The sequence below is a fragment of the Syngnathoides biaculeatus genome, chromosome 8 (genome assembly GCF_019802595.1).
Source record: "Syngnathoides biaculeatus isolate LvHL_M chromosome 8, ASM1980259v1, whole genome shotgun sequence".
Taxonomy (NCBI): Eukaryota; Metazoa; Chordata; class Actinopteri; order Syngnathiformes; family Syngnathidae; genus Syngnathoides; species Syngnathoides biaculeatus.
In genome coordinates this window covers 23,055,760-23,339,148 of record NC_084647.1, presented here as the reverse complement: position 1 = coordinate 23,339,148, position 283,389 = coordinate 23,055,760, and the positions used below count along the sequence as shown (strand labels likewise).

Sequence of the window (283,389 nt, the reverse complement as noted above, 5' to 3'; positions counted from 1 at the left end):
GAGTATTAAATTATTGATTTGTGCAAATCACCACAGCTGCAATTTGCCTGTTGAACAGACAATAGCTTGACCCAACCAATCAGAGGATGGGAAAAAAAAAATCTACTATTGTGGGCTGGCTTGCTGGCCCCATGAGGCAAATCTCACATTTAATTGGTTAAAGAAACAGCCCAATTGGGAATATACTCTATTTTAAAGATTCCATATTTTGGCTGTTTAGGCTGCCATACAGTGACTTTCCCAAAGGAATGTAGTGTAAAATTGTCAATTCCCTCTCCCCCCCAAAAAAAAAAGATATATCAGATGAGTGTCCAGAAGAGGCCCCTCTGACAACTACTTCTGTTTTCATGTGCTTAATCTATATTTGGCTAAAACCACCATCATTCGTCTGATTGCGTCTCTCTTGACCCACTTGTGAAAGCATCTATGTTTGAGCGGAGAGGTAGGCAGAGAGCTTCGCTGGTCACGTAAAATCACAAAATTCAAATGACCTCACTTGAGTCCTTTCATCAGATGAACATCTGGAACTCAGGTATGCATGTATGATTTTAAGTCATATTTCACGTGTTTATTGGAGCACCATAAAGCCAATATAACATTCCAAATACTAGAAAAAGTTGGTTTGATAAAATTTGGGGAACGGCACGGTGGCACAGCTGCAGAGCGCTGGCCTCACAGTTCCGAGGACTGGGGTTAAAATCCTGACAGCACCTGTGTGGAATTTGCATGTTGCCTGGATGGGTTGTCTCAGACCACTCCGGTTTTCTCCCACTTCCCAAAAATACATGCATTAATTGGATACTCTAAATTGCCCTTAGGTTTTATTGTGAGTGCTACTGTTGTCTGTCTCCATGTGGCCTGCGATTGGCTGGTAACCAGTTCACAGTGTACCTTGCTTCATGCCTGATGACAGTTGGGATATCCTCCAGCACTCCCGCGACCCTTGTGAGGATAACCGGTTCAGGAAATGGTTGGACGGATAAAATTTTGTGACGTTTAATTTAACCTTGTATAAGATGGTACCTTGTTATACGAAGGCCTTTGACTTGAGACTTCTTTCCACACTCTCAAATTTTATTGAACTTGCTTGCCCTACATCATCCACTGGCCTGTTTTACTGCTGCTTCCCCACCCCCTTTCTGCTTGCAGAGGGAGATAGATGTCACTGATCAAAGTGAGGCTATGTAGCAATTGGGCGACTAGTTATGGTGCTTTATTTCACTAAATTGACTCTTGTGCAGTTTTTCCTTACGTTGTACAGTTTCAAATAACATGATGGACTTTGTCCACTCGTGCTTCTGCACAGAAAGCCTTACCGCCCTGATGGTCCATCACTTGCACACTGAGAAGAATCTTTGAGGGTGGTGCTGTTAGAATTGGTGTCAGAGTCCCTTTCCAGGAGCCAGCTGCAGGTCCCAGGGGGAAGCCTGAGTGTCTTGAAAAGGGTGGTCCTGAAGGACTTACAGAGGAAGAAGTAGATGAGTGGGTCCAGGAGGGCGTTAAGGGATGACAGGAAGAGAGTACTTTCTTTGAGCTGGAAGAAGAAGAGCTTGAGTCGACAATCGAAGAGGAGGCCACGCGTCTGGCTCATGGTGTATGGCACACGGGCGAAGTGGAATGGCACAAAGCAAACAAAAAACACTGCCAGAACCAGGAAGACATTGGTATTCATCTTCCTTTTCGCATGGTGCTTCTGCTTGGCCAAAGCCCTGCAACCCTCAGGACCACGAGCCTTGGTGCGAGAGTAGGACTTGTATAGCTCTTTGGTGATTAGAGTGTAGCACATGATTACAATCAAGAGATTCCCCCAGAAGATTACTTGACACACGTGATTGACCACCTCATGCCAGAACAGCCCAGCGCGGTCCTTCAGATCACTGCACTTGAAGTACAGCGACTGCGGCGTCTTACTGGTCAGGATCACATTGGGAAGGCAGAGAACCAGTAGGACGATCCACACGAGGATAGAGAGGAATTTTCTACGGGTGAGCCTGGTTGCGTTGGTGCCCTTGAACGGTGCCAGTGTCTTCCTGCAGCGGTCGATGCTTATGAGGCCAAAGAAGAGGATGCTGATGTACATGGTGAGGTAGAACAGCACCGAGGAGACCCGGCATACGAATATTCGCAGTCCAGTGGAGGCCATGTTGGAGTCTGATAGCACCTGAGGCAGCACAGAAATAATCCAACTGAATGACTTCTCGTTAAAAACACATTCACAACAACAACCTAATGTAGTTCTTCTAGATGGGAAATAACATCTAGGAATTTGTATAGTTGATACATATCAGACACTTCATTGGGCAAATCTGTACCATCTAATGACATTCAGCCAATGTTGAATGTCATAAGAAATTATAGAAACCAACTGCTGGAGTCAAATTCCTTCTGTGATGTTACTTGGCCATTAAATCCGATTCTAATTCAGTTACAAAATAATGATCTCGTCGTCTAATGTAAAAATCATCTTCAACCTCACCTTGAAAGGGAACGTAAGGGTCATGACGACGTCGGCAACCACGACATTCTTGAGATAGATGACAAAGTGGGAGCGTGAGGGGATGCGCAAGAACACCCACACTGCCAGACCATTGAGTGACAGCCCTGACAGGAACAGGATGGAGTAGAGAATGGGGAAAACCACTGTCTTCGCGACATTGTCTCGGGAGCAGGTGAGGTTGCTGCGGTTGCCTTGGAAGAGAGTCGTGTTCGTGTCCATGAGGAGAGTTCTCTGAAAAATCAACACTCATCAGAAACATTTATAACAGGCTAATAGTTTTCTTCCATTTTCTCAAAGTGGCTCTAAAACTGGGGTCCACGGCCCAAAAATGTTGAACCATTAAAGTGCCATGAACCACTAGAATACTGAGAATATAGTTGAGGTTATTCACTGACCGACTGGATTCGTTCCATGGAGATCGCTCCAAACAGGGTCTTGTTTGACTGCTTATGTCCAGTTTGTATAGTGCTAGTCGAATGGGACATTGACTGTCTGATTGCATTTTTGTTTTTCCTTCTGCTTTCTCTTTCCGGTCATGTGGAAATGCTCCAGACCATTTAAAACCCCAATCATATGTCATTAAAATCAAGGCCAACAGGAAGAAACAGTGTTACATTGCTTTCTTTAATCATTTGTCTGTCTCCTAGTGACTGCATGGTGAATGCCCATCATGAACGCATGCATCTGTGTTTCTCCGTTGGTTTTCTCCTGGTACTCCAGCTTTCTCCTTCATTCCAAACCCATATGCTGTAATATATACAGTAAGTGTGAATGTGAGTGTAAACAATTTCTTGTCTATATGTGTCCACTGACTGCTGCCATTCTCCCTGCAATTGCCTGGAGAAGCAATAGTACAGTATGTTCATGAACATGATGAAAACCCAATTGTGCTGTATATGTCAACATGTACAGATGCCTACATGCAGAACACATACAGTGAAGAAAATAAGTATTTGAACACCCTGCTATATAAGTCTTCCTCCAAACACGATTAGTGGAATTATGACCAAAACATTCCATTTTGGTCTCATCTGACAACAAAACTTTCTCCCATGACTCCTTGTATCGTCCAAATGGTCATTGGCAAAGTTAAGACGGGCCTTGACATGTGCTGGTTTAAGCAGGGGAACCTTCGTGCCATGCATGATTTCAAACCATGACGTCTTGGTGTATTACCAACAGTCACCTTGGAAACAGTGGTCCCATCTCTTTTGAGGTCATTGACCAAGTCCTGTCGTGTAGTCCTGGGCTGATTCCTCACCTTTCTAAGGATCATTGACACCCCATGAGGTGATATCTTGCATGGGGCTCCACTCTGATTGAGATTGACCGTCATGTTTAACTTCTTCCGTTCTCTAATGATTGCTCCAACAGTGGACCTTTTTTCATTAAGGTGCTTTGTAATTTCTCCGTAGCCCTTTCCAGCCATGTGAAGTTGTACAATTTTGTCTCTGGTGTCTTTGAACAGCTCATTGGTCTTGGCCATGTTACAAGTTTGAGTGTTACTGATTGTATGGGGGTGGACAGGTGTCTTTATGCAGCTAACGACCTCACGCAGGTGAATCTGATTCAGGATAATACATGGAGTGAGGTGGAGGGTCAGAATTCTAGCTGATAGACAGGTGTTCAAATATTTGCAGCTGCATCACACAAATAAATCATTAAAGAATCATGCATTGTGATTTCTGGATTTTTCTTTTTAGATTATCTCTCTCACAGTGGAGATGCACCTATGATGAAAATTCCAGACCCCTCCATGATTTCTAAGTGGGAGAACTTGCAATATAGCAGGGTGTTCAAATACATATTTTCTTCACTGTACATCCATTTTGTAGAGCGTTTTCTCCTCATTAGGATTGGAGCCAATCCCTGACGATTTTTAAGAGGGACAGGTAAACCCTAGATATGTCATAATCTTATCACATAGACAAACAACCCCACTCACATTGACACCTGTGGATAATTTATGCAAAGGAAAGCAAATGAGCAATTTAGAGTTTTCAATGAATCGCCAGGTTCTTGAAATGTGATGGCCTTTGAACACATTCTTTGCTCAAAATTGTAAGGTCTTTTCTAAGGAACTGAAAACAAGTTCTTGTGTCGGTTGGTTTCCATTTTACATCACATGATCATGAGATTCTTCCCCTCGCCCCTCCCCCGTTATGTACCAACTGGCAGCAATGGTGAAACTTCCCCTGTCTGGGTCTAAACTTAAGCAGTCAGCATCATTCACATCCGTAACTTGTTCTCATGTACGCACATCTCCGGTCTTCATGTGCTATAGGTACTGTACATGCATTCAAAGTTGAGATTGTGCAGTTTTGTTCTGTACGTGAAGGCTAAGATACCCTTTTGCTAAGGCAAAATATCGGTAAAAGAATGAAAAATTTCAGCACTACAATATTGCTTGTTTTTGAAATTGTTTGTATTGTAACGATCCAGCAGTGTTATGCAAAAGTTTATTAAGCGTCATATAATTTTTGAAGGTCTGAAAGGTTGTGCATATAGACTGCAAGGAGAGAGAGCGACTAACAAGTCCCAAGTCAGTCGAGTCAAGTCATGTGACTTGAGTTCCCCAAATCTGGCAATAATCTTTATACTTGTCTCTCTAAATCTATAAAATCTACATTATTAATCTGTTTTTTTTAGTCTCATCAGTTCACCTTTTTGGAATGTAGAATTGCAATAGTACTTTGAAAGTCTATCTCAAAACAGTCATGTATTTTTATGCCAAATAGCTGCATTATATTCCAAAAGCGCGTCTGACAGCATCCACACTTCCATCCATTTCCAAAGTGCTTGTTTTCGTTAGTCGCTAGCGAGCTGGAGCCTATCCCAGCTGACTATGGGCAACACTATGGACTGGTTGCCAACCAATCACACGACTCTCTCACAGCATTTGCACACTAGTAAACATAGAGCTTTGCACACAATCCTGCACACATGGAAATCCTCATCGGCTACTTCTCAGACCGACAGGAAGAGAGAAATGAGGTGAGGAACATACAACTTGCCTGACTATCCATTTAGAAACCAATGAGGTCATATCCCCCTCGGCCCACATATGATGCTTTTTCCTACCACAACATTTTTTCAACCTCCCACACGCACTTGCTCACTCTGACCGCTGAGTCACCACTGTCACTTGTCAAACCACAAGTCTATTGTTGCCTCGCCAGAAAAACAAGAGCTGCAAACAGCAAGTTGAAAGAGGGAAGTCTTATCTTTTTCACGCAGGCTCACAACACTTGAGAAGAAATCGCCTAAAAGGTGGCAGCAAGAGGACTGTGGTCAAACAAATACAAGTCCGGGTGCTACAGCAGCTGTGCACTTTTTTGTTTGTTTATAAACAGTTTATGCCCAGAGAAATACAACCACCATTTCCTGTTTTGCGGCAGACAAGTTCTATTTTTTTGCATGTGAGTCCAGTATCGTAACCCTCCCACCTGTGAAGCTCAAAAACAAACAAACAAAAAAAAAACAGAATGACATCCTTTTTTAAATTAATCTCTTGAAAAAAGGCTATCCCAAAGGTGCTCCAATAATATTGAAAGGAATATGGATTATTGACCGAATGCATCATAATAAGTTTATTTTTCAGGAAAGACCCCAACTACTTACTTTCATTTGTCATCAAGGCTGTATGCCCAATGATGGAAACAATTTACATATTACACAGTGTCCTCAGTTTACAATGGAATTCAATTCCTGGAATAATGACAACCCGAATTTCTACCTAACTTGGAACGTGCCCTAATCAAGTAGTAGTGTGGTAACATGTTTTATATCGTGGCGCAAAACAGTTTGCCGTGTGGCATTTGTAAGGTTAAATGTTCTGGATTTCAGTATGAACAACACTTTTTGTACGAACAGCGCCTTGTATTCGGCCCCCTTGAACGATTCAACCTTTTGCCAGATTTCAGGCTTCAAATGTAGAGATTTTCATTTTTTGTAACAAATCAACAACAAGTGGGACACAATCGTGAAGTGTAATGAAATGTGTTGGATATTTTAAACTTTTTTAACAAATAAAAGACTGAAAAGTGGGGCATGCAATATAATCGGCCCGTTTCATTAATACTTTGTAGCGGCACCTTTTGCTGCAATTAGAGCTGCAAGTCGCTTTGGGTATGTCTGTATCAGTTTTTCACACCGAGAGACTGAAGTCTTGACCATTCTTCCTTGAAAAACAGCTCATGGTCAGTGAGGTTAGATAGAGAGCGTTTGTGAACAGCATTCTTCAGCTCTGCCCACAGATTCTCAATTGCATTCAGGTCTGGACTTTGACTTGGCCATTCTAACACCTGGATACATTTATTTGTGAACCATTTCACTGTAGATTTGGCTTTATGTTTTGAATCATTATCCTGTTGGAAGATAAATCTCCGTCCCAGTCTCGGGTCTTTTGCAGACTCCAACAGGTTTTCTTCCAGAATGGTCCTGTATTTGGCTCCATTCATCTTCCTATCAATTTGAACCATGTTCCCTGTCCCTGTTGAAGAAAAGCAGGCTCAAACTATGATGCTCCCACCACCATGTTTGACAGTGGGGGTGGTGTGTTCAGGGTGTTGCTTTTACACCAAACATATTGTTTTCCATTGTGGCCAAAAAGTTTGATTTTGGTTTCATCTGACCAGACCACCTTCTTCAACATGTTTGGTGTGTCTCACAGGTGGCTCGTGGCAAACTTTAAACGAGACTTTTTATGGATATCTTTGAGAAATGGCTTTCTTCTTGCTACTCTTCCATAAAGACCAGATTTGTGCAGGGTACGACTGATTGTTGTCCTATGGACAGACTCTCCCACTTCAACTGTAGATCTCTGCAGTTCATCCAGAGTGATCGTGTGCCTCTTAGCTGCATCTCTGATCAGTCTTCTCCTTGTTCGAGGTGAAAGTTTAGAGGGACGGATGGGTCTTGGTAGATTTGCAGTGGACTGATACTCCTTCCATTTCAATATGATTGCTTGCACAGTGTTCCATCCCTGGTTCCCTGGTTTTCTTGTTGCTCTCTGCACTTTCAACAGCCTGAGAGTATCACAGAGCAGGTGCATTTATACAGAGACCTGCTTACACACAGGTGGATTCTATTTATCATCATCAGTCAACATCGCCTCATTCAGAGATCCTCATTGAACTTCTGGAGTGAGTTTGCTGCACTGAAAGGGGCCGCATAATATTACACACTCCACTTTTCAGTTTTTTATTTGTTAAAAAAGTATAAAATATCCAATAAATTTTGTTCCACTTCACGATTGTGTCCGACTTGTTGTTGATTCTTGACATAAAATTTAAAAAATTTATATCTTTATGTTTGAAGGGGCGGCACGGTGGCTCAGCCTGTAAAGCATTGACCTCAGAGTGCTGAGGTCCCGGGTTCGATCCCGGACCCGCCTGTGTGGAGTTTGCATGTTCTCCCTGTGCCTGCGTGGGTTTTCTCCGGGCACTCCGGTTTCCTCCCGCATTCCAAAAACCTGCAACATTAATTGGACACTCTAAATTGCCCCTAGTGTTGATTCTGAGTGCGGCTCTTTGTCTATATGTGCCCGGCAATTGGGTGGCAACCAGTTCAGGGTGTGCCCCACCTCCTGCCCGTTGACAGCTGGGATAGGCTCAAGCGCTCCCCACGTCCCTCGTGAGGATAAGCGGCGAAGAAAATGGATGAATTATTTTTGAAGGCTGAAATGTGGCAAAAGGTTTAAAAGTTGAAGGGGACCAAATGTTCACAATTCACTTTATATAAACCTATAAAAAACAGCAAGAAAGGCGGTAATTGAAAGTTGCTTCTTCTGTCGCTGGATAGCGTATTGCGATGCTTTTGCACAAACTACTTCATAACCCTGAAATGTCCTGCTTCTAGACCATTGTAAGATGATAACGTCCTTTAAAAAACATGTTGTACATTTTAACATTGTGGGTTCCAAACAATGACTACTGGCTTCTGTTCCCATGAGCCCCATGTGATCCAGATTCTAGGGTTGACTGTCTGGATCCATTTAGCTCCTGGGCCTTCCGGTCTACTAGTGGATGATCTCGCTGGTTCCATCCGGAAAACATAGCAACTGCTTTGTTTTGGCTTTGATGATGACTCATGGCCCGAGTCTGAATTTTGCATCAGTGCACAACCTACTCGTGTGGAGGAAACAGTGTGATAGTGCAAGTCATGCAGCATATTACTACGTCTCCTGAAGAAGTTATGTTTTCTCCTGACTTTGTCTCTTTGCCAGGGTTGCATGCAGTTCAGCCTCAATTACTACCACTAAAACGTCCCTGAAAATCCATCTGATTACTCTTCAACATTTATTCCATGACCTTTTACCAAATTGAATGTCCAGTTATGCAGAATAACAGTTCCTGAACACGCCATCTGCCCCACAAGTCACCTTCCTTTTTTTCAGGGGAAAATTAGATCATTCTTGAATGTACTTACAACAGTTGAATGCAGTGATACTCGCCAAGTCAACCCACTATGTGTATTTTATGTTTAATACAGAGCATTGACTAAATTGCCTTGTCAGTAATACATTTTTCATAAAGCAGATTACACTGTGAACATGTCACCAGTCAATCGCGAGGTTGAGCAGTGAGTGGAAATAGATTACTATTACCAAATTGAATATTTGCCATATATGCATTTTATATTGAATACAGAGAGCACTTATTCTATCGAACCGACTATTTCCTTTCCAGCTGACATTGAAGGCGCATCATGTTCTGGACTAAAAGACCATTATAGAGCAATTGTATACAACATATTGAATGTGTCATCTATTGTCGTATATTTTATGTTTAATGCAGATCAGTGATTCAATTGTTAATCCATCCAAATGTTTTTCACAACTGCTGTAGCATGCACATTTTGTCGTGAAATGGTCGGCGGTTAATCACAAGACAGTCAAGACTGAGGTATTGAGTAGGAATGGATTTATTGGCAAGCCAAATATTTTTCATATGGAATTTATATTTGATACAGAGGAGTGATTCAATTGTCCATCATTGCATTTCCTCGCTCACATAAAAGGCAAGTTATAGTTTGAACTGGTCATCCATCAATATGCTACCTTTAATATTTACAAAAAGCTTAACAAAATTGGTAGAAGCTCATTGGGTGGTTATACGTGACAAGGAACTAAGGTAGAATCGTTTTAGAATGAATTTCTCAAAAATAAGATGTCAGGTGTACAATCTACATCATAGATACAGAAGACTGTAATTTTCCTCGTATGTAGTCTACCGCCACCTTTACTTTTTCTCACATACAGTAAAATCACTTTTTGTGTGTGCCTGGCAGCGGCGAGGAATGTCATCGCTCTTTGACTATTTGTCCGATCATCCCTCTGCCCGTGTGCCTGTGATCGCAGGATGTAGAAATGCGGCTTGTGAGCAGACAAAAAAGGACAACAGCTCCCTTTGAGAGGCTGGCCTGGCCGGGATAGCTCACATACTTGACACCGTGTCTCTGTGTGCTCAGCAGACATCAGATGTTAACTTGCGCATACTGAGTCGTTCACACTTCATGGTTACATCAATAGGTACACCTGGACAATCTAATCATTTCCAGTACAAAAGTTATATTATTTTCAGTAGCAGTGGTCAGATGTAAAGAATTAAAAAATACTTTGGTACTGTAATTGAGTACTCAGGTTTCTCAGGTCTCAAGTATGTTGTCTTGTGCCATGATAAAAAAAAAAAAAAAATCTAGATTCAAAATTATCTGTCTGTCTGAAAATGACAATGTGTATTAGTTATCAACAGCCAATATAGCAGAATGTCGGTATTATTTAGGTATAATATTTTTCTTGTAAATACATTTTTCTATTTTTTTTTTAGCTACATTATCACAACAGGCGCAGGTAATTTATGACTGACAGTAAAAATTTTATTACTTTTCCTCTTAAGTACATTTGAGTCTCTATTTTATTTTTACTTTAAGTCCCTATAAAGTGAGAATAAACCAATTTTAACACACCCTAGAGAAGACTGTTAACAACCCTGCAAAATTTGAATTTTCACCAATTATATAAAAGGAAGCTTAAAAATAATGAAAAATACTGTCGACTTGTCCCCTGAATGCGTGAAACTACACCTCTGAAAAATAGATGTTGCTTCATCTAGTACCTTTATTATTAATTACAAAATCTTTCGATTCTCTTAATTTCTTTACTTATAGGACTTGAATCAGTACTTGTTTTTTTTAAATCTTTTTTTCTTACAGAAGTAAGCATATTTATACCTTAGTACAAACTGTGAACACTTTTGTCTGCAAAAACATGTTACCACACTACTACTTGATTAGGGCACGTTCCAAGTTAGGTAGAAATTCGGGTTGTCATTATTCCAGGAATTGTCTTGTCTGCAAATACTAGTTATGGCCAATAAAAAGATGCCACTGTTTGTTTGGATAACTTCAGTTGCACCACATTAGGACAGCGCTATTCACTGAGTCAATTTCTCCTGTGATGTCACTGAGTCGTTAGCGCTGCTAAAACAGGGGCAATGAAGCAGCAGGTCCAAAGAAAATAAAGCAAAGCAAAGCAAATTTATTTGTACAGCGCAATTCATACACAACATAACTCAATGTGCTTTACGCAATTAAAAGCATTAAAATGCAAAGGAATAAAACATTCAAAACAGATAAAAATTAAAAATGAAACTACAATTAAAACAAAATTCACTATCAATGAATAGTGGAAATACTTTAAAAGCATTAGGATAAAGAAGAGTCTGTGTGCAGCAGAATAGCGAAATGCTGCTTAACCATGTTTGCTTTGAATTCTGGACTCCACTGTGTGACCAAAGTTTGTTGATCTCAGAACCCTACTAGGTTTATATTCCATAACAATTTCTTTAATGAATTCAGGACCTGAACCATTTTGTGATTTATAGACCAGTAGCAGAACTTTAAAATCTTTTCTAAAGCTGACTGGAAGCCAGTGTAAAGATGTTACAATTGGAGTTATATGCTGTGATCTCTCTTCCTGTCCATAATAATAATAGCAATAATAATCTTATGTGTCTCAGTCTCTTGAAAATAAATGTGTGAAGCTTTTTCATGATTTTATAGGGGGCCATAACTTTTGTTTTGTATGTTTGATTAGCTCAAATGTGTTGCATTTAAACACTGACCCTATTATACCTAAAAGAGAAGTTCACCATCCTTAATCAGATAAGATGGTTAAATTGAAAGCTAGAACCATTTGGCACACCATAATCTAGATATGCTTTGATGTCTTATGATGTTCATGTGTATGCACTGAGTAGCACAATGTTTGCAGTATTGGCCCCTGCCAGTTCACCAGGTTATTTTCTAAAGGCTACATCTGCAGCCAATTAGAATAGAAACCCCCAAAGAAATACTTTCACTGACCTCGGGCCAAATGAATACTGGCCAACTAAAATCTATAAAGTATTCTTTAATGAACAGCTAAATATTGTAAACAAAATATTGGAAACAGATCTCAGTGTATTATTAGTAGTTCAGTTTGACATTGTGCAAACTAAAGCTACAATAATAAACACCCAAAAACTCTCTCTCTTGCTCTCTCTTTCTCAGTCTCATATATGTGTGTGTGCGTGTGTGTGTGCATGTACCATACAATATGGTTTGCAATTAGCTATAAATGTCACAAAATTGCAGCTAAGCATTTTCCTCTATTAGACAGGGCTATGACCCGAATAAGTTGAGCTCCTCCCCTCAGTTCAACATTGGTACTTAGCACTAATATGCGACTAGATGGTGGAACAGCAATATTTTTTAGATTAGGCATGGCTTTAGCTGACTGTTGAAACACAAACATGCAGTGGTTCACTGTACTTGGACTTTAGGAAGTTGGCGAGAGGAGTTGGCACAAGGGATTACCAGACCTCTGCATGCCACTGTGTGTCACACTATTAATGGGGCAATCCATATCAGCTGTGAATTTGCACACATGGAAACATCCCCCTTTGCTGAGTTCTCTCGAAAAACACAGCTCCACTGTTATACCATGAAGGCAGTGGGAAAGTGCAGTATGTCACTGAAGAAGGCAAAACGGTTTCTTAAAGTCAGCCCTCTTGCACATCCAGCATGAGACTTTAATGACTATGAAAACACCCCTTGAAGCCAGTATAGTAGCATGTGCTATTTCCTGGCACTAGAAAAAGTGTTTTGCAGCTCAGTTCTTAAAAAATGAAGTTGAGGGACGGGTAGTACCACAATTACCAGTTTGTTGTATGACGTGATGAATGGTTTATAAACCTTGTTTTTTATTTGTTGTTTAGATATGGAGCACACTGACAGTAACATATATTTGTGTTGCCTGGTTAGCAATACTTTAACCCTTGAGAACCCATGGGGTGGCGTATTTAAAAGAGGATGTGGATGTCTTGGGTTCTCTAGGGTTAATATAAGAATGCAATACTAGAAAATGTGATAACCATATTTTGATTGACCTCTAGTAAAACATGACCAGATTGAGCACTTAACACGCATGTCCCCCAGTTTCTAAGACAATTTCACTGCTACCTGGACATTTTAAGGTCATTGTTGTGTAAACAAATGGCAAAAACTCAGTTTCTCTCCAGTTAGTTTTTAGTTAAAAACTGTGTCCCAAAGTAAGAAAATGAAGACAAGTGACAGGTTACAAAAGAGAAATAGTTCTGAAGAATAAATGGCCTTTGGATGTTTGCAATGACCAGAGCATGACCGCTTCCCTGAAGACGACGTGCAAAGATCTTACTTGTGGCTAAAAGGGAGAAGTGAGGATTGTACAACTGTGGTGTGAAATTATATCAGCAGCAAGGACACTGAGAAGGACACACACTCTACTGTATGTTTGTCAGTGAATCACTTAAAGTGTACTGCGTGTATAAATGTTTTGAAAAGGATTTTCCACTTATACGCTTGGCTAGCAGTAACATGAAGTAACCAATACTTGCCAGCTTCTTTGGGGAATTTGTTGCCGGGTTTAGAGTCAAATTTAAAGAATTGAAAAGTCCTATCTTGACATTTCCATGTTCAGGCCTCTAGAAAGAAAAAAAAAAAAACTGTTTAGGAAAGAAATTCCAGTCCGTAAGCTAAATTCGTCACACCTTTCCTTTGTTTGCTGTAACTATCAATGCCCCTTGTCGTCCCGCCTTTTTCTCACTTTCAGGAGATGGTGAATCATATGCTAAGGACAATATGAGCAACAAGTTATTCGAGTATGATGCCAAAGAACCCCCCCCCCCACACACACACACACACACCTCATTCCAAGCAAAAACACTGTGTGCTTATTTGACTGGAAGCTGGTGTCACTTTCTATCCAGTGTCTCACTTTAGCAGCTGGGTTCCCACCTCCAGACAAAACACACATTTCCTCTCTATGGCCACATATTAACTATATTTCAAATAATACAATTTCCATTCAAACACCCAAGTAGATGGATTCAAATGGGAAACCCCATATTTTAAGTCGTTATTAAATGTTGAAGGTAGGAGAAAACACCAATTACAGCAAAACCTGAACAAATAAACTTCACTATCCGCATAATGCATAGGGTGTGTATGATGAGCTGTTTCAGGGGCGTAACATGATGATGATGTGAATCTTTTAAATTGTTCTGCCATACGAAAGCATTTGGCAAGTAGTCTACATCCCAACTCTTCTGGAAACCACTTGATATTCACACTAGAGTTCTTCACTTATACACACACACGGTTTAGTGTACCAAACATAACCTTACCATGCAAAAGAATATATGGTTGTAAAAGAGGTTAGCTTATTTGCCTTTGTTAAAATTAGATTCATTAAATGCACAATTGGAGTGATTTAAGGTGAAATTGGTTCTAGAAGCTCTTAAAGCACTCAGGTTCATGAGAAACAATCAAATGAGGGTTGGGGTTAAAGTTATAGTTGGTTAATATTGTATAGTTAGTATAATTGGTTCGTTAGAGTCTAAATTGAACTATTGTTGCCTTTTTCTCTTAAATGATCAATTTCATCCAGTTTCTTGACCGTATATCATCACTAACGTTTTAGCCCTGTTGGAGCCGAACCCATCAGACACTCGGCAAGAGGCAGGGTACACCCTGAACTGGTTTCCAGCTAATGGAAGATCATACCGATCATCCTCTGTTTTGTTTTCAAAGATCCAAGCAAATAAAAATTTATATGAGTCACTCAATAGTGATTTACTTCACAAATATCTATACAGTCTCTGAAATACTCCTCCTCACTAGGCCAGCTAAAGTGAGCTGGCACCGACCCCAACTGACTTTGGGCTAGAGGTGGGGTACACCCCGTATTGGACGCCAACCAATCACATGGCACATTTAAACAAACTATTTACTTTCACATTCACACCTAAAACATTTGAACGTTTGCAGTGTGGGAGAAAACAGAAGTGTGGTATCCAGAAAAAACCCACACAGGCACAGGGAGAGCAGGCAAACACCACACAGGAAGGCCAGATTTTTAAAACCTGGAACCTCAGAACTCTGAGGCAGATGTGCCAACCATTCTTGCTGTTGTTCACAAATACAATAAACTGTGATTTGTAAATCAAAATACAGTAAAAGCCAAAATTCCAAGTAACGTAATGTTAAAGGTTTATTTTTCTCCCATACATTAGTAGGTACTATGTATAACAGAAAGATACTGTATACTATATTATTACAGATAAGCATAATGTATAACATTACTGTACAGTCTTGTGTACAACACAATCACAAGTAAAAAAAGAAATGTAACCATGCACTGAAAAGAAATAAATGCGCCTGTTTCAAAAGAGAATTATGTAATTGTATTGTGTAAGAAAAACGTAATGCATCCAGTGTAAAACAATCTTTTAGCTATATTTTCATAAAACAAAAAAATAGACATTTTATTGCTTGTTTTTGGAAAAACAAGCTACTGAAAACTGTATGTGCTCTAATTATATCCATATGGAACCAGCACCAGATAATCATCAGAATCATTTTGGGTAAGAATCTATGATGAGCACATTCTGATCTCAGATAATCCCCTTCACAGCTCAATGAGTACCCTCTATAATTCTCAAGAAGTTCTTTTCCAAATTGCCGCCCCCAGGTTTGTTATTTCAATTAGACTTCTTTCATCTCTTAATGTCCTATCTGATTTTAAATCAGTCAGCCATTTTTTCACTAATAATGTTGATGTAATATTCGTAAATTCACACACAGGAGGGTCCTTTGCGCTGCAGATCCAAAGGTCCATTGAAGTTCTCCTGTTTTCCTTCTGCCTTGGCTTTTACAGTACCTGCAAATATACAGTCTTCAGGTCTGTACCCAGATGGTTCTTAGCCACACATTTGTACGTGCCAGAGTTGATGACCGAGAGCCTCTGGACAATAAGCGTGCCTTCAGGGTAAAGCAGTTGGCTTCCCAACTGCTTACTTTGTTGTGCCATTGACAGAATGGAATGATCTGGAAGCTCCCAGGTGATTTCTGGTTTAGGTACACCAATTGCAGCGCAGTTGAGCTTAATAGGTGTCCCTGCCATTAAACTCAAGGTAGGAGGTGGCATTGTAGTGATGCGTGGTGGGTAGGCAACGATAACAACAGGGACTGTCATCACAGCCTCTCCCATATCATTTCGAGCTCTGCACACATAGTTCCCTCGGTCATGGAGAGTGGTGTCCTTAACGATTAAAGTACCATTCTGTAACAAATGGTAACGTCCCAGGACTTGAGGCCGCATAAGCATGTGGCCCCCAGGAAGGGTCCAATAGATTCTGGGTTTTGGACTTCCATCTGATAGACAATGAATGAAGAGAGGATCCCCGAACATACTGTGTACAATGCCCCTTGGCCTTGTAAGAATGTAAGGCTTTTGCCCTACATCCAGAATGATGAGCTTCTCAATGTAGCCCATAATGTTCTTGGCACCACAACGGTATTTCCCAGCATCCTCAATGCGCGAGTTATAGATGACGAAAGTCCCATCATTTTCTGCATGTCTATGGGAATTATGCCCAGCAATAAACCGCGTTCCATTCGGTAGGATCCAGTTGATATCTGGCTTTGGGTGTCCATCAGCAGAGCAGTTAAGAACGTTGGTTTTCCCCAGAGGAGAGACAATCCTTTCATTGAAAGGGTTTTTAAAAATGGGCCTTCGTAGCATATTGGTCACCTCAAGTTGTACCACTAATACTGACTCTCCTCCATCATTTGTTGCCATGCAAATAAACTCGCCTGTATCAGTAGGGCGTACGTTCCGAATTTCTAAAGTCCCATTATGATGGACATTAATCCTACCCCCAAAGTAAGGTGCCCTTAAAAAGATGTTATCTGGCATTATCCAGGTGGTAGTTGGAGTTGGATTGCCTTCAGCTTTACAGTCTATGAGCTTCCTTGAATATTTAGTAGAAAACTCTTTTAATAAAGTTCTATTCTGATGATTGCCATTTATCACAGGTGGGTTACCACTAATTTCAAGTTTGTAGAGTCTTCTGTTTTCACCACCTGGGTTGCGAGCCATACAAACATACTCTCCACCATCGATTGCTTTTGCACCTCTGATGTCCAGCGAGCCATTTACATGCAACAAGTAGCGTTCATTGGATGCTGCTATGATGTCATTGGTGGGCAATATCCACAATATCCTAGGTTTGGGTTCACCAACTCCTTCACAGTCAAAGCGGATGTTTTCTCCTGGTTTCAATCTGGCATAGGTCTCACTGTTTTGACGTATCATGGGAGCGGCAGTCACGACAGTTATATGTACGTGCATTTCATCCTTTCCGACTTGATTTTCAGCAATACAAGTGTAGTCTCCTTCCTCTGACATACCAACCTGGACAAAAACATTCAAAGATATGTTAGCACAGATTTTTAGATAACTCATGGAGACTGAGGATAGAATGTGATTCACTCACTTGATTAACATAGAGTGTTCCATTGTCAAACAGAGTGTACCGTCGTATTCTCCTTCCTCCCCTTAAGGAATCAGCCTGCAAAGCACTGTTAACAACAGTGCCATCTGGAAGACCCCAGGAGATCTCTGGCTTTGGAGCCCCCGAGGCTTTACAATCAACCTTCAAGTCATTACCATACAGAACTTTCTTCTTGCGATGGGGCTTGTGCTCTATCTTAGCTGGCTTCATTGACACCTTGACGTTCATGAGTTGAACATCATCACCAGTTACACTTTTAGCCATACAGAGATAGTCTCCTGTATCTTTATCAATCACAGAATTGATGATTAGTGTACCATTTTTCAGAACCTGGTATCTCCTACCCATCCTAAGGAAATACAGTAAAAATAAAGAAGAAGAACAGTTATTTTGGTCAAATGATGTAAACAATCCCATAATTTACTCGTGTTTCCTATTTCACTTTGGGGTGGAGTTTGCAGTTTTCAAGAAACAACACAGTCACTAATGTTAAAACTGTATCACTTGAAAGTTGAATATTTTCAAAATTGAGTTTTGAAAAATCTATCCCTGTAGCCCCATTTTGTGCCTCTAATTTAATTTTGATTATTATTTTAAAACTTGTCATGATGCGACAACTATACCTAAATAGAGACTGTAGAGACATAAAATGTGACAAAGTGGTTTTATCAATCAATACTATACACTCACGCGGGCACACGCCAGACCATCCCAGGGACACAGTGCAGTCTCACGTAGACTTGTTTTTCTGTCCAGATTACAGTATTTACTTCAAGATAGCTACAAAGGAACTAGACAGTTCTCGAACTGAAACAAGGGGAAAGTGGAATGGTAAACGGGTTGGAACATGCAATACTAAAAGAAGAGAATGCCAATGGCTTCTCAGTAATACATTTGGGGATTGAGAATCATATCCTCACAAAGCACGTGAGAACCAACATTGGATTATTCATGTTTCTGCCTGACATGCAAGTTGTTGTTTTTTTAATGGATTCATCATACCAAAAAATACATCAAAACAGTAACATTTACATTTTTTTTTCAACAGTGTAGCAGCCAGGCGTAAGATCGGCTTGTTTACGAATGTGAATGTTCAAATTCTTGAAAAGTGTGGCATTGCTCACAGAGATCAGAAAGGTAAGCAACTAAAAAGCAACAGAAAGCATAGAATACTGTATACGCAACTGAGAATAAAACCAGTTACCTTGAATTTGCAGTAATATTATTCTGTACATTGCGATTGGTAAGGGAAACTTACCTATGCCATTGGTCTATCACTGCTTTCGATGGTAACCTCCACATAATCCTGGGTTCAGGATCTCCAGTTGCTGAGCAGTTTAGTTTGAGCTGATCTCCAAAATACAACTCGGTTACATGTTGGGAGGTCAGCACTATTTTAGGTGCAGATTCCTGTCTTTCAATGGTCAGAGTCACCACCCTTCTCTCTGAGCCAGTAGAACTGGTTGCAATACATTCATATTTGCCATTGTCGGTTGGTGTTGCATCCTTTATTTGGAGAGTTCCGTTATCATAAACAGATATCCTCTTGTCCCAGGCAAACCTTTGTGGATTGACCACCAATCCGTCATGCAGCACCCAATGAATGCTAGGTTGAGGGCTACCTTGACCTGTGCATGGCAGCCAAATGTTTTGTTTTGAAACAGCTTTCACCTGCTGCCGTTTCTCCTCAGAAATACCTGGTGGAGCAGCAACCACATGCAGGCGGACTGCAGCGGTATCAGCTCCAGCAGGGTTACTAGCAACACACTTGTAATGACCTCTGTCAAAACCAGACACTTGTCTAATGACCAGAATCCCACCTGCATTCACTGATACTCTTCCATCTGGTGTGCTTTGCTCTCTTATTTGAGTCCCATTTGCTAGAATCCATGATATCGTGGGAGTGGGCCGACCATCTGCCTTACATTCAATCTTTACAGTATTGCCTGCATGAGACTTTATCTCTCTCGTTTTTGGTTCTAGTATACGTGAGGGGTAAGCTACAACAGACAGGGTGACAATAAGTTTATCGGACCCATGGTCATTCTCAGCAACACAGATGTACTGGCCATGGTCCTTAATATTGGTATTTTGAATTGACAATGTCCCGTTGCTCAACAACTCAAGCTTGCCCATTCTCCCCTTGATGGTCACGGTGTTTCCTGAATAGGAAAGAGAAAAACAAAAAAAGGCCTCTTATAAAAAGATTAGCCATTAACTTAAGTAAGAAAGGGTGCTACTTGCAAATTTTTTAAACAAGTTACATTCCTTTAGGTTAGTCTATCAACTCCAGCAGTGAGGAATTATTTTTTTAACTTCTCGTTTATGATAATGCCAAGATCAGTCATACAATTCTTAACCTAACACTATACAAAATATGCCTTTTGGGTACCTGTGCTTGAGGACAAGTGTTTCCAGGATATCACTGGCGGAGGGTCTCCGACAGCCTCACATGGTAGTAAGGCATCGGAGTTGGTCAAAACTGTAAAGCTGGCTGCATTGCCACCAAGTATTTTGGGTTTTTTGGTCATGAATGTAGTAGTTGGTTGAGTGTTAGCAACATTGGGACTGGTTGTGATGGGGATATTTTTCACATTGTTTCTGTTATATGTGTAGATGTAGTCTTGTTCTGATGTATATCGGGTCATTGTCCCAAAAGAAATGCCTTTCTCTCTGCTCTCTCTGGTGCCACTTTGTACTGTAGGTCTAGGTCTCCTTGGAGCTGCTTTTTGACCATTGTACCGCTGTGTTGGGGGTCTTAAATTATTGTAGACTCTGCTTTGAATAGTTGTGTAAGGTCTCTCTGATGTGGGCATTATGTTTGAGAGGAATAGCGGGGTTCTGGTAGTATAGGAAATGCCCCAGTCGATTTTCTTATAAGCATATGTATGCTGCTTGGATGTGCCTGAGACTCTGTTCAAATCCCTTGTTGATGTGTACATTGGAGATTTGGAGGCACTCTTTTGGGGCAATAAAGTGGTCGGGACTGTGGTTTCCATAGTTGGTTTCTTGTTGACAAAAGTCTCAGTTGTACTTATTGGATACAATTTAGCAGTTTTTAGTTTCTTTGAGGGTCTGTGTCCCTTTGATGGCCTCCTTCTTTGTCCTTGGTGCCCTCTCTTTTCACCAGAGTTTGGCCTGGTTGTCGGAAAATCGTCTGTAAACCCACCTGACCCATACTCAAATTCTTTCAAAGGATTTTGCCCTTGAGGTGGTTTGACTGTAGGCGGGGAGGCAAGAGTTTGTGATTCTGGTGGTGTATCAACAGTGGTGAAGGACTTGGAGTAGTATGTTGGTCCTATTGTAGTTAAAGGCTGTGCAGTGGGCTTCAGATATGACAGTTCGAAATCTGCTGAGAATAAATCTTCATAGTTATCATCAAACAAAGAGACTTTTGTTTCTGTTTTCATGGTTGGTGGTAGAGCCTCAGATCCTGCTGGCAGGTGTGTAGTGATGGTGGGCAGGGTAGCAGGGGATGTAGTGAAGGTTACAGTTGAAGTCTGAGGAGTAGTTAATGTTTCAGTAGTAATTGGCTTTCTTTGCCTTCCCCGTATTATTTTGTTGCCAACTTTATCTCTAGCCCCAAATTGCATAGTAGGTGTGGATAGTTCCATACCTGTGGTTAAGATAACAACAATAGATCAATTGTTGGGTCAGTGTTTAAAAAAATAAAGAAAAAGAAAAAAAAATTAAAGTAGTTATTAAACCCCAAAAATGCTTACCTGTTGTCATTTCAGTTCTGTATGGTACCGTAGAATTCTGCTCAGATGGCTGTATAAGTTTATTGATAATGGATTGTATGTCAGCAATACTATTGGGTTTAACGATTCTTCTCCGACCATGGAACACTCTTCTGCGACCCCCTCTCCTTTTCTTGTGTGGGATGATATGGATGTGCTGCTTGGAAATTATGGTAGAACCTAAAGGTGGGGATTTTATTGTTTGGGTGGTATGGAAAGTGATTTCTTGACGTCTCTGTGTGGAAGTGACACTTGTGATGGTAGATTGGCTTTCTGGATCCGTGTGGACTAAAAGCTCCACGAGGTCTGTGCTGTCCCTCATTGGTGTAAAATTAGGATCAGTGTTAAACGAGAACCCTTCTGTGGATGTCTCTGGTTCTGAAGGATGCTCTCTGGAGAAATGTAGCTGAGTTTCTTCTGAAGAATCTATAACAATTTCAGGCTTAGGAAATCTTTCGGGAGAGTGAAGGCTTGTAGTTTCATCAAAACGAAAGACGTCTGGCTTGAGCGAAATCAAGTCATACGGTGTGATGCTCTCTCCTTCTCTCTTCTTTGGACTGCTTGTAAATATAGATTTATGGATTGACATATAATCTGTTATCTTTTCTCTTTCTGGACTGAATGTTACACCATGGCTGTTTTTTGAGTTTGCGATTTCGGACTCCTTGGTCTCCATTCTGTAAATGCCACCTTCTTGAGGGTTATGTGTGGAAACTACAGCAAGCAAAATTAGATCATCATCTTGTACCTCACCAGAGCCAATTTCATTATGATTTGACAAAACAGTCTTGGACTCTTTTTCTGTCTTTCTGTCATTAGTGTTTTCTCTTTCTGCATCTTGGGCCTTCTTCATAAATACAGCAAATTTCTTTGGATCAACTTTCCCAATTGCTTTATTATATACCCTTTTGCCATATGCTCGTCTGTTACTGACTGGGTACCTCCTCTGTCCTATTCGACCTCCTGAAGTATGTTTGCCCTGTGACCTCAGTCGAGGGTGCCTTTGATCTGAAAGGATAGATAATGCTTCATGAGTTTCTCCGACAGATGATTTGTAATAAGGGATTTCGCTCACGGTCATTGTGATGTCAGTTAAAGTCTGGTCCACCTGGCTCTCTATCTCCATGCCTGATCCGTCATTATCAAAGTCTCTCACCACTTCAGAGCTTACGTGTGCTGTCACGTGAGAAACGAGGAGGTCAACTCCCAAGTGATTAGAAGCCACACACCTAAGAAATCCTCGATCCCTCAGAGTGAGGCTCTCAATCAGTAGGGTGCCATTCTCATACACTTTTCTTTTTCCTTGAGACCTGTCTAATATAGATTGGTCTGGGAGTATCCACTGCACTGAGGCTTTTGGACTTCCTGAGCTAATGCAATCAAAAAGAATATCTTCCCCTAATTTCTTTGATACATGGACACCATTGACATCTGCCTCCTCCACATCAGGAGGCAGAACTGTCACTCGAAAATGCAAAATGTCGGCGTCCAAGTAGTTGGTGGCAATGCAGTGATAAAGACCCGTGTCTGAGGTGTCTGCACCCCGAATGGTGAGCTTTCCTTCAGCTGTGATTATGATCCTATTGTCCCCACTGGCATAAGGGGCTGGCACCTTAATTCCATCAGGTAAAATCCATTCCAACACAGGCTTTGGGTCTCCTCTGACTTGACAGCTCAACTGAACCACGCCACCTGCATTGAAAAATATTATTTGATTCAGTCTGAAACAAATGTGTTCGGTAATACAATGTTGCAGAGGCATTTAAGCAAAAGCAAGCTAACACACCTATTATTATGGTAAGCCAGCACCCACCTGCTATTACTGTGTGCTCAGTTTTGGTTTCATTGTTTTTCTTTATCATCGTCCAGGAATAGTGGCCTTTCTTGGGCATGGTGTTTTCCACCCATAGGTTGACGACAGACTGGTACTTGATATGGAGAGTAGAAAAAGTAGTTGTAGTACGGTCGAGCTGCAAACTAACCTCCTCTTGCATCAGCCATGCAGGAAGGGCTTTGATTTCAGCATCAATGTTTGTGTGTAGTTCATCCTCACCCATTTTCTTCTGATGATATTTATATACCATTTCAGGTTTTTTAGTCAACAATAAGTCTCTCTCAAGTCTCATGGGAGATTCACTGTAGGCTGCCAAGATTTGCCACAAATGTTGGATGTGTTCATGGTCAATGTTACATACCAAATATGTAGTTATGGTAGTAATAATTGCAGTGATATTGTGGCCCCCCTCCTCTTCCTTGATAAGTGAGAGGTTCTCAAAATTAGAGGGTCTCTGGACTGTACACGACAGGCTGGCATCGTTGTGAAATTGATCTGTGAGGTTCATTTGTATGGAACCTAGTGGGGCAATAAAGTCCCTTGGGGAAAGTGGAGTGAAATCGCCTTCATCAAAACTGATGTTTTTCGGCTTTAGATGGGGCTGAATTGAGGGTTTTATACAAGTGAAAGCATCACTAGGAAGAACGGAGAGGAGAGTCCTCTTGTAAAGGGTTGGATTGTCACAAACAGGACACAGCTGGCCTCTAGGATATTTCCTGTCCCGTTTACATTTTAGCACCCCTGGAAACACCCAAAAACAATTTTGAGGCTGTTAAATATTTTTCACATGGACATATAAAAATGTTAAGTCATTATTCACATACAAAGGTGTAATTTATTATTTGCTCTGATGTCAGCCAAGTCATGAATTCTAAGACAGACATTGGCTTCCCCATCTTGTGTGCTTACTCTTCTATTGAACTTCTTGTACTGAAGCATTGAACTGTTGAACGAGCATTTAATTACAACAGCATGTTATGTTTATTCTATTTCACCCAAAAAGTTGAATTTCCCCAGGTTCTTGTGTGTAGTATACTTTATTATTCCACTGTAACCAGAACAAATTCATCAAGCCAGCTATTTTACTCACCTGTGTGCTTCTGCATCCATAATGAGAGCCACTTCATACGACAATCACATGCCCAGCGGTTCCCATGGAGGAATAGGTTCTCCAGGTGGCTGCAGCCAGAGAAAATGTCCTCAGGCAGGATTGTGAGGATGTTGTCGGACAGGTGGATGGTCCTCACCGAGGACACCTTAAACACCTGGCTGTGTCTTAGGGTGATGAAGGTGTCTGGGTGGAGTTGTTGCAGGTGGTTGCCTTCTAGATGCACCAGCTGCAGATTGGTTAGGCCATAGAAAGCGTCTGGGGTGATGAAACTAATGTAGTTGTGGTCCATGTAGAGTCGCTCCAAGCTTTCCAAGCCTTTGAATGTTTCCCTGTTGAGTTCCTTCACTTTATTATAAGACATCTTGAGGACCTTGGAGAGCAGAATGAAAAGTCCAAGATGATGCATACAAAAAGGGTTAAAAATGACAAGGCTACTAAAACGTTTTGGAGAGAATCAATTCTGGTCAAAGCAGACCTGTTCTGTTTTTCGTTAGTCACTGTATTGTGAGAATATTTACCTGTAATGATCGTAGATCCTGAAATGCTCTGTCCTGAATGCTGTGGATTAGATTGCTGTGTAGCATCAGTATTTTTAATTTGTCCAGCAACAAAAGAGCATTCTCTCGCAAGACAGTTATACTGTTATAGCTGCAAACAGAAAAAATATGTGTAAAAAACAATAATAATAATAAATAAATCATTGGTTAAACTTAATCGGGGGTAACACAGTCTGTGGACACTAAACAGGTGAACAGTCTCAAGGCTAAAGCAATGTTTTTCATTTGAATGGTAGATTTGAAAATCTGACAAATGACAATGTCAGGTGAATATGTGTCTTTGATTAAATGTTATTTCTACCAAAGAAACAGGAAGGTGTGAAATGGGTCTCAAGCTTTTATATTGCTGAAAACACAGATGTGAGCAAACAAAAAACCTTGTTGGTACATCGTATAGTGTGACCCCACTATATGGCACATCACTAGTGGATCATAGTTTGAGAGGTACTTTGTCATCATATCACATGTTTGCCTATGCATCCAAGGTTTGTCGATACTTTGTCAATTTTTTAGCTCTTATCAGATAATCAAATACTACTGGGGTGAAAACAGGGGTTCACTGTCTTACCAAAAGGCATTTACTTTTTTAAATTAAGTTAAAATCTTAAAAATTGGGTGGCATGGTGTAGCGACTCATTAGAGCATAAGCTTCAGAGTACTGAGGAGCAGGGTTCAAATCCCGGCCCCGCCCGTGTCGAGTTTGCATGTTCTTCCCATGCCTGCGTGGGTTTTCTAGGGTCACTCGGGTTTCTTCCCACATCCCAACAACATGCATTAAGTGGAGGTCTCATTGTGAGTGTGAATAGTTGTTTGTTCATATGTGTCCTGCAATTGACTTGTAACCAGTTCAGGGTGTACCCTGCCCCCTGCCCGATGATAGCTGGGATAGGCTCCAGCATTGCTGCAACCCTTGTGAGGATAAGTAGCTCATAAAATGGATGGATGGATGTTAAAAGTTCTACACTTCCATTGTTTGTGCACCTATATGTGGGTTTTACCCTAAGTCTTGCTCAGTAGTTTATGAAATGCACACACAACATGATTGTTTTCCAAGAAGAAGAAGAAGAAAAAAAAGAAGGTCCAGGTAGCTCATGAATGAGAAGGCACTCCTCCCTCTTCCTCAAAAAGACAATGATAAGGCATAAGCAAGGTTTCCCAAATGCAGTTAATTAAAGGGTAACGCACCAGCTGAAAAAGCCATTTTAAGTTTAACGTTTTCAAAGGTTGGAACACTCTGCCAAATGACATTGACCTTCCACATAGTGACAGGTGCTTTGTTCATCTCAACTAATTTAATGTCCAAAAATCCCACAATAATAAATTCCGTGATTTAAAGTGTTGAGTGGATATAACAAGCCCCAACTTAAGTTTGCTCAATGTTAACAGAGAAATGTGGGAGCTCACCCAAGGTTAATTCTTTCCACAGATGGCTGGATCTGGGCAGGCACTGCGCTCAGGTATCGAAAGGTGCAGTGTACTTCCGTGGGCACGGAGCACACGCACGTCGTGGGACAGGTGCCCCCAACCGGCGACACACAGGCCAACAGAAGCAACAGAGACCCGAGGGATAGCAGACACCTCCGCAGGTGAAACCCTCTGTAGGCGGTCATTGTGCATGGAAAATGCATTTGGCCCTGGATTGTATATTACAACCCACCTAGAGACACAAAAGCACACTGTATGTGTTTCAGGATAATGAAAATGACTGTTTTTTTTTCCCCCAAACTGTAGCAAAATCTGATATTTTAAAAGTGTAAGTGAATCTTTACTTATGCAGCTACTTGCAAGTGGTGTAATAAAATAAAAAGAATGAATTCAAAATGGAAAAAGTAAGTCTAATCAAATAAGGTCTACAGTCTCACTCAGAGTGATCCAGATGGTATTTGCAATATGCACAAAAAAATGTAATGTCTAATGCAGCAGTCTACTATTGCTATTTGCACCAAAAACTATACGACTAATGAGGCTGCATACAGTTATTCAACCTGTTTATTAACTTTTATTTGCACAATGTGAAAAAAACCTCAACTAATATTGGCCACTTTTAACAAAATTACCTTTGTGTGAAGCTGTTGAAACTATTTTGTTGGGTCATTGCAAGCAAGCTTATTTCCTTGGTAAGTATCAATTTGCTTTTGTGGTTGAATCATGCTGAGGGCAACTGCATGGGTTCAAGTGAAGAAACTTACATAGGACGATAAAAGTTGGTAATGTGATGATAATTATCAGGTATATGAGGGTAAAATCATGATGATGTGTGATAAAAGCAAAATATTGCTCTCATGTTTATATTCCCTCTTTGAATAATTTCTGTATTCTGTCATGAATACTATGGTTATAATTACTATTGAGAATGTAATATACTCATAAATATAATCGCTTGTAATCATAGTCATGCTCTTGTAAATTAAAACAGTCAGGTGATGGCAGTTCAGAGAAGAATGTGAGCTCACCCTCACCTGTAAATATAATACAGTTGTCACAGTTTAAATCAAATTAAAGATCCAGTAGAAGAAAGTCATCCACTCTCAATCCCAGTAAGCCTCCAAATAGAATCCCCAGATGGGTCTGCTGTGTGTGGATAGCATGTCTAAGGAGCACCTCAAACTGAAAGCTTCTTTTGGCCTTTTTTCCTCCACGCCCCCTTTCCTTCCCTCCTCTTTGCAACCTGCCCGAATGTAATCCGGGAGTAGCTCTGAAATATAAGGCCCGCTGGAAAAAGCACATAGCTGTTGGGAGTACTAAACTCTGCCACAATAGTGTAGCTACTCAGCGCTGCCAAGATAGTCGTATAGTAAGAGTATGGTATACTATAGTATAGTATAGTATACACTATGTTGATAGTATTCCAGGAAAAGACTCGGTGAAAACAGCACAAGTTTAAAATGAACTTTTCTTTGCTACAGATCTTCGGTGCATTAATTTAGCCTCATTGTGTTTTTGATATAGCACAAGCAGGCTTCCCCTAACATCCTACTTAAAACACAAGGTTAACATGTATCTCAAAATTGTTTGGGATATTTCTGTCTTTTGCATAAAAACAAAAAGCTTACAACATTGTGAGATGTGTTTTTATCATTGGGAAGTCTCTTCTTCTTCTTTTCCTTTCGGCTTGTCCCGTTAGGGGTCGCCACAGGTTGTCATCTTTTTCCATCCAAGCCACTGTCTTTATGTCTTCCCTCACAACATCCATCAACCTTTTCTTTGCTCTTCCTCTCGCATCCTCAGAACCCTTCTACCAATATACTCTCTCGCCTCTGGACATGTCCAAACCATCTAAGTCTGCTCTCTCTAACCTTGTCTCCAAAACATCCAACTTTGGCTCTCCCTCTAATTAGCTCATTTCTAATCCTACCTGTTGACTCCAAGCAAGAACCTCAAAATCTTCATCTATCCCACCCCCAGTTCTGCTTCCTGTTGTCTCTTCAATGCCACCGTCTCTCATCCGTACATCATGTAGAACATTTGCCTCACAGTGGAGAGATTCTTCCCCATGTTTGCGCAGATTTTCCTACAGTACTCTGGTGTATTAATTTTCCAAACCATGCATGTTAAGCCTGCTACACACTGAGCTACGAGGCCTGTCACTCAGTTCCTTGCGTTTTGCTACAAATTTTCTTTAATAGCAAACCATTTGCTCCTTTTATTCCTCGCCCCTTTCATCTCATTGTACTGTCCCGTGGTGTAGGCAGTCATCCTTTTCCTTAACAATCACACAATCTTGTCTGTGGTTGAATAAAATATGTGGTCTTAAAACATTTCCCTATAAGATACTCGGTGTGTGTTGTGCGAAGGTCATGCGCATTTGTTCGCGACTTGATGTTTAAAGCATTCCCGCGTTAAGTTTAAGGTGGCAGGTTTACCTCCGGTCTGTGGCATGCAACCACTGCATGTAAAGTACAGTTTTAAAACTAGTGAATATATCAACTATACAACACTAGGTCGTCACATACTGTATTTAACGACAGAAGGTATTTTTCAGCCAGAGCCATCCCAGTACCTTGTAACATCTTGACAGTTGAATCTTTTGCCATCGAACCTTTCAACTGCTTGATGTGTTGCCAGTTTAGGTTACAATTTACATTTGTCCATTATAAAACAGTGGTACACAAAACAGCTGGATCGATGGATACATGTTTTTCCATTGGCAGCAATATGTTAGCCGGGGATTCTCTGGAATTAATTTCGGCTTCCTTTGTTGCTGTCGCACTAGGGTTTTTAATCCTTTGTTTTCTGTTCTTTTAGAACAGAAAGCCAAACATATGGTGCATTGTATATTTGTTCACCTAATTTAACAAAAACTAACTTGCGTTTTACTTCTTTTCTTTCCGAAGAGTCAAATCATTTACCAACTGGAATGTTGAAAAGAACTTGCTTGGCGACGCAATTGGTGGTTATATGTGTCCGCAAAATCGATTTATCAATAAAGATAATGGCTTTGTACAGTTCTAGTGGGGAGCATAAAGATTGCAGTCTACCAAATCGAAATAAGCTCATGTCTACCAATCAGTCTGGACTAACCTTTCATCCAGAGCGATGGGTACATTAGTCCACCAACAGAGCTTGATGTAAAAGACCTGTGTTGACTGTATAAGCAATGTAGTAGTTTTTGGATTTACTAGTGGAATATTTAAGGGTGTGTGTACAAGAATAGAGTTTTCCTTCTCTGGTGGCAGGTATATATTCTGAGATAACAATGCCAGAATTCATTAACTCGATCGTGAAAGCTCAATGATTCAGGGCGAATTCAATTTTACTCATGGATTACTCACAACAGAACAGATCTTAACTCGTTGGAGATTCTTTGTCTGGCGTGACAGTCTTTAGTGGAATTTTGTACAAATGTGCTGTTCTTGGTTGCACACAATACCACGGCGGGTACGCGGCAAATGCAACCTTATTCTCATTTCAAAATGATTATTAAATGCTGGTCTTTCACAAAAATTGTCTGTTCTATTAACAAGGAAACTTGAATAAATGGTCAACGTGCTTTCTATTTGTGTCTTGCAACCTTGTCACTCAATCCTTGAAACAGAACCCAGCAGGCCCTCATCTTTAAAAAAAATAATGTACATGCCTTCCAATTAGACATTGTGTCCTAATTCTGCCTAAACGCATCCTCACTATTTAATATCAACAAACAAGTGAAGTGAAATCAAGTTTGGACAGACCAACTGGCTCAATGTAGTGACTTGCAGTCTGGACCTGAGACTTTTCTTTGGTTGAAAGGGACACAAGAGGTCTATTTATGAACAGTCTGAACTTTCAGTCTCTCTGGAGCCACAAAGGAATAAGCAAGGAGATCAGATCGCTGTCACATAAACGTGTGGATGAATGATTCCTGTCCATGGAATGATGGGATCATGGAGAATTTTCTTTTGCTCCATATCACCGGGACGATTAGAAAGTTCATTTGTTTTTGTCTTCGCTGTTGTTTACGCGACCATCTGGATGACACATAATTTGGATGATATTCTCTTCTCAGCACCTTGCACAACTTTTCCTTTTTGTTTCAAGACATCACAGGAATCAATTAATTGCGTGTTCAAGGTCAAGTTTGAAGTTTGTGTTTTCGTTTTCTTGTCATTGCATATAAAAACAATGCATTTGCACATGCAAATGTCTTCTTCCTATTTTTTTGAGAGCGCTCACCTATAAGTGCACACGCTCTCATCCCTCTCATTCTCATTGCTTACAATCAGTCATGATACAAGCATGAATTAATTTGATTATTCAGGATTCAGGAGTTATCCCCTCTTGCCAAAGTGAATTTAATCTATTTAAAGAGCAGATTTTCCTCCCTGCCCGATTAGCGCCTGCAAAAGAAAAGTTAAACCGATTGTTAGGTAGCAATAAAAGGCTTAGAAGGCTCAGGAGAGGTGATGAATAGGGAATCACCAAGATTTGTGATATTTTGTGTCTTGGTGTGTTTTCTGGGTTGGGGAATTCTGTGAGGCCTGAATGTTTGTTTGTAATTCTAATCACATTTTTGATTCGGGTTCAGCTTCGCCTTTAGCCAAGGACATTCATTCCCCTTGAGTTTGGATTGTAAGTTGAAGGATAACCAGCTGTATTGTTGTTTGAGGAACAATAATTAAAAAGTGGTCCAACCGGTAATTTCCCATGCTTGCTTTTTCTGACCCATTTTAGGAAAATAATTGCTCACTTTACTTCATGCGCACTGTTTAAAAGCCAAAGGGATGACTCGGTAAAAAGTCACAGCAACCTGGTAGGCTCTCAGGTGAAAGGAGAGATATTCACCCAATGGTCAATTCACTAGTGTAGTGTTGCACTACTTTGCAAGAAGTTAATCAAAATATTGGTCTTTTTACTCATAATACACCATCGACTTGTGGAGACATGCTGTTGTATTGGGTCACATGCTGCAGAATGTTGTGACGGGCCAGACAGAGACTCTTATAGAGCGTCTTCCACTGTGGGGAGAGGAATAACAGTCATAATGTGGTTCCGGAACATATCAATTTTCACGAGATGCCCCCTCAATATCCTTTGCCTTTTTCCACATTTGCTGGAAATTGTCCTAATCAGCAAATTTCCATTGTTTTGCATGTGGTCTGTCTTACAGTAGCTGATTTGAATTTTCAACATTTTGTGGCCAAGCCCAACTGAAAGCCATTTGAAGAGAAGGAGGTTGCAAAACAAATTTGTGGATTCAGGGTTTTTGTAGCTCCCTGAAATGACTGACATGGCAGAAATAATTAAAACTTTGTTGCCTGTCATAAATTTAGCATTTTGTGTGTGTGTGTATTTAGCCAGATGTGTTTTCAACAACCTTATCGTTTGTCAGTATGAATTTTTAAGCCTTAAAAATGGCTGCCTCTGTTCTGTAAATTACAGGACGAGACACTTTTTATAGCAAACCAAATGATCAGCAAAGGGATTTCTACTGGGAAAGAGTTAGAAACTAAACTCAACTAAAATCCCAAGCCGCCCTTTGGCAATGACCCCTTCCCGCTGATTTACAAAAATGCTGCTGATTGTCATACGGCGCATCAGTGAGTGTGAAAATCATGGTGATGGTACGAGGGTCACAGAGGCTGATGACATGAAACAAGTTAAGATGTATTTTCTTAGTGTCATGTTCAACGACTTCATGTGGGATCGGCAGGCTGGTGCTAAATGTAGTCCAGTGGTCTGAGATATTTGGAGTATTGTCCATTGTACTCTTTAGCACTGCAGACTAAAAACCAGATGGTTGTCGACTATTTGATGAATGAGCCGTAATAGTTCTCATCATGCCAGGAACACTGTGAGGCAATGTTACACTCAGTACTGCGCAGACTCCTCTGCATGTGCCTGAATCTGATCAATTGTTCACCCTTGTTCTATTCATTTTTTTTCCTGTATAGAAAGTTAGTCATTAGTGTTGCCTATCAAATGTAGCTTTGATTCCTCTTCCTGTTAACAGTTCAATGGGCTTCTGATAGACTGCAAAAACATTAATTATATATAAATTTATTGTGGAGCTGAGTAGAGCTATGTGCAGGGTCTAAAAAATGGCAGCAGAGATCTTAAGTCACCCTTTTAGCAGGACCTGCAGAATGTTGACGTTGAATAACGTGGGTCCGACCAGGCGAACATTAAAAACATGCAGATGTCAAAAGCCACAGTGGGAGAATATATGGCGTCTTTTTCTCGGAGCTGATTTATCAACAGGGCCTGCCTAACAGGGTGCACCGAGACAAATGCTCTTTGTTTCCCCGGCCTACTCTTCCCAACATCAGGATGTGATTCCGCATGAACAAGAACAGATATGACCCATTTAAAACATTTTGCTGAAAAGGCAAAAATGGATGAACTTTCTGGGATCCACATGGTAAATTCACTGCTCCTAGCTAGGTTTGTAAAACTAAACATTGCTTGCCAACTTGGTAACAACACTAAGGAGATGACAAAAAGAGTTGGCGTCAGCTGGTGATTGTGGTTCACCACATTGATAAAGCCCATCATCTCCAAGAGAGGGGTTTTTTTTTTTTTTTTTTAGTACTTCATCCCCAAGAGTCATTGATAGTCTAGTGGTACACACTCCTGACTTAAGTGCAGGCAGCGTGGGATTCATTCCCACTCAGTGATGGCATTAATATCTGCCCTGTGACTGACTGGTGACCAGTTCAGGGTGTAGTCCGTCTTTCGCCCTATGCTGGGTGGGTTAGGGTCTGGCTTTTCCGTGACCCTTGTGAGGATAAGCGGCTTGGGAAGTGGATGGATGGATGGATACTTCATCCCTCGACAAAGTGGCGTAGATAATTTCATTGTCATAACACTTCTGGATAGGCTGAGCTCCATTCTCCCTGATGACCGCAAGAGCAAGCTCATTTCAAAAGCATACAATGGTAAAAGCATCATGAGAGGACCCACAGGTTGTGTGCAAAAGAAGGTTCTGGATCTGTATGGGAATGCTCACTATATCTATTACTATGCCCACCAACTAAACGTCATCGTGCAGCAGGTGACGTCACAATTCCCAGAGGTGGGCCATTTCTTCTCAGATCTGGCTGCATTTGGTGCGTTCTTCTTCCAAAACATTAAAAGGTAAACAGTGTGCTTGACCGTGTGGTGGCCTGCACGCTCCCAACACGGTTTTTGAGCAGGGAGTAAAGTACACCTACTGGAGTGCAGAACTTTCAGGGACTCGGGAGTGTTTTATCCAACCACTGTAGAGAAGTTTGAACATTTCTGAGGCTACTGAAGGATAAATGTTTCAGCTTCTTGTTGAAATTGTTGCACCTCATCGTGCCTCGTCGCTGTTCTCTACAACCAGCTACAGAAGCGAACCATTGACGCCATCTTCTTTCAGGAAATTATGCAGCAGTTCACAGACAACACAGAATATATCAGCTAAATCCATGTTTGTTGTGCTGTTTGCTATTATTTACATTGTGTTAATCCTGATGATGGATGGACATTTCTTTTGGTCTTACCTGGGTATTAAATTAGATTTTCTCCACGCTCTTTGTGGAGAACACAGTTGGGATTATTTTCAGCAGCCCAAGAAATTTTGCACAGACATTTAGATATTTAACGGTTTAAAAAAAACAAACAAAACAACCTTCAGAGGTTTGCAAAAGACGTTGAATAAAAACTGAAATGTGTCATATTAAGTCTTTACAATGTATTTAATCATTGTACTGCTATATTGCAACCAAGTGGAGAATAAGACTGTTAAATGGTAGGTAGATGGATGATAGTAGGCGCGACTGAGCAAAGCAAACCAAAGCTAGCATGCATCCAACAGCTTCTTCCCTGTTGGAATTAACATCTCAAACAGCTGATTTACAATTGCCCTGCAGCATGCTGCCATTTTTTGGGTCTTGAGTATGATTATTTCAGACATCCTATTATTTGTCTATATTCATGCAGGCGAACTGTTTATTTTACAGTCAAGGTTTCCACCGTGCACACCTCCCTTGTGAACGTTCACTTTTTTCTCTAGTTGTGACATATACTTTCACATCGACAGCCATTAAAGCCTGCTGTTGGACCTCAGTTGACATTTTAGGAGTTTTGGAGATTTCTCCTACCATCTTGGGGTCTGCTTGAACTGTCACACGTACGCATGCTGGCAGTTTTCTGGACAATTGAATGGCTGATTTCAAAATCTTTTTGCATCCCTTACCAGACTCAAACTGCAACACTTCTTTTGAATTGCTCAGATGGATATTTTGATCTCACACATCAACAGTCAGGTGTACATCAAAGTAAATGGCTGACGTTTGAATAGGGGAAGACTTAGTGTTTTAAAAATTGACATTGATACCCGTTTATGTTAGCACATTGGGGTCGGGGGGTTGTACGGTGTTCTAATTTTTTCCCTTACATGTATCTCTGCCAATTTTCTTTTTTTTTTTTTTTTTTTTTTTAGGAGTTAGCTTAAAATTGTTGCCAATAACATTATTCCTTTGAATTTGAGGGTTGTTTGTGGGACCTTTGTCAATGTAAAAAAAAAAAAAAAAAAAAAAAAAAAAAAAAAAAAAAGCAAAAATCCCATTGTCTTCACTAAATTTTCAAGACTTTGGCTCATCAACTGTAAATGTGTCAATGTCCATTCAAAAGCCTTGAATGGGCATTGCATCTCTAATAGTGTATGCTAGACTAGATTGGAGTTAAATTCATTTCAACGTCTTCTTCCCATCTAGTATAGCAAAACTGTCAATCATGCACGTGCACTAAATGTGACTAGACATGCATACTTGTTGTATGCTTACTAATGTTTTCATAGTTGGTGGAGCACAGCCTTTGAATCTTCAATGAATAAAAATATTACATTTTTAAAAATTATATTTATAACGTGTATTTTATGTTTGCGACTTCATAATCAGAACAATGCCGTGTGCCTATTAGAGGAGGATGCACCGCTGGGTCATTGCAGTTGGGCCATGGCCCCATCTGCTGGGCACTTGGCAAAATTGGAATTCCAACAGAAAGAATCCTTTTTGCTTTAATATCTGGTTTATGTTTGACGTTTTGCGTAGATATTTTTTTTTTTTTTTGTGGGAATGAGTAGACATTTTTGTTAATTTTATCAGTATCAGGTGCACATTTAGTCAATTTTCTCCCTTAAAAAGACATTTTATCACTTCACTGTATCACCTCTTAGCTTAATGACTCATTTGGATTTATTGTTTTTGTCATGTACATTTTTGCCCTTTTGAATGTAAATGATCTCATTAGCAGGGGAAAACACTACTTTGACAAATACTTTCATGGGATAACTGCACATTTCTCTTACATATGTATTGCACAAAAACAATGACTTTGTTCTGTGTATGTGTACCCCTGAGTCTTCATGGAATTATGAACTGATAGTGCAGTACAAATGGAGTAGGAGTGAAAAACCGCAACATTCCGGATCACAAAAGAGTTGCACGGGCGTCGACTGATTGAGCGCTAATCCCCTGCCGGTTCTCAGGAGCAGTCCCATGATCATGAGGCGCCATGTGGGAAATATAGCTTGTGGTTCTTGGTCAGGTGGGCAGGGGCCTTCTGTCAATGTGGGGCGAGCTACGATGAAAGTGGAGTGAGTTAAGCTCCATGTTGCTCTGCGTCAAATGAAGCTTAAATACTTAATTTGAGAGAAATGTATCGTTCCAAGATAAGATACAATAAAATGGCAAAAGTAGGTAGACTACATCAAAGTTGCCATAAAATAAAAGTGAAAACCTGACTTCATTTCAAAACTGTAAACTCTCGGGCAATATACTGTTGTACATTGTACTGCTTCTTACTAAAACTGCAATGTCAACATCTTGGACAAATGAATTGACACTGCTGTATTAGGGTTAGGGCTACGTGCTATGTTAGCCATTGATCTGCTTTTACTGATTTTTGACGACTAGCTTCGGTGACTATTGTTGTAGTCGGAAAATACCTAAATGTGTGTTTTTAAATTTATGTCGGAAATCTTGGATGTTGACAGGAGCTTCCTTTTTTTTTGGGTTGCACAGTAAGGTGCACAGTGTTCTTGTCCCCATGCCCGTGCTCTCCCCCTTGGGACTGGTCTGGGCTCTTTGATTGGGCTCAAGACTTGGGTGGTCAGGGGTGTCTCCCTGGTTGGATCCCCTGCTGACTTGACCTCGCGTTTTCACCCTTCCTGGATCTACCAGCTCAGCAACTCCGTACACCAGGTGACCACTAGCATACACGTGATATTGTGTTCATTCATTAATACGTTATATAGAATCCACCTAGACTTTAATTACTTGTTCTGACATCAGTAATAACAACACAGATTATACTAATGCATCAAATCACAGGTTATTACCGATGTTTCAACCCTAAAAAAAAAGCATCCCACCGCATTACTCGACAATAGTGCTGGTTACTCGTTTCCCACATCGTTTCCTATCTACTGCCCAACTGAATTAAGCATTTGGCACGATTCAAATTCATTGAGAGATTTAATACAGAGCCAATTGCGTTCAATTTGTCTTCCGACCCAAAAATTATGTTATGGATTAGCCTTGCGCACAAGTTGCTTCCCACTTTTGTAACAGCTCTGTTTGTATAAACATGCTGGTGCTGTTACAGTATGCTGACAGTGGGAGAAAGGAGGCTTGAAAGGCTTGTCGGCCTGCTTATTGTAAAGTATTTGCAGTTTTACACAAATAATTTTCCAAAGAATGTAATACTCGTGAGAGCATTCCACTAAGTATTAGGTATAAACTCAAAAAGTAAAATACAGCCGTTATTATCAAATTTAACATTAAAAAAAAAAGTGTCACGTAGACATTTATTCCTTCACATTAGTCCCGACTCAGTGCAGTGCTGCCTTCATTTGTTTATTTATGAATTTCCAATTTGACTTGATCTTTCTGCTTGGGTGGCAACTGTGCAGGGAAGCAAGCAGACTTTTGAGGAAAAAGCTCATCCTCAGAGCGCAAAGGGGGGATTAAGCACTGGAGGCACAGTGTTGAAAAACAATCAGAGGTCTCCTGTTCCCTCTTACTGCCTCCAGCACATGATTTCAGTCTTTGTCTACATGTATTAAATGGAAATACATTATTTGGTGGCAGCACGGTGATGACTGGTTAGCACGTCTGCCTTACAGGTCTGTAAACCCAGGTTCAAATCTTGTCTCTGCCTGTGTGGAGTTTACATGCCCTCCCTGTGCGTGGGTGTTCTCCGGGTATTCCACTTTCCTCCCACTTCCCAAAAGCATGCACAGTAGGTTAATTGGAGACATTAAATTTGTGACCATAAGAGTCTTACCATAAATATAATGATATTCAAATGTTCTCATTACATACTTGTCAGTGTTTGGGTACTGGCATGAACAACAGCTTTCCATCACTTGGGTTAACGTTCCCCCTCATCCAGCAGCTCATGTGAAAAGAGTGGCAATTTATTAGATATCAATGAAACTCGGGTTATTCAGCGTTTCTCATACATAAAATGCAGCTCAAAACGCTTTACAATAATTAAAAATGAGTTGATCCTGCCTGCCGCTTGTCCACAAGGACACAAACAGATGCACTTGGAGCATGGGCTCCCTGCTAACAAAAATGTGAAATATAAATAAAATTTAAAAAACTCTTCAGACAGTCAACGGCTGTAATCAAGTAACATAAACATACCATAATTTCCGGCCTTCAAGCCGCAACTTTTTTCTCATTCTTTAAACCCTGTGGTTTATGCAGTGATGCGGCGCTCGTGTTAGCGCACCTGGTTATAAGCCTCGGTACACGAAAAGAGTTTAATGCTACTGACGCGCTAACGCCAGCCCCGTGCTAACGCTAGCATCGCACTAGCATCTTTCTGTGTGCTGAGGCTTATAACCAGGTGCGCTCTATGCTGGTAATTACGGTACTTAACACTTTTTCACTGACCATTTGCCTTCGCTGCTCCTGCTTGCTACGGTGCCGATATCAGAAGGAGGATTTAGAGCTCCGTGTACTCAAAGATAGCAACTATTATTTTGTTTTCCTTTGCTCTGCAGATTTTATTCAATGCCGATTGGATTTTGCAACAAGCATCATCCCAATTTGTCGCAAGAGTCCAATCCTGTCACCTTGACCGGAAAGGAAGTGTATTTGCAATGACTCAATACAGGATGTAGTCACCTTGCACAAATAGATAAATGTCCAGTATTTTGCTTCTTCGACTGGCTCGTGTCGGTACACAGGGCTCTTCCTTGACTTTTGGGACCCATTTGTAACATCTCCTACCTATGTGGTGACTTAATATGTAATCATGTCATGCGAATGGTTGAATTTGCGTCGGTTGAGAACGTACGATCAGAGTTGAGTTAGTCACGCTTGTTAAATCCCTATCACTGAACACAATTTTGTGGTTTCGAAACTGATAGCTCTATGTCACTCATTTTATTATATTCTACAGCGAAAGGTTCAACCTACTGTATTCTGTATCTGTAGCGAATACTGATCAAAGGTCTTCCCTATTGGCCTTGACACAATATTGCCTTGAAATCTGACAGGGGAATGTTACAAAGCAACTCAAGCATGAAAAATGGTGAGTGTGGAGGTCTGCACGCTATTTTGCTTGGACAAGTGACAGAAGGGTGGATTAAAAAAAAAAAGCTAATGGAGTAATTGCTAAATAGTTGCTAATGGACGGGTTGTTTCTGTTTCAGGACAGCAGCTTCAAATCATAGCCTATTACTTTGACCACATAGAATTTGCTTATACTGTGGAACCTCAATTGAAAGGCCAAAAAGATTATAGGGTAACATTTGCCCAAATGTCTCACAAAGACCTAAACATTTGGGAAACAAAATGGATTGAGCACTGACTTTGGGAAATGTTTCTAAAACAATCTCTTTTGGTTCACAAACCGTATCAGTGATAACAAAGGAACTTTTGCCAAATAGCTGATACACTCATCTCTGTACTGGCTGCCTGATACAATGTGCCATATTAAATAATTAATTAAATTGAACAAATGACAACAAGTCCTCAATAATATAAGAACAGAATGTACATGGAAACTAAGTTTATGTGCAATGACTCATGTCAAGCAAATTTGACAATCTACCCACCATCATGCATCGTCAGTACATTTTCTGCTTATTTCCGAGTGAAGGTCTCATACTTTACCAAATGTTTTGGTTTTTTTTAGTCTTTGCGATGTAATATTGGCTCTACGGAGCTTTAGCAGACATTTTTTGGTGCAACCCCTTAAATCAGGTCATTTGAATTTCTTGAGCTTTCTGTATCTATGTCACAAGTGAAGTTCTCCGCCTAGCTCTTCCCTCCCAAGCCAGCACTGTCAACATAATAGACCCAACATGTCCATTTGGGCACCGTGTGGGGGTAAATGCAGGAATGGGTACCTGGATACCAAGTGGGCAGCTCCTAGAAGTGTGCAATGGTACTGGGTTCCATGTAGGTTCCATCTGGGCAAGGTGGGCTTGGGCTTGAACTTGAACTTGAAATGTGGTAGGTTGATTCAAGTGATGCAAAGATGGTTTAGATGTAATATTACCCATTTAGAACCAACCCTTAGATCCAGTCAGAATCCCACATAAGCCCAAATGGCTAACACAGCTGTGCCCCTTGCGTAACCCAGGAGCAAAACTAGATGGAACCCAGGTCCACATGCCCATGTTAAAACCCACATGGGCCCCAGATGGAAATGTTGGGTGGGAACAAACGTGTCCTCTCACAAGTGGGTCTTCCACAAGGAGGGAACCACTCAGGGGAAAGGAGGTGGTTTTGGTCAAATATGGACAAAGGGAATACAAAACTGGGTCAAACTGAAGTATCTCTGAGAGGGGCCTTTTCTGGACACTCGTCTGAGAAAACAAAGTGTTTTCTTTTTTAATTAAATGAAATTGACAGGTGGACAGCTGATAAGAGCATCTGCTTCACAGTTCTGAGAACTGGGGTTCGAATTCCCGTCCCACCTCTTTGGAGTTTGCATGTTCTCCATGTGCCTGCGATGGTTTTCTCCGAGCACTCTGGTCTCTTCCCACATCCCCAAAAAATTGGTTAATTGTTAGGTGTGATTGTGAACGCGAATGTTTGTGTGTTTCTATGTGCCCTGGAATTAGTTGGCAAACAGTCCAGGGTATGCCCTGTCTCCTGCCCGAAGAATGCTGATATTTCCAGCACTTCCGCAATGCGTGTCAATGACAGCGAGGATAAACGACTCAGATTATGGAGGGATGGATGCGTTGTTGCAAAATTTCTGGAATTTTCTAAAAAAACAAAACGACAACAAAAAAAAAAACAACAACATGGAACAAGGCCTCTAAAATTATCTGTAACACATAAATTAAGGAGGAAAAAAACAATTAGTGTGAAATAGATGACCTATCCTGCTCTTCTTGTGATTATTTACTCTAAATTGAGATTTTAGGGCAAGTCATGCTGTTTGAAATGTCGGTAATTTTGACACGGCTACTTGGTGAATGTCATGCTCCTGGCTTCCTGCCCAGGCTGGGCGTGGCTAGCCAATTGGTCAGCGCACACCTGCACCTTGTCCCAGCTGATGCCTCCCAGTATATATAGGACCCGGGGGACGACTTGTCCTTCGCCAGATCGTCGTCCTTGATACCTCGTTCCCGCACTCCTGTTTGCCTGACTTCTGCTCTCCGTGTACCGACCCACGCCTGCCCACTGACCACCCTCGTAAGCTTGTCGTACTATTACTTCTGATTGTTTGGACTGTCTGCCTGATCCCAGACCTTGGACCAAATAAAGGTTTCCTCTGCACTGTCTGCTTGTCTCTGGAGTCGTGCATTTAGGCCCACCCTCGAGCTCCGTTCATGACAGTGAACCACTTGGAGTTTTGGCTGATACAATCTTATCTGCGGCTATTTTTCACTGTTAAGAGTCGTTCCCTGAGTAGCAGAAAAAAACAAAAAGGTCAAGGAGATATGATGATAAATATACCGTTTTATGATGATGGGATTTTCTATAAGTGATATCACACACACACACACAAAATCCCATATTATATAGAGATTGATTCAGAATATTGTTGCTCATTTTTGGCAAATGTTGTCATTAATTCAAGCTTTTAAAGTTCTACTGTATAGCAGTGTAATACTGAAAATGTATTTATGCCTCTCAAAATTGGTACACGGGTATAAGTTTTACTCAATATACTCTGTTGTACAAAACAGGCAAAGACACGGAGTTGTCATATTAGACCTGTACACCTTACTGAGCACTGAACCCTAAAAAAGTTATTTGCTTATTTTACTATACATTAGGTGTAAACATGGTTCATTCATTTTAGGATAGTACAGGTTTTATTTGTCTTATTATTTTTTTAGTGGTGTAGTCAAGAAAAGTCAAGCATGACCCTTATTTTCCATTAACTTAATGTATCTTTTATCCGATTTTTGGAGCTGACATGTGACTGAAACTATTGAGGAGCAAAAATGGTTCAACAGTCGTTTAATGCAGTAGTCCCTGCAAATGCATCAAATTTAAAATCTAATAATTACTGGGAATTAACTGAATGTATCAGAAGTGTTCACAAACAATGTCATAGTTTTACATGAAAGCATTTTGATTTTCATTTCCAAATGTCGCCCAGAAACTATTTAAATGTTTTGAGGAATTTTTAAATGTAGCCAACTGTTTCTTATTTATCTCATTAGAAAATGTTCGAAGCAGTCTTCAACTTGGAACAGAGCACCCCCAGCTGTTCCTTGACATCTGACTCATATGATCTCTCTGCAGGAGCGCTGCACATTTAAAAGTTTGAAACGTGTTTGCGGCTGGGGGGGGATCTTCTCCAGTGGGTTTCCAAATTCTACAGAAGTTACAGATGCCTCCAGTGAGGGTTAACATGAAGGTTACTGAAAAAAAAAAAGTGCAAGTAAATGATGGGCTGTAGGTAAAAGTGTACACTTTGATTAAGTCATTAACTATTACACTACTTACCACAGTAATAATCAGATTGGAAGGGAAATTTCCTCATCACATCTTTTGGCACGATACTTTCTGATTAACTGGCTAATTTCAAATTCCAAACTACCACAGCAAGGAAGTTGTTGCACACAATAATGAAAACCAAAAGTTAGATGCCAATGCTTTAGTTTCTGAAGACAAAGTTGAATGACTTTAATGCTGGTAGAATTTGCATTTCGTCTGACTGTCATGCTTGATCTCAGCTAATAAAACCAGCCATGAGTGGAGCTCAAATGAGATTTTAGCCAATATTTCAGTGTCATCCCTAAAAACATTGTAAAATAGATATTGTAATGAAAAATACATATGAAATTATTCACTTTGATGTCTATATGAAAAAATAAATATAAGCGGAGAGTGTGTCATCCATGCGCAAAGTTGCGGATGTCTCATTCGACATCTAAGTGGTCACCATATTGGCTGCAACTGTCTGTGACGTCACACTGAGACATTTGCTATTGAAAACACGCTGTGCCACCTACTATGGGGTACTCCCCTTCAGACACGGAAGCTCTTTTCGAAGAAGAAAACATCTTACAACCAAGTGAAGTGACCGGGGCAATATTAGCCTATCATTTCGAGCCATATTTAGATGATATGCGGATCACAGCCAAACTGCATGCGGCCAAACCACCTCCTTGCCCAATCAACCTCCATGCAGCAGTGATACAAACAACGCCGCCCGTGAGCAACGACGACGCCTCGGGCAAACCACCACCCCGTCCGATCCACCTCTGCGCGGCGGTGATAAAAAAACTACCCCCAACCCCTCCACCCCCCCACTAGTGACGACGACGGCGTGGCCAAAATGCCTGCCCGTCCGATCGACCTAGCCACCGCAGCCGGGCGCTATGACGAGCCACCCCGGCTCGGCGCCACGATGGCTTCAGCGGCAGCTCGTTCGAAGCCGTGCTCGGCAGCGATGGGTACATCGACACATTTAGCACCCCTGACATCGATGCACAGATCTTTTGTTACATTCTGAGAGAATTACACCCCCCCTCCCCCGCCCCCAAAATATTATTTGCTGGGGGGGAGCTCCTTTCTCCTCCCGCAAGCGGCCAAACCACCTCCGCATCGGGGCCGACACGGAAGCCTTCGCCGGCGAGCCCGACCTAGCACCTCTGTTATACCTACGCAGATCTTTTGTTACGTTATAAGAGACAGATTACGTGGTCCCCCCCAAACTATTATTATTATTATTTATTAATTTTTTTAGTAACTGTATACACACCTACCTGTCATTTGGAACCCACGAAGCTCCGTATTCTTTGCACTCGTGCAATCCATTTTTCACGATGAACCGGGTCTTTTTGAAAAGTATGAAAAATGAATCCATCCTCCCGAGTGTTCGAGCAATATCCAGGAATGCAACGAGCCAGCATTTTGGCTAACACAATGGAACAACGAGCTACCTTCCAGCAGGTGTAACTAGTATACACAAAGGAGACCGCTTGAGTGCACTACTGCCCTGGACGACACTTCCTGCTTCTTCTTGAAAACGAATCCCTCAAGAGGAGTTTCAAGGTAAGAGTGACAAAAAGCCACATACGTCAAAATCATGTTTTGTGGTGGAAAAAAATGGATGGGTCCGTACCGGCTGTCGTTTTTTTCATTGACAACATACTAAAATTCATGCACTTCATGACAGTGGCACTTTAAGAGTAAGTGGTTGTGTGTAAAGGGGGAGAAAATCTAATTTTTTTAATGTAAAAATAAATGATATTCTGCCAGAAAGACAGAAGGGTTGTCCAAGTACTATTGTCTGTTGTAATGCCAATTGGAGATAATTGCCTATAGTTTGGCGTATGACTGAGTCGGTTTCTACTTCCTGTTTCTCTTCCCCATTGCTACTGGCTACGTAGGACTTTCAGTTTGTTATGACCAATTTTAGTGAAGACTGATTTGGCTCCCCTCGGCCTGGTGTTGTTGTATCGAGTGAAGCTGTCGACTGTTATGTTAGCATCACACGCACGCCGTTAGGTAGTAAGAACTGCTGTATGCTTGTCACTTGTGATCAAAAATGTCTGTCGTCTGCGTAATGTCAACAGTTGACATTGCATTAGTAGTTGAATTTATCCTAGTCTGACAGTTACTAAGGTTGTATTGCCCGTTTCATTCAGATAAAGGGTTTAAAGTGTCTTGTTACCCAAACTCATGCTTTAACATAGCCTGTACAGTTAATGTTTAATGAAGAAAATTTGGACTTTGGAACAGATGATTTGAAATATGAGGTGTGTCAGAAAGGTTCAATGGCTGTTGTCATAAAAGATAACTAATAAATAATAAAATAATCCCCCACTTTTCATGGGGATTTATTCATCCATGCTAACCCTGCAATACACAAAATCTGTAAAATAGCAACCGAATATTAGATTGCATATTTTTAAGCTTCATGTGCATTGATACCAAGATAAGCGTGTGAGGTGCATACGTGCTTCCCAGCAATAAATATTGCACTTAATCTTGTATTAAGAGTGGGGGAAAAATCCTTTCTTTTACTGCTCCTTCTTCCAGACAATTATTACTGTAAGCGCGCAAATGGTCCATGTGGAAAAATAAACTCCACAAAATACCAATACAAGTACAATTTTAAACAAATGGAAATGTGATATACAGTAATGCCAATGCACTCATGAAAAGATTCTTCTGGTATCCTCCGTAGCAATGTCTTCATAGCCAGCTTGTTGTCGTCCACATATTCAAAACGGGTTCCCTTGATGATCCTCTTGAGCTTAGGCAAGAGGACCGGAATCACACTGAGCCAGGTTGGATTGCTGTGCCGGAGCAATTTGCTTCTTGGGCTGGAACTGTTTGTTGCTCACGGCATTATGTTGGATTGTGGTAAAGCACCCATGAGTTGTCCTGCCGCACCTCCTTCAATTACTTTCACTTCCTCAATACTTCCCACTCACTGAACAAAGTAACCGCCACAGGGTAGCATTGTAGACGTGGTGGTTGATCGCCTGGCCTTCTGCAATAATTGGAAACAGTCGCCATGCCATTAAAGTACATTTTGTGACTCAATTCCTGGAACTTTGATACTCATTTATAATTGTATATCTCTATATATTGTAATTGGGCGGCACGGTGACTCAGCTGGAAAGCGTCGGTCTCACAGTTCTGAGGACTGGGGTTCGAATCCCTTCCCGCAACTTTGGAGTTTGCATGTTCTCCATGTGCCTGCGATGGTTTTCTCCAGACACTCTGGTTTCCTCCCACATCCACAAAACATGCAACATAAATAGGACACTATAAATTGCCCCTCGGTGTGATTGTGAGTGCAGCTGTTTGTCTCGATTGGCTGGCAACCAGTTCGGGGTGTACCCCGCCTCCTTCCCGTTGACAGCTATGATAGGTTCCGGCACTCCCCGTGACCCTTGTGAGGATAAGCGGCTAAGAAAATGGATGGATATATTGTAATTATTCCGAGTTATTTTATTTAATTTATCCACAATATTGTTACTGAAACGATGTGCAGTTCCCCATGGTAAGACTAATTAAGGGTGAAGTAACCCAATCTAATAATGGCAAATTTAATCAGGAAAGGCGAACAAACTGGAGGCCAACCAGATTGTTTGACTTTGGGGGTTGTGCTCTCCTGTAAAATATGCAAAGAAGTCTATGGAAGTAAATATGTACCACCAGGATTTGAATTGAAATGCCACAGAAAACAGGATTTGAATTTGAAATGTAAAGTGATCATATTTTCAAAAGTTGTATTTCAGTGTAACTTTTCAATGTTAACAAATCAACTGGAAATCTGAAATTCACCATCTGTATGTATGTGAAGTCACATGATTAAGAAAGCGTAACTGGATTGTGTGGGTGTTCGGTTATGACCTGAAGTAACCCCGCCTGGTGGTACAGATGGTGAATTTTAGCGAATTGCAGACAGTTGAATTTCAGACAGCGAATTGTAGCCAGTTGAATCGATAACATTGAAAAGTTACACTGAAATACAACTATAGAAAATTTGATCACTTTACATTTCAAATTCAAATCCTCTTTTCTGTGGCATTTCAAATTTAAATCCTGGTGGCACATATTTACTTCCATAGAAGTCTCCCTCCTCTGGGAATTGAGTAATTTGCTGCCAATTAGTTTCTCAGGCATCTCTTAGGACTTAGATTTTGAAGGGTTAAAACAAATCTGACAGTTGTGGGAGGAGAGTTGGGATTGTTTTGTGTCATGCCATCTGAGAACACTGTTTCTGAAAGGATTTTACCAAACATTCCCTTGCAATCACGTAAAAGTATTTAATAGGACTACATTGAAGGTCACCAAATGTAAACCAGATTCTTTGCCTCACTGCTCCTCCTTCTCACTCTCCTTCAGTACTCGGTGGTTTCCTCCCACTTCCTAAAAGTGCAATATCAGTTAGTTGGTCCTTAATAGACTATTTTTAAATACTGCTTGCTTTTAAAATGTACACTGACTACTCACATTAGGTACACAGCAGAAAGAATATAGAAGCCGAACCAGTAAATCATGATCTACCGCACTGCTTATCCTCACCCGTGGGTGTGGGCATGCTGGAGCCTATCCTAGTGGACTTTGGGTGAGAGGTGAGCTACACCCTGAACTGCTGGTCGTAGGGCACATGTAAACAAACAAGCATTGGTGCTCACATTCACACCTACGGGGAATTTAGAGGCTTCAATTAAACTAAATTGCATGTTTTGGGGGGACTTGGGAAGAAACTGGAGTACCTGGACAGAACCAAGGTAAGGCCTGGGGAGAATATCCAAACTCTTCACATTCAAAACTGGATTTGATCCTAGAACTGTGAGGCAGCTAATCAGTTCTTCACTGTGCAGCCCACGTCATATTCAATTTGGAGCGAGCGTGTTTGTCATAATCTAATAGTTTACAAGAGTTGGAATGGTGTAGGACTGCACAACACTATGCTTGTATTGCGTCTTGTGATTTGAGTGACCCAAAACAATTATTATGTGTCCAAAATTCACAGCGAGTCCATGCTTTTGAAGAATCCAATAGTCAAAGGTAGAAAATGACAAATTGGTGGACTGAAGACTGTTGCAGAGTGACACATATTTAAGGCTGAATCTTAGAAGTGGTTGAACCGATTACTGATTCCCAAATACCACAGAAATGTTCTGACCGAGGGAGAGCTGTCATCTGGAGTGACAACCCAGGCCGTATCTGTGATCTTCAAGACAGTACATTTCATGAGATTATAGTCCGTGTAAAGAGACATTTTGACAGAATTATTTTATTTGGTCCCATTGGATGTACGGCAGCACAAATGCAATGTTGAATTTTATTTTATTTTTTTAAATCAACTCATACCAGTGCCAGGTCATACATGTGGTACCTTGGACCTCCTGTTGGTTGGTCAGAGCAACCAAACTAAAAATATAACTCTCGACCTGTATGTCAAATGTCATTGTGAAGTGAGCATTTCTTGTATATTTTACATAATATAGATCAAGTGTTGTATTTATTTCTGGATTATTTCATTATTTTATTTGTTTCATCTTTCATGTTGAAGAATATGTATTGCACTTGGTTTCATCTGTGGGTGTTTCAAAGTGTGATTTATAAATCAAATTGAGTCCAGTTGAGTCAAGATGAGTTTAATAGTTTAACCTATGGGAACATTCGCTGTGTCATCACTAAATGGTCATGTGACTGTTCAATTCAACATGTTGACCGAGAGTTATGTGGCTGGTTACGCTTATTTTTTTTTTGTGTGAATGATGGTATTGCTGTGTTGTGTTATCAGACTTACATACAGATGTAAAAATGTTCTGCAGAGTTTTACGGAAAACCAAAGAAACCTGAAGCACATTGGACACTTTAGTCAAGTAAGGCAGGCAAGAGGAATTCGTAGCGCAGTGAAGCACATTCGGCCTGTTCTCAAATATTTTTTTTGCAGTTCTCCCACGTTAAGATAATCAGATAAATGTGTGACTGATAACCCGAGTAAATATAAAATGCATTTTTTTAAACTGTGATTTTCATTTTAAGGGACCCTTTCCATCAAAATCATTTTTCTTCTAAATTTATGCAATACACGGATCAAAAAGTTCTGTGACACTGTTTTTACTTTGACAATTATACAATTTGTCAATCAAATACAAAACGAAATAAACAGCATAAGGCATAAATGGAGAAAACATGGAAAGTGGTGATCCTTTCCAGGATTGGCCAACGCACAAAAAAATATCCCTTGAGCACAGCTACAACTCATTTTGGATCCCGCACACCATGTGAATAACTGCAGGTCTCCTTTGTTGTCAGTTAAGGTCAGAATCAACAACAAGGATGAAACTGGGAACAAAATATCAGTTACATTACAGTTACGATTACATTTCTGTCACCTCCCTCCCAAAAACAAAGGCTTGTCTTACTTCTTGCGTCTTACTCATGTTCATTTGCGATCTTTAGCAGGACAACAATCCAAAAACACACCAGGAATTTAACATCTGAATTTTGCGGTGGCCGAGTCAGAGTCCGACTTCAATCTGATTGAAATTCTGTCATATGACCTTGAAGAGGCAATTGAATCTGGAAAAGCCTCCAGTATTGCGGAATTTAAACAATTCTGCAAGGAAGAGTGGGCCAAAATCTCTACAGCGATGTGAAAGACTCATTGCCACTTGCTCCTGAGGGTACCCCAACCAATTTTTATCTCTAGCAATTACAATCATGCTTTTTTCTCAGGTATTGAGAAGGGGGCAAATGCATTTTCACGGCATTGTGTACTGGTCGACTGTGTTATTATATAATGAGAAGACATAATTTTCATGCATCCACCCATCGGGTCGAGTCCCGTGGACAGCAGCTTAAGCAGTAAAGTCCAGACGCCCCTCTGCAACGCTCCCATTAATTGAGATTTTTAACTATTTTTAGGGGGTATTTTTTACCTATTTATATAAACATGTTGGTGCTTGGTCCCTAAACCCTTAAAAACAACAACAATCAATACAATAATAATTGTAATGAATTTGTACAAATAAAGACCTTCCCCTTCATCTGTGCCAGTAGTGGAGGTGACCAACTATATATGGAAAAACTAAAAAACAAAATTAGAATTTTTAAATCATGCTATTTGTTTACTTATCGATACAATTAATTACAATGCAACTTTTTTTATTTTTTAAATTATTTCAGCTCAGTGGCATCTGCAGGACTGTGAGCACTTTGGCCTCAGTTGCACCTCTGCACAATTTCTGCGGATCGTTCATTTCACCAACACCGTGCGAACTGCATCTGATCCGGAGGCACCTGAAGAATTCAGCGCTCAGGCCAAGGCGGGACGGTTCCTGACGTCCTGGCTTGTGAGCTCGCATTTCTGCTGTTTATTTATTATTCCTTCGTTGTCCGCCGCCGCCCCCCCGGGCCACCACTCAGCCACCACTTGACCACTCAAACTTGAGACATGCGCACATGGTCGACGACGGGCAAAAACCTCTAAATGACACTAAACACGTGCAGCTGAAAAGGAACGAGGGAGAGAGAGAGAGAAGGGTGCAGGGGTGGGGTGTGTGTGTGTGTTGTGTGTGTGTGTGGTTGTGTGTGTGTGTGTGTGTGTGTGTTGTGTGTGTGTGTGTTTCTGTCTGTGTGTGTGTGTGTGTTTGTAAAGCAAAAGATTTTTTTTTTTCAGGAGTTGAATCGGACGTTCCAGTGAGCGGGGTAAACAATCTCGAAGCAGCGTCGTCCCTCCACACGCACGCTCGCTCCACGATGAGGCTGGGAAGCATCATTTTATTGGTGGCTCTCTGCTCCTTTAGCGCATATTATGTTTACGAACCCATTCCCGAGGATATAGAGGAGAGATGGAAACTCATGCTGACCAACACTTTCTTCAGAAGTCTCAGCCACCTGGTAAGCGCTCAACTTGGTTTTCTGCTCTTTCCAGCATCTTTCTGTCTGGATTGTAATTATGATAAAATGCTACGCTCTAAATCCAGGAGTTATACTCAGTTCTTGTTTCAATTTCATGTTAATGTGCTTAATTTTAAGATCAAGATCCTTGTGTAAATCCTAAAGGCGAGTCGTTTAAGTACTTTATAGATGGGATTTATATGGTAATTTGTGCTTTAATTCAATTGGGACTCATGAAAAGAAGACAAAAAATTCTTACAGTAAAGATTAAATGCCCGTTTTAGCTCATCACGTGTTCATAACAAAAGTATTAATGCATCATTTCAGTTGTTGAACAAAATATTTGACTTTTTTTTTCAGTTCTTTTAGGTGTGGCATTGCATTGTATTTTGCTGATGTGGTTATACGTAGGGGTTGCGCCAGATTATGTCAAACGCTAATCCCCGTGTAGTGTATAGTCCTGCTCACACCTTCTAATAATAGAGCCGATTTAGGAAACTGCATGTGGTATACTGTTTCTTATCCCTGCCAGGGTTATTAATATGACTGCTTTCGAATTCACATGACCAATTTATATTGTGTCAAGATGACTCTGTCAATGGTTTGTACATGTCATTTTTGGGTTTTACAACCATCATAAAGAGATAATTGTAATATCTTTCTACTTGTATGCTATATAAGTATTCATTAACATCCCTAAAGTGTTACATTTGAATTTACAATGTATACACAAATGTAAAGTAGGCGTTACTGATTTTGTTATGTAGTGCAGCTCTCATAATTTGTGAAGTGCCTTTCTTTTTAAATGTCATCAATTGGCTAGAAATGTTTAGAACAAAGATGTTTTTATAGGAGGTTGTCGTCACATTTTGATTATAGTAGTAACAATCTGATCATTTTTTTTAAACCAGCCTCAGATCCTACCTTATTATTTCCATTTCAAAATAATTTGCATATGAGGCATAGTCTTTAGAATTGCTGTTACATGTTAAACCTCAACAGTCTCTACCTCTTTAATGATTTTAGCCCTGTAGCTTGCAGTATTTGTGTCACTGCGTGCTTTTTTTCCCTTATAAACACAGGCAGTAGAAATGGATACTTGGTGCTGTGTTGGGGGAAAAATTACTTAATTCTAGGTTTTTCAAAAAATGAGTTCATTAATAAAGGAAGCAAAGGAAATAGAACAAACCCGTTGAATAGAATGGGAAGCATATTTAATCTTAAACTTGTTTGAAGCCCATTTTGCAACAGCCAAATAAAAGTAGTCTGCTCGGAACTAGCTAACATGTTTTTGTCTGTCATGTTTTTAATTTGTATTGCTGTTAGGGTGCCCGAATTTAGGTTTAGTGACAAATTTTACTACCTCTATTAATTCTTGAACACATTAACCATGGCTTCATTTTCCCTTACAGGCAGACTTGAGCGAATTAGTAGGTCTGAAGGACTACATGGGAGTGATGTACATCATAACTTTGATTGAAAACATCGCGCCCGCGTCAGACGAACATATCAACGTGACGGTGGAGAAATTTGACGGTGTGGAGGTGGTGCTTTACCAACCAAAGCAGCAAAGTGGCGACACAAAACTCAGGAGGGCCCTCATATACCTGCACGGGGGAGGATGGTGTCTGGGCAGCTCTCGTAAGTAGATCAGCATGCAATAAATAAAATCGAGAATGGCATGTTTTATTCTAAATGCTTTGGTTTGTGGCGATATGTTGATATCGAATCAGAGCTACTTACAAAGCTGTCAAACGCAATGCTTCCATTCTTGTGGCAATAACACGCCGTCTGTTGGAGCGGTGGGTTCCTCAAAGGGGAGCCCAGCTTCACTAATCCAGAATTCTGAAACCACACCGTTCAGTTTGACACGTCGTGCTGTTCTTGCAATCTGTTTGTCCCGATCGAATACACACTACATGCTATAAAGGGATGGGCGTTGAATGCATTTATTTGATCTACGGCTGTTGGTGAAACTAGCAATTGTGAATAGTTTTAAAGGTGTCAAAGGTAGGCCTCTGCAAGTATTCAAAGTTTAATCGTTATTACATTTTTGGATTCTAGTCATCATAAGATTGTTTTTCAAAGGGAAATGATTAATATGTCGTGATGCGGGTTGTGCATGCAAGATCCTGTGTTTTCAACAGACCCTGTGTTGCTTCGAGCAAGCATATGATCCATATTCTTCTGCCTTCCCTGAGCATTCTTTAAGTTCTTCATTGTTCCCTCATTTGGAATTTAGTGTCCATCTAAATGGACAACAGAAAGAATTACTCATATTGAATGTTTTTAAAGGGTGTACAGCTGTAGAGTGTTGGCCTGACAGTTCTGAGGACCGGGGTTAAAATCCTAGCTCCAACTGTGTGGGGTTTGCATGTTCTCCATGTGCCTGCATTTCTTCAAGCACTCCGATTTCCTCCCACATCCCAAAAACATGCATTGAATGGACACTCTAATAGGCCTCAGGTGTGATTGTGAGTGCGACTGTTGTCCATCTCCGCGTGACCTGCGATTGGATGCTGAAATTCACCACTACAGAAATCCGGTCCATTGCTTCGATATGTTGTCGGGTGTGCTGAGTCCAACTCTTTCCACTGCCCATGTTTTTGTTTTTTTCAGCGCCTTGCATTATTGCATTGTAAATCCATCCAGCTAGCCATCCATCCATCTTCTTAGCCGCTTATCCTCACGATGGTCACAGGAGTGCTGCAGCCTATCCCAGCTCTCAACGGGCAGGAGGCAGGGTACACCAATCGCAGGGCACATGGAGACAACAGTAACACTCACAATCACACCTAGACGCAATTTAGAGTGTCCAATTTGTGTTGCATGTTTCCGGGATGCGGGAGGAAACCGGAGTGCCCGTAGAAAACACATGCAGGCACAGGGGGAACATGCAAACCCCACACAGGTGGCCGGGATTTGAACTCCGGTGCTCAGAGCTGTGAGGCAGACACTCTAACCCAGGATGGGCAAACTACGGCCTGCGGGCCACACCGAGCCCGTTAGTCTTTTTAATCCGAAGAGAATTAAGGTCTGATGTGAATGATTTCATCCATTCCATTTTCACTTTTAATGACAGACATTTCAACACTAGATAGCACAGTAGGTGCAGTGTCTTGATTTAGCGGAGCGCAAGCCTTTTATCAGTTATCACCTGTTATCAGTCTTTTTCCATTGGTCAGATCAGAACCCATCTCCAGCAATGTTAAAGAAAAGAAAGGTTCGACAGTGAGTGCTGGGTGTTTAAAAAAGAATGGACTCCTAAATACTTTTTTTTACTGAAGTCCGGTCCAAGGCTCTATGTGTTGTTTGTCAAGAAACCGTTGCGGTTTTAAGCCATCATTGTTCTACTAAGCATGCTAATTACAGCAGCAACCTTTTCGCACAAGAACGTACGGTTAATGCTGACAGGTTGCTAGCTAGCTTGCAGGCTCAGCAAAACACCTTTATCCGAGCAGTCCAAGAAGCAACCACAAAGACAATTATTAATTGGTATTCAATCTTACAAAAGCCAGCAAACCTTTCTCTAAATGCATCATTGAGACAGCAAGCTTTTTATGTCCCGAGAAAAAGAACAAATTTGAAAAAAATTGCTTGTCACGCACGTCAGTGACTTGCTGTATTGAAGTAATTGACAAACACTTAACTCGCAAGCTAAACAAAAAAGCTAAGTCATTTACATTATATTCTTTGGCACTGGACACAAGCAATGATATAAAGGAACCCGCTCATCTTTTAATTTTTATCACAGGGATTAATGAGAATTTCGAGATAACGAAGGAGTTTTATGATATGGAATCCCTGAAAGGAAAAATGCATGGAGATGATTTATTTAACAACGTGTCAGCTGTCATACAGAAGCACAAGTTATCTTGGAGTATGCTCGCCAACGTTAGCACTGATGGATCACCAAATCTGACAGGAAAAAACATTGGGATGCGCAAGAGAATTCAGGACAGGGTGAAAGAGGACAAGCCTGAGCAGGAGGTGATTTTTCTACACTGCATTATTCACCACGAAGCATTGTGTAAATCTGTGCTGCAGCTCGACCATGTCAGTTGTGAAACATAACTGTATTCGAGCAAGGGGACTTCACCATCGTCAATTTATTCATCTTCTTGAAGAAATTGACGCTGACCACACGGACTTACTTTACCATTCTAATGTCCGCTGGTTAAAAAGAAAAAAAAAATGAAAAAGTATGTCAATGTGTGTGGGAGCTCAAACAGGAGATTATTTATTTTTGGAGCTACTTGAGTGTACAATTGAGTGACAATTTTTCTGAGCTGAATAACACAAATTGGCTTTGAGATTTAGCTTTTACTGTAGAAATACTGACTGACACAGATGAACGAGCTGAATGTTAAACTACAAGGGAAAAACCAGCTTGTTCATGAAATGCAAGTAAACGTCAGAGCCTTCAAAACCAAGCTGGTTTTATTTTCAGAGCAAATGTCAAACAAGTCATTTACTCATTTCCCCACACTGGCTACCTTTAAAGAGGCCCACCGACGAGTAAAAAAAATATAGAATCACTGGATGACATGCATGAGAAATTCTGCCGTTGGTTTTGTGATTTTGTGCCAAACATATGTGCGTTCATCTGAGATGACACGCTGTGGCGACCCTGAAAGGGACAAGCCGAAAGAAACTTACTTTTTACTTCAGCTGGTGTCATGTCCCTTCTCACACGACCCGGAAAAGGTGCCACAAGAGTTGCACATGAAACTGATTGATCCCCTATGTGACTTGGTGTGAAAGGACAAGTTCATCTCCCTGAAACTGGATGAGTTTTATGCTTCATTAAGTGCAGCCAAATTTCCAAACATCCAGAAGATGCCATAGAGAATGCTGGTTTTGTTTGGCTCGACATATGTTTGTGAACAGACTTTTAGTGTAATGAACACCAACAAAGAAAGGACTCCATAGATCCCAGAACACCTCAGATCTGTTCTGAAAATTGCCACAACAGAATTACCACCAGACTTTGATGCATTGGCTAAAATGGGGGCTCAGCAACACTATTTTCATTAAAAGGTATGTTAATACTTCAATGTTTTTTTTTTCTGTTTTCTTTTTTTATGTTTGATATGTACTGATATTTATGATAGGTTCCAGCACTCCCCGCGACCCTTATCTTATCCTATTGTACCGTATCTTGTGCTCACCCGGCCCATCTGTCAAATTTTAAAAGTCGATGTGGCCCGCGAGCCAAAAAGTTTGCCTGCTCTAACCAGTCATCCATTGTGCCGCTGATATAACTATTAAAAAAAATTGTGAATCGTAGTTTTAAATACAAGACATAATTTTAGAACTCGCCAGCTTATGCAATCAGTCAATGGAAAACCCTCATGATAGGTTACCTAACATTAGCATTAAATCATGGGCGTATTTACCTTCAAATAATAATTTACACTTAAATGCTGTAATTACACATAGAGACAGACAATACAACAATACCCAGGCATATATTCTTCCTAATCTCTTAAAAATGTGTTTAATAGAATTGTAATTTACTTTTTTTCTTGTACTTTCTTTTTTTTAAGGATACTCAAATATGCACCACACTGCCCCCAAGAGGCCAAGATGCAAAGAGCAGGAACAGTTATGCAGTCATTGCTTGAAACATGAAATCAGATCTAAAATGATCTTGTTTCAGAGTAATTAGGATTACTAACATTATCTTCTGTTTGCTAAATATTGCAATATTAAGAGGATTTAAAAAAAAAAGAAATCTACATAATCCTGTGGCCGTGGACAACTGGTTAGCACATCTGCCTCACAGTTCTTTAAACCCAGCTCCATATCAGGCCTTGCCTGTGAAGAATTTGCATGTTCTCCCCATGCCTGCGTGGCTTTCCTCCAGGTACTCTAGTTTCCTCCCACATCCCAAAACGTGTAGTAGGTCAATCGAAGACTCTGAATTGGTTGTTTATAGGCTCCAGCACACTCGTGACCCAAGTGAGTGAAGATTAGCGGTACATATATAATCGACAATACAATCACCCCAGGCGTGCCAATGTTTTTAGCCATAGCTGTATTCATTTTTCTTTTTTTTAATCTTTTAATATATTGGTATTTTTCTTTACTTGTCATGACAGCTGGGTTGGCTCCAGGACTCCCGCGCCCCCCCTTGAGGATAAGCGGCTCAGAAAATGGATGGATAGATAATGGAACATAAACAAATTCAAACGTCAAATGTCAAAATTCAAATGCCCTTGAACTTATACACTTGTGAATTTGACCGACATTATCACGTTGTACTTTGTACGATGTCATGAGAGCTCCGTTCACCAAAAACATCAAAACCATTGACTCTGCATGTTTTCTTTTTCTTTGGCTTTTTTTGTGGTACTTGCTCCAAAAAGATCATCCCCAGCAAAAAAAATGATGAGAAGAAAAAGGTCCACTGAAAGCAGCCAGAACAGCTCTGCTTACATTTTTTCCCATGGGGAAAAAAACTCTGAACAAATCTGACATTGACTGGAATGTTGGAATGGATTGTTTTTGACCTTAGGGGTTCCACTGGAGGAGTACCACATAATAGGGTCATCTCTTTGCAGCAAGTAGAGATGAATGTCATTTATAGTGGTGGTTTCTAAAGTCTGTGTTTTGTCTCTCCTCACAGGCATGAGTCCTTACGACCTTCTTGCCAGAAAAGTTGCCACTGAGTTGAATGCAGTAATTATTTCTGTTGAGTAAGTATAATACACTGGTATCCAATTTAAAGGTCCAGTATTTGGGCTATTTAAGCCTTCACAAAGTGACTCTCTCAGATGGACTTAGTATTAAGGAAGAAGAAGAATCAAAATACATTTGGTTTTGCATGTGTAAATGTCTAGGAATGGTCCTTCTTACAGTTACTTCTGTTTGACCCAGTTTTGAATCCATCCATTGAATTGAATTACAAATATCTGGCTAAAACTGCCCCCATTTTCTATTATTAATCGCCTCCACGTAGAAGAGCCAATCTTCACTACTTATAAGAGCACATGTGTTTGTTGTGTTTACAGTTCTGGTAGCAGACAGGAAGGTGAAGCTCGTTGATAGTGATATAGAGAAGCTGCATAAATTCTAATGACCTGATTTCGGGACTCATGGCAGAAAAATGTCAGTAACTCGGGAATGCATGGATAATTTTAAGTCATATCTCATGATTAATGTGCCAATATGATATTCCAAATAGTTGAAAAACTTGGTTATTGCTTGGTTATGGTCGTATTTGGGCAAGGAGAGCCACAGTTCCTAATGCACTTTCAAAAGCTTGTTGAAAAAACAAATAAGTCAAGTTACCACTGCATTATAAAGCATTCTTCTCCATATTAAGTGCAATCAATGCACAAAACGGTTAGTCCGATAGACGATGTGCACATTTAATGTGTTTAGTACATTTGCTCATTTTTTTCAAGGGTTGATTCTTATCATATTCATCTGTTGTTGTCTCTCCCAAAAATTTTTCGCTGTCTCTGCAGTCTGTCTTCTCTTATTAGTCACCAGCCTGATGTGATGTGGGGATGCGGTAGAGTGCGTCAAAATAGTTTTGGTCTAGCCAGGTTTTTCTCTTTAATTGTTGGCGCAGCTTGCCTTGTGACATTTCCAATATGTACACTAGCTTTTGACTGTGTTGATGAGTAATGACAGGAAAAACAATCCTCTGCTTCCAGTTTTTACTCGTACATTGATTGAGTGGCCCTGATCTTTTCACGTCAATGCAATGACTCCACGCTCCCAAATTCTTTTCTCCAGTTAATTGAACACTTCCGTAGAGTCATTCCAAAGTTTCACAATCCCAAAGTCGTCCATGTGTGTGGCTTGACTTTTGAAAGAATGAAGCATTTGTTCACACAACCAAATTAAGAATGGAAGTCATTTCGCCGAATTGAAAAAACACTATTTCATGAATGCGGAAATTGGTTTAGATCTTTGGACCCGCTGTAGTAGGAGTTAGTGTTGGGTCCCTTGATCGGAGGAGCTATGCATACGTTTAAAGAGGCCCAAAAGATGGAGGTGGGAATTAGTTAATCGAAACAATTATTGAAGTTAATTTCTTTAACATTCCAGCCTTTTAGATACATTTCTGTCCTTACAGGTACCGTCTTGCCCCTGCCCACCATTTCCCAGTTCCATTTGAGGATGTGTATCGCGTCGTCAAACACTTTCTCCAGCCAGGGGTGCTCGCCCAGTATTCTGTGGATCCGGGACGCATTGCAGTTTCTGGAGACAGTGCTGGGGGGAACCTGGCAGCTGCTGTCTCCCAACAGGTACATGAAATCTTTACTTCTTGGGTCACATAATGAAGCTCAAGTGACGGTGTGGGAGATAACTAATAAGCAATCAATGCAGCAGTGCTTTAAAATATGAGTTGGACTCCCATGAGTTATGAGTTTTTCTTACACGTGTATCTTGTATAATTGTTTTTCCCATTGAATGGCATTAATCGATTCCAGCAATCCCCCCTCCCAAAAAAATACACTCGATGATGCTGTACTTTACAGAAACATACAACAATAAATAGAATTATAAAGAATAAAACAAAAATTTCAACACTGCATCAATTGTCCACCTGGTGGCTTTATAAGACAGGCATACTGATTTTACTGTTAAATGACACATCGCCTGAGCTCATCAGTACAGCATTATTACCGTATTTTCCGCACTATAAGGCCCACTACATTATAAGGCGTACCTTCAATGAATGACCTATTTTAAAAGTTTTATCATATATAAGGCACACCGCATTCCGCTACAGTAGAGGCAGGGGTTACGGTATGCATCCATTAGATGGAGCTGCACTTAAGGCTCAATATTGATCCATATATGAGGCGCACCGGATTATAAGGCGCATTGTCGGCTTTTGAGAAAATTAAAGATTTTTAGGTATGCCTTATAGTGCAGAAAATACTGTATTTATTCTTCAAAGGATAAAGAATGTACTACAGTACTGTAATACAATTTATCTACGTTTGCTGATTGTGTTCAATCCATTGCCAAAAGGATCATAACACTGCGACATAGATGCTGTTTAGCGTAGAGGTCAAGAAACAGCTAGAAACTTTTTTTTTTTAAAGAATTGCTTGGTATTTGCCAATATGTTGCTTGTTGTGAAGTGAGTTGAGTTCACTGCTACCATAAAGCTCTCGTATTTTTAGACAGCGCTTGCAAGTCTAGGAAAAAAAAAAAAAAACGACCTATCGCATCACGGTAAACTCGCAAGTCAAGTCACTCGTATCTCAAAGCACCACTCTTATCTTAAACCGAAGCAAAACCTTGCATTTCTCGATGTGCATGTAGACAAACATTTAGTCGGTATGACAACTGAAATTCTCGTGTATGCGGCACCTTTGTATACTTTTTATGGTTGGTTAACTTTTATATTTGAGTAGCCGTGATCATTCTTGTTCTGCTGGCTCTAAAGTAAACTTTCTCGCTCCCTAAAATGCTTCAGGAGGCCATGTGTGACCGAGTGTGAATGGCATACTGACAAGTGTGTTGGTTTTGGCTCTGGGGTTCATGTATCATGTTGACTTTTAATCACTGGCTATGTGAAGACACTGTACTGTAAATAGGGGGTGAGGTGATGTCAGGCATTGATGTCATCAGATGCTGTTTAGGATTTCAAGAAGATAACAGCTTTTCAACCTTTTTTTTCCTCTCCTCCCCAATATTTTTAGTTACTGAAGGAGCCTGCACAAAAGGTTCAGTTGAAAGCCCAAGCCCTCATCTACCCTGTTCTCCAGGCATTGGACCTCAACACGCCATCTTATCAGCAGAATCAAGACATGCCCATTTTGCCACGCACCCTCATGGTACGGTTTTGGAGTGAGTACTTGACCAGTGACAAGGCCTTTTTCCGAGCCATGATGGCCAACGCCCACAACAACCCCGAGTCCTCCAGCCTGCTGAAGTTCGTCAACTGGAGCGCCTTCCTGCCCGAGACGTATCACAGAAAATACAACTACAGTGCTCCTGCCGTGGGCCAGGGGGAGGCAGGCCAAGCGTTTGGCACCGGTGGACCATCTCAATCATTAGCTGACCCAAGGGCATCCCCTCTGCTGGTTCCGGACGCAGCCTTGCGCTCTCTCCCCAAAGCCTACATCCTGACTTGCGAGTACGACGTCCTCCGAGATGACGGGATCATGTACGTCACGCGTCTCCGTGCCGCCGGGGTGGAGGTGACGCACGAACACTACGACTCGGGATTTCATGGAGCGTTGATGTTCACAGTGTGGCCGATGGACTTCCTCATTGCACACCGCATGATGAACAACTACGTGAAATGGCTCAATGAAAACTTGTAAAATAATAAACATTTATGCAAGTGTTGTTGAGCCCAAATTCTCAAATCAAGTTTTGTCTTTGTAAATACAGTATATTAAGAAATATCTCTAGTGCATATTTGTCACTTTTTGACATTACAATATTATAACTATATATAGCAAGTACTTATTTTGTCATGTGCAAAATATTGCTCTGGAAAGAGGACTGAAAATTATCTGAGTGGACATTTTGGAGCGCATTTTGTGTGTCGCAGCTGACAAATATTCACGAGATGCTGCTTCGGTTTCCCCAAAACCCGCAGGAATGTTGACCCGATTAGAATGTCCATTACATTATCATCGTCGTATGGCCAATTGTGTTTGGACATGGGGCCGTTTTTGCATACAGGAAGTGAACGTGGAGTTGCACTTTTGCATCTGTAACAGCTTCCACCCTTCCGGGAAGACTGTGGGAATTTGTCCTTTCATCCACAAGAGCACCATTGAGCTCCATTCACCACTGACGCTGAACCAGCTGGCTCACAATCTTTGTTCTAATTTATCTTTCATTTGGTTGATAGGATAATTCTGTCCCCCAACTCATCGAGAAGTGTTTATGGACTTTACTTTGTACATGGGGAGGAACATATGAGGACTTGGGTTTCTTCAAAGTCATGGTCAAAGGTGACTCCCCTCAGGCCTGATTGGTCCATTTATTAGGATTATCTCCTCGTAGAATTAGCATTAATAAATGCACCTTGTAAGGGTTTTGTTGAATGTTGTTGTGAAACCTAATAAAAGAGTTGCCCAAATGAAATCCAATGAAACGCTGAAGTTGCTTACCATATCTGCTTAAAAATTAAAAACCATTGTTTTTCTATTGAATAAATAAGTGCTATTTTTTCATGAACAAATTACTCTTTGTTTTGTAATCAGGAATCCTAAATATATAAATTGCTGTATGAAAAGTTTCATTTCTTAATGTGCGTATATTTTGTTTTACTTTTTTTTCAAGAAACAATTTTTAAAATATGAATTAATTTTTTTGTTTGTTTTTTTACATTGACATTTTATCTTCTGGAAGGACCAGAGCTTTGCGATGATATTATTGTTGTCATTTACGCCACTTTCGTGTTTTAGAATATCCATCTGAGTTGCATTTTTATTTTTCCCTAGGCCCAAAAATCCTGGTGGTTTGCCACCCTCAAAATATCTCCACGTTACATCTGCCTCCACTTTGCCTGTGGGGGCCCGTGACTGTCCTGCACAAACTGAATGTGTTCGCTTAACTCATCTTTTTCTTTCTTTCTTTACTGTTCAAAAGGTGACCTGAGGCTTGGATAAGAAACAGCTGAGAGTCCGGCGTTGGTAGTGCAGAGCACAGTGAAACCTCCGAATTTGAAAGCCCCAAAGATGCTACAGTTGGGGAAATGCATAATTTTAAGAGTCTCACAAAACTCGCAGGGTGGAGGTTATGCAACTACAGTAAATTCAGTTCGGCTGCTAAATTGTTATCCGCTCACTCCCTAATGGTGAATTTCTCATCATATTGACAGTATATTTGGTAACTTTGCATTTTTGTATGGCAATAGTACTTTGTTGCTGCTGGTCAGGAATTTCCTAGAATCAGAGGTTGACTGTATTGTGTTTGACCTTTTAGGTTTCATTTTGTCTAAAACACATAACACCTGGCTTCATTAAAGAATCCAACTTTTGATAGGCGGTTTACACTTGTTTTGCACAAAGATGCAAAACCAATACATTCTTTGATTTGACTGATTTCCCCCTTCCATTCTTCAGTTTAGCGTTTTATAATAAATTGAATTCACCTTGTGACGTGTACCGTAATTACCTACAGAGCACAGTTGGTTATAAGCCTCACTCAGTACATTTGTACAGGAAATACCATTTGGTACATACATACACCGCAACTGTGTAAAAGCCGCAAGTGCCCACATTGAAACCTGAGATATTTACAAAGAAAGACGGTAGACAGAGAGTTTAAAGCCAGCGCTGCCGTGCTAACGCTAGCACCGCACGAACAGGGCCAGTTAAAAGAAAAAATATACCGGTAAAAATCACTGAAACGCGGCAGTAGCATGCTAGTGCAGTGCTAACAAGGCCGGACCGGTAAAAGTCACTTCCTCGGCACATATATTCCACCGGTCTGACTCTTGTTGTTCGAGTGCCTTTTTGCGGCCGTTGGAAAAAAGATGCACAAATTAGCCCCATCACCGCATAAACTGCAGGGTTGAAAGCGTGTGGAAAAATGTTGCTGCTTATGGGCCGTAGATTACGGTACTCAAATGTAAAACAAAGAAAATAACATTCCTGTCAAAGATGGACCGGACCTTCATTCCTACAAGTTTCCCATGCATACTCAAGTCATTTCCAAATGTTTCCCTCCCCCAAGACTAGGAACTTCTCTCCTGTTAAAATATTTGAACTGCGTAACAATTACATATTCCTCTTTTGACGTGGCGCACTCAGCCATGTGCGACAATGACGCCGTAAAAGGGCCCAGCTCGGTGCCGCGAGAAGCCACCTCGGTGCCGAAAATGAGGAACCCTGGTCGGAGCCATAGCAGCGGACGCGGCGCGACAGACACTATGTATGAGTCAGTCTGGCTGAAGCCGTGCTCATCCGCGAGGCACAACGCGGCAGCTTTCGCCGGTGAGCCAGACGCAGCATCCTTCGCCGGCGAGCCTGATGTGGAAGCTATCCGACACCCTCATCGAGACATTTAGCACCCCTGTCACCTGTACGTGGATCTTTTGTTAGGTTATGACAGACGGATTACGTGGTCCACCCCAAACTATTGTTTTTTTTAGTAGCTGTATACACACCTCACTCGTCCTTTGCACCCGTGCAATCAATTTTTCACAACGAACCGAGTCTCTTGGAAACTTATAAAGAATAAATCCATCCTCTTGAGTGTTCGAACAATATCCAGCAATGCAACGAGCTGGCATTTTTGCTAACACGAAGGAACAACGAGCTATCTTCCCGCAGGTGAAACTAATAGAAACAAACATGTCCGTTTGAGCGCGCACCTGCCTCCAATGTCACTTCCTGCTTCTTGTTGAAAACAAATCCCTCAAGAGGATTTTCATGGCGGGAATTACAAAAAGCCGTATATGTCAAAATCATGTTTTGTGGTGAAAAAATGGATGGGTCCATACCGGCTGCCATTTTTTTCATGAATAACATACTAAAAATGATCCATTTCATGACACTTGACCTTTAAATATCGGAAAGTTCCATGCTGTAAAAAAAAAATGTGTGGGAACTGAATGTCCTTTCCCAAAATATCTCATTTGTTGGTTCAAAGACTTTAATGAGTGACCAATTGATCTGTAAGCATACGCTTGTCCGCAAATTGTCGCTCAACATCCCAATCAATACGCCTTCAGTGTGTTCTTGCCAAGGGGATGGAAAATTACGCCACAATATGGATAATGTAGAAGTGCTGATAAAGGATTTATTATATTTATATATTATATTATATATATTTATTATATTATAGGATAATTCAAATAAGTCCTATTTTTGTAAATTTAAAGTGGGCATTTAGTATGCTATTGCAGTAATCTCGTTGATTCTTTACTATGTGTTGTGCTTGCATCTGCACCATGCGCTATTGAATTCTTCTTTGGAGATCCGCTCCTGAATTCCTTCGCCTCGACAAAGGGATAATAACAGTAACGTGAAATGGATTAGGACCGTTGACTTCTTGGCGGGGGGGAAAAACATATAGTGGTGGTTAAATGGATTACACTGGCTTTAAGAATGGAATGTGAGGAACACATTTCCCTCTTTGCTCGCAGTATTATGAATACAGATGCCTCATAAAACTAAATATAAGCACCTCTGTGTTCCCTTTCAGTTTTGGCAGACAACAAATACGACCGTCTCCACGTGTTAAACACATTAGCCAAAAAGTCAAGATGAATTCAGTTTTCGTCTTTTTATATTTTCAGTCCAGTTGAATACCAAAAACTCTAAATCCTTGTTACTGTCACATCATTACCACTGAGAATAATTAATAACATGTTAAGATAAAGCCTTTGTTTGACTTTCGGCAAATTACCTCTGGTGGGGAAAAACATTGAGCGGTTTGTCTAAATATGTCAAAAGGAGCATATTAGCAGTGTTTTACTTGATCTATTTTCCATCTGCTGTTGGTAATCATAACACTAAATTATAAACACAAGAGGAACAAAGCGACTGTTTCATCCTTTGTTTTTCTCCTTTCAGAAGTGCCAAACCAATGATGGCTCAATGATAATGCGATTAGTTGGAGTAAAGAGCAGGGGGCACCGACAATTTTAAAATAGCTGCATATTGGGTACTTAAGGGAAATGGAGACCAGTTTGATATACATTTCAGATAAAAGAAATATACCGTAAGTACCCTTAATGAAACCCATCCATGTGAAGACACTTAACATGTTAATGATTTCTCACAATTGTCAGTGATTAATCAAGGCAGGAAACATATAGCAATATGCAAGACTTTATTATTTTTCTTTAAAGCTCTGCAAGTGTTTACATTTTGAAATGATCACTTCTACAATATTCCTAGTCCCATCGAAGATAGCTAGGATAGGCTACAGCACTCCCGTGATCCTTGTGAGGTAAAGCGGCTCAGTCAATGGATGGTTGGACGGAAGTATAAGGCTGATGACATTGAGATAAAGATAATGGTGAAAATGGGAAACACATGTTTTAAGGATGAACATGTTATTGTCAGAAACTTGGAAAAGAAACTTGGATCCTCCCTGGGACACTAAAAATATTAAACAATCAACAGCCCTTGAGCTGCACCATGACTGATGGAAAAGTTGACATGTTTGGATAGTTTCACTCCTTCAGAGCGTTTTGTGTTCTGTTTGGGCTAATATTGCTTTCTGTTTGTAATTGTAGTCAATTTTTGATTCACCATAGCCATGACCTCCCAGATTTTCTTCCAACAACTGCCTTGCATTAGTTCTGGTCACACTTATCTATTAGTTTTCCACACTGCCATTATGTAAGAAACAGGCTCAGTTTATCTTAGACGTGGTTGTCTACTGTGCATCCATTTATTTTCTGTATGGCTTATCCTCATCAGCTCACAGTTAACCTGAGGCCTCTTCTATACCAACAACAACAGGTCGCCAGCCAATCACAAGGCACACACTGTCAAACAAGCGTTGTCATGCAAATTCACAGTAAATGTGAACGTAGAATCAATTTGAAAAAAATCATGACCCGAGTACAGTTCGATTGTTGTTAATATTTCTATATTCAATTTTAAAAAATTAAGAGCAGTTGATAAAAAAAAACATTTAAGTTGTTTTGATGAACATGTTAATGTTTGTCCTGACAGTGTTACTTTTTGTGCTTCATATATATATATATAAATTTATTTTTATTTAGGTGGTACAGTACTTGAAATACAAAGTTTGAGAACCACAGCGGTGCCAAACTTCCAGTGCAGTTTTTTTTTTTTTGTTTTCTTTTTTTACTTTGCAGTAGCACATTGGTGCACCATTAAAGATTAAGTCTCCATCTGAGAACTAATTTCACTTGATTGGTTTGAAAGTTGTTGTCCACAATTATAATGTACTTTTGTTTATCTGTCCATGCCGGAGACATCGCTTGACAGAGAGAATAAACTTTTCTTTCAATCGATGGCAGAAGACATCATTACAATCTGTTCAATCCTATTGGCTTCCTGCCATTATATCATCTTTGTATTGAAATAAACAGACTAAGATTGCACGAGTGAGTAAAGTGAGCCGGGGTCATCATTATTTGAGGAAATATACTTTCGTGATTTTTTTTTGTTTCATGGTGCGCATTGATATTGTTCTAATGTCAAATATGTGCCTAGGCAGAAAGTTTTCATAGTCAGTCATCTTGCCATAGGCCTACAGTACAAGTGGATTTTTTGTGATTCACCAAAACTCCCCACTTTTGTTTGGCTTTAGAATACATTTGTTTTCCAAATGGGAAATAATGAAAATTGAACGGATCTATTCCAAAACAAAAACCCCTATTATCTTTTTTAACGACACATTAAAACCAATTTTTCACAAAATGTCTGAAACATTATCGGAAGTCATCATGACTTCACGGTGATGTCATCATTGCAATGAAACGTAAATGGTGGGAAGTAACGCGCAACATTTGCTCCGTTCCATTTAGTCAGGTAATGTGCTTCATAACCTGTACTTGTCGGCGTGCAAGAGTCTTGCGTGTGCGCGCCTATTTTTAGACTCCATTTACGAATTCCTCATAGGATGCCCGTTGCGTCACTGAACTGGGATCACTAATGTCATCTGACTTCAATTCACCAATCAGACGACAAGAGACAGTCACGTGGTCACGCACGTTCAATTTGCGAGCCAATAAAAATGTCTCATTTTTGACCAAATAAAATACAGCCATTGCGTGTGTTTACTCTACAGACTCCAAAAACCAACAGCGTTATAATGCAGCTCTTAAATTGTTAATGTCCATTTTAGATTAGTAGAATATGTAGATTGCCGCACACATTATCACTGAGTGTGGTCAACAAACATAAAGTTGTTTGAATTGTACATCAAGTAAATAAAAGCAAATAGTGTTTCTGTGGGGCAGAATTATGTGTTGTTGGATTTCAGCAGTTAAAAAGTGAAATGGTGGCATGTGTGCGTCAACTTCCACTCGAGTAGTTTTTTTTTCCCCTTTGAGTACTTTCGAATATTTGTGGGACTACTTTTACTTGAGTCTTATTATTCTAAAGAAACAATAATTTTATGAATAAATAAAAGTAAATATTGTAACTGGTGACAATATTTGGTTACTCTGGCCACATCTGGCGATAATGGAGTCTTATGGCTTTGAATGTGAGTCTCCTTACTTTCCATAATTTGTCTATATTTTTCTCTGTTTACATACTTTTCACGTGAATTTTTGAGGATGTGCCTACTTTTGGAGTTTTTGCACTCACAAAGGCAGTTGTACTTCGTGCTGAATGGAGTATGAACACAGGTCTTGTGCAATGATGTCGTGCCATATTCTGGAGTCTTTTGGAAAATGGAAAAAAAAACAGCAAAAATAAAAAAATTAACCCTTAGCTGCTTACATTTGCTTAGGTTTTTTGATATGCTCACGTCTTAGCTGACATAATGCAATGCAGCAGTTTCAACTGTGCGGTGCCACTTTCGAGGCCCATGTACAGTAGGTAAAGTAGACAGTGTATGAATATGTGCTTTGCTTTCAGTTCTTCACGCCGGTTCTCTTAGCTAGGTTGTTTTTCTGGCTAGCTTTCTGAATTTTGCAAGTAGGAACTTTCTGAACTTGTCCCCCATGAGGAAGTAAAAGACTGGGTTGATAACGCTGTGAAAGAAGGCCAACGGTCGAGTCAAGATGTAGAGGCCCTCTATGTACATCTTTGTACACAATTGCACCCCCGCCCAAGCCTGCCGGGACGCAATCCTGATGTTTCTCATCACGTGGTATGGGGTGTATAGAACCAGAAACATGACAGATGCGGAAGCCATGACCCTGAGAGCTCGCTTGTACTGTGCTGTCCTGCGATGAAAGGCCATTTCCTGCGTCTGCAGTAGTCTCCCAATCCGGTGGGAGAAACCACAAAGTCCGAGGAGAGGTAGGATGTAGCCAGTTAAGGTGAGCCCCATGCTATAGCCCAAAGCGCTGACGTCGCCCTGGAGGCTGGCAAAGTCATTGCAGCGACTCCAGTTTCCGCTCTGCAAGTCCTGGAGCATCAGGGCGACCATGGGGATCACCTCCACGTTGACGGCAAGCCAGCTCAACCCCGTCACGACCAGCGCCGCCCGCGGCTTCAGCAGGAAGTGGTTCCGCGCCGGGTGCCGGATGAGCAAATAGCGATCCATGCTCAGCCAGACCATAAACAGAATGGATGAGTAGAGATTGACATGCAGGACGTAGCGGTTGATGATGCAACCATAGTAGCTGGTCTCCCGCTGGTGGTTGGCATAGAGGTAGGAGAGGCGTGGCAGCGTGCAGAGGAAGATGAGGTCAGAGATCGCCAGGTTGAAAAGGTAAACATTGCAGCTCTGCCACTTGGGGAGACAAAATAGGTAGCCGAGTACCACCATAAGGTTCCCAGGGAAACCGATGCAGAACTCAAGTCCGTAGGATGGTGCCAGGTAGAACTTTGCCAGTATGCCATCTATCTCGCTACAGTTCAACACCTGGAAAGTAGAAACATAGCAAAAATGATCATGGTGGCACGTTAATGAACTCTCACTTCAAAAAACAAACAAACAAAAAAAAAAACAGAGGAAGTAAACTGCTACTGTCATATGTTTGAAGTGGAATTAGACCAAGAGGAGGAGGAGGAGACCAGGTTTATGAGTTCAGTACAACAGTATGTGACTAAATGATGAATTATGATTTTTCAAGCATGTCACATTTGACAGTTGCAAGGTATACCATACTAGAAAAGTACTACCCTACCCCACTTTCAAAAACAAGACAGTACTGGTACCACTCATCTTTACCGGTAGTTCTGTGCAGTTTGAGACAAGTGTGCTTCCTTCAAGCTGTTTACGGACTGTAAAGTATCTGCACTTAAATATTTGTATGTTGAATGAATGAAAAATGGCGGATTATGGACTGAAGTGTACTTAAAAAAGGGGAAATTCAGTGCTTTGCATGAACAATGTATCCAATCGGTCATGTAATATGTACTCTATTTTGACAATGGGAGCGTTGGAATCTGAGTGAGTGAGTGGTCAGACTCCGGCGTCATTCTGCCCGAAGAACCATCCGAATATTCAACATTATTTACAGCCACAGGTTCTAATCTGTATGGAAGTATTGCTTCCTCTTCCCGATACTGCTATTTCTTCATCAGATGAGGATAAATCCGAGAAGTCAGCGCTGGGCATAATGTAATCGAGCCTTTGGTGCGGCACCTTACACATCACATCCGCGCACGTAAGTCATGTGACTCGCTAAAATGGCAGCGCCCCTGAAAATTTTTAATTGTCGATAAAAATCTTCTCAAAACACTATTAAATGAGAGAGGATTTAACATCACCTTGTCAAAATAGAGTACATATCACATGACCTATTGGATACGTTGTTCATGCAAAGGACTGGATTTCCCCTTTAAGACGGACTCTGAGGTACGTTAGCAGTTGTGATTAATGCAGACAGGCCACCTGAAAATGCTATGGAAGACAAAAGTCTAATCCACAAAACATTACAACTCCCAAATCAAGTTTACTGTATTAATCTGACACATAATTACACATGGAACACTATATTTACGTGGCAAAAGCATTGAACAAGTCTTTTAGGTTTATGCTCATGTAATGCCAAATGCCATTGATGAGGAAATGACAACTGTTTTTTTTTTTGTTTTTTTTTAAACAAACTGACCCCCCAAATCCTGGGCTGCATAACTCACTATTCATTTCATAAAAATATGCCTGAAAATAATGTGTGCATATCGGAATATATATGTAAGGTATGAATATGTTTGTATAGTATATGCGTATGTATTAATTTAATTATTAAAAAAAGGGACGAAGCATGTGGTCAGCGCAGTGTGTGAGAAGCATAGGCTGACAGCTTTAAAATAAATTATACACAGTATACACTTAATATCTCCATTGGCCAATATTATTTGAAATTGAAATTAAAATTTGAATTTGAAGTTGAATTTGGTCGACTGTTTCAGTATAGCACAATAGATCAGCTGCTAAAGCGTTGGCCTCACAGTTCTGAGGTCCCGGGTTCAATCCCGGACCCACCTGTGTGGAGTTTGCATGTTCTCCCCGTGCCTGCGTGGGTTTTCTCCGGACACTCCGGTTTCCTCCCTTATTCCAAAAACACCCCCTAGGTGTGGCTGTTTGTCTCCATGTGCCCTGCGATTGGCTGGCAACCAGTTCAGCGTGTACCCTGCCTCCTGCCGTTAACAGCTGGGGTAGGCTCCAGCGCTCCCCGTGACCCTCGTGAGGATAAGCGGCAAAAAAATGGATGGATGGATGTTTTAGTGTTTTGCCATTGTATAATTCCATTATTGACATTGAGGTACTTGATCCAGGTATTATAGCTTGTCTGAATTGTAGTTTCGTACACAGGTAAGGGTTCATCTATGGATGTTTGACGGATGTTATTTACAAGAGGTCCTTGGTTTAAAAAGGGTCCAACGTGCAAAGTTTCCAGGTTATGAATGGCGTGCAATGAAGTATTTTGTGCACTGGTGTAGGAAAATGTGTGCACAAGAAGCCACGCTCAATTACCATCATACTCACTGGTTTTCATGATTGTTTTGTATCTACATAGCCATACAGGTATTTACTGTAATTCGAACTCTACGGCTGTGTTAGCGTGCGTTGGTGAAAGACAACCACACTTTAGGACTTTCGTATCAATTTGTGTTAACATTGCCGCCGTAGGATCAGAACTCCATCATAAACCAATGACCTCATTTATATGTTTATGTGTAGGTGATCAGAAGTTAAAATGCATTCAACAACACTTTTGGTTTTGATGTGTCAAAGATTCTGCAGAATAGCTTGGAAGCAAACAATGGATCTTTTTCCTCAAATACTGTAGTTGCCCATTTATTAGTGCAGAAACTGTATGAAGACACAATTTAACTTAAATTGGATGTAAGACAAGGGCCAACATTTAAACTGCTTGCTGACAGATACAACAACAAATGTACTTCCATCCAACCATCCATTTTTATCCAAAGACAGGTCGCCGGGGCAGGAACTTTAGCAGGGAATCCCAGACTTCCCTCCCCTCAGCCACTTCATCCAGCTCTTTCTTTGGGATCCTGAGGTGTTCTAGGCCCGTCAGGAGATGTAGTTTCTCCAGGATGTCCTCATCCAGTTTCCTCTTAGTGCAACCTTCCTAGAACACCGCACCAAGGAGGCGTCCAGGAGGCATCCTAATCAGATGTCCGAGCCACCTCATCTGGCTCCTCTGAATGTAGAAGTGCAGCAGCTCTACTCTGAGCCCCTTCCGGATGACCAAACTTTTCACCCTATCTCTCAGGGAGAGCGCGGACAGCCTGCGGAGAAAACTCATTTCAGCCACTTTTATCCAGGATCCTGTTCTTCGGGTCACAACCCATATCTCGGGGTAGGAATTTAGATCGACTGATAAATTGAGAACGTCAGGGTTTGGCTTAGCTCCCTCTTCACCGCAGCGGTCCGATACAAAGTCCGCATCGCTGCAGATGCACCATCGATCCGCCTGTCACCCTCCTGTTCCATTCTTCCATCACTTGTGAACAAGACTACAAGATACTTGAACTCCTCTGCTTGGGGCAGGATCTCAAGTACAAATGTACTTGTGCTTGTGTAGTTTCCCACTAAATGTGCAAAATGTAGGCACATCAGAGCTCCAACTTGTTTGCATATGAGCAATGAAAGCCAGTTTTCCACAATGTGTATTTCCACTTTAAAATACAAAAACCAACTGTCCTCTTGAAAAACCACAGTAGTTGCTACAATTCTCATTGAGTATGTTTAGAGTGGACTCACCATTCCGTAGTCCAGCTTGAGTTGCTTTAAGCTTGAATAGGTTGTGGCCAAAGAAGTGTTGCGTGACACCCACTAACTGCAAAGTGGAAACGCTAAACACAGAATGTTGTTGGTCTGGCTGACTTTTATATGACACGCTTGGAAAAACGGCAACCATAACACAGAAACTGTGTCATATTTGAACCCACCAAGCACAACCCGCCCCCCGTGTTTCCCGTCAATCCAGAGAATAATAGCAAGGTGTTTACTTTCACTTGAAAGGGTTGGTGTCAAGTGCTTTTTTGCGGCGATTGCACAACGTGTGAGCTTTATTCGGCCGTGCGGTCCACTACATATTTTGGCAACAATGCCGACAATGTTGGTCTGCCTTTTGTGAGCACATGATTCACTGCTGAGAGCCATGTGACACCGAGCCAATGTGAGCTTTTTTCTTTCCTTTTTAGCGAAAAGAGAGCAGAGACTAATCTAGGTGTAACACAATCTGCACGTCCTTCGGAGACCCAACCTGCGTGGGTTATTTGGTTATATTACAATGGGCTCAGAAAGTAATCTTGCACCATTCCTGCACTTTACGAGTGTAGGAAGCCTTCCAGTTGAAGGTCACGGTGGGGTTCGCAGCGGAAGTCCATTATATTTAGCAATATTGAATAGCTCCACGCCAGATAACACAGAACAAATATTTACGAAATAGCTGAAAAATTCCCTCAACGTCATTGCCTAGAAGAAAGGCTGAGTTGTCCGTGCTTCGTGTTGAAATGTCACAATTGTTTGGTCCACCCTGCCTACGTTCTCCTTTGCTTGTGCTGCATGTTTTCTTTATTTACACCTACAAGCCACAGCTTCATCATTACTTGTGTCATTTCAAGATATATAGCCAGAGAGCTGTATCAAACATTTCTCTTAAACAAATATTTTCATTTATTCATCCTTTTTCTGTTCCGCTTATCCTCACTAGGTTTGCGAGGGTGCTGGAGCCTGTCCTAGTTATATTCGGATAAGAGGCGGGATACACCCTGAACTGGTCCCTAGCTGATCGCAAGGCACTAATAAACAAACAATTAAAAATCTTCAAGTGACCTCCCACACACGCAAGACAAGATTTTTAATATCAAACTGAGAAATGGTATTGTTTTTTTTTATGGGACTCTTAAAAGAAAAAAAAAAATCATCATCAGGTAAAGGACATGCTCTTAGGAACACTTAAGAAAGCCATTGTCATATGTAACACAGTTTTCACATTTGCCTTGCACTCACACCTTTTCCCCTGAAGTTCAGGAACATTACTGAAACTGCCAGAATATCAAGAACTGGAAAACAAAACAATTCTCATCCCTCATTTGCCGACAACTGGTTAGCAAAAAGGGACAGAGGCAACAGAAGAAGTAATTGGACAAATCTCGAGACAAAAAAGGTGAGAATAACAGCTGCCTTTCAGGGTGGAAGGAATTCAGACAGCTGAGAGGATTCAGAAGTGACGTGGAAATAGCCACATTTCTGCTCGATAGCTAAGTTTAACTTAAAGCCCCACTGACATGAAATGCATGATTTTTAGTATGTTATTAATTAAAAAAGGCAGCTTGAATGAAACGTTTTTTCACCACAAAACATGATTTTGACATATACGGCTTTTTGTAACTGCCGCCATGAAAATCCTCTCGAGGGATTTATTTTGGAAAAGATGCGGGAAGTGACGTTAACAGCAGCAGCGCACTCAGGCGGTCTCGTGTGTTTATACGAGTTTTACCTGCTGGAAGATAGCTCCTTGTTCCTTCGTGTTAGTCAAAATGACAGCTCGTTGCTGGATAGTGTTCAAACACTCGTTAGGATGGATTAACTCTTCATACTTAAATATAAAAAGATGTAAAAAGACCCGGTTCGTAGTGAAAAATGGTTTGCACAGGTGCAAAGGACGAGAACTTCGTAGGTTCGAAATGACAGGTAGGTGTGTATAGAAAAAAACAATAGTTGGGGGGGCGGGGGTACTTAATCCTCTCAGAACGTAACAAAGGTTCCGCATTGGTAAGTCAGGGGTGCTAAATGTGTCTGTGCCCGTCGGCGCCGCGGACAGCTTTGGCGGCGCCTCGTCCACCAAGCGCGGCTTCGGCCGGGGTGACTCACATTGGCGCCGCCCGGGTGGCTCATACATACTGCCTGGGAGTCTGTTGTTAGTTGGAAGTGATCCGCATATCATCTAAACATGGCTCGAAAAGATAGAGTCATAAAATAATTACTTCACTCGATTGTGAGATGTTCTTTTCTTTCAAAAGAGCATTCGTGTACCATAGCAAGTGCCACTACGTGTTTTCAATGGCGAATGTCCCGGTGTAACATCTGGTGATGACGTTGCAGGCAGTATGGCTGCCACTTGGATATCGAATGAGCCTTCCGCAATTTTGCACATGGATGAGACACTCTCTGCTCATATTTATTTTTTTGTGTAGCCATTGAAGTGAATAATGTGATATGTAGTTTTCATTACAATAACTATTTTAGAATGTTTATAGGCATAACACTGGGGCTTTAACTTTAAACTGCCCTTCGGTGTTATTGTGAATGCAAATGGTTGTTTCTATGCGCCCTGCGATTGACTGGCAACCAGTTCAGGGTGTACCCCACCTGCTGCCCAAAGATAGCTGGGATAGGCTTTACCACTCCTGTGAGGATAAGCGGCTCCGAAAATGGTTGATTACATGTTCCCAAAAATAAAAGTTCAGACTAATAACATTTAGTGTTCTTGTATCACTCCTTGATCAAATCTCATGCTACAACATTGCAGCCATGGCTCACATTGGTTTGTTTATTGTGCACTTAACACAGTGCACATCTTGTCTTGTGGACATCAGTGAGGGGCTTTGTTCATTTTTTTTCAGCGTGGGGGGGATTGGTAAAATAAGGCTAAATTCAAATCTTACTACCAGTTTCTTATGTGTTTGTTTAGTTTCAGATTAGGCAGATAAATTTTGTGCTTGTGCTTTTATGTCATCACAAATCACTCTTTCATAGACAACAACGTGAATGGGAAATATTTTGTTTTTACCAATATATTTCATTTGTTGTAAATACTTCCTAGTTCACGTCGATGCTGTCTGTCCCCCACCCCACACTTGATCTCAACTGAAGTTTTCTTTCTCCCTCCCCGCTCCACCTTTTTTACGTCATGTCGTCCACGGAGGTTGAAAAGAAACAGCTTGTTTTGACACCATAAAGAATAGAAAGTTATGATATCTGTGTTCAAATGCAGGCAGTAAAAGTACATCTCGTACAGAAACTCCGATAAAAATTTTAAACTACGTGGTTGTATTTCCTGAGTTCCCACCACTGCAGAGCTGATCAATTATGCAACCGGTTGAAGTATCTAAAATGTAAGACAGTTGTACACTAGTGCAAAGTGTAACATTTATAGTAAACATGATGTTTCAGTTCAGACAGTACCAATACATACTTAAAGGCATAGTGTTTCATACATAGGCTATTGTGTAAGTGGTCATACTGTTTTGAGTATATCTGGTACTGGTAAATAGATGCATATATCTGAAGTAAGTTATCATTTTACTGAGTTAATTGTGTACTTTAGAATATTCCCACAGCATGAGAGTGCCCTCTAGAGGTGAGGAAGCGAATGTGTCATTTTATAGTGCAAGGGAGGATCAGTCAGTCATTGGATAATACTCGTACATACTTTAAGTACATTTTATCCATTCGTTTTCTGCAGTGCTTGCCAGTCATGCCACATGCCATGCCAGTCATATACCCCCAATGTATCCGAACCGACTGGGTAAACCGTAACCTGGTCACCAGCCAATCACAGGGAACATTTACAGCCACATTCACACCTAGGCTATGGATCAATTAGCATGCATGTTTTGGGAATGGGGGCAGGAAACCAGAGTCGCTGGAGAAAAATCACACAAGCAGGGGCAGAGCATGTAAACGCCACGCAGGAAGATCGAAGCTGAGATTCAAACCCATACACCAAGAACTATGTGGCAAATTAACCACGAGCTAGACAACCTTGGTGGACTTGTACTTTTCTCAATGCAAAGTTCCGTCAAGGAATACATGTGAACTCTATCGACTGAAATTGCCCAAAAAGTTAATACTCTAATCTACTTTTGGGCGAAAAAAAATCCATTTTATCACAAGAAGTAAATAGTTGAATAAACTCGCAAGACCATTCATACTTTTTGCTTGCATAGAGGAAGAGATACTAGTGTAAAACTCCACTACTTAAAGGGGCCACTGTCATGAATTGCATGATTTTTAGTATTTTATTAATGAAAAAAAAAAAAAGAAAAAAGGGCAGCTGGTATGGACCCATCCGTTTTTTTCACCACAAAACATGATTTTGATGTATATGGATATTTGTGACTCCCACCATGGAAATCCTCTTGAGGGATTTGTTTTCGAGAAGAAGCAGGAAGTGAAGCGGTCTCGTATGTTTATACTAGTTTACCTCCGGGAAGGTAGCACGTTGTTCCTTCGTGTTAGCCAAAATGCCGGCTCATTGTATTCCTGGATATTGCTCGGGAGGATGGATTCATTCTTCATACTTTTCCAAATAACCCGGTTTGTGGTGAAAAATGGATTGCACGGGTGCAAAGGACAAGAGCTTCGTGGATTCAAAAAATATATATATATATAGTTGTGGGGGGACGTAATCCGTAAATCAGGGGCGCTAAATGTGTCTGTGCCACCCCGGCAGAAGCCGTGGTCGGCGGACGCGGCACCGCCGGGGTGGCTCGTTGCGGCGTCAGGCCTCGGTGGCTCATCTCCGCCGCGAAGGTGGATCGGACGGGGAAGCGGTTTGTCCAAGCCGTCGTCGTCGCTCGCAGGCGGCGGTGTTTGTCACTGCTGCGGAGGTGGATCGGGCGGGGAGGTGGTTTGGCTGCATGCGTTTTCGCCATGATCCGCATATCATCTAAATATGGCTAGAAATGATAGGGTAATATTTCCGCGGTCACTTCACTCGGTTGTGAGATGTTCTCTTCTTCGAAAAGAGCTTCCGTGTCAGAGGGCGGGTATTCGTCTCCTATAGTAGGCGGCACAGCGTGTTTTCAATGGCGAATGTCCCTGTCTGATGTCACGGACAGAAGATGCAGCCAATATGGCGACCACTTGGATGTCGAATGAGACCTCCGCAACTTTGTGCATGGATGACGTGCTCTCCGCTCACATTTATTTTTTTCATATAGACATTGAAGTGAATAATGTTATATGTATTTTCCATTACAATATCTATTTTAGAATGTTTATAGGCATGACACTTGACCTCTAAGGAAAAGTAATCAATCAAAAGCCCGGCTGACTGACTTTAGCACCTTTATATATATTTGTTTTTATGTCGTGTTGTCAAAGGAGGAAAAAAAAGTATAGCTATGGTTTAAAAATGCAGAAAAAAGAAAAAAAATTGTCATATCAAGAACAGATAGTTGAAAAATCTTCTTAAGTACAGCAAAAACAAATGACAACAGGCCTTAATTCCATATTTTCATTTATCAAACCTTTAACTCTTCAGTCATTATCTAATGAGCTAACATGATCATCCATCTTTTTTCCAAGCCGCTTATCCTCACAAGGGTCATGGGAATGCACCAATGTTCGGTGAGTGTACCACTATACCATCAATTACTTTACTTTCATGATAATACCAATTGATTTTTTTTCGAAATATCAAAGAAGGGGTGGCACGGTGGAACAGCTGGTAAAGCATTGGCCTCACAATTCTGAGGTCCCGGGTTCGATCCCGGACCCACCTGTGTGGAGTTTGCATGTTCCCCCGCCTGTGTGGGTTTCTTCCGGGCACGCTGATTTTCTCCCACATTCCCAAAAGCATGCAACATTAATTGGACAATCTAAATTGGCCCTTGGTGTGATTGTGAGTGCGGCTGTTTGTTTCTATGTGCCCTGCAATTGGCTGGCGACCAGTTCAGGGTGCCTCCTGCCGGTTGACAGCTGGGATAGGCTCCAGCACGCCCTGCGACCCTCGTGAGGATAAGTGGCAAAGAAAATGGATGGATGGATATCAAAGAAGTATTTTACAATATGGTAAATGCTGTGGCTTTACTGTGCTCGTTATACGTCACCCTCCCATATATCTAAACACACATCATACATTACATTGTAGATGCTCTAGAGATGTGTAATACCAAAGAAATACGACAGAGGGCAGCAGTACCCTAAAACTTCAATAATTGGCCAACAACACTAAGTGTGCTACTATGAACTATTGTACCAAATAGTACTGAATTCAGAAAAGTTGATGTAGGAGTGAGAAACTAATAAACCAAGCTACAAAAAAAAAAAAAAGGAAAACCTGTGATTAACCGATTTGCCAAGGGTAGAGAGCAGTCCCAACTAGTACATCAAAATATTCTCATTACTTGTGATTATGAGTGTGAGAAAACAAGACCTGAAACGTAATGCATACCTTTTTGTAAAGGACTATTTTCTCTACGTCTGACACGCAGAACAAAACAATTTCTTTTGCTGTGGAAAAAAAAAATCCAAATGCTACAAGTGTAGCAATGTTAATTTATTTAATGGAAATGGAGCCGCGTTAACCATGCGAGGCATGAGTGTCACATGCTGGCCCATTTTGAAAGAAGGACTCTCCCATTGGCCTTTGCTGTCCCACTTTTGGAAGGTGACACAATTAAAAGCTTTTACTGCCATGCTTCACGTCTGATTCTGACTTAATTGGATCAAAATCTGAGTAGTGTCTTCGCGTGTATGACAAACTATTAAAAGAAAAAGTCACAGCTTCATTTTAATGCTTTGTTTTGAGCCTACAGTGTAATTTAAGGTAATGTCAGCTCATCCCTCATTTAATTTTTTTGAATGCAAAAAGCAGCTGTCTGATTTAATTCTCCCGAAAAAGAGTAACTTCACTGTGCGCTCTGATTTTCACAAAGCTTTGGAGCTTGTGCTTTTTATTTTTTATATATTTTTTTACACAATGAAACTAGCAGCTGTGTGACAGGGAGGTGCTAGAAACGGACATCTGGGTGTCATTTGCTTGGTGTGTTGTTCTTACGCTCGCCATTCATTTCAGCAGGTGGCACTTTCACGTTCTCTGCACAGTCGTTTCCCCCAAAACACACACATACACAGATGCAGTCCATATAGAGGCTTTTTCATGACCACGTTTTAAAGAACTGCAATGGGAAATAACGAGCCTCTTGTTTCGTGTCTCAACTTCATGACATCATAGCATTGAGCTTTTGCAGGAACTTTGTGAGGATGCTTTCACCCTAGAATCCTTTCATTAGGTTTCATGGGACCTTAGTTTATTTGGACCGGTGTTAACGCACCACACAAACTGGTGCGGACCAGATCAACCGGTCCAAGACCTCCAGCTAATGGTGGTCTGGTTACAGGTCCAAACTCATTCCGGCGCAGTCCACATTCAATGTGAAGGCCATCTAATGTGACCGCAGCCTTTAATATAAAGCAGTGATTCTCAAAGTGTGGTGTGGTACGTGGGCTCCTCCAGTGGTGTACAAAAAAAATCACGGCTTCAGTACACCTTTATTTACCTTTTTTAGCACAATATATTTGGATCGAATCTTTGCTCATTTTAAAAGGTTGATTTTTGGTCCAATTTTTATATTATGACGGGGGTTAAACTTCACATACGCATCGCTAAATCGGTTTGTAATACATACATGCCATTTTACAGTTGTCCAAAAATATGGTTTTATTGATCACTTTCAATGTGGAGCTGCAATTTTAAACACCAGCAGGATGGGGAAGGAGCCGGCTGAAACTGGACTTGTCGTAAAGTCCTACAGGCTTGAGCCAATCCGGAGGTCAGAGCCTGTCTGCCATAACAGCTAGCGGCTCGTTAGCACCTGCGCAGACGATGTGCTTTCAAAATGCACTTGGCTATTTGCTGTCATGTGCTGCGATTGCTTGAATAGGTCTTTATTAAAGTATTACAAAAACAACTTCTGCGCCACTTTGGCCTTTGTGATGCTTTTGTGAAGCACTGCACCAACAGTGACCAAAGCTTCACATAGAAACAAAACGTTGTGCAAAACTGGCATTTGATCATAAATTTTAAAATGATCTGAACAATGACAACCACCAGCAAATAGCCTAGTGCGTTTTGAACACATGACTCAAGCACATTACCCTTGTCTATGTGAGTGCTTACTACTAACAGTTCACAGTCTAATGTGTTTTCATACAGCGTCGAGGCACGTCGATGATGAATTTTGCATGGTGGGCATATATTACAAGCTCCTGTTAGCTGTTAATGTTTTTACTAATGTTATGACGTTCAATACATGTTTAGGATAAAAACGAATGCTCTGTCTAGATGTTTCCTTGTCTCTCACTAGGAAGGAAAGTAAGCCTTTCTTTTTGCTGACACAATTTGGAATGCTTGTAAATTTGACTGTGATAAAACCAAAACAATTGAGGACGATCGCTATGCCAAGCTCAGGGAGAACATGCAAATTCCACACTGGCTGGGCCAGGATTTGAACTCCAGTCCTCAGAACTGTGAGGCCGATGCTTTGCAGCAGCGCCACCATGCCGCCGGGACTATTTACATTCTTTACTAATCTGATTTGGACAGGATAAAGTGAGGTGGAGGAGTGAAAGCATCCGAAAATGTACTTTTGCACTGGATACCAAAGTTCAGTTCAGTTCACTTTTTTTTGGGCCTGACCAGCTGCAAATTGGCAGCAGCATCAGCTGACAGAAGAGCAGCATTATGACTGGGAAACTTCCCTTTGCAGCTCTGGCAGTTGCCTCTGTTGAAAGTCTGAATACTGCGACTGTCGATTATTCATGCTCATTTTATTGTTTTTTGACATGTTTTACTTATGACATGAACACAAGGAGAGACAAGGTTTCCTCTGCTCCTTCCCCCATTGATTTATTATTATTTTTTTTTAATTATTTTGGCTGGGAGGAACTTTGTTGATCATGTGGAATTTTTTGATCTAACATTTCCGTCAAGTGAGTTATGATTTATATAGACTTGGATGCATGAGTTGAGAAAAAGCTACATTATTTTTCTTTTATCATGAACAAAAGCTGATACTATTTATCTGCTGCTAGCCATCCATTTGGTAGCTGGACCTTCAACAGTGACTGAATTCACCTCTTAATGCCGCCACTATTATGGCAAAACTATCAATTCTTTACCAAAATGCAATATAACAGCAATTTTAATATCGGAATCAACATTTATCTAACAAATGAAAACTAAAAATACACTATAGTCACCAAAAATGGTGATTAATAAATAAATTGAGTGTGCAGATTTTACAAACAGTCAGGATCAGACAATGCTGATGTTATTGCGGGGCTGTGAGGATCATTTGAAATTTGATTTGTTAAAGAAACCAAACAATTGTCAATGTAGTTTGTTATGCATGTGGCAGCACTACAGATTCCGAACGCTCTGTTCGCCTGTTCACTCACTCAGATTCCGAGTGCCGTTAGGAACAGGGGTACAGGGGATTTCGATTGCTGTATTCAAAAAAAGGCTGACCGGTTTAGGTTAGCTCTCATGGTTTTCACCATGGACTGGATTTGCTTGAGCACTGCAAGTGCAAAATGAAGTTTGACTTATTAAATCGGAAGTATTAGTGGAAGACAAACATAACTTTTACGGGACACAAATCTTCTTCTTTTCCTTCCGGATTGTCCCGATTAGGGGTCGCCACGGTCTGTCATCTTTTTCCATCAAAGCATATCTCGTGCATCTTCCTCACTAACACCCACAGTCTTCATGCCCTCCCTTATGACATCCATCAACCTTTGCTTTGGTCTTCCTCTCGCTCTTTTGCCTGACAGCTCCATCCTCAGCACCCTTCTACATATATATACCCACTCTCTCGCCTTTGGACATGTCCAAACCACCAAAGCCTGCTCTCTCTAACCTTGTCTCCAAAACATCCAAATTTGGCTGTCCCTCTAATGAGTCCTATCCAACCTGCTCACTCTGAGCGAGAACCCCAACATCTTAATTTCTGCTACCTCAAGTTCTGCTTCCTGTTGTTTCTTCAGTGGCACCGTCTGTAATCTGTACATCATGGCCGGCCTCAAAACTCTTTTATAAACTTTGCCCTTCATCCTAGTGGAGACTCTTCTGTCGCATAGAACACCAGACACCTTCCTCCAACTGTTCCACCCCGCTTGGACCCGTTTCTGCACTTCTTTACCACACTCTCCATTGCTCTGTATTGTTGACCCCGAGTATTTGAAGTCATCCACCCTCGCTATGTCTTCTCCCTGGAGCTTCACTCCTCCTCGACTGCCCCTCACATTCATGCACATATATTTACAGGAGACAAATCTATCCCTCCAATAATTTTGGGAAAGCCATCTACCGCGTAAAAGCCACATTTTGCGTGATTTACAGTTCCTCGCCCTTGCGTGCATGTGAATTAAATGCATGTGACCATCTTGTGTAGCATTACCTTAAAAAATTGAGAAGCCGGCACCAACATTTCTTGACCCAGACGCAAGGGAATGCAGAGTTGAAAAGATTTTTTGTCTTAAGTGATATTGCATGACTCCTTGTGTTGGGTTCCAAGTCAGCCTTTTGATGAGTCAGAAGCACCACTAGATGATACAGTATTTCAGTATTTATAGTTGTTTTTTTTTGTTTTTTTTTGTTCTTGATGTTTCAAAAATGTTTACACAAAAGGTCTGCCTGCCACTTCTGGTTTTGCCTGTCCTGTAGAGGCTCAGAGCTGATAGCAAAAAAAAAAAAAAAATGCAATTTACACTTACGAGAAGCAGTGCAGCCAAGAGCCCACAACTGCTATTTCTAGTACCGGGTAATCCAGAGTTCCATACCATACCATACGGGTGATGTAATCATCTGGTTGGGCAGATTTGTCATCATCGTTGTACCATTTGATTGATTTTGAAATAACCAACTGTGAACACTCCAGACTAGACTTGCATTCAATGCGTTGTGGTTATGCAGTTTACGAAGCATTAGTATTCAGGCTAAACATGCTGTGCTAGTGAAGCTTCCGGAAACTTTTCATTAAATGTTACTGAATAAATGCAAGAACATTGTTTATATACTCGCAGCACAGATCGGTGTAAAGGAATGGTATTTGGCCCCAGTTAAATTGGCATCTGCGTAAACTTCATGTGCATGATTATCTTTGTAAAGGGGAATTTCTTTGCGCTGCTATCATTAAATTGTAACGAATATGTAAGCCAGTGCTCTCCCGCTGTAAGAGTTTGTCAGTATCGGCGGTGCAGACGGACGAATCGTGTGGTCTTTTACTTCCGTTTGTGTGTGTGTGTGAGTGTGTGTGTGTGCGTGTGTGTGTGCTGGCAGGGAGGACAAACTCTCTTTTTGCCAGCCATTGTTGAAGTGCTCGACTGTTCTCCTAAATAACTCTCCCGTAGGAATGTGACTCTGTCTGCTGGCTTGTAACAAAAGAAGGGACGCTCGGGGAGCTCACATTTTGATGTCTCTCTAAATGTTTTCTCGAATCGGGACGGAGATGTGTACTTTTTGCCCGTGTTGATACCCTGACACATCACTGACCTTTCTGCATCACCTTGTCTGGACTTTTGGCTCTGCTGCAAGGGGGAAAAAAAAATCATCCCATCATCTGACAGGAAAAAAGACTTCTTTGTATATTCTGAGTTACAATATCTTGTCCCCCTTGATACCTGTACCTTTTTGTCCACTGAAAAGGATACACGTTGCTACCTTGGAGCTTAATAATTAACCCAAATGACACCATTGCACTCCTACTGTTCCCCTATTACTGGCACTGCACCTCTTCACCTCTTTCATTTCCTCTCTCCACAGGGTCGGAGGTCGCACTCTGTGACATCACCGCACTTTGCTTGTCTCCATGTGGCTCCCGTTTCACCTCCATAGATTGGATTAGATGAGGCTCATATACTGACCGGCTGGCTCACCGTCCTTGACTTATGTTTTGTGAATGGGGGCTCGGTGGTCAAGGCAGGGTGGACCTAAATTGGATTTTCGCACATATAGGAGTAGCATTTGGAATGCACCAGCAGCAGGTTTTCGTAATATTCTTTGCTGCAGTTCCTCTTATTTGCATTTGTAACTTCGGGCGTGACCTTTTATTGGTATTCCAGAAATGTTATAGCTCTGTGACTGCACATGGCGATGTTTGCTTGTATATTTGTCTCCACGGGATGGATTGCCATAAATGTTTGCTCAGACATTAATGGTCTCCAGCAGATGAAGCATTGCGGCTTTACTGATGCCTCTGGTGCCACCATGGCATTTGTGGAATCTATTGTGTGTGTTATTTTTAAGATAGTCATTCTCTCAGGTAATAATAATGCATTCAAGACAATGTGGACTGACTTTTATGTGCGCTTTAGGTGGGGCTTTTTACCATATTATGTAAATTACAATGGCAGCAAGCTGAGAATGATTCCAATGATGATGACGTCATGTTTATTTGCATTACAGCTGTGGTTGCCAAGCTTTTTTTTTGGAGCGCCCCTCTTTTGGGGATGAAATTATTTTAAGACACCCCCTCTCCACACACACACACACACACACACACGTACACACAGTTTTATAGTTTTCAAAGGCTTAACTTGCAATGATGAATAATTCTTGCAGTGGTGACTTTTACAGTTGAAAAATTACACTGGCAGGTTCATCAAACCACCAAGAATAAACCAAATAGTTTTGGGTTTTTTTCCCAGCAAAAATGTCACTTCTTTCATCATTTCAATTATCATCATTTCGGTAACTGGTGTGGGCTTGTGTGCTCGCTCAGTGGTAATATTAGCTCCATCTGCTTGCTGTATCTTAATGAAAAGTGCCCCCCCGTCATAATTTTGGGCCCCCCTAAGGGGTGCGCCCCCCAGTTTGAAAACCACTGCATTAAAGCAAAATTTTTGTGCAACTTACTCCAGTACACAGCAAACATGAGTATTATTGAAAGGGGGAAAAAAAGTGAGTTTAAAACTCCAAAGGCAGCAATGTCCAGTGAGAGGGCTATGAATAATTTAACAATATTTAATATCATACAGAAAGTTGTTTCAAACAGTGATTGGCTGGCGAGCAGATCAGGGTATAGTCCGCCTCTTGCCCTGAGTCAGCTGGGTTAGATGCCAGCTCGCCTACGACCTTAATGAGGATAAGCCGTACAGAAGACGAATGAATGAATGATAATTCCTCCTATTTGCACAAACACTTTGTAGAGATTGCCTTAAGCAAAATCCTTCCCCCCCTTCTGGTGGCAGGTACATAATGTAATATATATGCTGCTTAAAATGTAATCCAATGCAAGGTTTGTTTGGCAGCTGCTATAAATTTAGTAATTAACAAAATCATTTTTTGAAATGATTACTATGCAAGCGTGTAGAAGTGCTACAACAAAAAATTTAAGTCCAAATGAATTGGTCTATGAATCTTCAACAGAAAAATACTGAAAAAATTATTATTTCTTAAAATGTCAGATTTATTTAATTGTATTCCTAACCAAAAAGTTAGCATTACTGGTTAAGGGTTATTCCTGATTAATTACTGACATCTCAAAGAATCCCAGAGAGTTGGTCCAAATACGGTGTATTAAGAAAGGTGGATTCAATTTTAATTTTCTCATTCCTGCTCAAAATACTGAACTGTCCAGAGCCCTCTGAAATTGAAAGAGTGCTTTCTTTTGTAACAGATGGTCTAATACATTTGTCAAGCATCATATATCGTGTGTAGTTTGACTTCGACTTCTTTTCACATTACAAAAAGCTTGCTCGAGACTCTGATTGGCTAGGAACCAATGCAGGGTCTTCCCTGTCGCTTGTCTAAATTCAAGCAGGATAGGCTCCGGCTCACCCACAAAGGTTTTGAAGATTAGGGTTTGACCCGATGAGTGAACTTATGTTCGGGTCTTATTGCTTTTTGCGCAAATCCATGTGCGGGTACTATATAGTCTTACTCTGGGCAGTAACCTGCATTAACCACCCCACTATTTTACTCTAAAAGCACATCCATTTGTTCCATCAAAACAAGATCGTTCCGGAGATTAGAAGTTGCCAGATATGGCGCCAAAAATTAAAAAGAAATTTCACAAGGGTTGAAATTGAGGGTCATAATGTCAGAGATGGTGGCAAAGCAAAAAATGTTTCAAAGCGTTTCCACTGGAGTGTCAACAGCAAACAAAAATATATATCTGGGCTCTGAATGTAGTGTCATCTGAGGTACGCACAGCGACTCAAGTAAGGTAAACAAAGTAAGCCTACCATCTTTACACTTCAGTTGAAAATCAATACTGCTGTCAAAAAACCCCAAGAAACTTAATATTGCAAAAATATGAGTCAACAGCTTCAGTTGAAGAGGTTTGTCTGGTGGAATGCTTTTCTTTCTTTTTTTTTTTTTGACTACAACCAGTAGTATGTATTTTATGTATATACTTTGTATTTACAAGGCAGGAGGACAACTGCACCCTCTTTTGGAAAAGTTCTACTTTATATGGTGTGATGTCACTTGAGGTTTTCAAGACTTCCACTTAGATATGGAAATTCATTTAAACTTAGAATAATTTTTGGATCACAAGTTGTTTTATGAAGGGTCGATAGTCTGTAAATCTGATGTGATGTGAAAGAGGAAACAAAATTATAATGTTGAAATTGCAGCGGCACGGTGGGGTACCTGCAGAGTGCTGGCCTCACAGTTCTGAGGAGCCGGGGTTCAAATCCTGGCCCTGCCTATGTGGAGCTTGGATGTTCTCCCCATGCCTGCGTGGGTTTTCTCGGGCACTCTGATTTCCTCCCACATTCCAAAAACTTGCACTCATTGGACACTAAACGGCCCCTAGGTGTGATTGTGAGTGCGACTGTTGTCTGTCTCCATGTGACCTGTGATTGGCTGGCAACCAGTTCAGGATGTACCCCGCCTCCTGCCCGATGGCTCCAGCACTCCCGTGAGCCTTGTGAGGATAAGCGCCTCAGAAAATGGATGGATGTTGAAACTGCACTATTTTGTGAAGAAACTTCAAATTGTTCATGTGATTTCTTGCAACATAGTACTCTATAAATGTGAATAACCCTAACCCTAACCCTTATCCAAAGGTACTTGTAATTGTTTGGACCAAAATATTGGGAAACATTTGGAATGGTCATTATAACTTATTGGGCTACAAAGATCCCGGTCCGCAAATGTGGCCCCTGAACTAAAATTAGTTTGACACCCCTGGACCATAGTGTGTCTCCCTGCCAAAGTCTGCTGGGATTAGGCTCCAGCTCACCCAAAGACGAGCTGTTGTACATTCCTGGACGGATGTTGTATTGGATCTCAGTATATTGCGCAAGTGTACCTTCGATGAACACTAAGTCTTGTGCTCCTGATCTTGCCTTAAGTAGAAATAAACGAGGCAGGGATGATACAGGAAGACTGATCCAATCCTAAAGGGAAGGTTCGACGACTACACTGTCTCGCAAGAAGTGTAAAACTCCTCACCTGAGGTTTCACTTCACTCGGATCTCTTTACTTTTAGTCGCATCCGCTAAGCTTCCTTCGCTGCTGGCAGTGCACAAGCCCACCGAGCTTTTTTCAATGACCCCCGCTGCCTCTACAAACAGCTTTACAGTATCCCTGAGCCGGAATCCTGCATCTTGCTCTTCCCTGTGTGCACACACACTATACCTCGCACATCCCCCCCCCCACATCCCTGATAGCCTTGACAAAACAACCCTCATCAGTCTCCCCCTGGGAAGAAAGTCCCATTCTTATTCTGTTTTGTTGCGCATTAGCCCCCGCCTTCTGTCTAAACATTTCACACAGGTAAGAGTGTACACTTGTCTTCCTGTGTTTACACTAGCATAAGTAGAGGCTCACACGAGGTGTAAGCACGCTTAAATTAAGCGTCTGGGTGATGTCATTCCGGGTGCAGCGTAAGCCAAGTTTAGCATTCTACGCACGGATGATGAGGGGAAAAATAGAGACGTGCCATATTACCAAAATATGGCAACAGACATCAGCATTAGTAGTCTGGCGCAAAATCATTACACTAAGAAGCAAAACTAACAGAGCAAAGAATTGACTTATCTCCGACAGTCATCTTTCATCTCAAATCATTACGCTCTGCCTGACAACTGTCTCTGTCTGTTTTTTCTTCTTCTCGTTATTCCACTAGCTTTCTCTCGTGTGCTCCCTCAGACGTAAACAGAAGTGGGGGAAAAAAGCAATATTGACTGAATGGAAGAAGCTGAAGCAGTTTTTCAAAGCCGTGACTCACACTGAGCAACGGGTCAGAGCTGAGAAATGGAAGACGTCGAGCAGTTGGCAGGCCGGCTAACTGAGCCTGGAAGGAGGTCCGTTGAGGCCTGGCTCGGTTCTGCTTGGAAACCTTGGAAGGGTATGTGGATTTAAGGACTACTACATGTAGTCAACTCCTATTTTCTTCACGTGGCAAAAGACATTCCTGGATATTTCAGATACATGTGTGCAATCTTATGAGGTCCAAAATAAAAGTAAAATAATGCTCATTTTTGACTGACGCTGTCTGAGCGGTAGTAAATCAATAATCTATTTCTTCCTCTGGTTTGTAGTTACAATTGTTTAATTATGCATAATCATCAACTGATTAAAAGCGCGACACAGATCTTGTATGTGATCACATTAGATCAGGGGTGCCCAGACTTATTTACCCCAAGATCTGCTTTTTAAGCAGCCAGCTTCTCGCAAGCTACTGACAACGACGGGTATTTTTAATTACGAGTGTACGTCTTTTTTTTTTGGGGGGGGGCGGTAAGATAGGAAAAAGAGAGTGTGGCGGAGCAGCTGTCGTTGTTAGAGAAAGTTCTGTGTGCTACCTAAAAGAAACGTTTCTTTTAGGCAGCACACAGTGCTTGCAGTGGCTTCTTTTTATTTTTTTACAGTACGCATGTGAATTGTGCCATTGAATATAACAACCAGTCATCCCTTACTCATTGAATCACATTGCAAAATGCCACAAACTGAATACCTCTATTTTATACATTCAATTTGCATTGGATTATTTCTTTTTTTGCGGGCAACGCTTAATATTTGCGAACAGACTGCATCAGCGGTGCACAATTGCGCACGCGCGCAATTTTGAGGGAACATTGGCTGAAGTCTTTTTTTTTTTCGTTTGCTTTGGCACGCCGTCCCGCGATCGACCAAGACTGCCTCGCGATTGACCGGTCGATCTCAATTGACACATTGAGCACCCCTACATTAGATGGTGCAACATTGTGGTCTTTGAGTGTGCCTTTAACTTCAATACATGAAATATTACAGACCTTTAGGAATTATGTATATTTACATTAGGATATAAGTCCAGAAAAAGCTTTACATCTGGGGAAAATAACAAATTACAGTTAGCTTGCATCATTCAACATAACGTCAGTTTTTTTTTTTCCTGTGTGTGATGTGTGTCTCAGAGAACGGAAGGGGAGGCACAGAAATTCCAGAAAAGTAAAATACAACAAGACAATATTTTAGGGGGATTTAAACGTGATTTTTGCTCAATCATCGGCTGTATTAAATGTAAAAGTGATTGTTTTGATGAGGTTTGTGTTTTGTAACGTGTGTCGTGCATGTGTTTCACCCACAGATTCACACACTAATTGATAAATGTAATCCAGGATCTTGGTGAATAAGTGCTGCCTCCACAAGTGGAAATACAAATTAATTTATGCTTTAACTTCAAATATGGAGGCTCACTTTTTTTTGGCACTTGGGGGTGTTGCTTCCATCAGTGGTCCCCGCTTGTCCCATAGAAGCCCTCTAGCTCTTCCCGTGGTCGTCAGGTATTGTAAGGAGCATTCAGCATTGTACCCTTGGTACAGCGTAGCAGGGTCTGTTGTTTAGCTCATTTGCATGAGACAGGACCGCCCCCCACATAAACAAACTGATAACAAGCCATTCTTCAAAAAGTCCCATTCTTGATCCTTGGTGGATTTGGTTAAAAAAAAAAAACAAAACATCATATACACTTAATTAAGACTCCTCAGAATTGTTTTAAATTCACATAACGTCAATATTTTGGTGCCAGGAAATGTTCTATTGCTTCAAAAATGTATAAAGGCTCTGGACTAAGTTTTAAACAAGTTCTAAAACTCTGTTACATGTAATTTGTTGAGTGTAAACAAAGATGTGAAGGATCATGGGAAATGTAGTGATGACAAGAGGAGCGTGACGCTAAGCTCATCTCAGTGGGAGTTCCACATAAAGGGATTTGATCTGCTTTGGTAATGCTATTAGTACTGCAGCTCGGGATTTCCATCTCAAAACGCGTGTGGGGGGGAAAAAAAGGAAACTCAGTCAGATTTGCATGTTTCCAAAGTATTTGACAGAAAAGATGCAAAGGATTAAAAGGGTATGTACATACTGTACACTAAGTCAACAGCTGTAATACAAAGCGTTGTGTGAGCTGTTTTGAAAATTCCATTTCGCCGTTACAGTACACCTGGGATTGGAGTTAATTAAGATGGCCAGCACCTCCTGGAAGGCGATTTATTTTTAGCTAAAAGAGCAAAAATGTCACGCTCGCTTGTACAGGAGACAAGATAACGAGGACCATTCATGTCAGACAATACATCGTGCTGCTTCCAAGTACAATCAAATGTTAAAGAAAACCCACAAGGACGACTTAATAGTTCCCTGTTGAGTTCAATTAATTTTACTTATATAAATACTGTGCAATTTGCAGAATGCTTCGAATCAACAGAGCAAGAAAATGAGAATCATCCACAATTAAAATAAGTCATGAAGTCGTATAATTTCCCAATTGCTGCTGTGAATTTTTGGTTGTTTTACTCTTGTGAATTCAGTCTCCAAAGCTGAGGCGGTGATGATATATTGTAATCCACAAGGATGGAAAATATTGTCATATTCCAAGGTGATCACATGTCTGCATGAAACAAGTAGTAGAAGAAGAAGAGTATACTGTAGATCCAAGATAGTTAGAGCTGGCTGGAGAGGATCCCAGCATCGCTCAAGGCATCCAGAGTCAGCACATCGTTAGTTATAAATCTCACGTTGTGCAAATAGCACAAAAGTACATACTGTATTCATCGGCACTGAAAGGTTTGGAAGTCAGAACTCGAAAGGTTAGTTAGATTTACTGTGTCTAAATTTCATTTCCATTCAGTCTTCTAAATCGTACAGACAACACAAGCCCTTGATAATTCTTCTTAAAACGATGTCTTTTATCCATCAGATGCAAATCGTCCAAGTTGATTTTTTTTTTAAAAAGATTTTACTGGACTCACTCCACTAGTTGCGAGACAGAGTTTTTGCATTGTCCCACAAGTTAATGGAAAGCCACACTAAAGGAACTGCCGCCTAAATATGAGACCAATTTTTGTTTGTATTTGATCCACTGCACTGTATTAAATATCAAACCAACTCTCCAGAAAGAAAGCAAAACTACTCCATCTTTTCTTAATGTAAAGGAACTTCTGTTTCACTGCATTTTCATGACAAGATTTTTCATTTTGTAATGAGTCGTACATATTGCCAGCAGTTTTAGAACATTTTGACTGATCCCTCAAAACCCATAGAATATTTTTCTGAAAGCTGTCAAGCAGAATACAAATACACACACTTTCTGCTACCCAATGGGACACATACCCTTATTACCATTAATCTTCATATTCTGTTTGAATGTGAGGTGGCGTAAAGTTATCAGACTTCCAATGTGTTGGTATTTCCTGCCCTCATATTGTAGGTACAAGCTGAGATCCACTGCCCAATCTTCATCTTCTACGCAGAATCTTTGCTGAGTTACAATCCCGATATCTGCAGGGATACAGTATGTCAGTCATTACAGTTGATTACAAATTTGATATCCAAAGAGAAGCTGGACATGACTAACAATAACTTCAACCAAGCATACAGCTAAACTTGCACCACCACCAAGGTTTCCCTTTTGGTTTAGCTTGTGTGTGGCACTCCATCCAAACTCATTTACCACCATATTTCGAGTCTAAATCTGTCAATGGCAGTGAATGAGTGTTATGATAAAAGTGTATACCTTTAGCCTTCAGGACTTTATTTTGCCTCGTGCTTACTGTGGGCATTTATTGTTTTAAAATCTGACACATAAACGCATCATATTTTGTCATCCAGCTCGGAAATACACAAAATACTAAAAAGTCACACAAGCGGCATGAAAACTTTGTTTTTTAACATTTCACTCATCACTTTGTCTTCTCTTCAATCACACTTGCACACAGTGAATTTTTCATTGGCGAATTCGCTATTAATTACCATCCAAACCAAATAAAGTTGCAGTTTTTTTTTCTGCATTAACAAGCTGGGAGGAAGGCCAATTACTTTCAAACAGAGCATCAATCACTTTTCTCTCAACGACAAAACAATTCACACAATCAGTCTTTTCTGCTCTGTTATCCCCAGCCCGTCTGTGTCTCTTTGTCTGAGCACCTGTTGTTTTTGTGGAAAGTGCTGTTCATTATCCCCCCTGCATCATTTTTCCTGATGTACACGTCTTTCAGCTCGCTACTTTGAGCCTTGAGATGCTCCTTATGAATATTTAAACTCCTTGCCTAGTTCATGTACGGGCTGATTAGTCTTCTTGCTTCATGCGCAAACTGTCTTTTTCTTTCAGCGTGAAATGTAAGATCTTACTACATTTTAGTCCATTTGGATAAAAGCTTTACAAAACTGTAGCTGATGAGCAATAATCTTAGTTTATTGTATTACACAAGAATTGCCTTATACAGTGGAACCTCTTTGGTTGAACACAATCCATTCTGGACCCTCATAAATTTATATACATGTAACTATATAACATTTATTAAATGTATTGACCTGCAATTTAAAGTAATGATATTCTTAACAAGTGCAAAAATGTAACCATGGTAACAAAGTGTTATAACAATACAGCTAAAAACGTGTAATACCAAGGTGAGTCACTGGTGCTGCTCCAGGTTTCTCTCATCAGGTTTGAATATTTTTTTATACCTTTTTTGACTGTCATACAAATGTCAAAATAAGACTTTCTCCATGTATGGTTTTTTTTCTACAGTAAATAAGACGTTAACAGAAACGCTGCCCACTTGCAAAAAAATAAAAACAAATACTGTAAATGTGTTGCACTTAGGTGAACTCCCACCCATTCATGTACTTTAGCAGGATTTAAACCGGTGTAGTACTTTCTCAGCTCAAAAATGTGCTGATGAAATAGCATCCTTGTTTCAGGTGGGAGTAGTGATATTTGATCGAGAGTTGAGCAGGGCGTGGTTTCAGCACAGTATTCCAGAGCAGAGACCGCAACTATTTTTCTCCATTTTAAAATATTTGATGATATGAACTCCACCAGTACATATGACACCTCAATAGAGGGAATGCGCCTACATCATAAAATCAGGTGATTTTTTTTTCTTTACTCCACCATACTGTCGGTCAAACAAAGCTTTATTGAAAGTTAATTCCGTTGAGACAAAACGAAAATATGACATCCAGAGTTTTGTATGATACTGTTAAACATTTAGACGGTGAGAATAAATGAAGGTATGTGGAAAAATGAGATACACTTGGCATAGAGGATCCATATTTAATGCCGAAGTCGATGTTTTCGCTAATAAGAAATTTGACTGTTAATTGGCTTCTGCTTGTCTTGGACAGCTGGATCTACACATGGATCTGGTAAGTAAGTCATCGAGATTTACGCTGAAGACTTTGACAGTGTATAGAAGTCTGAATGCGTACAAATACTTCGTTGCTGGATGGGTCATAGATGTCACGTCCTGTAGAATTGAACGAAATAAGTCTCATCTTGTGATGGCAAAGGTAAGTTGCAATTTGCAATGCTACATCTTGTAACCCATAACTTGCATAAGCCAGGGCATTAGATCTAACTAAGATTTTGGACTAAGTAATTGCCGATATAGTGCTCGTGCACGTGACGTCACAGTTTGGACGGCGCCATATTGTCGATCAAACCGAGCTGCTCTGCACTGCGGGAGCCGTTGAACCAGAGCAGATTTTTCAAATTGCCCGAGACCTCTTGTGTGGTTGCTTGTCACAACAGACGAGACAGATATTCAAAAAGATCATTCTATGGACTAACAGCTGAAAAGACCAAAACATATCAATGGATTTCAGCAATTAAACATGATGGATGGTGCCCAATGTCATGATCCTGCCGCTTCAGCACGAGCTGTGCGGGTGTCCGCGCAGGTGCGCTGATTGGAAGGTGCACACCTGCGCCTCATGCAGCCTGATTATGCAGTGGATTTATATGACCGCGATGACAACTGGCCGGTGCCAGTTTGTTGATCTTCATGTCCCGTTCGAGCGCTCCGGTATCCCTGATCGACAACCCGTGTGTACCGACTTTCGCCTGTTCTCCGACCAACCTTGTAAGCCGGACTCCTTCGTTACTTCTGCCTGCTTTGATTGTTCTCCTGTGTACCGACTCCTGCCTGTCCGCTCACCTGCTCTCTTCGCCCGACGTCCCAACTACCGCTGCTGCACCGGACTGCCTGCTCGATCCCCGACCTCTGCATACAATAAACGTGTCTCTTCTTGAACTACCTTGCGTCTTCCGAGTTCCTGCATTTGGGTCCTACTCTCGTTCCGATGGGACGTGATACCCAACCAAAATACACATGCCTGTGTAGTGATCTCTTCATTTCAGGTAGGAATTACTCTTCTCAACCTCAAATTACCAAGAAGGATTTATAATGCCAAATTGGTTAATTTGAGAACAATGCGTATTTAGAGAAAGAAAATAAACCGTCTGTCGCAGCAGAAGATAACGTGTCGCTGGAATCGCTTCTGTGTACATTCCGTAGAGACAACTCCATCCTCTTTTTTTTTTTCCAATCATATTTATTGAATGCGAGTTTGTGTAAACTCATGGGTCATTTATTTAAATATTGGTATTTGATTGAATACTAGCTGAAAAGATTGATGGATTCCGGCATGTCAGATTTATTCCAACAAAGTATTTGTATGCGCCCAGACTTTTTTATGCTTTTAAACTTTTCTGTGTAAATCTCGACGACTTACTCACCAGATACATGTGTACATCCAGTTGTCCAAGACAAGCGGAAGCCAATTAACAGTCCAATTTCTTATCGGCGAAAACATTCACTTCGGCATTAAATATGGGTCCTCTATGCCAAGTGTCTCATTTTTCCACATACCTTCGTTTATTATCACCTTCTAAATGTTTTACGGCATCAGACAAACCCTGGATGTCGTGCTATAAGGCATACTTTCGTTTTGTCACAGCAGAATTAACTTGCAACAATGCTTTGTTTGACTGGCAATATGGCGAGTCACGTGGTTTTTATGACGTAGGTGCACGAGCTCTGTAGAAGGCAATTTTTTTTTTTAAGAACTGACAACAAATTAACTGCAGCGTTTAGAAGCTCAGATTTTTTTTTCTTTTACGTCTGTAATGAACCAAGAAGTAATAATAAATTGATTGTTGCTGTTTTTGAAATATTATAATCATCCATATCCCCTTTGTGGGAAAAAAAAATAGGACAGGGTGTCGTCTCCTCCGTAAACCTTTCTGTAGCAGTTTTTTTTTTTTTTTTTTTAGTACACATTGTTCTCAAATGAGCCAACTTGGCATTATAAATACTTCTTGATAATTTGAGATTGAGAAGAATAATTCCGACCTGAAATTAAATGACTGCTGCATAGGCATGTGTATTTCGTTGGGCAGCATCCATCCTGTTAAATCGCCAAAATCCATCGATCTTTTCTGGTCTTTTCAGGTGGTATTCTATAGAGTGATCTCTTTGAATATCTGTCTTGTCTGTTGTAACTACCAACAGCACAACAAGTCTCGGGCATTGTAAAAAATCTGCTCCAGTTCAGCGACTCCCGTACTGCCGAGCAGCTTTGTTTGACCGGCAATATGGCGTCATAAACAAACAGTGACGTCACTCGAACAATCTCTATGGGAATACCTCACCCACAATATCGACAATTGCATTTTTTTAGCATTTTCCTTCCCTCTGACAAACCTTTTCCTTTCCTTGTACCCATAATTACCCTTGATGATATGAATATTGCATAATCACACTACTCCTTGGAAAATATGATTAAAACCAGCAACACAGGTCTATAACGCTGTGAGTGCAGCAATTAATACCTCAGCAGCAGTTCCACCACTCTTATTATGCATGAGCTTAATCAATGACCATTGAGCTTAAGGGCAATTAATCATTCAAATGAGCAGCGTGAGTGTATGTTTGTTTCATGTGTGTATTTCAGTTTTAGTGAAGTGTAAATGTGTTTAGAATGAAAAGTTGCATAATGTCGGGCCAATGGACACCGGCTGCTCCAGCTGTTAAAGCCTGAGAGTCCTGACCATTCATCCTGCTCATCAAACGCGGACAATTCATTCACCGTTGTTGAAATTCACTGCGGCTTCATTGAACCTGTGGTGTGTAACATTTTGATATGGATGACAAAGGTGTCATTATCATAAATAGATAAATGTTTACACCCCCCCAAAAAAAAAACAAAACACTCCATTCAGAACATCACACATGCTTGAAACTTTTCTTTTTTTTTTTTTTTTTTTTTTTTTTTTGCCATGTCGATGTCATTGGCTACCTTCACAACATCCATCCATTATTTTTTTTTTTTTTTTTTTTTTTTTTTTTTTTTTTTTATTTTTTTGCTTATCCCTGGTCAGGTAACGGGGGCTGTAGTTTTAGGGAAGCCTAACATCCCTCTCCACAGCCACTTCATCCAGTTCTTCTGAGGGGATCCTGAGACGTTCTCAGGCAAGCTGAAAGACATAGTCTCCCCAATGTATCCTAGGTCGTCCCTGGTCTGGTGGGACATGCCCGGAACACCTCACTAGGGAGGGAGCTTCTCACCCTATCTCTCAGGGAGAGCCCGGACACCCAGCGGAGGAAACTCATTTCGGTTGCTTGTATCTGGGATCTTGTTCTTTCGGTTATGACCCACGGCTCATTTCCATAGGTGAGGGTAGGAACGTAGATCGAGTGGTAAATTGAGGGCTTCACCTTTCGACTTAGCGCCCTCTTTACCACAACGGACTGATACAAAGTCCGCATCACTGCAGACGCTGCACCGATCAGTCTGTCGATCTCCCTCTCCATTCTTCCCTCACTCGTGAAGAAGACCACAAGATACTTGAACTCCTCCACTCGGGGAAGTATTTCATCCCCGACCTGGAGAGGGCACGTCACCCATTTCTGAATTAGGACCGTAGCCTCGGATTTGGAGGTGCTGATTCTCATCCCAGCCACTTCACACTTAGCTGCGAATCGTTCCAGTGAGAGCTGGAGATCACGTCTTGATGAAGCCAACGGAAACACATCATCTGCAAAGATCCGGACACCATCTATGCCTCAGCTGCGCCCAGAAATTCTGTCCATAAAACTTGGGAAAAAAAAAAAAAAAAAGAGTCCAACTCTCACCGGATAGGAGTCCAACTTATTGCCGGCAATGCGGACTAAACTCTGACAGAGGTCGTACAGGGACCGAACAGCTCGAATCAGGGGGTTCAGTACCTCATACTCTCGAAGAACCCCTGCAGGACTGCCCAGGGACACGGTCGAATGCCTTCTCCAAGTCCACAAAACACATGTAGACTGGTTGGGTGAACTCCCATGCAAATCATTGTTTTCTTTTTTTTTTTTTTTTTTATTTGCCTTTTACGAAACTCCAATGGTATTGGGGCTTGTACTATGTACTATGCCAAGCCACTCCGTCGTGGAGGGTCTTCTTGCAGGGTTACTGTGGATTTGTAAGAGACATGACAGCTATGAGCGTAAAACAAGAAATGTCCATGTCGAAAAACTAGTCGGACCAGGAAGGTGGGGGAGGTTGAGAGTGCGATGATTATGCTGTAAGATTTAGAGGACCTGAAGGACAGCGGCGGCCTTCCGCCTACTCTGTCTCCATGGGAGACGGCGGCAAGGAAGGCTCTACTCGTTTTCAATTTCATTCCCACTGTCTCGTTTTTTTTCTTTTTTTTTCCCCCCCATCTTCTGATTTAAATCAAACTCATGGGTGGATAATTATGACAGTAATTTCATTAAGGGACCAGCCTGTCTTTATATATCATGTATATATGTGCGCCTGTGTCTAGCTGCTGTGTGTGTTCGCCAGCCTCTCATTTGATCAGTGTCCGGTTTCTGATGTCAGGCTGCAGTGTGTCTTATCAAAGTGCAGCAGGCCCCGGTGGCGTGAGCGAGGGTCGGGGGGGTGGTTGTGACTATCAACAGGAACTATTGCGCCCTTCCAGGAACACACATGTAAACACACACATTGTATCTCCTCGTGTCCCTCACACGACACGCCGCCCTGTGTTTATCGCAGGGGGCAGAAGCAACAGTTGGTGATCACCCCACGCGAGGGTATGTCAGTCTGCAAACAAAGCCGTGTTATTTTTGTTTTCATTCTCTATTTTCACTATGCAAACAAAGTAGAGGGTGGGATAAAGTGAGGAGAAGTACAGGTTGTGTGTGGGGGGGTGAGGCTGTTGCCACAGCAACGGTAGCTGGGATAGTCGTCATCATCAGGCTTCTTTCACTCGTTCTATATTGTGTGTGTAAAGGGACGCAAAGTGTGTTGAGTTCAGCCTCCTCTCTACACACAGGGGGCGAGGACATCCCCCCTCGTAACAGCTGAGAGAGCAAGAGAGAGAGAGCGACACCATCGCCCAGCGCACATCGCTGCCGTGCACATTCATCAGTTCCTCTCGCACGGGGGATTGCGAACTCTCGCGCACGCACACATACGACTGCGACAAGCCGGCAGGTAAGACCCCCCCCCAAAAAAAAACTCGATCCAGTCTGTTTTCCACCTTTTGCTCTGTCATTTCTTCGCCTCATTTGTGTTAGTGCTTCAGAATTATTTTTTTCTTTTAACCATGTTAGTTTCTGTTCGTAAGGTGCTGCCTCCTCCTCACTCTTTGTTTTATCACTCCTTTTTTTTTTTTTAAATGTACCGCATTGCACTGTTTTGCATACTGGCATTCGAGCGGTAGAAAAAGTTTTGCTTTCAGGAAAATGTTGCGGATGTCCCTGGGGTGCATTAGTTGAATTGTGATGACACTTGGAAAAAAAGAAATACAACCTCCAAAAGACTGAACATACAACGGTAAATCTCTGAATTAATTTTTCCGGATTTGAATTCGGGGAACTTGAATTAATCAGTTTCGCGTTAACGGGCTGAACAGCGGTCAACTGGTTAGCACATTAGCCTCACAGTTCTGAGATTCTGAATACAAATGTTGCTTCCGGGCTTGTGTGGGTTTTCTCCAACGATTCAAAAATGTGCATGTTCGGTTCTTTGAAGAGTAAATCATCCATGGCTATGAAATTGTGTGTGTGTGTGTGTGTGGTGTGTGTGTGTGTGTGTGTGTGTGAACGTGTCCATTTTGTAGTGTTTGTGATTGGTGACCTTCTTAATGGTAACTGTGATAATGGAAATAAATAAATTAATAATACATAGTGAATTGAGCTTCATGCCTGCATGGAAGTGAGCTCACTTTTTTCCAGTGTACTGTATAGAATAATCTGTTATACTGGGCATCAGGGGGGAAAAAAAACCTCAAAAAGAGCACTTTTGACATTTACTATAAATCGTGTGGAGTTTATTTCTTTTGGCCTTTTGAGGCATATTTAACTTTTGAGTTGCACAACTGGTTTGACTTTACAAGTTGCACTGTACTATAGTCAACACTCCCCTCTGAAAACACTGGACCACTGACATCATTTCCTGATTTTTTTTTTTTTTTAATAGAATGAACACATTTATGCTTGAAATGAATGGGTTAATATGAGATACGAGAGATCAGCATTTTCAGTTTCATACGTGAGTAAATTGGACTTGATGTTTTTGGCCATCTTACCAATGTAAAAGGAAAGTATTGTCCGTTCCCTGGTTATATAAATGTTCAATAAAATATAGTTGAGCTTTTCCACTGAACTCCATATTCCTTGTGAATATGATACAGTCGCTGTTATGTTGTTAGAACTGCATATTAGCCAATCTCCCACACTCCTTTTGATGTAAAATAATAATAACACATTTACTACAAGCAGGCAATGTACAACACATGCAAAAATGTTGGCTGTTGTTAGCAATTAATAAATAGATGTACCAATTCAGCAACATGTTTCAGTTTGCACCTGTTTAACAAATGCTGTATTTTTTCAATTTCTGACTCCTTTTTATCAATTGATGTTTGTCTGTGGAAAAGCGGACATGTTAAACTTGATAACTTCCAACTCTGTACAATGTGAAAATTACTAGACACAAGTGTAAATATTTAACCTGCAACTAAGTACAGTTTCTGTCTCTGTTAAAGACAAAACGCTGGTTTTAACATCACGAAAAACATCAGATGGGTTTGTAAAGCGGCGGTTCCCCATAATGACTGGGTGGAGAGCAATTTCAGGGACACACGCAAAATGTTCAATATGATTATGAAAATACAATAGACATCATTAAATTGACTTCTTTTGTAAAATTGCTCGTTGGGGACTATATTGACGCATAGCGTGCATTTTTACCTGGTAGGTCGGAGACTTGTAGCTCCCCGAACTAATGTTCAAAAACACTTGCACATTTGCAATGTAGATGTAAAAAATTGAATGTTTTTTTTTTCTTAACACCGCACAGTGAATCCTGTTTGATTTATTAGAATCTTTAAATAGAAAGTTTCATGCAATAAAACAAACCTTTTTGTCCATCTTCATTAGCTGTAAAGTGTTGGCCTCACAGTTCTGAGGATCGAGGTTCAATTCCCAACCCCGCCCATGTGGAGTTTGCATGTTCTCCCTGTGCATGCGTGGGTTATCCCCAAGCACTCCGGTTTCCTCCCACATCCCAAAGACATGCGACATTAATTGGACACTCGAAATTGCCCGTAGGTATGATTGTGAGTGTGGCTGTTTATCTCAATGTGCCCTGCGATTGCCTGGCAACCAGTTCAGGGTGTACCCTGCCTCTTACCCATTGACAGCTGCGATAGGCTTCAACACTTCCACGCCCCTTGTGAGGATAAGCGGCTAAGAAAATGGATGGATGGTTGGATGTCCATTTTATGTCTAAGTGGTCCATCCAGTTCTGCTGTAATGTGGTCAAAAAACCTAATTATAGTCCACGTTTGACCACTTTTATGCGCTATTGTTGCCTTTAAAGGCCATTTTGTGGCGTGAGGGCCAGCGAGGCATGCTCGGCCTCGCCTTGGAGACAGACGCCGGCTGCAGGGCTGCAACGTAATGACTTTATTAAGGGACCCAAATGGAAGATTTTGTTTCTGGATCATGTGGTTCCACAGAGAAATCATGTTTCGGTTTCATGTGCAGACGTCCCACACAGTTCAAATAGGGCTTGAGTGAAAAATCGCCTCCAAATAGAAGCTAAATCAATCCGCCGGTTACACTGTGATCCCTGGAGAACATCGGCTAGATCGCGAGTCATTTTAGCAATATTGGCCTTTATCGCACACCCATGCCTTGGCACAGCTGTTAGATTTTATTGGGCTAACTTCACGGCATTATGTGTGTACACGTGTCGCACAGCAACAAAATATGAAAAAATACCATCCAGATCAGATGTTAAGTCTTTATCATTTTTCCATTTGTTCCATTTATCTCTAAGCGCCGCTTCTCTCCTGCTGCAAATCCACCTGTCAAAACGTTAATACAAGAGACTGCCAGCCCCCACTTTCCTTATTTTTTAAAGATTTTTTTTTTTTGAAAAATGTAATTTCCAAAAGTTACCCATTTGAAAGATGGCGAAATACAGTACTATAAGCTGTACTGCAGTTTTACACAACTGTAGACATCAGAATCACGTTGTTATAAGACCCTTTTTACCACTACGTTTGTGCTACATTTCTTATGAGATGGAGAACCAGTTGACCTTTCCATGCCAATCTGTGAAGAAAGTTAATGATAATGATGAAAAGGGGATAATTATATATATGTTTCAAAAAATAAGGGAGTGAAAGTGTTATGTGTGAAAATAATGTTAAACTCACCATGAAATATACATATAAAATAATTTAACTGATTTACCATTTCAGACCACCAATCAGTGCAGGTAGTGATTATAATGCATTAAAAAAAAGACAAATAAATGTAACAAAATAATAGCATCACAAATGTCATGGATCTAATGATTATTTGTTGTATTTGATTTTTACTCAAGTAAGAGTCTTGCGTTATACTTTTTTTTGTTATTTAAAATCATATATGTAGCTAATATTATATGTATTTTTTTTACTGGAAAATTGTAGAATAATAATAATAAACTGAAATAAAATGAATGACACTGAAAAATATTGTAATGTGCTAAAACAATTACTAATCCACCATAAATATATTGGTTACTTTACCATAAATATAGAAAACTTCATTCCATTTAATTTCAAAACTTTTAAAACACCTACAGCTAAAACAAAGTTCTTTATAAATAATAAACACAAGATAATTAAATATAGTTTCAAGATTTGAAAACAATTAAGCAGAAAAAAGTGACAAATAAGACCCTAAAATAAGGGTTCAGGTCCCACGGTGGCTGACTCCAAAGTGGATCACTGGAAACAAGCTCATTTCATCTGTATGAAAGAATATATCATAATAATTATGGTAGATCTTTTAAGTTTGAAGAAGACAATCAGTGTAAACTCATTAATTCATAACAAATACAAAGCAATTAGTATTTAAGATAATACATGAAAAGTATGTTCCTCTTTTTTCTGAATATAAACTTATTTCTTTAAAATATTACCATTTTATGATTAATAGTACTAAGATTTTAATGCATTTTACACTGCTTTATTTTTTCAAATAGAAAACTAAGATGTGCTCAGAAGTAGATTTCTCGCAGCCAATTAGTTAGTGAAAAATGAAATACATTGCATCATATTTATTTATAACAAATGTAAAGTTTTTTTAGTTGAGTAGACAGCTATTAATCAGTGGTGTCAACATGTTTAATTTACAATAAAATATTGAATAATTTGTTAGTGTAGTAATTGGAGTAATTTTAAAAATAAATAAATCATGACCATTTTATATATTCATTTAGAAGGCTGTAGATGAGCAAGTTACATTAAGTTGCCAAATTAAAAATAGAAAACTTAAATATACTACAATACAATATATATAATTCATGATGAAAATACAAAACTTGCAATAGTCATTAGTTGTCAATACCTACACTATACTGTACACAACCTTTATTTATTTTTTTTTTATTTGGCTGCTTGTATTTTGTAATCAAGCAATTTAAAATTCTAGAGTCCTCATCTCCTTCAGGCTAGCCGTTCGGCGATGATTAGCAAAAGTCATGAATATTCAACATGCTGAAAAACATTCAGAAACTGACATTGAAATCCATAACAAGCGTGCAGAGATCACCGAAAAGCAGATCACCTTGCTGGAAGTTTCCATGCTTGTAAAAGAAGAAGAAAAAAAAGCTTCTGTTGCTGTCAGTACAGCTTTTGGCCTCGCTTAGCATCAAAGATGATAGATGGATCCAGATGTCATTGTTAAATCCCCACACTCTCGTTGTGTATTTCCCCTCCTTTTCTTCTTGGAATACATGCTTATCTCCTTTTAAAGGGATCGCAAAAATGTTACAGCACCCACTCTCGCACTCCATAGCTGCAAGCAAAAAAAAAAAACAAACAAAAAAAAAAAAACCCAAAAAGCCTTGTTCTCACTAAATTATCTGCAATTGCGGCAATTATCTCCAAGTCCAAAACGTTTCAACGTGTCGTGTTTTCTCTTCACTGTGTGCCTCTTAAGCCAGAAGGACCTCATCATTAGCGGGAAGTACATTAACTTCAGGGTGATTTTTTTTTGGGGGGGGTTGTTGTTTGAGTTTTTGTTCATTTTTTACACCAGCATTTTAATTTCATATTTAGTCTTATGGACCCCCACTCATCACGTTGAACATATAAAGTGAGGATTTCTTTATGGCTTTAAAGTAAACATGCATATTTCATCACAATTTAAAACAAATGCAAACACATTACTTATAAGACCCATTGAAAGCAAGTACTGATACTTGATGATACCATTACGTCTGGCAATTGTGATGCCATTGTCTTGTATTTTAATCAAATGTTCAATTTTTTTTCTTGAACATGGCAGAGCCCAGGGTTGTCAACACTGAAAATACCGTAAACACGTATAAGTACAACATTAACAATATCTATCCATCCAATTTCTTCACCACTTATCCTCATGAGGGTTGCAGGGAGTGCTGTCCCAACTGTCAATGGGCAGGAGGCAGGGGACACCCTGAACTGGTTGCCAGCCAATCACAGGGCACATGGAGACAGACAACAGTCACACTCACGATCACACCTACGGGGAATTTAGAGTGTCCAATTACATTAATAATATAAATAATGTGAATATTTTGTAAATTACTCATCCATTCCCAAATGTAAATTTTACTGTAAAATAATTTTTTTCTGTAAAATTTTCATTTAAACATTGAAAACAAACAACACAAAAATGATACAAAAATGAATGTTCTCATTTGACTGTTTATTTGTTGTATTTGTTTCACTTATTTGAATATTTATTTTGAATTTAAATTTACAGTCTTTTACTAAAATTTTATTTATTTAAAGTTTATTTTTCCAATATTTAACTCATTCAATGTCAGCTACACAAAATACTAAAATAACTACAAATTTTATCTATCCACTTTCTATACTGCTTATCCTCACAAGGGCCGCAGGAGCCAATCCCAGCTGCCTTTGGGCGAGGGGTGGGGTACACGTACACCCTGAAATGGTTGCCAGCCAATTACAGGGCACATGAAAGATCTAATTATATGTTTAATCATTTTTCTGTTTAATGTGGGCATTTATAGTCCTCCATAATTGATGAACTGTCAGGTTTATGTGGAAGGAGAAAAAAAAAAACACTGACAGAAAAAAAAATGTTTTGGGTGGGGGCTCTAGGCATATTTAAAATGTAGAACTAGTTAATTTACTCTCTACAATAAATTTGATTAATTATTAGGATATAGATAAGAGTGGGCGCCATGGTGGAGCAGCTGGTAAGGCCTCACAGTTCTGAGGTCCCGGGTGTGGAGTTTGCATGTTCTCCCCGTGCCTACGTGATTTTCCTCCGGGCAGACCGGTTTCCTCCTACATCGCAAAAACATGCAACATTAACTGTGCGGCTGTTTATCTCTATGTGCCCTGTGATTGGCTGGCAACCAGTTCAAGGTGTACCCCACCTCTTGCCCCTTGACAGCTGGGATAGACTTCAGCACTCACTGTGACCCTTGTGAGGATAAGCAGTGAAGAAAATGAATGGATGGATGGATAAGAGTCACTGATGGTGTTGTGACACACTGGCCTAACTTTGGTGCGGCCAGTGTGGGTACAGGTCCCACTCAGTAATGGTGTCGATATGTGCCCTGCAACTGACCGGTTACCAGTTCAGGATGTAGTCTGCCTTTTATTCAAAACTGGCTCGGATAGATTACAGCACTCCCGTGACCCTGGTGAGGATAAGTGGCTCAGAAAATGGATGGCTTGGGCTTTTTTTCCCCCCCTTTTTTCCTGGTTCTGTTGTCGCTCTTAATCCACATTCCAGTCTAGCAGATAGCAGTAATTCACCTAAATGCTGGTTTGCCAACAGCCAGTCTTTGGTGATCATCAAGAAGAATAATTATTTGAATATGAACCAGAAAGTTCCCAGCGGCTCGCGTGCTGGCATCTATGTAAATACTTCTCCAAGGAGCACCATTGTTTACCTACACCGTAAGCCAAATTATTGAAATCCACAACTATTTTTTTTCCCATTAAAAAAGCTCATTATATTAGCTGAAATCAGATGCTGTTATGGTAAACTAAAATCGATCCTCAAATGTTTTTGTTTTTTCCCACCTCTGTGCTATCTTGGTCAGGTAAAGCGTAAACTTAAAACATACAAGGGATTTTGACAAAAGAGCCTGGCGAACTATAAGTTCCTTACTTTGTGTCATCTTATTGCACTTCATGCAGACGCGATGCGACGATGCCAAACAGATCAGCGAATGTGGCGTGACCGGGTGAGTGTTCGTGATGTTCCCGATCAGTTTAATTGATGCCATGCGGCTCTTAGAATCTTAGAAAAGTAGTTCATTTAGTTTTGAACCCAGAATTAAATATCGAATTGGGTTAGGAACGGAACCTTTCTTTGAATAATAACCATTTCTCAGAATCATACTTTTGGATAATGGAACAGAAGGGGACAATGATAAGGAAAGGGGTAATGGGGACGATTACATGAATTGTACAATATCATACCGAGGTTGTATGTAAATAGTTTTTTTTTTTTTCAGATCGTGTAATTGCATTACTTTGAGGGCATTCCTGTTACCATGACAACTGATGCTGATGTGTTCTATATTTTGGAGCAAATGTAAGACTTAAATGCACCTTATGGTTGCGAGAATAATTATGGTAGATCTCATACATAGCTCTATTAATACTGGATCCATTGATCATGGATTTTCGTTATTCACGGGGGTGACATTCCTTACACGGGGGAACACGACTGCTTCTCCTCATGAAGGTCACTGCCGTGCTCGAGCCTATCTCAGATATCTTTGGGCGAGAAGCAAGGAACACCCCAAACTGGTCGCAAGGCAAATGTAGGGAACATATAATTTTGAGTCTTCAATCAACTTACCATGCATGTTTTTGGGTTGTGGGAGGAAACCAGACTACCTGAATAAATCCACGTAGACAAGGTAGTGTGGAGAACATGCAAACGCCACACAATCTGGGCCAATCTGGGATTTGAATCGCGGTCCTCCGAAACATAAGGCTGATATGCTAACCACTCGTACACTGTGCCACTTTTTCTACTTTCCCTTTTGGATTTTGATGTTATGTCCAAATTTTAAAACCCCAGCGTTGGTATTTTTAATTTGGAATAATTATTGATCAATGCCGATCCCATCCTTCAGCTCTGCCCTGTGTTTGATGTTTGGGAGCGACTATTACTTCATCATCCATTAGACATCAAAACTGGCATCAACCTTGAAGCTACCCGTCTTTTGGGATTCAACATTTTAAATGAACTCCACTCAATTGTTGGCCTCATTCGTTGTCAACCAAATATTGCGCAGTTGTTAAATATGTAGTTTAATGTAATTTGCTACAGAATGATTGAAGTAAAAAGCAGAAGAGAACATTAGCCATCTACGCCTAATATTGCACAGTGGTACCTCTACTTATGAAATTAATCTGTTTTGGAAGTCGTTTCACCACCTTTTTTGTAAGTAGAAGTGCATTTTACATGTAAATAGCGTAATCCGTACGCACGCCCACAGTTTAATTCCACTAAAGTTTCTCGGGGCCCATGGTGAAGAAAGATTAAGAAACTTGCAAAAAACACAAACGAAAAGGTGTACTTTTCCAACGTGTGTTAGCTCGTGACAGCGCCAGCGTGATTCGGTGACAGTCCAGTCTCCAAGAGAGCAGCTGTATTGCGCCACACAAACTAAGATACAGGAAGTGCACCATGGGAAAAGATTGATGTCCCTCCTAGCCAATGGGATGCCAGGAAAATGCTCCAGCTATAGCCAATGGGAGAGCAGCTCTACCAACCCAAGAGAACCACTAAAAATAGAATTATTGAAATGTTATTTTGCCGTTGTTTCTATTTTTAATTATAGCTACATTTTTTTTCTAAATTTTACATTCCTTATTCCCTACAGAAAACAATATTTTTGACATCTTTTCAGAAAAATGTGCTGAATTCTTCTGCCAAAATAAGACTTTGCTTTTTTTAAAAATTGAATGGAATTTAGTGCACAATGAGCAACACATACATGTAAATCCTACTGAATTAATTGGCTTGATTGACCACAAGCTCTTTTAAGGTCAAAACAGCGTTTTTAATTTACTACTTCAAAAAGTAATGTAATAAAATATCGATTTATATTGTGCAAATATTACATTTTATTGTTTTTTTCCCCCCCAGAAAATGGTGGCAACCAAGCAGCCAGATTTTTTTTCCATCATTTTTCAAAACCATGTGTCTGCAGTATGAACCCTCAGCGGGAGAAGTAAAAAACAAACCTTCCCTTAGCCGAAAAGTGTTTTTCCCCCTTTAGAGTGACATCATGCTTTGTATTTTTAGAGTCCATCTGTAAACAATCATAATCTTGTGATTTGTACGCAATCCCTTGAAGGCAGTGCAGGGCCTTTTTGTGAGTCACACGGGGGTGGGGGGGGGGTAGTTATTGTCATTTCGCACTGCCAATGACTGCGGTGCATCTCCTGGACTCAGAGGACATGTTGATAAATATTTATGTATTCAATAATCGGATCCATCGTTTGCGCTCGCTCTGGAGAGGACGCCTAATCATACATACGCAAGCCAATGTAGTGATTAAATTCCGAACACAAGTCAGTGAATGAGACTCACTTTGTAAAATCCACCTGACACACGCTTGCACCTGACGTAATGTTGCTGGAGTTGGGCGCCATGGCAACAGTTGGGACTCTTGCTGTCCTGGGAGTGGACGGAATCTGTGGAGAAGAGAGGCTGCGCCGCACGGTGTCTGTGTGGAAATGCTTTTATTACTGCGTCACGCTGAGAGGTGTTTCTAATACAGGAGCTCCCAAAAAAATGGATGTCATTTGAAATATGGATATCTGGGTAACTAAAGTTCATGTCTGAGGCTAGTAATTCGCAATGTGCGGTGTGGGAAATAATGAAATGTTTTAACAGTTCGTATACTTACAGTGGCTGGCTTTTTTTTTTTTTTAATCCAGTGCACTACATTTATTAAATACATTTCAATTGTATTCAACTTTGAAGTATGTTACCTTTGCAAGTTTGTTTTCAAATAATTTTTTTTAGCTATAATATTCATTTATTTAGTTCTTGTCCTATTTGGCTAGAAAGGAAGATATGTGTCCCATTTATGCTACAACAGTTTTACAGTGCAACAGTGGAGTTTTTAACCCGCCGCAGTGGTGCTGCCGTGGATTTTCTCCGGGAACTCTGGTTTCCTCCCACATCCAGAAAACATGCATGGTAGGTTAATTGAAGACTCTTAATTGCCAGTAGCTGGGAATGGTTGGTTGTTTATACCAGTTTATAACCAGTTCAGGTGTACCCCGCCTCCTGGGTGAAAATAGCTGCGATAGGCTGCAGCAGTCCCTTGTGAGTGGCTCAGAAAATGGATGGATGGATGGATTTGCATTGTATGGTGCAGCAGTGCAACAACCTGTGAAGGGAGAACAGGACAAGATGAGACAGGAGGACAAGCATAAGGGACAGATGGAAATGTTTGTGCAGTTGAATTTTGGTGGGAGTACCAATGTACGTTTCAAACCTCTATAGAAGCGGTGTGGAAGTTGGGGGACATCCCGGAGTTTTGCATGGTTAAGTTATTAATCGAGAATGAATGAATGGCCCCACACGAAGAAAATAAGTCTGTGGGGTGTGTGTCTGGAGACAGATGTGAGTGAATTGACACCATTTCCCATGCCCAATGGCTGCCAGAAGTGTCATGTACAGTAATTCCTGCACCTTCACCGCGGGGAGTGAGGACAACACCCCATTTGTCATAGCCAAGATTCAAACTCTAAACCTTACAACTTTGAGGCAGATGTGCTTACCATTTAGTCTTATTGTGCTTCCCCATGTTTAAAATTAAGGGATGTCTGTATTAAAATCCAAAGATAATCAAACAATGTTTTTGTAACACGATTGACAATGCTTCACAAATGTTCAATCTGGGCCTTGACTGTGACACGACACATGGGCCACGTACACACATTGTAGTCCAGTCGCGGTGCTGTCACCACGTGGCAAAATTCTTGAAAATACTTTGTGTAGTATTGGACCCACATGACACCAAGTTGACCACACTCTACGGCTGAAGTACCGTCCCCGACTGACTTGGTTTAGTCAGATGCGCCATTGTTCCACACCTGGGTAAGGGACCAGCCCCCATTACGGTTTGATCTTACCAAGAAATGAAATGCATCATAATAACTCATTTCTGGGGCATGTTTTTGAAAATGTAAAAAAAATGATAAACTCCTGGGAATGGGTTTATGATTTCCTTTACACTTGGTTAGTTTTCTTTTGAGCAAGAATTGGCTGTGGTATTAGACTACCGAGGCCTCTTTATACTCACGCATGTGGCGATCGTGCTGACGTCACTGCGGCTCTCTCATGCGTAATTTGCCTTTGTACTCAAGCGCAACTCATGGGCGCAGTTTTGAAAATGTGCTGCAGTTCTTCTCCATGTCAGAATTGTCGCTATGGCCGGTATTGGCTAGGACCCCGCAAGGTGGACTTTCCTCAGCACTGTTTACACTTTATTTCCGTTGGCTGTTTTTAATTTCCTTTCCGTAAAAAGGAACAAAGCAAATCTAAATGAGGTGATGATACATTGAATTATGCTGCAAAATCGATCAAGCAGGCGGCGTAGTTGGTATGTGAAGCTGGTAGGAATGGTGATGGCGTGTGACGAGAATGGACCAATCACGAGAGAAGCAACTTTTGCAGGGGTGCTGAAAATGCTGAGGTTCTCGCTTGGTGTGAACAGGTTGGATAGGGTTAGAAATGAGCTCATTAGAGGAACAGCCAAAGTTGGATGTTTTGAAGACAAGGTTCGAGAAAGCAGACTTCGATGGTTTGGACATGTTCAGAGGCGACAGAGTGAGTATGTTGGTAGAAGGGTGGTGAGGATGGAGCTGCCAGGCAAAAGAGCGAGAGGGAGACCAAAGAAAAGGTTGATTGATGTGGTGAGGGAGGACACGAGGACAGTGGGTGTTCGAGAGAAGGATGCACAAGATAGGCTTAGGTGGAAAAAGATGACACTGTGGCGACCCCTAACAGGACAAGCCAAAAGAAGAAGAAGAAGAAGAAGAAGAAGAACCTGGGCGGGGCAATGTGTCGGTCACGTTATGCGATGCAGACGTCAACCCACGCGAGTGTGGGAGTATAAAAAGACCTTTAGACAACCCATTTGCACATGACCATTGTTATCTTCATAAAGGCCAAAAGTTTGGTAAAGATCTTGTACTTGTCATGCACGACTTGCTTTGTTTGAATATGAAAACATGCAATTAGAATACTTGAGAGCAGCCCAGCGCCTCTCAAGTCTTTCTTGTTTGCGACGATTAACAAATGGTAATGACAGCCGTCAAGCCAATTGGAAAGTCTTCCGAAAACATCATTGACGGGCAGCCTCTGTCCTACCTCAAGCTATTTCTCTCTTGAATGTTAATTTACTGTGGTACATTTAGAATCTAGTGCCTCCTGATGGTGGTTTTTTTTTCTTCTTTTTTTTTCTATAGCAACGCATCTACAAAAAGGGGTACCAGATGTGACCTCCGCAGAACCATTTAGCAGCATGCCACATAGAGTTTGAACTTAGCAGCACCTGTCACCAGAGTCTCCAATGGATGTTTATTGTGTATTGCTTTTGGCTATTTTCAGGCGTTGTACCTGAACAAACTCCTTCTAGAGAATTCAGAGGACGGTCATCAATATTATACGAGACACTAAATCGCAAAGAATACGGGATTCCATAGTAGGATGTGGAAAAGTCGGATGTTTTGCTCAGAAACAGAAAATCCCGAACTTAAAGGGGAATTTCAGTGGTTTGCATGAACAATGTATCCAATAGTTCATGTAACATGTTCTCTATTTTGACAATGTGATGTTAAAACCGTTCTCATTTAATAGTGTTTTGAGAAGATCAACAATTAGCAATTTTCAGGGGCGCTGCGATTTCCGCGAGTCACATGACCTACGTGGGCGGATGTGAATTATTACGTGCCGTTCCAAATGCTGGATTACATGGGACACCATTTATGCCCAGCGCTGATTTTTCGGATTTATCCTCGTCTGATGAAGAAATGGCAGTATCGGTTGATCGGGAAGACTGACGAATACTTCCATACAGATTTGGACCTGTGGCTGTAAATAATGTTGAATATTCGGATGGTTCTTCGGGCGGAATGCCGCGCAGTCTGACTACTTGGAGGCCTACGCGTGGGACATAAGTGCGTAAACAAAGCTCCGGGATCGGCAGCCGCGGATGGTTCTTCACACGGGAATGACGCGGACTCTGACGAGCGAGCTCCGGAGGAGGCCGTTAGCTGAGCTTCGGTGTCCGGGGAGGCCGTTAGCCGAGCTTCGGGGAGCGATTATTTACAGCCACAGGTTCAAGTCTGTATGGAAGTGTTCCTCGGTCTTCCCGATCAACTGAAACTGCTATTTCCTCATCAGATAAGGATAAATCCGAGAAATCAGCGGTAGGCATAAATGGTGTCCTATGTAATTGAGCGTTTGGAACGGCAAGTAACACGTCACATCCGCACCCGTAGGTCATATGACTCGTGAAAATGGCAGCGCCCCTGAAAATTCGTAATTTGCTATTTAAAAATCTTCTCAAAACTCTATTAAATGAGAGAGAGAGGATTTAACATCACATTGTCAAAATGAGAGTACATATTACATGACCTATTTGATACATTGTTCATGCAAACCACTGGAAATCCCCTTTAATGAATGAAGTATGTCCTGGCCTAGGGTTTTTATTCAACACCGATTGCCTCATTTTTACACGCCCAAGAGAGTTTTAATGTTCAAACTCAAGCCGCTAAAGGTTTTATGATGGTGACATTTTGACCCTGGAATCGATTGTTTCTCTTTGCAGTATTTCCTCTGGGAAAACATTGATTCCAAAGTCAAGCCATGTCCCGTCACCTGTTGTGTCCGACGTTGGTTGTGTTTACTGTGCCGGTTTTTGGTTTTTGTCCTCACTCTGCTGGTGCAGGTGGACAGAGAAAAGGAAGGCGTGTGGGTGCAGGTGGCGCTGTGTAAAGTAACTGCATCTGTTTGAGAGTCGGCGCCTGCAGACGGTAGACAGACAAGGACGAAGGAGGAGCTGGAACAGCGGCGACCACTTGAATCCTGTTCCTCGGTAGCATTTTCACAGTATGAGAGATTGTGGGATTGTTGACAGTAGAAGTTTGTTCAAGACCCCCACTCCTCCCACTCCCGCCCACGCTATTAACCCCCCCCTCCCCTCTCTTCCCCACCATCCAATTCCACAGCCTCCTCCTTCCCTACGTACAACCCCGGCTGTGAGATTACTGCTGCGGATAAATTGTGTGTGACACGTTTACCCGTGCTGCCTTAGATGGAGACGGGGTGCGCGGCGCTGAATGTGGCGAGCCTCCGCCAAGAGGGGAGGCGGAAGAAGGAGTGAAGGGCGAGGGAGGAAGGGTGGGAGGGAGGGAGAGGAGGAGGAGGAGAAAAAGGAGGCGGGGGCAATGACAGAGGAGAGAGGAGTGCCGCCGAGCAGGCATGAGGTGTTCACTTTCCATTCCCCTCTCAGCAGCAGTCAGATGAGTCCTTGCGCACAGTAAGTCTGTTTACTCTGCGTGCGTGTGTGTATGTGTGAGAGAGAGAGTGAGAGGTGGTGTGTACGTTTAGGTACGAGTTGTCTCTGATTACTTGGTGTTGCTCTCTTCTGCCATATCACTTTTGAAATATTTGACCAACCATCTGGATGATCAGTGGGACGGATGACTGCATATATTTGTGTGAGTGTGTGTATGTGTGTGTGTGTGTGTGTGTGTGTATACGCGTGCTCTCGTGCACATATAATTATACATAACACGCAGATGGTCACCGTGCTTTTGTGCTAATGTGCAGTAGTGCGAGGCGGGACACTTTTAATGTGGAAAAGAGCTGAGCGGACAAACAAATGGGCGAGCATCAGTGTTAAATGTTGCACGGAGAGGTTGGCACACATACACACACACACACACACACTATGAGACATTGATACACATCTTCTGTTCTGGCAGACAATTTCTCACACTCTTCCAGTTGGATAGCACCATGGTGTGATTTTTACTGTTAATATTGGTGGATGAGTGACAAAATAAAACACACACACACACTTCCTGACACACTGTATTATTACAGCCATATTCAGGAAAACATGAACAAAACACAAACGCACACGAAAATTCCTGAATTTTGCATTTGGTTCTAATCCAAATGGTTTGATTTGAGAACAATTCATATTATTGTGAGTGTTTTGTATCGTAATCAAGTGTATCCACTCGTTTAGTTGTTGATGTAGGCGGCTCCCAGCAAAGGTTTATTAAAGGCGATGTGTTTGATGCACAGGCGGCAACGGTGGATGAGACTGCCACCCAAAACCTTTTTGCGTTTGAAAAACAGCATTCGCCGTTTGGTCGGCATTCATTCAACAAAACAGATCACGCACGGCCTTGAACTCACTTCATTATTTTCACACTTCTTTTCTTTTATGATAACAGCATTATGCTGCATTTAGAATTGAAATTGTATAATTAAATGTTGATGGGTTAGCAATGTATAAAGCGAATTGGCTCATGTTGTCATCTTTCAACAGGTTCAATCGAGTTTCTTTTGGAAAGAACCTCCACCTGATACCTACCAATGCTATGTCACTTTCGGTTTATGGATGAACTGTAAACGTTCCTCCCGTGATATAAGACACCATTATTTGAAAAGAAAAAGCGGCACCGGTGGAGTTTGCTGTAGTGTTGAAATAAATGCAGTGTGTTCTTCTTTTTCTTTTATGACCCATTACGCCTCGTTAAATTCTGACGTGTCTATCAATCGAAAGAAAGCATTATGTTCTTTGAAAAGGCAGAATTCTCGTGATCCTCTAGAAAGTAATAACCCTCTGTGCAATGACCCTTTGACTGTAAATACATTTCTCCAGACCTAAATTTCCAAACAAATGTTTCTCCAAAAGATCAAGTTAACCTCAAGTCACAACTTTACATACTCTATCAGAATTTTGGAATTGTGAGATGTTTTTAATGCACGTTGTATTCTAAAATGCCTTCGTTTCATTTGAATCCCATCTTAAAAAAAAAAAAAACATTAAAACTCGGAACTGCGAGGAGGGAGGGTTGCTAACCACTTGACCGCAGTGCTGCCGCTTTCTGTTGTAAGTGAAGTAAATTTGCGGGCCAGTCGCACTGTTTTCCTGCTGATAAGAAAGAAGTGGTGAGAGGGGGCGGCAGACTCTCATCTCCGCATTCAGACCCACGTCACTGATACAGTCTGCTTTGGAAAGTAGGAAGTGCGATGCTGGCACCCTTAATGTTATGATCCTGGCTGCTTTTGATTTTATTTTGGGGAAAAAATGTGTAGGGCAAAAAGAAAAAAATGATTTATGGATAGCAGTTGGCTCCCAGGCCAGATTTTGGACACGTCTGATGTATTTGTGGGTTTTCTATACCACTTTTCGCCTTCAGGGTGACTGGTGAAGCTGGAGTCCCTCCCAGCTAACTTTGGACGAGAGGTGCACAAATAACTGTTAACAGCTACGGAGAAGTTTGAAGTCGAGCTAACGTGCACTAAGCATGTAATGAAGGCATAAGCCTGAGTACCTGGTGAAAATCCACATGAGCGCAGGGACATCATGCAAACTCCACACACCGACCATGAGCACTAAGAGCTTGACAAAAAGCCTCCCTTCGGGGGGAGTACACACAATCATTTTTATACCTGAGCACCTTTAATAATTCCACACCGTATTATTTTCAATGCCTGGCTTTTTGTATTATGTGTTGCCTGACTTTAGTAATTCATTCTTTAAATAAAAAAAATCAGGTACGTACGTGACCTGAACAGCATTTTTACTCGCCCACTTGTTGCAAGGGAGACTTATTTTTGTGCACCGTCATCATTTGTGCCTTTTAGGCTCATGAAAAATAAGCGCTTCCGAGAAGAAATACACATCCATCTACCCATTGTCTGAGCCGCTTATCCACACAAGGGTCGCAGGGAGTGCTGGAGCCAGCTGTCATCAGGCAGGAGGTGGGGTACACCCTGAACTGGTTGCCAGCCAATAGCAGGGCACATAGAGACAGACAACAGTTGCACTCACAATAACACCTACGGGCAATTTAGAGTCTCCAATGAATGCATGTTTTAGGGATGTGGGAGGAAACCGACGTGCCCGGAGAAAAAACACGCAGATATGCGGAGAACATGCAAAGTCCACATGGGGGGGGGGCTGAGAATTGAACCCCAATCTTCAGAACTGTGAGACAAACGATCTAACCAGTTGCTCCCGGGTGCTGCCGAGAAATACACAAAACAGCTATAAATGAATAATTTACAACTCAATCACTGCGCTGCATTAGCTATAAAATATATTGTGGAATGAAGTTGCTGATGGTGTAGTCGTTCACTTGCCTGAATTTCATGTAGGCAGTGAGGTTTTGGTTCCCTCTCAGTGATGGTGTAATGTGAACGGTTGCCAGCGACCAGTCCAGGGTGTTGTCAGCTTTTTTGCCCTAATTTAGCTTTACACTTCAGCTCCCTGTAACATTGAACAGGAAAATCTGTGTAGAAAATTTCAGTGTAGTCATCCCTTTGCTTTATATACGTAAGGTTGGATCACGTGACATTGTGTAGTTGTCCTAATATTGACGGGCGGTGGACTTTTAAGTTTCATCAACTTTGCCAGTTTTGTGACCAGAGTTCCCTCACCCGATTCTCACGAGGAGCGTCAAAACTTCACCTCCTCCCTTCTAATCTCATCACCTCCACTTCTTGGCTCCTCATCCCAAACGTGGCTCGTCTGTGTTTCCCTTTGAATGTTTTCTCGGAAAAAAGGCGTCACTGCAGATCACAGCAGACAGATAAAAGGTCATCCAAGGGAAGAGCAGCATCTCAGATCTTCGAGTTAACGGTGACGTGGCCATGTGGGGAGAACAACCAGATTGGAATCTTTGGAATTACAAGAAAAAAAAACGACAATAAATCTATCGTCTTTTTTTCTCTCCCCATCCCTCACTCTAGTGCTGAAAGATCCGCTGTTGAATGCATGTTTGTAAGCAACAAGTAAAGAGTCAGCACGCATCTAAAAAAAGAAAAAAAAAGGGAAAAAGAGCAAAAACTGCTAGCTGTGATCAAGGTGAAGGCAGAGGAAGGTGATGGCACTACAACACAGAGCACGCTACTGGCATTTAGACACACAAAAAAAGGGCTGGGGGGAGTCCTTTGAGAGCATTTGGCGAGTGGCAATATCACACGCGAGTCAGTCAATGGCGTGTGATTGGTATTTTCTCAGCAGTCCGTAAAGCTGTCGCACCTCTAACACACACTCGCCGAAGATGTAATCTGTGGTAAATACAGCTGGCCCCTTTGGAGTTGCCCCGCTGCGATTTCAGCAGATTATGGTGTCAACATGAGCCATTAGTCATAGGTGGGAGAAGTGGACAGATTACAGCCTGTTTGGACTCATGCCGCTCTCGCCACGTTGAGAAAAATGACCGCATCACTTGTAGAAACGTTAAAAAAAAAAAAGGAAGCGTGTTGATGTCACAGTGACACATCTAGTTGGGAGCTATGCTGTAGTTATCAAACAATCGAGAAGAGCCAAATACACCTCCACGGTCTAATGAGGGCTAATACAAGAGCGGCACAGTGGCCAGCGGTTTCTTTTCAACATCCGTTTTAGAGCTAATATTGAAAAGTCATTTAATTGGAAAGTAACGTCCGGCCGGCAGCGGTTTCTGCCCTGGCACAACATTTCTAAAAAAGAAGTCATGGGTTCATGAATTGACAATTGAAAAAACAAATGTTTGTAGTTGCAGATGAACATTTGAACATGACATCATGCACGGAAGGAAGATTTTAGCCATATTCTGTACCACTGGAGTTTGATTTTGTAAAGCGTCAGTCCAAAAAAAAAGGAAAAAGATTCTGCGTGAGGTAAATAACTTGTCAGTAATTTACATTTCAGACATTAATAGGATCAGTGAGGGACCGGCTCAATTCAAGACTCAATTATGAATTTTAGCATTTTAGTGGTAATGGATAGGCTGACAGATGAGGTTAGACTGCAATCCCCTTGGACCATAATGTTTGCAGATGAACTTGTGATATAAAGTGAAAGCAGGGAGCAGGTGGAGGAACAATTAGAAAGATAGACGTACGCACTGGAAAAGAGAGGAAGGAAGATTAGCATAATTAAAATGGAAAATATGTGCGTGAATGAGAAGGGTGGAGGGGGAAGTGTATGGCTACAGGGAGGAGAGATAGCGAGGGTGAACGACTTCAAATATTTAGGGTCAATAATCCAGAGCAATGATGAGTGTGGTAAGGAAGTGAAGAAACGGGTTCTAGCGGGGTAGAACAGCTGGCGAAAGGTGTCTGGTGTGTATTGTGACAAATGAGTCTCTGCTAAAATGAAGTTAAGAAAGTGGTGAGCCCGGCCACGGTGTACAGATTAGAGAGGGCGGTACCGAAGAAACAACAGGGAGCAGAACTGGAGGTAGCACAAATGAAGATTTTGATGTTCTCGCTCGGAGTGAGCAGGTTGGATAGGATTAGAAATGAGCTCATTAGAGGCACAGCCAAAGTTGGATGTTTTGCTGACAAGGTTCAAGAGAGCAGACTTCGATGGTTTGGGCATGTGCAGAGGCGAGAGAGAGAGTATGTTGGTGGAAAGGTGCTGAAGATGGAGCTGCCAGGGAAAAGAGCGAGAGGAAGACCAAAGAAAAGGTTGATTGATGTTGTGAGGGAGGACGTTAGGACAGTGGGTGTTAGAGAGGAACATGCGTGAGATAGGCTTAGTTGGAAAAAGATGATAGGCTGTAGAGACCCCTAATGGGACAAGCCAAAAGGAAAATAATAATAAGTAGAAGAATTACGAATTTTAGCAGCCACTCGATTTATCCTCCTCACTCGAAGGTCTGCTGGATTTAGTTTCATTTTTCATTTTTAACGAAATGTGATTGCCTGGCGACCAGTTCAGGGTGTACCCTGTACGCTTCTCACCTGAAGATAGTTGCGATAGGCTCCAGAGATCCTGTGACCCTGTTGAGGATAAGTGACACAAAAAAATCGATAAATGGATGGATGAAAAGAGAGTTTTTGGGGTGTTTCTGGTGGCCCAACCCAATACACAAGAAGTTTTTACCATTGTTTCAGTTCTGGTAGTTATTGACTTTCGTGCCTCTCTGGTGAATATTCTTTATTTATTTTTTGATTATGTCGAATATGCTGTAGGTCTTTGAATGCCTTAAAACTGGTTGGGTTATTTGGTGGCGTACATTGATTGGCACTTTGAACCTACGCTCCACCACGGAATCGTGATTGTTTGTTTTTGTCATTTCACATACTGATGAGCAATCGATTCCCGCACTCTAGTCCAAGCCAGCAAAGGCCCGAATTTCAGTTTTCTTGGACAGATTATTTTGAGTGATTATTCTGTGGTCATGGGTGCATTGAGTAATTTTTTTTTCTTTCCCCATACCACTCTGAAAGTGGTCAGGACCGATAATCGTACATTTTGAACTTGATCAGTACACTCTGTGGAATTATGCTGCTTCTCATGGATCAGTCTTGGGACAATGACAAACCTGAGGGAGGAGACTCACAATTATCAGTGGACTTATACTCATGACTCAGTTACAACACATAATATAAGAGCAGGATGCACACACTGGCTTTTGACTTCTCGCCATTTGGAATATAAAAATCAGTTGAACTTTCAGTTTTCCAGATGCTAGCAAGTTTTGAATGCTGCCTCTTCACTCCTCCGTCCTCCCGCTCATGCCTCTCCCAGAAGCCACACCCTTCACTAATGTTAACACGCACAAGACGTGCATTGTACATACATACTTTTACACTTGTTTTGTCCTGAGAGATGTCCTAGCTCTTCTTTTGATCTTTTGTTTCTGCGGAACGTAAATAATATAGCCAAATAAATAAAGTCTAAATGAGGCTGCTGATTATAATAGTGACACTGATGCAGCAGCATGTGTCTTGCACAAGAAACTGATTGACACACTATTCCATCATGCCTTCTGTCTCTACAGTCTCTGATGGACTGCTCCTGTCACTGAGGGACAAGTGTTAAAATAATAATTAAAATCAAATTGCAGGCTTACTATGGGGCCAGAAAGATTATGTTGATAATATTCTACTACTGGGTCATACAGATAATTTAAACATGACAATAACCATTTTTTTTTCAATTGCAAACCTCATCTTTAAGATCTCAAAAATCAGTTGCGTGTGTACCAGGATTCATTGTGTGGTCTACATTTTAAAATATGTATTTTTTTTCATTAGGTTTTGCAGTACAAATGATAGCCTGTATGAGACATGAAATGCTAATTTCACAGCGGTGAACCCTTTTGTCAATTTGCTGTTGTTCTGCAACCCTAATTGGATCACGTTGAAAAACATTTACATTGTATATATATTTTGTTATACACCAGTGTTTGAGGTTTGTTGCAGTCTGTGAGATTTATGACGCTTTCTTGCACGTGGGCATCAAACGCCGACAACTATGACAAGGCATTTCGAGCCTTCGAAGCCGAGGCAGCCGTTTTGTCGCTAAATGGCCATTTTTGGAAATGAGTTGATGTTGTCAGGGTTGTTTTGAATGGAAGTATTTTTGTCCTTAGTCACACATTGGAAATGTTGCACTTTTGGGTAACCTCTGCTCTGCTTGGCATTTCCTGAATTGGTCACGACATCAAAATTCACAGATCGCGTGGTGTCAGCTTCATGACGCTGCTCCATTGGTTCTTTTTTTTTTCTTTTTTTTTCTTCCTCCTTTTATTTTCACTTTAGTCAGATTTTTTACAAAAAGTGATCAGCTATCATGTTTTAGGAGTTAGGAGTTGAATTAGCTTCCTTTTTGATGCCCACAGATAAATACAAGAATTAATAATAACAAAAAAACCCTGCAATAATCCACACTAAAACTGTCTCTCTATTAAAATAACTAACATACATTGTTCTCATTTATTTTTGTTAAGCTATGTCTCACTTGGAACCCATTAGAGGGTTAAAGTCATAAAACACATTTATTCAAACTAATCCTGATAATGTTTTTGCTTTCTTTTTTTTCAATGAATTGCTTTTTGTGTTAAATCCTACTAAATTGTGCAGAAACACACCTGGGGAAGACAAGTCACGTTACATTCATAGATGACTAGACTTAATAATAATCATGATAATTACTTGAAATGAAGGTGTAGAGGGGGCAATAAATCATATCACAGGTACAGTAGCGGTTAGCGTGTTTGTCTCTCCTATGGAGATTCTGGGTTTGAATCTCAGCTCAGGGCCTGCCCGTATGGCGTTTGTGTGAGTTTTCTCAAGTCCCCAAAACATGCATTTTAAAGTTCATGTAGACTAAATTGTCCAGATGTGGCCACTTGTCTATGTGCGCCCTGCCATTTGCTGGCGACCAATCGAGGTTTTATTCCACATCTCGCGTAAAGTCAGCTGAGATAGGCTCCAGCTCCCCTGTGAGCGCACTGAGGAAAATTGATGGATGGATTTTGCTCTGAAGAATAACGTTTTTGTGAAAAAATTCTGCCTTTCGGTGGTTGTGGTTTGTAACTGCTTCCCCTCTTCAGGCGATCTTGGAGTTGATTTGACCCCCAGAAACAATGGATGCTCTTTTTGGATGATTTGCTTCTATCTTATTTTTATTTTCATTTCTGTAAAGTCATGTTCCTCTTCCTGAAGTCTTTACCTGCATGCGTCTCATCTGCAGTTCATCCTCACCCTGTCTACCCCCAGCAAATCCTACCTGCATGTCTCACTGCATGTCTGTCTGAATGTCAACACGTATATGTCTGCTCACACAAAAAGACAGTGTACTTAGTATATGTCTGCTTGTAATGATAGAGGCTCTGTGGGTGAAAAAGGGTGTAAAATCCTCCAAGGGTGCTTTTTCCGACTTTTTTCCCTTGACCAAGCTGCCAGCCATTATGACAGCATCTCCTGCACTTTTTATAGCCTTTATGTCTTTCTCGGACGCTTGCTCTCCTCTTCCACCCCTTCTCTCTCTTTTTTTACTCCTGCACGCTTTACACGACAATGTATACCCTTCTCCATTGCTATTCCTGCGAGGAGCAGACCAGTCTGGCGGCGGCTTGGTTTATGTCCATGAACTCAGTGACACCGTCACTGCTGCTGCTTCTGCAGCATTACACCGCACTAGCATTACCACGAGCAGGTAGTAAAAGGCATGAAATGTATGCTTTTCTGGACAATATGTGCACACTAAAACTGACATCCATCCATCCATTTTCTTTTACCGCATTTTCTCTTCAGGGTCATGGGGGAAGCTCAAGTCTATCCCAGCTGGTGGCGAGAGGTGGGGTAGAGTTAGAAATGATAACCTGTCAATCACAGATCTGACTATTTGCCGCTGTTGAGCAGATTCGCCATCATCGCAGCATTGCGACTTTTCGAAACGGACCGGCTAGAAATGATAACAATAAACATCCACGCTAGTGTCAGCTATTGCTGTGTTGTTACCGTATGATTTCTGCAGTCTCCATTTTGACCTACAGTCTCCGTTTCGCAGCAGCTACTCCTCCAGAATATGCAATAAATATGAGACCCTGGTTCTCGTCTGTTGTTTATTCAGGTTTCATGATATATTGGATTTTTTTCTTATTATAGTTATAATTTTTGTAGAAGTACTAGGAATGCTACTGGACACAATTTGGTCCCAAGTTTTCACATACATGGCCATTAAAGATGATTCTTATTCTGAATGGGGGAACATAGAGCTTCACTTTAAAAAAAAAAAAAAAGCCCAAAAACATTTTAGGACCGCACACTGGAAATTGACTTGCAAAGTTCAGCATCTAAATATAATATGCGCTTGCAAGCGGGATGGTGGCCAACTTGTTAGAGCGTCTGCCTCGCAGGGTTCCAAATCATGGCCCCGCCTGTGTGGAGTTTGCATGTTCTCCCTGTGCCTGCATGTGTTTTCTCCGGGCACTCCAGTTTCCTCCCACATCCCATAAACACGCATTAATTGGAGACACTAAATTGCCCCTAGGTGTGATGGTGAGTCCGGCTGTTTGTCTCCATGTGCCCTGCGATTGGCTGGCAACCAGTTCAGGGTGTACGCCGCCTCCTACCCATTGACAGCTTGTGAGGATGAGCGGCTAAGAAAATGGATGAATGGATGGCAACAGAAGTTATACAGTACATAACACAATATTCATATGGTATATAAAAGCAAATCTTAAAAAACACAACTGAACATAAACATTTATGGTATCTAATTAAAAAAAAGAGTGAGTAAATATTCAAGACATTTTTTTGGTTGTCTTTAGTGGATTCCTGACGATGCCCATGTGCCAAATGTTCATTTGTTTAAGTGCATATATTGTTATTTATCTAAGATGTTTTATTTATACATCTACATTACAATGGCAATGTTCAATGTTATTCAAAATTAAAAGTAAATTTGTTCTATAAAGGGATTCACGTAAATTATGAGACACTGCAATATCTTTATATCAGTGGCATGAAGAAATATCAACAACACTGTAGTTTGTCGTGAGAGTTTTTTGGAAAATATATCCTAAAAAAATATTGCACCCTTGGCATGCTGAAACAATATATTCAGAAAGACCAAGAGCATTGGATAACACAAAAATACTGTGCAAATAAAAATCTGCAGTATAGCAAGACCGCGAAGCAACAACAGTCATATAGCATAACATATACTGCGTATATACTCCGTGATGATAAGTAACAGGGACCGATTGTTCCATGCCTGGGACTCATTGTTCCATGCTGTGCAATTTGGCATTCACAAATTCTCAAGTGCAAAATGGTCTACGTATATGTATAATGCTCCAAAACATAAAAGTGCCCTTGTATTATGGGTCTGTTTTGGGAGAAAAATTCTTCCTGGCTTTCTGTTGTTTTCCACAGCCAATTGGACACAACCTAGTAACAAGCCGGCTGGCATCAATCCCAAAGATATGCTGCTATGTGGCCTACCTGAAATTCCAAACCACATCCCAACAACAAATGGCCCAGCTTTCAATTCTTTCTGATATGTATTAGACATTCAATGCAGAGTGAGTACAATGCCTTTCGGGGATTAACGGCTTCAGTGACTGTCTGTCTTACTCCTGTTGCAGATAAGCAGACATGGCTGGCCCGTGACATTTTTTATTGGGGTCTAGGGCACAATCACAAATTCTGTCTAGCAACATGGCGGTCGGGCAAAAATCCCGAAGTTAAGCTGGTACGTTGCCTACCTGATATTAGAAAAACAGATGTCCTTTGCATATAAGAGATTTCTTTACATTGGGCTTTGGGGCACAATCACAAATTCTGCCTGGCAACAAGTGGCCAGACAAAAACAAAAAATTTTTTTGTATCTGCGCTCTCTGATATTCAAATAACAGATGGCTGTGTTTTTCTTCTTTTCTGTTCTGTATTTAATATTCAACACAGTGTAGGGATTCACCTTGGTTCAAGTGACCATAGTGTTTTTTTCTGGGGAGGCGGGGGAGAAATGTCTTCAGTGTGTGTGTTTGTCTTACCTCCCGCTGCAGCTACCACTCATTCAAAGAGCCTCGTAGGTGAGGGTGGCACATGCCATTTTTTTTTTTTTTACATTAGGCTTTGGAGTACAATCACACATTCTACTCAACAATAAGCAGTCAGGCAAAAATCATGTGGTTTTTCATTCAAACCCTCATCCTAACAACAGATGGCCCTGTTTTCTTCTTCATGTTCTTCTTTCCCTTTATTTTAACTTCAGTCAATGTCATGTTTTTTTTTTTTTTCCCAAGAATTCTTTTTGGGGGGGATATGTTTCCTCTGTGAGTGTCTCTCTGACTTCCTGGTGCTGCTGGCACTCTTTCGAAGAGCTTAGTGGGTGAGGCAGGCACATGGCAATTTTGTTTCCATTGGTCTATGGGGTACAATCACAAATTCTGCCTAGCAACAAGTGGTCGGAAAAGCTTGTGAGTGGTTTTCTTGGTTTGTGCCCTACTTACAGTCATATTTTTTTGCAGTTAATACTACTAGACAGTGATGTTTCCCTGGAAAAAAAAAAAAAACCTACACACAATCACCGTTTCGTCTTTCTTTCAAGTAAAGGAGGGAGTATTTGCTCTCCAAAAAGAGAGAGCCAATGTTAATCATATGCACACATATTACTCATGCACCTGAGTCTTGAATATCAATGCTACGAATGACCTTCCATTCATCTTTGTACGTGCGTCCTCTCTTAACGATGCAGATCTGCTGCCTCATGCTTAGCAGTCTGCACTTGCGTGTGCGTGAGCGTGCGCATGCTGAATGGAAATCAAGTCCAACATTGTCCTGATGGCGCGATGAGTGGAAATGACTTCATCAGACGTGAGAATGATGAGTGCTCAAAGGCAACACGGGCGAGTCCAATCAAAAGCTCGCAGGGGCGTGGCCGAGCTGTTCCTTGACATGGATTCTCAAAGCCGGCCTCATTAATTCATTAATACGGTCGTGTGGGACCTCATTAATGTTGCAGGGATGTCCATCACCTTTTTTTTCTTTTTTTTTTTTAACCTCAAGGATTTTTCCTTTATTGTTCTTTTAAAAATGCAGTAGACTTATGGACTCCAGGTGCAATCTCTTATTTGCTGGTCGTAGTGATGTAGCAAATGTATGCAACAAGCATGATTACTTTCTCTTCCGAATATATTCTTAGTATTTCTACGTTATTAATGATGTCACTTGTGCGTGAACTTGACTCACAATGGGAGCACACTTATTTTTATTTTTTTTGTGGTTTGAAATTTAATATTTTTCAGTAATGTTAACCCCCAATGATGCGACTGTTTCCAAAAGTGCACAGCTATGCAGATGGAAAATGCACAGCGGGTCATATAGAATGTTAGTAACGACATCTAAAAAAACAGGAGGGGGACAGCTGGTAGGCCGATAAGCTCTCAGAAATGCTGAAAGCGTAGTCGCACCTCAGCTGGATGACGCTGAAATGTTAATTGATCTTTTCCGTGGAAACAAGCAATCAGTGCACAACACAAAGTTTGGGCTAATAGGAATATTTCTGGCCTGAAGCCATTACTGTCAATTAAAAATGTGGGTCTGATTGTGGCTTTCACAAGTTAAATCTACAGAATTGCACACCAGGGTTGTTAAAGTTTGAGGCAACATTTTTATTTTGCTTGTTATTGTTGCTGCTTTGCAAAAATGTTGCTACAAATTATACGAACATTGAGGCACGATATTATGTTCCAGGAACTTCATGGCTACTGAATTAGCGGTGGAACAGTGAAGCCAAATTCATGAAAACATTCACCTTTGACTAAAGATCAACATTTAACATTATATTTACATATGGAGCTCCAGTCATTGTCAATTTAAGATTGCATATTGTGTTTGAACGCACTCGTTTTTTGGACTGTGAATGACGGCAGTGAACTCAAACCAATTGCTTTACAACATGAAGCAGCTACTACTGTAAACTAGAGTCAATGTAAAACAAAGATAAGTATAGACTCAGTTGTGTATTTAAACAAGCACATTCCTGAACATTACATACATGTATTTTCTTCAACCTTTATTTATCCAGGTGTGGAAATTAAGAAGAGATTCTAATTCGCAATGCCAACCTGGCTGACACACACATACATTCATAAAAAATACAAATGTAAACAATTATCCATGCATGAATGATCCAATTCAATCAATCAGAAATGTTATTTGTTTGCAAAATAGATTGCTGATTTTATGGGGGACTTTTGAGATCTGATTTATTAAAGACAAATTTATCCATTAACATATTTTGGATCACGGCATCCACCAGTATAAGGTGGATACAATAAAGTTCAGGAATTGCTTTAGAATGGAAATCGATCCAATGTCAGCAAAAAAATAACAAACAAAGAAAAAAAAAAAAACAGATCTGATTGGAGGCAGCACAGTGGAGCAGTTGTAAAGCGTTGGCCTCAGAGTTCTGAGGAATCCGGGTTCAATCACGACCCTCCTTGTGTGGAGTTTGCATGTTCTCCCCGTGCCTGCATGGGTTTTCTCCGGGGACTCGGGTTTCCTCTCACATCCCATAAACATGCAACATTAATTGGACACTCTAAATTGTCCCTAGATATGATGATATGATTGAGTGGGACTGTTGTCTGTCTCCATATGCCCTGCGATTGGCAGGCAACCTATTAAGGGTGTACCTCGCCTACTACCTGATGGCAGTTAGGTTATGCTCCAACACTCCCCACGATCCTTGTGAGGATAAGCGGCTAAGAAAATGGATGGATGGATGGATGGATGGATGGATCTGATTGGGTTGAACTCAATGTAAAATTTCAGTATTTCATTTATACAAAGAGTCAATTTCAGGCTCGGCTCCACAGCACTTTTAACTCCGTCCACCCCTTGACTAACAATCATGCGCTTTGGTGGTAATCCACTAATAACTTCAACACAAACACTTTAGACTTTAATTCTTTGTGCTGTAATCACTTATAACAACACAGGTTATACCAGTGGTTTTCAAACTAAGGGACGGTGCACCCCTGGGGGGCAAGGGGTGGTGTTATGACAGGGGAGGTGCGAGGCTACCGTGCACACTTTTGATTTTCAAGTTACACCCAGCTGATGGTGCTAATTTAACTACTGAGCAGACAAGCCCACACCGAACTTACTGCAGGAATTCAAGGCATGAAATTTTTGCAGAAGAAAAATATTTAGGTTTGTGGTTATTCTGGCTTGGTAAACTTGCTGGTGTAATTTTTCAATGTAAAAGTGACCACTGCAGCGATTATTAGAGTTATATTTGTTGTTCATGTTTTTGTTGATTCTCAAGGAGTAATGTTTGCAAGGTAAGGGTATGCGGATTTATGTGTGTGTGTGTGTGTGTGTGTGTGTGTGTGTGTGTGTGGCTGGGTTGGGGGTGGAGGAGGGTTGAAAATAATTTCCAATCTTCTCCAAACATGGAGGTGCTGCAAAAAAAGTTTGGGAACCACTGTGTTATACTGTACTAAAATATCAACTCACAAGTTCTTACAGATGTTTAGACACTAAATAAGAATCACACATCCGATCCAACCATTTTCTGTCCTCTCTTATATGGTTCTCTTCATCAGTTATTGGATGTTCAAACCAGGTGTCGCCCTTCCATGCCCCCCAATGCCCTCTTCCATCCCCAAATCTACAAATAACTCTTAATGTTACTTGTTTAAATATCTAGACTCTCTCACTATTGTTTTACCAGAGTTCTCATCCCTAGTGCCCTTGTCCACTCTATGCCTCTGTCTGTCCTCAAAAATCATTTTCTGTGCAGCTGCATTTTCAATAAAAATCAAATTACTTAAAAAAAAAAAAAAAAACAAGGCAGAGGGAGTATTTGAAACTCCCCTGTTGCACAGCAAAACTGTTCCAGCACAAAGACATACAGATATCCACCATTCTGCAAATCCATGTAGTTGAAAACAATATTTGAATGTGCCTTCTTCGACTTTCTTTGTGGCTGCAAGTGTGTATCTCATTGCATGTACCACAATGAGGCCCATTGTGGTCAAGACGTGCACAGCAGTTACTTTCTGAGACCCACTTTTTAATGTTAGATGGGTCAGTTTTTCCTGATACCGACTGTTGCTGATTATTGTTCTCTCTTTGAGTAATATCACTTGTTCAAGCCTTTTCTGACATACAGTGCTACAAAATAGTAAATTATTTATGATTATGGCTGAAAATGGAGCAGACCGATATCGGTATTGGCCAAAACGCAAGGCTAAAATATTGGCTTCGGCCTGGAAGTGAAAAAGTTGGATGGGGAAAGGGATACTGTATTAAAAACAAAGATTAGAGCCATCATTTATTAACAATTACAATTCTAGACTAATGATTAGTTGTGCAGTTGAACAGTATGCGGAATTATTTTTATCCTATAACATAATATCCTGTAATAACTGTTGTGTGGTAATGTGGAAATACAGATCAATTTGGAGTGAAAGTGAATTTCTATAGATGGATATCCTTTACATGCTATTTGGTTGCTCTTGTTTCTCATTCACAAAATGATTGCTGTAGCTATAACGAAGTCCTAATAGCTGTTACATCATATCGAGACGAGTGCATTGATACCACAGAGGACCTGACACCATTAGCTACTGTGTCCTTGCCTCCGATGCCCTTTCTCTTGTTGCAGCGCCGTCGATGACCTTGCAGCACATTTCTGTGCCGCTGCGGCGCCAGGGGTGTTGTGCGAAGGAACCTGGCCTGGGAAGGCGGGGGGACGTTGTTCTGGGTGGTGACGATTAAAAGTCGAGACGTGATGCTCAGGGTGCAGCCAAGCAGAAGGATGAGCAGATTTGTGGGGAGAAAAGAGACATATGCGTGACAAGAAATGGAGAAAATGAGAACAGGTGGTGATGCAAAAGACATACTCGTAATGTGAAAGTGCTATCAGAGAGCTGAGATACTCCTTTTTTCTTGTTTCTGTGGCAGGCTACTATGTGGTATCAGTTGGGTGATATCCATTCATTAATACAGTATATTGTGCATGGTATTGGTTGAGTGCAAGCCTCAGCTGGGAGTCGTGCTATAACCCCTAGCTGTCTTTCAATCACTCTGTCTATCCATTTTGTAGAGCGCTTGTCCACATTAGGGTGAACATCCCAGATCAATCTCATTTCAAAACTCTCTAGTTGATTCAAAATCCTGCCCCAGAACTCTTTAACTGTAGATGAAGCGCATAACCCCTATTCTGGCCCACTTCCACTATTTTAGATGCGTGTGCACTTTAGAGATCCCGTTTGCTTTCAAATCCAGAAATGGTCTGACCATGTCTGTCTTCTTTGAGCTGCTCCATCTTTCCACCCATGCCAGGGGCCTCAGGTCAGCTGATCAGCTGCTGCTGCAGGGTGATTTTTATTGATGGACAAAGCTTATTCTGGGCGGCACGTTGGATCAGGTGGAAAGGTTTAATCCCGGCCCCGCATGTGTGGAGTTTGCATGTTCTCTCCGTGCCTGCATGGGTTTTCTCCGGGCACTCCGGTTTCCTCCCACATCTCAAAAACATGCAACACTAATTGGACACTCTAAATTGTCCCTAGCTGTGATTGTGAGTGCGGCTATTTGTCTCGATGTGCCCTGCGATTGGCTGGCAACCAGTTCAGGGTGTACCCTGCCTCCTGCCTGTTGACAGCTGAGATAGGCTCCAGAACTCCCCGCGACCCTTGTGAGGATAAGCGGATAAGAAGATGGATGGATGGAAAGCTTATTCTAAGTTGCAGTTGTCTTTAAAGTTGCTTTCAATGAAATTGAGATGAGTTAAGGCAAGAGGCAAGGTAACCACAGGACACATACTGTATATTATAGATTCTCATTCATGGCAATGGGCAATTTAGGAGTCTTCACAGAGGATAATATGCATGTTTTGTAAATGAGGAAGGAAGCCTGCATACCCCGAGCAAGCACAGAAAGGACTAACTCCACACTGTTTGTTTTTTTTTTTCTTATATACAAATTTGTCTATGGGGCCTTATAATGCAACTACTGTACCGTGTGGACAAAGACCAAAATACAAAGATAATTGCCAATAGTTCGACAATTGTTTTTAAGTAAACTTGCAAACTCTGTCTGCACTAATGGCATCCAATGACAAACGAGCGCTTACCATGTTTCCGGAAGTGTCTTTGTCCGTCAGTCTAGTTCAAAGTTTAATGGATAATTTAATGGACTTATAACCACTCACACGCCGTTCAGAAAACAGATTACCTTAATTGTCATTCATCTGCTGTAAACACTGTTCATTATCCAAAGTTGTTGGCGCCAAAAAGGGTTTGGGTTAGCAACACCATCACGGTGCTCTGGATTGTATAATGAGTCAATGGCGGCTTCTGAAATGAATGCAACATTATATAAACACGCATTCATTGGATGTTTACAAATGCAAGGGATTCTCTTACATTTTCTATCCCTTTCACCGCAAGGGAACATTTATGTTCTTGCACCTTCAACGGAGAATTTTTTCTTTTTTTTTTTTTTAGTTGTTAGTAATATCATTTTAGTGAAATACATTAGCTTCTACATACTGTGCATTAACCTTGAAAGAAAAAAAAAAGATTGTAGTTCATTTTTCACTGCTGTAAATGTCGGGAGGCACTGGCATAAACCTGACATTCGTTGAGTGCTGTTGCAATACTTTAAGGACTGTAGTTGTAACTGTATCACTTACATTGAAATGACAATAAAAAGGAAAAAGAAAAGCCATTGAAGGAAGTCTTCTGGCAGGGTAAACACATCTTAGAAAAGTCGGCAAAGGCAAATTATCGGATATCTCTAAAAGATAATCCAAAACAATTATCCTGTGGTGTGGGGTTTATTGAGTGAAAATATTTTTTTCTTCTTCAGTCTGCTCAGAGAACAGTCAAGCCTGACAATTATTAAACCAACGAAATATTTATAATGGTAAATCCTTAGTGCTAACTCTCACACCGACCAGGAAAAGGTGCTGAATGCAACTAAACTAGACAGTCACGAAAAAATACAATCGACGACTCCAAAAGGCACACTTTTCCATTAACCCTCGCACACACAATCGCTGCAACAGATAAAAGGTGAGTCCAGTTGTTGTTCTTTGTTTTTATAGGAACCAGGTAAAATGGATTGTACTGTAATGTTTATTAAACCAAAAGCAACAATTTGCAATTGTCAAAGAACAATCTGAATAATCTGGCTGCGATAGCTGGATGACAAAGAAATAAAGGAGACTGTGGATACTTTTTTTGAGAGGCGATTGGCAAAGATCGCCCCATATGCTGAGACCGCCAAGACTTCAACGTGGTCTAAGCAGGGGAAAGTTTAGACAGACTTTCTGAAACCGAATTGTCACTCCATCCGGGGCATCTGCTAGAGCACTACCTCGTGTTGCATAAAAATGTCATGTTTGTGTGTGTGGCCTAAATGATACCTTGAGGCACTAAAATGGTCTCCCACTATTTGTGACACACAACTCACCTCTTTCACCAACTTGTAGTAATAACCCTTTTTAGCCCTTCATCAGTCCTTCTTTGGCCCCCTCCCCTCCCCTCCCCTGACACTGCAACTGCACTCCTTTCTGACCCCACCTCCCTTGCCTTTCCTCTGGTCCTCCTATCAGTGTAAAGGTCAACTCAGGTCCGACATCCATAGCGTCGCCGTTTGTAATACGACGCGTCCGATGCCTGCTTTTTGCCGCGTCAGTCAGTCAAGCAGCCCTTTAACTGCTTATGTTACCGAATGAGCGTGCTGTTTTTCTGCTTTGCTCAGCTGATGTTGCACTGAATTTTCAGACTTAACAGATTTTTTTTGTTAAATTGACGCAATTGCCTTGTTTTGTTTTCTATGTACTTTATTTTCCCTCCTGTCCATTCTGTTCAGCTCTTCATTCTTTTTCCCTTCGCACCTGGAAATCCAGAGAGAATAATGCTTTTGAAACTAATACAAAAAAAATGCCGCAAAGACCTCTTTTTGTTACCCTTGGCCGACACCACGTAAATAGCGCACTTTATTTCCCCTTCACTTGGATTTTAATCATCATCCCGAAGCGAAGGTTTATTATCATGAATCAAAAATAATCACCCTTGTCTATATCGAGGCTTATTGCCACAAGCTTCCAAATAATCCCGTGGAGCCAAATGAGCAGCACTGTTATAGCAACCATGTTAGCGCCGAATCTGATGGCTTTCTGTAAACAAGGAGCTACGTTATTGTGGTTGTTGTTGATAGCTGTGAGACTCACAGTCAATGTAACTCATGATACCATATTATCACAATATTTTGCCAATAATAAAAAAGATATACTGTGTATATATACAAGGAAAACCATCTACAACTGAAGGAAGGGAAATAATAAAATCCATCCATCCATCCATTCATCCATTTTCTTAGCTGCTTATCCTCACAAGTGTCACGGGGAGTGCTGGAACCTATCCCAGCTGTCTGCGGGTAGGAGGCGGTGTACACCCTGAACTGGTTGCCAGCAATAAAATCCAATCACGATTAAATAGCTAAAATCAAGGCAAAATAATGCACCAGTATGCTTGTTTCTTGTTAGCTAAAGTATTTATTTTTAGCAGGTCAAGAACGTGACTACGGAGCCCCTAAAGGGACATTGAAAAAAAAAACTATCTTCGAAAAAGTAACTTACTCATTACAATGACAAACTTTCTCATTACAATGAGATACCCGTTGTTGTTTTTCTTCAATGTCCCTTTAGGGGCTCCGTATGTTTCGGTGGCTTCAACCATTTTTTTTCTCCTTAAAAATTTTCAAGTATTAGAAACTCAAGTTTAACTTTCATTGGAAGGTATGGATAAGTTTAGCCTAAAATAAGAATGACCACATTTCTGTTAGTCATGATAGGACCGAGGCTGGCTGTACCCAAGCAGTGTTTTTGGAGTGGGCGACAGGACTTGAGAAAAAAAATGTGCATGCCGGATGTTGCTGCCTGAGTAAAGATCATCAGCCATTTTACAGAACATAATTTGCAGTTACAGTAGATAAAGTGTTGTCATCTGTGTTAATCTTAAATTGTCTGGTGAAATTGCTCCTATTCCACCTGCCCGGAAGTTAAATGTCAACTTTATGTTCGATAAAGAGGTCTAGATTTTGTGTTGTCTGAAAGCAGTGGGGGGAAAATAAGATCGAAAAACGCTGCTACGGCAACTTAAAAAAATGGTCAACACGAAATTTTTGAGACAAACCTCTGCTGGGAAGCAAAATAAATACACAAAATATAATGTTCCGGCTGAACCCATGAGGGTTCACATGGCCATTCATTTAAGTGAATTGTTAAGGCGCTCTAATGTACATACAACATACTGTACATGTGATGTGATAAGTATGAGTGAGCTGAACAGTTGTTAGCATTGTTTTACCTAAAATGGTGATCACTAGTGCGCAAATGGTAATCGTGATTGCTAAGCGTTACATTGTGATAGCCCAAGGAGCATCACAACATTTTTTTTTTATTTCTTTGTACAAATACAGATGCGCAGTATTAGCACCAGGGATGCAAAAATACCGAGACTGGTATCAATTACTTTGGGTTATTCAGTGGGTGTATTCTGAGGAGCGCGAGCTTTACTTGTTTTAAGAAATTTTGCAAAGTCAGACTTTCCTGTTCTATCTGCTGGAAAATGTTCTTAAATTAAGTAATATAGTCCTCCTTTCATTAATTCATTCATGGGATAGAGTCATAGGCAGTGAAAACGCCAAGATACAACGATTGTGATAATACCATATATTTGGAGGACTACATCTATGATACCATTTGTTAATTATCGGTACTTTGTCCATTTCATTTTTAAAATTGTGTGGTGGGAGATTAGGATATACAGGTGATGGATGATATAGCTTGATACTGAGATTGTGTCTCACCTCTAAATGATACTATAGCGTGAGACATTAGGATGCAATGTATAACGATAATTTGGTCACACAGACGCAATATTTCCGATCATTAGCTGTAAATGTGGGGTCAAAGGGCGTTGGGTGGGTGGGGTGCATTACGTCCACTAGCCCTTCGTCAATATAGTCTGGAGTTGATCTAATGGTATAATCATATCTGTTGCCTCTGGCTATGGGAAATGGCCACATGCATTATTCACACGCGTTGAGATGCTTATTGATGACGCCCTTATTTATTTATATATTTCCTCTTCAATGCCGGTCCTCAAACGTTCAGCCTTGTTCCGTCACAGTTTCTTTTATTCATGCACCGGACCATAGCCATGGCCCGTTTTGTCACGGCTGTTGACGGGAGGTGACCGGCGGCCTAGGCGGGATCACCTCATTTTCTTATTGCAATTTGGATGCTTCACGCTCGCTTCTATTCATGTGGTTTTTAGACCTTAATGCAGAGGGATGGAATTGGGTTTTAGCCCCACGTAGAAATTTAACCTAAAGTGGACTTTTTCTTTTGTGTAATGGGGAAAAAAAGGCTTGGAAGACTGTTCAAAAGTTAGGTGTTTAGACACAATGATTGTATTCTTTCATTTGTGCTACTGCTAAGTTGTATTGAAAAATAACTGCGCTACGCCACGCTAATTGCAGTTTGTAATACCTGCCACTTTGATCTCTCTAAATAAGGTTAATAAACACCTCTGATTATGAGGCATACTTGAGTGTACAGTTTCTTTTTTGGGAAATGTAATGGTTTGTACTATGACTTTCGAGGTTTTTTTTTTGCTTCTAATCATGCCTGTGCCCCGTTTATATGTTCTTGTGATTTCACAAGGTTTCTACAGGTAACCGGACTTCCTCCCATATTCTATAAACATGCATGCATGTTAGGTAAACTGAAGACTCAGATTTTCTATAGATGTGAATGTGAGAGTGGTTGGTTATATGTCGTCATGTTACCTGCAAGTGACTGGTGACCTGTCCAGGTTGTACTCCGTCTCTCTTTTAGTCAGCTGGGATACAATATAGATATTGGATGATGGATGACAGAAAAAGAAATTGTACGTATGCAGGGGCACACCCCATAGTAGAGGAGGGTTGGGTAAGCAGTGGCTCATTTGCTGGAAAGAGGACAACCCCGCCATAAATGAGCCGATATCAACAGGAGAATTAAGAGGATGAAGAAAAATACAGTAAGTTAAGTGTGCTTAAATTGAGGTATTTTGACCAAAGCACATTTTAAGCGGCGCTTTTAAGAGAACTTTCTTAATTTGTGGAAAAAATGTAACTGAAAGTTGCCCCAAAGCACAAAAAGGACATTCAGTACTTTATAAGACCGTCACACTGTCATTCCACTAAGCAAAGACATTAATAATTCTTCGGAATTCTTGAACCTCGAGGTAGTTTGACGGAATCATATTAATAAGACACGTGGGAGGTGGATTTAATCTTCTGAAAAAATATTTGTGTGGGTTTTCTCCATGAACTTCGGTTTCCTCCCACATCCCATAAACATGCGTGGTAGGATGCGAAACAGTCCATAGGTATGAATGTGAGAGAGAAGGGTCGTTTGTTTATGCATTGCCTCGGATTGGTTGGCAACCAGTTCAGGGTGTACCCCGCCTCATGCCCACAGTTAGTTGGGGTAGGGTCCAGCATAGCCACCATCCTAGTGAGGATAAGTGGTATAGAAAATGGATGGATGGACCTTACCGTGTCTCCTTGTTATCCATTGTTTATTCTGCTGCTTCTTTTGAAATAAAGTATCGCACAACTGAAAGGGGAACAAAAAAAAGCTTAATCTGCTTTGAAGCTCTGCCGAACTGAGGTCTTGCACGACGGTTTAATCCCATTTCACCAAATGACCTCTCTCAAAATGTCAATCAAAACTGAGCATGATTGTTATTACCTTTAGACTAGATTCCGCAGGTAATATTGGTGCCGGTGTTTGTACAACGCCATCACATCACCAGGCCTTTGCAACAGTGGCTCATTAAAAGTCAAGTGTCGACAGCGTGACCCGGGGGAGCAATTTGGGGAAGAGATGGTCCGCTGTCCTTCATTAACATTCAGCTCCAACAGTGAAACACCAATCCCATTGCTCTGCTTCATTTTGTGCAGCTTTTTGTAACATTTGAGCAGGCCATGTTTATCATTTGACAGTGGCGGTAACACAACATGAGTAGGCAGTAAACAGGATGGCGATCAGTTCAGGTTGTACTCCGCCGCTCGACCAGAGTCAGCTGGGATCGGCTCCGGCACACAGGTACACAGAATGGATGGATTGATGGATGGATTACGCATTTGTATTTTTGAACATTTTTGGAAAATAAATACAACAAATTAAAAAGAGGATAAATCTAGTTACCATGACGTAGATCAGTGATTTCCAACCTTTATAGAGCCAAAGCACATATTTTACAATTGAAAAATCCCACAGCACACCAACAAAAGTAAATGTCACCAAAAATGGATCGATGAATAAAGATACATTATTTCTTGGAATCTTTTTTTTTTTCTAGCAATTACACAAAATTGGATAACTTCCCACGACACACCTGAAGAGCGCTCACGGCACACTAATGTACCCCCGCACACTGTTTGGGAATCACTGACCTAGGTGACTAACAAACACAGACATAAAGAAAAAGCATTTTTCCCAAGCAATTATTTAAACTGATATTGTGACCATTTGTTAAAAATGAAAAAAAATTATTAGGCGAAGGAGATGTGCATTTGTGAATGTGCATACTTAGATTTGGCTCCTCTGTTCCTGCTGTCGTGCATAACCCATCCGTCAATGCCAGCCTGTCGTCATCCAAATACACCCATCAGTGAGGTATAAACGTCTGCTTCAACCTAAATAACAGAAATAAACATAAAAAAAAACACTTGTTCATGTAACATGTTCATGTCTGAATGCTGCCTTTATACCCAGGAGGTGGACTTCACTCGCTTCTTTTATTTCTGCGCAAAGAAAATTACTCCTTCAGTCTTAACATCTGGCCCCTGAGGTACTGTATATTTAGAAGAACAGAGTCGTTGTGATGGTCGTGTAAATCAGTGAGAATAGACAGGCGGAAGACTCGCTGTCCTTCTCTATATTTAATAATCTGGTAATCGCAGCTGGCTTTGCAGTGCTCCCTCCTTACTACAGTTCCTGCCAGATGTAGTGAGTTACTGTAACCACATGCATGTACACACCCGCGCACAGGTCAAAAATATCATCTTTGGCCTGAAATGTAGAACACCACAAATATGACTGGCCCAATCCTGATGCAACCACATTTTTATTGCTCTTTTTACTTATTTATTTTTGTGGCTGTCCTTAATTCACATTCCCTATAAAGTAACACAGTTGTTGTTGTAGTCAAAGAATTTTCTTAGTAGCCCAAGTTGGTGTCTGGAGTTGTTGTCAAAACATTTTTGGGTACTCCAGGGGGTGGAAAAAATGTGAATGGAGTAAATCTGCCATAATCGGTAGGCAACCAGTCCAGGGTCTACGCCGCTGATTGCCTAATGTTTGCTGTGCTGCAACCCCATAGAGGACAAGCACAATAGAAAATGGATGGTGTACATGTGTATTAGCATACCATACACACATTACATCAGCTGTTGAAGTAAAGTGGTATGTTTGATGAAAGGTGAACGCAGATCGCAGGTCAGTGGCTAGGTTATTAGGAGTTGATGCTAGTGGTTGATGTTAGCAATCGCTTTGTGTTTATATTCTCATCAATGTTCTTTTTTTTTTTCATGTGAGGCCTTCTTTTGGAGTATCGCACAATAATCCCCAAATAATATAGAATGTCTTGGCCTCAAGCTACTTATGTGACATTAAACGTACTTTCTTTTCCCAAACGTTACTATAATTTTACTGCCTTTTTAAAACAATGTTATGTGTGATGCATTCCAAGCTAAAGGAAAACACTAAGTTCCACAGCTGCCCGCGGAGGAAACATGCTGTACTATACTGTTTTCCTCCCAATCCACATTGTAGTTTATTGTCATTATTTTCTTAACAATCAATTTTTTTCCAACAGCGCCAAGCAAATTATGAAAAAACAAAATCCATTAATCCAAATATCATGATTTTATTCTGAAGTCATATCTTGTTTTGAGGATGTCATTTTTGCTATATATTAAATATGAATCAAAATTGTTTACGCATTCCTGATATCTAGATCTTACTTTTTGCTGAGAGGCCTGAAATCAGGCCGTTCAAAATTTATTTCAATTTTATCTCCGCCACCAGTGAAGATCCCTGCGTCGCTCTCTGCTTGCGAGCCAGCGCTGTAAACAGAACAAACGCTTGTTCTCACAAGTGGGTCTTCTACTTGGAGGCAACCAATCAGAGGAAAGGGGGCGATCTTAGCCTAATATGAACAAAGCGGATACAAAACTGAGTCAAACAACAGTCGCTGTCAGAGGGGCCTTTCCGGGACACACGTATGACAAAACCAAGGTGTTTTTTTTTAGCATTTAAATGAAATGCACCCTTTCATGTTTGGTCCACAGAGAGTAAGTCTGTGGAGTCTAAATAGTCAAACTTTGGGACCTTTAAATAAAGCACACCTAACAATAGGGTATTCTCAAACACATCTGCTGTAGTGAGCGGGGGATGAAAAAGTGATGTAACAAGATGTGGGCTGCGGGCCTGAGGGTGCTTACTGTGCAAAGAGTATTTTTTTGTGTGAGCGAGGAGGTCAAAATGTGTTTTGTCAGTCGATCTAATGAGGACAGAGAAGAGAATATCATCACTTTACAGTATTCCATTTCCCTGTGATGAGAAGGCTCATGTAAACCTCTCACTGGGTAACTGCCAACATTGATATTACATCGATTTCGTTAGAAGATGTAGAAAATTGACAGCTCAGGTGACAAAAAAAAGTCAATTGAAAGAGTTCAGAGTTGACAATCCTAAATTTCTGGGTTTGAATTTTTGCTCCGACATTCCAGGCTTTGCTTGTGTGGGTACTCCAGCTTCCTCCCACATTTGAAAAACTTAAATCTTGGGTTCAGTGAAGGCTTTGAATTGCCAATAGGTGTGAACGTGCATGAGTGCTACTTTATCCGCATTTGATGTTTGAATGGCTGGCGACCAGTCCAGGGTGTGATAAGTAGGCTTCACATGATCAGGATTTTTGGGGCAGATCATCGATCAGCGAGTTTAACAAAAAGCATAACTGATCACGATCCGTTCACAACGTGGATCAATGAGTCTTTTAAAATGATCTGTTCATTTAATGTATATATGTGTGTACTTCTTCTTTTCCTTTTGGCTTGTCTCGTTAGGGGTCAGGTTAGGTTTTCATCTCAGATGAACGCATGTTTGTTTGGCACAGGTTTACGCTGGATGCCCTTTCTGACGTAACCCCTCGGCATTTTAGCCAGTGAGAGAAGCTTACAGCTCCTGGTATTCCCAGGCGGGCTCCCATCCAGGTACTAACCAGGGCCACACCCGCTTAGCTTCTGAGATCCGACGAGATTGGGTGTTCTCAGGGTAGCATGGCTGTAAGCATATATGTGTGTACTTAATTGTTCGAAAAACCTATATTTACAATAAATAATGTATCTTTGTTCATCTATTTATGAGAGTAAGGCATAGTGACAGACAGAACCACTGAATGGTCTTCTTTTAGATAGTGGAATGAGACTGAATCCATCCCACAATTCACCCTTTTCGACAATGACTATCACATGCATGTATTCAATCAATATGCATCAGAATAAAACAGTGAGGCGGTCGTGCCATGTCCTCTGGTGTGTGACGTCATGGGAAAACTATCTATATATTGCCATGAAAATGCAAGATTTGTATCCATATTCTAAGCATTTACTCTTATGAAACCTTACCATTTTTCTTCATGACAACAGGCTGCACAATACACATTTTGCATGCATCCACCCAGACACTTGTTCTCAGTTCCCTTTGCCTGTGTATTTCAACCTCAACTTGGGCTTTTTCGCGTTGAATCATTGATACACATTACTGGAGCAGGTACAGTACAAGCAAGGCAGCCATTTCAAATCATCTGGTTAGCCCACCTAAAATGAGACTTTTAAGATACAATACTTTGCTTCAAAAGCCATCCTAGTCAGATTTGAAGTAACAGAGTAATCTGTCACTTTGCTGCTGGCAGCCCATTTTTTTCTATGATGTAATTAATGAGGAAAAAAAGGTCAACATTTACACTGCCTTCCAGAAATTTCCGACCTCCGACTCGCAAAACTGCATTGGAACCATGCTCCAGGAGTGTCTAACAACAATGCCGGCATCAATTAAAAGATAAACTTGATTTATTAGTTACACTAAATTTAGCACAACCTTTTCAGCATGGAAATTGCTTTGTAGATATATGTTGTTTGTTGCCAGCATATCTACATGTTTCAGCCCAATCGGCCATGATGCATCCCTAATGTGAAAGGACATGCTTATGGAGGTCGTCTACCATGTTTTTTTGTTGACAATTATAGGAACACTTTGAGGTCAGAACTTGGATGTTCCAACATCCACTTGGTTTATTATCTATTTCCCACCCATCTGAAGGAGACTGAAGGGGAGCCCGAGTGCCACCAATAGTAGCAGAAACAAATATCCTGAATTCAGTTTCCTTCTTCCAGCCATCCATTTTCTGAGTTGCTTATCCCCACAAGGGTGGTAGGAGTGCTGCAGCCAATCCCAGGTATTATTGGACAGGAGGCAGGGTACAACCTGAACTAGTTGCCAGCCATTAGTTTCCTCCAATGTATTGTAACTTAGTACGAGGTTAGTGGAATGTGCTGGTAAAGTGTCTTTTTGGGGCTTTGGGGAAACGTACAAAGAGATGTTATTTTTTTCTAGTATCCAATTCTCTTCTATTATCCTAAATCAAATGTTCTGTGATAGAAATACCCCAAAATATCTGGAATTAAATAACAATAACAGCTTTGCTATGACCTCTCCAACCAGCCCTGTTAAAATATATTTTTTTTCTTTTTGGGAGGTGGGAGGTGTCTTCTCTCAAGCCAATGAGCCACTGCTCACCCGGAACTACATCTACTGCGGGTGTGGCCATGTGAGTGCAGCTTTGCATTATAATGCATCATAACCACTGAATTCACGAGGTCCTTCAATGTCGTGACTGTCATAAAGCAAGGACCCGCTGAATATTTCAAATTAAATTTAGGAACTTAAACACTTTGCAGATCATGTTCGTACAGGTTTGTATGTTTTTTTCTGGCGGTGGTGGATACTTTCGTGATTACTGTTATCGAAAGTTAGTGTATTTATGTGCTCCTTATCAGAAACTTAATCAGCCTGGCTTTGACACTGACATGAGAGTGGTTCTGAATGGATTGTTTGAAGACCTTATCAGAACGGCTTGCTGCAAGACACATTGTCTGAACTAGGATGGTTACCCAAAAAATACTTTTTTTAATTACTTACTTGATGGGTGGGCATTCACTCCAGACACGGGGAAGAACTAACTTTTCCATAATACAGGAGACTCTTGATTTACACAGTACCGACATGCAAGGGTTTGAGAAAGATGAAAATCTTTGTTGTTGCCATTAGTTGCTCTTGTTCGTTATTACTGCATTAGGGAAGGTTAGTGATTGTTTACTGCAGATTTAGACTTGGGTACAAATTCAGAATCAAATTCCCAGTCTTCGTGTCTGTGCCCTTGAGAATGTGTATGGCATATTACAAAAAAAAAATGGTTTGGAGTGACTGACTACGAATGGGTGTGGCATCCGATTGTAGCCACCCCTGACACTATTCCTCCCTTCTCCACAGAGAGTGCCTTCTTACTCTTCCGCCTGTGGCTCTTGGACTCAGCTGAACCCTGCCACAGTCGTCAGCGTTGCCTCGCAGGGCCGCCAACGCCATCCACTGCGCTACTGATTCGCTGAAGTTGGGCCCCTCCCTCCCTGCCTGCCTCCTTTCTGTGCAGATAAAGCCTGATGTTAAGAATGATCAGATCCAATCAGCTGCTGTGAGCGGGAAGGAGCTCGGCGCTCTCGTTGTCTTCTCCACCACACCCTTCTGCTTCTCCTCCTCCTTTCCCCAGAGCCCTGCTTCTTCCCATCATGGGCCGACGCAATCAATAATGCTGTATCATCCTCTCGTCTGATAGTCGAGGTGAGGAGTGAGCCGATAGTGAAGTATCTGACCGCTAAAGGCTTCCTATTTGAGGCAAGCGGGCCCTGAGGATGGGCTACAGGTGGTAGAGCCTCTAGAGGCATCCCTTGGCTCCAATCCCGACAAAGACCTTCCGAGCCCACCTTCTCTCATGTCATTGACTTATACGTCCTCATTAGTAACACACAGGTGCGCTCATAATTGCATTTTCGGGATATACATTACTATTCATCAGCCCCCCTCCTCTGCTTCTGCTACTGCTGTGGCTCCTGCTCTAAAATGGCGGTGAACGTGACGCCGATCCGAGACACAAAGTGGCTGACTTTGGAGGTGTGTCGGGAGTTCCAGAGGGGGACGTGCTCACGGCCGGACAACGAGTGCAAGTTTGCCCACCCTGCCAAGAGCTGCCAAGTGGAAAACGGCCGAGTCATCGCCTGTTTCGACTCGCTCAAGGTGAGTGTGACAAATAACTCATCACTTTGCCATTCATCACTCTTTGCTGTTTTTTGGTTTTGATTTTTACAACTCCCAATAGAGACAGCAATTGTCTGTGGTTGTATTAATAGCATTGGAATCATCGTCACATCGACATTTTGGTGATTCATAATACTGTGATACGTTGGGACTTTCAGCCTTTGTTCTGAGGAGGATGTGATGTGTTGACTACCTGACAAATCAATCCCCACAATCTAAAGTAATCCAGCACAAAAACTGTCGCCACAATTTTGCCGTTAAAAGACGGACATTCATCAAGTCTTTTAAAAATTGTTAGCAACTTTTTTAAAAACATAATCCTCGCGATTATCAAGTAGGGGCGTCTGCTAAGTGATTTCATAAGTAAGTGATGTCTTGGAAAATGTGTGGGGCCAACAATCGTAACTGTTAAACCTGTTCAATGATGACAAGTACAAAAATCCTTGTGTTCGGCCAAGGCACTGACTCCATACTCGTGACCTAAAACTTAGCACTAGACAATTAGAAAGTTGAAGGTTCAACTGTTCCCTGACCAAATAAAAGAGCAACTTGTTTGTTTCGTGTTTGTATAATGTCTCCATGTTATTCCCCACAGTAAAAATTCCAAGAAGAGCGTGGAAGCTACTAGATAAGATATCAGCTCACCTAGTTTATCGTATTTCTTCAATAGTCATCTTTATTTGTCTTTGGTTGCCCTGTGGCGTCGTGCTGCTTTTCATAGGTCCTGGTACTATGACAAACATCTGGTTTGAGCAAAGAGACTCATGATTTTCCATGGCGATATCATGATGTGTGTAGTGTGCTTTGTTGTCCTCTTGAGTACACCCTACTCTGTAAGAGCAGTCAGAACACAAATATTGATTTGTTCCTCGTCAGGTGTGGGATCGCTCACGTTGTAAAAATCGGTTTGTGTGTACCATGCTATAGCCATACACGTTTAAATGACTGATGTTGATGATGATTTCCAGTGTACCTCGTACCAATACAGACATGGTTTGACCTTCCTACAATTGGATTAAGCTTTATTATCTGTGGCTCCACTTGGGCCCTTTGTCTGCTGTTTTGACTCATGCTGCAGACGACTGAAGATGAAATCTAAACATTGCTAGCTGCCGATTGCATTTGTGATGTTCGCATGTCAGGTTGCAAAGTTCAGCTCTGGTATCTGATAACTTTAGACATTCTATTCATCTGTTTGCTGCGTATTTTAGCATTGTAGAAAGGTGGGCAGCGGCTGTATCTCAATTAAGCCCCGTGTGCTTCACCCACTTGAAAGAAATAAGAACCTCCCTCAAAGGTCCACCTCATACCCACATTCACAGACAAAAGTTAACTGCTGAGTACAAAACAACTTTGTTGCTGACCAAAGTAACAGCACCTACCAAGACATTAACAGTGCCTTCTGTAAATTGAACAGTGGAGTCTTACCAGTGTTGTAAACAAATTCTAATCTGTTCCAACATCCCCAAAAACATGTTTCTTGGGTTGACTGAAGACTGACAAAGTGGTTCTTAAGATGGGTTTGATGGAACGCCTCAGGGGTTTGATGATTAAGCCTTATATGTACATATATATATGTGTGTGTGTGTTTATGTATGTATGTATGTATGTATATTCTGTTATTTAGCGAATACAAATAATGTTGGTAATCCTTATTGATCTAAAAAAGGAAAACCTTTTTAAATCACAGTTCATGCCAGAGAGTCGGGAAAAAGAGAGTCATTCATGTCTTTTCCGACTATACGGGCCTCAGCCTCTCAAGGGCAAGGTGGTGTGATGTATGCATAGAGCTGCACGTTACATACAGTAAAATAGGAGACGAAAGTCACAATAAAACCCAAATTTATTTTTCACAGATTGGAAAATTATATGCCCATTGTGATTACCCAGCGACCAGCCCAGGGTGCACCCTGCCTTCCGAGCAAAGTCAACTATTATAGATGGAATCCAGCTCACCCACACCCTGCAACAGAAAAAGCCGTATATAAAATGAATGGATGAATAATATTTAATTCAATTGTTGAAGGTCTGGTGTACATATGACGCTCTAGGTACATAAAAAGTTACCTCATGTTGTGGTCAGTAAGTGTAAATAAGTCCATTAGTAAATCGAGCGCTTGTTTGTGTTTGTGTCTATGTAAGTGGAGATGTAGGCAGTCATCGCTTTAACATCTGTGAATGCGATTGAGAGATTCCTTCCTTGGCAGACGAGTTGAACAGCGGGGTCTCTGGGCGGGACTTTGGTGGAGGTTTCTGTCACAGCAGCAGGGAGACTGTGGGAGGAGGAGGAGGAGGAGGAGGAGGAGGAGAATGAGGGCAGCGCACACTGTGTCGTTTATGTTTGGGGCTACTGTATATGCAAGAGTGTGAGTTCCATTTTGAGGTCACACAGCAAAGTGGGGTGTTCTCGGAAAGCTTCGCAATTGACTCTATTTTTTGCCCTGGCACTGAGACAACACACTCCCACTGTGCTGCTCCACTTTCTCACTCAGCCATAAATGAGGGAAAGGAAAATATAGCAGGAAGGATAGCTATGGACACTCAATGAATGAGGTGGACAGACAGTATAAAAGTGCTTTAATTTAAGGCAGGGGGAGGGGGACTGTATTCCAATTGGGTGCCATTCTTGTTTGAATGAAGACCTTAGAGAGGTGTACAAAATTCGTTATTGTTAATATATTTTTTTTAATTTGTTTTTTAAATTTTAATTGGGATGGTCAGTACAGTGCACTAGTGTTTCAAATAGACTTGACACTGATCTGAACAGGTTGATCGGTATCAGCGGCTAATTAACATTTTATGCCGATCGGCTTTCGTGTCAAAATTCACCGATCCAATCAGCTCCGCCAAAGGCATTTACTCTGCGTCACCCTTGTGTACTGTATATTTGAATCCATAAGATAGTTTTAGCCTTATTTGGTGTATTTAGATGTAGTACTGTACATATCAGACCGCCAATCAGGTTATTTAAAAAAAAACGTGTGGAACAGACAACAATAACGCCTGGCTCAAACAACAAGACAAATTAGTTCAACTATTGCAATAAAATCCTGCATTCCAGGACAACCGGATTAGTTATGATTTTTTTTTTTTTTTTTAACCTTTGTGATCAACCCCAAAAATTCTGATCGTGTCAAGCTGAGTTCAGAATGTTTGCCCCACAGCGCTGAGATTGGGGTTCCAATCTTGACTCCTGTGGAGTTTGCATAGCCTCCTGCTCCTCCGTGGTACAAAGACCTCATTAAAATTGGGGGTGGCGGGGGCTATAACATATCCAGAAAGTCAGAAATTTTTGGTCACACATCCTGGCAAAAATAAATGAAAGTATTGCCAGTGTTGTAAACTTTTAGCACTTGATATCTGACAAATATTGGGGGAAAAATCCAGTACCAGTACGTTCATCATAACAGGAGGCATAAGAAATGAAAAATACAATTTAATTCAAACATTTGTTGCATTCAAACTTCAATGACAAGTACAATTTATCCAAAATGTTGCTTTATCAAGCACCACCTGTGCATCCGTTTGCCACAGAATTATTCATGTTCATCATGGAATGAAAAGCAATGAGAATCTACACTGTGAAACGTGTGGCTCGTCAGTCATTTTGGACCATTCTTCACTATTACGTCCATTTTCAGGGTAACTATCTGAACAAACTACTGCAAGGGAATTCACTCGATACCCACCAAATCCCATCCACGTATAAAAAACAGATGAGCAGCTCTGAATTGCGAAGGCTGATAGTTTTCATTACAGGGTGTAGGCCGAGCTTGGTGGGCAAGTTTGATGACTCGCCACAAAACACGAAACACTCACAAAATGGCTCGACAAGCTCTAATCTTTATCAAAAGGTGTGCGTATGAAAGCAGGCCCTTTCCTGAGGTGATTCACATGGTACATCACAAACACGTACTTTTTACGTTTTAAAGAAGCAAAAGTATTTCCAAAACTTAAACTTAAAAAAAAGTTCAACAACTGAAAATGTTGCAGAGAATCTAAAGTGTTAAGTGAGTAGATGGCGCATCCCCCCGGTGACATCATTGCTTTATGCCGGTGTTCTCACAAGTGCTTCAGTGCTCTGTGGCTCAAGTGGGAGCAGTGCATCGGAATTCCAGTGTTCTATTTAGCAGTGAGCGACGTGTAATTTGGGCCCTATCTGATTGGCAAACCACGTAACCGGAGAGCCGAGCTGGAAGTCCGTCAAGCCGACCGTAGCTTACCTTGGCTTAAAGCTGAGCCTGTTTCTGCTTCAGCTGGCCTCTGTATTACTATCATTATTATTATAAATGGGGCATGCCCGGTTGCTGGGATGCCTTTTCGGGGTTTGGTAGGTACAGGTAAGACAGGACTGGACAAATGGAGGCTGCCGGGGCCTGTTTGGATCTTGAAAATACTTTCCATGCCAGGGCATTCCATAGTGTGCCTGCCTGACAGTTTGATATATCTGCTTTGTCTGCACATGGACTCATAACACAACCAGGGTTGGAGTGGGGGTGGGCTACAAGAAAGATGTGCACTTTTAGACCACGTCCTTCAACTTAAAAAGAAGGTCTGCAAGCACCTATAAAAACAAATGTGCAGATATGCGCCCAGCTACAAATTTTAAATCTATATATCTTCCAATATCGGCCTATCGTCGGATAAATAAAATGGACAGGATAGTTTTTCCGTAATCAACAAATTTTCATTGTTGTGGTGATCTAGCATGCGGATCACACAGTGAGCTGACAAGAGTTGGATGGCTGTGTCATGGCTAGTAGGCTCATTGGCGGACTGGTACACTCTTGCCAGTGTTGGCTCCGTCCAATACTCCCGAACCTTGTTCCATGTGCAGCGCATGGGTTGAGACAACACAGACACTTAAGGAAAAGTTAACTATTATATTCATTAGCCTGGCCACAAGCTAACGATCAGGCTCACAAACTAACGAGCCAGTGACTTAAGGAGCTAAACAGCTCATTGCACCACGACAAATTCTTTTAAAACATCAGAGCCTCTCAAAGTTGTTTTGTGTTAGTCCCCGAAGAACACAAACATGGGAAGGTTAAGTATTTAAGCATAAGCTCAGCACCATGTTATTCAGCCAGTACTTGACTACAGGGAACATCAGTGTACAGTATATTTGATTGAAAGGGGAAGGACTCATCTTCAGCGGACCAACCACACAGTAGCCGGGTTTATGCGAAGATTTTTTTCATTCATTCTGATCTCTGGTCAAGTGTTTGCACACGATTTCATCTATTCAGACCAGGACCATACAATCATTTCCTTACACATTAGATTTAACAGAAGAACCGTATGATGTGTGCACTTCGTCAAAAACCTCACGTCACTAATTAAGATGGCGTTCCATCGTTGATTCAGCACAGTAATTGGGATTATTTCATGAATTTATTTTTAAAAATGGTTAATATAAACAACATACAAGTAGTTAAAAACAAGATCTCTGTCACATATGCGCTCTGTCGGGAGCTTCCATATTTAGACAGTGCGTAAAAGATGACCTCACCGTGGATTTACATCCAGACAAAGCATGCGGAGACAGCTTTTCCTGGCTTTATTCTGGATACCAACGTTATATTCCTCCCCTGCAGAAACGGTTCTGGACCAAATGTCGCCCTGTACGACGGCCATCAATTGCTTCCCTTTGCCAATTTTCAACCGGTTAGGTCTAAGCCTGATAAAAATTTGGTTCCAAAAGAAATGTTGAAAGTTAATGCGCCATATTCGATGCCCGCAAAGTGCGACACCGTGTTGGGTCTTTGACACGGTGGGGGTAGGGTGATATCGGGGTAGTGAGTGAAGATCTTGTGTTTGTTTATTTTCCTAAAAGATCTTCGAAGTGTAAGTGCCCTGCGCGCTAACCATCAGTAGCGTACCTGTGAATGATCATCAAGGGGTGTGGACCCTGAGCGGCTGCCCATATTAGAACCAGAATCATCTTTATTTCGCCAAGTATGTCAAAAACACACAAGGAATTTGTCTCCGGTAGTCAGTTCACAAAAAAAGCAATAACAATTAAACATTTTAACACTATTAGTTGCCTTGTGTATGCTTATGCTTATGATCATTTGGGTCATGGGTGAGCTGTTGCCTGTCCGAGGTTACCTTAGGCGAGAGGCGGGCTAGACCCTGCACTGGCTGCCTGACCATTGCAGGGCACATGCACGAAAATAGCCCCTAAGAATGTGAGCCTTACTTAATGATAATATGCAGGGGATTTTCCACTGTCTTTCGAGAGAAAAAGTAAAGCACACATGCAGATTCCTCTGTTGCTGTCTGAAATGAGTTCCTTGGATAGTTTGCATGATCTCGTGATGTCACATAATGATGGATTTAATTCGAAAAATGTTAGTCAAATTCCACCAAATTTTCGTAGAGCATTCCAACTTCAAGTAACACTGTACAATATCGGCAGCAGACGTTCATGGGGGGGGGGGGGGGGGGACTTCACCCTGGCAACGTGTTGTGTAACACTTTGTGCTTTGAAATACTGATAGGATAGCGGCCTTCATTGACATATTCAAAATTCTCAATCACGCTCTTGTGTGTGTGTGAAAGAGCTTGAGAGGGCGCTACACATGGGATAAGACCTCTTTGAAAGAGAGCTGTGCGGTACTCCAGCTACTTTAATCCGCTCCCCTTCTTCATTCTCCTCATCCTCTCAGCTCATCTGCTTCATTTACTCTCCTGTCACTCAGGTGTGTTCTTGACATGACTCCACTGCATATTATTATTATGTATTTATTTTTGTACTGTAGCCGACCACCGGGGAGTGATGAAGTGTAGGCAATGGGTAATTTCGTTTCGAGGGGTATTTCCGTGTCACTGCAGGAAACCTATCGCGTTTTGAAGTATGGCCGAGGTGGCTGGGGTCAAATGCATCCACTGCACATTTTTTCTAATTTAACCAGCTAACAACCTTTCAAGGCCTATTTGTCTGTGTCAAAGAGAGAAGAACCCTATTAAGTTTTAATGAGATCAAGATGGATTCTGTAGCTAAAGTTATTCCTCCATCATCATTGGTTTTGGATATACTGTACATGCTATTTACACTGTAGCCTCGGTAAATCCCCCATTTTGTGCGGCACTGTTGTTCCTTTATTCACTCACAGTTTTGTAGATAATCTCTACTTAATTTGCAAGATAAATGATGTGGATTAGGGCTGTCACGATTAAATATTTTTAGAATATATAGTTTGTTGAATATTCAAGTAAACCCATCTTTTTTTTATTTTATTATTATTTTTCTACATCCTACATGCTTTTCTTCTCATTTATGAGCACTGGACTTCTATCCTGTAACTGCATATTTTGCAATTGAGTTTACAAAATCATCCTTTGCTAAATGGTTAGCATTCATGATTAGCATTACCACGTTAGCGATTATCATTTTAGGTAAAAAAAAAAAAAAACGTTATCATTCAGATCACTCATATATCGTGTTATATGTATATTACACGTCTTAAAAATCACTTACACACACTTCTAAGTTGTCTTTGGCAATGTTTTTCAGTTGTCCAGTTGTGCGTCCCATCTGCAAAAAAAATGTGTGCAGTAATAGTAATAATCAATAATAAGCATGATTCTATCTCTACAAGGGAACACTGGATATTGCTCTGCATTAATGACCATCGGGTTCTTGTTCACCCCATTCAATAGGGTCCTTCTTCCCTGGTTGCTCAGTTTGGTCGAAAGGCCAGATCTAGAAATGGTCCGTGGTGGTTCTAAACATCTTCCATTTCCGAATATTTGAGACAGCATTGCTTTTCAGAACCTTCAATGCTGGTGACATTTTTTGTATACTTCCTCAGATTTCTGCCTTGACACAATCCGGTCTTGGAGGTCTGCAGACAATTCCTGAGATGTCATTGCATGGTTTCTGCTCTGATATCCACTGTCAGTTATGAAACTTTATATTGACAGGTTTGTGCCATTCCAAATGAGGTTCAGTCAACTGAGTTTACCACAGGTGGACTTAAAGTCAGATGACCCTGATCTTAAGTTTGAGTGTCATAGCTACCAGTGTGAATACTTACTTTATGTACCCATTATGTGTGAATGGTTACATTTTAGAAATTTATACAGTTGTCCAAGAGATGACTTAAATTAGTCAAGATGGGATAGTTTATGTAGATTATTACCTTTTAAGAAAACTATGATCAAATTACCTTTGGAATAACAGCAAAATATGGAAAACATGAATGGGGTGTGAATACTTTCTGGTGCCATTGTATGATGTAAATGTAAACTTTTATTTGAAGTAATTCAAGGGTCAGAGCTTGGAGAGCTATTTTGTGTCCATCTACCCATTTTCTGAGCCGCTTATCCTCACAAGGGTCACGGGCGTCCTGGAGCCTCTCCCAGCTGACTAGACACAGGGTACACCCTGAACTGGTCGCCAGCCAATCACAGGGCACTTAAAAACAGCCAACAGTCCCACTCAAAATCACACCAAGGAACAATTCAGAGTCTCCAATTAATGTTGCATGTTTTGGGGATGTGGGAGGAAACCAGAGTGCCAGGCGAAAGCCCATGAAGGCACAGGGAGAACATATTAACTCCATATAGGCAGGGCTGGGATTTGAACCCTAGTCCTTAGAACTGTGAGCGCAAAGCTCTAACCATTTGCTCCTCTGTTTTAGCCTATTTTATTTCCAGTATGCTCAAAAGATACCACTGTATTTCAGTGAGAGTGAGCAATGTAATTTTTTTAATCATTTGTTCAAGATAGATTTGTTTGCCAGTAAATTATAAGCATAATGGAACTAGTAATGTCTCCTCTCTTACAGCCAGAATCTCACCTACTTTTAAACTCGGAGACAAGGATGTCAGACTGCCTCATTCTTTTAGTTTTAATATGATTTAACAAGACTACAATTAATTTTCCCAACAGTCAATGTATACCTAACCGAACTGAACAGAAAACCGTGACCACAACACCTAGATTTCAAATGTGAACTAGTCCACTTCTAATAGTTAGTGTTCACATTTTCCGACTGTATCCCAATTCAGGAGCAAGCAACCTTCAGAAACACCTTCCGAAGCAACAATTACTGGATGGGATGGTCCAACCCAAGGGTCTGCAATCTCCAGCTCGAAAGCTGCATGTGGCTCTTTCATCCATCTGTAGTGGCTTTCTGTTACTTACATGTGACACCTGGCGCATGGCGCCGTGGTTTGAGCTATTCGACTCCCAGTAGGCAAACTATGGATATTTACAAGAAGAAGAAACTAAATGTTTACATGCATTACGCGCCTTACATGAACTATATTAAAAACAACAGCTCATATTCGTGTTTGAAAATGACGGTGATGTCCGCAGCACTGATGTGCCGACGCTGTATGCTGAGGTTCAGGAGCAAAAGTCACATTTACCCAGTAAAAACAGTATTAAGCTAAGAACTAAACTTCTTATATGGCGGGGAGGGCTGGGGGTGAAAAAGGGTTTAATGCCATACCTCAACAACTTACTACCACATAGTTCTTTGGGGGCGGCACCGTGGATCAGCTGGTAAAGAGTTGGCCTCACAGTTCTGAGGTCCTAGGTTCAATCCCGGACCCACCTGTGTGGAGTTTGCATGTTCTCCCCATGCCTGTGTGGGTTTCCTCCAGGCACTCCGGTTTCCTCCCACATTCCAAAAACATGCAACATTAATTGGACACTCCAAATTGCCCCTAGGTGTGATTGTGAGCGTGTTTGTGTCAATTAGCCCTGCGATTGGCTGGAAACCAGTTCAGGGTGTACCCCGCCTCCTGCCCGTTGACATCTGGGATAGGCTCCAGCACTCCCCGCGACCCTCGTGAGGATAAGCGGTGAAGAAAATGGATGGATGGATAGTTCTTTGGCTTTCTCAATTATCTCAAGACATGTACAGATATAATGTATTGAGAAACCAATCCCTATCCTCATTTTACTAGGTCTTTAAGATATTTGGCATTTGATGTTCAAAAACCCATTTCTTGCATTTGTGCCACCAAATTTATATGTGAAAGCACCTTTGAACTGGGACAACTTAAGTGATACCATGACATGATTAGCCTCCAAATGCAACTTCAGACTGATGCGGCCCTTGAATTGGAATCCAGCTATTATCTAATTCAAGATATTTCAGCTTGGCTTGAAAGTATCAATGAGTCGTGATCATACCTGACGTTTACATCCATGATATACTGTATGTATAAGTGATTGTCAAAATGTCTATTGCAGTCCAAATCCACTTTTAGACTCTCAGCCTATATTTGGGGCGTAGCAGAATATGATCCATCCTATTTGATCCCTCAGTCCTCAGCCCACACAAGACATTACGAAAGGAGGCTTTTATTAGCACACGGCTATGAGACGAGCAGAGAGCAGACAGTCGCTATCAAGGCGGTCTCGCTCGATTCATGGCCGAGCGCCCCCTCCCAACCTTGCCTTGAAAGTTCTCCTCTAAATGTCTCCGTGTCCTCAGAGAGGCTTGGCCACCGTCATTACGTCCATCTGCAGATACGCTGCCTCAGCACGCGCACACATCCATCTTAAAAGGCGCCACATCAGCATGGAGACATAGCATAACAACATCCGAGCCAGAGTACACAGAAGGGTGTTCAGAAAGGACAATCACCTTTTAATGCGGACATGTTTATTGTGAATACTACTCAAATGCATCACTCAAGTGTTGTATCAAGGCGTTGGAGCGGTGACATCAGCGTGTCTGAGCACTGAGTCGTGATGTCCCACCGCCGCCGCCACTGCTGCAGTTGTGAACAGAATATCCGATCAGTTTTCGTTAGTCTGTCTCGTCGCTGTCTAAATCCTCCTTGACACCCTTTTACCTCACTCGTATTCTTTGGAATTCAGTGGGAGTGGCGTGGATTTAAACAAACGTTTAAATGAGACTGCAGACAAATAAGGCGTAATGGGGGGAAGAAACGAGGCAGATGGAGAGCGACTAACAGAACATGAACATGCCGGAGGAAGCCCATCTGTCCGCTAACTCATGTCTTTTTCTTTTTTTTTTTTGTCCCGGAGTAGCTCTGTGCGTCTGTACGCTTGCCTTCGCATCGGCTTGTCTTTCCCTTAAATGTCACTGACCCTCTGCTCTTTATTTGATCCCGTGGAATCCTGCCGTGGTGCACTTTTCGAGCGTTATCGTTTGCTTTCAGTCCCGCAGCACATGAACAAACAAACTATTGGAGGGTCATACATGCATTGACACTCCCTTGACATACGAGGAAAATATTACAGATGCTTGTAGCTAAAACAACTTCCAACTTTCAGTCGCTGTTCTAGTTCATCCCGAAGCTGTTTACTGGACTTTTTGCACACCAAAGTCATCTAAGGTAGTACACAGATATTGATTTCAAAACCTTAACTGGTTTGAAATGTCATTGAGCTCAAAAAGCACAATGCCAAAGGCTGAATTCCAAATACACAAATATGGAAAACAAAGAGTAGTAGTAGAAAAATAAATTATAGATAGCCTCCCCTTTATTTTATGAAGTAACACTGTAGTTGCAAACGCTTCTCCTTGTCATGTTTCATGAAAGATTGGCAATCGTATACTGCACTGTACTGTATATTGAAGACGTTTAAAGGGCTACTGCCACATAAAGCATGATTTTTAGTATGTTTTTAATGAAAAAAAGGCAGCCGGAATGGACCCATGCGTTTTTTTACACCACACGCCATGATGTTGTCATATATGGATTTCTGTATCTCCCGCCATGAAAATCTTCTTGAGGCATTCATTTTGGAGAAGAGGCAGGAAGTGACTTTTTTTTTTTTTTTCAAGGAGCCCACACTGCCAGTTTCGTGTGTTTATACCTGTTTTACTCGCGTGAAAGTAGCTGTTTTTTCCTGCGTGTTAGCCAAAATGCCGTCTCGTTGTATTGCTGGATATTGCTCGAACACTCGTGACTTGTTTGTAGTTATGTGTAAACCACTTGAGCAACAAAAAAGGGCCTTCCACAAAGTCCATTGAATCATCCATTGTTTATACCACTTATCCTTTTTATGATTGCACCATTTGAAATGCGGCAAAAGACTGATTACTCTCTGGACAGGTGGCCAGTCAATCACATAGGCATTCTCCAAAGTGTTGTAAAAACATTGGAAGCATATTTTTGCCCATGTGTGTCTTGGAATGAAAATTAAGAAGTCTTGTCTAAGCGCAAATGGAATCATTGATTGGGAGGGGAAAAAAATAGCGGTGTTTGAAAACTTTTGTCAATAGAAATTTACACTGATTCCAATGTCCGAGTGTGCTCCTGCCAAATAACGAGCAAGACCTCAGGAGGGAAATGAAATGTTCTTCTTGGCACCCAAGATTCTTGTCCAGCTGAGCAATTAAGTGTTCTGAAATAGAACAGGCAACAGACTGTATGTGGTTTTGCGTTGTTAAGCCACAAAAACAAATCAATTCTACCTCTTGGAATGAGGAAGTAGCTAATACTACTCCTAATAATAATGGTGTCCATTTCTATAGCACTTTTCGTCAATGGCATGCAGTTTTGCCCTTGATGCCCAAGGTGCCCCTTTGTCAAGTTTAATTTTTTTTAGCATGTGTGGTAGTGTTTGTTTGATGACAGCTGAGATTGGCTCCAGCCAATTGCCTCTGAGACCCTCGTGAGGATAAGCAGCTCAGAAAATGGATGAATGGAAGATCGGGGCATGTGATTGCCGCTATTGCTGCAGCTAACCAAATGGCATATTTGTTTCTTTAGGTTTGCTCAATCTTTCTTTCCTGACAAACACTTTTAGCCAATGGCTCAAACGAATTAGACTTGTGTTTGCGCGCCTGTCACTTGTTGTATTTAACACGCTGTTATAAAACAGCGATCCTCAATGCGCTCGTGTCGCCATCACTCATGCTATTTTAATTAGAAAATAATCAGAGTTGGATGAGAGGTTCATTAAATCTCATCTGTGGAGCCGTCAGCAACAAACAACGCAGGAGTGGGATATTTATCACCGTTATGAAAAGAACACGCGTACCTCCGTCTTGCTTTGTTGTCTCGCCTAACATCAGGTTGCGATGAATGCATGAATAAGAAAGGCCAAAGAATGAAACAAAATGGAAGGAAGTGAGCAGAAAGGGGAATAGAAGAGATTATTAGTGCTAATTAACAGAAACCTCAGTGTTTATCAGCACTTTGTCTCTGTGCAGTATTGATTCCTTGAGACCGAGGTGGAGTGCTATCGTTTTTCTTTCTTTTTTCTTTGCTGCTCTCAGGGCGTCTTTTAATGTCTCACGTCTTTCTCTCAACAGTGCATCAAAGCTTACACGGTGTTTGCTCAAGACCCCCGGATTTTTCATTTTATTATGTTTGCTGAGAACATTTATTATGATCGATTTATTTATTTTTTTTAACATTGGTACATGAAACCACAGCCTCATTATGTATTAAACTCTCAGAAGTAGAAATGCATCTTCAGGTTGAGCTATTGTGGTATTTACGATGACATTGTGAAACAAAAGCCCCCAAAAAATTAAACACACACACAATGACACTGGAGGAAGGCAAAGAAAATATGATTATGTTCAGCACTAAAGTGCAAACCTATTTTTCCTCCAATTGGCTCATGTATGTACTTAACCGCAGAGTAGCAGACATTTATTCTGAAAGGAGGCCTTTCTTTCTTCAAATGGCTGCAGCTGGGTGGGGCCAGACCTCCTCCCGTCCATTGCTTGGTCATTGTAAAACTGTTACTTGGTGTTACAACCAGAATGGAATGTGTAAGTGCCCCACATTAGCAGCTTCTATTTGCATTTCCTTTCATTCTTGGTTCCTATCAATAATGCAGTACAGTCAGAGGCAAAACTAATTGTTGCCTCTGTAACTTTTTAAATACCAGATATGATGGATGCGCCTGCCTTAACACTGTTTTCGTTTGCAAAGTTACAACAGCAAGATGTGGGCTGCAGCTGTCTTATCTAGCCTCATCGCACTGACTGATGAGGCCTGCTCGGATGACAGGCGAAATGTCTTCCAATACAACTAGAACAGTTCAGTTGCAATTGATTCAATGCCCCGAGAAAGTAAGATGAGCAGAGTACCCTAGTTCGGGTGCTTTTAATCAGGTCTTAACCTCTGTACTGTGATGCGTCTTTTGAAGCTTGCATTCGTTTGATAATCCAGATCCGTTTCTTGGATACTGATACTGTATACTGATCTTGTTCATGGAAAATGGCAATGTGGTGAAGCAGTGGTTCGGACATTTTTCTCTCAATGGAAAAGGTCCTGGCTTCTCATCTCTCATTGGTCCCCAATCCCTCCGTGCTCACGTGGGCTGTCTCCACGTACCCCTGTGTCCCCGTCGACTCTAAAAACGTCCATGTTGGCTTCATTGATGACTCTAAACTGTCTGTAGGTGTGAATGTGACTGTGAATGGTTGTTTATACACTATGTGCTCACGACTGGCTGTCAGCCAGTCTGGGATGTTCCCCGCCTCTCAAGTCAACTGGGAAAGGTTCCAGCTCAGTCTAAAAAGCGACATGGATGGATGGATGGATGATGGGAAATTGACTTGCTCATATACAAATAGTTGGATCTCTGGAGTGCTTGCCCGCCCATTAAGAGTGAAATTACTATCATTATATTATGGGGTGGAGTGTCCATGTAATGTGTAGGTGGCTTGGTGATCAAGTGCTCCCCCCGGAGTAAAAATAAAACCGATATGGTCTTTATGGGAGCTTACAAGTGCTTTCGCAGTTCGCGTTTGCTTTTTTAGACTCGAGGCTCGACAACTAGCAACTCGCTAACCCCGCCCCTCATCATCTGATAACAAAAGTTATATTAAAGCATTGGCGCTACAGTACAGTGGGGCACGGTGAGAAGCGGCTCATTGCCATGTAACAGAATCGCCCTCCCTCAAAACAACCTTCACTTGGGCTAGAAAAGAGGGTTATAACCATGCTTTAATTTTTGATCCCTGGACTATTTTAATGAAAGCGTTTCCGATATATTAAGGCTGGATTTACACTGTAACGTTCAGGTGACACAATTCTGATTTTGTTTTTGCTCTAAAGTGGCACAAGTCACAGATCTGCGCAGGGCGTCTAAGCCACACCTACTTAGATAGTGTTGTTAAGCACCCCAAGCCGATCAAAATGGCGGAGGCAGTGCGGCTGAAGCATGTTATGAGCGATTCATTAGATTCATTAGTGAAAGTCCCTTGTCGCTTTCCAGGAGATGTTCATCATCATTGTACTTTATAGCTGTTACACCGACTAATTGAATAACTTACCTTGGAACAGAGAGCTTTGTGCTGATTTATCTTCTATACGTTCAGATGGTCCTGAGGTCGGCCACAAGCCTTAATCCACCGTTTGCATTTATCTAAATTACACTTTGGGGTGGGAAAGCGCACCAGATATCCTCCCAGTAATCTCTCTGGATAACGCTCGTCTCCATTATACCTTACCCAGGCACATCGAAGCACCATATTTCCGAATCGGATATAAGCAGGACTATACACTCGCAATTCAGAGGCTTAAAGTAATAGTCAGACCTAATTTAACCCCACGCTCTCTTTGTTTGTGGGTAAAAGATGGCGGCTGTGGACAGCAGGGCCACAGTTCAGAAAATGATGCTCACTGATTGGTCAAAAGGGAGCTGTCAATCATTCTCACGGATTCGTGAATTAGCAGCATGAGTGGAAATAAATGCATTTTTTTCCGAAAACAGAATAAATGGTCATTTTTTTCGTGCGGTTCACACAGTGTGCCAACAGAAATGGAAGGCTGTGTCATTAGCTGCTAGTTGGCTCATGGAACCGCGGCGGATTTGTACTTCATTCTTGCCAGTGTTGACGCCATCCAGTGCGCCGCAGCTTTGCTCCATATGCATCGGGTAGATTCACACGGTAGAGACACTTAAGACAAAGCTAACTGCTTATTCGTGAGCGTACAAGCTAGTAAGTTTAGCATCTGAACACCTTGCTTCAATCTCGTTCAAAATATCAGCGCTTCTTTCCAACTTGTTGTGTGTTGGTCTCCAGTAAAAACAAACATGGGAATGTTAAGTTTTTTTAAGCATAACCTCAATGGCACAAATGATTCATAATTTCATAGTCATTCAAAAACAACTATATCATGTGATAGTTTGGGAAATAATGTTTCTCTAAAAAAATGTTCTCGTGAGAGGCCTGTATAGAGTTCACTCAAAGTACCGCTATGTTGCCACGCTTGTGATATTGCTCAATCATCTGATCACCAATACAACAAAACCAAACTTGAAGGAAAATGTGGATACAGCGAGCAAGTAGCCTTTTTCTTCAAAGCAAAAAAAAAAAACGGTGTTCGTTTCAGCCGGGGCATTTATTTGTTCAAGTACACAATGCACCCAGCGCCTAATTGAGATGTGGTCTACTGACGCGTTTATTAGAGCCGAGGCCTCGAGTTGAAGAAGTACAGTACTGGAGTTGCCTTCGAGAAGCCAATTTGCTGATTGCCCGTGTGATTGAATCATGACCACATGAAGTCTGACAGGGGGCGGCTGGTGTCAATGAGCAGATTATAGACAGAACGGAAAGTGTGGAAGTGAACGAATGATGGACGGCTACACACATTTAATGGTGTAATGCAAACGGTGATGGACAGACGGGAGAGGGGCAAAAAAAGCGGGAGATGGATGGCAGGAAAGTAATAAGCCGGTGCGAGTTGCCTGTTGAGCACATGTGTGAAATTGAAGAATGTGTGTAATATCCCTTTATTGTTAGAGCGCGGCGTGTCGTGGTTGGACGCTGTGATTCGTCAACAGGCTTTAAAGGGGATTACGGCGGTGTTGGGAGCAGCCATAGTGACAGATACAGCAGCTGGGTTGTGTTGTGTTGCCGTGACGACCCTCATCACTGCTGCTTCGCCGTGTTTTTGCTGCCTGCTCAGTTTGTTTTTTTAGTTTTTTTTTGCACGCTGACAACATCACTGACAAATCCATTATAGGAAGGTGATCACCCTGCTTAGTCTGGCCCCCAGCCCCCACGCTTTGTTCAAGTTGTACAAGCCAACTTCGATCAAAGCGTATTGATGAGGACGAGTGTGCAGCTGGAAGGTGCATCCCATCTCACTCTTTCAATGTGTGTGTATGTGTGTGTGTGTGAGTGTTAAGTTTATAGTGGTTTGGGATTTCTAATGGCTTTTATTGTGTGTTGACCTTTATGTTTAAAATTCAATCGTAATCATCTTTTTTGTTTTTTCATGCTTCATTTTAGTTTTGTTTTTAGTGTTAGTTTTTGGGTTAGTTTTTATATATATATATATATATATATATATATAATTCCAAAATAAAAAAAATATTCTGTATTTAAAAACTCAAATATTTAAAAAACGTACAATACAGGGTGGGAGCATTTATTCTCAGCCCACAATGTATGTAAAACATACAGAGGGTTGAAATTACTTTTCCAAGAATCCACAGTCAGATAAAAAGAAGAATTAACCACAAAACATAAAGATATAATATCCATGTTGTATGATGTGGTTACAGATGTAAGAGGTCTAGATTCATAGATGGCGCGATCACCGCTTACGTGACATCGCTTCCCATTCCCACAAGCAAGATGAATAACCATCCACAAATCAAATACAGGTACACTGTGAAGAATTACAGTATTTTAGTGGCAGCAGTGATCCTCTAAAATACTGCAAATTTATACACCATTCTTTTTTTTTCAATTGTGTGTGCCCTACAGCCTTACAATGGCGTTTTAACATTCCCCATATTTCCCATTTTGATTGATGTTTGTTTGGTTTTTTTGTACTGCTTGTTTTCATTTATTGTTTGTACACCCACCTTGAGTGCCCTACAATTCCAGACATCAGCATTTAAGTTAAATATTAAATATATTTATTTTGTCTCTAACAGTTTTAAAAGAGCCGATGAAGACTAAAAAGAGGACCATTTTCACTGTAATTGTATTTTTATTTTTTTTTTTTCAGTTTCAGTTAGGGATCATTTTTGACATTTATTGAAATGTGTTTTTTTTTTCAAATTTAGTTGTCACGATTTCATTTGTTTGTGTGAACTTCAATACCTTTTGTGTGTGGACGTTTTTGTGAGGATAGGATGGGGCCTTGAGATACAAGTGACCCAAGACAATTTGAGTTTTATCTTGCCTTTGTTTTGTCGTTATAACGCTTGAAACAATTGATATTTGAACACAAACGGTGGCGCAACACAGTTTATAAATGCTCAGATTTTTTTATCCTCTGCAAAAAACGTTACTGCAGTTTAGAGTAATTGTGTAACTCTTAATTTGTGTCTGCATGATAGTATTATACTGTGCCTTGATGTCCAAGTCATGGAAACCAAAAGAAGCTAAAATTAATTCATCCATCCATTTTCTTAGATGCTTATCCTCACAAGGGGCACAGGAGTGGTGGAGCCTATCCCAGCTATCTTTGAGGAGTAGGCACAAAGTACACCCTGAACTGGTTGCCAGCTACAAGGAATCATTGATCATAATGCACAAAACTGTGTAATTCCTTACATTCTGTTAAATTATGTTATTATGATGTTGTTTTATGAATAAAGGCTAAGTAGAATGGAATATGAATTAATGTAAAATAATAGAGTGGTATTTATGTAACTATAAGACATTACAAATGTTTTTCTTGGGTTTTTTTTTGTAGAGGTTGGAACAGATTAATTGCATTTCCATTCATTGCTAAAATCTTGTTTTCTTTATGGTGGTGGTGTAGTCTGTCGAACGTTAAACGTATCTTTGGTGGCTCCGCGCTGGTATCCTCTATTTAAAAAAATAAAATAAAAAGAAGAAAATTGTAGTTGTTTAGCGTCTGTATGGGTGCAATGTCCCGGTCCGCATCGCCATTCTCCAAACCAGGTGGAAGTGCCGAGACCCGTTTTGCCAAATGAGGAAGATTATTCCCAATTTATAGTCCATATGTGGCAGTGTGTGATTGGGTGGTGACCACTCTTGGGTGTTAAGTGTGCTTCTCTCACCCAAAGCCATCAGGGATAAGCTCCAGGTCACCTGCGACCCAAAGACAAGCGCTGTGGGAAATTGTTGGAATTGTAGCAGACAAGTAATTTGTTTCAGTGTCAAACTGGCGCCTTTATTAAACCATTATTGATTGTAAGGGCAATGTGTAAAATTACATTTGAACCTTTTAAACTGTCATTATTCATACGTTAAAATAACAAAACACTCCTTTGTGCCTTCTTGCAATGTGTGACCTTTTATTCTCTGTGGTAAACTGAGGTCCACCTGTACATTATGAAAGTGTAGCTAACGTGGTGGCGAGTTGCTCTCTATTAAATTGCATAGTGAGCTAATTCCATTGATAGATTTCTGAATATGAGGTGATTTTCTGCTTTTCATTATTAGCACTTCCTCGTCATGTCTACTTTGAGGCTTCAGTGTGAGGATTTAGCAGCTCTATGGCGGTTGTTACAAAAGGATTACCAGCTCTATCACTCTTACGGCCCTTGTACTTGGATGCTGAGCATTGTGGTACAGTAATGTGTGTGTGTGTGTGTGTGTGTGTGTGTGTGTGGTGGTGGTGGAGGGGGATATCAACGCATTCAGCTGTAATGAATGCTAATCCTCTCTTATCTGCTTTAACCTCAAGGCAATGACACAAGCTGCTACAGTGACACCCGGCGTTAGTAGGCCATAGTGTGCGGATGTGTGTCACTGTCTGTGTGTATGTCTAGGTGTGTACGTTCGTGTCTTTGTGTGTGTGTGGTCACTATGAGCTCGCTTGTCCATTTTCACAGTTGACAAGTGGATGACACCTTTCCTCATTGTGCTCCGACGGAGGTTGACGGCAGGGTCTGGCCCATTGCTTTCCATGACTCACCCTCACAAGCCGAACACAAAGGAACTTTCCGGTCCTGTCATTCACAGTCTATGTCATCTCAAGAGCCATTTTTTATTCCATTCCATGCTCGACTTATTTGACAACATTTTTGCGGTTTTCTTGCATACAGTATTTTGAAGGTCGGCGGATTTGGCTGTCACTGTCAAGGCAACATTTTTCTTAAAAGCACTCTTTTTATTTCAACGATGGACTGTTTTTTTTTTTCCCTTTGGCCCCTTTTAAGCACTGGAATTTTAGTTTATTTCTCCAATAAAAGCGCAGGTGGACTGTTTAAAAGAAGTCTACCTTCATCCAGTGCACTCTCCCTATTTTTTGGGGGGTGGGCATTTGCACAACTTTCTGCAAATTGCTGAATTATGCTCCAATTTTTACCAGCTAAAATGTCATGAGGGAAAAAAAAAGATAAAGGAAGAACATAATTCCTATTCAGGCCTCCCTTGACTGGCTGCCTGTGCAATGAACACTTAATTTTAAGATTCGAACATTTGTTTTGAAGCCGCCATATTTCCAGCTCGGAGGGGATAGGCCTTTTTCTGTCACTAATGTTTTTTGCTCATATATGTACAGCAAACAATTTGTTTCAGCTGTGGTTGAGTTAAAATTCCAAGTGTTGAAAATGTCCATCCATCCATCATATTCTAATCTGTCAAAACTGAGGACGTCACAATCAAAAAGAAAAATGAAGGACCTTTTCAAATATAAAACTTCTCCAGCGAGTCACATTAGCCAAGTCAGACTGTAAAATGACACGCATGCCAACAGATTTGTTTTAAAAGACTCAACTAGTACAGTACTGCATTTGCAGTGTTTTTTGCAAGTCATACGTAATGTGAAAGTTTGAAATTTACAAGACAAATGAAAAAAATGTTTCACAAGACTGTTGTCATGTAAACATACTGTTATTTTTCAGCGTTCCAATCATGTCAGTTCAACAGAAGTCATTTTTTTATTGACTTTGCTTAAATCTGTCTCCTTTGTTGAAACACAATACTTCACTCTGTTCTTCCTTTCTTGAACTGTTGATTGCGGCTCTCCACTTGCCAGCACCCGTTTCAAGTACTGGCACGGGCCACCACTCTTGCATTCAAGCGATTGTAATGCTCTTTGTGATCCTTCCTTGGCTCACTGAATGGGAGCTATAATTCACTAAAGCTAAACCTTATACACGCTCAATAGAAAACACATCTGATTGCGTCTCAAAGTAAGATGAAGGCTGGAAGATGGATGAATAACTGGAGTATGAAGACTAACTGAAATAATTTGCAAAATATTTCACAACAGTTACAGTGAAGAAATTAAGTTTTTGAACACCCTGCTACATTTCAAGTTCTCCCACTTAGAAATCATGGAGGGGTCTGAAATTTTCATCGGAGGTGCATGTCCACTGTGAGAGCTCCACTCCGATTGAGATTGACCTTGTCATGTTTAGATTCTTCCATTTTCTAATGATTGCTCCTAGAGTGGACCTTTTTACATCGAGCTGCTTGGCAATTTCTCCGTAGTCCTTTTCTAGACCTTTGGAGTTGTACAATTTTGTCTCTGGTTTCTTTGGACAGCTCTTTGGTCTTGGCCATGTTACAAGTTTGAGTCTTACTGATTGTAAGGGGTGGACAGGTGTCTTTATGAACCTAACAACCTCACACAGGCGCATCTGATTGAGGATATTACATGGAGTGGAGGTGGACTTTTAAAGGCGGGCTAACAGGTCTTTGAGGGTTAGAATTCTAGCTGATAGACAGGGGTTCAAATACTTATTTGCAGCTGTATCACACAAATAAACCGTTAAAAAAATCATACATTGGAGTTTCTGCATTTTTCCTTTTAGATTATCTCTGTCACGGTAGACATGCACCTATGATGAAAATTTCAGACCCCTCCATGATTTCTAAGTGGGAGAACTTGCAATATTGTTCAAATACTTATTTGCTTCACTGTATGGCTACAATACGGTATATAGTTAAAAAATAAATAGACTCCATGAATGATAACAAGCATTCTTTTTTCCATGGTACTACGTACTAAATTGACAAAAAGAGGCTCCGATGCCTCCATGTAACAACTAATTAAACTGATCAATTGCATCGCAGCTAATAGTTTTGCGCCATCATTAGCATTCTGTGCTAACGATTGAGTCCCCAACACCTGCATCAAAACACTCCCAGGATGTGAACACATCATGTGGCTGAATAAAACTCTTGGATTAAAATGTAGTTTTTGAACGAGTTGTGATCTAAAAGCTTTGAGCGAGATTGCTGGAGCCTGGATAGCAATATTTCACTGTGGGAAACTTTACATAAATTTACTGTACAGCTTGTAAAATGGTAGTAAAATGGTTTATGATAGAGAATTAATCACCTTTACCGTAAGTGGGGTTAAAATCACCACTTTATGTAATTTCAGTTCAATTTCTATCCTGAGCAGTACAGTACTCTAAGGTTCTTTTGACAAATCTCTCTGGGTGTACTCATTTATATTGGCAATGCATATGGAAAATAAAAATAAAAAAAGTCACAAACATACGATTTGGAGGCGAGATGCTGCTTTTTTTTTTAATTGAAAGTATTAGACATTAAATGTTCTACAAATTCTGTTAAAACCTTCATTGAAAAAGGTTTCTGCAGTTTCTAGAAACTTTGTGAAAGTTTTGCACTATTGAGGTCAAGGAAAAGCTTTTATTCTCTTTGTAGCATTCAAGCATTTTTTCTGTTCACTGAAATAACCTGATGAAAGCGCTAGCCACAAATTGTTCAACATATCGTCTCATTAAAATGGAAATAGTCAGGCTTTTATAGTTCCCGAATTTCCCAGCCAAACAAAAACTTGTGCTATTGAGGTACCTTTTGGAAATTGAGTATTTATATTAGGTATCATTTAGGAACTTCATTCAATCAATTTGTTACCAAAAGACCAAAAAAAAAAAAAAAAAATTATTGATATTTTTAGTCCATGGCGTTTGCTCGCCAACTCTCCGGGGACCAGTTGACATGACTGATTGCAACGTGAGGATAAGTTTATGGGTGGGCAAGTTTCCCGGATGTTTTTGGGGGACGTCTCAGAAGCGATGGAGAAATTGCTCTCACCTTTTCTCATCACGGCTCCCTCTCGCCCAGGCAGGCGGCGCCTCTCGGATTGATGCTTGAAGTGGAGAGCCAGAGGAAGGGGAGGTGTCCTCGGGAGGGAATTAATAAGCATTTTTTATTGGGCGGGAAGGGGGGGTCTGTCAACCCAGTTGAGCTTTTGTAATGCTGCTCACAAACCAAAAACACAAAAGAAAAACAAGCTAAAGACTGTTGGATTACATGTGCTTTAGATGAAATGAATCATTGTTGATGAAAAGATTAATCGGAATCAATGTGCGATTGCGGGAGTGCGGGTGCAGAAGGGCCTGCAATGCACAAGTCCTCCCTTTTGAGGATGTATGCAGAGACGCCTTTGATTAATATTAATGAGAGGAGCTTTCTGCATCTGTCTCTCTCTGTGTTTCCTTTGCTTTCTATCTGTCTGGCTGTCTGGCTACCTTCTTTCTTCCCATCTCTCCTGCAAGTCTGAGTGGAAGTCATTCAATGGGGGATTCCAAAGACGCAAATATCAGCAGTGACAAAGCAGTAAGAGCAAAGGAGATGCCTATCGTGCAGTCCCCAGGGCACGTACTTTCAAGACACACTTCTTGATGGTACTGAAATCGCATTCAAAAGATTATGAGCTTCATGTGAAACCGAATTTCACAACCAGCCCAATGTGACAGCAGCGATGAGAATGCAAGTAATGAGGTGTAAACTGCTGTTATGTTTGTATGTCCTCATGCTACTTGTATGATCAGTGGTGTTGTCCTCATTGTAGTTTTGGAGCGCTCGTCATTTTCTGTTTCAGCTACTCTAGACGTTGCAAATTGGATTGCGACAATACCGACGTGGTCTCCTGTTACCATGTAAATGTGGGTCCCCAATGGCTAAGAGCTGCAGAGGTGATGACATCACAGCAACCTGATGAGACGATTATTAGATGATTTTACTGCAGCACCGCGTATCTGAACTTTTCCTTCGAGCGTCTAGGACAGAAAGACTGATGTATTTTTTTTCATACCTGTGTATGACGAAAATGTAATTCTTCATACTGAACAAAACTAGAAATCTTTAACTTCACTCAAACGTAGGTACAGGATGTCTGGAGGTAGGTGGGCTAGTTGGTTGTTGGAACACTAGTAATACAATTTATTTTAGGACGCCCTTACAAGGGCACATACAATCACACAGTAAAATAAAGTACCAATACATTTAAACCAAATGTGTATTTAGGGGTTTAATCAATTTAAATGTCTGTACTCTACTTTAATGTGATGACAATTTAGTCCACATCTATTCATTGATGTCATCATTGATTCTTTTTTTTTAAGTTGTCAACTCCCTGTGCGCGCTTTCGTGTTGACAAAGCCTCATTTGCTAAATGTAGCTACAGTATTTGGTTAACATGACTAAATATTGTATCTATTTGTTGACACAACTCCTGCCCATATTGGCCTTGAAATGTTGAAACATTTTAGGATTTAGGTGGCTCCCAAAGCAAATGTGATAGGGAGGAGGTGGTGACAATGATGAGTAGGAGTCTGGGACAATATGCACTCCAGACATCCGTGCGAAAGCCAAGTAGACGCTTCGAGGGCAGAACAAACACAAAAACCATTGACCGACACTGACACTCTTTTTAAGAAGCATTTAACACATCTATCCGAAACAAGAGCAGATAAAAAAAGTGAAACTGCTTGTGACACGTCTGAGTGGCTTGACCTTTTCCCAATGTAACTGATAAAATGCACTGAGCTAACAAGCATGCTAATATGGATTCCACCTCAACTCTAATGGAAACGCATCACCCAGATAATGTCTTGACAGCGCTATCTATCTTCAGGGAGATTTGGTCAGCTGTGAAACTTCCTTCAGTCATACTCACTTTAAGAGAAGGTGTCAGTTTTTTGTAGTTTGCAGTGAACATCTGCACTGCGTCATACTGAGCAGCACTCTGCATAATGCAGTACAATTGTACACCACAACAAACTTCAACCGTGGTGATAAAAAAATATAGATATGTTGGCTGGCGACTCTAGTGTACCTCCCCTGTCTCCAAAGTAAGCTGGGATTGGTTCCAGCTCACTCATGAGCCTTAGTGAGGGTCAGCGCTATAGAAAATGGATGAATGGGTTGTTGTACAATATTTATAATATAATATGAAATATGTAATTGCTCTCCATATATTGCACAAGAGGACTTCATGTTGTGGCTGGTGGGTGCTAGAGAAGTAATTAGTCAAAAAAAAGCAGGGCTTTCCATGAATAACAGGGGTTAGGTTCCCCCTTAAAGAAATCTGTGGATAGTTCAAATCGCTAATCCTAAATCGCAAATATGAGAGGGTATATGGTATTTTTAAAAAATGGAGAATCTTTGCATCAGTTTGTGTAGATTGTTTGTGCAAGTCAGGATGCTGTATATTAAACAACAATCCAAGATGATCATATTACCTTTGCTTTTTCAAAAAGATGAAAAATTGATGCACCAGGTGTGTCGGGAAAAGTTCCAGAACTGATATCACATACGATTTCAAACCCAAACTACAAACTACTAGTTTTCCCCTTCAGTGTGGGCCAGACAATCAACCAGCTGGTCTACAAAGAGATTGTGCGGCTTTTGCTTCATTCAGAGCCCAAGAAGTGCGGGGGGCGGGGGGTAGTCACAGGAATACTCGTGGGTGCTTCACCGTGACAACACACGTGCTACCAATGCCCTGAGCATCTGGCAGGTCCTGGCCAAGGAAATGTTTTTTTTTTTTTTTTTTTTCGTTTTTCAAAAGCTTACAGTGGCAATCAAGGAAACAAATTTTGAAGAATTGGATGACTTCAATCCTGAGAGGAATGCATGAAGATTTGGCAGAGAAGACTGGGAAACAGGGGGGATTACTTTGAGAGGGACAACATGGGGCGGCTGTTGAATAGCTGCTAAAGTGGGCCGTCCTGTGACCAAGGTGTCGGCGGTTCGAATTCCAGCACCAACTGTCTGCTGCCGAATTGTCCTGAACAACCCAAAATTTCTCCCGGTGGGCCTGCCTGGCAGTGCCCATGTATGTGTGAATGTCTGCGTGCATGGGTTAATGTAAACCTCACTAAAGCCCTTTGAGCAACCATGATGATGTTGATAAAGTGCTATTCATTTTCAAGTTGTACTTTGTATTTTTGAAATACCAATGGTGCCCCAAGACAAGAGTGACCTGACTTTCGAGAAGTGTTCTGCCAATTTCCGCTTTGACTTGCAAGCAAAGAGTTTACATGTAATCAGCAGTTTGGGAGATAATTAAAAAAATATTTGAAAAAGAGGCTTCAAATGCCACTGCCAGGTCAAATTTACTTTGAAACTAAAAAATAAGAATTTCACATTGTGAATTTGAAACAACCATGTGGCTTTGCCTATGTCTTTGCAAAATCATTTTATTTTAATACTAATGAACAATGCAAAATGCCATAAATGGTCTAGTGAATATCATAGGTGCTGCGGTGTTATAAACCATTAAATATGCAATGAATATTTGGAGAGTTTGTTTTCAAAACGCGACATAGGCATTTTTTTCAAATTTTGAAAACGAACGGTTGAGCAAGACATGTAGTCAGACAATATAATAATACAATATATACAGCATTCATTCTCCTTTGCAAAAAGAATCAATCTTACTGGATCTTACTGAGTCAATTGTGAAACTCTTCACGTGTATTCATATATCTGGATTATAGATGCACGCAACAGTTGGAGCAACACAATGTGTGTTGAATTGAAGCAAAAATGTTTTGGGCGGTTACATCATATTCAATTGTGTCAATTCTGTATGTTATGATTGTATTGGTTTTTTTTTAGGAGGTTGCAACAGATTATTTTTTTCATTCATTTCAATTGATAAGGAGGATTTGACAGATGGGGTTTTTTGAGATGCAAGCATGGTCATGAATGGAATTAAAGGCGGCGCTCAAGGCACTTCTGTATCTTAATGTCTTGTGAAATGATTCCTGGAACCTTTCTGACACGCATTGGATAAATGCTGTTGTAAAATATCACCTTTTGGCATGTTTATACCAAAATAGTTAAGAACAACACCAATAAAGGGCTGCATGTTACCACCCAATGACAAGCAAAGACATTTCACATGGTCTACCCTGGAAATCAGAAGCCATTAAGCAATTTGCTATATATGTGAAGTCGAAGTCACGCATTAACCAATTAGCTGTGATCAATAACTGCGGCCAGCACACATAGAGAGTGCAGGACCGGAGGCATTGTCAATGTGTGCCTGCGGCTGGGAATGCCACGCCGCTCTGAGCCAATGATGACGCCGGGAGAACCCTTGACATTCTTCATAGCAAAATGCCTCCTCGCGCTGTCGCTAGGCAGACTAGTCTAGGCTGGGAGCGAGGGAATACAAAGGACAAGTGGGAGGCGATTTGTTCGCTCGCAGGTGTCACACTGAGGCGCGGTGGACATAATCGGAGAGAGATAAGCAGTAGCGTGACAGGCAACCTTTAATTCTCCATGGGAGCTAGAACTCTGCTCTGTGCGTCCTCCTATACAAGAGTAATGGGACGACGGATGAATGCATGAACATGCAGGATCACAAGACCGCAGTCGCTCTCTTTTGCATTCAGCACCACGCATGCGAGCATGAATGTGAACGGGAAAGGGAATGAAGGGCAGCAGTAAGATATTACATCTCTTTGGGGGAGTTGAGCAGGCATTATGAGAGCACAAATTGCATTCGCCACCTCCCTGCCTCTCCCCCCAGGGTGGTTGGGTGGATGTAATGACCCTCGGCGTGGAGAAGCCAGTCACAAATTGCTCCCGTCTCTATAACGCGAGAGGAGCACGACTACGGGAAGAAGTGTGTGTGTGTGCGTGTGTTTATTCCTGCCAAGTAGAAACACATCCTGCCTCAGCCTCTTATGCTGAGAGATGATGGCAAATATTGACACTTGTCTCAATTGGAGAGGGATCGATAATGATTCAGCAAGCCTTGTTAAGCATTTATCATGGACTCGTGCTGCCTCTCAGGTGTTTTGTTAGCCACTCAACAACTGTGAGATCGTGCGGACAGCGTATTTTTTATGTTTTTGTTCATTAATAGATCAATTTCTCAAAACAGCAGGTCCATTACATTTGTAATTTTTGCCCCCAGAGAAAGCGGTGCAAGAAACACACCGTAACTTGAAAACTGTTTATTTCTAAAATCCCATGAGAAATAATGAAACCGTGTTGTGTTTTGTAATGTATTCTTGGGTCACTCAACCATCACGAACATAAAACCTTACAGATCATTTTCAAGGAACAGTTTAAGATTCTTTAAGATTTATCTAAGTGTTTAATTTTTTTTTAAAACACATCCATTTTCTGAGCCGCTTATCCTCATAAGGGTCACAGGAGTGCTGAACCCAATCCCAACTGTCATCGGGGAGGAGGCGGGGTACACCCTGAACTGGTTGCCAGTCAATTGCAGGGCACACAGAGACAGACAGCAGACGCACTCACAATCAGACTTAGGGGCAATCTAGAGTCTCCAATTAATGCATGTTTTGGGATGTGGGAAAAAAAACAGAGTGCCCGGAGAAAACCAACTCAGCCACGGGGAGAACATGCAAACTCCACACAGGCGGGGCCATGACTTGAACCCCGGTCCTCAGACCTGTGACGGCAACACTCTACAGCTGCGTCACTATACCGCCAAAGTCAAAACAATTTTATTTTTTTAAAACTTAATGATTAAATACTTTATAATAAAGTCATGAAGTTGTTTCTAAATACATTAATGTCTAAAGATAGGCAGAACAGTGGTACAGTTCTGATGACTGGTATTTTCTCCCCGTGCCTGCGATGATTTTCTCCAAGTACTCCTCCCACATCCCAAAAACATGCATAGTATAACTCTAAATTGCCCTCGGGTGTGAATGTGAGTGGGAATGGTTGTTTGTCTGTGTGCGACCTGCAATTGGCTGGCGACCAGTTCAGAGCGTACCCCACCTCTCGTCCAGAATCAGCTGCAATAGGCTCCACCGCACCTGCGACCCTAATGAGGATAAACACCATGGAGAAAAGATGGATGGAAGAATTAATTGTATATCTATTTTATTTTAAGAACTAAAGTGACAATTTTTGAGAATTGCTACCATAATTGTAAGTGTATAATGCACATTTTTCAACATTCATATTTTATAAATGTATGCTGCCATCTAGTGGCTATGAAAAAAGCTGTAGACTTTCATTCTAATATGACACCATCATCTAGTGGTTATAAAAAAATGTGTACCCCTAACTTTCATTCAAATACGATAGGAGTACGTATGACTGCATATATGTACTGTACAGTTGTGCTCATAAATTTTCATACTGTGGCAGAATTTGGAAATATAGTTTTTTTTAAATTTGTCTGATGACTGAACAACAACCATCATTAATTTCTTTATGGTTATGTTTTGTTCAATGATACTGTTATTTTATGCTTAACTGTTTAATTTGAATCCCATTAAAATAAAATGGAACGTGTTTCACCTGGTTCTTCATGTTGTTGTACCACTCTTACAAATTCTGCCCAAGTAATCAAATATATAAGAACAACTGTGTGTTTTCTAATTTACTAAATAAAAGTAGGGCTGTGAGTTTCAAGACAAATGCAGGTGGATTACAAAACGTATTGTTTAAATAAATGATTGAAAAAAATAACAAAATACAGGTCATATATCATGTTTTGATCACGTGAGTAGGAGTAAAATCATGCATTGTAAAAATGCATTATACATACAGTAGGTGCAAGGGTATTCCAGAATTTTTAGGTCAACTTTGGTGGCGCGTACTATACATGGGTGCGCATTATTTACAAGAAATTGTGGTATGTTTTTACTAGTATTACAGTAAGTATTTTTTTTCCTCCAAAATAAAAGTACAGCTCTGTTTTAGGGGGGAAAATGGGATTTTATAAGAATGAATTATATGTACATTACTTGCCTTTTTTTTCTGAAACAGAGGATTTTGAGAAGTAAGTTATACTTTGAAGTAATTCCGCATCTATTTATTTATTTATTTATGGAAATAAAATACATATTTTTCCCAAAAAGTAACCAGGATTTTTCAATAAATAGTTCCTTTTTTTCCCAAGGGTAAATGTGGTATTTGTTGAGATTTTTTAATTGATTTTTTTTTTCTTATTTTTGACCAATTCTGAATAGTACTATATTGAGAGGATTTCACTCCACAGATTCTACTGTAATGCTTTGGTGTTTTGTGTTATAGTTTGTTAGACAAGGTAACGTGTTATCTTTTTTGGGAGCCCCTTTTCATCTTGAGGGCTTAAAAAGACTAGCAGAAAAATAACAAGTGCTGATCTTGAAATTGTCTTGAAAGTGTCTTGAAAACATACTCCGTTGTATACGCTGATGTCAGGTCAATCCCATTATTAGGTTGTTTTTTCAAGTCTCTCACCCACATTCTCCCAATACGTTTCACCAACAGGGCCGCTGTTCCCGGGAGAACTGCAAGTATCTACACCCCCCTCCCCACCTGAAGACGCAACTGGAGATTAACGGAAGGAACAACCTCATCCATCAGAAAAACATGGCCATGCTGGCCCAGCAGATGCACATCGCAAACGCCATGATGCCTGGCACCCAGCTACAGCCCGTGGTGAGGGTGGCACGCATCCACATTCTTGCTATTGTACAGACAACAATCTCGAGACAAATACATTTTTGATAATTGTAGCTATTTTCAGTTTATAGGGCATGCCTGGATGAATTTGGTGGTGGTGGTGATGGTGGGGAATTATCAAATGCCTTTGGAATGACCCAGAGCAGAAATTATGAGCCTCAGAGATGTTCCAAAAGCTTGTTCCAGAATTGTAATATCTGTTATTAGCGCTATCATTTCATATCCAGCTGTCCTGACTCTTTTGGGACTGAATGTCCTCATTAAAAGTGAGAATCACTTGCCCTTTAATGTTTGGCATTGGACAGCCTTACCCCACCATGGAGGCACCCACAAATCGATCCTTACACACATGAATTCCCTTCTATCACTTCAAGGTGACGAATACCCAAAGAGACCAGGAGAACTGTCACATTGTTTGCACTCTTAAATTAAAAGAGGACATATATAATAGTTGTATACAAATTAGTTGGATCTCTAGAGTGCCTGCCCAACGATCAAGTGACAAATTAAACAACCAAGTAAATCTTTGTTGGCTGCCTATTTCTGACGATGTGTCTTTGGGTGTTAATTTAAATAACCTCCCCCACACCAAGTTTCTCCCCCCATTATATGATCAGATAGGCTGGGTGAAGATCCAGAGCTACTTTGGAGTAGCAGCTGGATTACACAGTCTTAAATACAATTATGCAGAGTAGCGGTCGACAACTTCTCGTTTTTTTTAGTCACTGCTCACGGGATGATAGTCGAGTTGACGTCGATTAATTGATAATTATTCAGTTGTCAACTGGCTGTGCGTGCAACTCTTTGCCGTCAGTCTCCGAATACAAGCTCACACTTTGTGTCAAACTGCAAACATATGCTCCCCATCGTCCACGGAGCAGTCGCCTTTCCCTACAACTCACTCATCAATTCACATTCGGACACCTGCAGGCCTGCACTGAGAGTTGAAAATTGTAGAAGTGTAAAACCAATTGGTGTAACACAACTGGTGGCTACTCACAGTGTTGTAATTAAACCGGAAAATCAAATGAGAAGGGAACGCTCTTGCAATCTTCTGCATTGAACTGCAGTTGTGTGATGTGGATAAGTAGCAGAGTTTTCTAAGTTCTGACTGTCTGTGAGGCAGTGAAGGCGTCTGAGGGGGATTTGTGATTTGAGGGTCAGTCAGTTTTTTTTGTTTCCATAATAAAAAGGTTGTGGATCGACCTCCACTTCTCCCTGTTTTATCGTCATAGCAGATGCGACAGTATATTATCTTTTTTTTAGTGACAGGAGGTTGGTTGGTGAATTCACTAATTAAGGACTTTGTCTGTTCTTCAGCTAGCATTAGCAATTGCATTTTCAGAGGAGCCAGCATCGGACTTGTGCATTTATGTTTGAGGACAGACGACTGCTATCATTTTCAAGAAAATATTTTCGTACGCTTGAGGCACCACTGCTTAGTTTGCTGCACGGGCCCAGCAACCGTTGGTTGCCAACTGCCAGCTGTATCATGATTAACGACTAATCAAGTTAAGAACTAACGTTCATTGTGAAGAGATAAAGTCCATGCATCAACGAGTTGACTAGTCAACTCAAGAGATTAGCCATTAGTCGACTCAAATGCTAACCTTAATTATTAAGTGGTAAAGTAGACGGATCGACTAGTTAAGTAGTTGAATACTTTGTTCAGCCCCTCATGCACCTCATGCATAAACAGTGATGCAGAGAACACTCACATCCCACAACATCTTTGCTTTTCATGTTAAAACGTAGAGGTTGTTCAGTCAAGTTGTCGACAGGCGTTGATTTTTAATGCGTCCATGCACTACCTCCGCACAGTGTAGTGTATCCGCTGCTTTCTCCGGAAATTGAAATGCTTTTCTTGTCTTTAAGGTATGGCATGTTATGGTATGTTTTTTTTTTTTTTTTTAATTACGCAAGACTACTGCCGCAACTAGAACCTGCAGTAGTTGAAAGATGCTTAAGGGCAAACTTGCCATGAGCCATCAAAATACATGTCGTGTAATAAAATCGCTAATTTTCAATAGATAAGGCCAGACCCCAAAATATGGGCTAATTTTAAGCAAGACAGGCAATAGTGTGTGTAAAATTTGTCATTATTCTTCATCCTTGAAGAACGCATGTCACAGGCATATTTTTAAGAAACATGGGAACTGGGAAAAATGCATCTAGTCAACTTTAATTAAGGCTCACGATAATTCAGAAGAGCTGCTTGGACACATACACACACACACACACACACACGCATGCAGGTACTTACAACATATCCAATAGCTTATCATTGTCATCAAGTGGAAAGCCCCGTTGGAGAAGAACAGAGCTAACCATGAAAGGGTTTGAAGAGGCGATAGATCTCTGTGGGGCCGCTGAGCCTTCCCTTTCTGTTTGTGTCACGCCGAGAGAAAAGGGAGGATGGCGGAGACAGAGAAGGACAGAATACATGCGAGCGAGGCGAGAGATAAACGGCTAGAGAGAAAAAGACGACAGGCAGTTCAAGTGAAGGCGATAGGATTGCAGAGTGAAGAGAGGCAGCACTACAAAGTCAAGCAAACACACCTTGATTGTGAACAAAAGGTGGGACAACAGTGTTCTTTCAAGGAATTGTCTGCTTTTAGTTTGTTTGTTGTGGTTTCTAAGCCTCTTCCTTACCCAGCGTCTTCCTCTATTGCAATGGTTCTCAAACTGTGGTCTGGGAAGCTCGGAGGATCAATCATAGCTTCAGGGTGCACTAAATATTTAGCAATAAATTATGTTGTGTGTATATATATATATATATATATATATATATATATATATATATATATATATATCCAACCATCCATCCATTTTCTGAGCAGGTTGTTGTCACAAGGGTCACGGGAGTGCTAGAGCCTATCCCAGCTGTCATGGGCAGGAGGCAGGGGACACCCTGAACTGGTTGCCAGCCAATTGCAGGGCACATAGAGAGAGACCATAGTCACACTCACAATCACAGCTAGGGGTATTTTAGAGTCTCCTATTAATGGAAGTTTTTAGGATGTGGGAGGAAACCGGAGTGCCCAGAGAAAACCCACACATGCACAGGAAGAACATGTGAACTCTACATGGGTGGGACCAGGATTTGAACCCCGGTACTCAGAACTGTGAGGCTAACACCCCAACCAGTTGTGCTGCAGGTCTATCTGATAGTTGTTAATCAGCGTTCGAAATATTGGGGGGTGGGGGTCTTTGGAAAGAAAGCCAGCCTGTAAGTGGTCCCTTGACCCAGAAAGTTTTAGAACTCTGTTTGCTCTTTCTCTTGCCCAGCTAGTCCCCCGGGTCCTCTCTGGTTCATAAAATCACTCACTTGTTTTCACAATTACCATTTCACTCATTCACTGACACACCTAGCCACTCACTGATTCGCTCAGAGATCTACTCTTACTCTTATTCACTGCCTTTACGTCACTCACTCACTCACTCACTCACTCACTCACTCACTCACTCACTCACTCACTCACTCACTCACTCATCGCTTCATTCAGTAACACTCATTTACTGTGAAACCTACTTACCCTGTTAATCATTCACTCACTCTTTCAATTACGCCCACGATGACTCACTCATTCACCCAGTCACAGATTCATTCCTTCATAACCTGTTTTCATTCCGTTATTGACTGACATGAATAATTCACTCACTTCCTCACTGTTGGGTCAAGAAACTTGAAAAGTTGCTCATGAACTGTGGTGTCTACTCACACCCTTGTGTATTTGCCCATTCGCTCACAGAATCAATCACTTATTTATTCATCCAGCCACATGCGCACAGGTTCCCTCACTAATTCATTCACTCACCTGTTCAACGACACTCATTTTCTCATTCTGTCACTCAGTTGCTCTGTTTGCCCACTCACTCTCTCACGGATTCATTCATTTGCTCTCTTGCTCCCTGATCATTTCATTCACTGAACCACCAAGTCACTCATTTACCCACAGAGTAACATTCATTTAGCGACTCGCTCCCTGGCTCAAGCACTCATTCGTTTATTCAGTTATTTACAGTCTCAAAACTCTCACTCACTGAATATTCACTCCATCAGTCACTTATTGTCGAGTTTCTTCACAAACTTGCTTACCATCTAACTCACTATCACATCCGGTCCATTCACTTGACTCGCTCAATCGCTTGATTCTCTCATTTACTCAGACGCCATTGTCTCTCGTTCACGAATTCACTCGCTGACTTATTCCCTCGTTCTCAGCAGCCTTCGTGTTATCAACCCTAATTGTATTCAAACTAATTGTCCATGCACTACACATGAAATTGATCGTTATGATTGGTTTAATTGAGTGTACCGTATGACATTAGATCCTTTTGATGTTTCATCATCTGTAAAAATAAAAGGAAATTGGCAGCCTCACTTCGACGATCCCCTCAAAGTAAAAAGGAATGCTTGTATAAAGATCTGCGAATTTATATTGCGTGATCTGAATGAGTGGAGTAATTCAAAACCTCGATGCAGAGGCATCAAGGGGTGCGAAAAGGTACGCGGTGTAAATGTATCTCACGTAACTGCTTGAAAGCATGTTCAACATTTTCAAAAAACATCACAGTAAAAGGATACTCCAAAAATGGCCGTGAGGAGAGCTTTCAAAATATTTAGGAGGTGACATCATCACACTGATGAAGCCACATGACTGAGATTCATTTCGATGACATCATGTCTGCCCTGGCCAAACCTTGAGCTGTGTCTTGATATCAGAGCACCTTGAGGGGCTCAAATCCACTTTTCAAGTGCACCTTGTGATAAGATTGAATTTTCCAGATGCTCCCGAAGGCAGCGCTGGAAATACTACAGATTTCATGCCATTTCTCTTGATTTAATGAGAGCAGCAAGAGGTTTTTGTAGCTACCCAGACCCTGGCAGCCGCCGACGCTCTCTTACTCATTGTGTCCCGTTGGCGGCATCTCAAGGGACAACTCTTACACTGAGGTGCAGGTCAAGAACGTGCAGGGAAAACTTGCAGCGTGTTATGGCTGCCTCGAACAATGGCAGAAAAATATTTTTCTTCTTTCTTTCCTATTCAAGCCCATTTCACATATCACGGTGTTACTCCTGCTGAAAAAACACACTGTTAAAAGCATTTGAAAACTGAAGAAAAATTATGGTACTGATGACTCGTGCCATGCAGTCTCGATTGGAATTGTGATGAGATGCCATATATGGTATTGTATGATGATAAGGTATGTTTTGCTAGTACAGGAATCCAAACATACAGCCATCCATTTTCTGAGCCGCTCATTCTCACATGGGTTGCGGGATTGCTGAAGCCTATCCAAGCTATCTTCGGGCATGAGGCGGGGTACACCCTGAATTGGTTGCCAGCCAATCGCAGACAGACAACAGTCACACTCACAATAACACTTAGGTGCAATTTAGAGTGTCCAATTAATGCATGTTTTTGGGATGCGCGAGGAAACCGGAGTGCCTGGAGAAAACCTGCGCAGGCACAGGGAGAACGTGTAAACTCCACACAGTTGGGGCCGGGATTGAACCGCTGTCGTCAGAACTGTGCAGCCAAAGATCTAACCAGATGCTCCACTGTTCTACCACACTCCAAACAAACTTTTTTTTTTTTTTTTAAGACAATGGACAATGATCCCTAACTTAAAATTTAAGGAGCACAAGCAGGAAATACAAGAACACACACTGTAAATAGACTTGCATAGTAAATATTCACATTTTCTGTCATTTTCATTGTATTACTGGTAATACCCAGCCACTCATCCTGAAAACAGAATTTACTGCCTTGGTAAATGAGTCAGACTCCTTATCAGGATTTTTTTTTTTTTTTTTTTAGTCCATTAGGTTTATTGGTAGCTAATGAGCACGGATGGGCATCGTCACCATTGTTCTTTCTTTATATGAATGATTTGCATGATGACCCCAAGACCCCCCTTGTCTCATATATTACCCCCGCCCCCTGATGAGGATATGTATAAGATATTGTTTTCAATGTCTGGTATAATGATTAAGTATGGTATTTTGTGATAATTTGGTATGGTTATGGCATGATACTATTGTACGATGTGGTTTTGTAAAACAAGGTATAATAGGTGGTATGATATTGCTTGGTTTGGTATGGTACAGTATGATAAGGTATTGTACCGTATTTGTATTTTGTATATGTTTTGATATGGTATGCCATGGGCAGCACGGTGGATTCAGCTGGAAAGCATAGGCCTCACAGTTCTGAGGTCCCGGGTTCGATCCCGGACCCGCCTATGTGGAGTTTGTATGTTCTGCCCCTGCCTGCGCGGATTTTCTCTGGGCACTCCGATTTCCTCCCACATTCCAAAAACATCCAACATTAATTGGACACTAAAAATTGCCCATGGGTGTGATTGTGAGTGCGGCTGTTTATCTCTATGTGCCCTGTGATTGGCTGGCAACCAGGATAACCGGCTCAGAAAACGGATGGATGGATGGATGGATGGATGGATGGATGGATGGATGGATGGATGCTATGCTATGTTGTTGTATTGTATGATATATGATATACTGTAGTACAAATCAAATAGTATGATCCTAGGTATGATATTCTATGGTATGGTGATCTGCTGTTGCCAATGAAGATATATTTCCCATTAAAGCAATTGTATTATCAGAATAATTTTCTATTCAAGAGAAAGTTATTATGTATTCATTGCTATGAGTCAAAGCTGATTACATCGACTTCGGAGGTGCTAAAAACAAATCAAATCTTTACATTTGACGCACTCTTTCATTCTAGCCCATGTTTTCAGTCACACCCGGCCTGGCGGCCAACGCCAACGGAGGCGCGGCTGCGGCGTTCAACCCGTACCTCGGCCCCGTGTCGCCCGGCCTGATGCCCGCCGAGATCCTGCCCAGCGCCCCGGTACTGCTCACCAGCAACGCCAGCGTTCCCGTCCCCGTCGCCACCGCGGCTCAGAAACTGATGAGGACGGATAGACTGGAGGTGAGACGGACGGGGATTGGGGATTTTGAATTAGAATTCTATCACGTCCGTCCGTTTTTAAGCAAAACGCGAGTAAATACAGCAGCCGTCGAACATTATTCCGCAGCCCTGCAAAGCGATTAGCCTTTGAAAAGCGGGATGTGTCTGAATATTAAAGACCCTTCCCTCAAACAGCAACTGTGTGTAGAATTTAATTATGTATCTAGTACACAGTCTGTGTACTCTACACAACAACCATTACCATAATACGGTCATTATCCCGACTTAAGCAAAGAAGAGGAAACATTAATAAGAGTAGCTCTGCGCACACATTAGCCATGCCCAAGTTTCCCAGAATCACAGCCAAACTTGTACAGAATCTTTCCTCCTTCCATGAAATCAATCAGTCACATGATGAGCACCGCTCGTCTCGCTGTGCGCGGCTAATCATTAATTGGACTGTAGCTCAGTCTCATCCATTATGCAGCCCCACCCGGGAAACAACGGCGGCAGAATAACGAGCTAATTGTTGGCACGCAGGCGGGAGGTGGGCGACAAAGTTAGGATGGTTGCATTTAACATGGAGCAGTGGGCGGTCAGGTAATTAATGGCGGGCAGGGGGCGATGAGGAAGTCGCCGGGCAGACGACGTGCAGAGCGACGGGGATTGGATCAGTGACGGGACAAAATAGATTGTGGGAGCAGATGGGGTGGGGCTAAAAGGAAAATCAATTTGGAGACCTGTTGCGGTCATCAAGGGAGGAGGCTCAGCCACGCTATCAGATGCAGAAGACAAAGCAGGCATTAGATTTCACTGCAGAGTCAAGTGTCACAATGGAGACGGGAGCAAGACGGCACCCTGCAGCTTTTTCATCCAAGTGATCCTTTCAACTCTCTCATCTCGCTATTGTTAGCATTTTCATTTATACGCAGACAAACATTATAAGACATTTGGGAGCCAGACGATACCCAAAAGAAGTTGGCAGGAATTGTGACTTTTTATTTTTACAATGGAAATAGCCTTCTTTAATTGAGATTTTTATTTGCATTGTGCACACTGTTTGGCATTACGCACACACACATTGGTGTTTATTTTGTTAATAACAAAATAATAACAATAATAATCCATCTAGCCATCCATTTTCTCTTACGCATGAGCCTATCCAAGTTGACTTTAGGCAATCAGTGGGTCCAACCTGGACTGGTTGCCACCCGATCACAGGAAACAATAGTTATAATAATGGTAATAATAACAGTAATAAAAAGTGGACACACACATATGCACCTCTTTAGATTTTATTTTGGGTCCCTAGCACCTGCAGATTAGTGGGTGTCCGGTTTACAGTAATTGTTTAATTTTGTTACTATTTATTATTGTCTATTTGCTAATAATAATAGATCAAGTAATAATACAATACAATGCAGCCCTATGGGGGCACAAACCAGTGCAATCTGTAGGCCGGTCCCAAGCCCGCATAAATGCAGAGGGTTGCGTCAGGAAGGGCATCCGGCGTAAAAACTGTGCCAAACAAATATGAGCGTTCATCTAAGAAGAGGAGGAAACCGGATCCAGCGTCAGAAGAAAAAGAGGAATGCACAGAGCCTACAACTGAGTGTAGGGACTTTGAATGTTGGGACTATGACAGGAAAAGCTCAGGAGTTGGTTGACATGATGATTAGGAGAAAGGTTGATATTCTGTGCATCCAAGAGAGCAGGTGGAAAGGTAGTAAGGCTAGAAGTTTGGGAGCAGGGTTTAAATTATTCTATCACGGAGTAGATGGGAAGAGAAATGGAGTAGGGGTTATTTTAAAGGAAGAGCTAGCTAAGAATGTCTTGGAGGTGAAAAGAGTATCAGATCGAGTGATGAGACTAAAATTTTAAATTGAGGGTGTTATGTATAATGTGGTTAGCGGCTATGCCCCACAGGTAGGATGTGACCTAGAGTTGAAAGAGAAATTCTGGAAGGAACTAGATGAAGTAGTTCTGAGCATCCCAGTGAGCGAGAGAGTTGTGATTGGTGCAGATTGTAAAGGACATATTGGTAAAGGAAACAGGGGCGATGAAGAAGTGATGGGTAAGTACGGCATCCAGGAAAGGAACTCTGAGGGACAGATGGTGGTGGACTTTGCAAAAAGGATGGAGATGGCTGTAGTGAACACTTATTTCCAGAAGAGGGAGGAACATATAGTGACCTACAAGAGCGGAGGTAGAACCACGCAGGTAGATTATATTTTGTGCACACGATGTAATCTGAAGGAGGTTACTGACTGTAAAGTAGTGGTAGGGGAGAGTGTAGCTCGACAGCATAGGATGGTAGTGTGTAGGATGACTCTGGTGGTGGGTAGGAAGATTAAGAAGACAAAGGTAGAGCAGAGAACCATGTGGTGGAAGCTGAGAAAGGAAGAATGTTGTGCGGCCTTCCGGAAAGAGGTGAGACAGGCTCTCGATGGACAACCGAAGCTCCCGGAAGACTGGACGACGACAGCCAAGGTGATCAGAGAGACAGGCAGGAGAGTACTTGGTGTGTCATCTGGTAGGAAAGGGGAGAAGGAGACTTGGTGGTGGAACCCCAAAATACAGGGAGTAATACAAGGAAAGAGATTAGCGAAGAAGAAGTGGGATACTGAGAGGACTGAGGAGAGGCGAAAGGAGTACATCGAGATGTGACGTAGGGCAAAGGTAGAGGTGGCAAAGGCTAAACAAGAGGCATATGAAGACATGTACACCAGGTTGGACACGAAAGAAGGAGAAAAGGATCTCTACGGGTTGGCCAGACAGAGGGATAGAGATGGGAAGGATGTGCAGCAGGTTAGGGTGATTAAGGATAGAGATGGAAATGTGTTGACTGGTGCCAGTAGTGTGCTAAATAGATGGAAAGAATACTTTGAGAAGTTGATGAATGAAGAAAATGAGAGAGAAGGAAGAGTTGAAGAGGCAAGAGTGAAGGACCAGGAAGTGGAAATGATTACTAAGGGGGAAGTCAGAAAGGCACTACAACGGATGAAAACTGGAAAGGCAGTTGGTCCTGATGACATACCGGTAGAGGTATGGAAGCAATTTGGAGAGATGGCTGTGGAGTTTTTGACCAACTTGTTCAACAGAATACTCGCGGGCGAAAAGATGCCTGAAGAATGGAGGAAAAGTGTTCTAGTTCCCATTTTTAAGAACAAAGGGGATGTTCAGAGCTGTGGGAACTATAGAGGAATAAAGTTGATGAGCCACACAATGAAGTTATGGGAAAGAGTAGTGGAGGGTAGACTCAGGACAGAAGTAAGTATCTGCGAGCAACAGTATGGTTTCATGCCTAGAAAGAGTACCACAGATGCATTATTTGCCTTGACGATGCTCGTGGAAAAGTACAGAGGAGGTCAGAAGGAGCTACATTGTGTCTTTGTGGATCTAGAGAAAGCCTATGACAGAGTACCAAGAGAGGAACTGTGGTACTGCATGCGTAAGTCTTGTGTGGCAGAGAAGTATGTTAAAATAGTACAGGACATGTATGATGGCAGCAGAACAATGGTGAGGTGTGCCTTAGGTGTGACAGAGGAATTTAAGGTGGAGGTGGGACTGCATCAGGGATCAGCTCTGAGCCCCTTCCTGTTTGCAGTGGTAATGGATAGGCTGATAGATGAGGTTAGACTGGAATCCCCTTGGACCATGATGTTCGCAGATGATATTGTGATCTGCAGTGAAAGCAGGGAGCAAGCAGTGGTGAGGCCGGCCATGATGCACAGATTAGAGACGGTGGCACTGAAGAAACAACAGGAAGCAGAACTGGAGGTGGCAGAAATGAAGATGTAGAGGTTCTCGCAAGGAGTGAGCAGGCTGGATAGGATTAGGAATGAGCTCATTAGAGGGACAGCCAAAGTTGGATGTTTTGGAGACAAGGTCAGAGAGAGCAGACTTCGATGGTTTGAACATGTTCCAAGGCGAGAGAGTGAGTATGATGGTAGAAGGATGCTGAGGATGGAGCTCCCAGGCAAAAGAGCGAGAGGAAGACCAAAGAGAAGGTTTATGGATGTGGTGAGGGAAGACATGAGGGCAGTTGGGGTTAGAGAGGAAGATGCAGGAGATAGGCTAAGATGGCAAAAGATGACACGCTCTGGCGACCCCTAATGGGACAAGCCGAAAGGAAAAGAAGAAGAAGATGTAATAATACAATACATTAATGGTGAATAATTATTACAATTTCAAAATTATTATTTTAACATATGTTATTATAAAGGCGGCACGGTGAATCAGCTGGTAAAGAGTTGGCCTCACAGTTCTGAGGTCCCGGGTTCAATCCCGGACCCGCCTGTGTGGAGTTTGCATGTTCCCCCCATGCCTGCGTGGGTTTGTCACGATGTGCCCTGCGGTTGGCGGACAACCAGTTTAGTGTGTACCCCACCACCTGCCCGTGGACAGCACTCCCCGCGATCCTTGTAAGGATAAGCGGCTAAGAAGATGGATGGATGTTATTTTAAATTATTGTAAACAACTGCAACAAAAAACATCAAAGAATAATTATTGCCAAGTCATTCTTATTTAATTAGCTATTAACTTCGCTTAACTATTTTCATGAGTGGCATAAATCGGCATAGCAGGCGGCACCACTGTGAGAATATTTCTTTCATGCATTTTCGGAGTAACTCTGCCATATTAGTCGCCACTATTGTTGCTGTGCCATTTATTAGAAACTCACTTTGCGAAAAAAAATATCCTTGGAGACAGACATATTTGACTTTCTGCTGTGACATTCAAAATAAACAGAGCTGGAATTCTGTGGATTATCACGTGCTGCAGTCGGTAGATGCGTTACACACAATTTCCTTCAGTCGTGGAGAAATCTCCTATTTTAGAAGACAACCGCCTGTGTAGAAATATTTTCCAGAACACTCCGTCTTATTCTGTCCGTCACTCCCTCCTTAGGTGTTGCCATAGTGCGGCAATTCGCGACTCCCATAAACTCACATGTTGCTTTTTTACCTGCAAACGGCCGAGAACGACGGTTACCATGGGGATGCAAATATGATTAACGGGCCCTTCATTTGCTTCCCCACCTAAGCACTCTGGGCGGGTTACAGCTCACTCTAATGCATGATTAAGCACCGTTAAGGGAGATACGCCGGTCCACGCTGGCTGCAGGGAACATCAAATCGCTCCAATTTGGCCTCACTCTCTTTTCTGACTCCTCTTTTTTTTTAAACTACCATACACTGTCTACCACTCTCTCTCTCTCTGGCTTGTCTCCTTATACTCGATCTATCTGTCCTTTACTCCAAATTCATCATCTACTCCCACGTTTCCTCTCCCCTCCCTCCATCACCCACCTCACCAACATCTGCCTGACAACAAGACAGCCTCCTTTTTTTTTTTCTTTTCAATAAGGCCAGTTGTGGCGATGGTGGCGTTGGGGAAAGGCTGAATGTGTATTACGTGTATATATTTAGAGAGCTACGTGGAGGCCTGAACCCAACCGCTCGCCGCGATTGGTGTTTGTAGATGATTAGCCGTCATGGCGACAGACAGTTTGTGCACAAATCGCTTTATGCATGCAGACAGCGGGGATGATAAACAAGGAATGGGGAAAAAAAAAGCAAGGAGATATACACACAGGGTGTTATAATATATTAAATCTGTTTTAGTGCGATTGAGAGTCAGCAGAAGTAAACTGAACTCAAGCAGAGACGATAAGTTATTGCAACTCTCTTTAAAGTGTCAAAATGTAATTCTAAAGGGGGGGGATCATTGTGTACAGTACTTGTGCTAACTTTGTGTATATGTGTGTGCGTGTGTGTGTGTGTGTATTGGTTGGTTAATATGTGAAACTCAGCCCCCCCTCTCCTTCAGCTCTCATATTTCCCACGAGCCTCACTGAGCAGTGAGTCTCCCGCTTTTCCTAACCATTTGCTGCTCCCTGTCGTCCCTCCAAAGAACAACAACACTGATTGGAATGAAGGTTCTGCGCACTGTGATCGGGGAGGCCGTAAAAATGAGCGTCGGTCACGCTCTGTTCTGCCCATCAATCCGGAGTAACGCCTCCACTCGTCAATTAGATTGATTGTCTCAGTGTGCCTGAAGTGATCATCATTTTGTGAACAGGCAAAGCGGATTAATTAATTCATCAAATGCTGAAGTAAATGAAGCTGTGACTTACTGACAGCTGCGACTTTGCATTTTTTAGTGGGGTATTTTTTTTAGTCTCAAAATAGGTTAGTATAGGGCAGCACAGTGCACTAGTGGTTAGTACAGCTGCCTCAGAATTCTGAGGTGTGATGTGGGCAGATTTAGTTTAGTTGTGCTTGCATGGGTTTTTCTCCTCCCATATTGCAAAAACATGTTACATCATGCTACCTTCACTCTATGTTCCCACCGGCAACATGTCCACACGAGCAGATATGTCAGTTGTGCGTATGAGCGCATTTCAGTTGTGCTTGTGTAAGAATCTACATCTTTGGTCAGGACCTGGTTTAGCAGAAGCATGTGATGTTGACAACCAGCATGGATTAACAACGGCATAAAACAGACCCCAGTCATGATGCAGTGAGGGATCATGGGTAAAGTAAGCCATTTTAGGTCTGGAAAGAGCTTTTTCTGGAGAGCTACTGGTTGCTGAACTCAGACTAGCTAAAATGAATCTTGTGTTTTCATGGTGTTCTACGACCCACACACACACACACACACACACACCCTCAAAAAAATCCCGGACGTCCAAACTATCCAATCATTTTCTAAACTCGTAGTCCAATGAGTAACAATCCAAATGTGATTTGCTTGTCATCACTGTCAATACAAGTAGTGACTGGAAATTTACATGGTAATTCAGAGCTCTAAGAAATATACTACGCATGCTTCCTGTCCCACTGTGGCCTGCCATTCCAGTTTTGACACGCCCTAAAATGTTGTGTCAGATACTGTTGTAGTCACCCCATTTTACTGGCTAAGTACGTAAGTTCTTTGACAAATTGAGAATCTCACTGGGCTGGGACAGGACTGCCATGGCCCCAGTAACATTGTGGGAATTTCCAATACTGTATGTGTAAACGAGAGTGCGGATGGAATGGGTTGTCATCCGGTCAAGAGTGTACTCTTCCTCTCAACCCAAAGTCAGCGGTGGATAGGCTCAAGATCACCCCCGACCCGAAAAAGGAATGGGCTATAGAAAATAGACAGATGGATAGATGTTGGTTCTACAATCTGTTCCACTTTTGGAGCATAAGACTGGAGTGTCCACAGTATTTAATATTATTTAAAAGTACATTATACCATACATTTGTGCTACAGGTATGTCGGGAGTACCAGAGGGGCAACTGCACCCGTGGCGAGAACGACTGCCGTTTCGCGCACCCGTCCGACAGCACCATGATTGACACCAACGACAACACGGTGACTGTGTGCATGGACTACATCAAGGGCCGCTGCTCCCGGGAGAAGTGCAAGTACTTCCACCCGCCCGCTCACCTCCAGGCCAAAATCAAAGCGGCCCAGCATCAAGTCAACCAGGCGGCGGCTGCCGCAGCCATGGTAAGTGTCCTCGCTTTTGACTTTAAATGTTTCCGTGTCATGTAGAACAGATATGATGTTACAGAATAGCCACTACTCGTGACTTTCGAATTGGAAGACATTACTTTACGTCTCCATGAGATTGTATCAGAGTTCGGTTGCAGAGGGCGTCAGTATTACGTTGTATACACTGGCATTTCACATTTTAAATTAGCGTGGAAATGACCCTTTTAAATGGCTACAGTTCACATGAAGGCAGTATTAAACAAAAGTCAAGCAGTTGTATTTTGTCATTTTAAAATTCTAACCCTAACCCGTTTTAGGTTTCATGTAACAATTTAACATTCTTGACATCCAAGTGAAAAAAGACAAGGTATCACTGTCATCAAAGGGAAAAAATGTAAATTACCTTTGCAAACACCACACAGAAGGAACAGGAAATTGTTTAAGTAATATGTTTGTGCATTTACATTAGGGCTGCCAAGGTAACTCATAATTAATCAGGAAAAAAATTATCATTAACTCAGATTAATTGCAGCGTTTATTTTGACCACACACGCTCCTTTACCTTAGCCACAGATAGATATCTGAAATCCGATGCGCGTTATGTTCAGTGATGGTTCCCATAAGATTTTAATGCATTCCACACATTAACCCCGCCCCCCTGTCTTTCAATGCATTACGCACACCTATCTGTGGAGGGCAGTGGGTTTTGGAGGGCCCTCAGCCACCAAATATAAGGCATTTCTGAAGCTTATTTTGCAGACAAGACGGTGCCAATTCACTTGCTGGTGTCTGCAGACACACACACACGCACACACCCTGAGACTTATTCACTGGGTGTGGGGCCACTCGCTCATTGCGACAAATCCCTTATAACTGTGTGAATTTCTTGGGTGTCCCCTCACTTACACTCTGGTCCTACAGATATTTATAATTTACACGGCCAATCCTGCCACACTTCGGTGGTACAGCCGGGTACACGTCCCCTCTCCTGCATGCTTCCCCTCTTGTCCTGTCCAATATTGTCCTGTCCTTCCCTCAGGGTGTGGCATTACTGACCCATACAACATTCAAATCCATTGTGTCAATGCAGCAGTTATATAATGCTTGACTTTCCTCATCTTTTATACAGCTAGTGCTTTGTCTTTTGTCTCTTCTTTTCCTTATTTAATGACCCTTTTACTCCCCTTTCCTGTCACTCTCCTTTAAAAATACAATTACATAAAAATGGGTACTGCAAGTGATCAAGTCTTCTCCCCCGCCCCAAACCTCCGAGATCAAGCCCATGCTTGCTTACGCCAGTGTGAATTCAGGTGGCACCGGCTGGTGCGCTCAGGGGAAGAATTTTGCTTCAAAAGTCACGCAGATGGGACTTTCGACAAAACAAATGTCATTTGCATATAGTACCGCAATGAATTCTCTTTTCATTTCAAGTACAGAAAGTTTAAAATACTATCTGAAGTCAGAATATGGTACTTTGTGTGGTATAGCTGTTGGTTGTGATTAATTTTAATTCAAATTTCAAGTGTGATTCATCTGATTAAAATAATAGTGATTGGCAGCCCTAATTGAGCATCTGTTGGGTAATAAAGGAAGAAAAAAAAGAGAATTATTAAAGAAAATGTTCTTTTACCTCATTTTCCACATACTGGTAATTTTCTAGTGAATTTCATCATTACTGGTATACTGGCCCATTGTCATTATACATTACGATATGTAGACCAAAGCTAATAGCCTGCACTGATTGTCATCAATCGAAGGCCACATAAACACATTTACACTTCAACCAATTTAAGAAACATGTTAAAAACAACCATTCAGTCAATTGCGTTTAATGTGGCAACAAAATTCATGTTAGGACTGTTAATCTGTTTTTACTCATAGTAAAAATGTGCATGTTGTGCTCTTGTTCTGGTTGTAAACTGCATTGCAATGATTTTTTGTTTGTTTGTTTGTTTGTTTGTTTTGTCTTGTTTTTGTTTTTTCCACACCGACCCGCAATGCACTGCTGCCCGCCTCCCCATGACGCACCCGCCACTTGGTGGTTTATGTTAATGCGCTTGAACCCATTGGCCCATTGCCATCGTGTGCTCGCTGCCTGCTAATTAAGACTCAGTCGGCTGTCAAATCACCGAAGCGGCCCCTCGATGCAGCTTTTCAGCGGGTACCTATGACCTTTTGCCCTTTAGCCTGGAATGTCACTGTTGTCTCCTAGAAGTCTACTTGATATTGTGGACTCAGCGCTAATAGACGCTAGGCCTCGGGTACCACTTGAATCAATTGGCTGGTAGCTGTGATTACCTTTTAACAGCATGTATAGTGGTGGCCATCTTTGATAGCCCACACGTGACCTGGCATCTGTAAAGTTGAAGTGGATGGTGAAATGGGGGTGCATAGGGGAAGATACTTATAATACTCAATATTTACATGGATTGGAATATACATATCTGCGTTATTATAATTATTGCTAGAATTACATATTTTTGGCGAAAAAAATTTGATATTGGAAATAGTGGAGGGATTTTTTTTTTCCAAATTGTACAAATAAAGGTCTGCCCCTACTAATTGCTATTTTTTAATTAAATACAGAAATCACTGCAAGTATTGTTTTAAATTCAGAGTACTTATATAGAATATATTATATGTATTGTTGGATTTTTTTTTTTTTTGTTCAGAAATGTGTTTTGTTGTGCTGCCACCGTGGACGACTGGTTAGAGCGTAAACCTCACAGTTGTGAGGACCGGGGTTCAAATATTGGCCCCGCCTGTGGGAAGTTTGAATGTTCTCCCTGTGCCTACATGGGTTTTCTCTGGGCACTCTGGTTTCCTCCCACATCCCCAAAACATGCAACATGAATTGGACATTCTAAATTCCCCCTCGGTGTAATTGTGAGTGCAACTGTCTCCGTGTGCCCTGTGACTGGCTGGCAACCAGTTCAGGATGTACCCTGCCTCTTGCCCGATGACGGCTGGGATAGGCTTCAGCACTCCTGCCAACCTTGTGAGGTTAAGCGGCTAAGAAAATGGAATATATATACGGATCACTGGGGTTGGCTCTAGCACCCACGTAGCATGAGAGGCTCCGATGATGGATGGATTATTTATTGCATTTCTCAATGCAATTATTGAAAATTTTGATTTATGAAAATATCCATCCATCCATTTTCTTTGCCGCTTATCCTCACGATGGTTACGGGGAGTGCTGGAACCTATCCCAGCTGTCAACGGGCAGGAGGCGGTGTACACCCTGAACTGGTTGCCAGCCAATCACAGGGCACATGGAGACAAACAGCCACACTCACAATGTTGTTCGAAAAAGCTCCTAAAAATGGTCCAATGTCCATCGTGGTGTTTTGCAATATTTTTACAAAAATGTGTAGTTAAAGAAATGGCCTCTCCCTAATGAACAGCTGAGTCCTAAAATATGCCTGATCATTTCTACACTGGAGTCAAAAAAAATGCCTGACGCATTACAGTTTGTGGAGATAAAGTGTTTGTATTACTCACTAACTCACAATCTTACATTCTCTACTAGAAGAGGAGAGAATGGCAAATTATGAGTTATTCTTATGAAATAAAAAGTAAATACTTAAAATCATGTATTTAATAGTGAGCTTGTCACATTGTGAGTCAAGAATGCATGTAGAATGTATTTTTCTGTCTAATAATTGTCTTGCACGGTATAGTCAATATTTGTGATTGTTTTAGAGCTTATTGTCTTCTTTTATCGTGGAGATTCAATGCAGCTTTGCCCATTTGCGATTTCGTGGTCGTGCTATGTATGTATTAAGCTACTAGGACTGTCACGTTTATACGCGCCGTAACATTCCCAAATTTATTATTCGTGTTGCAAATGTTTCTGTAATTTTGACTTCATCCTCTAACTGTATTTTTTCCCCCCTCTTTGCCCCAAATGTGTGATCCATTATGGTCGCTCTGGTTCCCCTCATCAGGGGCTCCCTCCCGTCCTGCCCCCCTTACCAAAGAGACCCACACTTGAAAAAGCCAACGGTGCCGCCACCATGTTCAACGCTGGTGTATTTCAGTACCAACAGGCCCTAGCCAACATGCAGTTCCAGCAGCAGGCTGCCTTCATCCCTTCGGGTGAGTCTTGGCACGCAAGCGTCGCCCTGTGCATGCTGATTGGCTGCCAAGTCATATGAAAGGCTGCCTTTTCACTCATTGAAAAAACTCCAGTCCGGTAATGATTCATAAGTAACCGAGTATTCTACTATCAATTCTATTTTAAATCATCAAGTACAAGGATACAATCTATTTTGGCATGCCTGTGTAGCGATTGCTTCATTTCAGGTAGGAATTATTGTTCTCAATCTTGGCTGTTAGCCGAGCTTCAGCGGCGGCGGACGCCTTTAGCCGAGTGGTGGCAGAGGCCTTTAGCTGAGCTTCGGCGTCCGGGGAGGCCCTTAGCTGAGCTTCGGCGGAGGCCTTTAGCCGGGCTTCGGCGGCGGCGGAGGCCTTTAGCCTAGCTTCGGCGTCCTGGGCTAATGGCCTCCACCACCTGGAAGTTCAGCTCGCGGCCCGCCGCTGGAACTCGCTCGTCAGACTCCGCATCATTCCCGTCCAGAGAACCATCCGCGGCTGCCAGCCCGGAGCTCCCGAGGGCCTTTGTTTACGCATTTATGTCACGCGTAGGCCTCCGAGTAGTCAGACTCACTGTCATTCCACCCGAAGAACCATCCGAATATTCAACATTAATTACAGCCACAGGTTCAAATCTGTATGGAAGTATTCCTCAGTCTTCTCCATCAACCAATACTGCGATTTCTTCATGAGATGAGGATAAATACAAGAAATCCGCGCTGGGTATAAATAGTGTCCCATGTAATCGAGCCTTTGTTGCGACACGGTACACGTCACATCCACGCACGTAGGTCATGTGACTCGCGAAAATGGCAGCGTCCCTGAAAATTCGTAATTGTCAATAAAAATCTTCTCAAAACACAATTAAATGAGAGAGGATTTAACATGACTTTGTATAAATAGGGTACATATTACATGACCTATTGAATACACTGTTAATGCAAAGCACTGGATTTCCCTTTTAACTTGCATTTCCTGTTTCCGGGTGAATAGTGATTTTTTAGGATCAGGCTTGTTTGTTACCAATGTTTATGAAATAAGCACGTAAATTAATGTCAAGACTACACAAAATCAGTGGCGCGTTTCAATATATATGTATTTCTATTTGTAACAAATTTTACGTGCGTGATTTTTCATGCTCGACTGTGCAGATTTGCGAGTACAATGCCGCACGTCAAATCACAGTGACTGCGGTACAGTACTATTTTTCTTATTAAAAACATGTTACAAATACTTTTGTTGGTGTTTTTTGGGCGCTGCAATGGATTAATGACATTTCTATTCAATGCAGAAAGATGATTTCAGATGCAACTGTCTTGAGTTACAAGCGTGGTCACAGAATGAACTAAGTACCAAAAGGAAGTGGAGTAAAAATGACTTATTTTGCCAGCCTTCGTAGAATTTAAATGCACCAAAAATGAAAAAAAAAAAAAAATCAAGAGGACAAACGTGGACTTAACATACAGCAACCACAAAAAATGTTGAGCTGTGTGTCTGAGTGATGAACGGGCAGACACTAAGAGAATTGAGCTATAACGATACATCACAGTCACAGTCTGAATCCATATATGCAAACATAAAAAATATTGGACCTCTCTGCATTGTGTAATCAATCACCATCCTACTTCCGTCTTGACATTGCCACTCAGTCAACGTTAGCCGATAAATACAATCGCACATAAGCCAAAAGAAGGCCTTTTTTTAATGTACATGCAGTGTATGCAATATGTTTCGTATGATTAAAGCTCATTTTGTGTGGCCCATGTGGCCATCCGGTGAAATTCAATCATGTCAAATTTTATAAGTGACCTTTCTTCTTTTTTTTTTTTTGTTTTTTTGGGGCGTTCCTCTTCCTTTCCACTCCACTTCCTGTTGCAATGCATGATGGGCAGGCTCAATATTGTGCATGACGCCTGCAACAAGTGTTGGTAGGTGCCAGCTTTCCTATTCGATTCTATTGTTGTACCTTTCATGTCATACCAACAAATCATGTGAGATAAGACACGCACAAATAATACATTTTCCACCCCCAAATCAATTTAGTCGAAAGAACAGTATTTTGTCCTGCTGCAAGTTTGCCTGTCACCTCATGCTTGTTGCAGTTTTTACGCGCTCCAAGCTCGCTAACTACTCTTTATGTTGCCTGGCTATAAACATGAGGAATTTTCCTTTACTAACTGTCTTACTTGTACTATTTTACAATTAATATACATAATACGAAATATATGCTGTAGACTTTAAATTCTTGTTGTATATTGAGTGTCACTTCACCCCATCTTACATTTCAGATTTTTCTTTATCAAATCAGTTGTGGGAATCCTTATTTTTAAGTCACATCTTTAACCATGGGGCAGATTTATTTTTTTAAGGAAAGAATATTGATAGAGATATTTACAATATCTAAATCCTTTTGAAATGCTTTTAAATATTTGTATGTATATTCTAATGTTAACATTTAATATTTTTGAATAAGGCAAGCACTTAGAAAATGTGTGTGGGGTGTTGCAGACTTATGCTGGAATCATGAAAAAAATATTTAAATATCTAGCCTTAGTACCACACAATGGAATAAATGTAATTTTAATAGTAAGTGGTAATTATGTATCTCTGCTATATTTTTTGCATGAAATGGGATTTTTTTTGTTCATTTCATCATTTGGCACAGCAGACATTTCGCAGGGAAATTACTTTAAAATGTGTTATAAATAATAATGACATACTAAGCATTTAAGAAATAATGGAGTAAAAAACATATAGTGATCTTTTTATTGTTTTCATTATGTCGCATTGCAATTGCATATTTGTATTGGTTAAAAAATAATAGATTCTTCGTATGGTTTTACTGAACGCATGCTGTCTTGTCAATGAGGTCTGTTGATTTTTTTCTTCCTTTTTAACTCACATAAAGCCATATTTTCCCATTCGTGCATATAGTCCTTCATTTAGTACCTGAACTTGTCTCACTTTCACTTTTTATCTGCGTCTAACTCCCTTCTGTAGTAAAGCTGAGCCTTCGTGTCAATGTTTATGCCAGTGTTGGTATACTGACAGGGAACACCCCATTTTATAGTTCCTCCACTCTATCTGGCATCCGAAGGCGGGTAGATGACAAACTCAAGTGGATGTGAGAATATGGGCAGCCTTTTTCCTCGTACATTTACTGAATACCATCCATGATAAACAATAGAACTATCCAGATCGCTCATGTTTATGGACCATGCTATAGGCCGACAAACCAAAGATGCTGCTGATGAGCTGTGGTTCAAAAGCCTGTGTGTGTGTGTGTGTGTGTGTGTGCGCGTGTGTTTTTCCCACCCCAAGTACCCATGATGCACGGTGCTACTCCGGCCAATGTGTCCGCAGCCACCACATCTGCCACAAGTGTTCCCTTTGCAAGCGCTTCGGCCAATCAGGTTTGCTCCTGTCTTTTTTTCTTGCCCCCAACACACACACACACACACCTCTCCTGGTTGTCCCACATGTGCACTTGAGTGTACGTGCCTCCTGATCACTGGGGAGCACCATTTAAGTTGCGTCACTTCTGACAGACCTGAGCTTTTAACAATTCTTTAGGTGTGGAAAGTGGAATATATATACCAATGTAAATAAAATACTAAGATTGAATCATTATCAGCTTTGAAAACTTAAAAAAAATGAATAGAATGAAATAGCACTTACGGTGGCTTGCCCATGGTTAAAGGTTATAAGAAAAGCCAGCATAAATCCTCTTAATTCTTCCTGTGCGAGCTCTCTTTTTGCAGATATTGATAGTACTGTAATGACCTTTTGGGGTCACACACCCAGTCTCAAATATGACTGCACAACTACCGTATTTTTCGCACGATAAGGCGCACGGCATTATAAGGCGCACCTTCAATCACTGGCCTGTTTGAAAACTTTTTTCACATATAAGGCGCACTGCATTATAAGGCGCAGAGAATAGACGCTACAGTAGAGGTTGGGGTTACATTATGCATCCATTATATGCGCTAAAGGCTCAATATTGATCCATATATAAGGTGCACCTGATTATAAGGCGCACTCTCAGCTTTTGAGAAAATTAAAGGCTCTTAGGTGCGCCTTATAGTGTGGACAATACGGTAAGTTGCCACGTATCTTTCGATGAGTCCAGTCGTAATCAGCTAGCAACTGTCACTACAGCTAATTGACATAATTTTGCTTTTCTTGGGGGTAAGCTGTGGAGAGAAAAACTAGATGTGCTAGAAAAAAAAATGACTGCAATTTTAGAATCAGCATGAAAATTTAATGCAAGAATTGTTTCCCCATCTTGTTCCCCATTGTGAATGAAAGCACGTGAGTTTAAACCTCTGTCAAGTTGTCAGCCGGTATGATCCATGTTGAATTTGCGAGCATTACAAAATGTGTTTCTGTGCTTTTGTTTTTTTTTAATCTCTCACTATTTTCCTCTTTTCTTTTAGATTCCAATAATATCTGCGGAGCATCTGACTAGTCACAAATATGTGACACAGATGTAGGAGCCTCAATCACAACCGTATGTACTCAACTCATCAAAACTGTTTGGCATCATTTTCAAAATGACAGACTGACAGATGCAGACCCTTTCTCAAAATTTTGAATGTCGTAGAAAACTTTATTAACTACCATAATTTCATTGAGTAGATTAAACTTTAATGGATTATAGATTCAGGGTACATAATTTAAAAATGTGTTTATGTTTATATTTACATAGCATTTTATTTACATCTTATAAAACCCAGGAAATCAGAATTCAAAAAATTAGAATACTCTGAAGAAAATAGCCCAATTTGTTGAGTCGCACAGTAATCGTCTACTGACCCTGCACAGGTTTGCCCTAGTATCATCAAATTGCTTCAGTCATTAATTCATTCATTTATTTTCTGAGCTGCTTAACCTCACAAGAGTCACGGTGGTGGTGGCGGCGCCCATCTCAGCTATCATTAGGCAGGAGGCAGGGTACACCCTGAACTGGTTGCCAGCCAATCATAGGGCACATGGAGACAGACAACAGTCCCACTCACAATCACACCAACGGGCAATTTAGAGTGTCCAATTAATGTTGCGTGTTTTTGGGATGTGGAAGAAAACCGGAGTGCCTGGAAAAAAGACTTGAGAATTCTGAAGATATTTCTCACATCCCATTCGTGGATGGTCAGCCCAGAAGTGGGAGTCAGCGGTGTGATGGCGATGAATGGTATCGCTGGGTGGGTGTGTTTAAGCCTTCTTTTCAAATGTCCAGTGGAATGTATTCAATTCGTCAGCCGCTCCGTTATTGTTCCCCGCTTGGGGGTAATGGGTCAGTGATTGTGTGTGTCGGCAAACTGACCCAGTCGTTAGCAGAAACATGGTTTTTCCATCTTTCCTGTGTAATTTCTCTTTACATTGTTGATTTCTTTTGTCAGTTGGTTTCCGGCATGATTGTACAGGACTTTGTCCTCACTCCAATAGGCGTGTTCTTTAGAAGTTTAGAAGTCTGTCATTGAATCACGCACTGCTAGTTGTTACTGAGCGTGCGTAATGAACTGTATTTGTTGGGCCACACACGACTTGTGATAGTGTCTATATATTTATCCAAACTGCCAGTTGACATTTCAAAGACACTCCGATCTCTGAAGTCTTGAAGTTCCATCTTAGCTTCCTTGGTCTGCCTCTTCTGTTTTCACTACAGGCTTTGCACATTTAAAGTGGGACTGTCATCCCTATAAACATTCTAAAATAGATATTGTAATGAAAAATACATATAACAGTATTCACTTCAATGTCTATACGGAAAAATATATGTGAGCCAATCGTGCGTCATCCATCCGCAAAGTTGCGTAATTGAGTGTCCCTCGACATCCAAGTGGTCGCCATATTAGTCGTGTCCTCTGTCCTTGACGTCATCGTCACTTCTGCTTGCTCCGATGGAAGCCGAACAACTGAGATATTCGGAATTTTTCTGACGCCCCTTCTGACACCAAAGCTCTTTTCGAAAAGGACAACACCACATAATCGAGTGAAGTTACTGGGGCAATATTACACTATTGTTTCGAGCCCTCAGGGCAATATTACACTATTGTTTCGAGCTATATTCAGATAATATGCGATCACGGCCAAACCGCACCCCTGTCCGATCCACTTCCGCAGCAGAGATGAGACATTGCGGCTCATCGCAGCCGGCCGGTGTGGCTTATGACAGAGCCGAGTGGTGCTGCTTTAGGGGGGTGTTCACAGACGCCGCAGTACTCGATGAATACAGTCGAGCCGGGGTGCTTTATGCGCGCACGCGACTGAGTAATGCATTCTCGGCTGGGTTCTTCAGAGCCGCCCCCGTCGCAAAGCCCGACACGCAGCCTTCGCAGAAGCTGTGACCGCCCAACACGGCGCCTCAGCCGGTGTGGCTGATTTTCCGCGCTGGTGCCATATAAGGAGGAGGTGGAGCCAAGCCATGCTGCTTTTAGGGGTATTTTCAAAGCCGCCACAGTACGCGATGAACACTAACGAGACGAGGCTGAGTTAGACATTGTTGGCTGGGCGACGCGCACATCGACACATTTCATACGCGGATCTTTTGTTACGTTATGAGAGAGACCGAGTACGTGGTCCGCCCCAAACTATTATTTTTTTTTAGTAGCTGTATACACACCTATCTGTTATTTGGAACCCATGAAGCTCTCGTCCTCTGCACCCGTTAAATCAATTTTTCACAACGAACAGGGTCTCTTTCAAACTTATGAAGGGCAATTCCATTCTCCCGAGTGTTCAAGCAATGTCCAGCAATGCAATGAGCCGGCATTTTGGCTAACACGAAGGAACAACAAGTTACCTTCCCGGAGGTAAAACTAATGGAAACAAACAAATCCACTAGGGTCGCCGCTGTCCTTTACATCACTTCCTGCTTCTTCTCGAAAACAAATCCCTGAGAGGATTTTCATGGCAGGAGTTACAAAAAGCTGTATACGTCAAAATCCTGTTTTGTGGTGGGGAAAAAAACTCATGGGGCCATATTGGCTGTGGGTTTTTCATTAATAATATACTAAAAATCATCCATTTTATGACAGGCCCACTTTAAGTTTGTGTACATAGCACATTTTTTGTGCCTGTATTTTGGTATTAAAGGAAATTAAACAGTGATCAGATGAGCCCAAAGCTGCATGGGGAATTGCACTGTACGAGTCCTTCAGGGTAGTTTCGCCGTGGCCTACGATGCTGATTTCCCTGGTGAGTCAGTCAATGTGCTGCTTATATTCAGGGAGTTCATGATTTGAATTTTGCTTTGTTAAAATCCCCAAGAATAACGACAGGTGAATATGTGTGGTTTTTTTTTCCCAAGTTTGTTTACTTGGTCAACCACCGCCGTGTTAGCCTGGGGGGATGTAAACACCGGCGAGTATAAATAAAGCAAACTCACTTGGGGACCAGAATGACTGACAGTTCAAAAACAGCGACTCCTAGTCCAGGCTGCAGGACGTGCTGTTATTTTTCTCTTCTTTGTGAGAAGATGAAGTTTGTCCATTTTGTTGAGGAGAGACTGGAGATTTGAAATCCTCGGTGTCTGATCTTAACCTGCGCTCCGATACGTTTCCCATTCCCATCTTGGCTTTAGAAGAAGTTGACAGGCTTTCCCTGGTAGACACCAGATCCATTTTTTTCTTTGCGCATCATCAGTCAGTCAAGTCAGAAAACCACAGTTTTGGGATCAAAGGTGGGCGGTGGTTGTGCTAACACTTTTGCTAATGCTATTAGTAGCTACTAGTCGCAGTAAAGTAAAACTGACAGCTGGAAAGTTACATACCGTAAATATACTAACTAGTTAAGCCAACTTCCTCGCTCAGCATTCTGCAGGTCTGCTCTTTTGTCTGTACAGACACTGAATGGACCTTTCCAATGGCAAGCTTAAGCTCCGCCACCTTAGCCATGTCCCACAAGCTTTCAAAATGGTGATTGAACAGAACATGTTTGAAGTCGATTCTCAATCACGTATTCCAGATAATATCTGGGTATGTTGTTTGCCAAATTCATCAGACTTGTCCAAGAGAGTTCTATAGAGCGGTCTCAACTATTTCATGCAAGGATATGTACACGGAATTAAAATTTTGGACGGAGCAGGATGCAATGTCAGAGTTACGGTGAAATGTTGGCGATCGATGCAAAAAAAAAGTTTGACGCCTCACAAACTTCATGTTGAAATCCACAAGGATAAAATTGTGGAATCGTACTGCGCATGTAAAGCAGGGTGAGTAATTTTTATTTGGAAAGATCACAAGTAATATCATTGTAGTCTTTATAAGTGAGTGGGTGTATTCATTTGACTTGGCTCATAATCGAACCCAGCGCTCTGTCTTAAAAGTCTGATGCGATATAAAGAGGCAAATAGACATTTGTCTTGCATGACATGGCACATTTACTTCTTCGGCATAAAACATTACACACTTCATTCAGCAGGTCAGTGATACCCTAACAAAGTGAAAGTTGTTCTCCTGCAATGTATAAAGCACTGATAATAATGAAATCAAACTCAGAGAAGATACTTCTACCTCACTTAACTTCGAACATACAGCGCTGTGTTTCTTGATATCGTTCACATTTAGTTGTACGTGCGCTCTTCCCCGAGCCTTAATCCATCGTAGACACTTCATCAACTGTGTTTTATGCTTTGGAAAATGAATCAACCGGGCCCCTTATAACCTAGCCGGATATCTTTCATCAGAATTGCACGTTCCCCAAGCGCTTCTGAGGACCATTTACATCGTAATGTTAACTTTTTAAAGCGCCTGCTACTGACAACCAGCATTGCTTGTGGGACAATACGACAAGAGGGGCGTGTCAAGCCAGGGGTTAAGACAATGCAGCTATCTCATTGACTATTATTGTATGAGTGATTGACAGGTCGTAAAGGTCCAATGGTAGCAGTAGTTATCAAAAAGTTCCAGGTGCCCACAAACAGCAATGCTAATTTTATCTTCCATTGTTCTTCTCAACAACTCCAGGAACGTTGTTTGTGATGCAGCGTATGCTCGATGCCGATTGGCTGTCACACCAATGACATTTTCAAACACTTGCGGATCGGGGATGAATTTTCTCCTTTTCACCTGATTTGCGTCACCTGGCATGAATTTGCTTTGACTTTGTGTCGTAAGATTCGTTCAGCAATGTTAAAAATACAAATCTTGAGCTCTCAGCTACTATTACAAGCTTCCAAAGTTCAACATGATCCAAATCAAACTGTAGCCCTTTTTCTGCATCCTATTCTGGATTTTACAACTTGTCTTTATTCTGTTTCTGACTTCTTACCAGGTGGAACTGGAGAGCAAAAAAAAAAAAAAAAAAAAAACAAAACAGCGATTCAACAGACAAGAATTTGACGAATCCACACGTCAACAACGGAGAGTTTGCAGAATTTGCTCCAGTCACTTCACGCACACTGCATACACTTCAAGAGCGTCTTCTTTCTCCTCTCTGTGAAGGGAAGGCGCGTTTACCTTTATTCACCAGGCTTACTTTGAATGTGAAGCGAATATGACAAAGTGCTGTGTCCATCGAGGCGGAGGAGGAATGGCGGTCTCTTTTGTACGTTTCTTCATTGGTTATCTCATATGTTTACACAAAAGGTGCACCTTATATTTCAGTTGAAAGAGACGAAGAAGAATCAGATGAGGGTTGCTTTTTTTTTTTTTATGTTCGTATAAACCAACACACACAAAAAGGCCATATTTGTGCTAATATGCCAATGGTACTGCAATCACGCAAAGCAATCGGCTTTCCCTTTAAGATTTCAAGATTCGTCTTTGTTCCATCGTCATGACCCATCACTGCTGATACGAAAAACTCAAGTCTTCTGCGTCAAGGTCAACAAAGATGTAAAAACTAGTGCTGGCTGACGGGATTTTTTTGAAGATTTGGGGGGTTTCGACAGGTCGCCAATGTAGTTGTGGTCTTGAGGCCGCATGTGTTTAAGAATATTTGTTTGTCCGACTTTTCAGATTTTTTGGGGGGGGTGAAAGTATTTTTGCGTGACTGTTTTGTGGTTCAACTTAAGCAGGTACACACATACAGACAATGGAATTTGAGCCTTTTACCTCACTTGCAATCAAAGTCAGAAAATGTCGGGCATAAATGATTATCCCATGGTGTGCGGTGCGTTAAAAGTTATTTTTCCCTGCTCCAAAAACCGCTCAATCGTTACGGTGGCAAATCCTTAGGCGCATGTTCAACACAACGTACATGAACAGAAAGAATCTTGTACACTTACCAGTTCTGCCACTGATTGTGATGAGTTTTGCGTCACATGTCTCAGAAGTCGTTCACCACAGTGAACATGACAAGGAGAGAGTTTGAAACCACAATGTAGTTTACCGGATCAACCAGATAGCCTAGCTGTGATTTTCTATTTCATCTTCTTTCTTGGTTGAATTTCTCTCCAGTCTGAATGCCCTGTGACACCACGCTGCCTCTCACGGGTCAGTCTCGCTAGTGCCACCAACATCATTGGGGAACGTGACTCAACAATTGTCACGTTTGAACAATTGAGATATTATGTGTGTGGTGTGTTATGTTGGGTATTTTTACTACACCATACTCCAAAAGAAAAACAAGAAAAGAAAAACGAAAACGTTTTGTATCTGGTCGTATTTTGAAGCCGCCTTCAGGATTCACCGTCGCTCTCTCGAACGTCTTCAGTCCGTTTGTGACTATTAAACACATGGCTAGCGCATCGAAAGTGGCAAAAAAAAATAAAAATAACGATTGTATCCCTCATCTGAAGCCTTAGAATGTACCACCGGGTCATCACAATGCAACATGCCATTCAGAAGCCTGATCCGTGCCATGCCAAAACACTTTTGGAATTCTCTTCAGTTCTATTAAGGTGTAAGGCATGTTCGAGTCTCTCTATGTTCTGTCATCTTTATCTAGAATTCTCTGTAGGTATGTTTGGATTTTTAGATGGTAACATTAGTATTTTCTGGTATGCATATGAATCATATGCATATTCGCATTCACTCCTGTAGTCTCTTTTGTTCTCTGAGCAAAGATATTTTTTACAAGTACATAACACTCCTAATAAAACAGAGAGGCCGAGTTGTCGCTATTGCTTTATGGTGGTAGGCGATAACAGTTTAGCATTTTCATGATTGTAAGGTTTGTAACTAGTCATCTAATTTAAACAAATATATATATATAATTATTGTTCTTGGATGTTTTAGATGTTATTTTCTACTGTATCCATTTCAAATAATATCTGTTTGGGTATTTTTACTCTAGTTGGAAATTGGGCCATGATGGAAAACAAGCTGTTTTTTTTTTTTTTCCAGTGGGGGGGGGGGTCCCGTGACAGGAAGTCCACACCCACTCAGCCAATTGCAAACAAAATGGAGGGTGGGGGGGAGCTCCCGAACATAAAAAGGTTGACTCTTTGCACTTCTGTACATAGTCAAAAAAAAGAGAGAAAACATGTATATTGAGATCATATTTTGAATAAAAAAAATGTCTATAATGACCGAGGGTTTTGTTAGGATAACCACAAAAAAAAAAATCGCTTGCATCCAAAAGCCGCTGAGTTGTCATTCTTTAGCCCCGGCCCCTTCAGGAACGGCTAATGTCGCTCTTTTTTAAATTTTTCTTTTTGAGGTTTTTTTTCCGTTTGTCCGCAGCTTGTAGTTTGCCCGGGAACTGAGGAGGGTGGGGGGGTCCACTACCCAACCCCCTCGCACTGTCAGGCCTGTATGTGGAGGCCCAAACAGCATAACACGTACTGTCTCTTTAACTGGGAGGCAAATGCATGTTAAACATATAAATACATGGAGAGAGAAAAAAAGTACTAAGACTAAAGAAGACATGTTACGGAGATATATGTATTTACAATATTCATACTATGTAATGGAATAAGATATTTATAGAAAAAAATATAGAATAGTGGTTTATTTAAAAAAAATGAAGAAAAAAAATCCTAAGGATACAGCGTAGTCACCACTTGGAGAGACATACAGCAAATACTTCTCAATATGCTCTTCTGTTCGTGTAAGATGTGCTTCTCTAGAAGCATTTTGGGGTTTTGTTCACCAGACCGGATTATCTCTCACTTGCCATCATCGCGCATGCTTAAATAAAAGAAAAACATTTTTCTCGTTTGTTTATTTTTGTTTCTTTGTTTTGTTTCCTCTGCTCTTTGTGATGTATTATGTCCTCTGCTGCTGTTTGTTTCTGCTTGTTTAACTGCGGCGTGCCCCCCACCCCGCCACCCCCCCCCTCCTTCTGCGTCAGTCAAGAGATGGAAAAACTAGTCAAAAGCCATAAAATGTTCAATATGACTGACTGGAGGCGGGATGAAGTCCACAAATGTGTTTGTTTTCCCTGGGGGCCTGCATTGCTATATATGATTTTTGCTGTTATGGATTTAAAAAAAAATGTAATAAAAAAATACAAAGCAACAGCATAATTGACTTAAATTATTTGTACACGAAAATTGACTTAAATTATTTGTACACGAATTCTGGGTGATGTTATGTGTTGCTGTTCATCTTGACCTGAGGCTGGTTGGATCTCCTGTGTCAAAAGCGGCCTTGAGGATCCATCGGGAGTCGAATGACTGTGAAGCACCGTCCAACCGCAAGATGGCGCTGCCGCTTTGTCAGGTTAGGCTGAGTGCAGATGAGCCAGTACCTGCTAATACCCAACATTGGATGTCATGAAATTCATTGTACTGTATTAAGTTACAATAAATGAAATAATGTATGTGGAATATTTTTTTATGATTGTACTTGTGGTTTTGCAGCGGAGTAGAACTACGCTGCCTCAAGTTGTTTCTAACTGTATACACGAGAGGGACAAATAAAAATGTTAAAATAAGTTCTAATGTTTTGGTTAACGACTTGTAGTCATTCCTTGTAAAATTATGCCTAAAATCACCACTTTGACTCCTGACTGGCTCTGCAATGTCACATGATTTTTTTTCGTTTTGTTTTTTTCCCCTCCACATTATTAACTTATTCAACTATTCATTTCAGATGCACCACCATCCTGAGGTTGTTGCTGAGTCATCATTTGGCCAATTTTCTGTGGTGTGAGTGTCTGATTACAGTAAGTGTGCGTTTTGAAGCAGAGGAATAGAAAGCAGCAGCATTTAAAATTTGCAATTCTTGAGTCAAGCGCTGTTGGTTCAGAATTTAGCAACCACGACCAGTGTTCGGACTTACGACTGTGAGAAGGACATGTTCTAATATGTTTACCCGCTTCTTACCTGAATATGGTAAGCAAACCGTTAAAAAGCAAAATGTCATGCACTGCAATTCATTGACGTGAAGTAGCCCAATAACATCTGATACCAGGCTAAGAGAAGATGAAAAATAAAAAAAATCAACCAAAATCATGCGGAAACACAAAACGTTGGTTACACTGCATAGCTACAAAAAAGAATAAAAACTGGGAGTTGCTTTAAATCCAATTTTCCATGCTTTGCCCAAACAGATGAATTCCAAAGAATTGCCTTTCATGTTGTGTGGCATAGCCTGAGGGATCTGAATTTACCCCCCCCAAAAAAAAAAAAAATAAGTAAATAAGTTCTAAATGAAATACACAGTGACAACTATGAACACGCCTGATAATTGTAATATGGCTCTGAGGATAAAAAATGATTTATTTGGCCTACCTTAATAACAAACTATGAAGTTCACAGATGTAAATCTCTGGCAATAATCAACTCCAAACAATTTCCAGGCTTATTCAGTGAGCAAATGTTCACACGTTCGACGTTTGAACCCCTAGAAAGTCTAAGAAGAAGGAATTAAGAGGGTGTCTTTAATCCGGCACTGACAAAATAAGGGTGACCTTATGAGGGCTGCGAGGGCGGGCCCAGCTGTACCCCCAGTGCATGAACGGGCGCCATTCACACGCTGGCAGGAAGTCTGGAACTATATAATGCTTGTGAGCTACAAGCACCATTGTGGGTCGGCTCGCTTGTCTTTGTGGGATTGTTGAGGTGCAGTTTGAGGATGTAGGAAGGGTCAAAGGTCCCATGAAGCCATTATGCAAAATGAGGAAACAACACAACCTAATAGATAAGGAATGGACTAAGACGGACAAAAGATACGAGGAAAGTCATTTTTCACATGAATCCAATTTTTTATAATAGTAAATAATTCATTTGATTTATATCTTTCAAGCCACCTAGGGTCGCCGTACAAGCGGGAAATAATAACTTGACTAGGCAGTCTGGAACATGTGTGTCTTTAGTTTGGATTTGAAGAAGGTTAATGGGTCTGCGGGGCGCGATGGTGATGGTGACTGAAGGTTCTGTCCCTCGCAGTGAAACAGATGAGCAGAAGAGACACTGTGATAGATGGACGACGAAGATCTGAGAGAGTGGGAGCGGATGGCAATGAGAAGGAGGTCAGAAAGATAATGGCAGGCCAAGGTTATTGATGGCGTTGAAGGTGCAGCTCAGTATTGGATGCGGATTTTCAACGGGGAGCCTGTGGAGTTGTTGCAGGCACCTCATCTGGCTCCTCTTAACACAGAGGAGCATCGGGATGAAAAAAATGGGACAGAACTCCGACATCAAAGCAAGGTGGTGGGATCATCATTATATGGGTGTGCTTGCCACTTCAGGGCCTGGACAAATCACCATCATCAAATAGAACAAGAATTCACTTTATTTTGTGGAAGAACGTGAGCCCGTCTGTTCAATTTGTGAAGCTCAAGAGGAATGCTGTCGCGACAGCACAATGATCCGAAACACAAGCAAATCAACGACAGAGTGGCTTCAGAAATAGGACATGCATGTTTTGGGGTGGTCCTGTCAAATCCTGACCTCAACCCACTTGAGATGTTGACGAGATTTATTTTCAGCAGAAATCTTGTTTGGGAAAGAGCAATGCTGTAAAATTCTCCTGATTTTGTGCACGTACAATCTGCAACTGCAGGAAACATTTGGTTGAGGTTATTTCTGATAGAAGAGGTCAACCTGCAGTTTTAGTTTCACTTTTTTATCTAATTTAACGTGCTGAAGTGTAATATTAGTGCACATTGAGCTCTAACTTCTCACACATTCAGTTGTGACACAAAGTGCAATAATATTTCTTCGGCATGGCTGTGGTTTAATGCCGGCGAGGATAAATCGTTCAGCGGAAGAGAAAATACCAAAAGATTTTGAAGACAAGATATTAATCGACTGGTGCCCTCTGAGATTTGGCTGCAGCGGCAGCAACGTGGAGTTGGAGTTATTAACGTCTGGCAGAGCATTTTTCACACTGTACTTTTTTTTAACCCATTTTATTACATATTGATAGTCCGTATCTGCTGAATACATTTAAAGAGCCATATTTAATATAATCGCTGATACCATCCCTGTAAGTCTGTACTTGTACTCAGACTCTGGGGGAAGAAAAAAAATGCTCTGATACGACCACAGTGGTACCACTTAAACAACGTGACGTATAACCTTCGGGCAAGGGGAGTACGAGCATGCCGCGTCAAGTTTGAAGATATTTCAGATAAATGCTTTCGTGTTAGCTGTTCTACAAAATGGATGACGATTGGCAATGGAGGCCTCGAGTTTCTAGTCCATCTACAGTGAAGATAAGTATTTAAACACCCTGCTATATTGCAAGTTCTACCACAAATGGAGTGGTCTGAAATTTTCATTGTCGGTGTATATCCACTGTGAGAAAGATAATCTAAAAAGAAAAATCCATAAAACACAATATATGATTTATTTGTGTGATACAGATTCAAATAAGTATTTGAACACCTATCAGCGAGAATTCTGACCTTCAAAGACTTGTTAGTCCGCCTTTAAAAGTCCACCTCCACTCCATGTTAGCTACATAAAGACACCTGTTCACCTCATACAATCAGTAAGACTCAAAGTTGTAACATGGCGAAGACAAAAAGAGCTGTCCAAAGACACCAGAGACAACATTGTACAACCCCACACGACTGGATAGGGCTACACAGAAATTGCCAAGCAGCTTGGTGAAAAAAGGTCTAAAAGGCTGTTTTGTTGCAATCATTAGAAAATGAAAGAAGCTAAACATGATGGTCACCCTCAATCGGAGTGGAGCCCCATGCAAGATATCACCTTGAGGGGTCCCAATCATCCTTAGAAAGGTGAGGAATCATCCCAGGACTACACGACAGTACTTGGTCGATGACCTAAAAAGACCTGGGACCACTGTTTCCAAGGTGACTGTTGGTAATCCTTGAGGACGTCATGATTTGAAATTATGCATGGCACGGAAGGTTCCCCTGCTTAAACCTGCACATGTCAAGGGCTGTCTTAAGTTTGCCAATGACCATTTGGATGAAACAGAGAAGACATGGGAGAATGTTTTGTGGTCAGATGAGACCAAAATTGAACTTTTTGGTCATAATTCCACTAACCGTGTTTGGAGGAAGACAAATGCTGAGTTCCATCCCAAAAACACCATCCCTACTGTGAAGCCTGGGGGTGGTGGGATCATGCTTTGGGCGTGTTTTTCTGCACATGGGACAGGACGGCTGCACTGTATTAAGAAGACGATAACCACGGCCATGTATTGTGAGATTTTGGGGAAACAACCTATTTCCCTCAATCAGAGGATTGAAGATGAGCAGTGGCTGGGTCTTTTAACATGACGATGACCCAAAAACACACAGCCAGGAAAACCAAGGATTAGCTCCGTAAGAAGCATATCAAGGTTCTCCCGTGGCCTAGCCAGTCTCCAGACCTAAACCCAAAGGAAAATCTTTGGAGGGAGCTGAAACCCTGTGTTTCTCAGCGACAGCCCAGAAACCTGTCTGATCTCGAGAAGATCTGTGTGGAGGAGTGCTCCAAAATCCCTCCTGCAGTGCGTACAAACCTGGTGAACAACTACAGGAAATGTTTGACCTCTGTAATTGGAAACAATGGCTACTGTACCAAATATTAACATTGGTTTTCTCGGGTGTTCAAACAATTATTTGCAGCTGTATCACACAAATAAATCATTGAAAAAAATCTCACATTGTGATTTCTAGATTTTTCTTTTTAGATTGTCTCTCTCACAGTGGGCTTGCACCTACAATGAAAATTTCAGACCCCTCCATTATTTCTAAGTGGGGGAACTTGCAATATAGCAGGGTGTTCGAATACTTGTTTTCTTCACTGTATATTCTGTTATGACTCAATGCGCCAAATTTTCCAAATGATTTGCCATGAGGAAGTTAGTGTCTTTATTCTTTAGTTTCAAATTAGCATCCCAGTAGGTGCTTGCTTAAATTCTGAGCCTCAGGATCGGCAACTTTAATGAATACTCAGTATGCATTACTGCGTGTGGGCAGGATACCCAGCAAAAACTTAACATGCTTCGTGAGATGACTATAAAATAATGACCAAGTACTTCAGGCGGCGCATGGATTTATTCGACTTCCGTCCGAGTGTTCATTGTTACACAGTATGACTCATCAGATAAACATTAGCAGGTGAATCACTCGTTTTCTGATGATTGCTCATTAGCCTTCAGACCCTAAATTGGCGAATCATCAACTATGAGTCCCTTCCTTTGTTCATTTTTCGTATTTCCACAGATCAGACTATTTACTTCTTCCATTGCTCTTGATGTGCAATTCCAAATGAAACCGCCGTTTTCAGTAAAGCGAAGGGAAGTGCTAAAGTTTAAATTCTTATATCATGGAGAGGGCGTCGGGAGTCCATTATGTGGCGCCGTTTTCAGCCACACTTAAAAATTCTTAAGAAGATTCACACTGTCAAAGCACACTTGAGTACTACAAGGTTTGTACTCTTTGAACATGTCTTCCAACGTCATATAAGGTATTTACAAACAAATCAGAATTCATTTTACGGGGTCAGACATTTAACATAGAGATGAGGTTTTGTTAAATCCCAAGACTCCATCTCCACTTCCTTACACGCTGTGGTTCATGCAAGCCTTACTTGTTTTGTTTTAGATTATCCATCCCTAATTTTTCTGAGACGCTTATCCTCACGAGGGTCGCGGGAGTGCCGGCACCTCTCTTTTCCAAATTGTTGAAAGTGAAGACGGAATCAGCCATAAACACTCTACAAATTGAGAAACACCTCCATCAATTTAAAGTAACCATTGTTAGCTTCACAAAAGGGAATTTTTATGCCACTGAGTTTGTTTTGGATTTTAGGAATGTAGTCCCGATGCACCTAATGTTCTTTTAATATTGCACGAGTTGAGAAATTGCCCTGTGCAGTTTATCATCAAAGGCTCTTCTGTCATTTCTTTTACTCCTGAGTGTCCTTTTCTAAAGGGATTTCTTGTGGCGTAGAATGCTCCCCAAACTGCGAGACACACATTTACTGCTTCTGCCGCTATTCAGTCAGAGGTCTTGATGTGTGAGTTCCCATGGTGCACTGCTGGCTTGCTCTGCTCTGTTCCAACAACAAGAAAAAGATTGTTTGCTTCTCGCCCCTCCCACTTCTCCGGCCAGATGTAACGCGCCGCCGCTTCCTCTCTCAGCCTGCCTTTCTTCTCGTCCTTTTAGTTATTCAACCTTTGCCTCCCCCTCAAAAGCATCCTCTCTTTTCTCTCAGAAAAAAAGTGTGTGCCCCCCCCCCACCCCGCCTTTTCAAGTCCCCTCCCTCATGAGCCTTTCTACCCATCTCACGCTGCACCATATTGATAAGCGGACGTGTGACGGCGGGGTGGCTTCACACGGTGGGTTTCTGAGAGGTTCTCCGTCGTACACGTCGGACGTTTGATTTTCGCAGGCATTCGTCCGGGACTAGCTTTGATTTTGATTAGTCCAACGGTGACTTTGAACAATTGTACAACTTTTAATTTGGTGAAACAAGTTGAACACTAACAAAGACTGACTATCTAGAAGTGCAACTCTGGCCTTTACCTGTCTCTTGTGTTCAGGTGCAACAATTCAAGCTGAGTAGCCTGCAGACGGGTCAAGAGTTAGATTTTGCACCTGAGGCAAGGTTATTGCAGGTCAAGAGAGGACCGAGCGCACCACACAAGAGCTTTAGTCAAGCGCCGACCTTGTGGAGCTCGTGTTTTATGTTTGTGCATTTCACACATTGCTGCCATGCACTGCCCACACACTACAATAAAAACTAAAATTAATAGCAATCCAGCCCGGCCCATCTGTCTAGTCGGTGTGGTTGAAGCAACAGGGTATAACATCGAGGACACGTCTGTTCTTAAAGGACCTGTGAAATGCCCACTAAAAAGACCCTAAAATAGCCTCTTCAGGACAAAAATGGCAGACTTTGTTGATTGAGGAACTACATTTTTTAGTTTGTTTTATCTCAATTGTGTTATGCAGGTCAAATGAATGATGGGAAGTGTTGAAATGATTTATCTTGAGCTTGTCTTTTTATGTTACAAAAGCCTGGAATTTAAACAGGAGTGTGTAGATTTATTTTTTTTTTAATATCCACCATGTGTTTTTTAAATTTGGGCAAAATCTCTAGGGCTTTGTTTTGGAAATAGGTTTTTAAAAATTAACCTTTTTTTGTGCGCTTTTAATACTTCTTGTGTTTCAAAATAGAAGTACACTGAGGGGTAAATGACCAAAGAGGAGGTCGGAGATCACAGGTCACTTCAAAGCCAGGATACAAGGCTGTTTACTTCACATTGGAGAGGGTGAAGCTTTTTGAAGAGAATTTGTCTTGGGACAAAGTGATCCAATGTTCCGTAATCCACAGACAGCACCTTAGGAAATACTCAAACAGTATTTTGTTGTTGTCGTACTCCGCAAACGGGGGTCACGGATACTTGACCTGGTGTAAGTCCTAGTCATAGACAGAAAGCAGCCTGGATTCCTAGTGCTGCGCTGTTATGCCATGCATGGATGCCTGTCGGACAGTCTGAAAATGATTGTATCCTCAACAAAGCCTTAAATAGGCTGTAGCTAACTGCAGCTAATCGAATATAATTGACAATTTGCTCGCTCTCGTGGCCTGACTGTGACAAAACAAGCGAACTCTAACTGTTTTGTGGGTCCACTTATTACATGTTCGCACTCATTTTGGCTGCAAATAGGCTGATTAAATTTTGAATAGAGGAAAACCCTCCAAGCGGCACGGTGGATCAGCTGGAAGCCGTTGGCCTCAAAGTTCTGAGCTCCCAGGTTCAAGTTTGTGTGTGAAGTTTGCATGTTCTTTCTCCGCGCACTCCGGTTTCCTCCCACATCCCAAAAGCATGCAACATTAATTGGACACTGGAAATTGCCCCTAGGTGTGATTGAGAGTGCGGCTGTTTGTCTCGATGTGCCCTGCGATTGGCTGGCAACCAGTTCAGGGTGTACCCCGCCGCCTGCCCATTGACAGCTGGGATAGGCTCCAGTACTCCCAGCAACCCTCATGAGGATAAGCGGCGACGAAAATGGATGGATGGAAAACCCTCCAAATGGCAACAGTGTTTGCGATGTTATAATTACCGTTTATAACATCAATATCAAACAGTAGCGTGCAGACCTCCACCAAAGCTGAACTGTTCAGGACTTCAAAGAATCAATTTGTGTGCTACCAAAATTAAAAGAGTACCCTTGTCTCTTAAATCATTGCAACTGTGTTGAAAAAACTTTTTTTTTTGTGAGAAATACTGTGAGTAAGCAAGTAAAATAAACCTGTTGCAACATGCAGTTTCTAGTTCCACTTGTCACTCTCTTTCATATTTCTTTTTTAAAAATATTTTCTCTTGTTTGCAATGGTAGCGTATCACTGCTGTCTCCTCCTTAGCATGTTCAGACACATCGTCGCACCGTCGGCGTGTGAATTGAATCCCTTCATTCATTTATAGTGGCTAAACGTCTCATATAAATGCATACGCGCCTTCAGGTTTCCGCTCCAGAATTTCTTTCATTATGCGACGGCTTCGTCCCCTGATGGGAAAAGCTAGGAACAAAAACTCACTTTAAAGCTTCTTCTGTACATTTGTTCCTGCACAATTTTCATGCATTAGGTGGGAATGGATCAGAGCCATTTTGATTACCATTCACGGACGGGACTCTCTTATTAATGTTGTTCAATCATGCAGGAGTGATTGAAGGAGGAGAAGAGGAGGCAGAACCTCTTCTGCTCCAATGACATGCTTTTCAATCTCCGTTTGCTGCTTTATGATTTGTATAGATTTTCTGTTTGGATCCAATAATAATTTCATGGTAACATTTGAAGTGTCTTTTTTTCCCTTCAAGTGCGTAGATAACATGCAAAGTGTGGCATCACGCAGCTGGCCTCACCTCAGTTATGCAGCAAAGTACTACTGTATTTGACATGTGACCAGATACACCAGATTGTTTATTTGGAGAGTAAAAAAACCTGCATTTTTTTATTCCATAAATTGTTATTGTTTGCATATTTGTAATGAGAATATTTTGGGGAATATTTTGAACTTCTATTTTCATGCCAGCAAACAAATTGGTGCAGCCACAGTGGAGCTCTGTGTTGTAGTAGCAAAACCTCGCTTCGCAATAATCAATTCTACATAATAAATTATTTTTAAAGGATCAATTCTCATACCCAGTAATGATCATATTTATAAGTGTGCTTTGCGACTGCAATCCAGCATTAAAACACATTTGCCAATGTAGATGTGCACAGTATACAAATTGTAAAAATGTGCAAATCTTATTTAGCTACATGAGCGCAACAAAATATGATGCCTTGCCTTTTGACACATCTCCAACCACAACACCAAACATTTTTGAATTAATAGTTCTAGCGGAATATTATGGAAGAAATGTAGCAAATATTGTATTAAAATGCATTGTGTCCACATGACGCATTGCTGGGAAAGGAGTCCCGTCCATCCTGTTTGCCGTTTTGCACTCATGAGTCAGCGCTCAGTCCAGCAAAAGGCACCAACAAAACCCTAATGCCTGCCATTAGCTCAGCGACTCTTTTGCACTCAGCATCTCGTCTAAACGCATCCTTATGGCTGACAAATGATGGAGTAGAATGCTCCATTAGGCGGACTTGTGCAATCCTCCGCGTCTACCTGACCGCACACTTTCCCACATTTGAAGCTTGAAAACATCCACTTTGAAAAGGATTGCCACCGTTTGACCGAATACTTGATATGCCAGTCCAAAGACTCTTTTTGATTTTACACATTCATACTCATTTATAGCAACAGTATTACAATTAAGTCACCATTTTTTGAATTACTGTTGCAGGTTCAATCGCAATGCTTTAACCCGCTCAATCCAGTTTTTACAGCAATAAACATTTAATGACATCATGTCATTAGATATCTTTGTACAGTGTAATGTATTGTTCAATTTTATTGTGGTTAAGCCTTCAGTGCCTCCATAACTATATGTATCGCAATGCAATTCCTCATTAGAACACATCATTAAATGTACTCCATAACCACGCTCCATTAGAGCGTTCATTCTCTTAATTGGCACTCGAGCGACTTTCGTCTGGCCATCTGGAGGGTGGCCTAAATATTTGGCGAGAGCAATTACAACAATGGGGGACTGCTTGGGTTTCTGCAGCGGTTCCAAAGCATGCACCTTTGTTGTTTTTAACACCAACGTTATCCGTCCATTACAAAAGTGATCCATTAAGGAGTGGAATGTGTGTATTTTGACTTACTCCACGTACTTTCTGAGCATGTGGCCAGTTGTATTTCCTTCTTGCATTCATGGATCACGTATGCAAATAGCAGCAGCCTTTCACCAAGATCTCCATGTTAAGAGGCATCCGAGACCCGAGTCCGGGGTCCTATCAAATTATCATTCGCCGCCGATTCGTCGATATGCAGCGTTTGGGGGCATTTGTAGCCCAAATAACACAAATTACATTACATTTCGTTGAAGGTGTATTTCTTCCAGTTCTACAGTTGCAAAGTTTGATAGCTAAATGCACCTTTGACTGGTAGAACTGGGCAAAGTTATTAAGAATGTGGAAGTGGCCCTTCCTGTAAATGGCCACTTCATTATTCTGAATAACTTAGCCCATTCCAGTGAATGCCCACTGGATCGTGTAAGGTCACTTGCTGTTTATGTCTTGAAGTAGAGGACTCTTGCCGGAGTACACCCCAGCCCGCTTTTGTCATGGGGCTACTTTTTAGCCAGGGCCACCAAAAATCTGGTCATCTAAGATGGTGAAAAAGAGTTCTAAGTGATACCTTAAAGGTTTACTGACACTCAAAGCATGATTTTTAGTATGTTTTTAATTTTTAAAAAAGGCAGCCGGAACGGACCCATCGGTTTTTTTCACCACACATGATTTTGACATATGTGGCCTTTTTGTAACTCCCGACATATAAATACTCTCGAGGGATTTGTTTTGGAGAAGAAGCAGGAAGTGACATTATTAGCAGATGCCCACTCAGACGGGTTTATTCCAGTTTTACCTGCGGAAGGTAACTCTTTGTTCCTTCGTGTTAGCCAAAATGCCAGCTCGTTGTATTGCTAGATATTGTTCAAACACTCGAGAGGGCTGATTTACTCTTTCTTCGTATGTTTTCAAAAGACTCGGTTCGTCGTGAAAAATGCATTGCACAGGTGCAAAGGACGAAAGCTATGTGGTTCCAAATGACATGTAGGTGTGTATAGAGCTATAAAAAAAAATAATAGTTGGGGGGGGCGTCCCTTGCCGCTGAGTATGCTACATACTGTCACACTGTTGGGGAGTCTGTTGTTAGTTAGAAGTGATCCACGTATCATCTAAATCAAAACAATAGGATAATATTAACCCGGTCACTTCACTCGACTGTGAGATGTTCTCTTCTTCGAAAACAGCTTCCATGTCAGAAGGGGCATTGGAAAAATCTGAAAATCTCTGTTCTTCCTCTCCCATAGCAGGTGCCACTACGTGTTTTCAATGACGAATGTCCCAGTGACATCTGCTGATGACGTTGCAGGCAATTTTGCTACCGCTTGGATATCGAATGAAACTTCCGTAACTTTGCGCATGGCTGACACGCTCTCCGCTCATATTTAATTTTTTCGTATAGATATTGATGTGAATAATGTTATGTCTTTTTCATTACCAAATCTATTTTAGAATGTTTATTGGCATGTCAGTGGGATTTTAACAATTCACTACTATGCTGTTTTTAGTCTTTGCACAAGCTTTCAGCGCATACCATTCAACACATTTCAACGTATAAAGCAGTGATTCCCAACCTTTCTTGAGCCAAGGCATATGTCTTGCATTTGAACAATCTTATGGCACACCACCGTTCAAAAGTGTCACAAATAGTAGAAGTAAACTACAGTATGCACTGTCTGGCATCAAATAGAAGAGCATGTATTTGTTTGTCTCTTCTGTGGCACTGTGGCTTATTTTGTATGCTAACGCGTATAAAAAAAAATATCTAGATACATACTGTGGAAGTGATTTATGAGGCTGAAAGATGGTGTGACAACAAAGAGAGTGGAACATCTCTAGGAGTCTGTTTGTGTTTACAAAGCTGGGAAAAAAGCCTCACAGACTTATCAGTGCAAGTGTTTGCTTCCTGTTTTGCTGGAGTTTCACGACTGTCAAACAAATTAAAGGCCCTAAACTTCTCCTATTATTCCATCTTTACAGACAACAACAATAAGAGTGTTCAAAAGCATCAAAACGTATCCTCTTCTTGTTGCTGCTAATACTAAAGTTAGTACTAAATAATGTCAACTACAATATTATTGTGTCATTATCCAAGCCGCTTATCCTCACAAGGGTCACGGGAAAGCTGGAGCCTATCCCAGCTAGCTTTGGGTGGAAGGCGGACTACACCCTGAACTGGTCGCCAGTCAGTCGCAGGGCAGATATTGACACCATCGGTGACCGGGAATCGATCCCACGCTGCCCGCACAAAACGCAGGTACGTGTACCACTACACCATCAGTGATAATAATAATTGTAATAATTTACATGAAAAACTCAGCTATTAGAACATATAGGAAAAAATAAAGGAGGGATGGTTCTTAAAGGGAATCTCTTGTGAAAAAATGACCTTTGTCTGTTTGAACAGTGACTGAGGACAATATTGAAATCCCAGCCGCACCTGTGTGTGTTTGTTCTTGACGTGCCTGCGTGGGTTTTCTCCGGGCACTCCCTCCCCCCCCCCACACATTCCAAAATCATGCAACATCAATTGGACACTCGAAATTGCCCCTAAGTGTGATTGTGAGTGTGAATAGTTGTTTGTTTCAATGTGCCCTGCGATTGGCTGGCAACTAGTTCAGGGTGTACCCTGCTTTCTGCCCAAAGACAGCTGGGATTGGCTCCATCACTCCCGCCACCCTTGTGAGGATAAGCAGCTCAGAAAATGGATTGATGACTTTTGTCTGTATATCAATAGTTTGGGCTCTGGAATGCCAGCCAGCCCAGTGTGTATACATTTAAACAAGTACTTTAACCAAACCTTTAGTTAACTATTTCAAAAAAATATGTCTTGTAAAGTTTGCCAAATTGCTTCTTCACAAACTAGGTTGGCCACTATCTCGCTATGATCAAGCAAAGGTCAGAGTCCAACAGCTACAAAGACAACAAGGTAAGCAGAGCTGCAGTATCATCTAACAGTGTTACCACCTTCGGATAACCAACATGTACTGCAATATTCCTCTAAGTTATCAGTGTTGGGGCGTGAGGTATGTCTCACATGCACACTATTTGATAAAATATTATTCGGCTGCCTGGTCATGAAGTGGTACCTCCACAAGTTAAAATAAAATACAATTTTTTGAACGCTCACTTTGTGGGCTTCACGGGGCAGTTTGAACATGAAGGTGTGAACATTTCCTGCTCAGGTGGGTGTCTCAAAATCTGCAATAAAAGTACAAAAAGTCGCTAGATTTGTTGCGCGTCACTTTGGTTCAAAAGTAGTTGCAAAACTTATATAGAAGGTGACATAGCGTTCACACCCTGACTTGTCATCATAATAAAAGCCAGGGTTTTTTTTGTATACTTTACAGTGTCTTACAACAATAAATGCTTGTACAGTTTAATTTTTTGGAATAAAATCTCTGCTTCATTTTTTGATGAACACTTGGTCTACACGTAGACTGTTACTTAATTTTAATTCTTGTCATGATGGTTGTGCTCGTACTTACTTCCAAGTATTTTTGGGAGTGGAGCTGTTAAAAAAAAGTTCGAGAGCCACTTTTGTAGACGATAGCTCACGTTAAGTAATCCTCATTTTAGCTAATATTTTTTTAATTCTTATCTGTTTTGCATTGGGAATTACTGGGAGAATGTTGCAAGCAAGTATGCAGTTTCTCTCTTGACTCTCTAGGATAACTGTTTAAATGTTTACTGCCACGATAAACATACAGTAAACTGTTTGCTCTGCTTACGAGACGAACGCGACAACAAAATGTCCATTTTGCATTGAGGGGTTAGAAAAGACGAGCATTTACCCTGGAAAACTAACAAGTGGGAAAAGAAATATGTTTCACAGGTGGAGAACGCGATGTTTCATTTCAACACATTTAAATCATATTAATTGACTTTTTAAACACAAAAAATGAAATATCGCCACAGGGTGAACTATGTAGGAGGCTCCAGTCAATAGCATCTGACACTGTATGAGATGATGTGCCTGGAAAAAAAGTGACATACGTAAGCCATGCCGACGTGACAACTCCATCACGGTGACATTTGCACTGGGTGGACACGTTGACCTTCTAGTTGCTCCTCACCAAGACCTCGCTGACATTCACACGTCCATCGATTGCACTGCAGCAAGAGTCTGGCGCGGCACTTAGCGTAATCACATCTTGTGGTTTGGTTAAATTTTGCGCGAGAGGTTTAAAATGAGGTTTTAAAAAAAAGCGGTCATGAATTAAAGCCTCTGGATCTCAGTTGAGGACCCAAAGAGCAGCTGACCTTTGTACGTGAGTGGTTCAGAGCACCTAATTTAACTGACCCTGCATTTCAGCTATGCGGGGTTTGACCGCTTGGTCTGAGGGAAATGACATCAGGGAAGTGTTTACGCCGAAAGCGGCTGCTTTTCTACTGAAAAACGGTGTGGCTCCTCCGAAAAGGTCAGGATTCAGGAAATACTTGAATGCTGACTAATAACTGAAAAACAACTTATAACTCTCTAGTAATGTCATTTAAAAAATATATATATATATTGTGTAATCCAGCAAGAAAAAAGACATTTTTGTAATTTTAGACTCCCATAATGTCTTTTTGTTAGTTTTTCAGCCTCCATAAATTATAAAAATAATTGAGTAAACAATCTACGATTTCTGATTTTACCATATGAATGACCCCACCCTCGAGCCGTCACCTTATTTTGGTGGAGGGGTTTTGTGTCCGAATGATCCCAGGAGCTAAGTTGTCTGGGGCTTCATGCCCATGGTACTGTCACTCATGACAAACAGGTCTGAGGTGATGGACCCGGCAAGGCACGGTTAAGAGACCCCTTATGATGATGGCAAACTATGGCCTTAGTTTTCTCTTGCGCCAAGATGGGCCACCGCGGTTATTCTCTGTACCCGGGCCTGCAGGTGGGCTTGAAGGCAAGCACCATGTGACTGGACTTGGACCATTGGGGCCTGGGTGTGCACCAAGACACCCTAGGTTGCAGTTCGGTGATCAAATAAATAAATACAATGAAGCAAAAACACACAGAGAAGACCAAGCCTTAAGTGACAATACGTGAAGCTCCCACGCCAAAATTCAAGCCAGCTGAGCTCAGCGAACGTCCGGAATGAGGATTCCAGTGTGCATGCAAGGGGAACATGGAAGGAGATAGGTTGGGAAATAGATCAATAAATTCCAGTCAGTCTGGTGTATTGGTTGGGATTTTGAAGCAGGAAATAAATGAACAAATCAGAATTTATGGAATGTACCCAGAAATTCCAATGGATGACATTGCCACAAATTGGAGGAATACAACACATTCATGTTGACTTCCCCCAATGGAACAAGAGAATGCTCCATCAGCCCAAGGTCAGATGTGTCGGACCGTGGATTTGGATCCCACCTAATGAAAAAAGCGGGAAAGTCTTCTTGTTGATACTGATTAGTGTATCAGTGAACCCGGTGGAGCGGAATGTAAAGAAATACAAGTCAGAACCCGCAGCAATTGGAACATGTGCAACTTTCTACTCGCGACTGGTACTACACCAGTGCCTTCTTCTTCAAAGGTGCCGAATGCACTGGTGGCCATGCTCATTTATTTGTCTAGTATAGTATACAGTGGTACCTCTACTTACGAAATTAAATCCTTCCAGAAGTCATTTCAAAACATGAAACTTTCATAAGTGGAAGCGCATTTTACATGTAAATAGCCTAATCCGTTCCAAGACCCCCCACAGCCCTCTTCCTAGCACAGTCATACGAGACTAGGAGTCCAAATGGGGTCAAATTCTGAAACTTTTCATAATGCATAGCATCTATTACAATTCACTCTTACATTTAAAATAATACCAAATACATACACCAAATACAAAAATCCATTGACATTTTTACTGCACAGCACAGTAGATATCATCGGGGTACCCAGAGAAAACCCATACAAGCATAAGGAGAACATTAGCTAACTCCACCCAAAGGCCTAACCCGGGATTGGTACCTGGAACCTCTCCACTTTAAGACAAACATGATTTCCACATGATCACAATGTTGCATAATAGTACAACATCAAGGAGATTAGAAAAAAGTTGTGTAGATTACAAAGCATATTTCCCCCCCAGCATATTTCGTTTATATAACCTTTGTAACATTAGTGAGTGTAATGGAATCTCCCAATGATTAGACACGATAAAGTGTAATGCTCGTTTAATTGAATCTATTAGACACGTGGTTTAGTTTCATTTAGGCGACATCATTTAGACTGATAAAATAAAAGTTTGAGAGCCCACCTAACGACATTAGTTTGGTTCTCCATACGGGAAGCTTTCAGTTTTTTTTCTGTTTTTTTTTCCTGTAAATGTAGCGAGACTTTGAATGCACATGAGCAGAGACAAGAAAGGTCTGCTCGCCACCTTGCCAACTCAATACATTGAGATCAATCTCAAGAGTGCATTAGCCAAGAAGCAACATGTCAGAAATGCTCTGGCCTGACTTCACACATTGTATACCTTCTTGAAGAGAAATATGGGAACAAAAGCTTGGTACCTCGCCCGATTTCAGCCTTCGAATCATAGTAATCTTGACAAGTGTTGAGAGGGGCGTTTCGTGAATAAAAATGCATTAGATTATTGCTACGATCTTGGCTCTCCTTTGAGATGTTTGGTATTACAATGTTATTAACTTTACCTTATGGCCCACACCACCGCCTGCTGCCAAGTGCCATTTGTCCTCCCTCAAATTGTCCCATCTCGTCCTCCAGCAGACACACAATGACAGTCACGATGAGTTTGTTGCTTTTATTTATAGTCCGCTGCCCTGTGTGGGCCTCTTAATGATGGCAGAGGATTATTTTGGGCAAAGACAGCATTTATAAAGCCCTGCCCCTCATTGGCATGTGCATGGAAAAAATTAGGTAATAATTTCAAAACACATCAAAAAAATCCTGACTATGAGGATAAAAATGCTCAGTTTTTACTCCTCATTTAAAATAGATGTTACATAGAAAAAAAACACCTAATAATGTAATTGAAATGGTTGAATATTAAATAAAGCTTTTCCATTTAAATAGTTTACAACTACAAATGTATTTTTAATGACATTGTGACTCATAATTGAGCATTGTTTTTCTATGATTACTCAAATCTCTTTTTTAATACCTATTGTAAATTACATTTTTATTTGTCTTTTTCAATCTAAAAAATGCTATTTAGTTTAATTATTGTCATTCTTTCATCTGCTTTTTTAACTTAGTGTGATGAGCACGGCTGGAGCACTGCCAGGAGGGGCGTGGCCGGGTCACCACTCTGGGCGGTGCCACCTCTGGCACTTGTCACAGCTGTTGCGCATTTTGCACATTAATTGACCGTGTATTTATGTTGGGGTTTTCGTCACACGCATTTCCCAGTTCATTGAGTTTGCACCGGGTCACCGGGTGCAGACACCGGGCATTATGCCTTTTCCTCGGAGTACTGCATTTGGGTCCTCCCCCGCACCGATAGCTCATGACACTTAGTTCTTGATTATTATCGAATCTTTTAAAATTCCAAATATATACTTTCTCAATCACAACTCTTAGTAATTATCTTCATTATTAAATTATATTTTCTATGCTTATTTAAATACATTTTTTTTGCTGTATAATCATATTTAGAATTCCATTCATACAAATCAAATGATAATTTGTTACATTTAGTAGAAATTAATTACAATTACATCTCTTGCTTAGATATTGCTTTCAAATCAACGTTTACTTAGTTGTGAAGAACACGAGTCAATTAAATTGTATTAATTAAACATTTCATTAATTGGGCAGCACGATGGGTCAGCTGGTAAAGCATTGGCCTCACAGTTTTGAGGACTTGGGTCGGATCCCGGCCCCGCCTGTGTGGAGTTTGGATGGTCTCCCTGTGCCTGCGTGGGTTTTCTCCGGGCACTCCAGTTTCCTCCCACATCCCAAAAACATGCAACCTTAATTGGACACTCTAAATTGCCAATAGGTGTGATTGTGAGTGTGGCTGTTTGTCTTAATATGCCCTGCAATTGGCCAGCAACCAGTGCGGGGTGTACCCTGCCTCCTGCCTGTTGACAGCTGGGATAGGCTCCAGCACTCCCCGCGTCCCTCATGAGGATAAGCAGCAAAGAAAATGGATGGATTTCATTAATCGACGTTATACAAATGTATTACATTTCAAATAATCGAAATTGAACAGTAATGAATTATGTATTTAAAAATGAATGTAGATTTTTAAAAATCTGAATGTCTTCAAATGTATATATCGATTCCTTTACAATATGTAATATTAAATTTATATGGCAACAACTCAAAACATTTAGGTCAGTGGGGACAATCAACGGTGAACCAGAATACGTTCTATATCCTGCAGCTAATCACGTCTTTCAAATGTCTGTTTTGTCACCCCCCAAAAAGAGTGCTTCAAAAATGATACTTTGGCATGTGAAATATGGGATATTGTTATTATGAGGGATGATTCAATAATCTCTTGATCATTTCACAGTCAAGACATCGGGAGCAGAGGAGGAGGTGCGTCGAGGGAACCTTCTCAGCGGTTTTTGCTTTCGCTCTCTCTCTCTCTCTCTCTCTCTCTCTCTCTCTCTCTCTCTCTCTCGCTCTCCCCCCGCAGTTCATTCATGCCAACGTCTGCAGCTGTCTGTTTCTTTCTTTGCGCTGTCTTTTCACCGCCGCCGCCGTCTTGCTGCTGGCCACCTTCCACTTCCACGCATAAGCGCCCCCACACGTAACTGTCTCGCTCACAGACACACGCACGTGCACACACCCGCGCGCACGCACACACTCGCGCGCGCTCACACACACTCGCGCACGGTGCCTCCGTGCGTCAGCGCTTGGTGGGTCGAAAGTGCGCAACTTTTCCAAGCGTCTTAGCGGACCGAACCGAGACACCTGACTCAGCCTTGGTCTTTCAATCGTCTCCCAAGCGGGAATAGGAATGTGGGCTACAAGTGGAGCTGAGTGGTGAGTACACTACGCGCGCCTCTGTGTGTGAACGGGTGGGTGTATTCCAAGAAATGTGAAGTTTGTGCGCAATTACTTGCGAATGCAATAAAGGCATGCAGCTTACTGTTGCAATGCAATAGTGTCAAATGCATATATGATGTTTGTGCTGCAGTCCCAGGCTGAAAGTGATTAAGTGGTTTCCACTGCCAACAAGAAGGGTCCGGGTTTGAATGAAATGCCCTTGAGCAAACACCAGACTGGGCTGGAAGACTGCCCACTGTGTCAATATATGTAGGTGATGTGTCACTTGAGTGTCGTATATGTGTGTGTATATATATATATATATATATATATATATATATATATATATATATATGGCTATGGTGCATGCAGTGTATAGGTTTGAACAGCGTAGTGAACATGTAGTTTGCACTATAAACCAGCCCGACACTGGTTTTGCGTTTCCATTCGCAAAATCAGATAATACTAGGTACTGTTTGCAGTCAGTCGCCGTTCCAAGCAAGCTGTTTTGACAACATAGACCATTGCTGTTCACTAATTTATTGAGAAGATCCACAGATTAACATTTGAGGATAGATTGAGAAATGACAAGAAAAAAAGTGTAGTTTACGCCATTGATTTATGGTGCCGCAATGTTATTTGTCCTCCGCATTTTTTACTTTGTTACAGCTGAAAGCTTTTTTGTATAAAGTGTGTCCCCTTAATGAGACGCACAATTAATAGAGGAGCTCATAGCAGTCCTGCATTGTTTTGTTTTGTAGCATGTCTTGTTGATACAGTGATGCATTCAATGCAATGTGTATTTTACAGTGCACCACGGTATTATTTAGAAGTGGAAAACTGGCCATAAACCGAACTGAGCTGCACCTTCCCCTCCGACAAGAGATGAACATATAAATCAATTCATTGATAACAGAGATCTGAGATCTGATCAGAGATTACAGAGAGTGACTGAGGACAAAAAATATAGTGCAGTACTTGGCTGCACCCTGCAGAGGAGCTGTTGATTAAGTCTCAAAGAATTTTCACTCTCAAGAAGCATGACATGACAGAAGCTCGGCAACATCTGTGAGCAAACTGACATGGGAAAAAAGTTCATGACCCCTCCCCTCCCCCGCTCCAAAAAAAATCCCATCACAAATTTAATTGATTCACTGAAGCATTACCTCAATATGGATTCATTGCGAATTAAACAACTGGAAGCAATGGAGGCAAAATGAAGTCCAGCACACGACTGCAACCAGTAGAAGTTGTATTGATCCACTCTCAAAAGGTTGCAGTCAAAGAAGTGAACTTTGTGGGAAGTTTGGCTACATCCACACAAACAGGCGCCCACATTTGAGGTCATTTAATTTGCTCAATAGGACACTGACAAGAGTTCAAAACATTCCAAAAGCACTTTCCCCTATCCATTTAAATTCAATCCATCCGTTCTCAATAGCAGTTGTCATCATTAGCATCCTGGGTCAGCTTGCGCCTGTCCCGGGTGACTTTAAGCAAGAGAAGGAGTACAACCTGGAGCAGAGAGGTCATTTTAGCGTCTTACATGAACCAAACGAGCATGTTTTGGAATGTGAGACGAAGCTGGAGCACCCAGAGAAAACCCCCACAAGCACAGGGGAGAACACACAAGCTTTGCGAAGAAGCAGGGCCTGAGCCATGATTCAAATTTTGAGGCAAATGAGACGTGCTCAACAGTTCACCAAAATGGAGCACCATCTGAAATATTTACTGTATGCATGCGCAAGTCTGGTGTGGCAGAGAATTATGTTAAAATAGTGCAGGACATGTATGAGGGCAGCAGAACAGCAGTGAGATGTGCCGTAGGTGTGTCAGAAGAATTTAAGATGGAGGTGGGAATGCATCAGGGTTCCGCGCTGAGCCCCTTCCTGTTTGCGGTAGTAATGGATAGGCTGACAGACAAGGTAAGACTGGACACTCCCCTTGAACCATGATGTTTACAGATGATATTGTGATCTGCAGTGAAAGCAGGGAGCAGGTGGAGGAACAATTAGAAAGACGGAAGTATGCACTGGAAAGGAGAGGAATGAAAATTAGCCAAAGTAAAACAGAATATATGTGCGTGAATGAGAGGGGCGGAGGAGGAGGAATGAAGCTCCAGGGAGAAGAGATAGCAAGGATGGATGACTTCAAATACTTGGGGTCGACAATACAGGAGCAACGGAGAGTGTGGTAAGGAAGTGAACAAACGGGTCAAAGCGGGGTGGAACAGTTGGCGGAAGGTGTCTGGTGTTCTATGTGACAGAAGAGTATCTGCCAGGATGAAGATCAAAGTTTATAAAACAGTGGTGAGACTGGCCATGATGTATGGATTAGCGTTCTCTACACTACCACTACAGTGTGCAGTTAGCAAGCTAATGATGGCTACACCCCAAAAATGCGTTGGCTCTGAAGAAACAACAGGAAGCAGAACTGGAGGTAGCAGAAATAAAGATGCTGAGGTTCTCGCTTGTTGTGAACAGGTTGGAGAGGATTAGAATTGAGCTCATTAGAGGGACAGCCAAATTTGGATGTTTTGGAGACAGGGCGAAAGAGAGCAGACTTCGATGGTTTGGACATGTCCAGAGGCGAGAGAGTGAGTATATTGGTAGAAGGGTGCTGAGGATGGAGCTGCCAGGCAAAAGAGTGAGAGGAAGACCAAAGATAAGGTTGATGGATGTTGTGAGGGAGGACATGAGGACAGTGGGTGTTAGAGAAGAAGATGCACGAGATAGGCTTTGATGGAAAACTATGACACACTGTGGCGAACCCTAACGGGACAAGCCGAAAGAAAAAGAAGAACAATGAAAATCCATTCCCTCGCCTCATTTCGGTGCAGACAGCAAGGTTGTGAGAGTGTGAAAATGTGCCTCAATACAAGCCTTGTGATTAAGTGACCAAAAGTCCAATGTGTCATCTTTTTTTTTTTTTTTTTTTACCCAGTCAGCTGAGATAGACTCCAGCCCCCTGCAACTGGGAACAGAATAAATGACATAGAAGGTTACATTAATCAAGCAAAAGATTTCTCTCCAAGTAAAAGTTCTTATATGGTGGGGAAGGAGCACCTAAGTGCGACACTGGGCACTGTTTTACACACGTTTGTTGTTCTTACCCTTTGGACATTTTCAGCATTCATCTTCAAACATGTAATATGCAATCAGAAAAAAAAAAAATCTCTGAATCCACTTTTATGCTTTGTTTGATCTTCTGCAGTCAAAGGTCAAGTCCCTGCCCCTGACAGACGCCATGACCTCTGACCTCAACCTGAGTTCCCTGCTGAACATGAGTGAGCTGCACAACCACTCTCGAGGATGTTCGCTCACCAAGACGGGCTTCCAGTTCTACTACCTGCCCATCGTCTACATTATGGTGTTCATCACGGGCCTGGTGGGCAACAGCCTGGCCATCTGGATGTTCGTGTGCCACATGCGGCCGTGGAGCAGCATCTCTGTGTACATGTTCAACCTGGCGCTAGCTGACTTCTGCTACGTACTCTCGCTGCCCTTCCTCATATTCTACTACTTCAACAAGACCGACTGGATCTTCGGCGACGTGCTGTGCCGACTGCAGCGCTTCATCTTCCACGTCAACCTATACGGGAGCATCTTGTTCCTCACTTGCATCAGCGTGCACCGCTACACGGGCGTGGTGCACCCGCTCAAGTCCCTGGGCCGACTCAAAAAGAAGAACGCCGTCATCACTAGTGCACTGGTGTGGGGCGTGGTGATCCTCGCCATCTCTCCCATACTCTACTATTCACGGACGGGCTCCAAGCGCAACACCACCACATGCTATGACACCACCACCGAGGATGAGCTGCCCGGTTACTTCATCTACAGCATGACGTTAACCGTCTTTGGCTTCTGCATCCCATTCATCATTATTTTCTGTTGCTACGGCATGATTGTCAAAGCTTTAATCTGCAACGATATGAACAACGCACCGCTGCGGCAGAAATCCATCCATCTGGTTATCATAGTACTGGCTGTCTTCGCTGTCTCCTACTTGCCTTTCCACGTCATGAAGAACCTGAATATGCGGGCACGGCTGTACTTCCAGAGCCCGGCGATGTGTGACTTTAACAACCGCGTGTACGCCACCTACCAGGTGACCCGCGGTCTGGCGAGCCTCAACAGCTGCGTGGACCCCATCCTCTACTTCCTGGCCGGAGACACGTTCAGGAGGAAGCTCTCGCGGGCCACCAAGAAGCCGTCTAGGAAGGATAACGCGCTGCAGTCTAAGAGCGAGGAGACTGCGCTCAACAGCCTGGCGGAGTACGTGGAGAACGGGGAGCGGCGGCTGTGAAGCCGCCGTAATCTCCACTGTTGGATTATGTCAGCACTGTGCGGACCGGGAGGCCATTTTAACCTTGTCATGTCAATGTCAATGTAGATACGTTCTTGTGCTGTGTTTTTGTGAACGTGTTGTCTTATGTGACATGCAGTGAACCGGCCACAATATTAGGTACACCTACAAACTCAAATGAGACGCAATGCATTAAAAATGCTGAGTCTTGATATGTTCCGTGACGCTCTCTGGCATCCATTCATTTTCTATCATGCTTGTCTGGAGTTCATCACTGGTGACTTTGAGCGAGAGGTGAGGTACACCCTGGAATGGTCACCAAGAAATCGCAGGTCACATACAGTATCGACAAACAAGGACTCACGTATTGAAAATGTTGAGTTTCAATGAACCAAGCATATGTTTTTGCAACATGGGAGATTCAAACTCAGAACCCGTTGACTATGAGGCAGACATGCTAAATGCGAATGAACAATTCTGTTACTTTGGACCATGAGGGCGCACATTGGATCGTGATCTTCTTTGCTAACCACAACGCATACAGTATCTCCATTTAACGTCTTCTCAGAAGATTATAGAAAATGCATCTGTTCATTTTCTATGGCATTTGGGTGGAGGGTGAGGTGCAGCCTATCCTTGCTGTCTTTAGGCTTGAAGTAAGGTACAACCTGATCTGGTTGCTAACCAATCCCAGGGCACAAATAGACAACGATTTCACGGGTTGCACTGTGGCACCACTACAGATTTTTTTCAAGTTGACACTAATGTGATAAAACTCAAGTGAACGTCAACTAGTCACCGGTGAATCGTTGATAATTAATGCTGTCATGTATTTAATCCGATTATTTGCAATCGTCGATGTTATTCGACAATGGACAGCTCATACACCGCAGAACATACATGAAAGAATACAAGCACATCAAGGTGGGCTGCTTGAAGTACTCGGCATTTCCGGCCAGATAAAAAAAAAAACTCCTCTCACTTACTGCGTTCATCACTGGGACAGCCAAGCGATATTTTCACAGCTTGGCTAAATGGGGAATTCTGGCCTCCTCCTGGGCCCTTGGTGGGAAATTGAAAAGTTTGCAATCACAGACCTCTTAGTGGAATAATTCCCCACTGTCCTTCCACTCTGATAGTGTGGGCTGAAATATTGTTCACAATCTTGCTCGAGCCAGGTTTTTCAAATTCAAAAATAGAAAACAATTTTCGTGATTTGAGGTGACAAACATTTCTTTCAGCACAAACGTCTGTTGCTGGAAGTGCCCTTGACTTCCCCTCAGTTAAAAAAACAACTGATTAGCAACTAGTCATCATCACACTTCTGAATTCTTTTGTTTTTTGGACACTGGAAATCATTTAACCTTTTTTTTAGGTAAAAATCTGGACATTATAAAGACTTGTATTACCTGTAATGGGAATTTTTTAAAACAATTTTATTCTTCCCAATTGACATAGAAGTGTAAAATAACTGTCATGAAACTGAAATACAGTAAAACTACTCACACGCCAAGCCTGAAATGGAGGTAACAAGAAAATATTTGATTAGAGACAGTGTCACCTAATGGCGTTTTATAAATAACGTGGGTATTGTTAAGTGTCATACATGCTAAGTGTATTTATACATCATCTGTGCACGTAATTGATTAAGTTGTACTGAAAAGTCTGAACCGTCTCCAGGATAAGCGATATAGAAAATGAATGGATTGCTGGAGCTCCTCAGTGTGACGCACCCCCGTGAAGAGACAGTTTTTGCTACATCTCATGAGATTGTCCAGTTGTGGCTGATATTGTGGCCCTGACATCATCCCCCGTGAGTTCTCCAGACAGTCTACGCTCTTATTCTCTTCAATTTGCTGAGGAGAAAAAGAGATTAAAAAGATTGGAAAATGTCCTCTGCAGTCAGTGAACGTGAACTCTATCGATAGCTGTAAAGGAGCTGGAAGGAAAAAGGTGGCCGGAGTAGACTTGGACACTTGCACTTAATGGACATAACATTAGGTACGCCTAATGACAGGCGGTACAAGAGTTGCACTGTGTTTCATTATCCAGAGAGATATTGCTGCGCTCATGATGCAGCTCTTGTATTGGATTGCATTTGGTTGTGTACCTGATGTGGTATTCGTAATGCACTCCAGTGAACGTGGGGGTGGGGTGGGGTCGTCTCCCTGCTCCTCCTCGTCCTCCCCGCGGTGGAGTGCTTTGGCAGCCTGACAGCTCCGAGCTTGTAACAGCTGTTTGGCCACCATCTTGTTAACCTGCATCGGCTACAACAACAAAACAAGAAGATACTACCAACAGTATTGTGTGTATACAACACTACAATGAATGTTCTTTTCACTGTACAGGATGTTGTTAGGGTGTGGTTGTCTGTGTGTGTATGCACGTTTGCGTGCGTGTGTGTGTCTGTGGAGTCTAGTAGCGAATCCTGTCACGAAAACTTGACTATTTGTTGCAACGTGAACAATAAAAATGTTTTAAAAGTGAACCACTTGGAGATAAACTGACACTGCACTTGCACAGGACAGTTAGAGTTATAAACGCATCAAGTCCGACTGGAAAACTTGTAAATTAAAACACTACACTATCTTGGTTGCAGTTCAAAAGGTGTTCATTTGGCTCTCGTACTTTGGTGATGTGAAACACTCCTGGTTGCCTATAGGTTGAGCATATTTATCATCCACACGTTTTTGGATACTTGGCTAGTAAGGACAACTGGATCTTAGCTCGAGACATTCCAGTATTCTAGTCCACAGTGTCTACCTGGATGAACTTTGCTCTCAGTCCGCTCTTGGGAAAAAAAAATGTGAATAGCAAGACTCTCAATCTCTGTTATCGTGCACTTGTTGCCCTTAGTCCCCTCTCGGGTAATATTTTCTCTCCTTTACCACATTAAAAGAAGCACTAAAATGGCGTGTAAATTCAACAAACCACAGACCAAAGTAATTCTTACAACCCTACCAAATTTCAATGAATAAATAAAACCTCAAATTATATAAAATCAGGTTTCAAAACTTGAACGATAAAGACCACCTGTCAGCTCTCAGGTGCGGTGGGCATGTCGGATGGATGTGCCAAAAGGAACTAAATATACTGAAGGTGTGGTAGCTTATCTGATGTAAAATCACGTTAGGAGTCTCCACCTTACAAATAGATGGTTATTGGGAAGTATAATCATAAAAATAATCACACTGGTCAACTTAGCCTCGTTGCTGGTGACATAATCCCACAGCCGAACACGGCACCTGACAACAGCAGCACACAGGTAGGAGGAAGCCCACATAGTTACACAGTCGGCACTTCCCCATTCACTAGTAACAGCCATTTTGTCTCTGGTCAGCGTTTACAAAAATGTCATAAAATGCGCACTGCAGCGTCAGGCGGGGGTGTTGATGTTCAGCTCGCCATCTGCCTGTGTCTTTAAAAATTCAATCTATTGCATTTTTGATTCCCTCATTTTTTGGGGCAGCTTAAAAAAGATTGAAGAGCTGTTCTGTAAATTGAGGCATCCAGCGAAGACGTATTTTTGGGGCGTAGCCATCATTAGCTTCCTAACTGCACACTGTAGTGGTCAATGGGCCTTGTTATGGAATCTAAGCATAGCTAATTTACACCTGAGCAGCTAAACGAAGTGACATGACTTTGTAAAATGGGCGAGGGAACTCGCACTAGACAGTATACCCCCCAGCCATGTGACATCATGGGGCTGTGTTTTAGCCCTGCCCACAAAATCGGGAAAAATGAAATGATGGATGGGTTGTTTTCACGTAACGTGACCCTTTATACTGCCTCGAAAGGCGGCCATTTTCGATCCCTGACCTCGTTACTCATACATCGGCAAGGTGGACGACATTATGTATCTAACTGCATTTAATGAAGATGCAACTGACAGCACATCAAGCCCGGACAGACTATTAGGCTACCTGGCATACACGCATCATGGGGACTCAGGACTGCGTAGCAAAGGCGCAGTATTGTGCCCTTGATCTTTTACTCTATGTGACAGAAATCACGAAGGAGGTGTACTTACATGTATGTTAACATGGAAAAAAAAATGTGGTGGAATATTATTTTTTTTTAATATCGAGGCAAACTCCGTGTATTCCATTTTTTTTCCAAAACGTAAAACCTGTATATTAGTTCACCACAAGCAAAGCAAAATTGTTATTATCTGTTTAAAATTTGATGACAATGGCAGAAAGACAAAAGAATAAACAAATCCAGTATTTCACACAATTCTCGCAGCCGGACTTGTGTAGCAGATTGTGAGGCTTTGAAAAGTGCGCCTACTAGTAACTCTGGAAAAAGCTTCAGTGAATTGAGAGTTGTCCAAAAAACCTCAGAAGAAAAGGCTCTCTGATGGTTAGCAAGTCCTCTCTTGTGTACTTGAGTCCTGAGACGCCCGTGAAACACAAAAACACAAACAGTAACCAAGAGCATTCCGGAGACTTCCACACTTGTGCGCGTTAGGTAGAGAGGTAAAATGGTGGCGCGCAGTGGTGTGTGGGTAATTCAGCAAAAAATGTGACGTCAGTGAAAACAACCCATAGGATGCTTCAGCTAAATCTCAACAATTCAGCATTATATTGTTTTACGTCTTTGCAAATGTTTTCATCACTTTAAATATATTTCATGTGTTTAGAAATAAAACATGGATATTTAGTTCGAGCCTCTTTAATACATCAGCACCCTATTCTAAAAACAGGAAATAGGGAAGGAAGACCTTCCATTGTTCTCGTGCCTTGTTGCTAGCTGGTGCGTTCAATACTGCGTGTCTTTTGAACAGCTTTTTCTTTTTAATATACACTGCTAGAAATGCCAAATTCAAAACATGGTTTGCAATGTATTGTACTCCGCAGTCTCTATGTGGCTTCATTCTGCCCTCAGTCTCTTCTTGGATCATTTTTTTCCCCACCGTAACACACCAAGAAGATAATAAAGGACACGCTTGTTGTTTTTGATTGTTTGCGTGTCTCCATTGCTGACTGACACGTTCAACATTTCTGCATACTGTGGACATTGCATATTGTTCTACTCCATAGTGTCAACTTGGTTACAATGTGTGGATCTCTTGTTCCCCAGAGTCTCTTTTCCAAAAACTTTTCCATAAACCAAGAAGTAAATGCAAGAAGCCTTCAGTCAGGTCCTGTGGCCAAATGTTGTGTACATCGTGATAGTGTAGTCCCAGTCTCAAGTTGGTTGCAGGACTCCGATTCCTTGCTGCCCTTAGTTTCCTCTCAATACACTCTTTTCCTCATTTTAATTTACATTGCTAGAAAGAAAGATAGACATATGCCAATGTTAATGTACCCTGGATACCGTCGTATTGTGCTCCACGGATTCTGTTTGCCTGTAGTACTCCTTTCATTGCTGCCTTAGTCTTGTTTGTTAAAAAAAAAAATGTTTTCTCTTTAGTACATATCAATAAATGAATACTGGATGCTTTCATTCTGCTCTATTGCAGTTGTCTGTAAGTGTGACCCAAGGCCAACTGATGCTCTCAACATGTGAGCATACCTTGAAAACAAGAGCTTGCTGACCCTGATATTTTTCTCTTTCACCTCATACCAAAAAGTAAATGCAGGATAGCGCTGTTGTTGGTGTCTGGTAGCATTTTGTGTTGCTGGCTGATACATTCAGTGCAGTTTGTTGTTTTTATTGTTTTTTTTTTGTTTTGTTTTTTTTTTTTTTGGGGGGGGGCAGTCGTCCGAAATGGTGGATAATCAAACCAAATTAGAAACATACAATTGTCCAAAATTCTTGCCAAGATGAAAAATTCAGATCCAGAGCAAATTATGGATATGGCCTAATTGATTCATTAATTGATTAAATTGTGCATCCCTGACTTTTTGGGCCTATAGATTGTGTGCCATTTTATCAGTCTTCATCAACATTTTAAATAAATCATTTACTCTGTGTAAATGGTTCTTGATTATCCTCCTCCTCCACTTCTTCCCTGTCATTCTGCAGGGTTGTTGACTTTTTTTTCCCAACAATACCAGGAAGTTTTAAGGAGCTAGGCGAGAAATGAAAGCATACAACCTCGTTCTTGGAGCTTATCCCAAGACAGCTTTTCTGTCTGTTGCAATGAAGGAGGGGGGGGGGGGCAGTGTTTGCCAGGACCCCGGGCGCCACACATGGCTGTGGGCACCAATCACACATTTTGGTGTGTAAAGGAAAAACAAATTTTCAATCTCCCCTTGCTCGGACGCCTGAAGGTGATGAAGACCTCTTTCACCCTTTTGTTGCTTCTTTTGTCCAAACAAAAGTTAAGCGTCGACAGCTGGCCTTAAATCTCCGAGATGTATGTCTCCTCTTGTGTGTGTGTCCTTTGATTAATGATGAGGAGGTACTAAATGTGGAGTTAATCTCTTGAAAAAGAGATTTTAGTAAGACATTGAGGACATCTAGCAAGGAGGTGTACAGTGAGGACACTCACAATGTGTGTTTGTGTTTTGGTCAGAAGGGAATCCAACGCATCCATCACAGAGGAGCCACCTGTCTGCAACAAAACCACAAACGAGGGACTTTCTGAAAACGTGGTCCAGCCATTAGCATATTAATTGCTCCTGTGCTAAAGCCTTAGACAAAGAACAATAGTTGAATAAAAGCAGTTGTGTGTAGAGACCAATCTTTTATGGAGCCATGGGTGACGACTGGTTCGGTTACATTGGTTCTGTCTATATCGACTCCAAAATCATTACTTTTCAGGAAATTAAAAAAACAAACAAAAAAACACCAAAAAAAAAAAAAAAACCACACAATAAAGACAGTGGTATGGTTTAGTCCACTGGTCAGTACAAGTTCAGGAGAGTTTTGTGATAAAACTGCATGCGGACCTACACGACAGGGTCCTGTTGTTATTGTTGTAACCGGGACAACAGGGCCGCAGCGTTTCGCCTCGACAGATGCTTTTGGTGGGAGGGCCAGAGTGGGGAACCGCTACTGTGGGAACATCACAAAACATTTCCTGTGGTGGAAGCCACAATTATGGGCCACAACGGCAATCTACTCCTGCCCTCAAGATGGTATTTATCCAGTCCACCGCACAATACGCTGACAATAAGTTGGCTTAAAAATTACAAGTGTGGATTTTTTTTAAATTATTACTTACTTACTTACTAGAGCAGGGTTTTGCCAGGGTGGCGTAGCTCACACCTCACTGACAGTCAATGAACCAAATAGTCAATGACTCAGACTGTGTGAGTCATGTACAGCGTATTCATAGTTTTTTTTTCTCAAAATGAGTCAATAATGGTGCCTCTTCCTTCACTTTTAACACTTTAACACATTATTTAACAAACAATTTTTCATTGATTTCCCTTGTTTGGGGGATAAATAAAATCCAATAATGTTGCAATGAGCTGTAATAGAATGTGATATGATATAGTATGAGCCAATGCAAGTACAATAATATCCAATATGCTGCATTAGGGTATAATGTAGTACAGGATGCTGCAAAACAGGTAAACTTTGGTCTGGTCAAGATGCAGTCCGGTGCTGATGTGATGCGGTATAATGTTATATGATGCATTAAAAAACCATAACATAGGACTGCATGCCATATTAGACACTGCACTAAAGATACAGCGTAGTGTAGTATGCCACACTACACTGTGACGGAGTGTAATGCAATAGATTGCAACCTGTTGCATTTCATCATGGCTTTTTTTGTCTTACATGATTTTGCATGTTGTTTTTGTGTTTTTTGCAACATTTGTGCATTACAAAGTAGTCGCAGTGTAAAATAAATGAATTAATAAACCAAAGCAAAGCAAATTTATTTGTATAGCGCTTTTCATAGACGAGGTAACTCAATATGCTTTACATGATAAAAGGCATTTTGAAAACAAAGAGATAAAACATTTAAAACGGCATAAAAACAATACAAAATATATATAAAAAGACTATTTAAACCGCATACAGTGCAAGTAATATGATCAAAAAGTGGATATATTCTAAAAAAGCATGATAATAAATAACATTTTTCAACGAGTATTTGAAAAAGCTGTCCATCCATTACATTGTAAACCAACGTGAACGTCCACATTGTCCACTATAAAACTGCCAGGATGGTGAACAGCATATGCTTTGAACGATGCTATTCGGAGTCCACCAGACGCCCGCTGGTGTCGCTTCTTTCCACAGCAACAGCCCAGCGAGCTGAATGTATTTGGGACTGTATGTTGAGAGCTCGCATTTGACTTTAAGCTTCCATCATGTTTTCAGTCGCACAGCAGTTTGAGTACAAAAGGGAGAAAAGCCACGACTGCGTGGCCTTGTGATGCCTGCCTGGCTGCAAGTGTCAAATGAGATAACATTTTTAAGATTGCCAACATGCAGTTGACCGAACCACATTCTTCCATAGAGCAACGTCACTGGACTGTGCATGATACATCTTGACTTCCTGCTGATGTTCTGCTGCACAGTGACGCCGCTCTGGATCAGCTTTAAAGGTCAGCTTGTGGTCGGACATCCACACATTTCAAAGGTCTGTAACCGCAATTGTAGGCTGCCAGTTGCTCAAGTCTGTAAGGACCAAAGAAGTTCCAGGTTTTAGACCGAAATTTTTGTTGTTGTCGGTGTGTTTTGTTTGTTTCAGAGCGCTGCCTTACGAAATATTAACCGGAGCCCCACTGTGACAGGCTTTGTCCATTGACAGGTTTCCTTTTAGCATTCATTGTGTATTTCCATAAAAAATGCAACAAAATAAAGTATGTACTTTAAATGTTCCCCTGTAGGCCCCGTAAAATGTTGTTTTTTGTGGTTGTGTGAACAGATGACAGACCTATGTGATGGTTGAGGGGGTGTTGGAGTGACATGTGCCGGCAGGCGCCACTGCCTGATAAGAGCTGCAAGGTAGGATCTGTCCCTTTGAGATCAGCCGAGGTGAAATAAAAAGTTGTGGAGGAAGGAGGACAAGGGGGTTTGGGAGGGAGGCTACGCGATAAGTGAGGTGTGACTCAAAAAGCCGCGCGCTAAAGTGATAGCAAATTTGCCTCTGGCTTAGCGAGAGAGCTGATAGGGTGGAGAGAGAACATAAGATGATGATCCCGGAATAGCTACACACGCTGGACACTTCATTAGGTACACCTCCACCACCTCATGGAATGACTTTTTCCTGTTTAAAAACAACCAAATGAATTATCATTTATGGATTGTAATGATATTATAAAGTCGCAATACATTACATTCAGGTTAGGATGCAAAATTTTACACTGCTTTTTAGTAGAGTATGATGAGATAGAGGTAGATAACATGCGATAACCATGCAAGATAATGTGGTTAAGATATAGGAAGATGTGATGAGGTACAGTACAATGAGAACCAATAAGATATGATGCAATATGATCTAATGTGATACTATACCACACAGGGCAGTGTTGACAAGTCACAGAACAGTATGATGTGATAATATACATCATGGTGTGGTACAGTATGGTACACATAATACATAGGTGTAATACAATGTGGTACAGTAGAATAGGACTTGATATTATGAGGTACTACAGCATACAATACACAAATAGAGAGCACAATTAAAACAAGGGACGATGCCTCCAGCAGCAACTGACCTAAGGGACTGGGGAGACGTGTAGGTATGGATCAGCTCAGAGAGTCAAAGTGGGGCAAGACCATTCCAAGATTTGAATACAAGTCGCAGAATCTTAAAATGGCAGTGAGGTGCCCCCTCGAAAATATTCTTGTTTAGAGTCAAGCAGCAACATTGAAAACCAAATGGAGATATTAAAATACAATGCATTGCAATGCCAAACTATATGCTACTACTACTATATGCCATACTTCAGTTATGTTTTTATGTATCTGGACAAGAATTATACAGAATCTACACATTATACATAATGTGTTTTCCTTTCATATACAGTAAAATAAGAATCATCCCAGGACTACACAACAGGACTAGGTTAATGACCTGAAAAGAGCTGGGACCGTTTCCAAGGTAACTGTTGGTAATACACTAAGACTTCATGGTTTGAAATCATGCATAGCACGGAAGGTTCCCCTGCTTAAACCTGCACATGTCAAGGGCTGTCTTAAGTTTGTCAATGACCATTTGGATGATACAGAGGAGTCATGGGAGAAAGGTTTGTGGTCAGATGAGACCAAAATGGAACTTTTTGGTCATAATTCCACTAACCGTGTTTGGAGGAAGACGAATGATGAGTTCCATCCCAAGAACACCATCCCTACTCTGAAGCATGGGGGTGGTACCATCATGCTTTGGGGGTGTTTTTCTGCACATGAGACAGGATGACTGCACTGTATTCAGGAGAGGATGACTGCGGCCATGTATTGTGAGATTTTGGGGAACAACCTCTGTCCCTCAGGCAGAGCATTGAAGATGGGTCGTGGCTGTGTCTTTCAACATGACAATGACCCGAAGCACATAGCCAGAAAAACCAAGGAGTGGCTCTTTATGAAGCATATCAAGGTTCTGGCCAGACCTAAACCCAATAGAAAATCTATAGAGGGAGCTGAAACTCCGTGTTTCTCAGCGACAACCCAGAAACCTGTTTGATCTAGAGAAGATATGTGTGGAGGAGTGGGCCAAAATCCCTCCTGCAGTATGTGCAAACCTGGCGAACAACTACAGGAAACATTTAACCTCTGTAATTGCAAACAAATGCTACAGTACCAAATATCAATATTGGTTTTCTCAGGTGTTCAAAATCTTATTTGCAACTGTATCACACAACTAAATTGTTAAAAAAAAATCATACATTGTGATTTCTGGATTTTTCTTTTTAGATTATTTCTCTCACAGTGGACTTTCACCTATGATGACAATTTCAGACCCCTCCCCTTCTAAGTGGGAGAACTTGCAATATAGCAGGGTGTTCAAATACTTATTTTCGTCACTGTATATTTCTTGTATTCAGTTCTTTAGTGGACTTAATGAAGTTGGCGGAAGTTGCGGAAATCACATGTGCTTTGGTATTTCCGCACTCTAGACTCTTGATTATCACGAGACCACAAACATGCTTAAGACATAAAAGGAATGTTTACTTCACACAGTCTTCTAGTCTCTGCAGCTTACCTGCATTTTCAGCATTGAGCATGTGACCCTGATGGTCTCCCCTCTGGTGATAGTTTCTGTACAAGTAGCCAGGCTATCATTTTTCAGACTGAAATGATAAATTGCTTCATACTTATGTTGACACACCAGCAGACCAAAACCAATACACTGAGTGTGCTACAGTGCGGGCAGAATCTTGCGTGCACTACAAGCTGTGTGACCAGCTGTGTGTTGTGTATACACAGAAGTTGGAGCTAATGGACGCACTCATGCAACGTTCCGTGCTAATCTAGCAACATTCCAATACAAGAGATAGATTAGAAACCTTTTTTTTTTTTTTTTTTTTTAATGTGAGGGACCTTATACGACAAGTGAAAAGAAATCACCACGTGTATTCTTATTGATCTAGGAGTGTTACAAGATGACTAACACTGCACAATCAACAAAACCATTTGCCCCATGAATTGCAAGACAAACACCAGATGTATGTCGTAGTACCAAGAGTGCTCTGTGGGAGGCCGCACAGTGCCAGATAAGAAGAAAATAGAAAAAGAGGAAGAAAGATTTGTGGTTGGAGTGCTATGTTATCTGGTAACTACATTGCAGTTTCTAATTTAAATTAATTGTAGCAAACATTATGCAAACACTCAACACAACAAGTTGCTCCTCTATTTGTGTTTGTCAACAGTGCGAGCTTCAACAGGCTTCCTGATTGGCTACTGTTTTGTTTAACCTCACAATCACAGCATCAATGTTTCCTCTCAACTCAGTAGTGACACATACACAAGGGTTTGGTATAGTAAATATTAAAGAGGTGTAAGATTTTGGATTGTCAGCCCTGACCATTTTCTCTGGACGACAAATCATTTTTAGCACACACCAAGAACACAGGAAAATTGCTCAGGAAAATCTTTCAGATATACCCAACGATTGGGCCTTTGCGGAATTTGGGAGAGGGGAGAAAATTCACAAATTAGGTCGGATTAAATTGTTTTGTGCGTACCCCGCTGAAGACAACAAAAAAAGAAAAAGATGCAGCACTGGATAATCACTTAAGGAAGTCATTTAGTTATCTGGTGAAAAAAGTCTATAACCATTTTTATTGTATTTATTGAATATTGGATTTCTTTTACTCAAATTTTTACTCAAACTTTTACTCAAATCATTCCCTGTACAGTGAATAAAACTTACGTTTGGGCTCATAGTTTTACCCTCACTGTTTTGTTCACTTTCAGCACTTTTATTGACCACCTTAGGGGTCATGATCTGTGTGAGTAGGGAGAAATACAACATCTGTGGAGGATTAAAACAACTAATCATCTTCTTGTCTTTGAATCCGCGTGATAATTTTCTTCCACTGTGTTTCTGTAATGAGTCATCCGTTCATTGGTCCTAATCATTTTCTGAGTATAATCTCATGCAACTTTCATTGCGCTCATCAAAACTTTCTGTCTGTGTTTGTCTACTCCCCACAGCACATGGGGTGTTTGGTGAATATTTAATGAGCGTGCTAAAAACATTCCTGATGGAAGCCATTGCCGACGTTAACCACGCGGTACGTTTAAATCATTTTTTGCATCTCTGACAAACAACCACAAGCCAGTCTTATCTTGTAATTACATCACAAACGATAGACGATGTCACCTGATTCTTGTGAGTCCCAATGGATGGATGAAATACCTTTTTTCATTCATTAAAGGAACAGTAGCAAACATTGTAAATGTTATTGTTCATAATTGAATGTCATCAAAGTATCATAATTTCTGGCCTACGAGCCACGACTTTTTTTCACACGCTTTCAAACCTGCGGTTTACGCGGTGATGCGCTTAACTTGTGCATTTTTCCTAACGGCCGCAAGGGGGCACTCGAGCGGAAAATGTAACAATGAGACCGGTGGAATATATGTGCCGAGGAAGTGACTTTTACCGGCCCTGTGCTGGCGTTAGCGCTGTGCTAGCATGTTGCTGCTGTGTTACTGGTGTGTCTCAGTGATATTTACCGATACGTTTTTTTTTAACCGGCCCTGTTAGGGCCGTTACCGCTAGCTTTAGTGCGGCGCTAGCCTTACAACGGCATTAGCACTAGCGTAAAACTAGCATTAAACCCTTTCTGTGTACCGTCTTATTTGTAAATAATTTCAATGTGGGCACTTGCAGCTTTTGCACAGCTGTGGCGTGTGTATGTACCAAATGGTATTTTTTTTTCAAATGTACTCGGTGAGGCTTGTAACCAGGTGCGCTCTGTTGGTCGGGAATTACGGTAAGTACTTTAGTACGATACATATTCTATTTTAGTGCCCTTTCCACCTCTGCCACCCCCGAAATGAATTATTGATATCACACTTATACTACATTAACATACTATATATCAACACAACATTTTGCTGAGCAGAGATCTGAACTATATGGATGACATCATGCACTTCTACCAAGTCTAAAGTTCAGTTAAATGCAGTACCATTATAGTCTGAGTCAAATTTTAAACAGAACACCATATTAATTATTACTGCTGCAGACATGCAACCGTATGTGGAAATGTATAATTTCAAAAGACACTACTCTGTGTTTCTCTAATGTTACCGCCTCCACTCTCCTGCTGTGACCTGCTAGCTGAATGATCGACTCAAACTATCTAGCCAGCTGCTTAGTATGTTTTCACAAGCGTATTCATGACACCTCGCATGCTTAGCAGCTGACTCTCCATTGTTGTTTTTCTTATCTCCTCCTGTTGCTGTTTATTCTGGTGTGTTTAAAGCTGGGAATGTCCCATGGAAGACATTAGTGGAGCAGAAAAATGATTATTTTGCTGTCTCCTTGCACTCACTTTAACAGAACGTTTTCTCCCATACATATTCATAGGTAATATCTGTATACAAATACATATGAGGAGATGTTCATCTACCGAATCCGGACTGCAAATGAATGGCCTTTACACCAATCTGCCACTGGCTAATTTAACTACATTCCTCCGTATAAAGCAAGTGCCCATAAAGATGCAATTGTAGTTCACTGGTGGAAGCAGGACTCATTCAAGTGATAATAGTGCTGTTTTTACAGTAAATTTTCATCGTTGCACTACCATTCGCATCAGCATAAAACAGTCATACCAACATATTGCATTCAACACTATTGCTTTTACTTATGCACTATTTAGTTATTTTATATTTATGCAGTGGTGCTTTAAAATATGGGTTTAATTCTTTCTGTATCTCAAATCATATGCGTTAGCATATAAAAAAGTAAGTTTCTTTCGGCTTGTCCCGTTTGGGGTCGCCACAACATGTTATCTCAGATGAACGCACATATTTGTTTGGCACAATTTTTACACCGGATGCCCTTCCTGACGGATCCTTTCTCAGGGAGTGGAGGCCCCGGTGGGATACGAACCCACAACCCCTGGTTTATCAAACCACTGAGCTACGGGGCCTTGTATGCGTTACCGTATGTGTGGTTAAAAAAAAAATGTGAATCCACATCGAACACTCAGTCATCTCTCTTCTTTCTCTGATAATCGGGTACTATCGGGAAATACTGTTTTGCACCAGACGCAGTCACTGATGCACTTCAGTCGCTTTATTGCCATAAGCAGTTACAGAATGGGCATGCGTATACTGCAAGAGCTGCAACTCATGCCCAGGTACACTGCTCGCCGACTTCACTGAATCACCAAGCCGCCAAATCTGTTGCCAATTAATGTAGCATGCAACGGACACGTCGCACAGCAAGAATACCACCAATCGCCACATTGACAAGTTACCCGAACGTTAAACGGCTAATCAAAGGCTAACATTCCTGACACTGTAAACTTTGAATAACATTGTATCAATATATGTAGTGGATGCCTACATGTGGCGCATGCAACAGAGACGTCGCACGACAAAAATATCGCACACCCCCACATCGACAACTTAGCTGAATGTTTAATCAAGTTATCAAAAGTTAGCGTATCCTACGTTGAAATCGATTGCTAATCTGAGTCAACACTAAAGCTCTGCTTTCCTTTCAGTCGGCCAAGACATGGGCGGAAAAATGAGGTGAGGATTCTTTTAATTTGGAAATTGACATTTTCAATCACGGCTCACTCAAAGATTCATTTTTCCGAGATGGGCAAATAACTAAACAGTTCACATTTGATGGATGGATGGATGGATGATGATATTTGTATGCAAAATGTATTTGCAAATTTCCATTGCATAAGCACCCCCGCCCCTAATTCCATGGGTGCATGAAGTGGTACGACCTGATGAGCAACGGAATGCATCTCCCGCCATGATGTGTGCAATATTACCACGTTGACCATAATTTCTCTGCCCACCGACCCATCTGCCTTTTCACCTTTCATTTCCTGCTACAGCCTGCTTGTTTACCTTCGATTATCTTCCTCGCCTTTTAGTATTAACTCTGTGACCAAAGCACATCTATGTCACAGCATGGAGGTTATTGTTTTCAATCTCAGCATTAAAGAACAGCCTTTTATGGTAATCCTACAGATTGCTAGGCAGAATTCCGTTTTGTTTGACTTTTGGGGCAGATTTCTCAAGACATATGTGTTTTGAAGTCCAAATTTGAGGTTTGAACTTTCGAGGATTCAGGGTCCCAACCCCAGGACATTTTCCCTGTGACTTTAACAGTCTGTTATTTCCTTGTTTCTCTGTGTTTATGTATGTCCGTTGTAGACTTTTGCTTGAGTGCAGTTGTGTGAGAAAGCTGATCTAGTCGTCCTGGATTCCTGCTAAACATAGCTGTTGCTCCTCGATGGTGACCAAGCACATTTTTTTTTTCTCAGTCTGCTGGCCTCTTGTCTCATCTTGCGCATCAAGTCACAAACCAAGACGGTATCGATCCAGCGTGGGTCTGCGGGGGAAGGGAAGCTGGTAGCCGCGACCTTAGCCCTCCTTTGATGCTGCTGAAAAGTCAAATCAACACCACTGTTTGGACTACTACAACAACAGCGACACAGCAGTCTGAAAACAAGTACCAATAATTCATCCATCAATCCATTTTCTTTTGCTGCTTATCCTGACAAGGTTCGCGGGGAGTGCTGCAGCCTATCCTAGCTGTCAACAGGCAGGAGGCAGGGTACACCCCGCACTGGTTGCTGGCCAATTGCAGGGCATATTGAGACAAACAGCCACACTCACAATCACACCTACTGGCAATTTAGAGTGTCCAATTAAGGTTGCATGTTTTTCGGATGTGGGAGGAAACCAAAGGTCCCAGAGAAAACCCACGCAGGCACGGGGAGAACATGGAAACTCCACACAGGCGGGGCCAGGATCGTACCCTGGTCCTCAGAACTGCGAGGACAACACTTTACCAGCTGACCCACCGTGCCGACAGTACTGATAATTATTCAAGTGATATTTATCCATCTAACAGTTAGTTAGTTAGTAGTTAGTTAGTTAGTTAGTTAGTTAGTTAGTTAGTTAGTTAGTTAGTTAGTTAGTTAGTTAGTCAAACTACCCTTTTATTCTATTTAGAAAAGAGCCTTTGGATATTAATCATGCCAACACAAACTACCCTAACATACTCATGACACAAAACTCAATTTGGCAGAGGCAATAAGTCTATTTTTGCGTTTTTGTTTCCTTTTTATCACGGATGTGAAACTTATGAATGACATACCAACATGCTTTTGATATAGCTTTGTGTATTTTCTTTGTTAGCCAATCTGCATTTGTTTGTTATGGTCTTTCAAATGGTTGCAGGAATTCATTTGTTTTAGATGAACATTTTTCAGTCTGGATGATGAACAGATGCCTAATGCACATGCTGTTTTAATTCAAAGAAGTTAGTTTCCTATGCCAATAGTTGGGGGGCTGACAGTTAATTAATTGGTTATGTGGTTGGCTATATCTTGCCTTTTGGTTAGAAGCTAGAATTTGACCATTCCAGTTTGTTAGTTAGTTAGTTAGTTAGTTAGTTAGTTAGTTAGTCACTTAGTTAGTTACAATTTGACTATTCTAGCAAATTAGCTACCTGTCCTTTAGTCTGTAGCAATATAGCTTTCGAGAATTCGAGCAGAGAGGGGGGGAGAGAGAGAGGGGCAGACAGACAGAACTTCCTCAGAAATGAAGGAATAGTGTTTCCAGTGACACTTCACCCTTTAACAATGACCCCCTCATTGGAGTGGACAGTATGCATTATTAATGTGGGCCACATTCCATATACAGTTTGAAAGCTGCTATTGTAGACCTCATGAAAGATGCTGTGTCTACTTCTTATCCACCTACTGTGATCCCCTCCACTGAATTCTTACACACATTCCAACATGTGAGTGCATGTGCATGGTTGAATGGCAGCCTGCCGCCTCCTGCTGGACGTAAACCTCCTCGTGCCTCGAAGATACTGCTCAAGACTGAAACCATTTTGGAGGAGAGTTCCAGCATCCCAACCAGCTTCTACCAGCAAGGTCACGTGGGTCAGTTACAGCATTCCAACTCCATACTTTTCACCATTGGACATGTTTTTAGAATGTGAGAGGAAGCCATACCTGGAGTGGCTGGAGAAAAGTTTTAAATCATTGCCATGTTAAAATAGCTTGCATTCCTTGTATCGCTCACATTCTGACAGCGGTTGCAGATTTAAAATTGCGAGACCACATCATGAGATGCTAAAAGGGAATAATTAGCTCTGTATTAGCTAGTTAAGTGGAAGCTACTGGAGCATTTGTTGTCTACAGTATATTCAGTTATTTAATTGGTCACGGAAACATGGAGAAATATGGTAAAAATATACATTTCTTTTAACACTCACAGTCTGAGCACAATTGCAAATTTATAACTGTAAAGCCATATTTGTTTGTTTGGTGCTAGCTAGCTAGCTGTTTAAACTTTTAGTTACAGGGAAGAGTTTAACAATGTGAGCAACCAGTTAGTTAGTTAGTTAGTTAGTTAGTTAGTTAGAATGTGACATTCAAGAAAGTGGTTTGTTGAATTTGTTTGCTAGCTAACCTACAATTAGTCGCTACTTTTTGATCATGACAGACAGAAAGACAGACAGCAGGCTGTCAGCTATGGCATAATTTCTTGCACTCCTTAGAATGCTCATATACGCACCACGACAAGTAAAGATTTATAACTGTAAAGCCACATAACGAGATGCTAATGGGGGTGAAAAAAAATGTATTTGCACTGAATGTCTGTGTGTGCCTCTATAGGAATGATAAATGGCCATCTGAATAATTCATAGATCAAAAACACACACACGCTGCCTCTGAGGCTGAGTACAAACACAATCTAAAATGGAGTAATTAATTCAGGGTCGGGAAGGCAATAAACGGCACATAATAACATTCACCGACGCATAGAGGCATTGAAATGGCAGCGCCTAAAACATATTGTTTGAAAGTCCTCTCTCTCCCGATGGTACTGGAGAGGCGACGAATCTACTCACTTAATTAGCTCTGTTGTCTCAGACATTTTAATTAGTCTACCAGCACTCTCACAGGACCAAGAGTGAGGATTAAAAGAAGACATCCTGTGTATCTCTTTTGTATCTCCTCGTGTTCTTCTAAAGACGTTCACCTTCTGTGGTGCGATCACTGCGGCCGGGTTGCTTCAATTATCAATTACGACATGTTGCAGGTGATATGAGATATAAATGGAGGGTATAAAAGGCTGCTGCGTGGGATTCCGATGCTGAGTTAAGGATGCAAAGAAAGTTTTTAACTGAACTTTTGTTTCTTGAGCACCAAAACTTATAAGAAAAAAAATAGTCTTGTGGGATTTGTTTATTGTATTAAACAAGGTATGAGAAAGCTAAGGTTGATAATTCTTTTTGTGGGTTGGTCTTGGTCTATGAAACATCAAGTAACTGCAAGTTTTGGGGCCATCTGGCTAGATTTAATGGTACAATGATTTTTTTTTTCATAAATCATATTAGGATGCACTTGTGCAAAAAATTTCACGTCGGTTTAACTCGTTGCATGAGGGGCTTGGTTAAACCCCATTAAATGTACCTCATTTGGTTAAATTGTATGTTTCAAAAACACTTTAACCTGAAGACATTTTTTAAAAGTCCATACATCCATTTTTCTCTTACCGTTTGTCCTCTCTAGTATTGTGTTCAGCTGGAACACAACCAAACTTACTTGTTGACTTGGGAAAAATTTCAATTCCATTGAACTTGTCAATTGACAGCCTTGACCTACTAAACTTAAAAACAGCTCAATAGCAGTGCACCTATTGGGTGAAATTCTATAGTCGAGTGAAATTTCTGCAAAGCAAATAAAGGTGTACGGATGTGAGAAATTTCAAGTCAATCAGAATTTTTGAGTGGGGGGCTGAACCTATTAAAATACAAAACTCTCATAACTTACCAAAATACCCTGTGCCAGTGCTTCATTCAATATACTTCGGCAAGTAAAAGGAGACCCCCACCAGCGCTGTTTGCTCGTCAGTGACGGTAGCAAAGTCGTCCCTACTGAAACCGAATGCATCAGTCGCCTGTGGGAGCACTCCAGCGATCTCTTTAATCACAACCTGTTCTGGAAGGCACTCCAAAACGGGTCCTCGGTGTTTGCACTATCACAGCGGAGACACTGAACAGCAGGTGGCCATCATCACAATCTGGCTCACACAAATAATAAACTGTGTGGGTTTTTGACACGCTCCCAGATGACTGGAGACATACTCATACTCCCTTTCTGTAAGCAGAAGAAAGACCAGCTCATCTGCAGGAATCCCTAGAAAACTCTTCACCTACATTTTATGTAACCAAGCACTACTGGGAACGAGAAAGAGGTGCTGGCAATTAGAGGCAGAGTTTATGCTCAGCTGATCAACCACAGACTACATCCCTGAGCACCATTGCAGGAAAGTCCCAGGAGTTCCTAAAAGACCATCACATACGCGCCATTGTGAAAAAATTATTAAGATGTGTTTATGTAGAAAATTCAGACTCTTTCAATGAGGGACTTGACCCATTAATGTCATGGCGGTGCCGGTCCTGTTATGGTTGTGCCGGTACCCAATGTGGGGCACACCTACTACTATCAACAGATGCGTACACCGGTCTCTCATCTATGTAATTGCGTTCCACGTATTCATGGCCACGCGTGCGGTCTGGTTTTTGCCAGATCGTTGATCCCATGTCACGTTCCTGGAACTCCTTGTTTGTGCTCTTGCTATCCCTTGTCCTGGCCAGTTATTGACTTTCCTCTTCCGCCTGCCAAATCTCCTACTGCTGCTTACCAGTATTTGGACTTTGGATTGAACAAAGACTCTTCCCAAACTCCCACTAAGCCTCATGAGACGTGCATTTGGGTTCAGCAGCGAGTTCTGGCCATGAAAATGAAACACAATTGCAAGTTTGGGGCATTTAAACTCAGCCCTCCACCTGGTGAAATTCTACAGTCCAATCATTTTTTGTAAAGCTTATTGAGCTGAACTTATGTGAGAAACTCCAGGTCAGTTTGACTTGTTCAGTGAGCACAAAAACCTTGTAAATTTGCAGCATAATGACATCTACCCGTGGTCCAAATTACTTTTTTGGCATCTTTTTACGAGACATTTCAAGTCAATATAAAAGAGTATTGTATTCAGAATATCTATTAGTGAAACAGGATTTCTATTTGCTTAAGATTAAGTATTTTACTGGGTGTGTATTTGCAGTTTATAGGGACCAGAAGACGTCCTAACAAGTGCGTGAGAAGCCACACATACTGTTGCTCATAGATTCTTTCATCTTGTCGTGTTGCTGAGTATTCGGCACGGCGGTGTTAGCCCCCCTTGGCCTGATTAGGAGGACGAGTCTATCTAATTATCAGGGTGGCGTGAAAATAAGCATCCCCGCCACCTGGCAGAGCCACGCAATGGTGACCAATCCACATCACGGAGGCCTCAACACCCTCAAGCCAATCCACATGCATGACCCAGCCATGCATGCATTGTGAGTGGCAGTCATATGGAAATGAGCGTGAAACACCTTGGAGCCTCGGTGATTCACGCTCATGATTCAGGCTGATGAACGTGTTTGTGTTTTTGTGTGTGTGTGCTCTCTGCTGTCTATTTGTGGACAAATTAATACACTATCGATCCGGCGGCCTTCTCCGGAGGTGATGAAGTCACGAGAGCAGAGCGTTAAATCACCATTGATTGGGAACACGTGAGGCCATTTCACAACTGACTTTACCTAACGCGAACATGTGATGCAACGAGTGACAGTCGATTGCGGGGGGGGGGAGACTTCCGTGCAGCATTCTGTCCTGAAATTGATCTTACAGCACGCATAGGACAAGTCGGAGAGTGGGGAAAAATTAAGATGAAATGTGCGTGAAAAGTGCGTGGTGCATCATTTACGCCTGAGGGTTTTTCAGATCGCGACAACAGAGCTTTCTGTGTGTCACATGCTGCAGTCACGATGTCGATGATTGCCAATGGATTTTGTGGTTAAAAGGGAGTTTTTGTGCACGCGTGTGAGTCAACCAGACTTGTTGCCTGAGAGGCTTGGACTATCAAACGTTTTGAGGGCTGACTAACAGTGCCACCATCTTGTAAAATTCTATTCTACAACTGGCTGAGGCTTTTTGGTAGAGTACTGTACTGTACACTGAGCTAAACTTGTGTGAGAAATTTCCAGTCTGTCAGTGTTGGTAAATGTGAGAATTGGGCTATCAAAGGTTGAAGCCCATGAAACAATTGCTCTATCTGAAAAAAATTTTGTGACCCGAAGGATTTTTTTGTAGAGCTTATTAACGTAGCCACGAGAGTAATTTCAAGTCGATTGTGGACTTGTTCACTGAGAGGCTTGGCCTCGCAAATGTTTGGGACATATCAGTGGTTCTATCTGGCAAATTCTACAGACCAAAAGCCTTTTTACCGAGTGTATTGAGCTGCATTTGTGTGAAAATTCTCAACTCTTTAGGATTTTTGAATGATGGACTTAGGCTACCAAACGTTTGGGCCTGAGAAACACTGCCTTTAAGATAAATCAAATCAAATACAAATAAATAAAATCAAATGACACGAGAAAGTCATATTTGTATACAAGGTGTTTTAATAGGATTTGCGGGCCAATCAATAGAAGTCGTAACAGGTGCACACCACTTCGTGTTTTCATTGCAGAATATGTAATGCAACAGCTTTAACATGGTGGGTAGTTTAGTCACTCCTTAAAGTACCACTGTCATGAAGTGGATAATTTTTAGTATGTTATTCATTAAAAAATGGCAGCCAGTATCTGTTTTTTCAACCCAAAACACGATTTTGATGTATATGGCTTTTTGTAACTCCCGCCATGAAAATCCTCTCGAGGGATTTGTTTTCGACAAGAAGCAGGAAGTGACATTAAGGGCATGAGCGCAGTCAAGTGGACTCGTTTGTTTCTGTTAGTTTTACCTGCAGGAAGGTAACTCTTTGTTCCTTCATCCTAGCCAAAATGCAGGCTCGTTGCATTTCTGGATATTGCTCGAACACTTGGGAGGATGGATTTCCCCTTCATAATTATCCAAGAGACCCAGTTCGTTGTGAAAAATGGATTGCACGGGTACAAAGGACGAGACCTTCGTAGGTTCCAAATGACAGGTAGGTGTGTAAAGAGCTACTAAAAAAAAAATATAATTGGGGGGATGACATAATCCTTTCAGAATGTAACAAAGATCTGCGTCCGTAAGTCAGAGGTGCTAAATGTGTCGATGTGCCCATCGGCGCCGTGTCCGCCGATCACGGCTTCGGCTGAGCTTCCGTGTCTCATAATGGGTGGGCGGATGAGCCGCCGCCGAAGCCCGTCCTCGCGGACGAGCACGGCTTCTGCTGGGCTGGCGCCATGCATACTGTCTGGGAGTCTGTTGTTAGTTAGAAGTGATCCGCATATCATCTAAATATGGCTCGAAACAATAGGGTAATATTCCCCCTGACACTTCACTCGATTGTGAGATGTTCACTTCTTCGAAAAGAGCTTCCGTGTCTGAAGGGGCGTGTTCGTGTCCCACAGTAGGGGCCACAGCGTGCGTGTTTTCAATGGCAAATGTCCGATGTGACGTCACGGGCAGTAGATGCAGCCAATATGGCGACCACTTGGATGTCGAATGACACTTCCGCAACTTTGCGCATGGATGACGCGCTCTTCTCTCATATCTATTTTTTCGTATAGACATCGAAGTGAGTAATGTTATATATGTGTTTTTCATTTCAATATCTAATTTAGAATATTTATAGGGATGACACATGGGCTTTGAACTTGGATATTTCAGCCCACTTGAGAAAGCACTTTGCAGTAAGTTGCTGATGTTTTTGTTGTTTTGCTTGTGCATCACGCAAAGTTAGCTCTCTTTTTTGTGCCATGAGTAACTATGAAACATGCATCTTCTGGCCTATGTTCTGTTCCCTCTAGCTACGTCAAAACACAGACAATCACACAGTATCGATAAGTCTGGTCAGCAAATAATGATTATGTAACACCCTATGGATGTGTTGCTTTTTTCATTCACTTAAAAAAAATGGACTCCCCTGAACATGAGTTTGAATCTGATCTGTTACTTCTGAATGAGGGAATGGTATAATTTTTTAAATGATCTATCTTACTCAAAATTATTTTATTACACAAAAGCCTGACATTTGAACTGAGTTATGTCTAGTTTTTATACCCACTGCAACCTAAAACCAGAAGTTAATCACTTGTCACTCAGTACTTGAGTAATTTTTTTCACTGAGTAGTTTTCTACAGTGAGTCATATTATTATAAATGAACAATTATACTTGAGTACAATATTTAGCTACTGTATCCACCACAGCATGCATCAGATCACCAAGTGAGCTGACTGCTTCCAAACTTAAAGTAGTATTTGGTGCAACAAAAAACAAAATGGGACATTCATTCTTCACTGTGAGAAACACGTTTTCAGACCACAGCACAGGGTGCTCCAAATGCAATTTCTTCATTTTTTTCCCCCCTCCTGCTCGTTTGTTGCATCTGGCACAATGGAGAATCTGCATTCCTTTTATGCCGGAACAGTTTAACTGTGTCACAGGAGAGTTTTAAAGCTTCCGTTGTGCTTTCTTGGTATTATATTTGGCGTTTATTGAGTATCAGAGTCAGTCAGTTGAACCAAACAGAATTTCTAGACGGGGGACATAGACAAAGACAAAGCGGTAACTAAACCGAACGAGACAAGTAAATCATTCCATATCTGCAATAAAGAAACATAAAATATGGATACTGGATGAGACTGTAGCACTACACCCTGTGAATGAAGGACAGGACAAGATAAGACAGGACAAGGACAGGAGAAGAATCATACAACTGAAGTGTAGTGGGACTGACTAAGTGAATTATTGAAGTCTATCGAAGGAGATTATTAGTAAGGGGGAGCACAAGAAATTTGCATATTCATGAGTTATTTGTCGCCATAAGTGAGTAGTCCCACACCTGGTGAAAGAGTCCCAGCGGTGCCTGCCTACAGACACATGCAAGTGCAAGTGAATGGACATCTTTTTACATGCACATGTCCTATAATTGCTGTGCCTGCACCACAGAACCTGAGGACGCCAAACAATCAATTGTGGACAGGATCAGGCCCTGGGGTACACCCGAGAGCAACATGCAAGTTGCGTGCACTTTTTAATCAATTAAATGTGCTCCTCCACGCATACCGAACGTGCTCCCATCAGACATGTTCTAGCACCGACACTGATCTCCATTATTGATGATGGGTTTGGCTTGAGCACCTGCCCCTGAAAATGCATATGCACGTGCCTGTGGACTTTCAAGTTATTTGGACGTGTAGAGTGATGTGTTTGGACTGTCACACTAAGGAAGTCTTGAGCACGATAACATCAATTCCATAGGGCAAAATTCTACAATCCAGATGACATTTCTGTGAAGGATATGAAACTAAACTTCTGTGAGAAATTTCAGGTCATATCTACTGGTTGAAAAAGAGCCTCGGCCCATCAAACATTGGGGGCCTAAAAACAGTACATTTGGCAAAATTCAATGTATTTATTTTTCATTATAATCGACTTGAGAAATGTTTCAAGTCCGAAGGGACACAACAGTCACTTCCTGTGCTCACGCAGTCATCGATTGTCGCTAATTTGCATTTAGTGCATTTGTTTTGAGTCTCACGAGTTTATAAAGTACATCACATGACAGCACGCAGTAGAAAAGAATGTTGTGAGTCAAGAGCTGGTAAGCCTGGGGATCAGCCATTATTTCGAAACTCTAGGTGGGGCAGCAGGTCTTGTGAGGTTTGCTTGCGCTGTACCTTTAAAACGCGGCATGCGGACGCTTTGAGTGACGTCAGACGCACGCCTGCGTGGGCAGGAAGACACACGCCGCGTCAAACGCTAACTCGTAGTATCGAACACGTCACCGGAAGTTGTAATGTTAGAGTCAACGGTAAAAGGTGACTAGGTAGGTTTTAGTTACGTCGCTTTTATTTTGAAAGGTCCTAACGGGAAGTAGTTGCCGTGTCGCATTCAAACAACTGAGTGGGAAACGGGCGCCGTATGCCTACTTGAACGAGTGCTGAAGACGAGAGAGGGGAGCTCGGACGGGAACCGACCGCCAAATGACATGTCTCAACACAAGCGCTAAGTGCGGCTCGGGAATAACCGCGTCGATCCCAGACCCCGCACACCCCGAACGGCGCTAGTTTAGACGGCCACGCCCCGCAAGCCAGCGACCCGAGAGCCACCCCCCGCCCCACTCCCCGAATTCAACTGCTGGCGGCGAACAAGCGAGGCTGCTCTCTCGGGGAACCATGAGGGAGTACAAAGTGGTGGTCCTCGGCTCCGGGGGCGTCGGCAAATCCGCGCTGACCGTGCAGTTCGTGACGGGCTCCTTCATCGAGAAGTACGACCCCACGATAGAGGATTTCTACCGGAAGGAAATCGAGGTGGACTCCTCGCCGTCCGTGCTGGAGATCCTGGATACGGCCGGCACCGAGCAGTTCGCGTCCATGCGAGACTTGTACATCAAAAACGGCCAGGGCTTCATCCTGGTCTACAGCCTGGTCAACCAGCAGAGCTTCCAGGACATCAAGCCCATGCGAGATCAGATCATTCGGGTGAAACGGTGCGATAGGGTGCCCATGATCCTGGTTGGCAACAAAGTGGACCTTGAAGGGGAACGGGAGGTGTCGTCAGGTGAGGGCAAGGCGCTGGCGGACGACTGGAACTGTCCCTTCATGGAGACCTCGGCTAAGAACAAGACCTCGGTGGACGAGCTGTTCGCCGAGATAGTCCGCCAGATGAACTATGCGTCCACACCGAATGGCGACGACCAGTGTTGTTCGGCTTGTGTCATCTTGTAAGGGAAACTTCGGCTCCTCGATCGCCGTTTTTGTTTTATGTTTTTTTGCAATGGTAAGTCGAGTTGGGTACTACACCTTTACAGTTCTTTTAAACTCACGTCGTTGCGTCACTCTGGCTGATTTGTCGTCGAAGCTTTTCATTTCTAGCCACGTCGTTTTAAAACGACTTTTCAAATGAATACAAACTTTGTTTTTAAGTGTGGGGCGGGGGCCTAGGCAAAAACCACTACATTCTTGGTGGGGTTCCGTTTACACATGCAGACCCAACCAAGGGGTTGTAATCACTCGTGGTAACCTGACAATTATGCTATTTTCAACAATTTCGTTTTCTTGAATATGGATGTTAAAAATATCTCTCACTATAACTGTCTTTTGGGCCTTATATATACGTGTCCTCCATTGTGTTATGATACTCATTGTTAACAAAAGCGCTATGGCGATCAAACTTTACAAATTTGAGCTATCTTGCTGGATAGAATATCGTTTTCCCTAGTCACGTGGCCACTTGTTGCTAGGCAGAGTTCAAAAGAGGCTCAGTTATAACTGCCCTGTTGAAAAATAAACAAAACACACCATCCCACACTGAATTGAAAACTCGGGAAATTTCTCATAAAAACACCAATTAAATATGACTATACACACGAATATTGCTGTTGACTGCAAATGTTAAATACATATTTGGAAAAAGCGGCTCTTTAATTCAAGTTTTTCATTCCCACTGCAGCAGGATAATCTGAATTTGTACGCAAATTGGAATAAGTTGTCATATACCATTCATTTTTGGGGCCTTGAAATGTTTTTCAGTGTGACATAGCTAATTAAGGCAGTGGTCAAGTCAGTTGGAATAACTATTGGTATGAAATACACATCAAAGCAAAAATGACAAAACAAACGACAATGCATATGGCTGTAACTCAGCATTGTGTGCAATGACAACATGTTCTTACATTGCAAAGCAAACTCGTACATTGTGCACCATTAATGACCTCTGATCATAAATTGAGGAACCCCTATTCTCTGCACTTCCTTAAATGTTATAAGATACGTCGTATGTTTGGCTTTTTTCTTTGAAACCTGTTTCAATGAATTTGAGGATTTTTATAAGTATAATTTCCCTTTGTATATCCCAAACTGGTGGCACGGTGGGTCAGCTGGTAAAGCGTTGGCCTCACAGTTCTGAGGACCCGGTTTCGATCCCGGCCCCGCCTGTGTGGAGTTTGCATGTTCTCCCCGTGCCTGCGTGGGTTTTCTTCTGGCACTCCGGTTTCCTCCCACATCCCAAAAACGTGCAACATTAATTGGACACTCTAAATTGCCCATAGGTGTGATTGTGAGTGCGGCTGTTTGTCTCGATGTGCCCTGCGATTGGCTGGCAACCAGTTCAGGGCGTACCCGGTCTCCTGCCCGTTGACAGCTGGGATAGGCTCCAGCACTCCCGCGACCCTCGTGAGGATAACCGGCAAAGAAAATGGATGGATGGACATTCCAATCTGGGCAGTACGACTGGTTAACACGTCTTGCCTCACAGATCTGAGGACCTGGGTTCAAATCTTGGTTTGCCTGTGTGGATTTTGCATGTTGTCCGTTTTCTCCCGGTTCTCTGGTTTCCTCCCACATCCCTAAAACAAGCATGATAAGTTCATAAAGGAGTCTAAATTTCCCATAGGCGTGAATGTGAGTGCGATGTATTTTTTTGTTTTTATTTACATGTGCCCTGTGATTTGGCTGGCAACGATTTCACGGACTACGCATAGGCTTCAAATTACCCATGACACATATAAGGATAAGCGCTTCAGAAAATGGATGGACGATTCTTCTAAACTTTCTGTTTCAGTACTGACCAAAGCTCTTAGCTAATGTCAGGTTGCCCTCCTTTAGACGACAAAGTACTGGAGAAATAATGAAGTCCACACTATTGCCTAAATTCTTACAATTAATTTAATCAATAATATTTTTCGTCGTTGACTTGTGCAATGCAGGGGATCCTTGATTTGACTTTCCCGACATATGCAGATTTGAGGTTTCAAATAACGTACAGTGACCCAGGTTAATGAACAGTATAAGAATATGTCGTCATGCTGCACTACCACTTACAATTTTTCATCTGAATGCTTCTTACTTATGGCATGTGTTTTTTTTTAATACAAATATTTCATGGAGTTCTGATTTTACGACTGCCTCAGCACAAGTTTGACTACAGTTACTTACAATGACAGACTACTATGTGGTTCAAATTGGGGTTGCGTCAACAATGTAGGACCAGCATCCAAAGTCAGTCATACAACAAGGACCTCATACATGTAATCCAATGTGTCATAGACCAAGTATACAAATCAAGGTTTATAGACAAGATTATAGATCTTTATAGACGGACTTTTACGAGTCCACTGCTTTGTTCAGTGGGATACTGCCAGCGCAACCTCCTCCTGATATCCTTACGTCTTGGTCCAGTTCGTCATGAACCGCTGACCTTGTAGTCCTGAAACCTGGTCCTTCTGGACTGAGTCACCTCTTTGTGTGTGGTTTTTTTTTTCACCCTGATATGATTGAGGAAGTGTTTTGCTCATTTGCAGAACTGGAGAGACGAGTTGGTCCTCGTAACTCGATTAGCTTAAAAAAAACTGTTAGCAGTTGGTTCTCTTAACATAAGACAACAACATGGGCTTGTTTCTCAGAGAGTCTGCCAGATTTCCGACACTGGCCCGCAACCCAGGACTGGTTTGTGGTTCTGGCTTGATTGCTGACCATTGTTTTTGTTGTTTGTGGCAGTGTGTTGCAGCAAGTGTGTCTTCTTGGCATCACAGCCTTGCCTCAAAGGAAAAATGAAGAGGAATGCTGCAGGGGAACAAGAGGAGGAAAAGGAGGGAAGCAACTGAGGTGGAGGGGAGGGCTCCATCCACTCTTCAGGAATTCTGCAGCGTCAGAGAATCTTTGTGGCATGCTCCGTGGCCACAGTTGAGGTCTGAACCCACCGGTTTAAGGGCACCCGGGTACTCGAATTCCTCTTTCATGGAAATGACACGGAGAACATTCAAAGGATATTTGGGAAGAGAGACTGTGAAAGTATATTTTGTTAATAATCGCACTCAATCCTGGACGGGTACAAACCTAGAGGTTCTTATTATGATTTTTTTTTTTGTTCCAAAGTCTAACAAGTTGGTGGTGGAATAGAGCAACAATTTCTTCTTTTTTTTGCCGGGGTGGCAAGGAGATCATAGCAAACTTGACGTGAGGCCCGCCCGGGCCTTGTGTCCAGTGCCTTTTTTATCCTCCCTCCCCAACACAGGTCAACTGTTCACGTTTAGTGCCAACACACTTCACAGGTGTTCTTTTCAAGGAATTGGTGCTTTTATTTGCCCCCTGTAAGTTCACAGCGTTTAGTGCTATGAGCAGTCTTGAAACGCACAGGTACTGGAAACATTACGACAATGGCACCGAACCACTTCCAGACCTCTTCAATCAATGTTTTATTTTGTTGGACAAGTGATAATGATGATTATGTACATGGTGTTGACAAATCTAATCCTGATTGTAAGTCGAATTTCAGACCAGCCTTTTAACTGTGGGCGGTCTGTTTTTAAAAAAAAGAACTTTTAATACAGATGGCATTTTTTAAAAACAAAAATCATCAGGCTTTGTTCTCTTTTGTTCACTTCTTTAAGCGTCATGTCTAAAAGTGACGGTCAACCTTCAATGTGTGCAAATTTTCAAACAATAGAAATGAGCAGGTTGCAATTATTGCAATTAAACATTTTATTAGCCTTACTGGCTACATGTTTTAAGTAGTATTCATAACTGTCTTACAAGTTTAAAAAGTTCAGTAGACCAGTTTCTGAAGGTCACGACATTTCCAGGATATGAGCGCCTCTTAATTACTAATATACTGGTTAGTGTATGAGTGAACATCTTACTTCCGGTTTTTCATTTGATCACTTTATATTTACAGTATGGCCTGTGTGTGGTATAAAAATAATTTGTTATCATGACTATGGTATCATAGCTATGACGCGCTCCTACTTGCGTACCAATTCGAACGATGTCATAAACTGAGGTTGGCTTGATATTGACATAGAAAAAAAATCTTGTACCTTTATTTAAAAAGTGATGATCTGCACAATCAACTTCTCGCTTTACAGTTTGAAATAGTCCTTATGGGAAAGGATAAAAATCATACTAAAAAATATAGGGTGGCTAGCTAAACATGCTAGGTTAATTCTTTCTGATCTGTACAGTTCTCATGAGGCTTGCTGAGATGTCGTCCGATTGTGCCTATCTTCTTGAACATATGTTGCTACAAAGTTAAAAAAAAAAAACTAAAACTAATCCTTTAATGCTCACTAAAATGAGATCTTTTGTGCTATGCTGATGTCATCCCTAGTTGATTTAAAAAAATCGACTTCAACACAATGATATAAGCTCTCATGACATGGTTCGAACTCCAAAATTTAGTATAGATTTTTTTTTTTTTTTTTTTTTTCCCTCCCCAAAAAATTTTGGTCATTTTCCAAATTGTACAACTTCAGAAGTCTTTGAACTTAGGTGGAGTTGCTCCGCTTTCAAGTTTAGCCAATGCAGGCAGGCGAATGTGCTAATCCTTAATCACATCACTGATTTGACCTCAGTTCAAATACTTCCTCCCCCAACATAATGAACGATGGGGATGTGTGATATTTGTGCAACAAAACAGGAAATAAGGCGACATCTCACTCTCAAACTTTCCACTGCATGAAAAGAGAAGTTTCCGATTAATTGGCACATTATGTCTCCTGCTTTTGCTTTGCAGTACCTCACTGTCTAACATGAAATCAGAGTGTGTTTTTAGGCCAATTAGGATTATCAAAATTATTTCTACACACGGGCAGTACGTTGATTGACTGATAAGATCATCTGCCTCCTGAGGTCCCGGGTTGCAATCCAGTTTACCTTTGTGGAGTTGGCAGGTTCTCCCTGTACATGCATGGGTTTTCTCTGCTTTTTCTCTGACATTTGGAAAACATGCATTGTAGGTTAATTGAAAACTAAATTATCCATTGATGTGAATGTGAGTGCCAATGTTGATTTATATGTGGCCTGTGATTGGCTTGAGACCAATTCAGGGTGGAATCTGGCTTTTATCTAATGTTAGCCAAGAGAGGTGCGAGCAGACCCCCAACCCTAGTGAGAATAAGTGGTTCACATAATTAATGGATGGATTTCTGTTTGCTAAATGCTAGACAAATGAGAAATTTTTGTTTTTTTATGTTGTTGTTGATTTGTTTATTGACAACATCAGTTAATTAGAGACACCTATGGATGGGTTTGAAGAATCACCTGTAACAAACTACTTAGTTATGTAATATGTCGAAAATAGGTAAGACATGAAGAGACGTGGACTTGCCAAAATCTGGTTCATTCTCGGGTGCAATTTCCAGATTCCTGAATTTGGCACGTTCATCTGTTCAAACAATTTTACATAATTATAAACGCCATGGAAATTTGTAGCCATCCTGCCGCTCAGGAAGATGGGTTCATTCTCTCAGAAATTGAAGTGTTTTGGTCTGTAATATCTATCACGCCATGCCAAAGACTTTGTGAAGATGATTGTGGAAGAATGTGTCATTATCCACAGTGAAATGACTACTGTACTGAAATAGCCCAAAAGTCCACTTTGCCAGGAAGAAACCATGACTCTAAAAAAAAAAAAAGAAAGACAGATTATCAGTATAAAATGTACAGATGGACAAAGACCTTAATTTTTTTTAGACGCCCTATGGTTGACAAAACTAAAGGCCATAATGAGCATCAATATGTTCAGAAGAAGAAGAGGGAAACTTGGGAGCCTTAGAACACCACCCCAACTTTGAAATACCGCGGTGGCAGCAACAATTTGTTGTGTTGTTTTATTGAAGGAGGGACTGGTACACTTCACAAGATGGCATCCTGAGAACAGAACATGACGCAGAAATATTTCGAGCCAGGAAGATAAAGCTTGGCTGCAAATGGACAATGACCCGAAGCACACTGGGATACTCATTACAAAGGGGTCTAAGAACAAAAGATATATAAAAAAAAAGATTGAAATTAAACGGCAGGCCTGAAAAGGCATGTGCAAGACTTGGCTCCATTGTACCAGTTCCATCAGGAGAAATGGGCCGAAATTCCTGCCAATTATTGTGAGAGGTTTGGGGAAGAATGTACAAAACCTTTGACTCATCACTCAGTGTATAGGCTATAATACCAAATGCAAATGAAATGTATGTGAAATTTTGACCCTGAAGAAAGTAATGCAAAATTGCCATCTCATTTTTCTGGCAAAATAGAAACAAGTTTGGCAATCCTCATTGACCTAAAACAGGACAAATTCAGTCGGATTTCATGGCAGACAGAAAAAAAAGCATATTTGTCTTGTGATGTATTTTATGTGAACGTCTGGTTTCAACTTTATGTATACCTTTTCATTGAGCATGTGGGTTGGAGGGTCGTGTTCCACCCATGAGGCTCTAGAGTGAGCATCTTGCGACCGTGGAGCTTATCACTGCTTCCATCAAGTGGGCACACCATCAATACTTTATATGACAATACGCCACATGTAAAATATCGTCGAACCTTGTAAGTTGAATGTTGTGCAATTTGGGGTGGGAGGAATATTCCTTCAAAGCTGCTCAAAACTTCCATTTGGCATGTTGCAATGCTACAAAAGCAGGAGCAACTTCAGCACTTCAGTCACACACCAGACGTTTTTTTCCACTTCTCGTCAAAACTTATGTAGACTGTTGTGTTGTTTTCCATTTACAGTGGTTAACTTCTGTCAACACTTGATTTTGTGCGACTGTGTTAAAAGTCCCGACATACATCAGACTTGAATTGTTTTCATGTTTTACACCACGTCATTAATTACGACTACCGAGCAATGATCAAAGGGTTAACCCTGGATGTGTTTCACACCGCTTTTCCTTGGGCTTTTTTTGGGACACTTATTTAGAAAGTTAATGATGTGCAATTTGTTGGCATATTTCGCCAAATCTCATGCCACACTGGAGTAACCTTTTCGGTAGGTTTTTGTTTTAACTGATATCTAACATTATTTTTTTTTTTCTACACTTGTTTGACAGTTAATAGCAACACTTTGATGATATCGTGTAAGATGTTCTACTGCATAGGATTAACTACAATATTTTTCCATATGTTTGGCTTTTGAAGTCATAATATCCATCGTTAACTTGTTTTTACACTTGTACGACAGTTAAAATGACAATCAAAAGGTCATCCATGCAGTTAACTTTAGGTTTTTACAAGGGCAACATTTAATCCCGGAGCAATGTCGCTAGTTCAGTTGTTGCAACACGCAAACAGAGTCTTTGAAATGTGTTTTTTTACAGTATAGCTTCTGTTACAGTTAAAAATCAACTCAAAGTTTTAATGCTAAATAGTATGGAAGCTTGACAAATGTATAAAATAAGTTCTTAGTGTGTTACGTGGATGGGTTCATTTTCGAGTCTGTTGCAGTTAAGGCGAGCTTTGTGTTTGCGTGGCCTCAATTATCCACGCGTGGTTGAAATTGAACTGTGCCTTGAACTGTTGCTCAATAAGAGCATTTATAGCAGTTATAAGCCCGATAGAGTGCGCGTAAGCACCCCCTCCCCCTCTATCTTTTATTGTATTTATCTCCTATTTCAATCACCGGCTGTGGCGTAAGCATCTGATAGTGGAAGAATTTGCCCTTTGGTGGAAAGAGATGACGTGGCAAGCTCTTCTTTATTTTCATCTCTGCTTGAGGGTTTCACTTCCTGCTTTTAAAACTTATATGTTCAGGACTCTGGTATCACAAGTAAGGATGTTTTTCTTTTTATCCATCCATTATCTGAGCTGCTTATCCTCACAAGGGTCACGGGAGTGCTGGAGCCCATCCCAGCTAATTTAGGGCAAGAGGCGGGTTGACCCTGAACTGGTTGCCAGCCAATCGCAGAGCACCTAAGAGCAATTTGGAGTCTCCCCATAATGCATGTTTTGCGGATGTGGGGGGAAACCGGAGTGCCTGGAGAAAACCCACGCAAGCACAGGGAGAACATGCAAACTCCACAAAGGCAGGGCCGGGGTTTGAACCCCGGTCCTCAAAACTGTGAGGCACACGCTCTAATCGGTTCCTTTTTTTTTTCTTTTAAAAAAAAAAAAAAAAAGGTCATGAGAGGTGGTCACACGATGTGGTTGGCATGCTTAAGGAGGTCTGGGATGCACTATGGCTGGCTGCTGGGGGTGGTGGTGGGACGGATATGGCGTCCTGACCTCGCTGCGCCAATGGTGGTCACTTCAAGAGCGTTGGCCAGTTTGACCAAATACTGTCAGCTTTCCATTAAAACTGCTTATTGATCTCCTGATGATAAATTTGAGTTTTCTGCTGGAGTCTGAGCCACAATGGGTGGGTGGAGTGCTTTCTTTTTTTTCTTCTTTTCACATTTTTTTTTTGAAACACCAGATTTAATCACTATATAGACTCCTAGCTGAATTATAGGGTGTTGGTGCTGGTCCCCGAGCGTCAGTGCTATTTCTGAGGCTCTGTTGTGTACAAGCTTGTGGTTTTCCTTTCTCCCTTCGCTGTAGCACTCTTGCATTCCTCCTAACTGTATTAGCCTCCTTTTATCAAGTTACTCAAAGCCGATAATAAGGCCAAAAAATGCCTGTGCAGCAGCTGCGTTAAATCTTAAGTGACAGTATGAGTTGATTTTAGCGTGCGCATCATGGACAGCAATGTTTGGAATCAAGCACTGCAATGTGAACAAGGATATCCAACTAACCATAAAAAAGTGAAGTATACATATACCAATTTTTAACGTTTACCCATATTTTTTTAATGGAAAACACTACATACAATGAGCATTATATGTATTTTGAAGTAATCATGTATTATTAACTAGATGTAATAACTTTTACACCTCAACAGGTTATTTTTTCAATAGTTAAGCCTCAGAACATTGAAATGTGTGTACTTGGGAGGTGCGTCTCTTCATATTAAGACTTAAAAGTAATAGTTAAATTTCAAAACAATTAACTCGCATGCCCGTGTTCAGGAAGTGTGTCTCTTCACATCATAGAACCGACTTTACATTTTACATTACATAAAAGTCCGTCATCCTAACTACAGGTCGCGTTTTAAGGCACACTAGAAGGTTTTTAATCTACTTCAATGGAAATGGTTACGCACTTATAACGTGTGTGTTTATTTTATTATTAATGGTTTATTGATGCCTTGGCGTTGCTATAGTGAGCAGCCAGGACAGAGACGTGGGCATCGATTTCCTATGTCACAATATGTACAAAACAAAAAAGCATACCTATTTTGACCTCTGTTTTATTTTGTATTTTTTTTACTTTGGAGCCATCGTTTTCCACACAATTGAAGTTAATCCTTTCATTGCTAACTGAGTCGAAGTCTCGGGAGGTTTTCTAAGGCCTCAGGAGATTTGTCGACATCCTGTGTGGTTTACTGAGGTTGTGTGAAGTCATGCAGAATCATAAATTTTTGTGACTTAATAATTAATGTAATACATTTTCAATAATCATTTTCATCAAGCTCCTAATTGTTCAACTTCTGAGGCAAGTTCCAGGGGAGGCCATCGGCATGTCTTTTCTCCAGAGGTAATGATTATTGCCAACCTTCACGCCACGCGCATCTCCATAGTAAATAGTGGAATGAGCACTTTTTTGTCTTGTTCTCACCAATGAAGAATTTGTAAAATTACATTACAGTAACATTTTCCCTCAAACGGTAGTGTGCTTGCTGATAGATTTGCAGAATATCTTGTGTATCTTTGCCCCAGAGAGAGATCGCTTTTTCATCAAATCTACAGCGCTTCTTCCCAGAAAGAAGCCACGACTGTCTCGTTCAGCCTGACAAAAGCGGGTCTGTGTGGGTCGACCGTTTCTCCATTTTACCCACAACACAGGGAGCGGCCTTCTCCCCATGCGGCTCACTGTGCTGAAGATGGGAATACCCCCGAATTCCAACCATTCCCAACATTCCGTACACTGTAATGTCTGGACATGTCCGTAACTTGTGGCTGTGAAGCAAGGGGAGGGGAGGCAGTGTTGTGGGTCCGATTCACTGATTTAGCATTAGCTGTGGTATTTATGCTTTGGACTAGATTCATGACCTCACCTAATATCTCTGATAGTGTCCTGTTGTTGTGTGTTATCCTGCATAGAATCGCAGAGGTTGTGCAAGACTAAAGCAACGGAGCGATTGTGTCGCAAGATGGGCCCAGACGCTTACACAGCCAAATGTACTTGTGACCATTTTGAGCTCATCACAGAGCACCAAAAAAAGAAAGTAGACCAAAGGATCACGCCAGACAGGATCAGTTACTTATGAGATCCTTGTTCAGACTAGTAGCTTTTGTTTTGTGACATTGCCACTACGGTTTTGGCTGGATGCTGTGAAAGTATCATACAATAACTAAGTGTAGGGTACTTTCAAACACCTACTTAGCGCTCTCTGGTTAAAAAAAAAAAAACAAAAAAAAAACACACATATTGGGATGTAAACTTGAACGTGAGAATTACTATAGAAAGTGACACTCGTTCCACTATCAGATGTGTTAAACCAAAGATATCTCTATTAAGTCAACTGTGTCATAGGCTTAAATTACCATATGGCTTTTTGAATGTGGTACTAATTTTTCAAATGCACGTTTACTTCATCCTCCTTGCTCACAATGCATCATGCAATACAAACAGGATCCGGCTACAAACATGATTTGTGTAAAAACGAATGTTTATTTCCAAATGGAACCATACCGTGACCACCTTTTTTCTGAAGGATCAGTTGGCTTAGTCCACACCGCAGCTTGTTTGCTGTGTTCACACTTGTCCAATTGAAAAACCTGGGTTAAAACAAACTAAAGGCACCACTGTCTTGGGTACTAAGGTCTAAGATCTGCCTTCAGACTGACTGAGAGAGTTCCTGAGGGTTGGGTGTGGTTTCACTCTCCGCCACGGGACGCATGGTTTGGAAGACTTCCTGCTCATTTATCTAGTAGTGTCGGGCCCGAGGCCTGCCATGAAACGTACGTACACAACCACTTTCGTGTACAGGCGCATTGAGAGAAAGGGAAGATGAGCTTCCAGCCGAGCCTGCTATTTTTGTGATTGCAAAGGATTCTGGGTGGAAACCGCACAAGGGCTAATGTTCTAAGATGATTTCTTGGAGTTTCACTTTTGGAATATAATAACAGATGCAAAACCATAATGTCTGGCTCCAGCATCGTGACCGGGAGCATTCTGGGACCAGACGACAGCAGAATAGTAGCCTCATGTCGAAGTCTTTAGTGACCCATCTAATTTAACTTTGTTTTCATCACACAAAGATGACTTGCTTGATGATGTGTACGTACATGTAGTTATACACACGCCTGACTTTGGTGCGGAGAGTGTGTGTTCGAGTCCCGCTCAGTGATGGTGCTGATATGTGCCCTGCCCTGGCGACCAGTTCAGGGTGTAGTCCGCCTTTTGCACGAAGTTAGTTGGGATAGGCTCCGCCACTCCCATGACCCTTGTGGGAATAAGTGGTTTGGACAATGGGTGGGTGGATGAGTCCTGGGTGTACCCTATCTCTCACCTAATGTCAGACAGCATCGGCTCCAGCTCCACTACCACACTCTAAGGAGGGCAAGTTTTACCAAATATGTATGGACGGAAGGGAAAGTATCCAATTAAAAAAATGTGTGTCTCACCCAAAGTCAGATGGCATGCCGTAGGTATCAGCACACTCGTGACCCGAGTGAGGATGAGCGGTCTAGACAATGGATGGATTGATGAATGTGTAGGCTTTTGTTAGGTGGAACAAAACATCGTACTGTCTGTTGATCGGTCAACAGACAGTTGCTGTGTTGTTATCATGGGATTTAACAGTGGAAAGTAAATAAAATAAAAATAAACATATTTATGCCATCACTTCGCATGTCCACTTATGAAAAGAGAAGCCCGATCAGGATTTGAATCGTAACTGTGACCAACTGAACGGAATTAGACGAACATAAAATTTTTTTGTACTGTCCTCATTCATTTGTGGGTAATTGGAGCCTATCCTAAATATATACTTTTATTTTAGTCAGACAAGATGAGATATTTTAGGCAAGTGACCGGGTAGATCTTGAATTAGTCTCCAGTCAATCAAAGGGGACATAGGGGAAAAACAAAAAACTACTGTATTCACATTCACACCTCCTGTACCTACAATTTATTCTTCAGTTTACAACTGAAGATGAATGTTTTTGGAATGTGGGAGGAAGGTAGATTATCTGGAGAAATCCCACGCTAGCACAGGCGCAAACATGCAATATCTACACATAGATGGAACTCCTCATTGTGAGGCTAAAAATGCCAACAGCTTTTGCATTGTGCTGCCCTGAACTGGACCATTTTGTGGAAATGTGGCTATCGTCAGGTGGGTCATTTTCATGTGGAAACAAGTGTCAATCTTAAAAAAAAAAATCACTATTTACAAGATAAATGCCCTTTGGCATTAGCCTTTGTATGATACATACTCGGCTCAGCACAGCTTGACTCTTTTCATTAGCAGCAGTATAGCGCTCATGGCACATAAATCATCTGATAACTTACTTTTTCGTTACCGTGCTTGAGCTGTGGATGCAGCAGTAACAAATGCCATAGTCTCCACTTCGCTGCCCTTTACCCTCAATGTCCTTCTGTCACTTTACCTGACAAGTAAATCCCCTCTACAGCCTCCTCTGTTGTTATTAATCAAATGTATCTCGGGCTGAATGATACATTTATTGCTGTGTGGTTTTTGGAGTTTCCCAAAGTAATAAAAATGTGAGAACTGTAAACCTAAATTGAGAGAGTTACAGCTTGAGCTGGTACTTTGCAGTGGAAAAATTGACACTGAGTAGTATTTTTGTTAGAAAGTCACAAATTGTATCATGGTAAATTGAATGTGAGTGGTTATCAGTTTCTAGCTCCTGTGATTATCGAGCAACTCATCCATAATATTGGCTGGCTTTCGTCTGAAGTTATCTGGGATAGACTCAATTTCCCTGCCAGACTGAGCAGGATAAATAGATGACTTGTGATGCCTGAGTTTGAGTCCCGAACAGCATTATACAGGCCACCCAAGAAGAAGGGCAAACAGATGACAAGAGAAGACATTTAGTCTTTTGTCTTCTTGACATGTAGCTGTTTATGACACAAAGTGAGTAAATAGCCGTTTGTCTTGTTTCCATTCTGCTCAAAAGTGGGAAGTGGCTGTCAACCGATAAGCAGACTGCAGCGTCTCTTATTTGGGGACTAAAAGCGGACCTTTTGGCAGTGTCTGCATTATAGGACATCCGGGAATGGGGCATTCTGCTCCTCAATAAACATACAAACAGTTTACCGTCGGGGAGGCAGTGTGGTACACCCAGAGCTGGTTGCCAGCCAATCGCAGCCCACAGAGACAAACAACCATTTGCACTCACAATCACACCAAAGGGCAATTTAGAGTCTCCTCATAATGCAGGTTTTATGGATGTGGGAGGAAACCGGAGTGCCCATAGAAAACCCACGCAGGCACAGGGAGAACATGCAAGCTCCACAGAGAGGGGGGCTGGGGTTTGAATCCTGATCCCCAGAACTGTGAGGCTTACGCTGTAACCAGTTGTCTTCCACGTCACTTGCAGTCGTTGTGAAACTGTTCTTCCTTTGCATCTGTATGACTGCCCCCAGCGGCCAAGTTGCAGGAGAAGAAGTAGCATAAATTGTGATTCTTCATTCTTTTATTAAATTATATAATTACGGTATGTAACTCCAGTCAAAGTGACAGTTTATTTCCTAAGAAAAAAAAAAAAATCTAAATTTGGATTCAGTCTTCCTGCTTCCCCACCCCCATCATCATCAACACAGTTCATGTCTGGTTATTGGAGACTTTGTGGGATTTTCCTCCAGGGCCTGATGCCGGGTCATGTGAGCGCCCCCCACCACCACACCGTCGCTCCCCTGCTGTCACCACAGCAATCTCACCCCGCATTCTGACTAACATGCCGTGACATCCCTGACCTTCCAACCCGCCTCCTACGTGTTGTCCTCCTCTTTCCATCATCTTCAATTGACCCCCTCCTCCCCCTTCTCCTCCGCATTCCTCCGCCTGTCATATTGTTGCTGAGGTGTGTTTGCTTATCTCCCCGAGCTCTTCTTCCTTTACCATCCCTCCCCCAGTCAGGAGTTGTGATTCATCAAACTTTGTTCCTCGCTCACATTTATGCAACATCTCTTTCGTAACCTGAGCAAAGCAGACAGGCCTGAGAGAACCTGTTGGTGGAAGCAAAAAACAAAGCTCAAGCTTTCATGTGTAGCTAGAGGAGCAATACTATATGTATAGTATAGCTCATATTCACTCAATTTGCATTTGGTAACCATCACTTGTGGAAACCTGAAGAAGATGTGATATTTATATAACTTCCCCAACAATGTAAAACATCAGCCACACTGTTTTCAGGCAAGGTCCGCACTTTTACAGCAGGACCATTAACATAACATTGACCTTAAAGGTAAAAAAAATTAAATTAAATTTAGAATTGAAGTATTTTATTTGCGCTTGTTTTTTGTTTTTTTTTTTAATATATATGTATATATAATTGGCAGAGGGTGTGCTGATACTTGTGTAGATTGTGTTGATAGTTTTCCAAACAGAAGCCTTGGTAGGAAATAACAATCCATGTGGCAAAGCTGACTCATTGGCATTGATCATTGAAACACACAAGATCCACCCACACTGTCGAAGTGCCTGCACACATAGATGGAAGTAACTTTTCCTGTATCCTCTTCAACCGCACAGTATTCCCACACAATAGCAACTCATTTAAAGCCGTGCGGGGTAGTTTATGTTTTAAAATAGATGTACATGTACGGTACTTTTGAGTGTACAGTACTTTGTTGTTCAGAGAAGAGCCATTTATGACATGATCATTATCTTGATGCGTTATCTTTGGAAGTGCCCCAGTGTTGACCGTTTCTCGGAATTTTCGGAGCGGCAAAGCCTGGAGGAAATTGCTCATATCCTGTGTGGAGCAATGGAAGAGGAAGTCTCCTGTGACACTGGGAATCTGCGGCCTTGTGACCCACATTAGCGCTGCTGGGTTGAATTGCAGTTTCGGGTGTACCGGCACATTTTTTTTCATATCGCAGCTGCTGTCCCAAGCATGTTGTTTACTTGCCTTCAAAGCATGCCGTGTGCATTTCAGGTCCAGTGAACCTGTAAAATACTCCTGAGAATTAATTTTACACTTTCTCTGGACAAAAGTAACGGGATGATCCTCTCAATCAACATTTGGAAACTATATATATATATACACGCAAACACACACACAAGCGCAAAAAAAGGACAAAGTATTTCGTTCGCCACCGATTTTGCAAGTTTTCCCGCTTAAAAAGATGAGAGCGGCCTGTTATTTTCATCATAGGTTGAGGTTATATTTTTGAAGTGGCCTAACCGGGCTTCAGTATTTTTTTTTTTTTTTCACTATTACTTAAAGGCTGTTAAGACGTAAACTTGGTAGAAAACAAAAATCGTTTTAAAAGCCTAATGAACAAGGTGCCTTTAAATATTTAAATATAGATTTGTCAAAACACTAAAAAATTTGCTTATTGCTATAATTACTTATTTATTTATTATTACTTATTATTTTGTGTTTAAAAAAATCACTCCTATTGTACGTTTTCAGAAAGGGTAAAACATAACTTGTTCGCTTTACAAAGATTTTTTTTTTAAAGGAACAAATTAATACTTTAAAAATTAATACAAATATCCTTTAAAGTTTTTTTATTGTAAAGGATTAATTGAAATGAAAAGAACAATTTTTATAGGTACAATGTTTATTCTTTTAGTTATTTATAATTGCTTTTTTTCTGTTTTTAGAATTGGTAGAAATGTGGTTGGTTTGTTGCAGTCATGGCCTACTGTGCTAATACTTTTGTCCATTTGGAGCTCTCCCAATACTTATAGTTTACTAATGTAAATGTATTCATTATGTCTTTTTCAGCCATGCACTCAGTGAGCACATTCTCGGCGTGAACGACTTAATTGTGAGTTCGTGTCCACAGAAACAACCCAGCATAATTGCCGCACGCGCCATGTTGATGTACTATCGTGTCATGTGACAACCGGGGTGCTGACAGGAAGTAAGGGAGGGTCCACAGTTCCCGTGCCCAGATGTGACGGCGACTGTTCACACTCTTTTCGCTCACTCACTTCACTTTTTCACTTTTCTTTGCTGGTTTGAAGTGACGTCAATAACAATTTGCTACTTGTACCTTCTCTTACATTTTACATAATATGCTGAACAATATTTCAACAACACTCTGGTTGTTCTATGACTAATTTATTTTTCAATTGACTGCCATAGATGCAAAATCCTGAAAATAATCGTGTAAAATAATCTCTGTCCCCATAACAGTAGTCAAAGTTTATTACTGTAGATTTACATTTTTTTTTTTTTTGCTCATCGAATTCATAATATTGCAACTTTATTCCCATTTAAACAAACAAACTTGATTAGTCTTGTAAATGTATTTTTTTTTCTCCTCCACATTGGACGATATTGTCACAATATTTAAACTTTATTTTCACATCACTTTCTTTTTCCAAAAGTCAAACTGCTCCAAAAAACATGCTTAAACAAAATACCTGTGCTGTGTGCTTTTGAAGTTGTGTGGACTTGGCGGGTCACATGACATGTAGACCCTTCAACAAATACACTTACCAGTACACCGACACGTCGACTGGAGTACGACACAAGAAGCTTAGTCACAAGTCGTCATCAGTTTCCGGCCTCGTCATGTCATGTTGGGGGTAGTTGAATGCCTCCTGGCCATATGGACTTTGAGGGGTTTTGGTGGACCCCCCCCCCCCCCCCTTCCACCTCATGAAAGTACCTGCTGTTTACTGGGCATCTTTTGTCAAAGTTCCTGTCAGGAGTGACTTCTTATTTCTGTTCTCCATTTTGCTGACTGTCTTCTTCTTTTTGCATTTCTTGGTTGTGCACATTTGCGTGTGTATGTGTTTGCTTGTGTGTGTGGCTTTGAGGAAGTCTACACTTTGGACCATATGGTGTCTGCTGGGCAAAGATAAATCCCCAGAGGGGACACACACACACATACTCACACTCGCCACATAATGAGCCCACCTAAATTATCATGTTTGCACCTTCACGTCTGCGCTTAGGTAACCGCGACTTACAACCTTGGAGCTAACACATCAGTCTGTCTTCTTCTTCCTCCTACTACGTGTCTGCTTACCTGCCTGTGCTTGTCTACATACTCTGTGTACAGTATATAACTGTACACACACGTACGTATGGCCTCTCAAACATCTTGTCTGAGTTATTGCATTTTTTCCTCAGTAATGAAAAGAGCCAAAATGTTGAATCCCCAAAAAAGTATCTCAATTCATGAATTACCCCCACAAAATTATTAATGTATGTATATTTAAAATCAATAAAGATGATCTATCCATTTTCCGTAGTGTTTACCCTCACGAGGGTTGCAGGTTTGCAGGGCCATCTGACACTGGGCGAGAGACGGGGTAAAAAAAAAAAAAGAAAGAAAGAAAAAAAAGAGAGTCCCTGCAGTACTACAGATAGTAGTAGCTGTAGTATCTGTTTGGTTGTCACTTCACAGCACAGTACTGCAACATTGCAATTATTATTTTTTTTGTGGATGATTTGTAAATGCCACAATGACTTTTTTGGGGGGGTGACCACCATAAATGATAGCGTCGATGTTTTTCATCATGCCATAGAAATATTAAAGAGCATATTTCTAGTGCATCCTTTTTAAAAACAATTAACATTCAATTCTAATGAACCTTGAATGTTGGCATTGTAATGTAGAACAATAAATACCGAGATATAAAATATAAATACATCACACTCAGGCTCTGTTTGTAACAATTACACTTAAATATATAATTATTAGTCAATTCCAAAAGTATCTTAAAGTAAAAAATGTCAAAGAATTAAAAAAAAAACATGTATGTACTCCATAGTATTTGGTCTTTGCTACTAGTTTTAGATCAGATGCCATACATTTTAATATCACTGTATAATTTCTGCTATTTGCATTATTTCTGCTGCCTCTTAGCTTTTGAAAAAGATTTTTACCTAAGAACAAGATTGAATCGTCTTAAATAAAGGATACATAAAATGTAAAATAAGGCGGCACAGTGGCGCAGCTGTGGAGCGTTGGCCTAACAGTTCAGGACCGGGGATGGTGGTTGGGGGTAACTATTGTGGGGTGGGGGTGGAGGTCACTCATACTTCTTGTGGCGGCTCAGCAACTCGGTACACCAGTTAACTAACATGCACATGATTTGGTGTTCATTGACCAGAGTAGCATTACCTTGCTCATTATCCCACATCCTGTCCTTCCCTTTTCTGTCTTCTATCTTATTCTCTTGGTTAGTGATTGCAGGTTCTCGACAAGTGTCGAGTGCAGAAATGGCAACAGAGGCGCAGCAGGTTGCAAAATCGCTGACACCACCCAAAGAATTGCTTCACAGTGCATGTCTAACCTGCAAAGACTTGTAGCAAGCCGCATCAGACTGAAACTTAAAAAAAAAAAAGGGACGGTCACTGGATTCAAAGGGCAACAAACTTCCTCCTTTTACTTCTCTGAGTACTGAATACTGAGGTAGACAATGAAATATGGCCAATTTGTAATAAATAGCGGGTCTAATGAGTGGGGAAGAAAAGATTGTTCACCCTTGGGGGCACAAATCTTGCTCCTCCCGCCGCATCTTCTACCAAAATCTGGCATGCTAACCCGGACATGAGCATAGCTGGTCGAGAGACAAGAAAAGGTTAGCTGAAGCCGCACCGGATGCTTGTTCGGCAATTAAAGTAACAAAATGGCAAAAGAAGAAAAAGGAAATGTGTTCAAAAAGGCAGCTGAACTTCAGACGTGGTCTGCTCGACCCATCACCATGACGACGGCACACTTAAAACAACCGCTTAATTGGTGCCTGGTGCGCAGTTATCTGGTCCCTTTGTGGCTATTATGTCACACTACCTCCATCATTATCTGAAAACATAGTTTATCTCTTCTTTGGCATGTTTAGGAAGGCATCCGCCACTGAAGACTTTTTTTTAAAAAGAAGTAAAAACTACCATTGCTGTTTTAAACTACCAAGCTTCTCAATAGAGTCATGGGTATGCTGGAGCCTATCCCGGCTATCTTTGGGCGGGGGTCCGGCTACACTGGTTGCCAGCCAATCTCAGCACACTCATAAACAAAAAAAACAAACATTTGCACTCACAAGCAATTTAGCGTGTTCAATCAACTTACCATGCATGTTTTGGGGATGCGACAATCTGGGACAATTGGGTCAATTGTGCAAATTGTGCAGATACATCTGAAGTACATGAGTGGCCAGTATCGGTCAAAAAGATAAGCGTTGCACAATTTTACATTTATTTTTATAAAAGACAGAATTTTGTGGAAGGCACAAGAATTAGCACATGTTTAGCACATCTACCTCACAGTTCTGAGGACTTGGGTTCAAATCCAGCCTCACCTGTGTGGAGTTTGCATGTTTTCCCTGTGCCTTGCCAGGCTTTGTCCAGGTACTCCAGTTTCCTCCCACATCCCAAAAACATGCATGGTAGGTTAATTGAAGACTCAAATTTGCCCATAGGTGTGAAGGGTTGTTTATGGATGGAAGGCAAAATTTTGTGCAAGTATGCTTAATATTGTGGCAAGCGAATGCATCCTCACAAGAACATCACCCAGCACATCCTCCTAGCTGCAACACTTCGCTCTCGGTTCGGCCGCCCACACTTGGTTCCAGAAATAAGGAAATATTCCGAGTCAAGCATGACGGACAAATTGAAGGAGTCGCGCACCTTGACAAGGCGGTAAACTGCTATTTGACAGCCACCGTTTAATCGCATCATGTTGCCTGAGAACACGTGAGACCGCTCTTTCTAACGGCATTTTCATTCAGTAAGAATGAGCATTTAGATCCCTTTTTAGGTGCATGGACCAGCATCACTATCACAAATTGTGCCTTCCCGAACATATCAATACTGCACTATTTTAATGGCCACTGTCAGCGGATATACTACAGCTACAATATTTAATTTATTACGAGTACACAAATGTAGCTAATTCAGAAGGAACTACAACTATGATAATCAACATTGTTAAATATAATATTTAAATGTAACACCTGTTTTCCCTCATTTTTCACGATCTGAATTCAAATACTCTATCAAAGACTTTTTCCAATGGACACTAAAAGCCTAATTCTTTTAAATTGGTTAAAGACATTCTCCTTCCATGAGATCATTTATCCAAATCACATGTGTGGCATATCAACATGCTCATTAGATGGTGTGATTATTGTACACACGTTCCTGAGGCTGCCTACAATAAAACTAAATATATTTCTGTACAGGGAAAAAACGGTTCATGAATTAGGAATAAAAACAACTGTTGTATTTCTATTTTTGTTTCGTATACAAATACATACATAAACATACATATATGTGATATGGAAACACAAACAAAGCCTACGCATAGAAGAATAAATGCCAACTGTGGTTGCTCTGTGATGACACGAGCTTAAAAAAAACCCAAATAAAACATCGTAGATATTTAAGGTCCCTCTCGAACAGGTAGGAAGTGCTTGGACACATTTTGCGAAATGTTGAAGTAGGGTCGGCATTTCCCAAACGGACCCATTGTGTTGTTAGAAAATGCTTGAAATGAAATCTTTTTAACTTGACACAATGTTTCATTTCACATACAGCGGTGCCTTGTAATACAAATGTATTAACTTGAGCTTTTTTAAATATACACTTGGCCAATTTTTTCCTTGAGCCTCAACCCAAAATGTGAGCTATGAATGTCTTTCAGACGCCACCGCTAATGATGGCAGCAACCTTCACAACAGACCCCCCCGCCCCCCATCAATTTACTGTACAGGTTGAACCTGAAGTTGAGGAAATTGGAAACAAGTAAGGATAATACATGTGTATTCGGTACAGTCGTGTTTTTATGCCCACATTTCCAGGACTTTGCTGGTTTTGTGAAGAGCAAATGTTATTATGAAGTGTTTGTAGTCATAATGAGATACAAACAATGTTTATTGGTACTTTCCAGTTTTTGAAACTTATGCACCCTTAAAAATTCCTTCGGTAAATTGATTATTGCTGAGTCTTTCATTGTTTTCCATTTTGCTACTTTCCGGCTAGACACGACCAACAAGCCCTGAGATGTTAATGTTAGTCTAACCTTCTTTAGCTTTGGACGGTGCGATATCATACTCATCAGACTGCACTTTGTTGTAAGCCGTTGCCCTCAGTCAAGTCTCAAATAAAATCAGTTAGCATATTTCCCTCCTGATGAGTTTAATGGATTTTTTTTTTGCAAGTTCATGAAGATTTATTCTAGCATTATGTGCTTTCCCTGCTTTACCCAGTTGACAGGGGAAAAAAATCAAAAAGTAGATTTAGAGACTAATTTCCTTCACGCCTAACAGCAGGTGTCTCAATCTGACATGGCAAGCGGCCGAGTGGCGACACGAGGCGAGCCATCCCCGAAAGCTTCACCGAAGATGTTTTGATTGTAAAAACAGCGAGACTCAGCTGTGCATTCCTGTGAAGTGAATTCACTCTCCCCAACCTCAAGGGAGAGTACACACCAACACATGCCAATAGACACACACACACACACACACACACACACTCCTATATCTGAGCCTGCAGATGATAAGATGGGTTTGGATAACATAACTCTCAGGAAGATAGAATTGTAGCACGGTAGCCATTGACAGAAAAGAGTTTGAATGGCGTGGCTCCAAATTGACACACCTTTTTTTTTTTTTAAACATCTGATCCTTGGGGGAAATGATTACTTGCTGTATCGGTTGATACATGTTTGTCATTTCTCTACCCTGCGTGTCCTGGACTGGTTCGCCATCAATCGCAGACCACATATAGACTAAGAAAACATTCACACTCACATCGGTAGACAATTTAGATTCTCCAATGAACCTAACGTGCATGTTTTTGGAATGTGAAAAGCCAGCGTACACGGAGAAAATGGCAATTACCCACATAGAGAGCCAAGACTAGAACCGTTAAACCCCAGAATGTGCTAACCGCTAGACCACCATGCTGTTTGGGCACTTTCCGAAAGACCCCCCCCCCCCCCCCTCCCTTACACACACACAAATGGGAGGCGGGAGGAGGCATACTGTAGCTCATTAGTGCGTGTAGCGGGACTGTGCCTGTAGACGCTGGCACTATTGTTTTGTGTTCAATACAGGCCCTGTTATAGACCCAGAAACACACTGACCAGTTTCCTAGCATAACATTCAAGTGTTGTATTGTCTTTTATGATTAAAGCTACTCACGTGCGATTTTCAAATTTTGGCAGGTTGTCAAGTGTGAAAAGCGATTTCACGTGTGATGAACATGCACAGGCAATCGGTGTCTACTTCCTCAAGGAGGGTTGGTCTCTGTATATCCAGAGGCACAAATAATGCAGCGTACCATGCAGCCATGCTCACAGGACCAACTGTTTTGTTTTGTTTGGTTTGGTTTTTGTGGGGGACGGGGGTTACCTGACTAGATTTTGGTTTAAAAAATGACGACTGCACGCGCCTCGCGTTCGAGTCCGTGACTAGCTTTGTTCCCTGTGAGCATCAGCAGGCTAAATGAACACTTGCGTTTGCTGTGCGTGCATTTGTTTGATGCAGCTCATGGCCAAGTGTTGCATTAGTCTGCGCGGGGGTCACAGCTCATCTGTCTGGGCGAGGAGGCTCGCTTCCAATGTGCTATTCGCAGAGAGAGAGAGACAGCACAAAAGGTGAAAAGATGACTTGTAGAAGAGAGAGGATGGACGAGTGTGTAGGCGCAAGAGAGATAAATGTAAAACTAGATCTGGATTTTTTTATCTTAGCTTCCAAAGGAAAAAAGTCTATCCATCTAGTACATCTTTCACTTAATCTATGTGTGGTTCTGTCTGCCCATCTTAAAGAGCTGTGCTTTTAGTTACCTCTACCAAGGATGTAATATTTTATCTGTCATCGTATTCACTTCTATCTGTCTGTCCATTGGACTGCAGTATCTGTACATCCACTTTTGTCTCACTATCATTCCATTTATCCATCTGTCCTTTCATCGACAGGTCATATAATTAGAATATCATGAAAAAATTTGTTTATTTCAGTAATTCCATTCAAATGGTGAAACTTGGGCGGCACGGTGGTTCAGCTGGTAAAGCGTTGGCCTCACAGATCTGAGGACCTGGGTTTCATTGAAACCCCCCGCCCCCACAGGTGGAGTTTGCATGTTCTCCCCATGCCTGCGTGGGTTTTCTCCAAGCACTCCGGTTTCCTCCCACATCCCAAAAACATGCAACATTAATTCGACACTCTAAATTGCCCCTTCGGTGTGATTGTGAGTGTAACTGTTGTCTGTCTCCATGTGGCTTGCGATTGGCCAGCAACCAGTTCGGGGTGTACCCTGCCTCCTGCCCATTGACAGCAGACAGCTCCAACACTCCCTGTGACCCTCGTGAGGATAAGCGGCAAAGAAAATGGGTGAATGGTGAAATGTGCATATTATATATATCATTACATTAAAAAAATTTTATTTCTTTTAATTTTGATGATTTTAACCGACAACCAATAAAATCCCAAATTCAGTATCTCAGAGAATTACACAATTATCTAAGACCAATACAAACAGAGACTTCTAGAAATGTTGGCAAACTGAAAAGTATGAGCATGTACTCCTTTTGCCTCAATTACTGCATCTATGTGTTTACTGGTCAATCAAGAACAGAAATACAACGGCCCTTAAACGAGGTGCTGGTAGCTTTGGCACTATGTGCAGGTGCTAAGTCCTGGTGAAAAACTTCTATATCTCCATGAAGTTGATCAACAGAAGGAAAAACGAATTGCCTTAAAACTTCCTGGTGGCAGCTCAATTGACCTTTGTCCTGAGGAAACACAGTGGACCAACACCAGTACATTTTCATGGCCCCAAACCATCACTGACTTCAGAAACTTTATACTTGACATCAAGCAACGTGGGTTCTATGCCTCTCCTCTCTTCCAACGGACATGCAAAATTAATTTCATCCGAGAACATAGATTTGGACCACTCAGTAGCAGTACAGTACTTCTTGTCTATATGCCCGGCGAGAAGCTTCTGCCACTGTCTGTTCTGCAAGAGTGACTTGACAAGGAATGTGACACTTTGTATACATCTGTGAGCGAAGACTGACTCCAGTTGCAGTCCACGCTTTGTGAATTTCCCCCTCATTTCCCAATGGGTTTTGTTTCACAATCGTCTGCAGGGTGCTGTTATTCCTGTTGCTTGTACATTTTGTTCTGTGAACAGAAAGCCTCTTTAGCAATGACATTTTGTCTTGCCCCCGTTGTGCAAGGCGTCAATGTCGGTCTTCTGGATAACCGTCAGCAGTTTTCCCCGAGATTTAAGACCTTTACAGATGTTTGGAGTCAAGCAGCTGATTCGAGTATGACCCCATCTGTCTTCAATATTAGATCTCTCCTCAATATTGTAATTTTCCGAGATACTCAATTTGGGGTTTTCACTTGTTGTCAGATATAATCATCAACATATAATATATAATATCATAAGAACACCTGAAATATATCCATCCATGTGAAATGAATGGATACACTTTTTGAATTGAATAACTGAAATAACCACATTTTTTCACAATATTATAAATATGACCAGGACCTTTATTCGGCAATCTGTCTATTTGGCTACACTATCTGACTTTCCATGTATCTGTCTCTCGATCTACAGCAGGAGTTGCCAACATGGGGCCCCCAAGGACCACAGGGGTAACCCATGTCCCTCTTCAAATATTAGGTCATCAGTGATGGGATATTGGGACTGCATCAGGGTTCCCGCGTTGAGCCCTTTCCTGTTTGCGGTACTAATGGATAGGCTGACAGACGAGGTTAGACTGGAATCCCCTTGGACCATGATGTTTGCAGATGATATTGTGATCTGCAGTGAAAGCAAGGAACAGGCGGAGGAACACTTAGAAAGATGGAGGTACGCACTGGAAAGTAGAGGAATGAAGATTAGCTGTTGTAAAACAGAATATATGTGCGTGAATGAGAGGGGCAGAGGAGGAAGAGTGAAGCTCCAGGGAGAAGAGATAGCGAGGGTGGACGACTTAAAATACTTGGAGTCAACAATACAGAGTAATGGGGAGTGTGGTAAGGAAGTGAAGAAAGGGTCCAAGCAGGATAGAAGGTGTCTGGTGTTCTATGTGACAGAAGAGTATCCGCTACGATGAAGGGCAACATTTATAAAACAGTGGTGAGGCCAGTCATGATGTCCGGATTAGAGACGGTGGCGCTGAAGAAACAAAAGGAAACAGAACTGGAGGTAGCAGAAACGAAAATGCTCAGGTTCTCTCTTGGTGTGAACAGGCTGGATAGGATTAGGAATGAGCTCATTAGAGGGACAGCCAAAGTTGGATGTTTTGGAGACAAGGTTAGAGAGAGCAGACTTCGATGGTTTGGACATGTCCAGAGGCGAGAGAGTGAGTATATTGGTAGAAGGGTGCTGAGGATGGAGCTGCCAGGCAAAAGAGCAAGAGGAAGACCAAAGAAAAAGTTGATGGATGTTGTGATGGAGGACATGAGGACAGTGGGTGTTAGAGAGGAGGATGCACAAGATAGGCTTCGATGGAAAAAGATGACAGGCTGTGGCGACCCCTAATCAGGACAAGCCGAAAGAAAAGGAAGAAGCAGAAGTAATGGGATATTGTGACCTCCTAGAAATAGGAATGTTACAGACGTCATCTTCTAAAATAAAAACACTTTCAGCAAGTTATAGAAATTCCAGCTGTTGATACAGCAATACAATTTGTCTCTGGTAGTTGGAGGTGCTCTAGTTTGACAAAGACAATCAGTTGACAACGAATAAATTTTAGCCATAACAACATTGCGAGAACAGTTTGTGAGCAATAAAAGGTTGCTAGTAATCTAGAAATGATGGGACATTTTTTTGGGGGGTAGACAATTTGACAAATTAATTAATAATAACCGTCGTTCCTGTCATACTGTGTTATGTGCTTTATTTATATATGAAAGACAGAGGTCCTGTTGATATTTTTATTCCTCATTTTAAAAAATAAATAAATAATTGAAGTAACAAGTTCTTCCTAATCTTTTTGAGATTGTACAGTGACAACTCCAGATGACTACTCGTGTGGACTGAACGGGTGAGAACAATGAAGATATGTAATCCTAATATTTTGCAGAGCTGCCAACCTTTATCTTCACTTCCGGAACAGTTTGTCCAATTTGACAGAATTTCCACGTTTTAACAATTTTGTCAAGAGCATTAACCAGTTACTTTACTACTCTATAATCACATTTGTTTATAATTTATGGCTTCAATATTTGGTTAAAAAAAGCAAGTCTCTTGAATCATTTAAGTCTGTCCAATTGAACATGATCCAAGACAAGTCACACTTTTTGACCACGGTCTTGCCAAGCCACTATTGTTGGACTTCCTCTTTAACAGCAGGCGGAAGACATGACCTCACCTATTTCATGGATGAGCTCATACTGCAGTGCCTTTTGTTCACTCATGGCCAACACACCCCCTTATTTACGCCGCCATGTGTGTTAAAATGTTAACGTCTTCAAAAACACCATCAATACATTCTTACCAGAACGATATTGATATTGTCAGTCAAAACCGAGCAGCGACTGTTTCAAGGACATTCTAGTAGTGTGTATGACCTCTTCCAAGATTCAGAGGAGTAGATAGAATATAAATGGTGGTAAATGAATAAACCATATTTACAACTTTTCCGTGTTCCCCTTAGCAACAGAGGTAAAACTGTCAATTTGGGCATTACTCACGCCACAGAGGAAAGTGTACATTTGCCCATGATAGCATCCTGATGATGTCATCATTTTCGCAGAGACAAGCCATACTTAATGATTTATCGTGACTTCGTAGTGTGTGTCCGCACATTCCCAGAAACTACCACTTGTGCTGCGTTGGAGCCATCACGTGTCATGCGTGGACAAGATTGTGTTGTACTAAAAGATACGTGATGCTTTGCCGGCATTAAAGACAAGAGAGAAAATTACACAGATCAAAGACAGAAAACAGGCGGGTTGCCATGTGTCATTCGGAGACAAACCTGTCATTCAATGACAGTGTGGGCCGCTCAGGCGGGAACGCTGCATCCACAAGCTGAGCAGTGTGGGAGGAAAGTGAGAGGCAACACAGAGGAGTGATCTATTTGGAGCACACCATGACGCCATGACAGGACAGTCGGACACGTGACGTGCTTGCATTTTCACCTTGCTTTTAAACAGAACTCGGCGGGGAGCACTGCAGGCTAGTGCTGTACCTGAACGAGTTCATGAAGTAGTTCATATTTGGGGTGACTGTGAAGTGATCTGAGATCATGCCTGCCCGATGAACGTTACATTGAACGCAATCATTCTGAAATCAAAGGATATTTTTTTTTAATGAAAGTTCATTTTCCTCATGTTTTTGAGCTTGTAGGGTGAAAGCTACAGCTGGCTACTAGTGTGGACTGAATGAATGGCAACAGTGGGGGAAATGAAATGCTGGTATTTGGACGGTCTGCAATGATAGAAGAAAGTAATCCCCACCAAAGAGTAATTCCTCTGTACATGAAGAAATGAAAAGGATGAAATAGTTAATTTTTGGAACAGCGAACTGAACTTTGATCTAGTTAGTGTTGAAAATAAACTTTCCCAACCCTGCTGCAGTGTTATCAGCTTCTCCATTGCAGTCGGAGTTTGTCCTTTTGTGGCAGCACCACAAACCAGACAATGATGGAGGTACACAGAACTGATTCGACGACCGCTGTGTAGAACTGTCTCAGCAGCTCTCGTGGCAGGCGGTGCTTCCCTTGGAACCACAGGAATTTCATCCTTTGCTGCGCTTTTTGGAGGATGGAGTTGATGTCTGTCTCCCACTTCAGGTCCCATTTTCTAGACTGCCTGTCCTCATTACAGTCAATGTTAAGATGGGGCCATGTGAGGTGGAGTATATTCCATCTGATTTTGGTTGTGAGGCTGCCCTGGACAGGTTTCCAGCCAATCACAGAGCACATGTACAGGTAGACAAACGATTCACACTCAATCATAAATTTTGAATCTGCATTGAAGAGTCAATTGAGCAATAGATTCACGACCTTGGCTGCAAGTAAGAGTGACAGAAAGGACAAACGCAACGTGCAGTACAACTGCCGAAGATACGGGTCTATATAAGATGTGCGTCCATCCATGCTTATCTCCAATCGGATGATTATGCCAGCTGTGCAGTATAGAGAAAATGAGTTTATTCTCTGATGCTGCCGTCAGCTGCTTCCGAGCGCATGTGTGAGAAAACCAAACAGAAGTATTTCTCTGGTGTAAACCCAGGATGGCTAAATAGATGTTTGTCCATCTCCCGAACAAACACGTGCGTGCACGCACGCACACACACACACATGTGCAGTCTCTAAACAATGTAACAATATTCCTCCCTCCCATTTTCAGGACATTTGTTGTGTAAATATTTTTCACAGATGTTATCTTTACAGCATCTTTTCAAATTATTTCAGAAAACAAGTCATTTTGGACTTATGTATTAGATTTTCAGAATCATATTGCATGTGTCCCTGAAATTGGTGTCCACCCAGTCATAATGGTTTAACTGCCCCTTTAAAAAAAAAAAAAAATCCCTCAGATTAATTTTGTGATGTAATGACCAGCATTTGGTCTTTCTTGGAGGTATAAACAATGAATAGCTGCAAAATAAATATTGAAATTTTGTTTCATAATTTATCATATTATGTGTGCTCCTGGATGTTGTCAAGCTGAACATGTCCACTATGTCAGTGAAATAGCAACTGAACAATACAGTCAGCTCACTAACTGAATCCTGTTGCTAATGGAGGGTCCACCATGTGCTCATTAAATGCCAACATTTGCCAAAACTGTCCACCCTGTCAGTAATATTGCATATTTTGCTGTTTATATGTACACTGTCTGCTTGCAATTATTAATAAAAGCGTGGGAGAATCTTGAACAAGATGAATTTGCTACAGCATAACATCTACTGAATACAATGAACACGAGGTTCAATGGAATAGCTCAACTTTTTAGGTGTGTGTGTGTGGGGCTGGGGACTGGTGGGGGGTGAAATGAGGACATCTCAAAGGCACCTTATGGTTATTTTGACTCAGAGCTCATTAGATTGTGCAGGTGTCTCTAATGTATTGTCCTTTTGTGCTCTTATGTAAATCAGACTTTCCACTTCCAGATGAGTCAGACAAGTGTTCCTGGCTAAATTCGATGTATGTGTGTGTGTGTGTGTGTGTGTGTGTGTGTGTGTGTGTGTGGTGTGTGTGTGTGTGTGTGTGTGTGTGTTCCCAAGCGTGGACCTGGGGACTCTAAGCCTGTGATCATCTAAGGGGTAAGTAATTACTCATAATGACAATCAGTGTGTCACAAATGAGGCAGTTAAAGCAGTTAGTTATCCTATACAAAGACCAATTGCTGCAGGGAAGAACACCACCGGGGTTTGTGGGATACTGGGTCTCGAATTAATAACACTAAGATGATCAATTTTGCAGTTCTGATGATGCCACCAACCCTCGTTTTTTTTTTTTTTTTTTTTTTGGGTGAAAAGTGGGTCCAGATTTCTGATAGGCAGGGCTAATATTTCTGTTTATCTTCATCTCAATATAGTTTTCTCAAAATGACAGAGACATAAAATAGTTTCTCACTTATAACCCT

At 41.4% G+C, this 283,389-nt stretch overlaps 7 protein-coding genes, 1 long non-coding RNA gene and 1 pseudogene across 29 annotated transcripts; 5 read left to right on the top strand and 4 right to left on the bottom strand.

Moving 5' to 3' along the window:
- Window positions 1-582: 582 nt before the first annotated feature.
- Window positions 583-3,079, bottom strand: p2ry12 (purinergic receptor P2Y12). Its single transcript, XM_061827319.1, has 3 exons — window positions 2,893-3,079; window positions 2,477-2,728; window positions 583-2,161 (listed from the first exon to the last, which is right to left on the bottom strand). Exons 1-3 carry the CDS (start codon window positions 2,980-2,982, stop codon window positions 1,313-1,315), a joined length of 1,191 nt encoding a protein of 396 aa, XP_061683303.1. The 5' UTR covers window positions 2,983-3,079; the 3' UTR covers window positions 583-1,312.
- A 12,649-nt stretch (window positions 3,080-15,728) lies between these two features.
- Window positions 15,729-26,703, bottom strand: igsf10 (immunoglobulin superfamily, member 10). Its single transcript, XM_061826653.1, has 9 exons — window positions 26,020-26,703; window positions 24,577-24,706; window positions 24,038-24,428; window positions 22,927-23,688; window positions 21,096-22,805; window positions 19,766-20,989; window positions 18,632-19,535; window positions 17,356-17,722; window positions 15,729-17,273 (listed from the first exon to the last, which is right to left on the bottom strand). Exons 1-9 carry the CDS (start codon window positions 26,241-26,243, stop codon window positions 15,729-15,731), a joined length of 7,257 nt encoding a protein of 2,418 aa, XP_061682637.1. The 5' UTR covers window positions 26,244-26,703.
- aadac (arylacetamide deacetylase) lies at window positions 26,061-60,946 on the top strand. 6 transcript variants are annotated; one of them, XM_061826656.1, is made up of 7 exons: window positions 26,061-26,201; window positions 49,158-49,324; window positions 49,651-49,871; window positions 51,284-51,512; window positions 56,503-56,572; window positions 57,964-58,135; window positions 59,546-60,946. In XM_061826656.1, the coding sequence occupies exons 3-7, from the start codon at window positions 49,731-49,733 to the stop codon at window positions 60,170-60,172; spliced, it is 1,239 nt and encodes a 412-aa protein (XP_061682640.1). In that variant the 5' UTR covers window positions 26,061-26,201; window positions 49,158-49,324; window positions 49,651-49,730; the 3' UTR covers window positions 60,173-60,946. The 6 variants fall into 6 exon arrangements, with proteins under 6 accessions (XP_061682640.1, XP_061682642.1, XP_061682644.1 ...); XM_061826658.1 differs by lacking the exon at window positions 26,061-26,201 and adding an exon at window positions 46,236-46,744; XM_061826660.1 differs by lacking the exon at window positions 26,061-26,201 and having other exon boundaries at window positions 48,028-49,324; window positions 49,651-49,679; window positions 49,778-49,871.
- A 6,337-nt stretch (window positions 60,947-67,283) lies between these two features.
- On the bottom strand, window positions 67,284-71,193 carry LOC133504970 (succinate receptor 1-like). Its single transcript, XM_061827741.1, has 4 exons — window positions 71,116-71,193; window positions 70,897-71,016; window positions 68,238-68,336; window positions 67,284-68,105 (listed from the first exon to the last, which is right to left on the bottom strand). Exons 1-4 carry the CDS (start codon window positions 71,191-71,193, stop codon window positions 67,404-67,406), a joined length of 999 nt encoding a protein of 332 aa, XP_061683725.1. The 3' UTR covers window positions 67,284-67,403.
- Window positions 71,194-93,968: 22,775 nt separating this feature from the next.
- Window positions 93,969-204,250, top strand: LOC133504355 (muscleblind-like protein 1). 12 transcript variants are annotated; one of them, XM_061826522.1, is made up of 13 exons: window positions 93,969-93,983; window positions 98,222-98,382; window positions 141,634-141,978; window positions 142,214-142,431; window positions 172,812-172,982; window positions 179,765-179,971; window positions 187,217-187,456; window positions 189,549-189,602; window positions 191,392-191,542; window positions 193,432-193,467; window positions 194,861-194,952; window positions 195,979-196,052; window positions 200,816-204,250. In XM_061826522.1, exons 4-12 carry the CDS (start codon window positions 142,258-142,260, stop codon window positions 196,033-196,035), a joined length of 1,182 nt encoding a protein of 393 aa, XP_061682506.1. In that variant the 5' UTR covers window positions 93,969-93,983; window positions 98,222-98,382; window positions 141,634-141,978; window positions 142,214-142,257; the 3' UTR covers window positions 196,036-196,052; window positions 200,816-204,250. The 12 variants fall into 12 exon arrangements, with proteins under 12 accessions (XP_061682506.1, XP_061682501.1, XP_061682499.1 ...); XM_061826517.1 differs by lacking the exon at window positions 93,969-93,983 and adding an exon at window positions 140,840-140,911 and having other exon boundaries at window positions 141,634-142,431; XM_061826518.1 differs by lacking the exons at window positions 93,969-93,983; window positions 98,222-98,382 and adding exons at window positions 112,963-113,004; window positions 140,840-140,911 and having other exon boundaries at window positions 141,634-142,431.
- LOC133505452 (5S ribosomal RNA) lies at window positions 139,255-139,373 on the bottom strand (annotated as a pseudogene).
- p2ry1 (purinergic receptor P2Y1) lies at window positions 194,938-229,875 on the top strand. 5 transcript variants are annotated; one of them, XM_061826511.1, is made up of 4 exons: window positions 194,938-194,952; window positions 195,979-196,052; window positions 216,901-216,963; window positions 226,204-229,874. In XM_061826511.1, the coding sequence occupies exons 3-4, from the start codon at window positions 216,919-216,921 to the stop codon at window positions 227,293-227,295; spliced, it is 1,137 nt and encodes a 378-aa protein (XP_061682495.1). In that variant the 5' UTR covers window positions 194,938-194,952; window positions 195,979-196,052; window positions 216,901-216,918; the 3' UTR covers window positions 227,296-229,874. The 5 variants fall into 5 exon arrangements, with proteins under 5 accessions (XP_061682495.1, XP_061682494.1, XP_061682497.1 ...); XM_061826513.1 differs by lacking the exons at window positions 194,938-194,952; window positions 195,979-196,052 and adding exons at window positions 204,533-204,595; window positions 222,512-222,987 and having other exon boundaries at window positions 226,204-229,873; XM_061826510.1 differs by lacking the exons at window positions 194,938-194,952; window positions 195,979-196,052; window positions 216,901-216,963 and adding exons at window positions 204,061-204,150; window positions 204,523-204,595 and having other exon boundaries at window positions 226,204-229,875.
- A 5,798-nt stretch (window positions 229,876-235,673) lies between these two features.
- On the top strand, window positions 235,674-243,881 carry LOC133505164 (uncharacterized). 2 transcript variants are annotated; one of them, XR_009796162.1, is made up of 7 exons: window positions 235,674-235,786; window positions 235,898-235,957; window positions 236,075-236,154; window positions 237,182-237,256; window positions 239,809-239,888; window positions 242,340-242,367; window positions 243,120-243,881. It is a non-coding gene; the product is annotated as an uncharacterized LOC133505164 (long non-coding RNA). The 2 variants fall into 2 exon arrangements; XR_009796163.1 differs by lacking the exon at window positions 242,340-242,367.
- Window positions 243,882-252,741: 8,860 nt separating this feature from the next.
- On the top strand, window positions 252,742-257,248 carry LOC133505029 (ras-related protein Rap-2b). Its single transcript, XM_061827879.1, has 2 exons — window positions 252,742-253,641; window positions 256,359-257,248. The coding sequence occupies exon 1, from the start codon at window positions 253,038-253,040 to the stop codon at window positions 253,587-253,589; it is 552 nt and encodes a 183-aa protein (XP_061683863.1). The 5' UTR covers window positions 252,742-253,037; the 3' UTR covers window positions 253,590-253,641; window positions 256,359-257,248.
- The last annotated feature ends 26,141 nt before the right edge of the window (window positions 257,249-283,389 follow it).

Excerpts from the sequence above, each read along its gene's own strand:
- p2ry12 (XM_061827319.1), bottom strand. The coding sequence starts at position 2,982 with ATGTCCCATTCGACTAGCACTATACAAACTGGACATAAGCAGTCAAAC. Across the intron at positions 2,729-2,892 it reads CCATGGAACGAATCCAGTCG|AGAACTCTCCTCATGGACAC; the intron begins GTCAGTGAATAA and ends TTGATTTTTCAG. Across the intron at positions 2,162-2,476 it reads CCCTTACGTTCCCTTTCAAG|GTGCTATCAGACTCCAACAT; the intron begins GTGAGGTTGAAG and ends GTGCTGCCTCAG.
- igsf10 (XM_061826653.1), bottom strand. The coding sequence starts at position 26,243 with ATGCATTTTCCATGCACAATGACCGCCTACAGAGGGTTTCACCTGCGG. Across the intron at positions 24,429-24,576 it reads AGGATCTACGATCATTACAG|GTCCTCAAGATGTCTTATAA; the intron begins GTAAATATTCTC and ends CTGCTCTCCAAG. Across the intron at positions 17,274-17,355 it reads GAACACTCTATGTTAATCAA|GTTGGTATGTCAGAGGAAGG; the intron begins GTGAGTGAATCA and ends GTTTTTGTCCAG.
- aadac (XM_061826656.1), top strand. The coding sequence starts at position 49,731 with ATGAGGCTGGGAAGCATCATTTTATTGGTGGCTCTCTGCTCCTTTAGC. Across the intron at positions 49,872-51,283 it reads TCAGAAGTCTCAGCCACCTG|GCAGACTTGAGCGAATTAGT; the intron begins GTAAGCGCTCAA and ends TTTCCCTTACAG. Across the intron at positions 51,513-56,502 it reads ATGGTGTCTGGGCAGCTCTC|GCATGAGTCCTTACGACCTT; the intron begins GTAAGTAGATCA and ends CTCTCCTCACAG.
- LOC133504970 (XM_061827741.1), bottom strand. The coding sequence starts at position 71,193 with ATGAGTTTTCTCCGCAGGCTGTCCGCGCTCTCCCTGAGAGATAGGGTG. Across the intron at positions 68,337-70,896 it reads AAGTGGCTGAGGGGAGGGAA|GTGTTGAACTGTAGCGAGAT; the intron begins GTCTGGGATTCC and ends TCTACTTTCCAG. Across the intron at positions 68,106-68,237 it reads GTTTCCCTGGGAACCTTATG|CGGGAGACCAGCTACTATGG; the intron begins GTGGTACTCGGC and ends GCCAACCACCAG.
- LOC133504355 (XM_061826522.1), top strand. The coding sequence starts at position 142,258 with ATGGCGGTGAACGTGACGCCGATCCGAGACACAAAGTGGCTGACTTTG. Across the intron at positions 142,432-172,811 it reads CCTGTTTCGACTCGCTCAAG|GGCCGCTGTTCCCGGGAGAA; the intron begins GTGAGTGTGACA and ends TTTCACCAACAG. Across the intron at positions 179,972-187,216 it reads TGAGGACGGATAGACTGGAG|GTATGTCGGGAGTACCAGAG; the intron begins GTGAGACGGACG and ends TTTGTGCTACAG.
- p2ry1 (XM_061826510.1), top strand. The coding sequence starts at position 204,101 with ATGACTGTGAAGCACCGTCCAACCGCAAGATGGCGCTGCCGCTTTGTC. Across the intron at positions 204,151-204,522 it reads TGGCGCTGCCGCTTTGTCAG|ATGCACCACCATCCTGAGGT; the intron begins GTTAGGCTGAGT and ends TATTCATTTCAG. Across the intron at positions 204,596-226,203 it reads GGTGTGAGTGTCTGATTACA|TCAAAGGTCAAGTCCCTGCC; the intron begins GTAAGTGTGCGT and ends GATCTTCTGCAG.
- LOC133505029 (XM_061827879.1), top strand. The coding sequence starts at position 253,038 with ATGAGGGAGTACAAAGTGGTGGTCCTCGGCTCCGGGGGCGTCGGCAAA.